The following is a 288,358-nucleotide window of genomic DNA, read 5'->3' as shown; positions in this document are numbered from 1 at the left end:
AGAGAATAAGTTTCAGAGTCAAAAACTCCAAAAGTGTCCAGTCTAAGAAGGACCTTCACACTTTTGCAACTTTTATTTCCAGAAGCACTATCAGGGCCTCACAATGAATATCAGTTAAAAATTTCCTTATGCTTTTGCCAGGGAAAGGAGAAAAAAAAATCAGTATGAATATATCATGGTTTATCTTGTTACTATCAAGACCTGCCCTTAAGGTAAACTATTTTACCAAAGTCTAAACTATTGGGATTTTATCAGCGCCTAATCAACTTGGGGGAAGGTAAATACGCAATTCCAGCCTGCTTGAGCTTCCACATGACAGAAAGGAAATAGTTAACTTCCACTCCTTTAGCCTTCCACACGGGAGAAGGGAAATACTCAATTCCAGTATCTCCAAGAGGAAATAACTAACCTTAGCCAACTCTAACCATGCTGTCCCACATAAGGTGGGGTGGGGAGAGCTGAAAGGCACTAGCGAAGTTCCCTGTGCTTCAATGTGGGCTCACTTCAAAGACCCATTGAAGCTTCCTCTGCGTGAGCTGAGGCCTCAGTTATAACCAAGTTGTTGGTCACTTTCTTCCTCTGCCCCATCCTGCCATCTTCATTTCTCCAAAGAGCCCTTCCTGGAAAACCTGTAAAGGCAACTTTGTGTTTCCAAGAAATTCAACCTAACACACACACACACACACACACACACACACACACACACACACGAAGGTACTAATTATCCACTTGTATCCATTTATCTCAGCTAATTTGGATATGGTGCTAAGTAAGGTAAAAGTTGATGATAGACTCTTCATTGGTAAGAGTAGAAGTGAGTATTGGAAGTAATGAACTATTAGGTTTCTGTCAACACAATACTAAGTCTAGTATTGTGACCTTAGTCTAGTCACTGACCTTAATGTTCATAAACTAATTAGTTTATAAACTTTTTTCTGATAGAAAATTTGATATAATATAGAATATGGTTCCATAAGAAATGCATCTGCCCCAAGTGATTGATCTAAGATATATGTGTGTTTTATGGCACAGGGATTGGAGAAATAGTATTTACAGCTCAAAATAATTCCATAACAAACAGTGAAAAACAATAAATTTGATTTCCCGCCATTAATGGGTCAGTAATGCCATTCAGCTAAAAGAATCACCTTTCCATTAATTACATTCCTTGGATCTCCATGTTCACAGTTTTAGCATATTCTGTAAACCTAATAGTTTATAGTTCATTACTTCACTGCTTGTATTACTGATTCTCTTGTATTACTGATTACAGAGCATACCCCTTCAAATATAAATAAAAGTGTTTTTCCCCTGCTTTTCAGCTTATTTTCCTTTATTTATTTTGTTAAGGCTACTATCCAAGGATTTCTTCCCAATACTAAATATGTTATTACTGGTTTTCAAAACTGCCTTTTTTCAGAATGCTCAATTTTAAAAGGCAATTTACACTATTTCTCTGATCTTGCCACCTTTTGCAACCATTTTCAAGTTAATGACTCCACTGAGTTTGTTAACATACTTGCCATTCTCTAATCCTGCCAGCAAATATGACTGCTGTGAATGTAGCACATGCCCAGGCCTCCAGCCATGCCATTATCTCAGTTTATGAGCACAGCACTGCATGTTTAATACTGGTCAGTTTAAACTAACTACAGTCCATGCATCACTTAACAACAGATACCTTCTGAGAAATGTGTTGTTAGGAACTTTTGTTCTTGTGCAAATATCCTAGAATGCATCTACACCAACCTAGGTGGTATAGCCTCCTACACATCTAGGCTATATGGTATAGCCTGTAGCTCCTAGGGTACACACTTGTACAGCATGTTACTGTACTGAATACTGCTGGCAATTGGAGTACAATGGTAAGTGTTTCTGTATCTAAACATAGGAAAGGTACAGTAAAAATACATTATAAAAGCTCTTGCTGGGTGTGGTGGCTCACGCCTATAATCCCAGCACTTTGGGAGGCTGAGGCAGGCGTATCCCTTGAGGTCAGGAGTTTGAGACCAGCCTGGCCAACATGGTGAAACCCTGTCTCTACTAAAAATACAAAAATGAGGCAGGTGTGGTGGCACGCGCCTATAATCCCAGCTACTCCTTGGGCGACAGAGTGAGATTCTGTCTAAAAAAAAAAAAAAAAAAAAAAAAGAAAGAAAGAAAGAAAGAATCCATTATAATCCTACAAGACCACCATAGTGCATGCAGTGCATCTCTGACTAAATATCAAGTGTCATTATGTAGTGCATGACTATTGGCAAAATTCTGCGAATATGCGTAAACCAAGTTTTGCAGAGAAATACCCACTTGAAAAAGAATTATTATTGTTTACATAAAAATTACAGGGCCCAACGACTCCCTGAAAATAAAAAGATATCCATACTTAGGGTGTTGATTTGCTAATGAAGAGATACCATTCAAATGTATAGTACAGTACTTGCTGATAATATCCTGATTTTTTTTACAGTAACATTGTAAAATGGCAAGTGGTAAAGTGGGAAAGATAGTTGAACATTGTATCAAAACAGGAAATTAATTTTTTAAATGCTGTATGATTAAAAGTTTTTTATGTAATAGTATTTTACATGTTGCCCAAAGATAGGAATTGCTGGTTTGCTGTATGTTTGTTTGTTTGTTTGTTTGTTTGGTTTGGCATTTAAGGTAAGTGATGGATGTAATTGATAGCTATTAGAACATTCTATCATTCCTTGGAAAAGAATAGCTGTTAGAAAATAATATAATCATGAAAGTATAATATTTTTTTACTTAAAGATAAAAGATTACAGCATCCACTATTTATACATCCCTTTATTGGATGTAACTTAATAAAATATGAGTTACTGAAAATAACAGGTTTATTAGATATGTACTGTTCCCTAACAAATTATCCCACAACAATAGTCTTCATGTTACAGTTCAGTGGGTCAGGTGTCCAGGTGTAGGTTAGCCAGGTGCCTCTGAATCTCATGAGCCTGCAACCAACATTGTCAACCAGGTCTCTCATCATCTTAAGGCTGGATTGGGGGATGCTCCACTTCTAGCTTCCTCATGTGACTATTGATGGCCTGGGGTCCTCACTGACTGTTGGCTGGAGAGCTCTGGTCCTTGTCACATGGGGTTCTTGTCACTCTGCTGTCCACAAGGTGGCTCAAAACATGGAAACTGGCTTTTCTCATAAGCCAGGGAGAAAGCAAGAGAGGGAAAGATGGACAGATATCACAATGTGTTCATAACCTAATCTCCAAAGTGACACCCTAGCACTCTTGCCATATTCACTAGGTTCACCACACATTTAAGAAGAGGAATTACACAAGGCCATGAGTACCAGGAAGCGAGGATTATTTGGGGCCATCTCAGAGGCTGCTCATCGCAGCAGGGCATTGCTGAAAGTCATTTACTGACTCCTGCATAAATCTCCTAATATATGAGAATATCACTTAAGGCAAATACATTTTTTTTTCCTCAGGGAGAAACATGACTTTGAATTGTAGCCTTAGTCTGAAATTATGCTTTTTTAAAAAAATAATAAATAATCATAGGCTTTTAAAGGTAATGTTGGATAAACTCTTTATCAGTGAGTATAATATATAAAATTTCAATGGCATGATAAATCTATAGTCAATGCTCCGGCAAGGTCCTCTTTAGGAAACTCTAAGGTAAAATCCTGGTGCATTCAATCATTGTCTAAAATAGTAATGATGATAATTAATGACTTTCACAGAAAAGTTGCATTTATTTCATAGATACCTGATTGTATTTTTAAAAGACAAACAAACAGAAACCATAAACATATTTTATTGTGTAGCTATAGTGTTAAGTTCTTAGCTTAACCATGGCAACTAGGTTGATCTCCATAGTGTGTGGTTAATGAAAGAGAACAGGACTCTTACTTGACTACTCCATTCCTGTACCTGCTGTGGACAATCCTGGTCTAAGAGCATGCCATAGGACCACCCTAATAATTTCCCTCCCTGTCTCACTCACTCTCAATGATATTGCTTTAGTTTAGATGCTTCCATTTCTGACCAGCTCTGGTAACTAGTCTCCCTGTCATGAATCTCTAGAACATCCACAAATCTACCCAATAGACCACAGTCACAATACTCACGCTCCTCTCCTATTTAACACCCTTCATTAGTTTCCTGATGGTTACAGATAAATCCCAAGGCTGTTTTAATGATGTGCAAACCCTGCCTCTTTTCATAAACTCATCGTTAATCCCTTTGTTAACCCAGATCTCCCTATGCTCAACCCCTGTTCCAGCCATACTACTGACTTTGCTGTCCAATCAGCAAACCCCATTCCTCTCTTTGGAGTTCATCCATGGTCTCCCCTATGAAATGTATCCTGATTCCAATTTTATGTCCAGTTAGACTCTATTCTGCTCTGTCTCTTAAATATATTTCTACTATGAAACCTCAACAATAGGCCGTGTGTGGTGGCTCATGGCTGTAATCCCAGCACTTTGGGAGGCCGAGGCAGGTGGATCATCTGAGGTCAGGAATTTGATACCAGCCTGACCAACATGACAAAACCCCATCTCTACTAAAAATACAAAAATTAATCAGGTGTGGTGGCGTGCCTGTAATTCCAGCTACTCGGGAGGCTGAGGCAGGAGAATCACTTGAACTTGGAAGGTGGAGGTTGCAGTGAACTGAGATTGCGCCCCTGCACTCCAGCCTGGGTGACACAGTGAAACTCTGTCCCAAAACAAAACAAAACAAAACAACAACAACAACAAAAAAACCCCAACAATAAATCACTCTGAGTATTTTGCTTTTGTCCTTCTCTAAACTTCCTAAGGACAGATACCCTGTGGTGTTCTCAGAATCCAGCACATAGTAGACACTTCATTTCTGAATCCATGGAGATGTCATCACATCTCTAAGCAGCTTTCTGTTCTGAATCAGGAGCACGTTAATTAGTCTGGAAAATTTTGTAGTTTCCTGAATTTGGAAAAATGACTAAAATTGTGGTGAGAATAATTTCCCTGTTTCTCTCATATTTTAGCTAAAGAGATGTCCAAGAATTTCTGTTGTTGGAGAATGTTTCCAAACTGCTACGGAGTTCATTGAATTCAAATTCAAATCCAGTAATCTTTGAGACAGAGTCTTGCTCTGTCACTCAGGCTGGAGTGCAGTGGCGTGATCTCTTGACATTTTGTGGATGACATCAGTTTCCATAGATTCTAGAATCATTTGACTAGGATTCATTTGGCTACCTATTTTCTCAGAGTTGGTCATAAAAATTATTTCAATTTAGAACAAATAGCCAATATCATCATAAAAACAGGCTGAGAACTTTTTACTTTAGTCTGTGAAGTCTCACCTTGAAGACAGAGAACATGACAGGGATGACATAGTAGTCACAATACTAATTCTTGAATGCAAAACAATAGCAACAAAATAGAAGCAGAAGAATTAGTTTTACTGAGAGATCTTAGGCAACTGCAATTCACCGCCTTCTAATAAGCCACTATCCTGGTATCTCATGAAGAGAGCAGTTTACCTGGCCAAATGTAACTGGAGCAGACACCCCATCTGCCCGGAAAAAAAGACCATCTCCAATATGCTGGGAAGTAGGATACCTGTGTGCTAGGAGAATTCTGACAAAGCCATTTTCTGTCTAGTTCCACGTGCTCTGAAAGGTCAAAATCAGCTTGCACCTTCCCCCATTAGCTTGATGTGGTGAAGGGAACACTGAACAGGGAAAGATCTAAATGATCTATTACTGCCCTGGCTTCTCAACAAAATTGTCTCATTTAAATGATAAAAAGACGTTAAAAGTGACTAAGAACAGAACTGAGTATATATTACAAAACTCTACATAAACATAATTGTTCAAATCCATTCATATAATATAGAATTTAAATTAATTAAGAAATATATTTATTTCCCTTTTTTCTTTCCAGGATATTTGAAAAGGAAAATAATCCATTGTGTAAATTGTAATAGTTAATTTTCAGATCAAAAATGTCCTTGATGCTGCATGCAAAACCTTTAAATACTAAATTAAATGATCATCTTAAATATGAAAATAGAAGTATACCAACCCAGGAAATGCAGGTGTTGTATGTTACAACTGCTGATGGAGAAATCTGCCTCATGGGAAGAGATTTGTGATGTTTAAGAAAAATTCCTAGAATCTTCCTTTTTTTTTTTTTTCTTTTTTTGAGATGGAGTTTTGCTCTTGTTGCCCAGGCTGAAGTGCAATGGCACAATTTTGGCTCACTGCAGCCTCCGCCCCCCGAGTTCAAGCAATTCTCTCACCTCAGCCCCCCAAGTAGTTGGGATTTTAGGCATGTGCCACTATGCCTGGCCAATTTTTGTATTTTTAGTAGAGACAGGGTTTTCACCCTGTTGACCAGGCTGGTCTCGAACTCCTGACCTCACATGATCTGCCTCCCATGGCTTCCCAAAGTGCTGGGATTACAGGTGTGACCCACTGTGCCCGGCTGAATCTTCCCTCTTTTTTACCTTCTACATCCAGTAGAATTTAAAGTGCAGATTCATGTTACTCAACGGAACGTCTTCCCAACTCATTGCTAAAGCAGGACAGCATTTGTTTGATGCTGGACAGCTACTGCTATGGCCTCTGAAGGATGCACAGGAACCTCTGACCCGTAACCTGCCTGTCACTTGTCTGCTGATTATGACTACACAACACGAAAGCATCAAATATCCCTTTAATCTCTGCCTCCTGAAGCCAATTGCCAAATCAAAGCTACTGCTCTTCATTCCTTTCCCTGAAATCTGCTCTGATCCAATACCTTTCCAATGTCACAGGAGCCCTGAATACTCCGAATGTACTGCAGCCCTGTGTCTACCTCTTCCGGGTAAGCACTCTCATGTGCACTCTGCCCTAAATAGAACAAGGACTATTTGCATTATTTTACTTCTCTCAAGAAACTCCCACTCACCAGATCTTCGTGATGTTTCCCCTGGAGATAACGGGTTCAGGTCCCATGAAAGCATGCTGTTACTTTAGTTAGAAATGGGAGGCCAGGCCTGGTGATTCACTCCTGTGAACCCAGCACTTTGTGAGGCTGAGGTGGGAGGATTGCTTGAGGACAAGAGTTAGAGACAAGCCTGGACAGCATAGCAAGACCTTGTCAGAACTAAAACCAAAAAAGATTAGCGGGGTGTGGTGGCATGTGCCTGTAGTCACAGCTACTCTGGAGGCTGAGGCAGAAGGACGGCTTGAGCTGGGGAAGTCATGGCTGCAGTGAGTCTTGATCAGGCCACTGCATTCTAGCCTGGGCAACAGAGCAAGAACCTGTCCCGAAAAGAAATAGGTATTGTTCCATCTCTTGCCAATATTTTCATGTCAAAAGTCACTTTTCATAACTCCTCTCCATTTTATGTCTTTGATACTTTCCAAGACCTTCTTTAATGTTGAAAAAGAGGAAAGTGTAAAGTTTCCAAGCAATATTCCAGATCAGAATTTTGGAAAAATAAATATTGTTGGTTCTGTAAATTTCATGAAAATGACAAACAAATATCATGCAACTGAGCATTCTTTAGAAAAAGGGGAAAGGGGCCGGGCGCGGTGGCTCAAGCCTGTAATCCCAGCACTTTGGGAGGCCGAGACGGGCGGATCACGAGGTCAGGAGATCGAGACCATCCTGGCTAACACGGTGAAACCCCGTCTCTACTGAAAAATACAAAAAACTAGCCGGGCGCGGTGGCGGGTGCCTGTAGTCCCAACTACTCGGGAGGCTGAGGCAGGAGAATGGCGTGAACCCGGGAGGCGGAGCTTGCAGTGAGCTGAGATCTGGCCACTGCACTCCAGCCTGGGCGGCAGAGCGAGACTCCGTCTTAAAAAAAAAAAAAAAAAAAAAAAAAAAAAAAAAAGAAAAAGGGGAAAGGGATATTTGAATTACAATTTCTAATTAATAACCCCCGTTCTTAGATACTCTTATAGGTAAATTCCTGATAATATTTTTAACATAATGATCTGCTAGCAAATATTAATTAGGGACCATCACAGGGCATGCCTCATTCTCATTGTAGAAAAGCTCTTGTTGATGCCATTTGGAGTCCTGAGCAAATCAGAAAATATCTGGAAACAAAAATAACACTTCTGGAAAACAAGTTAACAGAAATACACACCAATGCCTAAGGCATAGATTCTAAAACATTCTAAACAATACTCTTTCAGTGATCAGCATGAATATATTAGAGTTTTCTATTCTTTGCCTTCAACAGACATGTGAGAGAAAAGTGTTTCTGCAATTGCTCTTCAAATTCTGTTATTCTGGTTTGAGACTTGTAAGTAATAATTTTGGAAGGGTTTTAAGTAAATATTTAAGTTGATTATTCTTATCTGATTGGTGCATTGCTTTTAAAAAGCAGCTGGCTGCCAAGTCAATAGTTCCAGTGAGTCCATCTTGAAAAACAGGGCATTCCAAACAGCATATTATAAACATTAATGAAGTTACTCTGAAACAAAAGTTGTAATAATAGAAACAATCTAAATTATCCAGTAGAAGAAGATCTTAAAATAACTGAGCTCCCTTTGAAAATTAACCTGTTTGTAGAAAATGACAGCTTTAATAACATAAAAATTATACTCATAGATTACTTATTAAAGCTACAGCATGAGCATGCTAAGGCTGTGGGGAGAAAACTAAAATGTCTTTCATTCAAACAGTTTGTAGGAAAGTGACAGAATATGTAATTTAGTGGCATATATAATATGTGTTTACTTATATGTGATGACAAGTTTGGTGAGGAGTCAAATATAAATATTAAAAAACTAGATGATGAAATTATGCTAATCTTACTTGTTAAAACTCTTTCTTTCTTTTTTTTTTTTTTTTTTTTTTTTTTTTGAGAAATAGTCTCATACTTGTCACCCAGGCTGGAGGGCAATGGTGCAATCTTGGCTCATTGCAACCTCTGCCTCCCAGGTTCAAGTGATTCTCCTGCCCCAGACTCCTGAGTAGTTAGCCGGGATTACAGGCACCAACCACCACACACAGCTAATTTTTTTCTTTTTTCTTTTTTTTTTGAGACAGAGTTTCGCTCTGTCACCAGGCTGGAGTGCAATGGCGCAATCTTTGCTCACTGCAATCTCTGCCTCCCAGGTTCAAACAATTCTCCTGCCTCAGCCTCCCAAGTAACTGGGACTACAGGTGCGCACCACCATGCCCAGCTAGTTTTTGTATTTTTAGTAGAGACGGGGTTTCACCATGTTGGTCAGGATGGTCTCGATCTCTTACCTTTGTGATCTGCCCACCTCGGCATCCCAAAGTGCTGGGATTACAGGTATGAGCCACTGCACCTGGTCCCCAGCTAATGTTTTGTATTTTTAGTAGCACAAGTTTTCACCATGTTGGTCAGGTTGGTTTCGAACTCCTGACCTCAGGTGATCCACCTGCCTCAGCCTCCTAAAGTGCTGAGATTATAGGCGTGAGTCACCACACCTGGCCTAAACCTCTTTTTATTCCAAAACAACAGTTCCAAAAAATTGACATCACTTGAAGAAAGGAAAAAAAAGTATTGTTTCCTATTACAAGGCTTCTATTTCCATTATTAGAACTTGGTTTATCCAAGCATATTAATGGCACAAAACTTCCTTGAATTCCTGCTTCTTATAGACGAATGCGACATGTGTTAGCTTATACAAATGTTCTGTTTCAAGAAATCTTGTGTCTCCTTAGCTGGTTCTTCTCCCAAGAATGCCCCTCAATGCTGGGACTCCACAGACTTCTGTCCAGGCCTTTTCTCACCCACATCAGTGACTTCAATGACCACTTTTATAGTCCTGCTTCCAGAATGTGTCATCTCCACCCTAGGCATTGCTCTTGAGTTGTAGCAATATGGATTCATCTCCAACTCTTCAAATTTGCTATGTCCCAAACTGAGCTCATCACTTTCTGTGAACCTTCATGTTTTGCTGTATTTCTTATCACCCATTACCCCAAAGACAAATAAAAAAGGCTTGTTTTCTCCCCACCCCACATTCTTATTTCACATCTAAACGATAACCAAGATTCATCCATTTACTTCCTAAATTCTTCTTTGTAGCATAATAGCTTTATTGAAATATAATTCACATACTATATGATTCGCCCATTTAAACTATGCAAGTCATTTCTTAAAATATATTCACAAAGTTGTGCCACTGTCACCACAATCAACTTTAGATTTTCATCGCTACAAAAAGGAACACCGTACGTGAAAGCAGTCCCTCTCTATTTCTCCCCAAAGTGTCCAGCACCAGGCAACTACTATTCTTTCTGTCTCTAAATGTTTCTATTCTGAAAATTTTATATAAATGGAATAATACAATGTGTGGTCTTTTGTAATTGATTTCTTTCACTTAGCATAATATTTTTAAAGTTCATCCACGTTTTAGTGAGTATCAGTACTTTGGTACTTTTTATTGCTGAATAATATTCTATTGTATGGGCTGGGGATGGTGGCTCATGCTTATAATCCCAACACATTGGGAGGCCGAGGTGGGCAGATTACTTGAGGTCAGGAGTTCAAGACCAGCCTGGCCAACATAGTGAAACCTGTCTCTACTGAAAACACAAAAATTAGCCAGGTGTGGTGGCAGGCACCTGTAATCCCAGCTGCTCGGGAGACTGAGGCAGGAGAATCGCTTGAACCTGGAAGATGGAGGTTGCAGTGAGCTGAGATGGTGTTATTGCACTCTAGTGTGGGAGACAAGAGCGAAACTCCATTCAAAAAAAGAAAATAAAAACCACAATTCTATTGTGTGGATATTTATCTATTTATCAGCTGATAGAAATTTGAACTGTTTTCACGTTTTGTCTATTATGAATAATGCCAGACATTCTTGCACAACTTTGGGTGTGAACATATGTTTACATTTATCTTGGGTACATACCTAAATGAGGAAATGCTGGGTCATATTACCATTATCCCTCTACTTCTAACCTTTTGAGAGATTGCCAGACTGTTTTCCAAAGTAATTGCACCATTTTGCACATTTGCCAGCAGTCTATGACAGTTCCAATTTCCCCACGTCTTCACATACACATATGGTTGTCTGATTTTATTATAGCCATCCTAGTAGGTATCAAATAGTATCTCATTGTAGTTTTGGTTTGCATTTTTTTGACGGTTAACTATGTCCTGCATGTTTTCAGGTACATACTGGTTGTTGTATATTTTCTATGGTGAAATGTCTATTCAGATCCTTTGATCATTTTTAAACTGTGTCCTTTGAATTTTATTGTTAATTTGTTCTTTATATATTCTACCTACAACTCTCATATATATGTTTAGAAAATATTTCTCCCATTCTGTGGGTTGTCTTTTTACTTTCTTGATGGTAGCTTTTAAAACACACATTTTAAAAAAAGATGATCTAATATATTTATTTTTTCTTTTGTTGCCTGTGTTTTTATTATTCTATCAAAGATGACTTTGCCTAACTCAAGGTTATGAAGATTCACTACATTTCTTTTTGGAGTTGTAGATATTTTAGCTCTTACACTGGGGCCTATCATCTACTTTGAGTTAATTTTTGTGCATAGGATGAGTCCTACTTTTAAAATTTGTCTTCTCATTGCCAACCAAATGGTCACTTCTTTTGTCCAAGCCAATGTCCTTTCTGGCCTAGATTACTACATGAATCTTTTCATCATTATCTTTGCTTTCCATATGGGTCAGCCTCATTCTATGTTCTGAAACAATTAGTCTTTTTTTTTTTTTTTTTTTTTTTTTTGAGACGGAGTCTTGGTCTGTTGCCCAGGCTGGAATGCAGTGGGGTGATCTTGGCTCACTGCAAGCTCCGCCTCCCGGGTTCACGCCATTCTCCTGACTTAGCCTCCTGAGTAGCCGGGACTACAGGTGCCGGCCACCAAGCCCGGCTAATTTTTTTGTATTTTTAGTAGAGATGGGGTTTCACTGTGTTAGCCAGGATGGTCTCGATCTCCACACCTCGTGACCTGCCCGCCTTGGCCTCCCAAAGTGCTGGGATTACAGGCGTGAGCCACTGCACCTGGCCTAACAATTAGTCTTTCTAAAATACATACCTAAGTGTGTTACTCTCCATAGAGAAATGCATATATTTATTTTTCGAGACTAAGTCTTGCTATGTTGCCCTGGCTGAGCTCAAGTGATCTTCGTGCTTCCATTTCCTGCGTAGTTGGGAGTACAGGCGTGCACCAGCACATCCTGCCAGAGAAACATAATTTTAAAAATGCAGAGTATACCTTGGCTTCAGCCTTAGATATACAAACCCAAAAAGAGAAGAATTCTGTAATCAGATAGTCTCACATATCTGAGTTTTGCTTTGTTCCTGCCTAAACAATTTGATTATAACTCTGGATGCTTGACTATTCTCCAAGATTTCAGAGTAACGAAGTGAAAATTCTACCCCAAATTATAAGAAAGGTGAAAATAATTTTATTTTATTCTATTTATTTTTCTCTTGTGTTCTTGTTGCCATTGTTTTTGATTAATATATACATCAAGAGGTTATACGAAAGGGTTCTGACATCCATGCAGTATTCACTTAAAACACAGGTATGTATAATTTTAAAAAATAATAAACAGGAATTTTGTATATTCTTAGATTTCAAATTATAAAATAAATATGCTAAGTAAATAATGAGAGATAAATTTTGCCTTCAGAGTTGATCAGCATCAACTTTGTACCCATGTGCCCAGTATTCAGTTTTGTAAACAGTGGGTCATAAATAAATTGGTTTCTAAGTGAATTAATAAAATGTGAGCTTGCTAAGATAATATATTAAATTAGAACAAAATTATTAGTTATTGGAAATGCTAAATATTGTGGTATAGTTTAATTTCTCAATTAAAAATAAGTATAAATTTAGCCAGTGTATATATTAATAAATTCGTGACTTATAAAAGTTTGAAATATAATTTTGCAAAATCAGGAAGAATTGTTGATCTACAGCTGTTTTAAATAGTTTCATGTATCTTTAGCCTTTCATTAAAATGTAATTTTAATGTTTTTTTGTATCCTAAAAATGTTAAACTACATAATTCATGAATAAACTTAAATATTTATTTTAATAGCACTTAAATCTTGGTTTTCATCCAAAAAGTGATTGCAGATGGATTTACATGCTGATCTGACATATAAAGCATTCTTATTGTAACTCATAGGTACCCAAGAAAGCTATGGGATGTGAGAAAAATATTTTTATAAATTTTATTGGAGCAAGCATAGCATTATGAACAATATGCAATTTTCTCCTGGGAACTTAGCCATGAAATAGAAATCTGTTCATTTTGCCCTCAATGCAGCAATGAAACTGTACAGGTTGTGAGACAGTGACACATGCTTGAATGGCCAGAGTGTTAGTGAGATCTGACCCAGAATGATCTCTCATATGAATCTGCCTTTTTCCAAAGAGAACCGTGTGAGGCTTACAGCTGACATTTTACTTAATTCATGTTGTTGTCCACATTGGCCATTTAGTACATATGAGTTATTTTGTGAAATAATAGAAAAGGAAGTGCTGTGGATTAGTGGTCATAGCCAGGGAATTGAAAGTCAGAAATGCGTGCTCAGTTCTGACAATGGCTTTTTGTGTAGTAGTAGACAAGGTTCCTGACTTTAGCAATTAGGCTTACCATAGATTAACTGTGTACTATATTAATTTTCCTACCTTCTAATTTAGGGAAATTAAGTTCATTAAGTCATCAACGTTTACTGAGCACTTACTATGTAGAAGACACACAGACTATGCTGAAGCATACGTTCTGGAAAGAAAATGTGTCTTGCGGCTTTGATATTCAGACTTTTTAAAAAAAATTTATTTATAATTATTATACTTTAAGTTCTAGGGTACATGTGCATAACGTGCAGGTTTGTTACATATGTATACTTGTGCCATGTTGCTGTGCTGCACCCATCAACTCGTCAGCACCCATCAACTCGTCATTTACATCAGGTATAACTCCCAATGCAATCCCTCCCCCCTCCCCCCTCCCCATGATAGGCCCCGGTGTGTGATGTTCCCCTTCCCGAGTCCAAGTGATCTCATTGTTCAGTTCCCACCTATGAGTGAGAACATGCGGTGTTTGGTTTTCTGTTCTTGTGATAGTTTGCTAAGAATGATGGTTTCCAGCACCAGTTAGAATGGCGATCATTAAAAAGTCAGGAAACAACAGGTGCTGGAGAGGATGTGGAGAAATAGGAACACTTTTACACTGTTGGTGGGATTGTAAACTAGTTCAACCATTATGGAAAACAGTATGGCGATTCCTCAAGGATCTAGAAGTAGAAGTACCATATGACCCAGCCATCCCATTACTGGGTATATACCCAAAGGATTATAAATCATGCTGCTATAAAGACACATGCACACGTATGTTTATTGCAGCACTATTCACAATAGCAAAGACTTGGAATCAACCCAAATGTCCATCAGTGACAGACTGGATTAAGAAAATGTGGCACATATACACCATGGAATACTATGCAGCCATCAAAAAGGATGAGTTTGTGTCCTTTGTAGGGACATGGATGCAGCTGGAAAAATATTTATCTTTATTCTATTTTTTAAGCTTTTTCTATTATTATACTTTAAGTTCTGGTATACATGTGCAAAACGTGCAGGTTTGTTACATGCCATGGTGGATCGCTGCACCCATCAACCTGTCATCTACATTAGGTATTTCTCCTAATGCTGTCCCTCTTAGGTCCCCACCCCCCGGCAGGCCCCGGTGTGTGATGTTCCCCTCCCTGTGTTCATGTGTTCTCATTGTTCAACTCCCACTTATGAGTGAAAGCATGTGGTGTTGGTTTTCTCTTCCTGTGTTAGTTCGCTGAGATTGATGGTTTCCAGCTTCATCCATGTCCCTGCAAAGGAGATGAACCCATCCTTTTTTATGGCTGCATAATATTCCATGCTGTATATGTGCCACATTTTCTTTACCCAGTCTATCATTGATGGGCATTTGTGTTGGTTCCAAGTCTTTGCTATTGTGAACAGTGCTGCAATAAACATATGTGTGCATGTGTTTTTATAGTAGAATGATTTATAATCCTTTGGGTATATACCCAGTAATGGGATTGCTGGGTCAAATGGTATTTCTAGCTCTAGATCCTTGAGGAATCGCCACACTGTCTTCTACAATGGTTGAACTAATTTACACTCCCACTAACAGCGTAAAAACGTTACTATTTCTCTATATCCTCTCTAGCATCTGTTGTGTCCTGACATTTTAATGATTGGCGCTCTATCTGGCATGAGATGGTATCTCATGGTAGTTTTGATTTGCATTACTCTAATGACTAGTGATGATTAGCTTTTTTTCATATGTTTGTTGGCCACATAAATGTCTTGTTTTCAGAAGTTTCTGTTCATATCCTTTGCCTACTTTTTGATGTGGTCGTTTAGTATTTTCCTTGTAAATTTGTTTATGCCCCTTGTAGATTTTACATATTAGCCCTTTGTCAGATGGACAGACTGCAAAAAATTTCTCCCATTCTGTAGGTTGCCTGTTCACTCTAATGATAGCTTCTTTTGCTGTGTAGAAGCTCTTTAGTTTAATCAGATCCCATTTGTCAATTTTGGTTTTAGTTGCCATTGTGTTTTGTGTTTTAGTCATGAAGTATTTGCCTGTGCCTATGTCTGGAATGGTATTGCCTAGGTTTTCTTCTAGGGCTTTTATGGTTTTAGGTCTTATGTTTAAGTCTTTAATCCATCTTGAGTTAATTTATGTGTGAGGTGTAAGTAAGGGGTCCAGTTTCAGTTTTCTGCATATGGCTAGCCAGTTTTCCCAACACAATTTATTAAATAGGGAATCCTTTCCTCATTGCTGGTTTTGGTCAGGTTTGTCAAAGATCAGATGATTGTAGATGCATTATTTCTGAGGCCTCTGTTCTTTAACCATTATTATAATTTATGAAAATTAATTTAAACATTAAGCAAACCATTTTATTTGTAGAGTAGAGAACACTTTCTTAATGAGACAAAAAGAAGATGAAAGTGGAGGAAAGAATTGGTTACTAATTATATCGAAATTCAACATTCCAGTATAAAAATATGCAGTAAAGAAGGAAAAAAAAAAAACAACCAAAACCCTACAAGCTTATATTACTACCTGGAAAATATGCTTTCAGAATATATAAAATAGAATCAATGGCTATAATATAAACATATTGTAAAACCAACAAAGTAAAGGAAATGTTTACAGGTAAATATGCAACTTCTATGAACAGGCAATTCACAGACGTAAACATGTGAATGCAAAAGAAGTATTTAAAAAATAGAAAAATCTAAGTAACAGGCAAAAAACAAATCTCCAAAGCGGTAAGTTATGGAATTCCTTTAGGTGATGACATGGGTATAACTAAAATAACTATATATTTTTTCTTTTTTACATTTGATATATTTTACAACAAATTATTAAAATAGATATGGCTCAAATAATTTCATATGCATTTGAGTATATCCTAGATGAAAGTGATGATGCAAAAGGAATTTCATTTCTCTCATGATTTTCTTTTAAATTTGAATCTTTCTGACACTTCAAAGTCCTTTATAGCCAAGAGAAGACTTGACCCTTTCATTAGTTTTTCTGATTAGATCAGTCCCATCAAGGATTATCTGTGTATCTTATGATCAACTGATTTGGAACCTTGATTGTATATTCAAAAGCTTCTTCATAGCTATACCTGGATTAATTTTTGAAAGCATAAGTATATATGTATAAATCAGGGACAGGAAACTTGATCATCTTAAAATTCTATATACCACAAAGTTCCTTTAAGCTAACTCCAATAACTGAAGCATCCACAGATAATCTAGATTTTTGTGCCCCTTTTCTTCATCTTTGTGCATATTGTACATTTTCAGACCTCTGTAGTAGTCTTTGATTGAATACTGGTCAATGTAGACATTTATTTGAAAAAATAATAGTATAGGGGCAACAGATCATGATGTTATATCACACAGTGCTAATGTTTTTTCTGTTGATAATTTTAGCATAATCAGCTATATGGATTGAATTGTGTTCCCATCTACCTTATGTATACGGTTAAGTCCTAACCCCACAATGCCATGGTACTTGGAGATGGGGAATTTAAGAGAAAACTAGGTTTTGATAAGGTTATGATGGTGGAGTCATCAGTATGGGGTTTTAAGAATAGACATAAAAGAGCTTTTTCTATCCCTCTTCCTCAACTAAGTAAGGACATAGAGAATGCTGTCATCCTCAAGCAGGGAAAAAAATATCTCAACAGAAACCAGCTATGCTGGTGTGGTGATCTTGGACTTCCAGCTCCAGAAATGTGAGAAAATTAATTTCTGTTGTTTAAGCCTCCCGGTATATGGTATTTAGTTATGGCAGCCAGACCCAAGAGCTAAGAGCTACAGTGCCTCATATGTAGTAACTTTAGATATAATCACACTACCCAGGTTCTCAAGAAGCACTCAGAGATTCAATGGAGGTGAAACATGAACATTACTTGGTTTTCATAATGGGTCTACTAATCTTTTAGATCAGTTACTAATGCAACAAATATATGTGATTATAAAGTTTTGTACAAAAAGCTTGGTTTTACATTCACTTTTAGGTTTCATATAGGCCCTATTGTTGCAATGAGCATAGATTTATCATTGTCTTTTGATTTTATCATATAATTCATTGATCTGTGTCCTTTTATTCAACTGTGGAGGTCCTAGCTTTTATCTTAGGTGATTCTTCCTGAGTATGAGACAATACTGAACCTTCAGGCTCTAGCTTAATTTGATCACATTTTAAGAATCTAAATGATTCTATTCTACTTTTGCATTGTTATTAGATTTTTTATTGATGCATTTTGAATATCAAAGATACAGATTTTCATGGCCTAATAGAATCTACATAGTAGAAGTAGGTTTTCCATAATTTCTGCCTGAAGTAAAATTGGCTGTATAGCTCATATCTTGTCATTAATTGAGGATATCAGTCCCTAATAGTACCTTTTAGATAATTTTTAAATATTTCAGCTCAGTAGTTTTTTTTTTTGGGGGTTTGTTTGTTTGTTTGTTTGTTTTTTGAGATGGAGTCTCGCTCTGTTGCCAGTCTGGAGTGCAGTGGTGTAATCTCGGCTCACTGCAACCTCTGCCTCCCAGGTTCAAGAGATTCTTCTGCCTCAACCTCCCAAGTAGTTGGGACTATAGGCGCACGAGACCACGCTCAGCTAATTTTTATATTTTTAGTAGAGACAGGGTTTCAGAGTGTTGGCCAGGATGGTCTCAATCTCTTGACCTCATGAACCGCCAGCCTTGGCCTCCAATGTGCTGGGATTACAGGCGTGAGCCACCACACCTGGCCTCAGCTCAGTAATATTCAATAAAACATTATTTGGGTATATAATTAAAAGAAACCTTTTCGCAATCAGTGTGAATTAAACATAAAATTATTCAATAGAAAAGCAGAGGAAGCTATTCATTGAGATTCCAATAACAATATAAGTGTAATGGACACTAATACTTGGGCTTAATTTTTTTTCTCTTAGCAGAGGAAACTATTCATTGAGATTCAAATAACAATATAAGTATAATTGACACTAATACTTGGTTTAAATTTTTTTTACCAAAAGTAGTTTTAAGAAATGAATAAGAAATATTACTACAGAAAAAGGAAAAATGTGCTTGCAACAAAGAAATGAATACATATTTTAAAAATGAATTACCAGAGTTTTCTTAGTACAAATTTCTTTTTTTTAATATTAGATTTCTATCTTTTCTTCATTGGTAAAAAATAAAAGTTAACTTGTGTGCCACATCGTGTGAAATTGCACAAATATGCTATGAGTCAACAAAACTGATGCTGAGACATTCATATTAACAGAAAGATACAGTGAATACCAGATTTTCAATGACAAATAATTTTAATACTTTGTGTTTCCTCACTGTGGTCTTAACAACTTTATTGAAAAATTGATATTGCTCTTTACATAACATTTTTTCTTTAAAAAAGATCTTTGTTTTTTGCATTGGTAAATAAATTTTTTAATTATTTAATGAAAGCAGTGAATTGACACATTTATCCTGTACTATGTGATTTATGGAAGAATTAACTTTGCAACCAAATAAATTAGGTAAGAATCTGATTTTATCTTTACAGTAAGATACCTTGAACAGAGAAGACCCTAATGCTTACCTTATACTACACCTTATAAGCTCAACTATAGTAGAAAATGAAAGAAAACAGCAGTATAACCTGACTATTGACATTCATTAGTATGGAGGTAATTAGAAAGTCTCACAAAGTTGTGAGACAATAAGAAAAATTTAAAAAATTTTTCTTAAACGGATTGCATGGATGTCATTTATGTTTATATCATTTCTTTTATAGATGTTCCAAAGATGAAAACAAATATTTTTAAAATGCATATCTTTACCCAATGCATAGCTTGTTAGATTTCACAGATTGTGCTTCAGTTCTTCATTTCATGTAGTAAAAATCAAATGATTTGTCATTTATAAATATGTTCTATTCTTTGATTCCCTTAGGATATCCTAACATGTCTAGAATCCTAGGCCATGGGGTGTAAGGAAGTTGCTAAAAGAAACGGTGAGGGGGGAAAAGTCACTTAAGGGATTTCATGTGGTTAATAATCATCCAAATCTGCTTAAAGTCATTTCATTTCAGCTGCTACAGCCCACTAGGATTACTATTACATAGCGGCTTTGTTCTGCTCCTATAACATTGCAATTTAGATACTTTATGCAGGTGATTTGTTAGTATTAATCTTGAGGTAATCATTTATAAAATTGAAATAATTTCAGGTCTGTCTGTTTCCTACCAGACATCGAGACATTTGGTATATTTTTATATGCTTTATAAAACTATGTTAAAAATAGAAGAAATATATAATAGTGTATTATTTGGCAATTATACCCAATGTTCACTATAGTCTTCATAGGTTTCATGTTCCACACTACAAGAATTTATTTTTCTCACTCTACAAAATCCTAGGAAAACATTTGCGACCATTAAAACATCTGAAAATAATGGTCATTTGGTGTCATCTTTGTCTGGAATGATTTAATCCTTGAAAGTAGCCGTAAGAGGGACTACTTGTTCTTCTTCAAAGGTATATTATTCCATGCCTCCTTTCTATACAATCCTACTCATTCTTCATGGAATACATTCTTTAATCTCCATCCCTAGGTAATTCATTTCAAATAATTCTCAAATATTGCTAAAATATTGCCTCATTTATGAAGACTTCAAATTGTCATTTCATTATATTATTTTACAATTGTATTTGCCAGCTTATTGTTGTGATTTTTTAAAATAGCAATTTATATTTAACCATAGCCTAAAACAATGTTTAACCCCTTTTGGATATTTAGGAAAATTGTTGAACTAAACTGAACTCAAGTAAACTATAGCACTTCTTCGTTAACATAGTGTAGTGGTCTGCTCTCATGCTGATGATAAAGACATACCCAAGACTAGGTAATTAATAAAGAAAAAGAGATTTAATGGATTTAACAGTTCCACATGGCTGGGGAGGCCTCACAATCATGGTAGAAAGCAAAAGACATGTTTTACATTGTGGCAGACAGGAGAGAATGACAACCAATCAGAAGGAGTTTCCACCTATAAAATCATCAGGTCTCGTGAGACTTATTCACTACCAGGAGAACAATATGGGGGAAATTGCCCCCATGATACAATTATCTGACACCGGGTCCCTCCCACAACACGTGGAAATTATGGGTGCTACAATTCAAGATGAGATTTGGGTGGGGACACAGCCAAATCTTATCATGTAGCCAAAGTACAGTATTTCAAGGTCAATAGGATACAGGATATATGACATCTTAACAATGCTGATTTTTTTTATTCAACATTCCTACAAAAATCAGAGTGAATTGAAAGAGCCTTCAAGTCCTTCATTAGTATTCTAGGAAAATGTCTTTCTTTCTGGAAAATATGACCCAATGTTGGATAACTTTCTCTGACACATGAATAGGGAAGAGTAAATGAAGAGAATAAATTTGCTATCTTCATTTTGGTAACATTTTAATATTCATATTTATTCTAATTAACATATGTGTTGTAAAGACATATAGTTTGGGAAGTATAGGATGTGTTTCAGTACAAACATCCAATTTTAATCCTAGCCTCACATTTTAAATGTGTGTGTGTTGGAAGTAGAGATTACAACACACTGTTATAAACATAAGTATTAATAAAAGCCGACAAGTTTGAAATAGGATATTTCAGTGCGAAAAAATACAAGTAAATAAAACACAAAGAAAAAATGCAAAACATGCTGATGCCCATGTCTCTGCTTTCTCAGATGTGGATGAAATCCAAAACACATACCTGGTTAAACATGAAATAATTCTGCTGGGGATGAGGATCATTATTTAAGTGATTTTTAATACTGTAGCTCAAGTTAAGTCTTTAAGAGTTTATAGAATTAGAGCTAGTTTACATGTTCAGAGCATGTAAGGTAACTGAAAATAGTGTTATAAAATAGTATCTTCTATTTGATTTTCAGTTTCTGTTGCTAATTTTAATCTAGTAAGAATAATATGATTGCACCTACATATTTAGACAGCACTTACTAAAGTTAAAAACCATTTTAGTATTTTACCTTTATATCAAATTTTATTTTAAATCTGACAATAGCCTTGATATTATAGTGCTATTGATTTTCTTTTTATAATTTACAAATGGTTATACTGAGACTCAGAGATATTAAGAACTACCTTAGGTGACACAGTAGATGGTGGAGCTATGTTAACATCCAAACCAACTTCAGAGATGATTGAAACTACCATTATCCATTGTGTGTTTATGGTGTGCTTACTACTTTCCAGTATTTCACCATGATAGCATATAAATTATGGCATAAAACTGATCCTCAAGCTTCAAAGAGAGACTATACTATAATTAACAGAATGCAATAAAGACAGTAACATCAGAAGTAAGAATGCTTTGTAGATTCAGAAAGTGTCTTTTTTTCTCATCTCCTTTTAAAAGTGTAACTAACTGAATAGCTGGCCATAATTTAAAATGATACAATGACATCGCTGTATAAAATTTATTTATACCCATCCTTAATCCAATACAAGTACAGGAAGTTAGGTCAGGCACTTAATAGTTATAAATAGCATCAAGAAAGACAAAACAGGGAGAGAGAGGACAAAAAGTAAGACAGAATTTTAAGGAAGTAACTCTCATAAATTACATAATTTTAAAATGTCGGTTAAGTTATATAATAGCCCATAGCTTTTTTAGCTATGAAAGTGGGTTTGGTTTGGTAACTATAACATTGATTATTATTTCACATATCAAAATTGCTGTAAGCAGATTAGAAATCTTGAGCCATGAGCTTGTAGTAATCTTGGTTTGGAGTGAATACTAAATCGTTTAAATTCAATACTTTTCTTTTAAGTGAAAATATTTTGAGCAGTTTAAGGATCATCATAAAATCGAGTATATCTTGTTTTGTATTACTATTAATATCACCCCTTGGCTTGTATGTTGCACTGGATTCTTTAAAATGTCTTCTATTGCATACAAAGCAAGAGGTGCTCAAACTGTTTATAGTGTTTGAGCTAAAGGTGTCTTATGTATATAATATTTTAAAATGTTTTCCCTATATTCCAACAAAGTAAAATTTTTAATTAAACAGTAATTTTAAAAAATATATATTACTCTTAAACTTTTAATATTTGAAGGGAAATTTGAAACATTTTATGTTTGCAAAATGAAAAGGTTATATTAAATTAAATTGGCTATTAACACCTTGACTGAATCCTAGGCTTAAAACATTTGCAAGAAATGTCAGTTAGGATTTTTTGTAATTACCTGTTCTATTTTAATGTCATAAATGAAGTGGATCTTAAAAAACCTCTTAAAACAATGGCACATAACAATGAATATTTTAAAAATAATATTATTGCCAAGACAAATTTAGAATGTCTACTTTCTCTCCTTGTTAAGGATAAGGTTAAAAACAATTTTGTATTTTAAATGTAGGTGCTAATTTGATGCCTTATTTAAAAGCATGTTTACTCATCATGTACTCATAGGCATAATAAGAATTGTATACACATACTAAATAAATACATATTTTCCACTGTAAACTCAAAAGTGTTCTCAGTGAATAACTGCCTATGTATATCTGATCCTGTCATTTTAGTTGTTTTAGCCATAGTTTTTACTTTTTAACATCAGCCTGCTGAACTAGTTAATATCTATGATCTTTCTTTTTCTTTTTTTTTTTGGACCCTGCTCACTGCAGTCTCCACATCCCAAGTTCAAGCAATTCTCCTGTCTCAACCTCTTGAGTATCTGGGACTACAGGCACGCACCATCACCCTGGGTTCATTTCTGTATTTTTTAACAGAGATGGGGTTTTGCCATGTTGGCCAGGCTGGTGAACTCCTGGCCTCAAGTGATCCACCGCCAGGACCTCCCAAAGTGCTGAGATTACAGGTGTGAGCCACTGTACCTGGCCTCTACTACCTTTCAAATCTACAAAAATATGCTGAAGACAAGATGGTAGTTGCTCATTGTCATGTGTGAAATTTACATTGTTTGATGATAAACCTTTTGTCTTAGTGGAGAGCCACAGATCCTCAAGTTAGAGAAACAACAGATGAATATAAAATAAGCGAATCACAGTTAAGAAAAGGATTATCTTTGAGGCTAACAAGAATCTAATTTATTCTTTGACTTATCCATCTTTCTGTCTACATAGCTTAGCATGATACAACAGGAGTATGGTACTTGTTACTGAATAAAGAAATTTACATTCCTTAAAATATTGGCTAATGGCCTTTCTAAACTACTTTTAATTTCTAATATTTATCCTGAGCACAGTATCATTTCTTAATTTTTAATCAAACTGATAAATGCACGATATCAAACCATAAATAGCATTCAAAGGCCATAAAAGTAGCCATGTCATAACTGACCACGTTCCACTTTTCAGCTTTGCTTCTTTGGTAATCACTCTCACCTTCTTTTATTTTCCTTTGGTGTTCACTTCAGTTTTCTTAATGCTTGCTTTATTATTATTTCTTTTCTTTTTTTTTTTAAGATAGAGTAGCACAGGCTGGAGTGCAGTGGCACGATCTCGGCTCACTGCAATGTCTGCTTCCTGGGTTCAAGTGATTCTCCTGCCTCAGCCTCCCAAGTAGCTGAGAATAAAGGTGCTTGCCACCAGGCCTGGCTAATTTTTTGTATTTTCATAGAGGCAGGGTTTCACCATCTTGACCAGGCTGGTTTCCAACTCCTGACCTCAAACAATCTACTTGCCTCAGCCTTCCAAAGTGCTAGGATTACAGGCGTGAGCCACTGTCCCCAGTCATTATTTCATCGTAATAACAATTAGCATTATCTATTACTAACTATAATATTCATAGTAAATGAAGAGTTAATATTTAATATTCTCCATCTACTTTCTCTCCTTATTCTACTAACATTATTCTATTAATTTTTTTATTAAACCAATAATCAATACTGCATATTATGAATATGTATATATTTTGAACAGCTGGTCCAGGAAATTTCCTTTCTTATTCAACTTAAAATTTTTTTCCTGGAGTTTATAATATCCTCTTTTTGCAGCTATTTCATTATGTTCCCTTTTTTATTATTATTATTATATGTTAAGTTCTAGGGTACATGTGCATAATGTGCAGTTTTGTTACATATGTATACTTGTGCCATGTTGCTGTGCTGCACCCATCAACTCGTCAGCACCCATCAACTCGTAATTTACATCAGGTATAACTCCCAATGCAATCCCTCCCCTCTCCCCCCTCCCCATGATAGGCCGCAGTGTGTGATGTCCTCCTTCCCGAGTCCAAGTGATCTCATTGTTCAGTTCCCACCTATGAGTGAGAACATGCGGTGTTTGGTTTTCTGTTCTTGTGATAGTGTGCTAAGAATGATGGTTTCCAGCTGCATCCATGTCCCTACAAAGGACACAAACTCATCCTTTTTGATGGCTGCATAGTATTCCATGGTGTATATGTGCCACATTTTCTTAATCCAGTCTGTCACTGATGGACATTTGGGTTGATTCCAAGTCTTTGCTATTGTGAATAGTGCCGCAATAAACATACGTGTGCATGTGTCTTTATAGCAGCATGATTTATAATCCTTTGGGTATATACCCAGTAATGGGATGGCTGGGTCATATGGTACATCTAGTTCTAGATCCTTGAGGAATCGCCATACTGTTTTCCATAATGGTTGAACTAGTTTACAATCCCACCAACAGTGTAAAAGTGTTCCTATTTCTCCACATCCTCTCCAGCACCTGTTGTTTCCTGACTTTTTAATGATCGCCATTCTAACTGGTGTGAGATGGTATCTCATTGTGGTTTTGATTTGCATTTCTCTGATGGCCCGTGATGATGAGCATTTTTTCATGTGTCTGTTGGCTGTATGAATGTCTTCTTTTGAGAAATGTCTGTTCATATCCTTTGCCCACTTTTTGATGGGGTTGTTTGTTTTTTCTTATAAATTTGTTTGAGTTCTTTGTAGGTTCTGGATATTAGCCCTTTGTCAGATGAATAGATTGCAAAAATTTTCTCCCATTCTGTAGGTTGCCTGTTCACTCTGATGGTAGTTTCTTTTGCTGTGCAGAAGCTCTTTAGTTTAATTAGATCCCATTTGTCAATTTTGGCTTTTGCTGCCATTGCTTTTGGTGTTTTAGACATGAAGTCTTTGCCCATGCCTATGTCCTGAATGGTACTACCTAGGTTTTCCTCTAGGGTTTTTATGGTATTAGGTCTAACATTTAAGTCTCTAATCCATCTTGAATTAATTTTTGTATAAGGAGTAAGGAAAGGATCCAGTTTCAGCTTTCTACTTATGGCTAGCCAATTTTCCCAGCACCATTTATTAAATAGGGAATCCTTTACCATTTCTTGTTTCTCTCAGGTTTGTCAAAGATCAGATGGCTGTAGATGTGTGGTATTATTTCTGAGGGCTCTGTTCTGTTCCATTGGTCTATATCTCTGTTTTGGTACCAGTACCATGCTGTTTTGGTTACTGTAGCCTTGTAGTATAGTTTGAAGTCAGGTAGATGATGCCTCCAGCTTTGTTCTTTTGACTTAGGATTGTCTTGGAGATGCGGGCTCTTTTTTGGTTCCATATGAACTTTAAAGCAGTTTTTTCCAATTCTGTGAAGAAACTCATTGGTAGCTTGATGGGGATGGCATTGAATGAAGTTGAATCCCTGAATAGACCAATAGTAGGCTCTGAAATTGAGGCAATAATTAATAGCCTACCAACCAAAAAAAGTCCAGGACCAGATGGATTCACAGCTGAATTCTACCAGAGGTACAAGGAGGAGCTGGTACCATTCCTTCTGAAACTATTCCAATCAATAGAAAAAGAGGGAATCCTCCCTAACTCATTTTATGAGGCCAACATCATCCTGATACCAACGCCTGGCAGAGACACAACAAAAAAAGAGAATTTTAGACCAATATCCCTGATGAACATCGATGCACAAATCCTCAACAAAATACTGGCAAACCGGATTCAGCAGCACATCAAAATGCTTATCCACCATGATCAAGTGGGCTTCATCCCTGGGATGCAAGGCTGGTTCAACATTCGCAAATCAATAAACATAATCCAGCATATAAACAGAACCAAAGACAAGAACCACATGATTATCTCAATAGATGCAGAAAAGGCTTTTGACAAAATTCAACAGCCCTTCATGCTAAAAACGCTCAATAAATTCGGTATTGATGGAACGTACCTCAGAATAATAAGAGCTATTTATGACAAACCCACAGCCAATATCATACTGAATGGGCAAAAACTGGAAAAATTCCCTTTGAAAACTGGCACAAGACAGGGATGCCCTCTCTCACCACTCCTATTCAACATAGTGTTGGAAGTTCTGACTAGGGCAATCAGGCAAGAGAAAGAAATCAAGGGTATTCAGTTAGGAAAAGAAGAAGTCAAATTGTCCCTCTTTGCAGATGACATGATTGCATATTTAGAAAACTCCACTGTCTCAGCCCAAAATCTCCTTAACCTGATAGGCAACTTCAGCAAAGTCTCAGGATACAAAATTAATGTGCAAAAATCACAAGCATTCTTATACACCAGTAACAGACAAACAGAGAGCCAAATCATGAATGAACTTCCATTCACAATTGCTTCAAAGAGAATAAAATACCTAGGAATCCAACTTACAAGGGATATAAAGGACCTCTTCAAGGAGAACTACAAACCACTGCTCAGTGAAATAAAAGAGGACACAAACAAATGGAAGAACCTACCAGGCTCATGGATAGGAAGAATCAATATTGTGAAAATGGCCATACTGCCCAAGGTTATGTTCCCGTTTTTAAATTCCTTTAAATACTGCAACAAATATGTAAAAGACTTACTTAGATGTTTTCTAAGTGCTTAAAAGGTATTTATTTTCATAAAGATTTAACTCCTGGACTAGTCTGTCCACAAGCTTGTTGTAAAATGGTCTTATGATGGCTCTCATTACTTCTAGTTTCAAAGTTTTTTTTTTTTTTTTTTCCCCCTGAATCTCATATCTTTGTTGTTTCTTTCTTCCAAGAGGTATTTTTTAGAATAGGCAAGTAAGATTTTGAAAATCAGTATTTCTCAAAGTAGTTTTTTTCCAAACTCATATTGGATGGATGGTTTAGGTATAGAATTCTAAATCATAAATCCCTTTTTTCAGACGTTTGAAGGCATTTTTTTCTACTTTGCTGTTTATAGTCTGATTCCATTCTGATTCTTGACTTGTTATATAAGATCCTTTACTTTTGCCCCCCATATAAGAAGATCGTAAGACATGTATTTTTATTGTTTAGAAATATTAATAATGCTTTGAGCTAACTGATCTTTCATTTTTGTATATGGTAAATAGTGTGAACTTTTAATCTAAAATATTGCTTTTCAATATTGAATTTGTTCTTGTATTTTTTCTTTGAAAATATTCTCTGCATTGTGTTCTCTGGTTTTCAACTGTGCAACTTCCATTATTTGGATATTGAACATTCTGGAATATACCCCATTAAAATATTTTTCTAATGTTTTCTATTTTTACTATACTTCCTAGAAACTTTTCTCAGTTTCATCTTTCATATTATAAGAACATTGAAATACATATTTTTACAATGTCTTTCTTATTTTCCTTTATTTTTTAGTTGTTTGGTAATATTTATCATAACTTGCTAAGAATATTACTTGTTTTATCTTTAAAAATTTTCTTTAATTCCTAAATTGTCTGTTACCTCCAATCTGCCAGACTCTACTAGGCCTTTTCATTTGTTTTGGTCTCTCTAGTATTAAAGCCTTTCTTCAAATACCTGACATCTCTGACTTTAACTCCTAAATTCGAGCAATACAAAGTCAACTGACAATATTGTATGTGTGTTTGTGTGAGTGTGTGTGAGTGTGTGTGTGTGTGCGCGCAGATTTCTGAATGATGGACTTCACTGAATGGTGACCAGGTGGGTGAAATGCTAGGATTTTTTTTCAAGAAATTTAATTGTAAGTAATTGGAATGCATTTTTCTGGGACATCTCAAATCCCATACAAAAACTTTTATAGCCACCTGCTTCATAAAGGTGGGTGGGTATGTAGAAGCAGTGAGAGCTAGCAAACTTAATTTTTAGTATACTGACCCCTAAACACAAAGATTGAGTTTGGAGATTAAACTAATTCCTGTGCAAACTTTGCTTCAGACGTGAGTCTCGTTCTCATGTTCCATTCTATCGGGGATTTTTGAGTATTTAATCCACATAATTATAATTCTTCAGGTTTACTTTTGTCTCATGTACTATTAGATCTTTTAAAAAGGTTCTGGTTAACAAATAAGATTGTATTATAAGTTTATCACTAGGTTCTCTCTCTTTCTAGAAAATAGAACCCTTTCTTATTTCTGTGAGACTTTCTAGGAGTACAATGTTCTGTTTCAGTTAGAATTTCTCTATAAAACAAATAGCACACTTAAAATGGGTAACAGGGGGAGAGTTGGAAAGAAGATCTCTCCACAATGGTGTGGGAAGGCACAATGTAGAGTAACCACAAGGGATCATGCAGTATTCCAATGGGTTGTGTATTAGGTCATTCTTGCATTGCTATCAAAAAATACCTGAGACTGGGTAATTTATAAAGAAGAGGTTTAATTGACCCACGTGAGAAACAGACTCACTTGTTCAAACCAAAAGAATGGACTCGGAGACCCAGAAAATAGCAAAAGTGAGACTTTTTAATGATGGTCTTGCAAGGTTGGGTGTCTGATGAGCAGGCACAGCCAGCACAGTTTTAACAAGCAATTTATCCCCTAGTACGCAAGTCTCTCTCCAGGCTTCTCATAGCCTGAATACTATAGGGTCACAATCTTCCTGGACGTCACCTATTGGTTGTTGGGTAGGGGCTTTAGGTATTCTTTTTATGGTTGCCTTTCTGAATTTTATTGCAGCCCACAATGCATTGCAATCCTAGTTAGCTCAGGGGCTTTTTAAGTATTTGACTTATGACCTAAGTAGCTGGGCAAGCTGATAAGAACAGACAAAACAAGCTATTTTGCAGGCTGCTAAACTTTTATCTTAGACAACTTTTTTGGTTCAGGTGAGGGTAACTAAAGGTGGGGGGCAATAAGGAGGGGAAGGCTGACAAGCAGGCATTGGCTACCCAAGTAAGGGCCTAGTACATTCTGTTTCTTTTGCAGTTTGCTGACCTAAGCTGATTAAAGGCACTTTGTCTTGGAAATGGAGCACTGTATATATTATTTCCTTCAGCCATGGTTCTGGAAGCTGTACAAGAAGCATAGTGGCATCTGCTTCTCGGGAGGCCTCTGGAAGCTTACAGTCACGGTGGCAGGACAAGCGGGAGCTTTCATATCACATAGTGAAAGCAGTAGCAAGAGAGCAAGGGAGGAGGTGCCACATACTTCTAAACAACCAGATCTCTCAAGGACTCACTGTCACGACAGCCCCAAAGGGATGGTGCTAAACCGTTCATGAGAAGCCACCCCCATAATCCAATCACCTCACACCAGACCCCAACTCTTAACACTGGGGATTACATTTCAACATGAGATTTTAACAAAGACACACATGCAAACTATGTCAGTTGATAATACCGAAAAATATGCATAAGCACGGAACTGTTAATATTATTAAGAATGACACTGATGGCCAGGCACGGTGGCTCATGCCTGTAATCCCAGCACTTTGGGAGGCCGAGGTGGGCGGCTCACCTGAGGTCAGGAGTTTAAGACCAGCCTGACCAACATGGAGAAAGCCCATCTCTACTAAAAATACAAAATTAGCGGGGCATGGTGGCACATGCCTGTAATCCCAGCTACTCAGGAGGGTGAGGCAGGAGAATTGCTTGAACCTGGGAGGCAGAGGTTGTGGTGAGCTGAGATCGTGCCATTGGACTCCAGCCTGGGCAACAAGAGCAAAATTCCATCTCAAAGAAAAAAAAATGACATTGAAAAGTTATATTTTCTAAGGGTATTTATAACTAAAACAGTGTTTTTCTAGATTGTTAACTCCATGAATGTGGGAACCAAGTCTCCATTTCATTTAGATATGGTCCATTCTAAAGAATAAACACCCAGTAAGTCCTGGAGCGTTTCAAAGTATCATATGGTTTTAATGGGAAACAAATATTTGGAGCCTGATCTTCATGTTTCCATGTTAGAACTAAATGTATTTAAACACACAATCTAAGGAACTACTTAGGTGATTTTCCAAGGCCAAATACTAGTGTCAGAGTAACTTTTTGAGCTATGGTTTTTCAATGACTGTTGGGATAGGCAAATTTTAAACTGGTGCTGTGAAATTTTTATTCCTGGTGTGTGTTCTCTGTATAATATCCTCCCTTAGAGTACAGAAAGAACCTGTGAATATAATGTAATATCACTCCTCTGCTCAAATTACTAAACAGTTGACTTCAATTTTATCTAAATGGACATTATCCAGTTGAGTCTGACCTAATTAGGTAAGTCTTTAACGGGTATGAGAACCTAGCTGAAGTCAGTTTGCAGCTGATTATGAAGACACAGCCTCTAGGGATCCCACAGTTGCATGGGAGGAAGTAAATATGTCAAGACCCACAGGAGCTTGGAAAAGAACCCTGGGCCCAAAGTGAAATTACACCCCAGTCTGACATATCAATTTCAGCCTGTTGAGGCCTCGAGGGAAGGACTAAGCTAACCTGTATCTGGGCTCTTTAATGTTGGAAACTGTGATACTAAACTTGTATTTTTTCAAACATTTAAGTTTGTAGCAATTTGTTGAATAGCCAAAGAAAATTGATGCACTAAGCACAAAGAACAAAGCTGGAGGTATCATCACATTACCTGACTGCAAACTATACTACAAGACTATAGTAAAACTCTGGAAGATAACCTAGGAAATACCATTCTGGCCATAGGACCTGGCAAAGATTTCATGATGAAGATGCCAAAAACCATTACAACAAAAACAGGAATTGAAAAATGGGACTCAATTAAACTTAAGAGCTCCCATACAGCAAAAGAAACTGTTGACCGAATAACAGACAACCTACGGAATGTGAAAAATATTTACAAACTATGCATCTGACAAAGGTATAATATCTAGCATCTATAAATAACTTAAACAAATTTACAAGAAAATACCAAACAACCACATTAAAAAGTGTGCAAAGGACATGAACCGACACTTTTCAAAAGAAAACATACATGCGGCTAACAAGCCTATGAAAAAATGCTCAACATACTAATCATTAGAGAAATGCAATCAAAACCACAATGAGATACCATCTTACACCATTCAGAATGGCTAATATTAGAATGTCAGAAAATGACAATTTGTCAAGGTTGTGGAGAAAAAGGAATGCTTATACACTGCTGATGGTAATGCAAATTAATTCAGCCACTGTGGAAAGCAGTTTGGTGATTTTCCAAAGAACGCAAAATAGAATTACCATTTATCCCAACAATCCCATTATTAGGTATATATACCCAAAGGAAAATAAATTGTTCTACTCTAAAGACACATACATGTGTATGTTCACCACAGCACTAATCATAATAGTGAAGACATGGAATCAACCTTGATGCCCATCAGCAGTAGACTGAATAAAAAATGTGGTACATATACATAATAGACTACTATGCAGCTATATAAAAGAATGAGATCATGTTCTTTGTGGCAATATGGATAGAGGCCATCATCTTAAGCAAACTAAAACAGAAACAGAAAACCAAATACTGCATATTCTCACTTATGAGTGGGAGCTGAACTTTGAATACACATGGACACAAAGAAGGGAACAATAGTCACTAGGGCCTATTTAAGGGTGGAGACTGGGAGAAGGATGAAGATTGCGAAACTACCTATCAGGTGTAATGCTTATTACCTGGGTGACAAAATGATGTGTACACCAAACCCCCACGACACTCAAATTACATATGTAAAAAAACCTGACTGGGCGTGGTGGCTCACTCCTGTAATCTCAGCACTTTTGGAGGCTGAGGTGGGTGGATCACGAGGTCAGGAGATCGAGACCAGCCTGGCTAACATGGTGAAACCCTGTCTCTACTAAAAATACAAAAATTAGCTGGGTGTGGTGGCATGTACCTGTAATTTTAGCTACTCGGGAGGCTGAGGCAGGAGAGTCGCTTGAACCAAGGAGTTGGAGGTTGCTGTGAGCTGAGATCATGCCATTGCAGCACTCCAGCCTGGCGACAGAGCGAGACTCCATTGGAAAACAAAAAACAAAAAACAAGCAAACAAACAAACAAAACCTGCACATATACTCCTGAACCTAAAATAAAAGTTTATAAAAGAAAATAATGGACAAATCTAGATAGCTCTCATTCTGTGACAATTTAGTGCTTCCTAAATGTCATTTTCTGTAAATATTTAATTCCTCTGACACAAATCTAGATAGAATGAAAAACAATTATCTATGGCTAATCAGCTTCTAATTACCCAGATTGCAAGTAACACCTTTGAACATAAAATGTCAGATAACTCATTAATTTTTAAAAATTTTATCTTATTTTTAATTGATACATAATATCTGTGCATAGTTATGGGGTAGAATGTGCTGTTTTGATACATGTATACATTGTATAATCATCAAATCAGGATGATTAGCAAATCCATCAGCTCAAACATTTAACATTTCTTTGTGGTGAGAATATTCAAAGTCCTTTTTTCTAGCTATTTTGAAATATTCAAGACACTATTACTAACTAAGAAGTCACCCTACTGTGCAATAGGACACTAGAGCTTGTTCCTCCTATCTAACTGTAACTTTGTAACTATTGACCAACCTCTTCCTGTCCTCCTTTCCCCTTCTCCTTCCAGAGTCTGCTAAGCACCATTCTAGTCTAAACTTCTATGAAATCAGCTTTTAAGATTTTACATATGAGGGAGCTCATGAGATATTTGTTTGTGTCTGGCTTATTTCACTTAACATAATGTTCTCTAGATTCATCCATTGTTTCACAAATGACAGGATTTCATTCTTTTTTATGGATAAATATCATTCAATTGTGTACCACATTTTCTTTATGTATTTGTTGCTGGATACTTAGGTTGATGTCATATCTTGGTTTGGGGGCATAATGCTGTAATAAACATGGAAGTGTAGATATCTCTTCAGCACACTGATTTTATTTTCTTCGAATATATACCCAGTAGTAGGATTACTGGATTATATAGTAGCTCTATTTTTAACTTTTTGAGGAACCTCCACACTGTTTTTCATAATAGCTGTACTACTTGACATTCCACTAACAATGTGTAAGGGCTCTCGACATCATTGCAACGCTGGTTATCTTTTGTCTTTTTAATAACCATTCTAACTGGAATGGAATGACATCTTATTGTAGTTTTGATTTCCTTTTGCCTGATTAGTGATGTTCAGCATCTATTCATAAACCTATTGGCCAATGTCAACAAGACTTTCCCCTATGTTTTCTCCTAGTAATTTCACAGGCTCATGTCTGCCTTACATTTAAGTCTTTACTCCATTTTTCGTCAAGTTTTGCATAACTCGCTAATTTTAGAAGTGCACTGTATGGCATTATTGCCTAAGATTTGGAAGTCCAAACAGTCAGCTGGCTTCCTACTGGTAACATTAGAGCATTTGCTTTCCATCTAAAAGTGCAGGATGACAAATATAGATCTAGAAAAACAACTTGTATTTTATTCTCATTAAAGGTGTACTTTATGGAATGCATTTATCAACCATGTTGAGATTATTTTAACTATGATATATAAATATGCACTTCCCCTAGCATAATAGTCTCTTCTGTAAGTACACATTAGTATGCATTCTCTGAATATAGTAATGTATAAAATACGCTTAGATAATCACAATTTTTTGAGGCTTTTTTCTCTAGCCTGACTTCTAACTACCCACCATGAACACTATTAAAGTGTGATGGAAAGCTAATGTTCAATTGAAGTAAAGATAATTAAAAGTATACCATTTTTTATGGCCTCATTGATGTCAATGAAAGACTGAAAATGTTTTCTGCAAGTGTGTATTTTAAAACACATTTACATGTACCTATAATTTTTCTGAAAAAAGGAAAAAACTGAATTTGAATTTACATGAATATAACAGAATTTATAGGGGGAAAAACTATTTCAGCAAAGTGAAAAAAGTACTTAAGACCAATAATGAAGAAGGAAAAATCAAAGGTAAGCAAAATGTTAGGATAATTGTAAACGTGGATCTATATAAATTGTTTTATAAAATATCACGACAACTGAAAAGGAAGACATTCAATGATCGCGGGTTTTTTTGTTGTTATTGTTCTGTATTGACTGCATCCTGACACTACTTGTGCTTTTCAAGTTAACCTGAGCAAAGTGTCTGAAGCACGTTTAATGTAACAAAGTGCTTTTCATAGGTTTTTAATCTGTAAAAAAGTGTAAAGATACAGAAAATTTGTAAGAATTATACAATATTATACAATATATTCTGGTACACACACACACACACATACACACACACACAGACACACTCTCTCTCTTTGCGTGTTTTAAAATTAAGTTGCAGTCATCAAGACTCCTTGTCTTCAATACATCAGCATGTATCTCCTAAGAACAGTGGCAATATACCATCACTATACCCAAAATATTTATCACTAGATATGGTATTATAATATTACCTAATGTATAGTATGTAATCAAATTTTCCTAATTGTACCCAAAATGTCATTCATAGCTTTTTTTCAAATCTAGAGACGAATTAAAAATCATATATGGTACTGAGGTTTTACATTTCTTTAGTCTCCTTAATCAGAGCATTTCCCTGTCTGTGTTTATGTTTTAGATTATTGACATATTTGAGTAATCTGGGTTAATTGTTTACTAGTATCTTCCACTATTAGTATTGTCTAATAATTGTTTTGATTCAACTCAATATTTTGTTTTGTTTTTGCAAGAATGCTGTAGAAATTGTGTTTTTAGTATCTATTGCATAGATAAATAGGTAAATATTGTCATTTTCCCAAAATGAATTACTTGATTCAGGTGGTTTCTGTGAAAACACTCCATTACCAAGGTACCCCTTTCCCTTGATGAATAAGAAGTATTAGTTACTACTTGGGTGATGCAAGCCTCAACAACATGTAATTTATCCATGTAACAAACCGGCACATGTACACCCTGAAACCAAAATAAAGGTGGAAAAAGCAAATAAAATAAATAAATGCTCTCCAGCTGTTCCGGGGGAATTAAAGGGCACTGATCTAAAATGAAAAAAAAAAAATGAGGCTGTGGGGGACATGTAATAGTTAGTATGAATCTCTGGACCTCCTTACACCACAAACTTTCTCCACAATTATTTTAGCATGGATTGAGTATCGTTGTCAAAGTCAATTATTTCATTGAGAATTTAACATGGCTATTTTCTATGTTATAATTTCTTTCACATTTATTGGGCAGTAGTATTCTGTTAAAAGATTCTTACATTAAAAATTCTTTCATTAAAAATTCCATTAATGTAATTCACCATATTAATTGATATAAAAAGAGATAAATAATGTGATCATCCCTATAGCTGCTAAAAGACATTCCTTTACAAAATTTAATAACCATTACCTAATAAGATAAAAATTAATGAATGCTTTCTTAATATGATAACATATATTAAACTAGAAAGAGCTTAGAATATACACTTAGAAGATCTAGTTTCAGTGTCAGAAGGCTCTGAATCTGCTCCAGACCCAAAATTTACTTTCTCTGTGACTTTGGGAAATAAAATAAACTTCTGTACCTCAATTATTTCATCCATGAGTTGAGTTAATAGAGTTTTTCCCATTGCATGGTGCATAGGTAATATTCCATTAATACTAAACAATATAATTTCTGTAGGTATAATTACTATTTTTATTTTTTCTTCAGTAATTACTTAAAAGAAGGCATAATAATAGAGTGTTCAATCAAATTAATAATCTTTATTTTTACATAAAAATATTGGAGACAAAGATAATTATACTTTTTCTGAAATATAATAGTAAACAATGCATTGAGAGATTTTAAACTCCCATCTCAAACCCTCCTTGGGCAGTGAAGATCTGGCTTTCTTTTGAAAAAGAAGAATTGGGAAAGGAACAGGAATAGGAATTGGCTCAAACCTGAGCCCTGGACACAGACTGGAATTGCTGCAGCTGGATTTCCATTCATACCTCAGGGTATGGCTTAAGACTTGACTATATACCTCCTGCTCCACTAAGATAATAAATAGGGAAAAGCAGTGAAAAGATGGTAATGGAGTAAAAATGGACATTCTGGTGCCCTGTGGAATTCACACATAATGATAAAGGGAAATGTTCTAGGAGCCGAAAGAGTCTTCCGTTTTATGGTCAGGAATGACTTCTGAGAAGATTGCTGTTGGGACTGGGGACATTTCTATCTTTTTCTTTCTCGTCATCTATGCAGAAAGGGGTCTCTTTTCTGTCATAGATGCTTTCTGCTACAATATGTAAATAACACAAGAAAACTTTATTTTAAAGTGAAAATTTAAATTAAATAGTTAATAGTAAACGAAAAATATAAAGAAATGTTGGTTTCCAGCTGCATCCATGTCCTTAGCAAACTATCACAAGAACAGAAAACCAAACACCGCATGTTCTCACTCATAGGTGGGAACTGAACAATGAGATCACTTGGACTCAGGAAGGGGAACATCACACACAGGGGCCTATCATGGGGAGGGGGGAGGGGGGAGGGGGGAGGGATTGCATTGGGAGTTATACCTGATGTAAATGACGAGTTGATGGGTGCTGACGAGTTGATGGGTGCAGCACAGCAACATGGCACAAGTATACATATGTAACAAACCTGCACGTTATGCACATGTACCCTAGAACTTAAAGTATAATAATCATAAATAAATTTAAAAAAAAAGAAATGTTGTATAAATAGTATAAGCTATACAGTTACTGCTTACATGAAAGTAATGCTATCACTTAGCAGTTTTTAGAAGTAGAATTAAAATAAACATGTTACATTTAGTTGTTTTATCAATCTTTCCAAATTGTACTTATTTGCATATAATATGAAAATAATAAAATGTAGATTTAAGTGTCTAGTTTGATGTGTTTTGGCAAATGCATCTCCTCATGTAACCTAAGCCCTAAAAATAAAGGACATTTTAATTACCCTAGTCAGTTCCTTGGTTTCCACAATTATATTTGAACTTTATTAAACTTTATACAGAGAACCCACTACATTCATTTATTAAATAACCAGTTAGATTTTTTCATTTTTTTCTTAACACAATAATTTCATATGCAACTAGAAGACAGGTTAATTTTTCTTCGAAAACTTTAATCTATTTGTTTCTGTCATACCAGCTAGCAACTTGTGTAATATTTGTACAAGTTGACATAGCAGATGTGCTTATCTTTATAATGATATCACAGAGAAAGCATTCAATATTTCACTACTGAATGAGATAGTAGGTGTTTAATTTTGGTAGATATTCTTATAAAGACAATAGCTTTTACTTATGTTTTGCTGACATTCATTATCCATAGCTAGTTATTGTATTTAATAAAATATTCAATTATTTTATCAAAATCTAAAAATTCATCTCACAAGATGATGATGGTCATTTTTTCCCATTTTCTTGTTAATGTGACTAGTTTATTGATATTCAAGAGAATAATTTGCCTTATAAAATAAATCACATTTATTATTTGATTTATATGTAATGAGATCTTGTTTGTTGTTTTGTGTAGAATGTTTATGTCTATTTTCCTGAGAGTCATTGGCCTATACTTGTCCTTCTTGTACTATCCTTTGTAGATGTTGGTATCAAGTTTATCTTTACCTCATACAATGAATAAAAAGTGCACCCTCTTTCTCTACATTCTGAAAGAATCTGTAAGACTCATCATTTCTTTCCTAAAGATTTTGAAAATTTGCCAGTTAGCCCATTTCTTCCTGGAATTTTCTTTGTGGGATGATCTGAATTAAAAAAATATTTTATTAGCAGATAAAAATTATTCAGATAGTCCTTTGTCAGGATTGACAAATTGTGTCTCAACAAGTGTTTCCATTCATGGAGGTTTTAAAAATAATTGAAATAAAGTACATAAATATTATTACTATTATATTAATTCTATTATTATTTGCAGGATTTATGATAAAGCTCCCTTTTAAATTCATATTATCTCTTCTTTTGTCAACTGGTCAGCAAAATTCTAAAAAATAAAAAGGGGAATGATGGCATAGAAATACTAAGTCAGGCCAGAAATCCTGCCAGTGAACTTTATTTCATGGTACGGCCCAGAAAACTTTCTGTTTACCAAAAGATGTGTGATGAGCTGCTGAGAAGGGTAGCAGCATCTTTAATTCTCTAATCCCAGGGTTATGGTAGATAATCACATCAGTATTAAAGATCTAAAAGGTGCAATAGTGGTTCATGATCCCACTTAATTTACTAGTCAAATTTCTAAAAAACAGCATGATTAACAGTAGACTATTTAAAAATTACGAATAAGGGGCCCCACTGTAGTTATGGTGCAGGTATTGTATTTTTGCTCTACCAGGTTAATATAATCTTTGTTCATAAAGCCCTAACAGTTCAGAAGCATGAACATATTTATGGAGCATTGTCTCTCAATAGAAGTATTGCAGTACAAGGCAGGGACTCAAAATCTAAGTAGTTAAGAGTTTTATATAGGCATTCACTAAATTATTAAGATGTTATATATATGTTTTCTACACTCTTGAATATGTGCAAAACTTTACTATTAAAGCATTAAAATATTTTTTAAAATAAATAAAATATTGAGTCCAATGACCAACAGTTGGTAGGCAATAAATAAGTTTCTTTAGTCTTTACTGCTCTTTTCATCTTCTCTTTAAAATATGTATTATATAGAAAGATACAGTAAATGCACATATATGTTTTATATATATATGTGTGTGTGCAACTGACTAAACTGTCATTAGAATGAAAATTTTAAAAATAACTCATTTGAGCTTTTTGGAGAATGATTATTTTTATAGCCAATGCTATCTAGCTCAAAACAGAAAAATAATTACTATGATGCATACAATCTAAGTTTTCTTAGAGATCATATTTTATATATGTAAGCCCCCTTTAATCCTTTCATAAAACATACCATGGGTTATCATAATAATTAAACAAGATACAAAGATTATAATTAACTTTTTGGTGCCCTTGTGCAATACAGAGAAAATGAGGTAATTATTAAATAGATGAGTTATAAATGGATAGGGATTTGTGAAATGTTTATTATTGAAAATACATAATTTTCATTCACAAATAATGCTTCTTTGGAATGTTATACAAGAATGGAAAAGAACCTTGTTATGAAGTGTCACATACCTCAGTGGCCTTCTTAAGAATAGGATTCTGTCTGTAATTTAATGAAAGGTCACTTGTGACCTGGATGTGCAATCTCAGCTCTTCACATTATGAACCTCTTTCTGAAACTATGTCTGTTCAGTTGATGGTAGAATTATTCTTATGGAAGTCCTTAAATAACACTCAGCTGAATGCACATGGTCTGGATGAACTATATGGGGTATAACTGGCAGAGACTCAGAAGAATCAATCACTCTGATTTAACCACTCAGTAAATGGACTGAAGCTGGTGGTCTAAATTGAAAGTAATAGTTGGAGTGTTCTATGATGGCTCTGCTCCAGAGCATGTAAGACAACTTCACTGAACACTTAGAGCACCAGATGATTACATCTCAAAATTCAGTTAATATCTTCCTGAGCAATCTATGTAATTTATATATCACATTTCCTCACATAAATGCATTTTCACACTTTGTATGGCTTATTAAAGCATTGTTACTGGTGCTTTGTGAAAAACATCATCATGATGAGAAAAAAAAGACGCTTCTAGCAAAAACAATTACTATGCTAATTATAGACTAGCATAATAATAGCGTCTTCTGTTTGACATCTCCATGTTTAGACTCCAGATTGTCATATATATTTATCATTCTAGTATTAGCTGACCTATACCAACAGATGAGAAAGTAGTGAGGACACTTTCTTGTATACTTTCATTTTTATGCATACTTAGTGATATATTTAATGTAAATATGAATTTTTAGTTGGGTAATTTGATACATAGAAGTTAAATGACATGGGATTTATCTTTATTAACCATTTATCTTTCAATTTACATGTAAATTAATTTTATGACCTTGTTCACATAGTTATTTTTCTTTTATCAATCATATTGAGATTATTTTTACTATGATATATATAAATATGCACTTCCTGAAATATAAAAGAAAGTTATATTTTTTCACTTTAGTTTTTGGAAAAAAGATTTATTTTGGACCAGGCGCGGTGGCTCACGCCTGTAATCCTAGCACTCTGGGAGGCCAAGGTGGGCGGATCACGAGGTCAGGAGATCGAGACCATCCTGGCTAACACGGCGAAACCCCATCTCTACTAAAAATACAAAAAATTAGCTGGGCGTGGTGGCGGGCGCCTGTAGTCCCAGCTACTGGGGAAGCTGAGGCAGGAGAATGGCCTGAACCCAAGAGGCGGAGCTTGCAGTGAGCTGGGATCGCGCCACAGCACTCCAGCCTGGGTGACACAGCAAGACTCCGTCTCAAAAAAACAAAAAAACAAAAAAAACAAACAAACAAAAAAACAAAACGGTGTATTTTGAAAACAATTTACAGACATACCTCAAAGATATTGCAAGTTTGGTTCCAGAAAACCACAATAAGCAAATATTGCAATAAAGCCAGTAACATGAATTTTTTTCATTTCCCAGTTTATATAAAAGCTGTGTTTACACTATACTAGAGTGTGTATAGTGTTGTCAGAAAACAGAAAATCTGAAAGAAAAGTGTTTAAGGTGACCTGAGATGGTCGCAGTTTGGACATATGGGTAATAGAAATGAGGCCTATGAACTAAAGCTGAACTCTTACCAATATAGCTGGAATCTGTCAAATATTTCACTGACTTGTACTGATTACAACCTTGCCTATCAGACAAAGTACAGTCAGGATAGAATCAGTCATCCTTCTCCAGATCCTAAAACACCTTCATGCTTGTTTACCCTATATACATTCACCATATATCTGTTTATCTTATGTACTTGCATCACTGAGCACCAATCAAAACTGTAAGAATGTCATCTTTGTTTCACTACCCCCTTCTCCCATCTTCTATATTACACAACGTATAAATACTGTGTCTTATGTAGCCCACTGTGGACACTCTCTTGGTTTGCACTGGGTTTATGTTTCCAAGACTGTTAGTCCTCAAACTTCACTCAGAATAAAATTAACCTTAAGTTCTCTTTAAGTTATAATGCCATTTAGTCAACCTTACCATCAGCAGTATGCAATAACTTCATGTCTAAAAAAGCAATATACATATCTTAATTAAAAATAACTATTATCTGAGCCTTCAGCGAGTCATACATTGTTTGCTGGTGGAGGCTCTTGACTTCATATTGATGTCTGCTGACTGATGAGGGCAGTGGTTGTTGAAGATTGAGATGGCAGTGGCAATTTCTTAAAACAAGATGATGAGGTTTGCCTCTTTGACTCTTCCTTTTAAGAAAAATTTCTATTGCATTCAATGCTGTTTGATAGTACTTTACCCATAGTAGAACTTCTTTCAAAATTATAGTTAATCCTCTCAAACCCTGCTGCTGCTTAATCAACTAATATATAGTATTCTAAGTCCTTTGTTGTCGTTTCAACAACATTCACAGTATCTTCACCAGGAGTAAGTTCCAACTCAATACACTGCTTAAGACATTGCTCTCTTTTTTTGACTCATGTGTAAGGCAACTTTTCATCCATTAAAGTTTTATCATAAGATTGCAACAATTTAGTTCCATCTTCAAGCTCCCCTTCTAATTCTGCTTCTCTTGCTATTTCTATCATATTTGCTGTTAGTTCCTCTACTGAAGTTTTGAACTCCTCAAAATCATCTATGGGGTTTGAAATCAACTTCCTATAAACTCCCATTAATGTTGATATTTTAACCTCCTCCCATGAATCACAAATATTTTGAATGGTATCTAGAATGGTGACTGTATTACAGAGATTTTTCAATTTATTTTGCCCAGATACACCAGAAGAATCACTGTCCATGTAAGATATAGCCTTACAAAATATATTTCTGAAAATCATAAGACTTGAAAGTCAAAATTAATCCTTGATCCAGGGGCTGCAGAATGGATATTGTTTTAGCAGGCATGAAAACATTAATCTTGTACGTTTCCACCAGAGCTCTTGGATGACAGGTGCATTGTTAATGAGCAGTAATATTTTGAAAAGAATATTTTTTTCTGAGCAGTATGTCTCAATAGTGGGCCTAAAATATTCAGTAACTCATGCTATAAACAGATATGTCATATATCTACACAGAATGGTGAATGAGATACCTGTATCCAAGAGAACTATAAAATTTTGAGTTCCCCCCTCCAAATCTCCAATCTTATGTAGTTTAATATTTAAAGTTGCTCAAGCTGAGTATAGATGAAGGAAAAAATTTAGTAGTGCAGAGTAAGTGGGCACCTTCATGTGGGTAGAGACTGACGAAACTAGTTTAATGTAGCTTTTAGCAATCTTTTGGCTGTTCCCAGCTCAACCACATGAACTTCTAGTGTTTTGGACTCATCCAAGCCTCAACATTAGCTCTAAGGATTCCTTGATATTTTCAGGAGGAGAAAAATAATGATATGATGTCATATTATATCTGTTTACAAGAGCACAGGCTAAGTAGATTTAGCAAAATTCTTAAGGACTCTAGGATTCTTGGAATGGTAAATAAGCATTGGCTTCAACTTAAAGTCACCAACCAGCTGCATTAGTCTTTAACAACAGAGTCAGACTGTCTTTGAAGCTTTAAAGCCAGGCATGACTTTTCCTCTCTAGGTATGTGATATGGTCTGGCTCTGTGTCCCCACCCAAATCTCGTCTTGAATTTTAATCTAAATTGTAATCCCCATGTGTTGGGGGAAGGACCTCGTGGGAGGTGATTAGATCATGTGCGTGGTTCCCCATGCTATTCTCATGATAGTGAGTGAGTTCTCACAAGAGCTGATGGTTTGTTTTTTGTTTGTTTTTTTTAGATGGAGTTTCGCTCTTATTGCCCAGGCTGGAGTGCAATGGGATGATCACGGCTCACTGCAATCTCTGCTTCCTGGGTTCAAGCGATTCTCCTACCTCAGACTCCCAAGCAGTTAGGATTACAGGCATGCACTACCACGCCTGGCTAATTATTGTATTTTTAGTAGAGACAGAGTTTCACCGTCTTGGCCAGGCTTGTCTCAAACTTGTGACCTCGTGATCCACACGCCTTGGACCCCCAAAGTGCTGGGATTACAGATGTGAGCCACCGTGCCAGGCCGAGAGTTGATGGTTTTATAAGGGAGCCTTACTTCCCCTTTGTCTTCTTCCGTGATTGTAAGTTTCCTGAGGCTTCCCCAACCATGCACAACTGTAAGTCAATTAAATCTCTTTCTTTATAAATTATCCAGTCTTGGGTATTTCTTCATAGCAGCACAGAATGGATTAATACAGTATGAATATTCAAGATGGTATTTTCTTTCAAAAGAAAGCTGTTTCATCACAAAAATCCAGTGTTTAGTGTAGCTGCCTTCATAAATTATCTTAGCTGGATAACGTCCAGCTGCTTTATGTTTCATTTTTATGTCATTAAGATGGCTTCTTTCCTTAAACCTCGTGAACCAACCTCTGCTAGCTTCAAACTTTTCTTCTGCAGCTTCCTCACCTCTGTCAGCCTTCAAAGAATTGAGAAAATTTAGGGCTTTGTTCTATATTAGGCTTTGGCTTCAGGAATTGTTGTGGCTGGTTTGATATTCTGTCCAGAACACACAAAAAAATTCTCTATATCAGCATTAAGACTTATTTAATTTATTATCATTTGTATTTTCACTGGAGTATCAATTTTAATTTCCTCCAATAACTTTTCCTTTGTATTTCCCACTTGGTTCACTCATGTGAAAAGCCTAGCTTTCAGCCTATCTTGGCTTTCAATATACCTTCATCTTCAATCATTTCTAGCTTTTGATTTAAAGTGAGAGATGTGTGACTCTTCTTTTTACTTGAACACTTAAAGGATTATAAATTGTTATTGTTGTATCTCAGGGAATAGGGAGGCCTAAGGAGAGGGAGAGAGCCAGAAGAATGGCCAATTGGTAGAGCAGTCAGAACACACACAACATTTATCAATTAAGTTTGTCATTTTATATGGCTGTGGTTTGTGGTACCCCAAAAACAAACAAAAACAATTGCAATAGTAACATCAAAGATCATTAATCCAAATAAATGTAACATATATAATAATAATTAAAATGTTGGAAGTGTTGTGAGAATTAGCAAAATATGCCACAAACACATAAAGTGAGTTCATGCTGTTGGATAAATGGTGCTGGTACCTTGCTGGAACCAGGCTTGCCACAAACCTTCAAGTTGTAAAAAATGTACTATCTACAAAGTGCACTAAAGCAAAGCACAATGAAATGAGATATGCCTGTACATATAAGTGATTGTTTATTAAGTTTATTAAATGCATCAAATTTCATAACAGTGCTTTAAAATAAAGAGAACATGATATGCTTAACGGAGTGCAAAAAATTTGCATGTGACAGGCATCATATTTTTTCTGGGTCTTTGCTGTACACCTGTTCAATATGTAGCAGACACCCAATAGGCATTTGTTAAATGCTGACTAGATAAAGAATGAAGGTGAAAATAATACCTGTGATATTTCAGAGACAGTACATGTAATAGTTGGAAGTTCCAGAGTGTTGAACTAGCCTTATTTATTTATTCAGTGGGGTCTTTGATTACCTAATAGGTAGCTGACTTTGCTTAGAAGTGAGACTGCAAAGGTGAATATATCAAGTCCATGAACTAAGGTATCTTCAATTAAATGGTCAAGACAAGTGTCCATAAAGAATGATTATGGTGTAACACATTAATTTATGAAAAGGTAAAGATAAAAATAAAGCAAATAATCAGTTGTGGAAGAGAGTTTAGAGACTGTTAGCTGGAATACTAAGAGAGGGTGCATCTTTCAGACCAAGGATGTGACATATGTAAAGTCACTGAAAAGTGAAAAAGCATAGCCAAAATGAATCACAATAATTATCTTGGAATGTCTAAAACACAGATGGGATTGACTAAACAAAAGGGATATGCGGGAAATTATAAAACACATATATGCAAACAAGGGACATAAAATGTATTCTCACTCCTTTTTGATATCTCATTTGGTTAATTTAGATATGTAGCCAATGACTAGCTGGTAAATTTTAGGACAACAAAATAGTGCTAGGAAATGAACCTGACCAAAGATAGAATGGACGACTACCAAGGGAAGTTAAACCTTTCCATCAAGTTACAATATTTCATCTATGGTCAACAACATTCCTACAAGTACAGCATGTTTGAATAAGATAATACCAAAATTCTCTTTCACCTTAATATCTTAAATATTTATCATACCTTCAAGTTTCTAAAATATATTTTGAAAATGTTTGCAACAATGTCTTATGCTAAATTTTCTAGTGAAAATTCATAACCATATGAAAAGTCACTATTACATAAAATAAAGAAAATTACAATATTTATGAACTCTCTAAGTTGTGCAATGTTATAAAAGACTTCCTTTGATTTTTTAGTTCAAATATTACCTTACAGCATTTTACATTTTACAAAATGTGCTGAAATAATACAAAAAGCACATAAGGTTACAAGCGTGGATCTGTCTTCTTCTTGACTGAAATGAACCCTTAATTATTTTATAAAGACTGTTTTCCCTTTAAGAAGTTTGCTTTTGGCTATGATTAAAGGTGGATTGCGAACTATGAGAGACATTTTTCTTTTCTTCAGATCTCTAAAGATAGTAGTTCTGTGTAGAATTGTGTAGATTTATCAAACTTATTCAATAGCTTGGCTGAGTTATGCCTTTGTTTTTATGAACATATGCGAGAAGTTTTTAGTTTGTTTTAAATTTTGGTAAAATACATACAAAATTTGCCACTTTTTTTTTTTTTCATTTGATCCTTTTATTTATTTATTTATTTATATTATACTTTAAGTTCTAGGGTACATGTGCACAATGTGCAGGTTTGTTACATATGTATACATGTGCCATTAGGTATACAGTCAAGTAGTATTAAATACATTCACTTTGTTGTACAACAATCAACATCATCTTCCTAACTTTTCCTCTTGAAATATTGACGCTCTACACTCATTAGGTAAGAACTCCCCAATCTTCCTTTCCCTCAGCACCTGATCACCATTTTACTTTATGTGTCTACGAACTGGACAACTCTAGGTGCCCCTTATCAGTAAAGTATATGTGTCTTTTTGTGACTGTCTCAGTTTACTTAACTATAATCCACATAAACCTCATCTATGTCGTAGCATGTATCAGAATTTCCTACCTTTTTAGGTCTGAAAAAGATTCTGCTTTATATTTATAACACATTTGGTTTTCCATTTGTCCACGGATGGACACACGCCTACCTCCACCATCTTGCATTATGAAAAATGCTGCTATGGGCCGGGCACGGAGGCTCACGCTTGTAATCCTAACACTTTTGGAGGCCAAGGTGGGCAGATCACGAGGTCAGGAGATAGAGACCATCCTGGCTAACATGGTGAAACCCTATCTCTACTAAAAACACAAAAAATTAGCTGGGCGTGGTGGCACACGCCTGTAATCCCAGCTGCTCGGGAGGCTGAGGCAGGAGAATTCACGCGATCCCGGGAGGCGGAGGTTGCAGGGAGCTGAGATCTAGCCACTGTACTTCAGCCTGGGTGACAGAGTGAGACTCCGACTTAAAGAAAAAAAAAAAGAAAAGAAAGAAAAATACAAAAATGCTGCTATTAACATGGTTGTATAATGTTGTACTCTCAAACATGCAAGTTACTAGCTAATTTTTGTATCATTTTTAAAGCTTTTTAGAATGGCATTTGCTTGTCATTGTTTTGTTTTGTCCCATTTTTACCTAAAATAAGAACTTCGGGGAGAGTCAATAAGTTTTCAGGTCAAAAGGAAATAAATATGACCTAATATTGTATTTACCTCTCACATATGTTTGCTTATAAGACTAATAATTTTGTAATTCCATCCTTCCTACAAAATGCTTATTATTGGTGTGATTAAAGTATTGCAAAACTGAATACTTAAGGAAAGCAAAAAATTACAATCTTTTCATAAGGATTCTTGATGAAATTTTAAGGCTACAGCAATGACCTCTATTGGAGATGCACCAATTATCTTCAGTTAAACACAAGCAAAGAGAAAATTGCTCAAATTCAGTGATGTCAATGTGAGCAAAACATATTTTCTATCACTTTAAATACTTAGCATAAAAGACATACTGGAGTATTTTAGACAGAAATTATCCTATATGGTCAGCTAATTCTGTATTAATAAAATTATGCAACCACAGCATAACATATTTCACTCTCGAAATTGAAAGAGTTTCCAAATACTTATTTCAGAATTAATACAATATGATTTATTTATAATAACTTTAAGAAAAAGACAAAAACAAATAATGTTTTAAACATTTCAAGATCGATAGAATTAGATTCATACTTATAAGTAAACAAACTATTAAATCACATTATTTATTAATTGTGAATTGATATAATTTACATGGCTTATTAAAATGATTAATGTGGCCTATGGATAAAAACCTCAATTGAGATATTATTTAAAACATATAATAACTATCATATAAATACATTACTAAGACAAATATTATAAAACATAACAAATTAAAATCTTTAAGGAGAAACACATGTGAGTATATAATATTATAAACATTTCAGAATGTTATTAATTTTAGAAATAAATACATAGAATGCTAGAGCAGCAGTTATATAACTGCTAATACAGATTTCAAATAGCATTCATTGCAAAGCATCGGGGTTGTTTAAACTGAACAAATTTCACTTGTCAAAGATCTCCAGACAAAGGCCACCAAGAACACACCTATAGTTGAACAAGTTGAACTTATGACTCTTTGCATGAAAGGCAAACACACAGCAAAGAAAGCCATAGTGCCTGTCTCAGTAAGAGAAAGACCTATTAGGATTTGAGCTTTGGTTGGGTAATTCAGGGGAGGGTCCAAGGAAGTTAGGTTTTGATCATGATTGGATGCTCTCAGGAAGCCAGACAAGTTTATAACTGAGAACCTCAACCAATCTTATCTCAAGAAGGGCAGACTACACAAAGAAGCAGTCATAATTCATTTTAGTAGAGAGAAGGAGATGTTTGGGTACTTCATGGGGTGCATGGTGACTTTGTTTTATCTCACTTTATCATCCCCTTAAAGTGATCTGACGTTGTTATGCTCTGTGAGATTGTTTACGTTCACCAGGAGAACAGTGTTCTCTAGCTGTGAGCATCAAGCCAGCTTGTAATAACACATAACCCTATCTGTGAACTTTAGACCCGTCCAGGATGTTAGGTATTGTTTTCTTTCTCATGATTTAGTGAGGCAGCTAGCTCTATATATTCAAAACATAGAGGTTCATAAAATAGTGACAATTCTGAAAATGATGTAAACTCTGCTTGATAATGCATTCATAGTTGTATGACTACATTATGTCTTAAAAGAGTTTAAGTGAATTTTTAACAGATCGTCACTGATTTTTGACACAGTCAGGAAGCAAATTCATTTCTTTTTATCTGAGTGCTGGACATTGTCTTTTGTATCAGGTTCTTCTCCCAAATGACATGGCATGTGCATTTTGATAATGCAGTCACTATGCTCTAGAATAGTAAGTCATGAAGTGGTTCATAAATCTTGTTTCTTTTACAGTGGTGGCTAATGAGCGGTAAACAGATATAATTGCAAGTTGAGTATCTAGGATACCATGATCTCCACAATTAATTCAGGCAGATAAGCTCTGCTTATATCAATTTCATATATCGCATCTTATGTATTTATATATGATGCAATATATTAAATTATAATCATACATATAAAATTCTACGTAATGTTTAATTTAAAATGTTTGATTGTTAAAAATGATTATAAACACTGATGTATGCAATAGATGTACAAGTTCGTGGTACTAAATCATTATTATGTGATAAGAGAGAAAATTTGATTCACAGAAATAAGTGTTCAGAGTCATATAATATTCTTTTAAAATTTATTTTCTTGTTTTTTTTAAATTTTATTTTAAATTCAGGGATACAAGTGCAGATTTGTTACATAGGTAAGCTTGTGTCACAGAGGTTATTGTACAGATTATTTCATCACCCAGGTATTAAGCCTGGTACCCATTAGTTATTTTTCCCTGATCCTCTCTTTCCTCCCACCCTACCACGTCTCTGTGTGTGTTGTTCCCCTCTATGTGTCTATATGTTCTCATCATTCAGCATCCACTTATAAATGAGAACATGTGGTATTTGGTTTTCTGTTCTTGTGTTAGTTTGTTAAGGATAATGATCTTTTCAGAAATCTATAAGGATACTTATTAAAATGCAAGTGATATATAAATGAACTATGGTAGGAAGCTAATTGGCACATTTTACCATTTCATCTCACCAACTTGTTATGCTAAAGACCTTTGAAAAGTATTACATAAAATTTCAGCATTTTTAAAAAGTTAAATTGCAGATTTAAATTCAAAATTATTAACTTCATTACAAAACTTGTTTCGCTTATCTATCACAAAGGAGATAAAAGTATATTGCTAATATTGCTATACTCATAATAGGTTATGACAGCTTGTTTTTTAAAAGAAAATGCATTCATCAAGCAACTGGAGATTTAATGCATGCAATCAGCATTCAGCAGAGGAAAGACACATTTTGGTTTTTTAAAAAACTGTTTGTATACTAAGTACAGAAAGTCCTTGCTTGACGTTGTTGCTAAATTCTTGGCAACTGTGACTTTAAGTAACATTGCATATGAAAAGTCTTTGAGTAACATCATTTTGTTCAAAATTGTTTGATTATGACATTGATAAGAAAAAAATGGGTTTGTTATGTGCCATTTTGAATAGATATTTAGAATTTCAGTGTATTTTCCTACATAAAACTATTATATTTGGTAAATTAACTAGACCATCCTCTTTGCAGAATAAAATATTTACCAATTGTAAAGGGAAGAAAGGATAGTGATTTATGGAGAGAAAAGGAAAGTTGAAATACACGCCAAGTAAAAGAAATGTTTAACTATATGGCACTGGAAACCAGCAATTTGAGTTTGAAGGACATATTTTCTCTCAAGAATTATATAATATGAGAAATTAATCAGAAATTGAAGCAATGAATTCAACCAATTAGGAAAATTAGTAGAATGGTATGAAGTATAAATGAAGAAAACTAATTTTAAAGTATAGAAAATTTGGAACCATGGTGTATGTCCCAACATAATAAAAATTTGATTGTGCAAAAGATGATAACTAAATTTTACTAATATAATTTGATGAGGGTGGATATTGAATGCTAGGAGATGGGTAACAGAAAGTTTCAATAAGGTATTTTCTAATAATTTCATAAACTACTTAACTTTCAATAGCTACTTGCTACCTCCAGTTTATTGGTGGATCTCCTGTCACTGGGCTTCATCAAAGTATCTCAAAATAGTAAGAGCTATTTATGACAAACCCACAGCCAATATAATACTGAATGGGCAAAAACTGGAAAAATTCTCTTTGAAAACTGGCACAAGACAGGGATGCCCTCTCTCACCACTCCTAGTCAACATAGTGTTGGAAGTTCTGGCTAGGGCAATCAGGCAAGAGAAAGAAATCAAGGGTATTGAGTTAGGAAAAGAAGAAGTCAAATTGTCTCTGTTTGCAGATGACATGATTGTATATTTAGAAAACCCCATCATCTGAGCCCAAAATCTCCTTAAGCTGATAAGCAACTTCAGCAAAGTATCAGAATGCAAAATTAATCTGCAAAAATCACAAGCATTCTTATACACCAGTAACAGACAGAGAGCCAAATCATGAATGAACTACCATTCACAATTGCTTCAAAGAGAATAAAATACCTAGGAATTCAACTTACAAGGGATGTAAAGGACCTCTTCAAGGAGAACTACAAACCACTGCTCAGTGAAATAAAAGAGGACACAAACAAATGGAAGAACCTACCAGGCTCATGGATAGGAAGAATCAATATTGTGAAAATGGCCATACTGTCCAAGGTAATTAATAGATTCAATGCCATTCCCATCAAGCTACCAATGACTTTCTTCACAGAATTGGAAAAAAACTGCTTTAAAGTTCATATGGAACCAAAAAAGAGCCCACATTGCCAAGACAATCCTAAGTCAAAAGGACAAAGCTGGAGGCATCATGCTACCTGACTTCAAACTATACTACAAGGCTACAGTAACCAAAACAGCATGGTACCGGTACCAAAACAGAGATACAGACCAATGGAACAGAACAGAGCCCTCAGAAATAATACCACACATCTACAGCCATCTGATCTTTGACAAACCTGAGAGAAACAAGAAACAGGGAAAGGATTCGCTATTTAATAAATGGTGCTGGGAAAACTGGCTAGCCATAAGCAGAAAGCTGAAACTGGATCCTTTCCTTACTCCTTATATGAAAATTAATTCAAGATGGATTAGAGACTTAAATGTTAGACCTAATACCATAAAAACCCTAGAAGAAAACCTAGGTAATGCCATTCAGGACATAGGCATGGGTAAGGACTTCATGTCCAAAACACCAAAAGCAATGGCAATAAAAGTCAAAATTGACAAATGGGATCTAATTAAACTAAAAAGCTTCTGCACAGCAAAAGAAACTACCATCAGAGTGAACAGACAACCTACAGAATGGGAGAAAATTTTTGCAATCTTCTCATCTGACAAAGGGCTAATATCCAGAACCTACAAAGAACTCAAACAAATTTACAAGTAAAAAAAAAAAAAAAAAACTCCATCAAAAAGTGGTCAAAGGATATGAATAGACATTTCTCAAAAGAAGACATTCATACAGCCAACAGACACATGAAAAAATGCTCATCATCACGGGCCATCAGAGAAATGCAAATCAAAACCACAATGAGATACCATCTCACACCAGTTAGAATGGCAATCATTACAAAGTCAGGAAACAACAGGTGCTGGAGACGATGTGGAGAAATAGGAACACTTTTACACTGTTGGTGGGATTGTAAACTAGTTCAATCATTGTGGAAAACAGTATGGCGATTCCTCAAGGATCTAGAACTAGAAATACCATATGACCCAGCCATCCCATTACTGGGTATATACCCAAAGGATTATAAATCATGCTGCTGTAAAGACACATGCACACATATGTTTATTGTGGCACTATTCACAATAGCAAAGACTTGGAATCAACCCAAATGTCCATCAGTGACAGACTGGATTAAGAAAATGTGGCACATATACACCATGGAATACTATGCAGCCATCAAAAAGGATGAATTTGTGTCCTTTGTAGGGACATGAGTGCAGCTGGAAACCATTATTCTCAGCAAACTATCACAAGAACAGAAAACCCAACACCGCATGTTCTCACTCATAGGTGGGAACTGAACAATGAGATCACTTGGACTTGGGAAGGGGAACATCACACACCGGGGCCTATTTTGGGGAGGGGGAAAGGGGAGGGATGGCATTGGGAGTTATAACTGATGTAAATGACGAGTTGATGGGTGCTGACGAGTTGATGGGTGCAGCACACCAACACGGCACATGTATACATATGTAACAAACCTGCACGTTGTGCACATGTACCCTAGAACTTAAAGTATAAATAAAAAAAAAAAAAAAAGAAAAACAAAGAAAAAAATAAAAACAAATCTGTGGCATTTATGTCAAGTCAGAAGAATCTATGCATTCAGAATTGTGGCAGGAACTGCATATGAATAAAGGAGTCCCTTTACTACATTCTAAGGAAGAATTTGCATGTTCTATTACAGACAATGATTTGTTCTCAGCCATGTCTGTCCTTATATGGCTATCCAGATAGACTTATCTTCCAATTCCTCTGACTCAGCGAATCTTTTTATTGTATCCTCTGGAATTCATGGCCAGTCAGCATCAAAATTCTATATAATCTCAATATATTCATTTTATTTGAATGTTGCCCTAATAGGAGATTATGTTGAAGAGACAGCTTGTTCAGCAGCTTATATCATTCACATCTCCCTATGCTTTTCTTCAGTCTAATGTGAATTTGTTTTTTAGCACTGCAGGCCCAAAATGTTGTTGAATAGATAGTCTGACTTTCAAGATTTTTAGATGCCTCCTTCTGCCCCTTTCAATTGGCAAATGCGTCATAGCAAAAATCTGAACAGAACATCTAATTTATGTTCGTGTGCTTCTCTTCTTTCGGGAGTCTTGCATCCTCAAGTCTCTGCTGCTTGGTAGCTCTCAGGTGCCCTCTAACACATTATCTTTCATATTTTACCCAGCCTTACTAACTAGTCTAGAAAGAAGGATTGCCATATTCAAGTTCATCTACTATAGCTAGAAGCAAATACCCTTGTGTTAGCTATTAAGATTTGACAAGGCATGAGAAATAAAGAGGCAAAATTGTCATCATTTACAGATGATACGATTCAACACTTTCAGCATACAGGAGCCAAGACTGAAGAAAATGACTTTAAACATGATGATAAATTAGTATGACAGGAGAACAAAAAATAAAAATACATCGTTTGTAATGTATACACTATATAATTAGAAAACATTCTATTTTGCAAAGCAAAAAACTTGAAGCAGACCTCACAATCAATGTGCATGATTTTTAAAGAGAAAAATTATATACTATTGGAGGATTTAAAGTAAGTTGTTAACAAATAATAGACATTTAATGTCTTGGAATAAAAACACAGCATCATAATGATGACAATTCTGTCAATATTAATATGTAAATTTAAAAGAACAGTAAACTAGAAATATGTTTTCTACAATCACTGTCAAGTCAAGCCCAAATTTTATGTAGAAAGATAAAACAACCAGAAAATTCCTAATAAGGCGGATAGTTGGGAGGAACAAGAATGAACATATAAGAAAATATTGTATAAACTTATTAAATAATTTTATTTAAAGAATCAACTTGATCCTATTCCCATTTTAGAAAAATCACTGTGATATATAGAAAGCATTATGAAACAACAACACTGAGGAGAGAAGTTAGCTTTTTCGGTGATACTTTCAAAATAATAGAATTCTGAATTAGCGAAATAGCAGTAAGGCAAGAGGGAGAGGTTTAGTAGATGTTATCAATTGTAATACTCTTAACACTGCAGTAGCTGCCACATAGAGTGTGTAAGGTGCTGTGTATATTTCAATGTATTTAACCCACACAAAAACCTTTGTGTTGAGTTCTACTTTAATTCCAATTTGGCAGATGTGGGAATTAAGGCACAGAATGATTGCATTAATTGCCCAAGATCATGCAGTTACTTTAAAAAAAAGCATGATTCTGGCTTCAGATTCTGGGCTCACACCCTTAAAAGTATACAATTTCACTAAGAGTTTCTGTGACATCATTGGCTGTGGCCTGTGATAATGCCAATGAACTTGTGTCTGACTTGGGGTGTGGGTGAATTGTAGTAGAGCCATGTATAGAAAGATGTACACACACACACACACACACACAGACACACACACACACACCCCAACAACTAAGAATAAAAGAACTTGGGTCATCTTTTGAGAAGCATGATTTGAATGATGTCTCATAAGCAGTGTATATATAAATTCAGCTATGATTAGTGATAGCTGAGCTGGCAGAAGAGACCTGGGAATTATCAGTCCATCTATAATAATTAAAGGCATGAAAATGAGATACAAAAGCATTACAAATAAGAAGCAACTTGAACTGTCATTGATCTCTAAATAATAGACACACTGTAAAGAACAGACAGAATAAACTGAATGAAGATGAACTGAGAAGGCATATCCAGAGAGGGAGAGAGAGAGAAAGAAAGAAGCAAAACTCAAAGAAGTATGGTGTTCCACATGATAATGTAAGTGCACAGAGTTTTTGAAGGTAAAATTCAAATAGACAACTGCCATGGTTTGAATATTTATCTCAAAACTTAACGTTGATATTTAATCATCAGTGTAATGATATTGGGAAATGGGGCCTTTATGAGGTGATTAGGCCAGGAGGGATCTGCCCACATGGGTGAGTTAAACAACTTTCGAAAAGGACATTCAGAAATGAGTTTCAGCTCCTCTGTTCTGCCATGTGGGAAACAGTGTTCCCTCCCTCTGGAGGTTACATCTTGGAAGCAGAGATGGGGTCCCTTTCAGACACCAAACTTGCTGATGCCTTGATCTTAAACTTCTCAGCCCCCAGAACTGTGAGAAAAAAAAACAACATTCTCTTATTTATCAATTACCCAATTTCAGGTATTTTTTTTTTTTTTGTAGAAGCACAATACAGACTAAGATAATAACTCCTATTTTTATTCTTATATAATTTTAATATAATTCTTTTCTAAGATTCCAGAAATATTAGCCCTGTCATTTTCTCTGCATTATTTACAGCAATTTTTCTTTTACAAATTCAGCTTTTATGTTAAATACGGAGGTATATGTGTAGGAATGTTACATGATATACTAGACCCAAGTAATGAGCATAGCACCCAAGGGGTAGTTTTTTCACCCATGTACCCCTCTTTCCACCCTTTCCCCTTTCCCTAGTAATCTACAGTGTCTATTATTTCTATGTTTATATCCATGTGTGCTCAATGTTTACCTCCTATATATACATTCTTAGTATGGGGTTACCATTCTTACCTGTAGGGCAACAGCAAACATTACTATCTGTGAACTTGCAGAGTTGTGGTTCCACTGGCATGAAAACACATTATTATTCCATTAGACCAAGACCTAGTTTATAGCAAAGGAGAAGAGCAAGTGGGCCCATGACCATGAGATGACATAATTACCCATCCAGAAGCTGTCAGCTTGAGGGACTGTTGAAAAGGCCTGCATAGCTAAAATGCCAGTTTGGAGCCAATACTTTCTGAGAATTGTATTTCATCATCTAGGATGCAGCAGATAGATTGAATAGAAGAACTTTGATGGCTCTGTAGCTCTAGTGGAAAGAATATATGCATTTGGAATCTAAGGTATGCAAAGAAGAATGGCCTTATTAATTAATATGATAGTTCCCCCTTATCCTCAGTAGATCTATTACAAGATCCCCCCAAGGAGGGATTCTTGCATGGAATTGCAGGTAGTAACGTATCCTATGTATACTAAGTTTCTTCCTATGTATACATATCTATCATACAGCTTAATTTATAAATTAGGAACAGTAGAGATAACAATAACTAATAATACAATAAAAAATTAAGATAGTATGCCAGTATTATTAATCTTGAGCTTTGGGGTTATTGTTAAGTAAAATAAGGTTTACTTAAGCAAAATCACTCAATCACTAAGAGCCTACTACTGACCAGAAGGTTTACTAACAACATAAACAGTAAATTGAAATATATTTTGTATGTAATTTGTATTATACACTGTATTCTTAACAAAAAAAATTAAGCTAAAGAACAGAATGTTATTAAGAAAATCAGGCCAGGTGCAGTGGCTCATGCCTGTAATCGCAGCACTTTGGGAGGCCGAGGTGGGCGGGTCTCTAGGTCAGGAGATTGAGACCATCCTGGCTAACGTGGTGAAACTCCATCTCTAACAAAAATACAAAAAAATTAGGCAGGCGTGGTGGCGGCCGCCTGTAGTCCCAGCTACTTGAGAGGCTGAGGCAGGAGAATGGCATGAACCTGGGAGGAGAAAATACATAAAATATACTTACTATTGGTAAAGTGGAAGTGGATCACCATAGTGATCTTCATCTTCGTCATCTTCATGCTGAGTAGACTTAGGAGGAGGAAGAAGAAAAAGGGTTAGTCTTGGCTGTCTCAAGAGTGGCAGAGACAGAAGAGGTAGAGAAAGTGGAAGGGAAGGTAGGAAAGGCAGTCACACTTGTAACTTTAATTTTAAAAAATCACATATAAGTGGGCCCGTTGAGTTCAAACTTGTGTTGTTCAAGGGTCAACTGTATATTAAAGTTATTACGCATTGGCACAGAGCTGTTCATAGTGAAATGTCGTACATAACTTAAGTGTCAAATCAAGACCGCCCAAATAAATTAGAGCACACCTGTACAATGGAATAATATTTAGCAAAAAAAGGAGCAAGTCCTTTTTATAGAAGAATCATCAATATATATTTAATGTGAATAAAGAATGGTGCTGAGATATATATAGTATGATATTAGTTTTGTAACTTAAGCAAAATATTTGTAAAAACCTTTGCTTCCGTATGCCTAAAACCATTGGAAAGATTGACAAGAAACTAATAATGTGATTATATTTTGAGTAATGGTTGTACTGAGCAGACTGAGGATGATTTTCACTGAATAACCATATATATTTAGGTATCTGTTTAATGGTTTAGCTACTCAAAAAGTATATAAAGTTATGTCAAGGGCAAATTATTCCAATGAGCAGGATTAAAAATATTTCTAACATAAATATTATAACTTAAATATTATCTACTTATTAAGAGACAAATAAATGACTAAACTGCTTCACTATTCGCTAACGTTTTGTTTGGATCAAAGAGGGAAATAATTTAAAAAGCAGTATATTTTAAAATATCTTAGTCTAAAGTACACTAAACTACTTGTTGCTTAAACTCCATCACTTTAAATTTTACCTGCAAAGCCATCTAAATAAATACTTAAAGTTAGAGGGGGAAGAGAAATAAGTAGCTTTTCATCTGAGTACATTACAGTTGAATTACAGTTGATCTTTAAATAACATGGGTTTCAACTACACCACTCCACTATAGTAGATTTTCTTCAGCCTCTGTTATCCCTAAGACAGCAAGGCCAACTTCTCCTCTTAGCCTATTCAATGTGAAGACAACGTGGATTGAGGCCTTTATGATAATCCATTTCTACTTTATGAAAAATACATATATTTTCTCTTCCTTACTATTTTAATGTTTTCTTTTCTTTAGCTTACTTTACTGTTAAAAATACAGTTTTTTAAATATATATATATGTGTCATACAAAATATGTGCTAATTGACTTCATATGTTATTGGTAAGCTTCTGGTCAACAGCAGGCTATTAGTAGTTAAGTTTTGGGGTAATCAAAAGATTTATGGGGATTTTTCAACTGCTCCAGGGATGGTGCTCCTAACTCTAGAGTTGTTCAAGTGTCCATTGTATTCTTGCGTTTTCTGTTGGTGTAGTAAGGTGTACAATTTAGAATACTAGGAGTTGTTACAAACTTTTCTATTTGACTAACCATGAATGATCAACTTGTAGACAAATACTGATTATAAAAATCTCCATTTGTGTGTGTGTGTGTGTGCATGTGTGTATGTGCGCAGGTATTGAATACATTTTATTACTATTAATAAATAGACCTAAAGATTCCTCCCTGTTTTGCTGAGACTGTTAATTCATTAATCTACTATATACTAGGTATACTTAATTATTTCATTGTAAAGTCTGATATAAACATCTCTCTTTCATGATGCTTGTGAGGTTATTCTGGAAAGAGGCCATGACATTTTTCTTCATTATGGCTTTGTCATTTTACAGAGTGAATGACAACAATAGTTTGTTGAATAAATGCATTGATATGAGATCTACTTCATAAAAATGCAAATGAATGCATGAAGGAAATTAGAAGAATCATAGTGAAAATTATGACTGTGACACTTCTTTTCCAGTTTTATATTTTTGCTTCAGAATAATTCTTACTTTTCTAAATTGTCATAGAAATTACAAAGGGTCTAGTCCAAAATGCTTATCTCATATCTATTATTTAACAACAGGAGCCCTTGAAGCTATTTATTTTCAATTACTTTATAATTACATACATTGCATGATTGAAATCAAATTGAGAAACATGTTTCTCTTGTGAATACAAAAAGTCTTATCATTGCCAAGGTGCAGCCACTTCTGACAATTAAAGTTCTTTACGTCAAGAACTGTTTTTCATTTTCAGTCAAAGATGCTAAACATCAATTCAAGTGTTTTTCTTATTTTTTATTACATTCATGGACTTGTTGAGATGGAAGCTAGAAACAGAGGTAAAGAATAAGTCTCATCTGTGATACAGGAAGAAAACTCAGATATGTAGGAAAACATTAGTATAATGCTTTAGGCCAAAGATAGCACATCACTGTCACATGCAGCTTTAGCTTTTGGGGATTTGATATGGTTTGGCTGTGTCTCCATCAAATTTCATCTTGAATTGTAATCTCCATAATCCTTACCTGTTGTGGACAGGACCTGGTGGGAGGTGATTGGATCATGGGAACAGTTTCCTCCATGCTGTTCTCATGATAGTGAGTGAGTTCTCATGAGATCTGATGGTTTTATAAGTGTTTGACAGTTCCTCCCATGCTATCTCTCTTTTTCTCTCTCTCTCTCATTCTCGCTCTCTTGCCTGCTGCCATGTAAGACATGACTGCTTCTTCTGCCACGATTGTAAATTTCCTGAGGCCTCCCCATCCATGCTTATGGAACTGTGAGTCAATTAAACTTCTTTCTGTTGTAAAATTACCAGTCTCTGGCAGTTCTTTATAGCAGTGTGTAAACAGACTAATACAAGATTGATATAAATACAAATAAAAATACCCATTTGCCATACAGCCTCTGCCAATCCTGTGATTCTGACAACTCTCAGAGACAACCCTGATTCAGGTAAGCAGGTTTATACCAATTACACGTATATTACAAAATGTTTCCAATTCTGTCTCACTCTAAATATAAAAGTACAGTTATCTAAAGTCTACTTTGTGTATATAATATAACTTGAAAGTATGTGAAATTATGCAAAAGCCTAGGAATGAACTTCAATCTCTGCTTTTTTCCTTAAATTATTTATGCACACCATTTAAAATTCCAATAAGCTATCAAACTATTTGGCAATTTCAATAATAAAAATTCTCTAGACTTTTTAAAAACTCAGATGTTGTAATATATCCATCCTTTTATACTGTTCTTTTAAAATTCTTTTATTTGGGTAAAAGTCTTTAAAAATTATTAATTATAATAAAGATTTAAACACAATTTTCAATTATTTATTAATATAGTAATATTTAATATTTTAATAATTAATTAATTAATTTAAATATTGATATATTAATATTTATTAATAGATTAAATATTTTCAATTATTTATTATTGGTAATGTGCTTTAAAATTTATGAGATTATCTAACTTAATTATTACAAACTCCTTGAAATAGTTATTAGTATGGTTCAATTTTACAGATGAGGACATCAGGCTCTGATTTATTACATTCCATTCTCACTTGAACCAATTCCATTCCAACACTTCAAAAAACCAAAATGAAACTATTACTTCCAGTGTTACAAATAAAATCCGTTTTGAAAATCTAATGTAAACTTTTAATTTACTTCCTGCCTGATCTTAGAATCTTCCCACAACCATTTACCTAGAAACTGTTCCTTTATTTCAGAGACAACATATCTTATTTTCTCTCTCATGTCTTGCTTGCAGGTCCTTCTTACTTTATTCAGAAACTCATCATCCAATCTCCAACCATATAACTTTGAAATGTTCCACAGCTGAATTTGAGGCCACTTCATTTATTATCAAGATTCTCTCCTGGTTCCTAAATCCTGTCTCATGGCTTTAAATATCATTTAGATGCTGAAAATTAAAAACAAAATGCATCTCCAGTTATGGCCTCTATTTTAAAATCCAGAGTCACGTTTAATTAACAATTTGACATTTTTTCTTGAACATACAGTATGGTAGACAATCTCAAATTAATATGCCACAATCTGAACTCAATCTAACCTTTTCATACTCCGATCACTCCCTTCAGATTTGCTTTTATTCAAGGGTTCCATATTTTATAAAAATGAACATGTAAAAATATTTGCAAATAGCCTTTATCCTATTAGCATAGTCCAAAATATTTGAATTTTCATCGACTCCTCTATTTATCTTACACCATGTATTTAATCTAACAGGAAATTCAATTAGCACTATTTATGTAATATAACCACAATAACTGGTTCTTGCCACCACCACCATTTCTCTACTATATATTTTTTACAACGACCTTTAGATTTTCTTGCTTCTGATTTGTCAGCTCTAAGATCAATCCAGGAGCCATTGTCAGTTTTTCAAAATGAAGTGAGAATGTATGATTCTTCTGTTCTCTGGTTTCTCATCTCACTCAGAAAACACATGCACCATTCTTTGTGCACCAAACAGCACAATCTTTAAAAGTAAAGGTTTATATTTTACTTTATATGTATTTCATCAACAATTTCCTTGAAATATATATTTCTGGTCAGTAGAAACCACAGATTACTAGAGACTCTTCAGCAGAATAAGAAACAAACTGAATATTATAATAAATAAATAACATTCCAAAATAAGGAAAGGCTTCTGATGAATCTTGCCATTTTCAGGAAATCCACCTGGAAGCCCATTCTCACAGTATTGGAACTCCCTCATTCTCCTTTTAGCTCATCACTGTTCACCTAGTCTTTTCACTCTCTCCACCAAAAAAAAAAAAATTTCCTCAGGAAAGGCTCTGATAGAGGAGTCATAGTTAGATGAACCAAAGCTTCAAATTCTACATTTTCATATGTGTGTGTGTGTGTGTGTGTGTGTGTGTGTATGTATGTATGTATGTATACAACGTTAGCAATAAAAAACAAGTAGGCTTTAATACTCATACTTTATAATTCATTTTGCTGGTCACATTAGCTGGTCACTGTGCACCTAGTCTTCTCACTCTCTCTACCAAAAAAAATTTCCTCAGGAAAGTATTGGGGGACACTAGTCCCTGATATTTCACATAGGTTCTTTTCTATTTCCCTAAGTGTCAGCCAGTCTGAGAAATAAAGTGAAACAGTACAAAAAAGAGAAATTTTAAAGCTGGGTGTCCGGGAGAGACATCACATGTTGGCAAGTTCCATGATGTCCCCCAAGTCGCAAAACCAGAAAGTTTGTATTAGTGATTTTCAAAAGGGGAGGGAGTGTAGGAATAGGGTGTGGGTCACAGACATCACATGCTTCACAAGGTAATAAAATATCACAAGGCAAATGGAGGCAGGGTGATATCACAGGACAGGGTGAAATTAAAATTGCTAATGAAGTTTCGGGCACGCATTGTCATTAATAACATCTTATCAGGAGACAGGATTTGAGAGCAGATAACTGGTCTGAACAAAATTTATTAGGTGAGAATTTCCTCGTCCTCATAGGCCTGGGAGCACTAGAGAAGATGGACGGGCACTTATTTCATCCATTATTTGCAACCATAAAAGACAGACTTTCCCAAAGTGGCCATTTCAGAGGCCTCCCCTTAGGAACACATTCTCTTTCTCAGGGATGTTCCTTGCTAAGAAAAAGAACTCAGTGATATTTCTCTTATTTGCCTTTTAAAGAAGAGAAATATGGCTCTGTTCCACCCAGCCCACAGGCAGCCAGACTTTAAGGTTATCTCCTTTGTTCCCTGAACATCACTGTTATCCTGTTCTTTTTTCGAGGTGCCCAGATTTCATGTGGTTTAAACAATTTGTGCAGTTAACACAATCATCACAGGGTCCTGAGGCGACATTCATCCTCTGCTTATGAAGATGATGGGATTAAGAGATTAAAGACAGGCATAGGAAATCACAGGAGTATTGATTGGGGAAGTGATAAGTGTTCATGAAATCTTCACAATTTATATTCAGAGATTGCAGTAAAGACAGGTGTAAGAAATTATAAAAGTATTAATTAGGAGAAGTAATAAATGTCCATGAAATCTTCACAAATTATGTTCTTCTGCCATGGCTTCAGTCAGTCCCTCCTTTTGGGGTCCCTGACTTCCCGCAACAGGAAAGGCTCTGACAGATGAATCATAGTTAGATGAACTAAAGCTTCAGTTTCTACATATATATATATAACTTTATATATATTAATATAATGTATATTACTTTAGCATATAGATTTTAATATATAATATATATATTACTTTAGCAATAAAAAACAAGTGCACTTTAATACTCTTATACTTTATAATTGATTTAGGAAAAGAAGGAACACCTTTGCAGCTACTCCTGCTAAGTTACCAAGGATTTTTTCAATACTAATCTTCACAATTCATATTCAAATACAAAGAATCCCTAATCCCTTTAAAAATACATGTGTATTTCCAATAATTTGATATAGGCTCTCAAAAAGTCATTACATTTTGAGGGTATAATTGAAACAACCTAAACACTAATGCCAAGTAGTGAATATAATAATTCACACATATTAAACAGTTAATCCATATGTGTAATACATTTTTATATATATATATTTATACACAAAACCAAACATATGTGTGTATAAAATCTCAACAAATCCCCACAAATATTATTAGAACTAGTAATCAGACACAGTTGTTCTACTTCTCTAACCCATGATCTTAAACCATTATAGAATAAACCTTAAAAGTGATCATTATTTTCGAAGACAATTTTGAAACTTGCCTTGTGCAGGTTAGTAAATAACTGTACTCCTTGGTTTTCTCATCTGTTACATGGGTAGAACCTACACTGTGACATGAAGATTAGAGTAGTTAATAGATAGTATATTTTAGTATTTATAGATCTAGAATATAAAAGGGAATTAATAAGTTTTAAGGAGAAAAAATAAGGGAAAAATAGTCTTATTTTCAAGCCTACTAAACATAAAATGTTTCTTGCATTTAATTTATACATGCAGGGCAGGTCAGTATACTAAAAATAAAGCACATTAAATTAGAAATTTTAGAAAGGGTAGATTGTTCTTATTTAGAGAATTGCAATACATTTTAATTTGTGAGCAGGAGTTCATGGTGTTATTTAGAAACAGTGACAAGAAACTTTTTTTGGCTATTATAAATGGAAATGGAAAAAAAAGAAAGAAAGAAAAGCCAAGAGTAGTCATTTGACTCCTACAAGCAGTTTTTAAAAACTATTTCATTCGATTATCAGCTTCAATTTGAAAGGTTATATATCAGATAAACAAAACACAAAGGAAAAGCTTGATAATTAACTAAAAACTCTATAGTATTTCTTTTTTTCATCTTTTTCCAGTTCAGATTCTTGCAAGCACAGGGAAATTAGTGTTTATTCAAGATTTAATGACAATGTTAATGCCACTGTCAATCTGGATTCTTTATCTAGAAAGGCAAATCTGATTTACATTAACCTGAACACCCTAGTAACTAATTAAAATCTCAACATTCTGGCTAAGTTCTTAGACATTTATTTTGTTTAACTCAGCAACAAAATATTATTAGTCACTTCCTTTTGAGAAAGGTTAGTCTAATTTATTGGTACTATTAGGGCATTTTATAATCTGCAACCTAATTAGCCTTAACAAAAGATTTTGTACTCAGCATGACTCAAATATTTTACCCAATAACTTACTGAAAAATAATGCTGCCATTACATTTCCACTCTAATATACTGCAGTGATTTTGTGTTTGCACATATTTGTCCATGTCATATGTTTGCTTAAAAGAATGTAAAACAAAGAATGCATATAGATTCTTAAAGAAATCCTCCCAAATTTGTTCACATATATTAGATCCTAAAACTAAATAGGTTAGTGTTTTTTTCTCAATTGAAATAGATCAACAGAACATATTAACTGAAATAACTTTGTCATATTATTTATAATTCTTATCAGATACATGTAATTGAGCCTATGAGCATGAAGACTGTATAAAGGACATCGTTCAATATGATTTTCTTTAATTTTGATCTGAAAGACTGTTAATAGAAAGACTGAAATTCTGTCAAACAAATTGATTACATTTCTACTGGATTTGGGAAATATGTAGCATCTGTGATAAATTAAAGTACTTAATCATCACTTATTGTCTTTAGTATACAATTTATTATATCCCTATTTTTATACCCCTCAAAGTATTTGCAAAGTTAATAGAACTTCTTTAAGAATATAGTGACTGTCCTCAAAATCCACATAATAAATTGGTAGCCTCGAATTTATATTTTATCTACTCTTCCAAAATAATTATTGTTTTTAAATATAACATCTTATTTCTTTTCTATTTTATCATATGCTTTTCTGGTGCATATTTTTCTGCTTTATGTTTATTTTTATGATCCTATTTTTTCTTTATTTGGTTTTATGTGTAACTCTTGTTATTTTGGTAGTTACTTCATAGTTCATAATATGCAGCTTTAACTTATCACAGTCTACCTTCAAATGATATTACATCACTCAGACTCTAATTTGTGAGTACAGAGAGACTCAGCAGGGATATATATGATGAATCAGAATCACCTGACTCATTTAAAAGGCTCACTAATCTTAGTAAAATAAATCCATACAGAAAATTCTTTTATTTTAAGGTGAGTAAACATGCACACACATGGCCCTTCAAGGTCAACCTTAATTCAACCCATGAGATATCAGTTTGCCAGTTTATAATCATTGCCATAGAACAGATTTTATTTTAAATTTTAAGTTTAAACTGAAGATTCAATGGATGTGGAACTAGTTTACTTTTTGAGCAAGAAAATAACTCAATTAAATGTACTAGGTCTCAAAATATGCAGTATACACCATCATGAAAATGAGGCAAGAGTAAATAAATTATGACATCTAGAAAAGGTAGGTAAGACACTGTTCAATAATGAGGCAAAATAGGATGTGAATGTCACTTACACTATCAAATATAGAGAAATGTGGGGTTTCATCCAATAAATGTGAGGTTAAATATATAGAATGTTATTTCAAATATGTCTTGATTTGTGTCTAAATTTATATCCTATAAAATCATGCAGAAAATGAGGAGTCATTATCTAATTTTAAGTAGGAAAAATGTGAATCTATACTAATAGTAAAAACTAATAATTTATTCAATGCCAGGCAATGTTTCCAGTGTTTTACGTTTTCAGAAAACAATTATGAGATAATTATGAAGAAAACAATTCTTTACTTTTCAAGATAGAAAACCAAACTATTGAGAAACTAAGTAAGTGACCCACCCAAGGTCATCATATAGTTAAGAAATGACAAAGTTGTAGACCTTATAGACCTTAACGTGTTTTGTTTGTTTGTTTTGAGATGGTGTCTTGCACTGTTGCCCAGGCTGGAGTGCAGTGGCATGATCTCAGCTCACTGCAAGCTCTGCCTCCTGGGTTCACGCCGTTCTCCTGCCTCAGTCTCCCGAGTAGCTGGGACTATAGGTGTCTGCCACCACTCCCGGATAATTTTTTTGTGTTTTTAGTAGAGACAGAGTTTCATCGTGTTAGCTAGGATGGCCTCGATCTCCTGACCTCATGATCTGCCTGCCTCGGCCTCCCAAAGTGCTGGGGTTACAGGCGTGAGCCATGCCCGGCCGACCTTAGCATGTTTTTTTTAAAAAAATATTATTTTTCTTGTGTAATATTTGCTCTGTCTCTCATATATACATAAAAATATGAATATAATCATAAAGGTACTTAAAATAGCCAACTTTCTCTATATTTCAGAGATATTGGTTTGGCATTACTTTCAGCCAGGTATTTCAACATTAGCCTTTAGAGTGGAGTTGGGTACAGGTTGATTTCAGTGTTTCAAAAATATATGAGTACTGTGAACCTATGTTAGTGGATTTCCTATTCTCAACTTCTAGTTGAACACTATCAAAATTGACAACTAAAAAAATAATGAAATGAGAGAAAATGTTTATAGCCCTTAAGAGAATAAATTAGTATCTTTATGTCTAGATTTTATATTAAGGAAAGAGCTTTCAGGAAAAGTAAATGAGAGTTAATGATTTTGATTATAATCAGTCAGATGTTTTCCATATTTGAGCAAAAATTGTAATTCACTTATCCAATGCTTTCAGTGTAGATTAGCTGAATCATCTAACTTATGTCATCTCTTATAAATATTGATTGAGATGAAAAATGAAGAAATGATTTATTTATCTTAAAACAGTTCTATGTTGATAATATAAAAAATACTGACAGATTCATCTTAAATATGTTTGGATAAGTTACTTTATATATGATTCATATCTTATATATAACTTATATATGATATTTGATTTGGTTCATACACAAAGGAACAAATGTTTCTATATCAGAAAGTTATTTTACTTGTTATAGAGTTTAAAACTAAAATGATTCTTCCATGATGGCCATTTAACAATTTAAATTTAGGAAACATCTGGCATGTTCGATTGAGTATTTACTTTGTATAATTGTGTTCCATATCTTAATGCCTTCCCTTTAGCAATTTCTTTCAGCAAGCAACACAAGTGAACTTGTTTCTCACTAAACATTTTTTATTTTAGCAAAGTTTTAAACCTACAGATTTAAAGAAAAATTGCAAAGATGTTACAAAGGTGAACTCTTGAACCAAATCTTTTATTTTTAAGCATGCAAAATGGTGTGGTTTTTTTTTAAAACCCTGAAGACATAAATGTACCACTGAGAACCGAAAGAAAATTGGACCATTTTGTTTCGTGATTTGATGTTTGAAAAATAAAATTGTTTAGTTCCCTTTAATTTTTCCTCAGAGAATACAAACCGTGTCGTGATGTCAAACTCATTCTAAGTTTAGATGCCCATGGGCAAATTGTTTGCTCCAATTAAAAAAAAAAAATGAAGACAAATCTCTTACACGTAAATCTTTGATGGTGGGAAGTGTTGCTTCATGTTTTTAAAGCCTTCCCAGAAGTCGAAATGCCTCTCAATCTGGTAACTCTACTTTTTATAGCTACCTAAAATAATTATTAAGGCATATTTTATATACTGAAATCAATTTACATTTGTGTTTTGTTTAATAATTGGGATCCGTGGGACCATTTGCTGCAAATATCCTATATTAAAAAATTTTGTCTAAATATATCATGCAGAAAAATATTTATATCTAAAAATATAAACTCCATTAACAAAAATTGTTCAGCAAAACTCTATTAATTCAATACATTGTATAGTTAATTTTTGTAGCCATTTTTTCCTTTTCTTCTCTCTAATGATGTGATGTTCTTCAATGTCTTCTGAAAACTTGAGCATAGGAAGTTGGAAGTGTATAAAGCAAAAGAAATTATAAGGAGAGAATTTAGAATGCTAATTTTTGAAGGGGAAATAAAAATTTTACAACTCTTAGTTTGCATTTTAAATTTATATTAGTACCTGTATTTAAGTATTTAAGTTGATTTTCACCAGTGTGTTAGTGTGTTTGTGATGTTGTAAAACAAATACTTAAGACTGGCTCGTTTATAAAGAAAATTGATTTATTTGGCCCTTGGTTCTACACACAATGCAGTGTCAGCAGCTGCTTGTGGTGAAAGCCTCAGGAAGATTACAATCATGGCAAAATTTGAAGGGGAGCCAGCATGTAATAGGGCAAGAGAGGGAGCAAGAGAGAGAGGGAAGGTGCCACACTCTTTTAAACAACTAGATCTCCTGTAAACTCTTTACCACTCATTACCCAGGGTAGGGAACCAAACCATTCATGAGGGATTTGCCCCCATGACCTAATACCTCCCACTAGGCCCCACATTCAACAATACAGGTCACATTTTAATATGAGATTTGGAGGGGATAAAACATCCAAACCATGTCAACTGTTCACTGCTAACTACTAAATCAAAGAATTACTTTTTTACAGACAATGCATTACTTTTTTTCTTCATTCAAAAGAAAAATACTAGATTAGACCTTATGAGGAGAAAATGTCAATCTCTTGCAGTTTTTAATTAAATAAAATAATTTGAGGCTATGTTTGCAAATTAAGGCCATTGAGAAGGACTCTAGACTCTAAAAAGATTCCAGACATTTTCTATAAACATATGGGTGTGTATATATATATAAATAGTTGTTATCATAGTAGATTTATACCACTGCCATCTGGAAGTAATTCCCTTATTCAATACAAAAGGATTTCTCATCTTTTTCCTAAATATTTTCTTCTAGCTCAGAGTGTCTGTGGCCAAAAACAAGAGATTTTAAAACAACAACAAAAACAAAAAATTCTGCTATCCCCATATGGGTTATCTTTCTTTTGTAGTCTTCTTTTCACTTGAGTTAAAATATTTCCTTTGAATTTAGACTGACAAAGATATCGAAGGACATCTAATGTCGTTTAGAGCACTGTTCCTGTGCCTGTGTTCACTAGATCAATAGAGGAGGTGATTGGAGGTATTGGAAGAAAGGAATAAACTAGGGTAGCTCATATCACCCATTCCATGTTTTTTCTTTTTAGGATGTCCCAGTCTGCAGTGAAAATGAATTCTGTTCTGCCTCTGCTATGCGGTAAATTTAGCAATAAACTTTCTGCTCTGTATGTCACCGACTAGGTAAGAGTGCCCTGTACTAGAGTGTAGTGTAGGAAAATCCCTGTTGCTAAGCACCACGCCAACAACACCCTGAGCTACAAAGCTCACCTGTTTATTTCATTATGCTTTACTTCTATGTCTATCTTGAATTGCTCTGTATTCAGAGAAAACAAGAAGGTAAGTTGTTAAGATTCTTCGTTGCAACAAATTTTTTAGAACTAATTCTATATTGAGGAATGTCTTACATTTTAACCAAAACCTTTTGATAAATTACAGAGTTACTGAATATATCTAGATCTAAATCTTAAAGTATATCCATATTATATAGATTTATATGATTTATCAAGAGCTCTTATCTGGAATTTATACTTGATTCCTTTTACAATTTTCATAATATAACCGTAATGTAACCAGAAAATGACCCTTGAGATCCTTGAGAGTGATTATATAAACATACCCTTGATTTCATGTCTCCAGCCTAATTATCACAGTTAAAATTTTGGTATCAAAGATGGAGCAAAGATAATAAGACTTGTAAAGCAGCAGACCTTACAAAATGTTAAAAACAATTTTATTTACATAGTGCCTCCACACAGACCTAATTATATGTATTAAACCTACTGTTTAACATTATTAGTAAGTCAGAGAATTTAGAATAATCAGTTAGACATAATTTTAGATAAAGTAAATATTAATAAGTCATTAATATTAATCCCTATTTGATAAAATGACTCTATATGAAAATAACTGCCCTCAAATTATTTTCAGCTCACAAATTTTTAATGAAAGGAGATGGTGGCTGGGCGTAGTGGCTCACGCCTATAATGACAACGCTTTGGGAGACCAAGGCGGGCAGATCACTTGAGTTCAGGAGTTCAAGACCATCCTGGCCAACATGGTGAAACTCCATCTCTACTAAAAATACAAAAGTTAGCTGGTTGTGGTGGTGGGTGTAATTCTAACTACTGAGGAGGTTAAAGCAGGAGAAATTGCTTGAACACAGGAGGTGGAGGTTGCAGTGAGCCGAGATCGTGCTACTGCACTCCAAACTTGGCAAGAGATCAAAAATCTGTCTCAATGAATAAATAAATAAATAAATAAAGAGATGGTATGGAATCATTATTAATTTTGGGCCCTTCATGTTAGCTAATATGTTTAAGCCTAAGTCAAGATAGAAGCTGACCCAGATTATTAGCATGTTTCAGTGAATAATATTTTAAAATAATTCAACACTGACACATAATACTATAGTATTCCACTTAGATATAAAAAATATGATAAAAGAAGTCTCATGTTCTTATCCTGGCATGGTGGCTCACACCTGTAATCCTAGGACTTTGGGAAACCAAGGGCGGGGGGGATCCTTGATGCCAGGAGTTTGAAACCAGACTGGACAATATAGTGAGACCTCTCTACAGAAAATTTAAAAACTAGCTGGGCGTTGCCGCGAGCACCTGTAGTCCCAGCTACTGGGGAGGCTGAGGTGGGAGAATTGCTTTTCCCAGGAGTTCCAGTCTACAATGAGCTATGATCACATCACTGCACCCCAGCCTGGGTGATACAGTGAGACCCTGTCTCTTAAACAAACAAACAAAAAGTAATCCCAGAGCTCTAATGATCTTATATGATATAGGACTTTAAAAAATTAGCCAGGCATGGTGGCGCATGCCTGTAGCCCCAGCTGCTTGGAAGGCTGAGGCAGGAGAATCTCTTGAGCCTGGGAGGCGGAGGTTGCCCTGGATGATAGAGCGAATCTCTGTCTCAAAATAAGTAAATAAATGAATGAAAGTATACCGAAAGTTTTAACTTAACAAATTTTATTTACGCCTCGCATTGATGAAGTGATAAGAACAGATAAGTAATACTAATACACATATAAGATTTTTACAATTTTTTAAAAATTAGACCCTTATGATATACAAAGGAATTTAATTTTTTTCTTTTCTTTTGAGACGAAGTCTCGCTCTGTCACCAGGCTGGAGTGCAGTGGTGCGATCTTAGCTTGCTGCAATCTCCACCTCCTGGGTTCAAGCAATTCTCCTGCCTCAGCCTCCCGAGCAGGGACTACAGACATGCGCCACCACGCCCGGCTAATTTTTTGTATTTTTAGTAGAGACGGGGTTTCACCATGTTGGCCAGGATGGTCTCAATCTCTTGACCTCGTGATCCACCCGCCTCGGCCTCCCAAAGTGCTGGCGTTACAGTTGTGAACCACCGCACTCGGCTGCAAAGAGATTTAAATCTATCAATTTTATCTTAATGCAAAATTTTTGTCATTTGTGATATTTTCCAATAGCTTATCTGAATTCCTTAGAATCAAACTTCAAAATAAGGTTTCAAAGTCAAGTTTCTTTGAAATTACAATTCAAAAATATTTAGATTTTAGAAAGATAATGTGGTAAATATACTGCCTATTATGGAATATCCCTAGTGGCAAATCATATGAATAATCACATGAACTGGGATCAATAAGACTATAAATACCCTTGGTCGAGTGTGGTGGTTCACACCTATAATCCTAGCACTTGGGGAGGTTGAGGCTGGCAGATCACGAGGTCAGGAGATCGAGACCATCCTGGCTAACACGGTGAAACTCTGTCTCTACTAAAAATACAAAAAATTAGCCGGGCGTGATGACAGGCGCATGTAGTCCCAGCTCCTCGGGAGGCTGAGGCAGGAGAATGGCCTGAACCCAGGAGGTGCAGCTTGCAGTGAGCGGAGATCCGCCACTGCACTCTAGCCTGGGCGACAGAGGGGGACTACGTCTCAAAAAAAAAAAAAAATTATCTGGATGTGGGCAGGTGCCTGTCATCCCTGCTACACGGGAGGCTGAGGCAAGAGAATTACTTGAACCCAAGAGCTGGAGGTTGCAGTGAGCCGAGATCGCGCCATTGCACTCCAGCCCAGGCAACAGAGCAAAAGCTCCAAGCTCCGTTTCAAAAAAAAAGACTATAAATATCCCTACATCAGCATAGATCAGATTTTTACCAAACTTACGTTTAGGTATTCATAACTGTTGGATTTTGTAATTCCCCATGAAGAATTGTAGATCTGCATATATTTTCAAGTATTAATAGTTAGAATTACGTAGTTTATAATTTATAAGTCCAATTTTTGGTTATTTTCATTATTAATACTTTTCCATTCCTCTACCCTTTCCGAAAGACAATACAATACGTTTCTTTTCTTTTTTCTTTCCTTTTTCTTTTTCTTTTTTTTTTTTGAGAAGGAGTCTTGCTGTCCCCCAGGCTAGAGTGCAGTGGCACGATCTCTACTCAGTGCAACCACCAGCTCCCAGGTTCAAGCAATTCTCCTGCCTCAGCCTACTAAGTAGCTGGGACTACAGGTGTATGCCACCATGCCCAGCTAATTTTCATATTTTTAGTAAACATGGGATTTCATCATGTTGGCCAGGCTGGTCTAGAACTCCTGACCTCAAGTGATTTACCTGCTTCAGCTTCCCAGAGTGCTGGCATTACAGGTGTGAGTCACCGCACCCGGTCAAGAATACAATATGTTTCTAAGTTGATAGTCTATCGTTTATCCACGTTTCTATGATTAACTCAAGTAATTTCTAATTTCTCCCTATTAGAAAGAATGCTGCTTCAAATAATTTCATTTATGTATATTTTTGTTCATTTAAACAATTTCCTTAGAATAAATTCCAAAGCATAAGCCACTAGATCAAAGAGAATTAAATCCTTTTATTTTAAAAAACATATTGGCAGATTTCTTCCAGAAAGAACTATGCTAATTTACAATGTCCCCAGAAAAATATTAGTATGCTTTTTCGGTAGTATTATTAACTGGACCATCGGTATTCCTTTCTTATGCCCCTTTAATAGTGTAGGATGGTTCATTAACTCTTTTTTATATTAGCATTTCTTTAATTACTACTAGTGAAAAGAATACAGTCCCATATATACACGTATGTGTTAACTGCACATTCATTTTCTTTGTCCTTTTGTTGATCAAGGTCTTAGTGGTGGTCATGTATATTTGAATATGTTTTTAGTTATTAGCTCTTCATCATGTTATAGTTATTTTGGTCATTTTACTGATGCTTAATTGGTAAGAATCAATTTCACTAGGGATAAAAGTCAGAAGAACAGATATTGTGAGTTGCTTTGTGAAGATTCAAGGACCTTCAAGGACCTCTGAACAGCCAAGGATAATCATTCCTATTTTTCATCTTCAATGGAAAAAAGAGCCCATTATACCTTTCTAGCCTATTCTGGAATAAATAATAATTAAATTTTATTTATTGTAAACTAACAAAGGAAACAGTGTAAGTTAATGAAATGTAGTCTCTACAACTTGTTAGACTTTTTATTTTTTATTTGTTATTTTTAGTTGGACTTTGTTTTTGAGACAGAATCTCCCTCTGTCACCCAGTCTGGAGTGCAATGGCTTGATCTCAGCTCACTGCAAACTTTGCCTCCCAGGTTCAAGTGATTCTCCCTGCCTCAGCCTCCCTAGTAGCTGGGATTACAGGCGCACACCACCATGCCCGGCTATTTTTAGTAGAGACAGGGTTTTGCCATGTTGACCAGGCAGGTCTCCAACTCCTGACCTCAGGCCATCTGCTCGCTTTGACCTCCCAAAGTGCTGGGATTACAGGATTGAGCCACCGCACCAAGCAACAAGCTAATTTTTGTGTGTTTAGTAGAGACCGGCCTTCACTTCATGTTGGCCAGACAGGTCTCGAAATAGACCTCAAGTGATCCACCGGTCTTGGCCTCCCAAAGTGCTGGGTTTACAGGCCAGAGACCCCGCGCCCAGCCGGCATTGATGTTACTTAAATTACAAAGTAACCGGTCAGGTGCGGCCGCTCACGCCTGTAATCCCAGCATTTTCAGAGGCCGAGGCAGGCGAATCACCTGAGGTCGCAAGTTCCTGAGACCAGCCTGACCAACATGGAGAAACCCCGTCTCTACTAAAAAATAAAAATACGAAATTAGCCGGCATGGTGGCACATGCCTGTATTCCCTGCTATTCAGGAGACTGAGGCAGGAGAATCGCTTCAACCTGGGAGGCAGAGGTTGTTGCAGTGAGCCGAGATCGCACCATTGCACTGTAGCCTGGGCGACAAGAGCCAGACTCCGTCTCAAGAAATAAACATTACAGCCTGGCCCGGTGGCTTATGCCTGTAGGCCCAGCACTTTGGGAGGCCTAGGCAGGCAGATCACTAGATCAGGATCAGCCCTAGGCTGAGCTGCAGCTGGCATTTGAACGTGGCAGCAGCGGTGGCAACCCAGTACCTGTCCGTGCCACCAGCAGCGGCGAACCCCAGGGTCGGACACCGCCACTGCGCCTAAGTCAGGCGGTGGGACCTCAGCTGTGGGAGGGCGGGAACCTGTCGCAAAGCCTCATCGTGTCAGCTATACACGGCCCAGAGGTCGCGACCTTGAGCTGCCAGCGCCTGCCAAGGAAGAGCAGAGCCCAGGGTGGAAGAGGGTGCACTCGGCGACCCTCAGCGGTCTGGGCCCAGCCCTGCAGCCTCCACTGTGGACTCAGGTGCAGCTCCCACCTGAACATGGCACGCGGCAGCAGGGACTCCAACCCTGACCCTGTCAGCGCCACCAGCAGGGCAGATACTTGGGCCAGAAGCCTCCAGGGCGCCTAAGTCAGGGGGTCGGTTCCCAGTTGCAGGAAGGCGGGAATCGACGCTCAGCGCCACCCTGGAGGCTGCACGGTGCCCAGCACCAGGGTCTAGCTCCTGGATCGCGGGTCGAGGAGGGGCCAGGGGCGGCTACGTCAAGCAGGCCATGTTGCAGGGCGCCCGCCACCTTCCGCTCCAAGGAGGCCCGCCAGCCCGGCAGTGCCTCAGCGGCAGGTGCCACCTGCACGCGGTGCCCGGTGGAGCGCGGCCAGGGCGCGTGTCTCCTCAGCCTGTTGAGTTGCGCATGAGCTGCTGCCTAACGGCTCTGCTCAGAATTTCTCCCGAGGGAGGCCGGAGTGTCCAAGAGCTTGGCGATACAGAAATTTTTACTGGTGTTGGGGCGGGTGCGGGAACTAAAGAAGGGCAAGTGGGAGCTGGGTGGGTGCTGGGGAAGGGCCAGCAGGAAGCGAGGGCGAGCGGTAGTGGCTGGGGAAGGGCGAGCGGGAGGCGCGGGTTCTCTCTAGCAGGGGGCTGCCGCCATGAAGAGGCTCTCAGCTGCCGCTGGCAAGGGCGTGTCGGGCCCGGAGCGCCCGAGCGCCTTCAGCGAGCTGGTCTACACCAAGAACGACTCGTACATCATCCACTTCGGGGATCTCGGGAAGATCCATAAAGCTGCCTCTCTGGGCCAAGTCCAGAAGCTGGAGAGTATGACAGTAACGAAGAAAACCATCGACCTGAACAAAAGAGATGTGAAGAAGAGGTACCAGGCCCTGCCTGAGCTGGGGCTGCAGGAGGAGGTGGTGGCTGTGGGAGGATCGCCCCTTCAGAATGAGGGGCTGGGGGGCCTGGGGACGAGGGGAGCAGGTGGAGGAGTGGTGGGTGGAGGAGTGGCGGGCTGTGGGGCGGCCATCCTGGGCAGGACCCCCAGGCCTGGGATGGGGGCGCCCTGCAGGGCAGAGGGCCCAGGCCACCTTAAAATCAACTTCAAACTTTAGTTGCTTTCTTCTTCACTCCCACTTCCTCTCACAGAGCACTGTGTAGAAGATTTTAGAGTGATTTAACTCACAAAATTAAGTACATACAGGGTTTTACTTTTAATGTACAGGTTTTAAAAGATAATGTTAGACACACTATGAAATGGTGCATAATGAAATAATTCCTATAATATATGAACTTCTTGGCTAAAAATTCTTTGGATAAAGTCCAATGTCCATTTTGATATCAATGAATGTCTATGTAAATATGTTCTTTGCTGAGGGACCCTAGAAGGAAACTTCGAGGTGGGAAGATGGCTTATGTTCTTGAATTTAAGAAGACTCATTTTTCTCAAGATGCAACTTCTTTAACAGTTTTACATAAACCAAGTAAAGTTATCAACGTTTTAACATTTTTAAAATTACACAGGCTTTTACTATTGCGATGACATTTTAAATATTTTGTAACGGAGTAGAAAAGTCCTGCCCTTCTAGACATCAAAATGTGCTATTAATTTGCACAAGATGGGCCGGGAGCAGTGGCTCACGCCTGTAATTCCAGCACTTCGGGTGGCTGAGGCGGGTGGATCATCTGAGGTCAGGAGTTCAAGACCAGCCTGGCCAATACGGTGAAACACCGTCTCTACAAAAATACAAAAATTAGCCGGGCCTGATGTTGGCTGCCTGTAATTCCAGCTACTCGGGAGGCTGAGGCGGGAGAATCACTTGAACCCGATAGGTGGAGTTTGCAGTGAGCCGAGATCCTACCATTGCAATCCAGTCTAGGCGACAGAATGAGGCTCTGTCTAAAAAAACAAACAAACAAAAAATCACAAATTATTTGCTAACAGCTGAAAAGACAGGTAATTGAATACAACAGAATAGAAAATCCAGAAACACCCAAATATATGTAAGAATTTAGAACTTGATAATGATCACACTTTATACTAGTAGGAAAAGAATTAGTTTCATAAGTGAAATGCCTGCTTTTTGGAGAAAACTAGATTTTTATGGCACAAAATAAGTTCCTGATGGAATATAGATTAAAAATTTTTAATATACAAAAAGATAAAAATACCAGAAAAAACATGCCTATTTACACAGATACATTTTTATGTTGACAAAACCTTTCTAAGAAGCTCAGAAGCAAGCATTCTGAAGGGTAATTTAGTAAAACAAAAATTAAATTACCCTGCATATGTGAAAAAATAAAAGGCAGCATACTTGTAAATATTTACTACTCATGTATGTGTATGTGTGTATACATATTAGATTTAAAAATCTTTGTTTTATAGAGAATTCATTCAAATCAACAGAAAATCCTCTAATTTAAAATTGGGTAATTTAAATTAGTTATCTAAATTGTAGATCTAAAAAAAGTACTGGGCCTCTAATTTAAAACTGGGCAAAGTCCTGTTTTAAGATCTGCGAGTGACCTATGCACATAGGAAACAATATTTAGTGTTCCTGGTTAGAGAAGACATTTAAGTTAAAAGAGGAATCAAATACTGTTTTCTACCTACAAAGTTTGTGAGGATAAAAGGCAGTGACATTCATAGTACTCTTTAAAGTGTAAGTTTCAGATGACTTTTCAAATAGACAATTTGATGGTAAGTACCATATTTAAAAATTGTATATGTCCATTAGTGATCAATTCTATTATACTAAAATATTTTTAGAAAATAATGAAACATATCACAATTTCTTTTCTGAGCACTGCTTAAAATATCAATGTATTAAAAAGATTCCATTTAATGGTTTTTATAAATACATTTCAGTGAGTTTACAGCATGGGATAATATGTGACCACTCAGGGCAGAAACATATACAGAAGTATGTTAACATTTGAAAATGGATTTTGGTGTACCAAGTGAGGGTAAAATTCAGTTTGATTATACATACAGACTATGGTCTTGTGTTATCTGAAATTATGTCCAAAATATGATAAAATTTGTTATTTGAGGACGTTTGTTTTAATATAAAATGTTTTTCCTTTTTATTATTTTTGATTTCTGCATTGAACATGTACAATGCTATTAGTGAAAGTTTATTATTAATGAAATAATTTTTGGGAAGAGCAGCAATATGTATTTTGCACAGACAAAGATAATTTCTCGCTTTATGTATTTTTTGTGTGCATTAGTATATTCTGTGAACTTTTAGCATCTTCAGAAGAGAATCTTTTTATCTGTGCTTATTGATTTACATATACATTTCATTAAACACATATTTTTATTATACATAGATTTATTACTTATATGTCAATAACTATAATCATTTTAGTGTAGTTTTATTATTAGAAAAATAAAATAGCAAATATAAGTGCTTTATTTATAGCAATTTTTTAAGATATTGAACATCCTAACTGTATTTATCCATTCTTTTAATCCATTCATCACATGTAAGCTGAATGCCTATTATGTAGAAGATACATTCTATTAACTCTCAAGACCTTTTCATCCTTAAAAATTTCACATTTACCTGCTCAGCCTGAGCAAAGTGAGGGATTTAAAATTGGAGTATTAGGGCTGAATCTCAATTGAAGCTTTTCCTCTCATCTTTCAAACAAAAACACTTCTGAAGTGAGAAACTAGTAAAAGATAACTACCAACCATGATATTGGAAATTTATAACAGCTCTAAATAGTAATATTAATCTTCAAAAACATCTAATTTGCATGCATTCTATAAATCTAAATATGAATTTCCATACATTCTGTAAATCTAAATAGGGAATAAAATGAGCCATGCCTATTTATTTGAATCCAAAGTTTTCTTTGGCTTGAAGTTTTTAAAATATTAAAGAAGTAGCTTGTTTTAACAATTTATTGTTTTTATTTCAACTCTTCTTTTGTGTAGTACTCTTAAAAGGTAAAATTTCTTTCATTGTTAATCCTGTGAGTAGGACTGCCATACATATATATGTATATACCATATTCCACTTCTTGGAAGGCACTGTGAATTGTGTGATGCCTTCTTATTTTATGCACCAATAAAAGATTGTTTAAATTTCCGCCAAATATAGTTGTAATAAATAATGAATTATAAGTGGCATTTCCATGCCAGATATGTTAAAATATGAGAAATTGAGCATCTTAGAATCTTTAAAATACTGTGTTACCTCTAACTTTTAAAACACACCACAAAGTAGGCATAATTGCACCATTTTACTTAAAATGTTTTCTTTGTTAAGTAGTAGTAATAATTATAATATCTAACAATTACTGAGCTGTTACACGTACTAGGAACTCTCCCAAATACTTTGCGTAGATTCTCATTGAGGCATCACAGTGATGTCCTGAGATAACTACTGTATTCATCTTCATTTGATTGATGAGAAAATTGAGGTGCAGAAAGTTTAAGTGACAGCTAGAAAGTGAAAGATCTTAAAGTAATATTCAAGCTCAAGTTGAACTGAATCCAAAGGTCAAATTCTTTGTATTCAAACAGGCCACTCTTTCGTTAATGTAGTGAGCAAAAAGAGTGAATGAACATTGTACTTTCTTCAGGAGAATATTAAATATTTGTTTTGAAGGCAGAGAAAGAGCCTGGTATTTAATGTTGACAATTACATAAATCATTGTATGTTTTGAGACAGTGGACTAAACTTTGCCAACAAGTCCTCTCACTCTCATAGGACTGCTCTACACTGGGCCTGTGTCAACGGCCATGCGGAAGTAGTAACATTTCTGGTAGACAAAAAGTGCCGACTTGATGTCCTTGATGGCGAAAACAGGACACCTCTGATGAAGGTAAATAGTAGTCAATTTTTTTCGGTAGAAGATGGATTTGATTCCAATACACAGAATAAAAATGAATTTAGTTGAAACACAACTAGTCTGTGAAACCTGTGGAATACTTATTTTGATTTCTTATAATTTATAATTTACTTCTTGCTTAAATACCGACAGGCTCTACAATGCCAGAGGGAGGCTTGTGCAAATATTCTGATAGATTCTGGTGCTGATCTAAATGTTGTAGATATGTATGGCAACACAGCTCTCCATTATGCTGTTTATAGTGAGAATTTGTCAATGGTGGCAAAACTGCTGTCCCATGGTGCAGTCATCGAAGTGCAAAACAAGGTAGACGTTAACCAATGTTATTTTCAAAATATTTGAAATCCATTTGTTTTAACATTAACATATGTAAAAGTGTTATATTTGGAAGCTCAAACATTCCTTGAATGAAAATAAGTTGAAAGAACTTAATTACCTAAGATTTTACTTTAAATATTAATATTTTTACAAGAACTATTAGAGACTATGGCTTTTCTGTGCATTTATGATAAATATTTGAGTTTGTTAAAGGTAAAACTTTTTCAAATATTCTTTCCTACCCAAGTTTTTTTTTCTTTCCAATTATTGTAAAACTACAGGAAAGCAAAATTTGCCTTCATAAATTGAGTCAACATGTAAAATTTAGGAGACATGCAGAAATCTGGATTTCTTCTTAAAGGATTGAATCTGGTGTCTCTTGAGCCCATATGACTGTTTTGCATGCTAAGAAGACGTTCCAGCTTTACACAAAGCATATGCTTCCAGTTTGCTACTGTGCCCACCTAGTTACATCACTTACTCAACTTACCTCTTTTGCCTTTGTAAATATTTCAGTCATCAATTCCTCTCTCATAGTATATGTTGGTAAAGATTTCAAGGTATTCAAGGCAGTTTATTGGTGTTTATAATATATGGTTTATATCTTACATTAATTCATTAATATTGGGGTTGACTTCTAGAATTTAGAAGATTTTTTTAAACAATGATTTTTCTATATATAAACCATAAATAATAATCTTTTATTAGAATGCTTTTAAGCCTTTTCAGATTAATCATGGTTGTATTTGAATAAGTTATGCGCATTGCAGAAAATATTATATCCTTCTTCTCAGAATTGTCCCTTAAAATTCAAGTGATTTAGGGGCTTCTATTATGCTAATCCACATAGGTGAGTTAGAACTTTCAGGAATAAGCCATTTTATTCATATTTTTGATGTTTTGCCAAAAATTAAGTAGCAATTACGATAGAAACCAGAATACAAATGGATTGTTGCATTTTAAGAAATAGATATGCATTAGGATCCTAGGATTGTCATTATAATTGATAATAAACTTTTATACTGAATTTCTAATAGCTGAGATAAAATTTTATTGTCTTGTAACAGGAGAAACCCCATGGACCATTTAATAATAAGCAGTCAAAGTTCATTTGAAGCCAATCTCTTTTAATTTAGAGCCACTTCCTTAGTGACTCATTTAGAGCAGGAGTGCCTGACATTGGCATCTGGGATCTTGGGATTATTGATAGAAGAGAATCAAAAGAGTTTGTATCACCCAGAGGAAACCTCCATTTTTCTTGGAAAGCTTACAAAACTGCATCCCTGAAATTCTAATTTGTCAAATGTTAATCTCTGCCACAAAAATACATTGTCAAATAAGTATTAGGCAAAGTTCAAGTCATTTATTGAATAATGGACATTTAATTCACAGTTTTATAATATTTCTTGAACATATATAATGGTGGAATCTGTTGGGGTACAGTGCTTCTGGTAAGGTAATTATTCTCTGGAATATAGTTTAAGAAACACTGCCCTAGAGGTAATTATTTAGATTACTCATTTAGTCAAAAACAAATTATTTACTACTATGTCTTAGGGTTTAAGGATATAGAGATAAAAGATACAGCCCTTGCCCTCAAGAAGCTCTTGGTTTAGATGGGAAACCATAAAATCATTACAATATAATGATTTTTGGAGATAACCAGAGTTAATGTGGTGATGCAGAGGTTGAATGTTTACAAGAGAAGGTGCAGTGCATGGGAAAGCACAGAAAAGGGAGACAGAAGGGACTGCTATTGATTTACTTTCTATTTTATGTGTTTAAGTTAATAGGATATTATGTAAGGTATTCAGTTCAGTTGAGAAATATGTAATTTCATGATTATAAATTGTTTTGATATTTTGCAGGCTAGCCTCACACCCCTTTTACTGGCCATAATGAAAAGAAGTGAGCGAATTGTGGAATTTTTGCTGACCAAAAATGCAAATGCAAATGCAGTTAATGAGTTTAAATGGTATGGTACTTCTTTTTTTTTTTTTTTTTAAAAAAAACACTTGACTAGTGTTCTAGATTAATAACACTCAAGTCAGAAATATTAAATTAATAACATTTAGTTAAAATTATTAGATTATAGTGAAACATATAAACACAAATTATCAGAAGAAAAGCGATTATTTGGACTGGTCAACATAAAGAACAGTATATAGTAGGACTTATCTTCTCTTATTATATCGACTGATTCTTATGTGTAATCTGATGTTTTTGGTTGCATCATCTTCTATTAATGAAAGTGGTTCTGTATTAGTTTTAAGAAGTGTGAACCTTTTCAGTTTATTTTATAATTCAATATTGAATTATTAACAGTTTTATAGTATTTTTCTAACTTCTCTTTTTTATACACTTTTTAAAACATGCAATATTTGCTGGGCATGGTAGCTGTTGCCTGTTATCCCAGCACTTTGGGAGGCCAAGGTGGTTGGATCACATGAGGCCAGGAGTTTGAGACCAGCTTAGCCAATATGGTGAAACCCCATCTCTAATAAAAACACAAAAATTAGCTGGGCATGGTGGCACATGCCTGTAGTCCCAGCTACTCAGGGGGCTGAGACACGAGAATCGCTTGACCCAAGAGGCAGAGGTTGCAGTGAGCTGAGATCATGCCACCACACTCCAGCCTGGGTAATAGAGTGAGATTCTATCTCAAAGAAAAAAAAGCAATATTAAATAGAAATAGGAGTATAAAATCATTTTGTCTTTAGGATGACTGTTTGCTTTAATAAAGTTGTTTTCTTTGAAGCATATTAATTTTAGGTTATCCCTATGTGACTGTTAATTGCTGCCACCAGATACTGTGAATTTATTATTATTTTTTCCTTTTTTATTCATAGGGTATTTTTATTTTTAATTTGAATGGGTAGAGGGAAGAAAGACATCTTTAATTGGATTAATATTTTAGTTAATTAAGATAAGCCATAGGTGAGTGATAAAGAGAAAAGATGCTTTTGATTCACACAAGACTGAGTTTAATTTATAGCTTCCACACTTGATAGGTGTGACTTTGCAAACATTACTTAATACCAAGTATGATTTTCTATATGAAAAGGAGAATAGTAATATGTCCTTTAAGAATGATTATATTGAAGTAACATTATAAATATCAACAGCATTTAATTCAGTGTTTCATACATTGTTATCAGCATTGTTAACTAAACTTTCTATGACTGCTACTACTATCATTATTCCTAATATTGTTTTAAGCTTTCAGATTGCTCTCACTTGTCTAACTTCTAGCTGATTTTGAAGTACAAAATATTACATCAGACTAAGGAAGAAATAGATAATTTTTCACTTAAATATTTGCCTCTTTGAGATTAGTGAACAAAGCATAATTCCTTGCCCCTCAAAGGACTTTATGTTAGCCAATTCTAGTATGCCATATCCCAATGGGACATGAGTCTTTTTGCCCCTTCCTTTTAGATTTGGTGGTAATTTGCAAAGATAAACACTTGAGCACTCCAGATACTTATGTTTGTTAGTACATGTAAATGGTTAATTCTACACTGACAGGCACATATTAAATTGGTTCTGCTCATAATAAGTTATTTCTTTGTTATTTTAGCACAGCCCTTATGCTTGCCATATGTGATGGATCATCAGAGATAGTTGGCATGCTTCTTCAGCAAAATGTTGACATCTTTGCTGAAGATATGTGTGGAATGACTGCAGAACATTATGCTGCTGCTTGTGGAGTTAATGTGTAAGTGTTTACATTTAAAAGCTAGGTGAGATTTTATAGTTTGTTCCAGGTAGTTTTTGAATGACAGTGACTTAATTCACTTTATCAGCCAGAAACTAGGCAAAAAGCCAGACTAGTTAGAAGGAGTATTGGGTCCAGAATTCTTTATTTTAGGACTTTCAACAACTTTATCCCTAGGGATCCTAATGTTGACTGCTTGATTTGAAGTATAATCCCTATGCGCGGGATAAATACAGTGTCACAATTTTAATTTTTCTAATTAGTTATTTGGGTCTTGAAATGTCCACTTTGGCAGAAAACCTGATAGTGTCCCCTGGGGGCTGTCTTCCATATCTCAATACTTGAATTTTTAAAAAGAATCTAAGGAGTTCCTTAAGTCCAAGGAAGATATTCATTTTGTATAAGTCAGAAGGACTTGGGGGGACATGGCCATTCTCTTCATTTTGTTATTTCCATTGATTCTGTTGCTGCATCCTTGCCATTGAAATTGCGCCTGCAGTCTGGCAATGATCGACCTTTGTGACCAGGATGCCCTTACTAACACAGATCCCTCAGTTTTCATAGTGATCCGTATGTAGACTTCAAAGTTATTACAGTTTTTTTTTTTTTTACTTTTTTTTAAAAAAGTTATTTTTTTTTATTAATTACAAAGTTAATACACATACATATTCTCAGCCATGGTTTCCAAAGTACCAGCACTCCGCTCTGGCAGCTAGAACTTTTATCTTTAGCCACACACATAGTGAGCAAGTTGACCCTTCTCCTCCCACTCAAAACCTCATGTGAAACCCACATCTTAACCTGGACTTGGCCTAGACCTTCATGGTAAGTTATCCTTTGAGTGACTTTTTTCTATTTTCTCTAGCAAATATTAGTTGTGATAGTTTAAAACTGTAAGTCAGGTTGAAATAATGTTACAGGAAGAAATTAGAGATCCATTTTTATTCTATTACCAGATCTATATCCCTGGCCCTTTATATCCTGTGGAGCACCATTTTGTAGGTAGTGGAAGGTCTCATCTTATTCTGTAAAATCCCATGTCATCTTTCCAAAGTTGTAGTGGGTTCTAACTTGTGGTTGTCCCCTCAAGTGATTCTTTTTTCCTAAAAGTAAAAATCTTCCTTGTTACTTGCATCTCTACCTTGAGTTTTTAAAATATTTTCAAATTCTACATTACCATGAAGCCATTCAATAGACTTCACTCTATCTCAAGTAAGTTGTTTAGATTTAACAGAGCAAGCCTCATCCATCACTGATAGTCTTCACATATAAAAGTAGGGATTTGTGCTGACTTCAGGGGTACATATGCTAAAATTGAAACAATGTCAAGAAGGTCAGCATGGTCCCTGCACAAGGATGACATACAAATCTGTGAAGTGTTGCGTATTTCTTGCAGTCCCCAAAAGGATATGTAACTACTTTCTAACTAGCTCCAAGGAAACGGTGTGAGTCAAAGCAAAATGGGTGGCACCCAGTATTGCAATTGTGATTTTCATACAAAAAATATTTATGTAAGGTGATATATGAAATGAGGTATGGTAACACATAGGATCTTCTGTGCAATATGTTGTTAGTAGGCATCTCAGAAATGAGAAAATACCAACTTGTATCTTCTTTGTGGAACTTATAAAAAATAAAGGTAGGGTTTTGTCTTCTACAGCAGCTGGAAATGAACATAGTGACTAAGCATCATTCTAACAAAGATTTGTTCATTCAGGTTAAAGGAGGTAGATAAAGAGTAGTAGTAGTCCAAGCCAGATGCTGACATCTGTTAGTTTTCTGCCTTTGGTGTGACTGATGAGCTCAGTAATAGAGGATAATCAGGTTATCCAATTTAATGAATTAATATATTTATAAATAAATTTCATTACAAATTATAAAATAGCTTAGATGCCTAAATTACAAGCCACAAGGAATAGAACATCTAATAACCAAAAGCAGGAATTAATAACAGAAAACTGCAACATTTGAACATTATAACCTATGAATAAACACTTTAAAAAAAATTAAATTTATTTTTTGTAGAGACAGAGTCTCCCTGGGTTGCCCAGGCTGGTCTTGAACTTCTGGGCTCAAGCAATCCTCCTGTCTCAGCATCCCAAAGTGATTGCATCACAGGCATGAGCCACTGCACCAGGCCAACACATGGTGTTTTATTGGGAATTTTAAAATAGCTTCAGCAATAAGGTTCAAGAATAAATTATTTCATTGTTTCATTATTTCTTTGAGCATTTTAAAAGTGTTTTATTGTTAAATCTTTGTGATAACCTAGTGAAATAAGGCTCTAAAATCCTCATTTTTAGAAGACATTGAGCCTAAGGGAAGCAACTTGTTCAAGAAAAAATACCTGTTGGTAACTGCGCTAGGACTTTTTCTGAGTTAGGGACATTTTCTATTAAGCCAAGCTAACTCTAGTTAAATTTACTGAGTTATACAGCCCTCAATTCATGAATATTTCATCTTGCTTTATTTCTTCTTTAATTAGAAGCCTAATAAGTTCATAGAGCTTACAAACTTAAAGTCTATGGAATAAGTAATGTTCTGATGTTAGCTCTGATATTGTCTGAAATGCTCTAAGAACTTAATAAATTTAGTAAATGTTTTTTATATCAGCATTAAAATAGTAATTTTATTTATTACATTTTTATACGTAGCATTCATCAACAACTTTTGAAACATATACGAAAATTATCTAAAAATCCTCAAAATACCAATCCAGGTAAGACTTCGGATAGTAAGCTACTCTTTGTGGTGCTACCATAAGATTATGGAAGTGTTGATCACGAAAAAGCAATTCAAAAAGCAATGTGTAAATAGCGTGTGTTTACATATATACATATATGTGGGTATATGTGGGTATGTACATATATATATATATAGCTTTGATTTAATTTTTTAGTTTATTATTCAGAGTTAGTTAAGAATTTAGTTGTAGGTAGTTTATAATCTCAAAAAATGTTATCTGAAAAAATGTTTAATTATGGTCCCTAAAATCCTATATAATACTTTTGTATAAATAACACAATTTTGTATATTGCATGATTCCTCAATTGTCATAACAACTTAAACTTGTTATAAAATGTATAACCCTTTGTGTGATTGATGAGCTCAGTAATAGGGGATGATCAGGTTATCCAATTTAATGAATTAATATATTTATAAATAAATTTTATTACAAATTATAATTAGTTTACATGCCCTGAATTACAAGCCACAAAGAATTGAACATCTAATAACGAAAAGTAGGAATTAATAACAGAAAACTGTAACATTTGAATATTATAACCTGCGGGAGTCTATCCTGCAGACCCCGGCTGCGTGACAAATGAGATGCATATCCAGACACCGATATTCAGTGAAAGAGCAGCAAGGGTTCTCAGCCAATTACAGACACCAAGGAAGTTGCTGTAAAGAGTCAGCAGCCACAACCCTGGCAAGCTGGCCCCGTGGGCAAAGTTTTAATGACAAAGGCTTTGAGTCAACATACCTGTGGGTAATTAATCTTGTCGCCCCACCCCGGGAGAGCCATCCTGCCGGTGGGTGATCAAAGGGGAGTCTTAAAGCTGCATGAGTGGCCGGGCGCGGTGGCTCACGCCTGTAATCCCAGCACCCTGGGAGGCCGAGGCGGGCGGATCACGAGCTCAGATGATCAAGACCATCCTGGCTAATATGGTGAAACCCCGTCTTTACTAAAAGTACAAAAAATGAGTCAGGCTCTGTGGTGGGCGCCTGTAGTCCCAGCTACTCCAGAGCTGAGGCAGGAGAATGGCGTGGACCCGGGAGGTGGAGCTTGCAGTGAGCTGAGATCGCGCCACTGCACTCCAGCCTGGACGACAGAGTGAGACTCGGTCTCAAAAAAACAAAAACAAAACAAACAAACAAAAAAACGCATGAGTAAACAAGCTATTTAGATAAACTACTCTACTTTCCTTTGTACCCACTTTAAGCTATTTACTCAAGGTAAAGATTAGACTGCTTTCAGCTATAACCCTATCTTGAGACTTTTACAAAACCTTCCGGCCTTCCAAGAAGATTTGGTCTATGTCCTATAATGTCATCTTAAAATGTTTCCCACCAACCTGATGAACTCCTACAATAACCTATGAAGAAACATGGTTTTATTTATTTATTTATTTATTTATTTATTTATTTACTGTAGAGACAGGGTCTTCTTATGTTGCCCTCAGGCTGGTATTGAACTTCTGGGCTCTATTTAATTTTTACAATAAATGGTTTGCATTTAGTAAATGAGAATTAATTACAGTTGAATCTTGAGCAATATAAGAGTTAGGGTGCTGATCCTCCATGCAGCTGAAAATCTGCTTCATATGAAAATCTGTTTCTTATGACTCCACCAAAACTTTGCTAATAGTCCACTCTTGACCTGGAGCCTTATTGAAAGCATAAACAGTCAATTAACACATAGTTTCTATTTTATATGCACTGTATACTGTATTCTTACAATAAAGTGAGCTGGAGGAAAGAAACTGCTAGAAGGAGGAAAAAATATATTCACTATTTATTAAGTGGAAGTGAATTAGTATACATGAAAGTCTTCATTCTTATTGCCTTCACATTGAGTAGTCTGATAAGGAGAAGGCAGAGGAGAGATTTGTCTTGCTATCTTGCAGTGGCAAAGGAAAAGAAAAATCTATTAGTGGGCTCCTAGAGTGAAAACCCTTATTCGAGGATCAACTGTGTGACATAGTGACTTGTGTCGCTAAAAAAGTAACTATCTTTAGAATTTGGAATTTAATAATACTTTTCTGGCACCATAAACAAATGTCAACAAGAATTGCAAAACTTAGCCAGGGTACATCAGTACCAATAGGAGATTATCTTTCAACGACACCTACGGAGTGCAGAAGTCGGAAAAGCAATTCTTTATTGAGAAGTGCAGGATGTTACATAGTCTTGTACCAACAAAGTCTCACTATTATCAACTTCATTCCCTCTAAGTTGAAACCAAATAAGATATATTTACTTCATTAGAACAAGGTATGTTGTTCTATCTGCTGGATAATTAGTGTGTGAATAGCAATTTTGTTACAAGAAGTTACTCTGTTTCTAATAGCCAAAATATTATCATTATAAATATTCAAATAACACTAAACTCAAAAAGTTATAAAAATATTACAAAAACTTTTCACAATAATGAAAATGCTACTGTGATATATAAATGTGACACAATGCATTTTACAATATGAACTGTATGAGCACATCTTTAATTTATTACGTATTCATCAAAGGACCTCTATAAGTTAGATTTGGCAAGCTGCAGGAGACAAAGATGGACTACACATAGTTTGGGTCTTTACAGTGCTCATAATACAGTAGAGCTGTGCCTACTGAATTTCTGTATTTTTCCAACAGAATTTCCCTAAAAATGCTTTTTTTTTTTTTTTTTTTTTTTTTTCCGTTTATCCACTTGTCCACTTAACAAATAACTGTCAGGTATCTTTAAGGTACTAAGCATCTTCCTTGTTATTATCATTGTCATTTTTTATTTGCTTCTTTATTAAGGTACTAAGCATTTTTTCCTGTTATTGTCATCTTTTTTATTATTTATTACTTTATTTAGTGCTTACTCTGTGCCAGAACTCCTTTGAGAGCTTATAATTATTACTTATTATGTCATGTCATTACCATATTCAGCATGTGTCAGACATTTTATATCCAAGGTGAAGAATTAAAGCTTTAAAACATTTAGTAGTGTCCAGTCACAGTGGCTCACTCCTGTAATCCTAGCACTTTGGGAGGCCAAGGCAGATGGTTTGCTTGAACTCAGGAGTTTGAGACCAGCCTGACTAACATGGTGAAACCTGTCTCTACTAAATATGAAAAATTAGCCGGGTGATGTGGCCTGTGCCTGTAATCCCAGCTACTTGGGAGGCTGAGGTAAGAGGGTCACTTGATGTGGGAGAATTGTTTGAATTGCATTGAGCTGAGATCGCGCCACTGCACTCTAGCCTGGGTAACAGAGCAAGACTCCATCAAAAAAAAAAAAAAAAAAAGAGAGAGAGAAAAGAAAAGTTTGGTAATATTTAAGGAAAGCATACAGAATGAGTAGAAGTTTGCCAGGTGAAGAGTCAGGAGGATGATATTAGCAGAAAGAAAATTTAACCAGATTGCATGTTTGGCAGAAGGAACACCTGCAGGAACAACTGATGAGGCTGCACCCTTGGCGGAAAGAACTCCTGACATGGCTGAAAGCTTGGTGGAAAGACCACCTGATGAGGCTGCACCCTTGGTGGAGGGAACATCTGACAAAATTCAATGTCTGGGGAAAGCGACATCTGGAAAGTTTGAACAGTCCTCAGAAGAAACACCTAGGAAAATTATGAGGCCTACAAAAGAAACATCTGAGAAATCTGAATGGCCAGCAAAAGAAAGACCTAGGAAGATCACATGGGAGGAAAAAGAAACATCTGTAAAGACTGAATGCGTGGCAGGAGTAACACCTAATAAAACTGAAGATTTGGAAAAAGGAACATCTAAGATGATCACATGTCCTACAAAAGAAACATCTATAAAAGCGAGTACAAATGGTAAGATGCTTTAGTGAACTTTGTAGGGTTTATTGTCACTTCAGGTTCCCTAGTGAAAAAAGCGTGATATGGGAGTTGTTGGGAATGACTTGAATATGTAAATAAGGCAAACTTAGGCAACACTTTTTGATAGTATAGAAATAAGTAGATCTTATTCTGTAGGCCCTGGAAAAATTCTCACAATACTTCTGATTGTAAATACTAGATGAATTAACTAACAATGGCTAAAACCATAGGAACTAAAGTTCTTTTGGTGGTTCAGGGACATCATAGGCTCCCATTTTTATTGATTGATTGATTGATTGATTGATTTGAGATGGAGTCTCACACTGTTGCCTGGGCTGGAGTGCAATGGCGCGAGCGATCTCGCCTCACGGCAACCTCTGTCTCCTGGGTTTATGCAATTCTCCTGCCTCAGCCTCCCAAGTAGCTGGCATTACAGGCACCCACCACCATACCTGGCTAATTTTTTGTATTTTTAGTAGAGACAGGGTTTCACTATATTGGCCAAACTCGAACTCCTGACCTCGTAGATATCCCCTCCTTGGCCTCCAAAAGTGCTGGGAATTCAGGTATAAGCTACCATGCCCAGCCAGGATCCCACTTTTGGTAGGCTAATTAACAACAGCTCCAATCATCATGCTCTCTCAAGACAATATTTAAAGGCTAGAAGGGCTGCTTTTGTTCACATGTTTCTTTTAAATAGGGAGAAAATTTGGAAACTTGCAGTAATCTTCCTGTAACCTTTTTGTTGGCTGGATTATACCATATGCCATTTCTAAGCCAGTCACTAGGAAAGCAAATGTAATTACTGTGATTAGTTTAGAATAATGGTTTCTCTTTTTGAGATGGGATTGGGGTAATGGAATACTGAATATCTAAAGAAACTTGTGTTTCTGCAGCAAGAAAGAATAAATAACGTCTATGCATAGGAAGCCAGCAATGTTTTCTGCAGGGATTCATTGGAAAAGTTTGAGCAGGGGAGTCACAAGATTAGATCTGAGTATCAGGGCATTTTGGTCATGGTGTAACGCAGAGATTGGCAAACTTTTCCTGTAAAGTGCCAGATAGGAAATATGTTAGACCACCAAGTGTGGTGGCTCATGCCTGTAATCCCAGCAGTTTGGGAGGCTGAGGCAGGTGAATCATGAGGTTATGAGTTTGAGAGCAGCCTGGCCAATATGGTGAAACCCCATCTCTACTAAAAATACACACACACACAAAAAAATCCAGGTGTGGTGGCACGTGCCTGTAATCCCAGCTACTTGGGAGGCTGAGGCAGGAGAATCGCTTGAACCAAGGAGGCGGAGGCTGCAGTGAGCTGAGATCGCACCGCTGCATTGGAGCCTGGGTGACAGAGCAGCACTCCATCTGAAAAAAAAAAAAAAGAAACTAAGTATGTTAGGCCAGGTGGTCTCTATTACAGCTATTGAACTCTGCATTGTAGGGTGAAAGCAGTCATACATAATGTGTGAGCAAATAGGCATGATTGTACTCCAATAAAACATTGTATAAAATACCATTTGGTAAGCTGAATTTGGTCGGTGGCATGTAGTTTGCTGGTCCTTCATATAGAAGATAATTACATAAAAGGATCAGGAAGGGGAACATCACACACAGGGGCCTATCATGGGGAGGGGGGAGGGGGGAGGGATTGCATTGGGAGTTATACCTGATGTAAATGATGAGTTGATGGGTGCAGCACACCAACATGGCACAAGTATACATATGTAACAAACCTGCACGTTATGCACATGTACCCTACAACTTAAAGTATAATAATAATAAATAAATTAAAAAAAAAAAAGGATTTAAAAACAAAGTAAGCTTTTGTAGTAGTTCATGCTATAGTCTTTTTTTTTTTTTTTTTGGTCACCAATCTGTGGCCTAGTATCAATCTATGATGAAAGTTTGACCCATCCAGGTTAAAGCTCAATTTACATATTTAAACCTGTAGGTCTTTCTTTGCCGTTATTTTATTTTGATTTGTTTTGCTAAATATTTTTAAACTTAAAAAATAACAATAGTAATTGGTAGGGTTTCTTTTTCACTGTGAAAGCCATCAGATAAGGGGCCATGTCTAAGTAGGAAATATAAATATAAAATAATAAGTTTGCATTTCCAGTGGCACTGGAAAGATAAAGCAAAGGCAGAAAAGAGATACAGTTAATGCAGTTTAGTTATTATTGAGTTTAAAAAGCTATGGGACAGAGAAAATCTCAGGTCATAAGTTTACAGATTGTGAATAAGCATTTATAATGCTCACGGGGAAGGAGTAGAAAATTGTCAAGTCAGGGCTGGGCGCGGTGGCTCAGGCCTGTAATCCCAGCACTTTGGGAGGCCAAGGTGGGCAGATCACGAGGTCAGGAGATCGAGACCATCCTGGCTAACTCAGTGAAACTCCATCTCTACTAAAAATACAAAAAATTAGCTGGGTGTCGTGGCGGACGCCTGTAGTTCCAGCTACTTGGGAGGCTGAGGCAGGAGAATGGCATAAACCCAGGAGACGGAGAGTGCAGTGCACTGAGATCTCACCAGTGCACTCCAGCCTGGGCAACAGAGCAAGACTCCATCTCAAAAAAAGAGAAAGAAAGAAAATTGTCAGGTCAGTAGAGAAGTGCAAACAGTCATGGGACAGACCAACAGTTTTCTTTACATGATGAGTTTGATGAAACACTCATGTGTGATACTTTCAGTAGGTAATTGGATTATAGGTATTTCTAGCTGGAGATAGAACTCTGGTTGGAGATGTAGGCTTAGAATAATTTTATTATAATTATTAGGCAAAGCCATAGATTTCAATGAACTTATCCATGATGCAGAAGATGTAGAATAAGAAGAAAGTCATTGACAAAACCTTGGGAGTATCAACATTTCACAGAGTCAAAAGACTTGGTCAAGGAGATTGAGCAGTGGCTAAAGAAAAGTATGAGAGGAGTCAGAGAAAGTGATGTTGCAAATTACTTTTAAATGTGAGAATTTCAAGCAGTAAGTTTACTGAAAAGTCAATTGAATTTAACTTACAAATTCTTCAGTGGTAATCTGTTCAAAAGAATTATTTTAGAGTTTTTTTTAATTTATTTATTATTATTATTATACTTTAAGTTCTAGGGTACATGTGCATAACGTGCAGGTTTGTTACATATGTATACTTGTGCCATGTTGCTGTGCTGCACCCATCAACTCGTCAGCACCCATCAACTCGTCATTTACATCAGATATAACTCCCAATGCAATCCCTCTCCTCTCTCCCCTCCCCATGATAGGCCCCGGTGTGTGATGTTCCCCTTCCCGAGTCCAAGTGATCTCATTGTTCAGTTCCCACCTATGAGTGAGAACATGCGGTGTTTTCTGTTCTTGTGATAGTTTGCTAAGAATGATGGTTTCCAGCTGCATCCATGTCCCTACAAAGGACACAAACTCATCCTTTTTGATGGCTGCATAGTATTCCATGGTGTATATGTGCCACATTTTCTTAATCCAGTCTGTCACTGATGGACATTTGGGTTGATTCCAAGTCTTTGCTATTGTGAATAGTGCCGCAATAAACATACGTGTGCATGTGTCTTTATAGCAGCATGATTTATAATCCTTTGGGTATATACCCAGTAATGGGATGGCTGGGTCATATGGTACTTCTAGTTCTAGATCCTTGAGGAATCGCCATACTGTTTTCCATAATGGTTGATATTTCTGGTGTCCAACAAAAAAATCTCCCAAGATCCCACCTAACTTTTTGTAATTAAAGCAGCCAACATAGCCAGGGTCTGGAAAATTGTCTAGACTGCTAAATACACATTCCAATATTTTTCTAGAGTTGTCAAAACCTAAGGGTAAAGTGTGAGGAAAAGTGTTGTCTTTTTTATCTGCTTCTTGTGGAGAGTGGAGATCTGTGTTGTGTCTGTCTCTCACACAAACATAAATACACACACACAAATAAGTATAGTAATTCACCCTTATCCATGTGAGGTATTTTCTAAGACACCCGGTGAATGTCTGAAACTGTGGATAGTATGAAACCCTATATATACATGTTTTTTTAATATATGCATATTTATGATAGTTTAATTTATAAATTTGGCAAAGTAAGATATTAACAATAACTCATGATAAAATAAAACAATAACAATACATTGTAATCAAAGTTAGGTGAAAATGGTCTCTCAAAATGTCTTATCTTGTACTCACCCTTCTTTTTCGTGTGATGACTGTGAGATGACATAATGCCTATATGATGAGATGAAGTCAGGTGAATGAGGTATGAGTTGTCATGTGGTATTAGATTATTATTAATTTCTGGCTATCTGACGACATATCAGAAGGTAGATCATCTGCTTCATTTGACGGTGGATCATTGAGCCATGATAATGTTGATGGTTGGGATTCAGGAACAGACCATTTTGATGACTAATGGGCAAATAGCATACACAAAGGAATGATTCATGACCTGGGTGAGATGAAACAGGATGTCTTAATATTTCATCATACTCCTTAGAATGACACATTATTTAGAACTTATGACTTGCATATTTCTGGAATTCCCCGTTTAATATTTTTGGACTATGGTTGACCATGAGTAACTGAAATCACAGAAATCAAAACCATGTCTATTATATTGTGAAACATATGTTTGGTCTTCAACATTGTTTTCTGGCATACAACTCATAAAATGTTTAGAATCTCCAAAGATGTCTTTGTATGCTAACAATTGAGTGATGGCTAGCAGTCTCTAGGTAGCTTCAGGATAGGAGATGGTCACAAGAAAGAACAAGACATGATGTGTTAGGACTTTCAGCCCCACCCCTCAACCTCCTAGGAGGTGAAGGTTAGGTCAATTACCAATGGCCACAGATTTTTTTTCATTCATGCCTATATAATAAAGCTTTCTTTAGAATCCAGAATGACTGGGAACAGAGACCTTCCAGATAGCTGAACATATGGAAGTGTTTGGAGACTGATGTGCCCTGGGAGGACATGGAAGCTCCATTCCCCTTTCCTACAACTTGCTCTATGCATCTCTTCATGTGTCTCCTTTGTGATACCCTTTATAATAAACTGGTAAATGTGTTTCCCTTAGTCTTTGGGAAACTCTAGCATGTCAAACCCAAAGAGGGAGTTGTGAGAACCCCACCTTGAAACCAGATGGTTAGATGCTTCAGAAACCCAGATTTGCAACTGATGTGGGAGGGTAGTCTTGTGAGACTGAGCCCTCAGCCTGTGGGATCTGACACTATTTCTAGATAGTGTTAGAATTAAATAGAGGACAACTTGCTGGTTTCTGTTACAGAATTGGTTGGTTATTTGTTGGTGGAGAAAATCCTCCACAAATTTGGTCACAGAAGTCTTCTGTTTTGATGATTGTGGTGTGAGAGCAGAGGTAAATCATGTTGTGTGTGTTTCTACACATAGAGCAGATAAAGAGAGACTACTGTATACTCTTTTCTAACTGCTCCTAGTTCATTTTTCTAGAAATTACACTTCCTGAGGTTGACACTGTCCACTTATACTAATTCTGCTAATAATACAATTTTCTGGGAGTCTTGTAGGATTCTATTTGGATTATGTTTATTGTACACTGTAGTTCATTTGTAGAGATCAAATTGTGATAAATTCTATTTTTCCTTGCATTTGAGAACTACAAAGGAGGGGAAAAAGCATTCTTAATGCATTAATTTCCTAAAAATAGTATACTTAATAATTTTACCATAGCTCAATGTATGGTTTCAAAGGAATCCTTTATATCAGATCATCTGACTCTTTGTAACAAAGTGTTGGAGTATTATGCTTTTTTAAACAAGATCTAGATCATGCACAAAAATGTGCACGATTCTTTTAAGCTAAGTTGAAGTCTCGCAATGTCTCCCAGGCTGCTTTCAGACTCCTGGACTCCTCAGGTGATCCTCGTGCTTCACCTTCCCAAGTAGCTAGGATTAAAGGCATGTGCCATCATGCCCTCTTAGATTTTTAATATTCTGTGTTTTCTATTTATATTTGTTGATTTAATGTATTTTACTTTTTTTCTTTAATAGTGGGTATGAGTTCTGTAGAGCCTAAAATCAGGTAAGACTTTGCAGTTTTTTTAAAACGTTTATGCTAACTCAGAAAATATAGAGAAAAAAAATCACTATCTCCTGAGTATTCTACTCTGGGCTAGACAACATATTATGTGCTTAATATTTATTATTTCACATAGTCATCACACAGCTTTGCAAAGCATCTGTGCTACTATCACCTACTTTGTATTAATCAGGCAAATGCGGTTCAGAAAGGTTGATTAATTCACCTATGATTTCATAGCTAAAAAGTAGCTGACCCTTGAGTTTGAACATCTGTCTATCTTGCTCCCAAATCCCTTCTCTTCCCTCTTGGCGTAGATTGATGGAGACCTCTGCATCATTAGGATCAAGGTACAGGTCCAGATGGGATCAATTCACAAAGTTACCTTTTGTTACATATTGACTCTTTTTTTTTTTTTTTTTTTGAGATGGAGTCTCACTCTATCGCCCCGGCTGGAGTGCAGTGGCCGGATCTCACCTCACTGCAAGCTCCGCCTCCCGGGTTGACGCCATTCTCCTGCCTCAGCCTCCGGAGTAGCTGGGACTACAGGCTCCCGCCACCTCGCCCGGTTAGGTTTTTGTATTTTTTAGTAGAGACGGGGTTTCACCGTGTTAGCCAGGATGGTCTCGATCTCCTGACCTCGTGATCCGCCCGTCTCGGCATCCCAAAGTACTGGGATTAACAGGCTTGAGCCACTGCGCCCGGCCTATATTAACTCTTTTTAGAGTTTTCCCTTAGAACACTGGTTAATAGAAGACTTTGTCCTAACATGTTTAACAGTTAAAGTGGTATATCAGTACCTTTATTATCATGAAAGTTTTTAGAGCAGATCTTATTTAGCTGTGGTGACAAGACATAGGCTTTTGTTTCATAAGCAATACTAGGTAAATCTTGTAGATGAATTATTTTAGTGGAGAATAGATATAGATATGTTAATAATATTTAGAGGCTATTTCTTAAGATTTCTCTATTTACTGACCTCCCAGTTTAGTTTTTCTTCAAAGCAGTACCCTGCCTAGTTGCATGAACTTTTCCTTATTTTTCTAGTCTTTTTTTCTTCTTCCATAACTTTTCTATAATCTTTCCTGATTACTTTCTACTCTGCTTTCCTTGGTGTTCTTTTCTTCTATTATTTTATTCCTTTCTGCCAGCCCCATTTTTCTATAGGTAAAATTAAAGGCACGTGGAATTTTAGGATTTTAAAGATTCTTAGAGACTAATCAAAATACTTTCATATTTCAACCTGTATTTAATATCCTGCAAAAATAGTTGTTCAGATGGAGAGTCTGAAACTCAAAGTGACTTATTTAAATATAGGAGGTAGCAGAAGTAATATTTACACTCATTTCAAAGCCCATTACTCTTGTTTTTATATCATCATGTACGTGAGTGTTTGAATAATAGGAAGTGGGAATGGGTCTAATTAAACAAATGGAAAACAATAAGAATGGAATTAGCTGGAGAACCCAGTGGAAGTAGATAAGAATGAAATTTATCAGGGAAAGGCCAAGTCTGAAGAGAAACAGTTCCAGGATTGGTAGGAGTAAGGGTTTTACCAAAGAGATCAGAATGTTGGACCTTATGTCAAATTTGATGAAGATAAATTAGAGGAACAAAAACACAGAAGACATTGGGAGTTATCTAGAAGGGCATACTAAAACAATGTTGAAAAGAAATCCTGAATAGGTCGCTGCTTTTTTGCTTGTTTAATTGGAGGAATGGACAAACTTCAAGCTTTTTAATGAAAAATGGAAAAAAAAAAAAAAAAAAAAGAGTCACTGGGAAAAGTCTCCACAATCAGATAGAAATGTCCTATTCTGTTCTTTCACCGCAAATCTCACAGGAGTGGCTTAGAGCCCCTTGAGCGCTAGGGGATTAAAGTTTGCTGAGTTAGATATATCTGTGGCCCAAGGCAGATGTCCCCTCCCCTTTGACTCTTTTTCCAAGCCTCTGATATCCTACCCATGTACATATAGAGCAGGGATAAGACTGACTGGCATATAAGTCATGGTTCAGTTGGGTTTTTGGTAACATGCTTATGCTAGAGGTGAATGACTAAGACTCCGTTTAGTTGTTTTCCAGGAACAGGTAAATACAGAGCTTCTTGGTTGGTCATTGAGTTTATCTTTTCAGTAGTCTGTGCTTTGATAAGCTGAATATTTAAAGGTTGGAGACTGCCATGAAGCCCTGCAGAAGAAAGATCTGGAAGTGGGAGAAACTTTCACTATATACAGTGGCTCCCACTTCCAGATCTTTCTCTCTGTGTATGTATAGTACTTAGAGAAATCCAACTATCAGGACTCAGTTTTTCTAGCAGACTCTCTCCTTGGGTACAAGTACCTATGAAGATTTTTAAGGCTTTGCTAGTTTATGTAGACCTGAACAAGGAAGGACAAGTATAAAATAAGTAGTTCGATTTTATTATTTTTAATGTTTCAATTTTTTATGAGAAAAATATTCCCAGTAACAAATACACATTTGTAATTTGCAATTTGTAGGTTCAGCTTTTCAACATTTCAAATATTTCAGGGGACTCTCTGTTGTGTTTTAGGGTGAAGGGAAGCAACAGGGCCTTCTTAAGTGGCTTTTATGCTGAAAAACAAAGAATGTCATTTTCCAGTGACACAGATTAGTCTTTGAATCAGAGATAGATAATGGAAAAGGGACAAGGTAGCTGTATCTTTCTTCCTTATTTTACATTATCAAGTTTGTTCCAGTTTAGATATCAAAAGTTATGTCAGCCATTAAGTAGATTTCCACTTCATCATTGAGAACAGTTTGGGAGGACGAATGATACTCAGGGTATGCCAATTATATTGGTTGTCGCTATTTCTTATGGAACTAAGAGTCAGTCTTTATTGTATGTTCTAGGTTGGGGAGGTAGAGTCAAAAATAAAAATAGGTAACTAAAATCATTTTTAAAAACAGAGGGCATATTTTAATTCTACCAAGAAACATGATATAATATACAGAGGACTGATCTTTCCCCAGATTTTGTTTTTTGTTTTCATTTTTTAGAGTGAGCAGCAAGATATGAACTAGCAGATTTTCTTTTTAAGTATATGAATTTGCTCATTTCTGTTGTATCTTTTTTCTCTAAAGTCTTCGTGGCAAACCGACTATTGAAAATTCACAGTCTACAAAAGTTGAGGAAGACTTTAATCTTGCTACCAAGGTAAAATGGTCTCTTGTGAAGTTGATTTTCTCAGTTGGAATCTAGTTCTGTATAGTATTTACTTTTCATGGTTAGCAGTGGTATAAGTATCATTATTTCATGTTGGTAATATAAAGTTGGTCAGATAAAAACATTTTATAGAAATATGAGTTGTTGATGTAAAGAGTTTTTTTCTTTTTTTTTTTTTTTAACTTCAGTAAATAACAAATCATTGGTAAATACTTTGAGGGTGTGAGGCCAAAATATGGAATGGGCTGGAGAAACAGGAACATTATACTAGAAAAAACTTTTCCACAATAGAGAATATATAAAATCTGGTAAAGGTTTATTTGCATAAGTATACTTATTGTGACTTTTAAAATTATTCTATTGTAACTTAAAACAAAACTCATGCTTAAATTTATCTTAATGGATCCAGTTACTTATTATTGTAATCACGGAATCTCTCTGATACTGTTCAGTTCCGAAACTGTGCCACATAGCATATAGGTTTTTTCTTTGGCACTTATTATTTTGATATCTCGTAGTTTTTAGGAGAGAGTTTTTTCTCAGTTTCTCTTGTTGGTTCTTTAATTACACCAAAATAATATTAGAAATTGTGAAAATTTATTTGGGCATGCTGGTGCATGCCTGTAGTTCCAACTACCAAGGAGGCTGATGCTTGAGCCCAAGAGTTTGAGACCAGTGTGGGCAACATAGCGAGACCTTATCTCTAATTTAAAAAATAATGGTAGAAATTTAGAAATGTAAATTCTCTTTCTCAGAGTCTGTATTATTAAGGCATGCCAGTGTGTTTTCTAAGTTATTTCATTAAAGGTAGACTTTAAACTCTTCATCTAAACGAAGAATGCAGGTTTTACCCCAAGTAAACAACAATTTTGGAAGCAGAGACTCTTAATAAGCCTATAGTAAGATTTTAATTTCGGAATTTTTAAATTGCAGTTTTTAAATATATGGTTCAAAGATCTTTGATCTCATTTGAAAATTTTAAATTTCAGAAGATTTTGTGTTTAGTTATTTAAATAATCATTTTGGAGCTCTTGCATCACTATGAGATACCGCAGGTTAGAAAAGACTTGTGTGCATCCTAGTGTACCCAGAATACAGCCTGGCATATAAAAAGCATTTTAAGAGGTTTTCAATGTGAATAAATGAGCAGACAAATGAATTTTTATGTAATGGAATGTTACAAGTAAGATAATATGCATAATATATCTTATAATTAAATCTAAGGCATTTCTAAAATCTGGCTTAAATTTATATTTTCTTTTAATATTTACAATGCATAAATTCATGTGACTTATCTTGAGAAAATATGTCTCAGATAAGAAGACAATCAGAGATACGTAGTAAATAGGAAAGAAGTTTACACTATATTTTCTAGTATCCTCCAGTGGAGTTTAGAATAAAAAAATTTTAATATATTTTAGTCTCAACTCATGTTCTTTTTTTTTTTTTTTTTTTTTTTTGAGACAGAGTCTCCCTCTGTCATGCAGGCTAGAGTGCAGTGGTGTGATCTCGGCTCACTACCTTCTCTGCCTCCCGAGTTCAAGCAGTTCTTCTGCCTCAGCCGCCTGCGTAGCTGGGACTACAGGCGTGTACACCACACACAGTTACTTTTTGTAATTTTAGTAGAGACAGGGTTTCAGCATGTTGGCCAGGATGATCTCGATCTCTTGACCTTGTGATGCGCTCGCCTTGGCCTCCCAAAGTGCTGGGATTACAGCGTGAGCCACCGCGGCTGTCCAAAACTCATGTTCTATTAAACGTATCTTTTCAAGGAATACATTACTCTAAAATTCTGATTACCAATACTTTCTTCAGGTGAAAAGTTTAGAAACGTTTCTTCTTAAATTTTTTCTCTCTCTGTAGTAACAATGTTCTCGCTTTTAGGCATTGGCTGAAGACCATGTTTAACCAATTGAACGTCTTATTATATAATACTAAAATTAAAATCTTTATCACCCAGGTATTAACAAATAACTAATTGTAGTATAAATACCGATCAGCATTATGGGAATATATTATGAACAAAAGTCTACTTTATGTGTTTCATCACATGTCTTATAGTTGTTTTTCATTTTCTTTCATGAATGAAGCTCATACTTGATTGACTGGTCATGGCTCTTGTTTGTTTCTCCCTCTTCCTTCACCTTTGCAAAATGATTTACTGCAGACTTTTTTACTCACAGAATACATTTCTTTAGTGTCTGCTTTTTAGGGCATTGCTGTCTCAATTGTCAGCATATTTATTTACAGGTTTCTATTTAGTTGCTATGTATGATTTTCATTAATCAGTCATGACCCCCCCCCAAGATTTATTCTTTTTTTCTCTGTTTCTTAGAAGAAGCAGAATTTATACAATTATTTATACTTAGCTTTTTGCCACACAGAATAGAAACAACCTACACTATTTCAATGCAAACCCAGTTAAATAAGGTACTATTAAAAAACTAAACTTTCACATTTTTCCACACAAGAGGTAATTAATACAACTGTAAATTGGGAAGAGATATTTCAAAATATAACATGTAATTTAACTTTTTAAATTTTAATTATTTCAACAATACTATAAATTATGTGAGAGCAAATTTTTGCCCTAGGTTATTTTAGTTAAAAAAATAATCTAACGGCCGGGCGTGGTGGCTTCCGCCTGTAATCCCAGCAATTTGGGAGCCCGAAGCTGAGGATCACGAGGTCAGGAGATTGAGACCATCCTGGCTAACAAGGTGAAACCTTGTCTCTACTAAAAATACAAAAAAATTAGCCGGGCATAGTGGCAGCCACCTGTAGTCCCAGTTACTCAGGAGGCTGAGGCAGGAGAATGGCGTGAACCTAGCGGCGGAGCTTGTAGTGAGTCGAGATCGCGCCACTACATTCCAGCCTGGGCGACAGAACGAGACTCTGTCTCAATAATAATAATAATAATAATAGTCTAATGGATATCACCATATTTGTTTAATAATAAGTTACATGAAGGGGTTGAAATGAAATAATTCATTGAAGAAGGGTAAGATAAACATAGAGACTCAATGAGTCAAGATGACACAGATTATTATAAAAAACACAGCAAAAATAGTGGTTTAAATGAGAGGAGGAACTCTCTAGGATAAGAGATATGACACAAATTATTTAAAATAAAAATTAAGAAAGCATAGCAAGGTAATAAAATATGGCTCAGGTGTTTCTGAGTGACTTGTAGTTGATTTTAATAAAAAGCTGAAATAAAATATAAGGATGATTATAGGTAAGAGCAATTTGTTGTACTCTTTAAAATACCTAGTAGAGAATAATTTGAATGTTTCTAGCATAAAGGAAAGATAAATACTTAAGGTGATTAATATCTCAATTATTCTGACTTGACTATATGAACGTAGTAAGTGATAATATGTACCCCCAAAACATGTACATTTACAGTGTGTCAACAAAAAAATTATAAAGAAGGAACAAAAATTTAATTCTCACTTCTTTTAGTAACTTTATGTTTTATATATAATCTAGTCATATTTATATTAATGTAGAATGTAAAGTGAATTCTGTTTTAGGTCTTGTCAACTTTATTGTGAATTTTTAATTTTTGACTCTTTGGTTTCTGGATTAAGATTTCTAACTTAATGTCTGACATATTCTTAGGTTATTTAACTAATTTATCTTACTCTCTGATATAACCTTGGTAGCTGTTTTGAATATGTTTCATAATAGAGTATAAATAAATAAGCATTTTATTTAAGTTTACTATTAAAATTAAATTTTCTGATCATATGAACAAGGTTCTTAATCTGTATATCTTAAAAGAGAAAAATCACTTTTAAGCTTCAAAACTCTCAATGAAATAAATGTAGAAATTATTAATCTCTAGGAATATTCTGACATCTTTTGCTCATAATATCTGTATGTAATGGTATTATATGCACACATCAACTGAATGTAATCAATATTTGTGATTTTTTTAAAAGTAAAGTACCTATTATCATAGAATCATATGTAAGGGAAGATTGATAACAGAGTAAACAAACTTATCATTGGAAGAATACTTTTTAAAAACTCTTAAAACTATCTCTTGCAATGGGGATATTTTATATTCTTTCCAGGAAGCCTTATTAACTTTAGTCTTCATAACTATTACACCTTGCACATATATTTGTTTATTTCTAAAACTCAGGAATCCTGTCGACTTGAATTTTTTAGTTTCTTTCTTCACTTCTCCTGAATCCTGCTTGACAATCATAGATATGTGTAAAAACTATGAAATCTTCAACTTCAATAATTATTGCTTAATTTTCTTTATGAGAGATATTTTCTCCAATTTTAAACTGCCATTTTATATGGTGTAAATAGGCAATTAGAGCTAGTATTGTCTTGTTTACAGGAATATAAGAAAAGCGTGTGAATTTTAAAACAGGGTTTCACATTTCTATCTCACTTTATAGTAGTACTTAAAAATGCCTCATAATTCTATAGGTAAGCATTTCTCTTGTACAATTAAAAATTTGCAAGGTTTTTATAAAGGTCATTTTGTAGAATCTTGTTTTAAAATTAAATGTTTTTATTCAATTCAAAGATACATATTACAATAATATTTCAGAAATAAATATTTACCTATATAAATAAAATTATATTCTTGAAATAAATTTGGAAGTATATAACTGAGAAACTTAAACCCATGTTTTTCTCTCTCCCTTTGATTTCATTTTCAAACTTTCAGCAGTTTGCATAGATTTGTTTTAATTCTACCCATTTAGTCTAGCTTATATTTATTTTCTTATCACTTTGTAATTTTCCTCAAGTAGGTAATCTACTCATACTCCAAATGTATTTATCCAGATCTTTCTTCCAAGCCCCTTAGATGCCTGAAATCTTATAGGTCTCAAACTGAAAACATCATTTTTATTTTTTTCCTGATTCTTTCCTGACTCTTTGTAATTTACTCTGTCATCTGGTTTCCCCATACTAGTAAATAGCACCTAGAAAGTAGCCATGAAATACTCAAGCACTTCAACCAGCACTTCAACCGTACCCCACATCCTGCACTTCAACCCTCCTCCAGGTCACCAATCCAGTCACCCACCAAATTTTGTATTATCTACCTTCTTATAATTTTCCATATCTTATTATCATAATTAACTCTCTACCTATAATTTTGAAGTACTCCTTTCTACTTTTGCCCCATCTCCCCATGTTCATCTTTACACCGCTGGAAGGGTCACCTTTCTAAACTATATTTGTAATGATGCAACTCATCTGCATATTGAGTGAATACCCGTTACATGAAGGGGTAATTTCACATTCTAGTGTGACACATACCGTATATGGTTTGGCCCCATTTTATCTCTTCAACTCATTTCCTCTGACTGTGTTCCAGTTTTACAACATAACTTTGGCATCCCTCAGTTGCCATGTTGTTTCATGCCTTATTATTTTGCACATGCTATTGCACCAAGAGTCTTTGTATCCTGACTCTGCACTTTGTCTGCCTTCCAAATATGGTCCCATTATGGCAGCATTTTCTATGCTTTTCAGGTAAAACTGATTTTTCTCTCCTTTTTGCCCTTATGTATTTTAATGACTTAAATTGTAGAACTGGTGAACTCTACTTTTCTGTTCTTGTTTGTTTTCACATATCTCTACCATTTCTTGAATATAGGCTAGAATCTATCTTCCATGGATATTTTCTGCTTTTCCCAGAATAGTGCCTATGATTTGATAAATACAATGTGTGTATTTGTTGTTGTTGTTGTTTGTCCTACTGACAAATTGAGTGAGTGACTGAGTTAATACATACAATTTTTTTCTGAAGTTTTTATTGCTGTTGTTGTTGTTACTTTCTGTTTTTTGTTTGTAATAGGAGGGAGCAACAAAGACAGTAACTGGACAACAAAAACATGATATTGGCATTATTGAACAAGCTCCACAAGATCAAACAAGTAATGACAATTTTATTTTTTATACCAAAATAATAGAAGTGGTAATTTAGTGAGAAAAATATTCCCAGTAACAAATATACATTTGCAATTTGAAATTTGTAGGTTCAGCTTTTCAACATTTCAAATATTTCAGGGGACTCTCTGTAGTGTTTTAGGGTGAAGGGAAGCAACAGGGCCTTCTTAAGTGGCTTTTATGCTGAAAAACAATATCATTTTCCAGTGACACAGATTAGTCTTTAAATCAGAAGAAGAAGAAAAAGACAAAGAAACAGAAATTATAAATTTAAGATACTCTCTCTAAACAAGGAGAAAGGAGTGATGAAAAAATAAATTTGAAATAGTGTTGGATGGAAAGAATCAATTCTACGGAGTTAGAGGTTTTTTTTATTTTTTATTTTTATTTTTTAGTAGAGGCATTTTGAGGCAGGTAACAGGGTACAAACAAGAAAGAAGGTAGCTTCTTTCTGAGAAGACTCTGAGAAGACTCTGAGAAGGAAAGTTGAGTGAACTCACTTCAGATGCATTTAGATTATTTGTACTTCAGAAAGTAAATTGTGGACACTCCAGAGACTACTGGAAGCAGGAGGCTTGCTAGAATTGTGGTAACCACAGGGACTCATTAGGTTTCTCTGTTACAATCAGTCATGACAAATATATATTTTGTTGATGTTAGCTATTCAAATGAGATATATTTGAAATTAAGAACACTGGCTTTATTTTTAAGAAAGTGAGTTGTTTTGGTAAAATTGCCATTCCACAAAAATTTATTATAGACCAACGATACACCAAATCAGACGAATTGTAGGAACTAAAAAAATACTGAATTTATACTTGAATAATAAGATTGCTTTTTAAAATAAATATTGTGGTGACTTAACAATATAAAAAGTTATTTATGTTTAATATGTCTATTATGGTTAATTTTTATATAAATATGTCAATATTGAAAGCTTAGTATAGATTATTTCCACGATGAGTTTTATACATCTTCTTGCATGAGTGGATCAAGAAGCATTCAGATGAATAAACTAGAGGATACAGAAATGTAGGCCTATGATTACACCACATGGTTATGGAAAACAACGAATATTTCTATTTTGTATTATGACCTAAGTATATATCCAAACTGATCAATTCATAACACTTCACTGACGAGATGTCAATTCTACATTCAGCTGAACTCTCATCATAACTATATACCTTTCCAAAGATAGGCCATATTAAATAACATGATGAATGGAATAATATAAATGATTCTAATGTGTTTCATTTAGTACATGGTGTAGCATTCCATGTTCAGCTTTGACATTTATTTTCTCATATCAACCCTTTTTACACGTGAAACACAATCTCACTTTTGAAGTCTTAACTGCATGATCTGTGAAACCTTTATTTATATTTTCTTCAGTGTATTCCTGTCATGTGTGTGTCCTAAACAAACTTTCCAAATCTAAAGTATTCATTCTCAAAGTCAACCAAGAGAACTCAGTTAGATACTATCACTGCATTCATTTGTGGTTGGTTTTGTCATATTTACTTATGATTGATGATAAATCTCTTTTGCTTTTAAGAGCCTCCTGAGAAGCCATCTGCCTTCAAGGTATTTGGTTTTATAATTTCATTTTTAATGACTTATTAACTGCGTATTTTGTGAAGTATACATTCTTTAATAATCATTTCGCTTCCAAACCCATTTAGCCTGCCACTAAAATGCAAAACTCTGTTCCAAATAAAGCCTTCAAATGGAAGAATGAACAAACATTGAGAACAGGTAAATTTTTCAATTTAACTATGGAAATATGAATATTTCAATATTGAACAGTTTGATAGTCTTTCTATCTCCAATGCTTAATTTTTTTCAACTTTGATGAAAAGATTTGATCTAAGTAATGCCAATACTGGTATTTATATTTGAAAACCTGATATTACAAGAACAGTAATTTTCAATAGTTTTTTTTTTAAATGTAACCTTAACCTCAGGTGTTTCTAGTTTTGTATCCAAAAACTGTAATGTTTTCTATTTTGAACTTCTGTATTTCTTAAGGATTCAAGAAGGTGAATTTTGAAAATCTAATTTTTTTTAGTTCTTCAAAGCTTGATTCAATTCCATGGTTTACTTCAGATCGCTTCTTTTATTGATATAACACTTGTGTTTCAACATTAATGACCTGATTTCCAGTGTTGTCACTTTGAGAATCCTAAGAAAATCAATAACTCTGAGTAGTGAACTATGTGTGTTTGTGTGTGTGTTTCATCGTGTGTGCCTGTGTGTGTCTGTTTTTGTGTGTTTTACCTTTACTATGTAAAGATGAGGAAAGTAATCAGTCATTTCTTTGTGAATATTTGATAAACACACTTTTTCATAAAACTGTGATTCTGAAGCATTTGGCTTTAGAGTCTTTTTATACTAGTACTATTTATTATTATTTTTATTACTATAAGTTCTAGGGTACATGTGCACAATATGCAGGTTTCTTACATATGTATACATGTGCCATGTTGGTGTGCTGCACCCATTAACTCGTCACCTACACTTGGTATATCTCCTAATGCTATCCCTCCCCTGTCCCCCCTCCACAATAGGCCCTAGGGTGTGATGTTCCCTTTCCTGTGTCCAAGTGATCTCATTGTTCAATTCCCACCTATGAGTGAGAATATGCGGTATTTGGTTTTCTGTTCTTGGGATAGTTTGCTGAGAATGATGGTTTCCAGCTGCATCTATGTCCCTAAAAAGGACACGAACTCATCCTTTTTTATGACTGCGTAGTATTCCATGGTGGATATGTGCCGCATTTTCTTAATCCAGTCTGTCACTGACGGACATTTGAGTTGATTCCAAGTCTTTGCTATTGTGAATAGTGCCACAATAAACATACGTGTGCATGTGTCTTAATAGCAGCATGATTTATAATCCTTTGGGTATATACCCAGTAATGGGATGGCTGGGTCAAATGGAATTTCTAGTTCTAGATCCTTGAGGAATCACCACACTGTTTTCCACAATGGTTGAACTAGTTTACAATCTCACCAAAAGTGTAAAAGTGTTCCTATTTCTCCACGTCCACTCCAGCACCTGTTGTTTTCTGACTTTGTAATGATTGCCATTCTAACTGGTGTGAGATGGTATCTCATTGTGGTTTTGATTTGCAATTCTCTGATGGCCAGTGATGATGAGCATTTTTTCATGTGTCTGTTGGCTGTATGAATGTCTTCTTTTGAGAAGTGTCTGTTCATATCCTTTGCCCACTTTTTGATAGGGTTGTTTGTTTTTTTCTTGTAAATTTGTTTGAGTTCTTTGTAGGTTCTGGATATTAGCCCTTTGTCAGATGAGAAGATTGCAAAAATGTTCTCCCATTCTGTAGGTTGCCTGTTCACTCTGATGGTAGTTTCTTTTGCTGTGCAGAAGCTCTTTAGTTTAATGAGATCCCATTTGTCAATTTTTGCTTTTGTTGCCATTGCTTTTGGTGTTTTAGACATGAAGTCCTGGCCCATGCCTATGTCCTGAATGATATTACCTAGGTTTTCTTCTAGGGTTTTTATGGTATTAGGTCTAACATTTAAGTCTCTAATCCATCTTGAATTAATTTTCGTGTAAGGAGTAAGGAAAGGATCCAGTTTCAGCTTTCTACTTATGGCTAACCAATTTTCCCAGCACCATTTATTAAATAGGGAATCCTTTCCCCGTTTCTTGTTTTTGTCAAGTTTGTCAAAGATCAGATGGCTGTAGATGTGTGGTATTATTTCTCAGGGCTCTGTTCTGTTCCATTGGTCTATATCTCTGTTTTGGTACTGGTACCATGCTGTTTTGGTTACTGTAGCCTTGTAGTATAGTTTGAAGTCAAGTAGTGTGATGCCTCCAGCTTTGTGCTTTTGGCTTAGGACTGTCTTGGCAATGCAGGGTCTTTTTTGGTTCCATATGAACTTTAAGATAGTTTTTTCCAATTCTGTGAAGAAACTCATTGGTAGCTTGATGGGGATGGCATTGAATCTATAAATTACCTGGGGCAGTATGGCTATTTTCACAATACTGGTTCTTTCTATCCATGAGCATGGAATGCTCTTCCATTTGTTTGTGTCCTCTTTTATTTCACTGAGCAGTGGTTTGTTGTTCTCCTTGAAGAGGTCCTTTGGGATGTACACTAGTACTATTTATTGCCTAGAAGAAACCAATATAATAAACTATCTTTAAAAACTATTCTTATGCATGTTTAAACATTTTACAACAGGTGTGCATAGTCATATTTAATATGTAAAATATTTTTCAACTTCCAATGCGTATATGGTGGTACAATGTAATTTTTGGCAACATTGTTTTTCGATAAGCGTTATAATTTTTAGAGATATCCATAGTGGACACAATTAACTGTGTTTTTATTTTTTTTATTTTTATTTTTTATTTTTTATTTATTTTTTTTTTGAGATGGAGTCTTGCTCTGTCACCCAGGCTGGAGTGCAGTGGCCGGATCTCAGCTCACTGCAAGCTCCTCCTCTCGGGTTCACGCCATTCTCCTGCCTCAGCCTCCCGAGTAGCCGGGACTACAGGCACCCGCCACTTCGCCCGGCTAGTTTTTTGTATTTTTTAGTAGAGACGGGGTTTCACCGTGTTAGCCAGGATGGTCTCGATCTCCTGACCTCGTGATCCACCCGTCTCGGCCTCCCAAAGTGCTGGGATTACAGGCTTGAGCCACCGCGCCCGGCCCTTAACTGTGTTTTTAAATATTAGGTGGCTTATAAAATTCCATTGTATGAATGTACCATAGTTAACTACACAATTTTTATGCTGATAAATAGGAAATAAAAATGAAAACAAGCAGATTTCAGTCTTTAAGTTAGTTTTATATACTGAATTTTTAGTTATTGGAAATTAAAACTAAAATATTTAAAGTATTTCCTTGTGCAGTCATACATTCCACTAACAATTCGAACTGTGACCCACACATTATAGAGCTACAGTGTTGCGACTTGTCAGATCTCTGAAACCATCCAGGGTACACTTCTAAAAATGAGTGAAAATGGTGACATACCAAGGTATGATTTGGTTTCTTGGACCCTGTGCATGAAATGTGAACTTTACGGATGTTGAGATCACAAGTTAAATATAATTTTCTGCATTTTAATGAATGATATAACATTAAATGTCAGATTTTTTAGATTTCAATTCTAACGGATTGACTACAGAAGTAGTGATTGTAATCGACAAAAAGAATATACGAGCTAGGAAAACACCTCAGATTCGTGAATGAAAGTAGATTTGTATATGTTTTTAAAGTTCATAGTAGAGAAAAGTTCTCATGAATGTATCTGTGATTAACCTTTTATAGCTCAGATGTTCCAATCAGGATCCAAACAAAAGGACAATGAAGAAAATTCCTTGGATTTTGAGGTACTGTGTATTAATTTTTTAAAATATTAGTATTGCATGATACGAAAACATAAAATCAGAGGCTTAGACTTTCTCACCTCTGCATATGTCACTCCCAATTCATGTTTGATATTTTTCAGAATATGCTTAATAGAGAATTTATGTGCTAAGTAGATAACTGCTTCATAGTGAAATTCTGCTAATTTCTAGGATTAATTTAAGAAGCCAGTGGGGTACAGTATAAAAAAAAAGGCTTAGAAGTCACTAGAAATTCACATGGGATCTGAAGTAAGTTTGTCTAAAAGCAAAAGAAATATACTGGGTCCAGCTGTGGGCAGATTTATGACTCTGTGGTATATCTAGATGTGCAAAATTTCTAAATGGATTCATAGAGAGAGTCTACACTGCAGTACTCTAAAAGTTGGTACCTGAAAAGTTAACGCCTGGGACTTGAATGTATTGACACTTCTATATTGTACAGTATAGACCTGAGGGAACATTTCAGGAGAAAGAAAAGTGTGAGGAATAGGAAACCTTGTGGGACCATAAAAACAAGAGTACTGGTTGAGTAGTCTTTTGAAAAATATAAATTATTTTCACAAATAGAACTCCTCGAGTCCCTTTATGGCAGGCAGTCAAGTTGCAGCAGCATGAGCGTCAAACAATAGTGATATATTTTAAGGTCACAACTGTGGAAAGACATAGGAAATATCTGACCTCTTAGAAATAAGCAGCTCCTGCCTGGTGGTAACAGCAAAGGGTGGAGGGCAATAGACAAGTAGATTTTATCTGATTTGTCATCAGACAAAAAGATTTTAATATTTGCTTGCTTTCATTTAGATACGACATATTTTTTTCTTACTGCATTTACATTCAATTCAAGCACTTTTTTTTATCAGCATACATTTTGTTAAAAACACGTTGCTTGTTTTAAGCTCCTGTTTACCAAAATAAAGAAGCGTTTTCAACATCTGTGCATACATTACATGACAGACTCTCAAAGTTTTCTTCATGACATGCATCATAAACGATTCTCTTATCATGAATAGTTTAAATGTTTAATGCAGTATGTGTTATGGCAACTAGCAAGTGTATTGTATTTTGTTTGAAATGTCATGCTTATTTTTGATGAGGACTACAACACAAGCTAGATATTTTTAAGAGAGTTACTTTTTGAAATACGCAGGAGTGAATTATTTCATGCATGTGACTTGTTTTTCCTTCTCACTAACCAAGTTAATCGCATCATGAACGTAAAGATAAGCTTGATATAGAGAGCGTTACGTGAGGTTTCCTATCAAAATGTCTTGAGTTTCAACACACGTCTGCTCTTAAGTCGAATTGCTTGTAAAGTAGGAAACTGTGCTTTTCAAAAAGATTTTAATAAGGAAATTTTGATACTCTTCATTATTGGGATTTCTCCGTTGAAATTATTTATTGATATTACCTTTAACAGAATTTCCTTGAGAATCTTTTACAGACTGATGAATGTTTACCCAAGGCTACACATCCAAAAGAATTCAGTAAAATAAGTGGAAAATTAGAAGGTAAGAACCATTTTTATTTAAAAAGACATTTGACCAAGTATTTCTATGAACAGATGAGGAAGGATATCCCCAAATAGTCGAAGAAAAGTACCTTCTAAATGTAAAGCATGGAAAAAATGTGAAGTGAAATTGTGATAAATTGTACTTCTTATCAGGTGTTGGCAACAGAGTACATTGAGAGTGCTGAAAGGAAACTGAATTATTAGTTTGAATTCAAGATATTCCAAGACCTGAGGAAAATGAGAAAATAAGAAAGAAGATAGTAGTAAAAGAGGAAATAAAGACTGAGAAAGACAGAGAGTACACAGAGTACAAGAAGGAACGAAAAGCAGGTTTATATAATGCGGGATGGTAAAATGAAATGATTCTTTAGGAAAAGACCGGGTATGGTAAGAAATTTGGGAAGAATATAAAGTGACTTTCCAGTACCAAAAATTACCAGAGAATCAGTGCAAAAATACTGTGACTCTTTCCAACTTTCTCAGTGGTGGGAAGCTGTGAGGGGTGGAAGCACTTCACCATGGAGAGCTGTGTTGTATTTGCAGAAGGTGGGAATAAGCATATATGCACGGCCACTAATGTATGTAATTTCTCATATACACTCCGTATAGACCAGAAGTTTTCAGACATTAGAAAATCAGCTGGAAACCTTGTTAACAATTCACACTGTGATTCAGCCGACTAGGGAATCTGCATTTTTAATAAGATGTCAGGTGATGTTGTTGCTGGTTGTCCTTGGACCTTGTTCTGAGTAGCAAGAGGAGAGGCCTTTCGTGGGAGAAATGTGGAGGAAGAGCAATCGGATACAGAAGGTGAAGACAGAAAAGGGTCAGGAGAAAGCATTATGTTGCTCTTATTTTTGAGTACATTTTTAGCCAGAGAAGAAGAAGAAAGAAAATTCAGAATGTTTTACTTGAATACTTAAATAGTTGTTATACGTAGGTACTGCACTGATGTTAATATAGAAAATGTTATTAATATTTAAGAAGTCTGTTGCAACTAAATTTGAAACAAGTATGTCAATATTGAAAGCGTATTTGCTATTCCTGATGAGTTTTGTACATCTTCCTCCATGAGTGGATCAAGAAATATTGAGATGGCTAAGCTACAAATTACAAAAATATTGGCATACCATTATACCATCTGGGTATGAAAATCAGTGAATATTTATATTGAGTATTATTCTCTAAGTATATATCCAAGCTGATCAATTCATAACGCTTTCACTGAGGAGATGTGAATTCTACATCCAGCTGAACTCTCATCGGAACGGTGTACCTTCTCAATGACAGGACATGGTAAAGAGCACGATGAATGCTTGCAATGTAATGATATACGTCCTTTTAATGTGTTGCATTGAGGACACAGCGTAGCATTCTCCGTCCAGCTTTTGTATTTATTTTCTCGGTGTCATGATTTGCTCCTCTGATTCAAGATCACTTCTCTCCTCATCACTCAGCATATACATATTGGTATTAACGCTTTTTGCAAACATCATATATAAAGGGTTGTACCGTGTTCTTGTCATTCCACAGCAACTTTGTTTTGTTCGGCGATTAGCTCGCCTTTCATTTATTTTAAGATTTCAGGCCGGGCGCAGTGTCTCACGCCTGTAATCCCCAGCACTGTGGGAGGCCGAGGCTGGTGGATCACGAGGTCGGCAGATCGAGACCATCCTGGCTAACATGGTGAAACCCCGTCTCTACGAAAACATACAAAAAATTAGCCGGGCTTGGTGGCGGGCACCTGCAGTCCCAGCTACTCGGGAGGCTGAGGCAGGAGAATGCGAGAACCCGGGAAGCGGAGCTTGCAGTGAGCCGAGATCGCGCCCCTGCACTCCAGCCTGGGCGACAGGACGGGACTCCGTCTAAACAACAACAACAACAACAAAAAGATTTCGTAGTGTGCATATTGCATGTTCACGTAGCACCACGTTTAATTAGACTCTCTTCATGATGATTCAAAAGCAACATAAGTATAATTACAGATGCCAACAAGCCTTTGTTTAAGTGTGTGTCCTGCTTCATGCTATATTAGAAATTAAAAGTGAAGTATTTAATATACAGGTATGCAAAGCCATACATTTCAATAGCCATTACAAATGTGGCTCACTAATCTTTCGGGCTATGCCATGTGACCTGTCCTGACTCTAAAAAATCTCCAGCGTACCCCTTTATAAAAATAAAAGTAATAAAAGAAAATAACTAGGGTAGTATTTCCTGGATTGTGAACTTCAAGGAAAATCAGATCACAATTTAGAAATAGAGTTTTCAACCATGCCTAGGATTCCTAAGTTCCAAGTGGTAAACGGTTCCTTGATGATGAGATAGCTGTGAATGTTTCATCTCTGCCTGTTTTGCTTTTTTATCTTGTCTTAGAAAAGTGAAAGCCAGCTATTTTCTTCATAAAGGAAAATATTTTGGTTACATATTCATTTCCTATCTCATGGCACTCTGCTGTCTTTGCCCTTAGTGAGGATGTACGTTTATCATATTTTTACCTAAAACAAGCACATGAATTAATGGTATCAATTCTCACATCTGAATTTCTGAGGTTTCTTCAGTGCTTCAGACGTAAGTTTGAAAGATACTAATGAATCGAGAACGACCTTCTCATTGTAATTAAAGGAGGTTTTTATTTAAAGCGTATCGGATACAATGTTAAGCACTTTTTTTTTTTTTTTTCTAAAACACATACATGCAATATGATCATGCGTATTTAGCCTTAAAAGGGTTAGACATAAATTTGGTGTGTTTTAGAGGGTTAATATCCCTGAAGTGCCTTAATTGAGAGATGATCAATCATCTCTCAAGGGAAACAACATGTATAAGTGGTATTTCTAAATATATTAAGCTATGTCATACTGAAAAATGTAAAAGTAGAGAAAACTGAGAGATTAAGCCTATTTTATTAGTATTATTTGATGAAAGGGATATATTTCTATGTGAAAGAAATGTCTGTTTTTTCTTGAAGCTAAGTGTTTCATAAGAGCTTTTTCATAACAGTAGTTTAACAACTCATATGGTATAACAAACAGAATAAATTTTAGCAACAAAGCAATTGTAGAATTCATTCCTTGAACGCTGAAATTGTTATTTTCAATAACCATTATTCTAACATTGCAACACGCAGGTTCATGATACGTAAAAAGTCCCTGGAAATTGACTTCTAGTTTTTGATACTTTCATATTAGGTTTTTTGTTGTTGTTGTTGTTGTTTGTTTGTTTTTCTAGAATCTCGCTCTGTCATCCAGGCTGGAGTGCAGTGGCATGATCTTGGCTAACTGCAACCTCCGCCTCCTGGGTTCAAGTGATTCCCGTAGCTCAGGCCCCCGAGTGGCTTGGGTTCCAGGCATGTGCCACGATACCTGGCTGATTTTTGTATTTTTGTGGAGACGGGCTTCGCTATTTTGGCCAGGCTGGTTTGGAACTCCTGGCCTCGAGAGATCCGCCCTCCTCGGCCTTCCAAAATGCTGGAATTACAGGCATGAGCCGCTGCACCGGGCCTGGATTAGTCTGTTGATGGGTATGCTTTGACCTTTTTGTGTAAGTGGATCAGGAAATTTTAAGAGGACTAAACTAGAGAACCCCATAAATGTAAAAATACTCATATTTCACACAGGTACAAAAATGAACATATTTATTAACTATTATTCTATAAGTAGATATTTATGCTGATAAATTTAGAGCATTCTCTGCAATGATAAGTGAATTGTACCTTTGAACCCTCATCGCAAATTTGCAATTTCTAAACTACAGGACAAATTGAAGAACATAAGAGCTACTTGTAGTATTTTGACATAAGTGATTCTCATGTGTTTCCTTAACTGTATATCATAGCATTCTACCATCAGCTTGGACATCTCGTTTTTTTGAGGGGGCGGGGGTCATGACTTGGTCATCTTACTGAATACAGCTTCTTTCCTTATATGGCAGCTTACTCCTACTGGTATTAGGATTTTTCTGCTTTAGTTATTGTCACTTTAAATATCTTTTCACTGTGGAAATCTTCACAGCGTGTTTGACGAAATGTATTTGTTAAATTTTCTTAGGGATATTTCTGTCACGTTGGCATGTTAACAAAGACAATAACCCAAAAGACCCCACAACCCAGTGTAATCCCTTTTCCATCCAAGCATGAGGATTCATCTTCATATTCACACTGTGTGAATGTTTGGTAGGCTTTGTCAGGCTTGCATATTGTCAATTATATATGTCCCTTTTCTTTTAGAGTCTTCTGATAAAGATGGTCCTCTGCAGGTAACAACTTTTCTATTTTTATCTTGAATATTAACTATATATTTTATGAAGTATACATTATATATTAATTATTTTATTTCCAAACCCATTTAGCCGACCGGTGGAATGAAAGCTTCTAATCCAAATAAAGCCTTAGAATTGAAGGACAGAGAAACAGTCAAAGCAGGTAAATTTTGTAATTTTAATTTTACTCTGGAAAGAAGAATATTAAAATATTTGAAATGCTGAGAGCCCTTTTATTCCCAGTGTTGTTTTCTTTTCAAAATTTGACGGGAAATCTTGGTACAAATACTGCCAATGTTAGTATTTATGTTTGAGAAAATGCCATTTACAAGCCTAAGATTAAGAGTTTAAAAAAGTATTCTGCTTAACCTCATGTGGTTCAACTTTAATGTCCTGATAGTATAACGTTTCCAATTTGCAATTTCTGTACGTGCTGGGTTTTCAGACAGGTGAATTTTGAGACTGTGAAATATTTGCAGTGGTTCAAACGCTGATTGGAATTCTGATCTTAGAGGAAAGTTTCACTTGCTGACATGACAGTTGTGAGTGTTGTCACTCTGAGAATCGAAAGAAAATCCGTTTCCTTTTTTCTGATTCGGTGACTGGGTGTGTGGGGTGTGTGCGCGTGTTTCTGTGTGTGTGTGTGTGTGTGTGTGTGTGTGTGTGTGTGTGTGACTTATAATTTTAAAAAATCATGACCTGATGGCTCTTTGCTAGACACAGCGTTTTAGAAGAGTGACTCTAAAGCATTCGAGTCACTTTTTATGCTACTGTAATTAATTGCCTAGAGGTACAAAACAGCCTGAATTAGTTTTGGTTGTCATTCCCAGGCACGTTTGAAACATTTTACACCAGGCTGTGCACGGTGACACATGCCTGTAATCCTAGCATTTCGGGGGACCAAGGCGGGCAGATAACTGAAGGTCAGGAGTCCCAGACCAACCTGGTCAACATAGTGAAACCCCATCTCTACAGAAAATAACCAAAAATCGCCGGTTGTGGTGGTGGGTGCCTGTAATCTCAGCTACTCTGGAGGCTGAGGCAGGAGAATCGCTTGAACCTAGGAGGCAGAAGTTGCAGTGAGCCGAGCTTGTGCCACTTTAGCCTGAGTGACAGAGTGAGACTCCATCTCAAAAAGCAAAGGAACAAACAAACAACACCTCACAGCGTATGTGTGTGGTTATAGACTATGTGTAGAATTTGTTTTCATGTCTTAGATTTTCTTTTTTCTTTCTTTTCCTTTTTTCGAGAGGGAGTCTGGCTGGCTCGCTCTCTGGCCCAGGCTGGGGAGCAGTGGCGGGATCTCGGCTCACTGTAAGCTCCGCCTCCCGGGTTCACGCCATTCTCCTGCCTCAGCCTCCGGAGTAGCTGGGACTACAGGCGCCCGCCACCACGTCCGGCTAATTTTTTGTATTTTCTAGGCGAGACGGGGTTTCACCATGTTAGCCAGGATGGTCTCGATCTGCTGACCTGGTGTTCCGCCCACCTCGGCCTCCCAAAGTGCTGGCTTTACAGGCGTGAGCCACCACACCCGGCCCCAGAGTCTTTTTACACTAGTCCCACTTATTGTCTAGAAGTGACCAATATTCTAAACTACTTTTTTAAACAATTCTTATGCACGTTTAAATATTTTACAACGTGTGTGCGTGCTCATATTTAATATGTAAAATTTTTTTTTCAACTTCTAATGCGTACATGGGTGTACAGTGTAATTTTTGGCAACATTCTTTTGTGATCAGCATGATAATTTTTAGAGACATCCATAATGGACACAAGTAACTGTGTTTTTTCATATTCGTGTGCGTATAAAATTCCCTTGTATGACTGTACCATAGTTAACTATACAATTTTTATGCTGATAAGTAATAAATAAAAATGAAAACATGCAGATTTCAGAGTCTTTGAGTTAGTTTTATCTACTGACTTTTTATTTGTTAGAAATCAAAACTAAAATATTTAAAGTATTTCCTTGTCCAATCATACATTTCACTAACAATTCAAACTGTGACCCACGGATTTTAGAGCTATGGTGTTGCAACACGTTAGATCTCTGAAGCGATCCAGGGATCCAGGGTACTTTTCTGAAAATGAGTGAAGGTGGTGTCATACGAAAGTACGATTTGAGTTTCTTGGACCCTCTGCATGAAACGTGAACTTCAGGGATGCTGAAATCACAAGTTAAATTTACTTTTCAAAACCAGATATACGGTTGATGGATGTCAAATGATAAACATACCCTTAACAGTGAAACGGTCACTTAGGTTTCAGTTGTGCATGTTTGCTTGTTTCTTTAACCTGATTCAAATAGTTGTAATTTGTACTTTTTGTTGATAAAGAGAACTGGACGTCATTTTTGGTATAAATTCATTTTCTGTCTCATGGGCCTGAGAGCTCCTCAAGTCTTGTGTGGGCCTTGATTTTATCCTATAACATGTGGGAACGTTAGATTACTTAGGGCAATTAGTTTTACCTACACAATCCCGATGTTTCTCCAAGGTCTCACAAGCTGACTCTGAAGATATTGCTGCATTAGGGAAGAACTATGTCACTGTGATTAAAGCAGTTCTTAATTTATATGCAATAAAACTTTTTTTAGCTTCTCTTCCTAAAACATATACACACCCAAAACACACCCAATATACTGTCATGGCATACTGAAATGTAAAAGGGTTGGACATATAGTTTACTAACATCAAAAGGTAACATCCCTAAAAAATCTTGTTCGTCGATAAATCATCTTTTTTGAAGAACCGTGTAATAGAGATTGCGGAGTCAAGCAAACTAAATAATATTACAAAATGAAAATTTACAACGAAATGAGAGATGATAGGTTATTAAAGTTTTCTGAAAGAACAGCAAGTACAGAACTTGCTGTGTTTCACGGGAGATGAGGATATGACTGCTTCGTGAAGAAAAATGCATACGAGTTAGTCAAATTTCCTTTTTTCTGCCTTGTAGTGAATGATATGTTAATTTTCAGTCTTTTTAGATTTCAATTCTAACGGATTGACTATAGAAGTAGTGACAGTAATCGACAAAATGAATATACTGTCTACAGAGGAAAACACCTCAGATTCGTGAATGAAAGTCGATTTGTATGTGTTTTTAAAGTTTACAGTAGAGAAATGTTCTCATGAATGTATCTGTGATTAACCTTTTATAGCTCGGAAGTTCCCATCGCCATCCAAACAAAAGGACGACGAAGAAGGTTGTTTGGATTTTGAGGTACTGTGTATAACTGATTTTTAAAAATATTAGTGTTGCATGAAACGAAAACGTAATATCAGAGGCTTAGGCTCTATTTTCTCGCCTCTGCCTATGTCACCCCCAAATTATGTTTGATATTTTTCAGAATACGCTTAATGGAGAATCTATGTGCTAAGTAGATTACTGCTTCGTAGTGAAATTCTCCTATTATCTAGGATTAACTTAAGAAGCCAGCGTGCTATAGTGTAAAAAACAAGGCTTAGAAGCCACGAGAAATTCACGTGGGATCTGAAATAAGTTTGTCTAAAAGTGAAAGAACTACACTGAGTCCAGCTGTGGGCAAATTTATGATTCTGTGGTATATCTATCTAGATGTACAAAAGTTCTAATTGGATTCATAGAGAGACATCTATCAAGATGTACAAAAGTTCTAATTGGATTCATATGGCAACTGCAGTATTGTAAGAGCTGGGACCTGAAAAGTTAATGGCGGGGACTTGACATATTGACATTTCTTTCTTGTTCAGTGTAGACCTGAGGAACATTTCAGGAGAAAGAAAAGTGTGAGGAATAGGAAACCTTGTGGGACTATAATAACAAGAATATTGGTTGAATAGTCTTTTGAAAAATATAAATTATTTTCACAAAAGAACTCCTCGAGTCCCTTTATGGCAGGCAGTCAAGCTGCAGCAGCATGAGCGTCAAAGAATAGTGATGTATTTTAAGGTCACAGCTGTGGAAAGACGTGGACAATGTGTGACCTCTTAGAAATAAGCAGCTGCTGCCTGGTGGTAACAGCAAAGGGTGGAAGTCAATAGACAAGTAGATTTTTTCTGATTTGTCATCAGACAAAAAGATTTTAATATTTGTTTGCTTTCGTTTAGACATGACATATTTTTTCTTTCTTACTGCATTTACATTCTACTGAAGCACTTTTTCGATCAGCATAAATTTTGTCAAAAACTCGTTGCTTGTTTTAAGCCCCTGTTGACTGAAATAAAGCAACTTTTTCAACATTCTGTGCATACATTATATGACAGACTCTCAAAGTTCTCTTCATGACGTGTATCATTTTTAACACTAAACGATTCTCTGATCATGAATAGCTTAAATGTTTAATGCGGTATGTGTTATGGCAACCAGCAAGTGTATTGTATTTTGTTTGAAATGTCATGCTTATTTTTGATGAGGACTACAACACTAGTTAGATATTTTTAAGAGAGTTACTTTTTGAAATACGCAGGAGTGAATTATTTCGTGCATGTGATTTGTTTTTCCTTCTCACTAACCAAGTTCATAGCGTCATGAACGTACAGATAGATAAGCTTGATGTAGAGAGCGTTACGTGAGGTTTTCTATCAAAATGTTTTGGGTTTCAACACACGTCTGCTCTTAAGTCGAATTGCTTGTAAAGTAGGAAACTGTGTTCTTCCAAAAGATTTTAATTAGGAAATTTTGATACTCTTCATTATTGGGATTTCTCCGTTGAAATTATTTATTGATATTACTTTTAACAGAATTTCCTTGAGAATCTGTTACAGAATGATGAGTGTTTACCCAAGGCTACACATCGAAAAGAATTTGATACAATAAGTGGAAAATTAAGAGGTAAGAACCATTTTTTACTTAAAATTTCATTTGACCAGATATTTCTCTAAACTGATGAGGAGGAATATCCCCTAATAGCCAAAGAAAATCACCTCCTAAATGCAAAGCATGGGAAAGAAGAGAAGTGAAACGGTGATAAGTTGTACGTCTTATCAGGTGTTGGTAACAGACTACATTGAGAGCGCTGAAAGGGATCTGAATTATTAGTTTGAATTCAAGATATTCCAAGACCTGAGGAAAATGAGAAAATAAGAAAGAAGACAGTAGTAAAAGAGGAAATGAAGACTGAGAAAGACAGACGGTACACAGAGTACAGGAAGGAACAAGAAGCAGGTTTAATATAATGGAGGACGGTAAAATGAAATGATTCTTTAGGAAAAGATCGGGTATGGTTAGAAATTTGGGAAGAATATAAAGTGACCTTCTAGTACCAGACCTTACCAGAGAATTAGCTTAAAAATATTGTGACTCTTCCTGTCTTTCTCACTGGTGGGAAGCCATTAGGGATGGAAGCACCTGACCATGGAGAGCTGTGTTGTATTTGCAGTAGGTGAGAATAAGCATATATGCACGGCCACACGTGTATGCAATTTGTCACATACTCTCCGTGTAGACCAGAAGTTTTCAGACGTTAGAAAATCAGCTGGAAACCTTGTTAACAATTCACCCTGTGATTCAGCCGACTTGGGATGCTGCATTTTTAATAAGTTCTCAGGCGATGCTGATGCTGGTTGTCCTTGGACCTTGCTCTGAGTAGCAAGAGGAGAGGCCTTTCGTGGGAGAAATGTGGAGGAAGAGCAATCGGATACAGAAGGTGAAGACAGAAAAGGGTCAGGAGAAAGCATTATGTTGCTCTTATTTTTGAGTACATTTTTAGCCAGAGAAGAAGAAGAAAGAAAATTCAGAATGTTTTACTTGAATACTTAAATAGTTGTTATACGTAGGTACTGCACTGATGTTAATATAGAAAATGTTATTAATATTTAAGAAGTCTGTTGCAACTAAATTTGAAACAAGTATGTCAATATTGAAAGCGTATTTGCTATTCCTGATGAGTTTTGTACATCTTCCTCCATGAGTGGATCAAGAAATATTGAGATGGCTAAGCTACAAATTACAAAAATATTGGCATACCATTATACCATCTGGGTATGAAAATCAGTGAATATTTATATTGAGTATTATTCTCTAAGTATATATCCAAGCTGATCAATTCATAACGCTTTCACTGAGGAGATGTGAATTCTACATCCAGCTGAACTCTCATCGGAACGGTGTACCTTCTCAATGACAGGACATGGTAAAGAGCACGATGAATGCTTGCAATGTAATGATATACGTCCTTTTAATGTGTTGCATTGAGGACACAGCGTAGCATTCTCCGTCCAGCTTTTGTATTTATTTTCTCGGTGTCATGATTTGCTCCTCTGATTCAAGATCACTTCTCTCCTCATCACTCAGCATATACATATTGGTATTAACGCTTTTTGCAAACATCATATATAAAGGGTTGTACCGTGTTCTTGTCATTCCACAGCAACTTTGTTTTGTTCGGCGATTAGCTCGCCTTTCATTTATTTTAAGATTTCAGGCCGGGCGCAGTGTCTCACGCCTGTAATCCCCAGCACTGTGGGAGGCCGAGGCTGGTGGATCACGAGGTCGGCAGATCGAGACCATCCTGGCTAACATGGTGAAACCCCGTCTCTACGAAAACATACAAAAAATTAGCCGGGCTTGGTGGCGGGCACCTGCAGTCCCAGCTACTCGGGAGGCTGAGGCAGGAGAATGCGAGAACCCGGGAAGCGGAGCTTGCAGTGAGCCGAGATCGCGCCCCTGCACTCCAGCCTGGGCGACAGGACGGGACTCCGTCTAAACAACAACAACAACAACAAAAAGATTTCGTAGTGTGCATATTGCATGTTCACGTAGCACCACGTTTAATTAGACTCTCTTCATGATGATTCAAAAGCAACATAAGTATAATTACAGATGCCAACAAGCCTTTGTTTAAGTGTGTGTCCTGCTTCATGCTATATTAGAAATTAAAAGTGAAGTATTTAATATACAGGTATGCAAAGCCATACATTTCAATAGCCATTACAAATGTGGCTCACTAATCTTTCGGGCTATGCCATGTGACCTGTCCTGACTCTAAAAAATCTCCAGCATACCCCTTTATAAAAATAAAAGTAATAAAAGAAAATAACTAGGGTAGTATTTCCTGGATTGTGAACTTCAAGGAAAATCAGATCACAATTTAGAAATAGAGTTTTCAACCATGCCTAGGATTCCTAAGTTCCAAGTGGTAAACGGTTCCTTGATGATGAGATAGCTGTGAATGTTTCATCTCTGCCTGTTTTGCTTTTTTATCTTGTCTTAGAAAAGTGAAAGCCAGCTATTTTCTTCATAAAGGAAAATATTTTGGTTACATATTCATTTCCTATCTCATGGCACTCTGCTGTCTTTGCCCTTAGTGAGGATGTACGTTTATCATATTTTTACCTAAAACAAGCACATGAATTAATGGTATCAATTCTCACATCTGAATTTCTGAGGTTTCTTCAGTGCTTCAGACGTAAGTTTGAAAGATACTAATGAATCGAGAACGACCTTCTCATTGTAATTAAAGGAGGTTTTTATTTAAAGCGTATCGGATACAATGTTAAGCACTTTTTTTTTTTTTTTTTCTAAAACACATACATGCAATATGATCATGCGTATTTAGCCTTAAAAGGGTTAGACATAAATTTGGTGTGTTTTAGAGGGTTAATATCCCTGAAGTGCCTTAATTGAGAGATGATCAATCATCTCTCAAGGGAAACAACATGTATAAGTGGTATTTCTAAATATATTAAGCTATGTCATACTGAAAAATGTAAAAGTAGAGAAAACTGAGAGATTAAGCCTATTTTATTAGTATTATTTGATGAAAGGGATATATTTCTATGTGAAAGAAATGTCTGTTTTTTCTTGAAGCTAAGTGTTTCATAAGAGCTTTTTCATAACAGTAGTTTAACAACTCATATGGTATAACAAACAGAATAAATTTTAGCAACAAAGCAATTGTAGAATTCATTCCTTGAACGCTGAAATTGTTATTTTCAATAACCATTATTCTAACATTGCAACACGCAGGTTCATGATACGTAAAAAGTCCCTGGAAATTGACTTCTAGTTTTTGATACTTTCATATTAGGTTTTTTGTTGTTGTTGTTGTTGTTTGTTTGTTTTTCTAGAATCTCGCTCTGTCATCCAGGCTGGAGTGCAGTGGCATGATCTTGGCTAACTGCAACCTCCGCCTCCTGGGTTCAAGTGATTCCCGTAGCTCAGGCCCCCGAGTGGCTTGGGTTCCAGGCATGTGCCACGATACCTGGCTGATTTTTGTATTTTTGTGGAGACGGGCTTCGCTATTTTGGCCAGGCTGGTTTGGAACTCCTGGCCTCGAGAGATCCGCCCTCCTCGGCCTTCCAAAATGCTGGAATTACAGGCATGAGCCGCTGCACCGGGCCTGGATTAGTCTGTTGATGGGTATGCTTTGACCTTTTTGTGTAAGTGGATCAGGAAATTTTAAGAGGACTAAACTAGAGAACCCCATAAATGTAAAAATACTCATATTTCACACAGGTACAAAAATGAACATATTTATTAACTATTATTCTATAAGTAGATATTTATGCTGATAAATTTAGAGCATTCTCTGCAATGATAAGTGAATTGTACCTTTGAACCCTCATCGCAAATTTGCAATTTCTAAACTACAGGACAAATTGAAGAACATAAGAGCTACTTGTAGTATTTTGACATAAGTGATTCTCATGTGTTTCCTTAACTGTATATCATAGCATTCTACCATCAGCTTGGACATCTCGTTTTTTTGAGGGGGCGGGGGTCATGACTTGGTCATCTTACTGAATACAGCTTCTTTCCTTATATGGCAGCTTACTCCTACTGGTATTAGGATTTTTCTGCTTTAGTTATTGTCACTTTAAATATCTTTTCACTGTGGAAATCTTCACAGCGTGTTTGACGAAATTTATTTGTTAAATTTTCTTAGGGATATTTCTGTCACGTTGGCATGTTAACAAAGACAATAACCCAAAAGACCCCACAACCCAGTGTAATCCCTTTTCCATCCAAGCATGAGGATTCATCTTCATATTCACACTGTGTGAATGTTTGGTAGGCTTTGTCAGGCTTGCATATTGTCAATTATATATGTCCCTTTTCTTTTAGAGTCTTCTGATAAAGATGGTCCTCTGCAGGTAACAACTTTTCTATTTTTATCTTGAATATTAACTATATATTTTATGAAGTATACATTATATATTAATTATTTTATTTCCAAACCCATTTAGCCGACCGGTGGAATGAAAGCTTCTAATCCAAATAAAGCCTTAGAATTGAAGGACAGAGAAACAGTCAAAGCAGGTAAATTTTGTAATTTTAATTTTACTCTGGAAAGAAGAATATTAAAATATTTGAAATGCTGAGAGCCCTTTTATTCCCAGTGTTGTTTTCTTTTCAAAATTTGACGGGAAATCTTGGTACAAATACTGCCAATGTTAGTATTTATGTTTGAGAAAATGCCATTTACAAGCCTAAGATTAAGAGTTTAAAAAAGTATTCTGCTTAACCTCATGTGGTTCAACTTTAATGTCCTGATAGTATAACGTTTCCAATTTGCAATTTCTGTACGTGCTGGGTTTTCAGACAGGTGAATTTTGAGACTGTGAAATATTTGCAGTGGTTCAAACGCTGATTGGAATTCTGATCTTAGAGGAAAGTTTCACTTGCTGACATGACAGTTGTGAGTGTTGTCACTCTGAGAATCGAAAGAAAATCCGTTTCCTTTTTTCTGATTCGGTGACTGAGTGGGTGTGTGGGGTGTGTGCGCGTGTTTCTGTGTGTGTGTGTGTGTGTGTGTGTGTGTGTGTGTGTGTGTGACTTATAATTTTAAAAAATCATGACCTGATGGCTCTTTGCTAGACACAGCGTTTTAGAAGAGTGACTCTAAAGCATTCGAGTCACTTTTTATGCTACTGTAATTAATTGCCTAGAGGTACAAAACAGCCTGAATTAGTTTTGGTTGTCATTCCCAGGCACGTTTGAAACATTTTACACCAGGCTGTGCACGGTGACACATGCCTGTAATCCTAGCATTTCGGGGGACCAAGGCGGGCAGATAACTGAAGGTCAGGAGTCCCAGACCAACCTGGTCAACATAGTGAAACCCCATCTCTACAGAAAATAACCAAAAATCGCCGGTTGTGGTGGTGGGTGCCTGTAATCTCAGCTACTCTGGAGGCTGAGGCAGGAGAATCGCTTGAACCTAGGAGGCAGAAGTTGCAGTGAGCCGAGCTTGTGCCACTTTAGCCTGAGTGACAGAGTGAGACTCCATCTCAAAAAGCAAAGGAACAAACAAACAACACCTCACAGCGTATGTGTGTGGTTATAGACTATGTGTAGAATTTGTTTTCATGTCTTAGATTTTCTTTTTTCTTTCTTTTCCTTTTTTCGAGAGGGAGTCTGGCTGGCTCGCTCTCTGGCCCAGGCTGGGGAGCAGTGGCGGGATCTCGGCTCACTGTAAGCTCCGCCTCCCGGGTTCACGCCATTCTCCTGCCTCAGCCTCCGGAGTAGCTGGGACTACAGGCGCCCGCCACCACGTCCGGCTAATTTTTTGTATTTTCTAGGCGAGACGGGGTTTCACCATGTTAGCCAGGATGGTCTCGATCTGCTGACCTGGTGTTCCGCCCACCTCGGCCTCCCAAAGTGCTGGCTTTACAGGCGTGAGCCACCACACCCGGCCCCAGAGTCTTTTTACACTAGTCCCACTTATTGTCTAGAAGTGACCAATATTCTAAACTACTTTTTTAAACAATTCTTATGCATGTTTAAATATTTTACAACGTGTGTGCGTGCTCATATTTAATATGTAAAATTTTTTTTTCAACTTCTAATGCGTACATGGGTGTACAGTGTAATTTTTGGCAACATTCTTTTGTGATCAGCATGATAATTTTTAGAGACATCCATAATGGACACAAGTAACTGTGTTTTTTCATATTCGTGTGCGTATAAAATTCCCTTGTATGACTGTACCATAGTTAACTATACAATTTTTATGCTGATAAGTAATAAATAAAAATGAAAACATGCAGATTTCAGAGTCTTTGAGTTAGTTTTATCTACTGACTTTTTATTTGTTAGAAATCAAAACTAAAATATTTAAAGTATTTCCTTGTCCAATCATACATTTCACTAACAATTCAAACTGTGACCCACGGATTTTAGAGCTATGGTGTTGCAACACGTTAGATCTCTGAAGCGATCCAGGGATCCAGGGTACTTTTCTGAAAATGAGTGAAGGTGGTGTCATACGAAAGTACGATTTGAGTTTCTTGGACCCTCTGCATGAAACGTGAACTTCAGGGATGCTGAAATCACAAGTTAAATTTACTTTTCAAAACCAGATATACGGTTGATGGATGTCAAATGATAAACATACCCTTAACAGTGAAACGGTCACTTAGGTTTCAGTTGTGCATGTTTGCTTGTTTCTTTAACCTGATTCAAATAGTTGTAATTTGTACTTTTTGTTGATAAAGAGAACTGGACGTCATTTTTGGTATAAATTCATTTTCTGTCTCATGGGCCTGAGAGCTCCTCAAGTCTTGTGTGGGCCTTGATTTTATCCTATAACATGTGGGAACGTTAGATTACTTAGGGCAATTAGTTTTACCTACACAATCCCGATGTTTCTCCAAGGTCTCACAAGCTGACTCTGAAGATATTGCTGCATTAGGGAAGAACTATGTCACTGTGATTAAAGCAGTTCTTAATTTATATGCAATAAAACTTTTTTTAGCTTCTCTTCCTAAAACATATACACACCCAAAACACACCCAATATACTGTCATGGCATACTGAAATGTAAAAGGGTTGGACATATAGTTTACTAACATCAAAAGGTAACATCCCTAAAAAATCTTGTTCGTCGATAAATCATCTTTTTTGAAGAACCGTGTAATAGAGATTGCGGAGTCAAGCAAACTAAATAATATTACAAAATGAAAATTTACAACGAAATGAGAGATGATAGGTTATTAAAGTTTTCTGAAAGAACAGCAAGTACAGAACTTGCTGTGTTTCACGGGAGAAGAGGATATGACTGCTTCGTGAAGAAAAATGCATACGAGTTAGTCAAATTTCCTTTTTTCTGCCTTGTAGTGAATGATATGTTAATTTTCAGTCTTTTTAGATTTCAATTCTAACGGATTGACTATAGAAGTAGTGACAGTAATCGACAAAATGAATATACTGTCTACAGAGGAAAACACCTCAGATTCGTGAATGAAAGTCGATTTGTATGTGTTTTTAAAGTTTACAGTAGAGAAATGTTCTCATGAATGTATCTGTGATTAACCTTTTATAGCTCGGAAGTTCCCATCGCCATCCAAACAAAAGGACGACGAAGAAGGTTGTTTGGATTTTGAGGTACTGTGTATAACTGATTTTTAAAAATATTAGTATTGCATGATACGAAAACGTAAAATCAGAGGCTTAGGCTTTATTTTCTCGCCTCTGCCTATGTCACCCCCAAATTATGTTTGATATTTTTCAGAATACGCTTAATGGAGAATCTATGTGCTAAGTAGATTACTGCTTCGTAGTGAAATTCTCCTATTATCTAGGATTAACTTAAGAAGCCAGCGTGCTATAGTGTAAAAAACAAGGCTTAGAAGCCACGAGAAATTCACGTGGGATCTGAAATAAGTTTGTCTAAAAGTGAAAGAACTACACTGAGTCCAGCTGTGGGCAAATTTATGATTCTGTGGTATATCTATCTAGATGTACAAAAGTTCTAATTGGATTCATAGAGAGACATCTATCAAGATGTACAAAAGTTCTAATTGGATTCATATGGCAACTGCAGTATTGTAAGAGCTGGGACCTGAAAAGTTAATGGCGGGGACTTGACATATTGACATTTCTTTCTTGTTCAGTGTAGACCTGAGGAACATTTCAGGAGAAAGAAAAGTGTGAGGAATAGGAAACCTTGTGGGACTATAATAACAAGAATATTGGTTGAATAGTCTTTTGAAAAATATAAATTATTTTCACAAAAGAACTCCTCGAGTCCCTTTATGGCAGGCAGTCAAGCTGCAGCAGCATGAGCGTCAAAGAATAGTGATGTATTTTAAGGTCACAGCTGTGGAAAGACGTGGACAATGTGTGACCTCTTAGAAATAAGCAGCTGCTGCCTGGTGGTAACAGCAAAGGGTGGAAGTCAATAGACAAGTAGATTTTTTCTGATTTGTCATCAGACAAAAAGATTTTAATATTTGTTTGCTTTCGTTTAGACATGACATATTTTTTCTTTCTTACTGCATTTACATTCTACTGAAGCACTTTTTCGATCAGCATAAATTTTGTCAAAAACTCGTTGCTTGTTTTAAGCCCCTGTTGACTGAAATAAAGCAACTTTTTCAACATTCTGTGCATACATTATATGACAGACTCTCAAAGTTCTCTTCATGACGTGTATCATTTTTAACACTAAACGATTCTCTGATCATGAATAGCTTAAATGTTTAATGCGGTATGTGTTATGGCAACCAGCAAGTGTATTGTATTTTGTTTGAAATGTCATGCTTATTTTTGATGAGGACTACAACACTAGTTAGATATTTTTAAGAGAGTTACTTTTTGAAATACGCAGGAGTGAATTATTTCGTGCATGTGATTTGTTTTTCCTTCTCACTAACCAAGTTCATAGCGTCATGAACGTACAGATAGATAAGCTTGATGTAGAGAGCGTTACGTGAGGTTTTCTATCAAAATGTTTTGGGTTTCAACACACGTCTGCTCTTAAGTCGAATTGCTTGTAAAGTAGGAAACTGTGTTCTTCCAAAAGATTTTAATTAGGAAATTTTGATACTCTTCATTATTGGGATTTCTCCGTTGAAATTATTTATTGATATTACTTTCAACAGAATTTCCTTGAGAATCTGTTACAGAATGATGAGTGTTTACCCAAGGCTACACATCGAAAAGAATTTGATACAATAAGTGGAAAATTAAGAGGTAAGAACCATTTTTTACTTAAAATTTCATTTGACCAGATATTTCTCTAAACTGATGAGGAGGAATATCCCCTAATAGCCAAAGAAAATCACCTCCTAAATGCAAAGCATGGGAAAGAAGAGAAGTGAAACGGTGATAAGTTGTACGTCTTATCAGGTGTTGGTAACAGACTACATTGAGAGCGCTGAAAGGGATCTGAATTATTAGTTTGAATTCAAGATATTCCAAGACCTGAGGAAAATGAGAAAATAAGAAAGAAGACAGTAGTAAAAGAGGAAATGAAGACTGAGAAAGACAGACGGTACACAGAGTACAGGAAGGAACAAGAAGCAGGTTTAATATAATGGAGGACGGTAAAATGAAATGATTCTTTAGGAAAAGATCGGGTATGGTTAGAAATTTGGGAAGAATATAAAGTGACCTTCTAGTACCAGACCTTACCAGAGAATTAGCTTAAAAATATTGTGACTCTTCCTGTCTTTCTCACTGGTGGGAAGCCATTAGGGATGGAAGCACCTGACCATGGAGAGCTGTGTTGTATTTGCAGTAGGTGAGAATAAGCATATATGCACGGCCACACGTGTATGCAATTTGTCACATACTCTCCGTGTAGACCAGAAGTTTTCAGACGTTAGAAAATCAGCTGGAAACCTTGTTAACAATTCACCCTGTGATTCAGCCGACTTGGGATGCTGCATTTTTAATAAGTTCTCAGGCGATGCTGATGCTGGTTGTCCTTGGACCTTGCTCTGAGTAGCAAGAGGAGAGGCCTTTCGTGGGAGAAATGTGGAGGAAGAGCAATCGGATACAGAAGGTGAAGACAGAAAAGGGTCAGGAGAAAGCATTATGTTGCTCTTATTTTTGAGTACATTTTTAGCCAGAGAAGAAGAAGAAAGAAAATTCAGAATGTTTTACTTGAATACTTAAATAGTTGTTATACGTAGGTACTGCACTGATGTTAATATAGAAAATGTTATTAATATTTAAGAAGTCTGTTGCAACTAAATTTGAAACAAGTATGTCAATATTGAAAGCGTATTTGCTATTCCTGATGAGTTTTGTACATCTTCCTCCATGAGTGGATCAAGAAATATTGAGATGGCTAAGCTACAAATTACAAAAATATTGGCATACCATTATACCATCTGGGTATGAAAATCAGTGAATATTTATATTGAGTATTATTCTCTAAGTATATATCCAAGCTGATCAATTCATAACGCTTTCACTGAGGAGATGTGAATTCTACATCCAGCTGAACTCTCATCGGAACGGTGTACCTTCTCAATGACAGGACATGGTAAAGAGCACGATGAATGCTTGCAATGTAATGATATACGTCCTTTTAATGTGTTGCATTGAGGACACAGCGTAGCATTCTCCGTCCAGCTTTTGTATTTATTTTCTCGGTGTCATGATTTGCTCCTCTGATTCAAGATCACTTCTCTCCTCATCACTCAGCATATACATATTGGTATTAACGCTTTTTGCAAACATCATATATAAAGGGTTGTACCGTGTTCTTGTCATTCCACAGCAACTTTGTTTTGTTCGGCGATTAGCTCGCCTTTCATTTATTTTAAGATTTCAGGCCGGGCGCAGTGTCTCACGCCTGTAATCCCCAGCACTGTGGGAGGCCGAGGCTGGTGGATCACGAGGTCGGCAGATCGAGACCATCCTGGCTAACATGGTGAAACCCCGTCTCTACGAAAACATACAAAAACTTAGCCGGGCTTGGTGGCGGGCACCTGCAGTCCCAGCTACTCGGGAGGCTGAGGCAGGAGAATGCGAGAACCCGGGAAGCGGAGCTTGCAGTGAGCCGAGATCGCGCCCCTGCACTCCAGCCTGGGCGACAGGACGGGACTCCGTCTAAACAACAACAACAACAACAAAAAGATTTCGTAGTGTGCATATTGCATGTTCACGTAGCACCACGTTTAATTAGACTCTCTTCATGATGATTCAAAAGCAACATAAGTATAATTACAGATGCCAACAAGCCTTTGTTTAAGTGTGTGTCCTGCTTCATGCTATATTAGAAATTAAAAGTGAAGTATTTAATATACAGGTATGCAAAGCCATACATTTCAATAGCCATTACAAATGTGGCTCACTAATCTTTCGGGCTATGCCATGTGACCTGTCCTGACTCTAAAAAATCTCCAGCATACCCCTTTATAAAAATAAAAGTAATAAAAGAAAATAACTAGGGTAGTATTTCCTGGATTGTGAACTTCAAGGAAAATCAGATCACAATTTAGAAATAGAGTTTTCAACCATGCCTAGGATTCCTAAGTTCCAAGTGGTAAACGGTTCCTTGATGATGAGATAGCTGTGAATGTTTCATCTCTGCCTGTTTTGCTTTTTTATCTTGTCTTAGAAAAGTGAAAGCCAGCTATTTTCTTCATAAAGGAAAATATTTTGGTTACATATTCATTTCCTATCTCATGGCACTCTGCTGTCTTTGCCCTTAGTGAGGATGTACGTTTATCATATTTTTACCTAAAACAAGCACATGAATTAATGGTATCAATTCTCACATCTGAATTTCTGAGGTTTCTTCAGTGCTTCAGACGTAAGTTTGAAAGATACTAATGAATCGAGAACGACCTTCTCATTGTAATTAAAGGAGGTTTTTATTTAAAGCGTATCGGATACAATGTTAAGCACTTTTTTTTTTTTTTCTAAAACACATACATGCAATATGATCATGCGTATTTAGCCTTAAAAGGGTTAGACATAAATTTGGTGTGTTTTAGAGGGTTAATATCCCTGAAGTGCCTTAATTGAGAGATGATCAATCATCTCTCAAGGGAAACAACATGTATAAGTGGTATTTCTAAATATATTAAGCTATGTCATACTGAAAAATGTAAAAGTAGAGAAAACTGAGAGATTAAGCCTATTTTATTAGTATTATTTGATGAAAGGGATATATTTCTATGTGAAAGAAATGTCTGTTTTTTCTTGAAGCTAAGTGTTTCATAAGAGCTTTTTCATAACAGTAGTTTAACAACTCATATGGTATAACAAACAGAATAAATTTTAGCAACAAAGCAATTGTAGAATTCATTCCTTGAACGCTGAAATTGTTATTTTCAATAACCATTATTCTAACATTGCAACACGCAGGTTCATGATACGTAAAAAGTCCCTGGAAATTGACTTCTAGTTTTTGATACTTTCATATTAGGTTTTTTGTTGTTGTTGTTGTTGTTTGTTTGTTTTTCTAGAATCTCGCTCTGTCATCCAGGCTGGAGTGCAGTGGCATGATCTTGGCTAACTGCAACCTCCGCCTCCTGGGTTCAAGTGATTCCCGTAGCTCAGGCCCCCGAGTGGCTTGGGTTCCAGGCATGTGCCACGATACCTGGCTGATTTTTGTATTTTTGTGGAGACGGGCTTCGCTATTTTGGCCAGGCTGGTTTGGAACTCCTGGCCTCGAGAGATCCGCCCTCCTCGGCCTTCCAAAATGCTGGAATTACAGGCATGAGCCGCTGCACCGGGCCTGGATTAGTCTGTTGATGGGTATGCTTTGACCTTTTTGTGTAAGTGGATCAGGAAATTTTAAGAGGACTAAACTAGAGAACCCCATAAATGTAAAAATACTCATATTTCACACAGGTACAAAAATGAACATATTTATTAACTATTATTCTATAAGTAGATATTTATGCTGATAAATTTAGAGCATTCTCTGCAATGATAAGTGAATTGTACCTTTGAACCCTCATCGCAAATTTGCAATTTCTAAACTACAGGACAAATTGAAGAACATAAGAGCTACTTGTAGTATTTTGACATAAGTGATTCTCATGTGTTTCCTTAACTGTATATCATAGCATTCTACCATCAGCTTGGACATCTCGTTTTTTTGAGGGGGCGGGGGTCATGACTTGGTCATCTTACTGAATACAGCTTCTTTCCTTATATGGCAGCTTACTCCTACTGGTATTAGGATTTTTCTGCTTTAGTTATTGTCACTTTAAATATCTTTTCACTGTGGAAATCTTCACAGCGTGTTTGACGAAATGTATTTGTTAAATTTTCTTAGGGATATTTCTGTCACGTTGGCATGTTAACAAAGACAATAACCCAAAAGACCCCACAACCCAGTGTAATCCCTTTTCCATCCAAGCATGAGGATTCATCTTCATATTCACACTGTGTGAATGTTTGGTAGGCTTTGTCAGGCTTGCATATTGTCAATTATATATGTCCCTTTTCTTTTAGAGTCTTCTGATAAAGATGGTCCTCTGCAGGTAACAACTTTTCTATTTTTATCTTGAATATTAACTATATATTTTATGAAGTATACATTATATATTAATTATTTTATTTCCAAACCCATTTAGCCGACCGGTGGAATGAAAGCTTCTAATCCAAATAAAGCCTTAGAATTGAAGGACAGAGAAACAGTCAAAGCAGGTAAATTTTGTAATTTTAATTTTACTCTGGAAAGAAGAATATTAAAATATTTGAAATGCTGAGAGCCCTTTTATTCCCAGTGTTGTTTTCTTTTCAAAATTTGACGGGAAATCTTGGTACAAATACTGCCAATGTTAGTATTTATGTTTGAGAAAATGCCATTTACAAGCCTAAGATTAAGAGTTTAAAAAAGTATTCTGCTTAACCTCATGTGGTTCAACTTTAATGTCCTGATAGTATAACGTTTCCAATTTGCAATTTCTGTACGTGCTGGGTTTTCAGACAGGTGAATTTTGAGACTGTGAAATATTTGCAGTGGTTCAAACGCTGATTGGAATTCTGATCTTAGAGGAAAGTTTCACTTGCTGACATGACAGTTGTGAGTGTTGTCACTCTGAGAATCGAAAGAAAATCCGTTTCCTTTTTTCTGATTCGGTGACTGAGTGGGTGTGTGGGGTGTGTGCGCGTGTTTCTGTGTGTGTGTGTGTGTGTGTGTGTGTGTGTGTGACTTATAATTTTAAAAAATCATGACCTGATGGCTCTTTGCTAGACACAGCGTTTTAGAAGAGTGACTCTAAAGCATTCGAGTCACTTTTTATGCTACTGTAATTAATTGCCTAGAGGTACAAAACAGCCTGAATTAGTTTTGGTTGTCATTCCCAGGCACGTTTGAAACATTTTACACCAGGCTGTGCACGGTGACACATGCCTGTAATCCTAGCATTTCGGGGGACCAAGGCGGGCAGATAACTGAAGGTCAGGAGTCCCAGACCAACCTGGTCAACATAGTGAAACCCCATCTCTACAGAAAATAACCAAAAATCGCCGGTTGTGGTGGTGGGTGCCTGTAATCTCAGCTACTCTGGAGGCTGAGGCAGGAGAATCGCTTGAACCTAGGAGGCAGAAGTTGCAGTGAGCCGAGCTTGTGCCACTTTAGCCTGAGTGACAGAGTGAGACTCCATCTCAAAAAGCAAAGGAACAAACAAACAACACCTCACAGCGTATGTGTGTGGTTATAGACTATGTGTAGAATTTGTTTTCATGTCTTAGATTTTCTTTTTTCTTTCTTTTCCTTTTTTCGAGAGGGAGTCTGGCTGGCTCGCTCTCTGGCCCAGGCTGGGGAGCAGTGGCGGGATCTCGGCTCACTGTAAGCTCCGCCTCCCGGGTTCACGCCATTCTCCTGCCTCAGCCTCCGGAGTAGCTGGGACTACAGGCGCCCGCCACCACGTCCGGCTAATTTTTTGTATTTTCTAGGCGAGACGGGGTTTCACCATGTTAGCCAGGATGGTCTCGATCTGCTGACCTGGTGTTCCGCCCACCTCGGCCTCCCAAAGTGCTGGCTTTACAGGCGTGAGCCACCACACCCGGCCCCAGAGTCTTTTTACACTAGTCCCACTTATTGTCTAGAAGTGACCAATATTCTAAACTACTTTTTTAAACAATTCTTATGCATGTTTAAATATTTTACAACGTGTGTGCGTGCTCATATTTAATATGTAAAATTTTTTTTTCAACTTCTAATGCGTACATGGGTGTACAGTGTAATTTTTGGCAACATTCTTTTGTGATCAGCATGATAATTTTTAGAGACATCCATAATGGACACAAGTAACTGTGTTTTTTCATATTCGTGTGCGTATAAAATTCCCTTGTATGACTGTACCATAGTTAACTATACAATTTTTATGCTGATAAGTAATAAATAAAAATGAAAACATGCAGATTTCAGAGTCTTTGAGTTAGTTTTATCTACTGACTTTTTATTTGTTAGAAATCAAAACTAAAATATTTAAAGTATTTCCTTGTCCAATCATACATTTCACTAACAATTCAAACTGTGACCCACGGATTTTAGAGCTATGGTGTTGCAACACGTTAGATCTCTGAAGCGATCCAGGGATCCAGGGTACTTTTCTGAAAATGAGTGAAGGTGGTGTCATACGAAAGTACGATTTGAGTTTCTTGGACCCTCTGCATGAAACGTGAACTTCAGGGATGCTGAAATCACAAGTTAAATTTACTTTTCAAAACCAGATATACGGTTGATGGATGTCAAATGATAAACATACCCTTAACAGTGAAACGGTCACTTAGGTTTCAGTTGTGCATGTTTGCTTGTTTCTTTAACCTGATTCAAATAGTTGTAATTTGTACTTTTTGTTGATAAAGAGAACTGGACGTCATTTTTGGTATAAATTCATTTTCTGTCTCATGGGCCTGAGAGCTCCTCAAGTCTTGTGTGGGCCTTGATTTTATCCTATAACATGTGGGAACGTTAGATTACTTAGGGCAATTAGTTTTACCTACACAATCCCGATGTTTCTCCAAGGTCTCACAAGCTGACTCTGAAGATATTGCTGCATTAGGGAAGAACTATGTCACTGTGATTAAAGCAGTTCTTAATTTATATGCAATAAAACTTTTTTTAGCTTCTCTTCCTAAAACATATACACACCCAAAACACACCCAATATACTGTCATGGCATACTGAAATGTAAAAGGGTTGGACATATAGTTTACTAACATCAAAAGGTAACATCCCTAAAAAATCTTGTTCGTCGATAAATCATCTTTTTTGAAGAACCGTGTAATAGAGATTGCGGAGTCAAGCAAACTAAATAATATTACAAAATGAAAATTTACAACGAAATGAGAGATGATAGGTTATTAAAGTTTTCTGAAAGAACAGCAAGTACAGAACTTGCTGTGTTTCACGGGAGAAGAGGATATGACTGCTTCGTGAAGAAAAATGCATACGAGTTAGTCAAATTTCCTTTTTTCTGCCTTGTAGTGAATGATATGTTAATTTTCAGTCTTTTTAGATTTCAATTCTAACGGATTGACTATAGAAGTAGTGACAGTAATCGACAAAATGAATATACTGTCTACAGAGGAAAACACCTCAGATTCGTGAATGAAAGTCGATTTGTATGTGTTTTTAAAGTTTACAGTAGAGAAATGTTCTCATGAATGTATCTGTGATTAACCTTTTATAGCTCGGAAGTTCCCATCGCCATCCAAACAAAAGGACGACGAAGAAGGTTGTTTGGATTTTGAGGTACTGTGTATAACTGATTTTTAAAAATATTAGTATTGCATGATACGAAAACGTAAAATCAGAGGCTTAGGCTTTATTTTCTCGCCTCTGCCTATGTCACCCCCAAATTATGTTTGATATTTTTCAGAATACGCTTAATGGAGAATCTATGTGCTAAGTAGATTACTGCTTCGTAGTGAAATTCTCCTATTATCTAGGATTAACTTAAGAAGCCAGCGTGCTATAGTGTAAAAAACAAGGCTTAGAAGCCACGAGAAATTCACGTGGGATCTGAAATAAGTTTGTCTAAAAGTGAAAGAACTACACTGAGTCCAGCTGTGGGCAAATTTATGATTCTGTGGTATATCTATCTAGATGTACAAAAGTTCTAATTGGATTCATAGAGAGACATCTATCAAGATGTACAAAAGTTCTAATTGGATTCATATGGCAACTGCAGTATTGTAAGAGCTGGGACCTGAAAAGTTAATGGCGGGGACTTGACATATTGACATTTCTTTCTTGTTCAGTGTAGACCTGAGGAACATTTCAGGAGAAAGAAAAGTGTGAGGAATAGGAAACCTTGTGGGACTATAATAACAAGAATATTGGTTGAATAGTCTTTTGAAAAATATAAATTATTTTCACAAAAGAACTCCTCGAGTCCCTTTATGGCAGGCAGTCAAGCTGCAGCAGCATGAGCGTCAAAGAATAGTGATGTATTTTAAGGTCACAGCTGTGGAAAGACGTGGACAATGTGTGACCTCTTAGAAATAAGCAGCTGCTGCCTGGTGGTAACAGCAAAGGGTGGAAGTCAATAGACAAGTAGATTTTTTCTGATTTGTCATCAGACAAAAAGATTTTAATATTTGTTTGCTTTCGTTTAGACATGACATATTTTTTCTTTCTTACTGCATTTACATTCTACTGAAGCACTTTTTCGATCAGCATAAATTTTGTCAAAAACTCGTTGCTTGTTTTAAGCCCCTGTTGACTGAAATAAAGCAACTTTTTCAACATTCTGTGCATACATTATATGACAGACTCTCAAAGTTCTCTTCATGACGTGTATCATTTTTAACACTAAACGATTCTCTGATCATGAATAGCTTAAATGTTTAATGCGGTATGTGTTATGGCAACCAGCAAGTGTATTGTATTTTGTTTGAAATGTCATGCTTATTTTTGATGAGGACTACAACACTAGTTAGATATTTTTAAGAGAGTTACTTTTTGAAATACGCAGGAGTGAATTATTTCGTGCATGTGATTTGTTTTTCCTTCTCACTAACCAAGTTCATAGCGTCATGAACGTACAGATAGATAAGCTTGATGTAGAGAGCGTTACGTGAGGTTTTCTATCAAAATGTTTTGGGTTTCAACACACGTCTGCTCTTAAGTCGAATTGCTTGTAAAGTAGGAAACTGTGTTCTTCCAAAAGATTTTAATTAGGAAATTTTGATACTCTTCATTATTGGGATTTCTCCGTTGAAATTATTTATTGATATTACTTTCAACAGAATTTCCTTGAGAATCTGTTACAGAATGATGAGTGTTTACCCAAGGCTACACATCGAAAAGAATTTGATACAATAAGTGGAAAATTAAGAGGTAAGAACCATTTTTTACTTAAAATTTCATTTGACCAGATATTTCTCTAAACTGATGAGGAGGAATATCCCCTAATAGCCAAAGAAAATCACCTCCTAAATGCAAAGCATGGGAAAGAAGAGAAGTGAAACGGTGATAAGTTGTACGTCTTATCAGGTGTTGGTAACAGACTACATTGAGAGCGCTGAAAGGGATCTGAATTATTAGTTTGAATTCAAGATATTCCAAGACCTGAGGAAAATGAGAAAATAAGAAAGAAGACAGTAGTAAAAGAGGAAATGAAGACTGAGAAAGACAGACGGTACACAGAGTACAGGAAGGAACAAGAAGCAGGTTTAATATAATGGAGGACGGTAAAATGAAATGATTCTTTAGGAAAAGATCGGGTATGGTTAGAAATTTGGGAAGAATATAAAGTGACCTTCTAGTACCAGACCTTACCAGAGAATTAGCTTAAAAATATTGTGACTCTTCCTGTCTTTCTCACTGGTGGGAAGCCATTAGGGATGGAAGCACCTGACCATGGAGAGCTGTGTTGTATTTGCAGTAGGTGAGAATAAGCATATATGCACGGCCACACGTGTATGCAATTTGTCACATACTCTCCGTGTAGACCAGAAGTTTTCAGACGTTAGAAAATCAGCTGGAAACCTTGTTAACAATTCACCCTGTGATTCAGCCGACTTGGGATGCTGCATTTTTAATAAGTTCTCAGGCGATGCTGATGCTGGTTGTCCTTGGACCTTGCTCTGAGTAGCAAGAGGAGAGGCCTTTCGTGGGAGAAATGTGGAGGAAGAGCAATCGGATACAGAAGGTGAAGACAGAAAAGGGTCAGGAGAAAGCATTATGTTGCTCTTATTTTTGAGTACATTTTTAGCCAGAGAAGAAGAAGAAAGAAAATTCAGAATGTTTTACTTGAATACTTAAATAGTTGTTATACGTAGGTACTGCACTGATGTTAATATAGAAAATGTTATTAATATTTAAGAAGTCTGTTGCAACTAAATTTGAAACAAGTATGTCAATATTGAAAGCGTATTTGCTATTCCTGATGAGTTTTGTACATCTTCCTCCATGAGTGGATCAAGAAATATTGAGATGGCTAAGCTACAAATTACAAAAATATTGGCATACCATTATACCATCTGGGTATGAAAATCAGTGAATATTTATATTGAGTATTATTCTCTAAGTATATATCCAAGCTGATCAATTCATAACGCTTTCACTGAGGAGATGTGAATTCTACATCCAGCTGAACTCTCATCGGAACGGTGTACCTTCTCAATGACAGGACATGGTAAAGAGCACGATGAATGCTTGCAATGTAATGATATACGTCCTTTTAATGTGTTGCATTGAGGACACAGCGTAGCATTCTCCGTCCAGCTTTTGTATTTATTTTCTCGGTGTCATGATTTGCTCCTCTGATTCAAGATCACTTCTCTCCTCATCACTCAGCATATACATATTGGTATTAACGCTTTTTGCAAACATCATATATAAAGGGTTGTACCGTGTTCTTGTCATTCCACAGCAACTTTGTTTTGTTCGGCGATTAGCTCGCCTTTCATTTATTTTAAGATTTCAGGCCGGGCGCAGTGTCTCACGCCTGTAATCCCCAGCACTGTGGGAGGCCGAGGCTGGTGGATCACGAGGTCGGCAGATCGAGACCATCCTGGCTAACATGGTGAAACCCCGTCTCTACGAAAACATACAAAAAATTAGCCGGGCTTGGTGGCGGGCACCTGCAGTCCCAGCTACTCGGGAGGCTGAGGCAGGAGAATGCGAGAACCCGGGAAGCGGAGCTTGCAGTGAGCCGAGATCGCGCCCCTGCACTCCAGCCTGGGCGACAGGACGGGACTCCGTCTAAACAACAACAACAACAACAAAAAGATTTCGTAGTGTGCATATTGCATGTTCACGTAGCACCACGTTTAATTAGACTCTCTTCATGATGATTCAAAAGCAACATAAGTATAATTACAGATGCCAACAAGCCTTTGTTTAAGTGTGTGTCCTGCTTCATGCTATATTAGAAATTAAAAGTGAAGTATTTAATATACAGGTATGCAAAGCCATACATTTCAATAGCCATTACAAATGTGGCTCACTAATCTTTCGGGCTATGCCATGTGACCTGTCCTGACTCTAAAAAATCTCCAGCATACCCCTTTATAAAAATAAAAGTAATAAAAGAAAATAACTAGGGTAGTATTTCCTGGATTGTGAACTTCAAGGAAAATCAGATCACAATTTAGAAATAGAGTTTTCAACCATGCCTAGGATTCCTAAGTTCCAAGTGGTAAACGGTTCCTTGATGATGAGATAGCTGTGAATGTTTCATCTCTGCCTGTTTTGCTTTTTTATCTTGTCTTAGAAAAGTGAAAGCCAGCTATTTTCTTCATAAAGGAAAATATTTTGGTTACATATTCATTTCCTATCTCATGGCACTCTGCTGTCTTTGCCCTTAGTGAGGATGTACGTTTATCATATTTTTACCTAAAACAAGCACATGAATTAATGGTATCAATTCTCACATCTGAATTTCTGAGGTTTCTTCAGTGCTTCAGACGTAAGTTTGAAAGATACTAATGAATCGAGAACGACCTTCTCATTGTAATTAAAGGAGGTTTTTATTTAAAGCGTATCGGATACAATGTTAAGCACTTTTTTTTTTTTTTTTTCTAAAACACATACATGCAATATGATCATGCGTATTTAGCCTTAAAAGGGTTAGACATAAATTTGGTGTGTTTTAGAGGGTTAATATCCCTGAAGTGCCTTAATTGAGAGATGATCAATCATCTCTCAAGGGAAACAACATGTATAAGTGGTATTTCTAAATATATTAAGCTATGTCATACTGAAAAATGTAAAAGTAGAGAAAACTGAGAGATTAAGCCTATTTTATTAGTATTATTTGATGAAAGGGATATATTTCTATGTGAAAGAAATGTCTGTTTTTTCTTGAAGCTAAGTGTTTCATAAGAGCTTTTTCATAACAGTAGTTTAACAACTCATATGGTATAACAAACAGAATAAATTTTAGCAACAAAGCAATTGTAGAATTCATTCCTTGAACGCTGAAATTGTTATTTTCAATAACCATTATTCTAACATTGCAACACGCAGGTTCATGATACGTAAAAAGTCCCTGGAAATTGACTTCTAGTTTTTGATACTTTCATATTAGGTTTTTTGTTGTTGTTGTTGTTGTTTGTTTGTTTTTCTAGAATCTCGCTCTGTCATCCAGGCTGGAGTGCAGTGGCATGATCTTGGCTAACTGCAACCTCCGCCTCCTGGGTTCAAGTGATTCCCGTAGCTCAGGCCCCCGAGTGGCTTGGGTTCCAGGCATGTGCCACGATACCTGGCTGATTTTTGTATTTTTGTGGAGACGGGCTTCGCTATTTTGGCCAGGCTGGTTTGGAACTCCTGGCCTCGAGAGATCCGCCCTCCTCGGCCTTCCAAAATGCTGGAATTACAGGCATGAGCCGCTGCACCGGGCCTGGATTAGTCTGTTGATGGGTATGCTTTGACCTTTTTGTGTAAGTGGATCAGGAAATTTTAAGAGGACTAAACTAGAGAACCCCATAAATGTAAAAATACTCATATTTCACACAGGTACAAAAATGAACATATTTATTAACTATTATTCTATAAGTAGATATTTATGCTGATAAATTTAGAGCATTCTCTGCAATGATAAGTGAATTGTACCTTTGAACCCTCATCGCAAATTTGCAATTTCTAAACTACAGGACAAATTGAAGAACATAAGAGCTACTTGTAGTATTTTGACATAAGTGATTCTCATGTGTTTCCTTAACTGTATATCATAGCATTCTACCATCAGCTTGGACATCTCGTTTTTTTGAGGGGGCGGGGGTCATGACTTGGTCATCTTACTGAATACAGCTTCTTTCCTTATATGGCAGCTTACTCCTACTGGTATTAGGATTTTTCTGCTTTAGTTATTGTCACTTTAAATATCTTTTCACTGTGGAAATCTTCACAGCGTGTTTGACGAAATTTATTTGTTAAATTTTCTTAGGGATATTTCTGTCACGTTGGCATGTTAACAAAGACAATAACCCAAAAGACCCCACAACCCAGTGTAATCCCTTTTCCATCCAAGCATGAGGATTCATCTTCATATTCACACTGTGTGAATGTTTGGTAGGCTTTGTCAGGCTTGCATATTGTCAATTATATATGTCCCTTTTCTTTTAGAGTCTTCTGATAAAGATGGTCCTCTGCAGGTAACAACTTTTCTATTTTTATCTTGAATATTAACTATATATTTTATGAAGTATACATTATATATTAATTATTTTATTTCCAAACCCATTTAGCCGACCGGTGGAATGAAAGCTTCTAATCCAAATAAAGCCTTAGAATTGAAGGACAGAGAAACAGTCAAAGCAGGTAAATTTTGTAATTTTAATTTTACTCTGGAAAGAAGAATATTAAAATATTTGAAATGCTGAGAGCCCTTTTATTCCCAGTGTTGTTTTCTTTTCAAAATTTGACGGGAAATCTTGGTACAAATACTGCCAATGTTAGTATTTATGTTTGAGAAAATGCCATTTACAAGCCTAAGATTAAGAGTTTAAAAAAGTATTCTGCTTAACCTCATGTGGTTCAACTTTAATGTCCTGATAGTATAACGTTTCCAATTTGCAATTTCTGTACGTGCTGGGTTTTCAGACAGGTGAATTTTGAGACTGTGAAATATTTGCAGTGGTTCAAACGCTGATTGGAATTCTGATCTTAGAGGAAAGTTTCACTTGCTGACATGACAGTTGTGAGTGTTGTCACTCTGAGAATCGAAAGAAAATCCGTTTCCTTTTTTCTGATTCGGTGACTGAGTGGGTGTGTGGGGTGTGTGCGCGTGTTTCTGTGTGTGTGTGTGTGTGTGTGTGTGTGTGTGTGACTTATAATTTTAAAAAATCATGACCTGATGGCTCTTTGCTAGACACAGCGTTTTAGAAGAGTGACTCTAAAGCATTCGAGTCACTTTTTATGCTACTGTAATTAATTGCCTAGAGGTACAAAACAGCCTGAATTAGTTTTGGTTGTCATTCCCAGGCACGTTTGAAACATTTTACACCAGGCTGTGCACGGTGACACATGCCTGTAATCCTAGCATTTCGGGGGACCAAGGCGGGCAGATAACTGAAGGTCAGGAGTCCCAGACCAACCTGGTCAACATAGTGAAACCCCATCTCTACAGAAAATAACCAAAAATCGCCGGTTGTGGTGGTGGGTGCCTGTAATCTCAGCTACTCTGGAGGCTGAGGCAGGAGAATCGCTTGAACCTAGGAGGCAGAAGTTGCAGTGAGCCGAGCTTGTGCCACTTTAGCCTGAGTGACAGAGTGAGACTCCATCTCAAAAAGCAAAGGAACAAACAAACAACACCTCACAGCGTATGTGTGTGGTTATAGACTATGTGTAGAATTTGTTTTCATGTCTTAGATTTTCTTTTTTCTTTCTTTTCCTTTTTTCGAGAGGGAGTCTGGCTGGCTCGCTCTCTGGCCCAGGCTGGGGAGCAGTGGCGGGATCTCGGCTCACTGTAAGCTCCGCCTCCCGGGTTCACGCCATTCTCCTGCCTCAGCCTCCGGAGTAGCTGGGACTACAGGCGCCCGCCACCACGTCCGGCTAATTTTTTGTATTTTCTAGGCGAGACGGGGTTTCACCATGTTAGCCAGGATGGTCTCGATCTGCTGACCTGGTGTTCCGCCCACCTCGGCCTCCCAAAGTGCTGGCTTTACAGGCGTGAGCCACCACACCCGGCCCCAGAGTCTTTTTACACTAGTCCCACTTATTGTCTAGAAGTGACCAATATTCTAAACTACTTTTTTAAACAATTCTTATGCACGTTTAAATATTTTACAACGTGTGTGCGTGCTCATATTTAATATGTAAAATTTTTTTTTCAACTTCTAATGCGTACATGGGTGTACAGTGTAATTTTTGGCAACATTCTTTTGTGATCAGCATGATAATTTTTAGAGACATCCATAATGGACACAAGTAACTGTGTTTTTTCATATTCGTGTGCGTATAAAATTCCCTTGTATGACTGTACCATAGTTAACTATACAATTTTTATGCTGATAAGTAATAAATAAAAATGAAAACATGCAGATTTCAGAGTCTTTGAGTTAGTTTTATCTACTGACTTTTTATTTGTTAGAAATCAAAACTAAAATATTTAAAGTATTTCCTTGTCCAATCATACATTTCACTAACAATTCAAACTGTGACCCACGGATTTTAGAGCTATGGTGTTGCAACACGTTAGATCTCTGAAGCGATCCAGGGATCCAGGGTACTTTTCTGAAAATGAGTGAAGGTGGTGTCATACGAAAGTACGATTTGAGTTTCTTGGACCCTCTGCATGAAACGTGAACTTCAGGGATGCTGAAATCACAAGTTAAATTTACTTTTCAAAACCAGATATACGGTTGATGGATGTCAAATGATAAACATACCCTTAACAGTGAAACGGTCACTTAGGTTTCAGTTGTGCATGTTTGCTTGTTTCTTTAACCTGATTCAAATAGTTGTAATTTGTACTTTTTGTTGATAAAGAGAACTGGACGTCATTTTTGGTATAAATTCATTTTCTGTCTCATGGGCCTGAGAGCTCCTCAAGTCTTGTGTGGGCCTTGATTTTATCCTATAACATGTGGGAACGTTAGATTACTTAGGGCAATTAGTTTTACCTACACAATCCCGATGTTTCTCCAAGGTCTCACAAGCTGACTCTGAAGATATTGCTGCATTAGGGAAGAACTATGTCACTGTGATTAAAGCAGTTCTTAATTTATATGCAATAAAACTTTTTTTAGCTTCTCTTCCTAAAACATATACACACCCAAAACACACCCAATATACTGTCATGGCATACTGAAATGTAAAAGGGTTGGACATATAGTTTACTAACATCAAAAGGTAACATCCCTAAAAAATCTTGTTCGTCGATAAATCATCTTTTTTGAAGAACCGTGTAATAGAGATTGCGGAGTCAAGCAAACTAAATAATATTACAAAATGAAAATTTACAACGAAATGAGAGATGATAGGTTATTAAAGTTTTCTGAAAGAACAGCAAGTACAGAACTTGCTGTGTTTCACGGGAGATGAGGATATGACTGCTTCGTGAAGAAAAATGCATACGAGTTAGTCAAATTTCCTTTTTTCTGCCTTGTAGTGAATGATATGTTAATTTTCAGTCTTTTTAGATTTCAATTCTAACGGATTGACTATAGAAGTAGTGACAGTAATCGACAAAATGAATATACTGTCTACAGAGGAAAACACCTCAGATTCGTGAATGAAAGTCGATTTGTATGTGTTTTTAAAGTTTACAGTAGAGAAATGTTCTCATGAATGTATCTGTGATTAACCTTTTATAGCTCGGAAGTTCCCATCGCCATCCAAACAAAAGGACGACGAAGAAGGTTGTTTGGATTTTGAGGTACTGTGTATAACTGATTTTTAAAAATATTAGTGTTGCATGAAACGAAAACGTAATATCAGAGGCTTAGGCTCTATTTTCTCGCCTCTGCCTATGTCACCCCCAAATTATGTTTGATATTTTTCAGAATACGCTTAATGGAGAATCTATGTGCTAAGTAGATTACTGCTTCGTAGTGAAATTCTCCTATTATCTAGGATTAACTTAAGAAGCCAGCGTGCTATAGTGTAAAAAACAAGGCTTAGAAGCCACGAGAAATTCACGTGGGATCTGAAATAAGTTTGTCTAAAAGTGAAAGAACTACACTGAGTCCAGCTGTGGGCAAATTTATGATTCTGTGGTATATCTATCTAGATGTACAAAAGTTCTAATTGGATTCATAGAGAGACAGTTTAAACTGCAGTATTGTAAGAGCTGGGACCTGAAAAGTTAATGGCGGGGACTTGACATATTGACATTTCTTTCTTGTTCAGTGTAGACCTGAGGAACATTTCAGGAGAAAGAAAAGTGTGAGGAATAGGAAACCTTGTGGGACTATAATAACAAGAATATTGGTTGAATAGTCTTTTGAAAAATATAAATTATTTTCACAAAAGAACTCCTCGAGTCCCTTTATGGCAGGCAGTCAAGCTGCAGCAGCATGAGCGTCAAAGAATAGTGATGTATTTTAAGGTCACAGCTGTGGAAAGACGTGGACAATGTGTGACCTCTTAGAAATAAGCAGCTGCTGCCTGGTGGTAACAGCAAAGGGTGGAAGTCAATAGACAAGTAGATTTTTTCTGATTTGTCATCAGACAAAAAGATTTTAATATTTGTTTGCTTTCGTTTAGACATGACATATTTTTTCTTTCTTACTGCATTTACATTCTACTGAAGCACTTTTTCGATCAGCATAAATTTTGTCAAAAACTCGTTGCTTGTTTTAAGCCCCTGTTGACTGAAATAAAGCAACTTTTTCAACATTCTGTGCATACATTATATGACAGACTCTCAAAGTTCTCTTCATGACGTGTATCATTTTTAACACTAAACGATTCTCTGATCATGAATAGCTTAAATGTTTAATGCGGTATGTGTTATGGCAACCAGCAAGTGTATTGTATTTTGTTTGAAATGTCATGCTTATTTTTGATGAGGACTACAACACTAGTTAGATATTTTTAAGAGAGTTACTTTTTGAAATACGCAGGAGTGAATTATTTCGTGCATGTGATTTGTTTTTCCTTCTCACTAACCAAGTTCATAGCGTCATGAACGTACAGATAGATAAGCTTGATGTAGAGAGCGTTACGTGAGGTTTTCTATCAAAATGTTTTGGGTTTCAACACACGTCTGCTCTTAAGTCGAATTGCTTGTAAAGTAGGAAACTGTGTTCTTCCAAAAGATTTTAATTAGGAAATTTTGATACTCTTCATTATTGGGATTTCTCCGTTGAAATTATTTATTGATATTACTTTCAACAGAATTTCCTTGAGAATCTGTTACAGAATGATGAGTGTTTACCCAAGGCTACACATCGAAAAGAATTTGATACAATAAGTGGAAAATTAAGAGGTAAGAACCATTTTTTACTTAAAATTTCATTTGACCAGATATTTCTCTAAACTGATGAGGAGGAATATCCCCTAATAGCCAAAGAAAATCACCTCCTAAATGCAAAGCATGGGAAAGAAGAGAAGTGAAACGGTGATAAGTTGTACGTCTTATCAGGTGTTGGTAACAGACTACATTGAGAGCGCTGAAAGGGATCTGAATTATTAGTTTGAATTCAAGATATTCCAAGACCTGAGGAAAATGAGAAAATAAGAAAGAAGACAGTAGTAAAAGAGGAAATGAAGACTGAGAAAGACAGACGGTACACAGAGTACAGGAAGGAACAAGAAGCAGGTTTAATATAATGGAGGACGGTAAAATGAAATGATTCTTTAGGAAAAGATCGGGTATGGTTAGAAATTTGGGAAGAATATAAAGTGACCTTCTAGTACCAGACCTTACCAGAGAATTAGCTTAAAAATATTGTGACTCTTCCTGTCTTTCTCACTGGTGGGAAGCCATTAGGGATGGAAGCACCTGACCATGGAGAGCTGTGTTGTATTTGCAGTAGGTGAGAATAAGCATATATGCACGGCCACACGTGTATGCAATTTGTCACGTACTCTCCGTGTAGACCAGAAGTTTTCAGACGTTAGAAAATCAGCTGGAAACCTTGTTAACAATTCACCCTGTGATTCAGCCGACTTGGGATGCTGCATTTTTAATAAGTTCTCAGGCGATGCTGATGCTGGTTGTCCTTGGACCTTGCTCTGAGTAGCAAGAGGAGAGGCCTTTCGTGGGAGAAATGTGGAGGAAGAGCAATCGGATACAGAAGGTGAAGACAGAAAAGGGTCAGGAGAAAGCATTATGTTGCTCTTATTTTTGAGTACATTTTTAGCCAGAGAAGAAGAAGAAAGAAAATTCAGAATGTTTTACTTGAATACTTAAATAGTTGTTATACGTAGGTACTGCACTGATGTTAATATAGAAAATGTTATTAATATTTAAGAAGTCTGTTGCAACTAAATTTGAAACAAGTATGTCAATATTGAAAGCGTATTTGCTATTCCTGATGAGTTTTGTACATCTTCCTCCGTGAGTGGATCAAGAAATATTGAGATGGCTAAGCTACAAATTACAAAAATATTGGCATACCATTATACCATCTGGGTATGAAAATCAGTGAATATTTATATTGAGTATTATTCTCTAAGTATATATCCAAGCTGATCAATTCATAACGCTTTCACTGAGGAGATGTGAATTCTACATCCAGCTGAACTCTCATCGGAACGGTGTACCTTCTCAATGACAGGACATGGTAAAGAGCACGATGAATGCTTGCAATGTAATGATATACGTCCTTTTAATGTGTTGCATTGAGGACACAGCGTAGCATTCTCCGTCCAGCTTTTGTATTTATTTTCTCAGTGTCATGATTTGCTCCTCTGATTCAAGATCACTTCTCTCCTCATCACTCAGCATATACATATTGGTATTAACGCTTTTTGCAAACATCATATATAAAGGGTTGTACCGTGTTCTTGTCATTCCACAGCAACTTTGTTTTGTTCGGCGATTAGCTCGCCTTTCATTTATTTTAAGATTTCAGGCCGGGCGCAGTGTCTCACGCCTGTAATCCCCAGCACTGTGGGAGGCCGAGGCTGGTGGATCACGAGGTCGGCAGATCGAGACCATCCTGGCTAACATGGTGAAACCCCGTCTCTACGAAAACATACAAAAAATTAGCCGGGCTTGGTGGCGGGCACCTGCAGTCCCAGCTACTCGGGAGGCTGAGGCAGGAGAATGCGAGAACCCGGGAAGCGGAGCTTGCAGTGAGCCGAGATCGCGCCCCTGCACTCCAGCCTGGGCGACAGGACGGGACTCCGTCTAAACAACAACAACAACAACAAAAAGATTTCGTAGTGTGCATATTGCATGTTCACGTAGCACCACGTTTAATTAGACTCTCTTCATGATGATTCAAAAGCAACATAAGTATAATTACAGATGCCAACAAGCCTTTGTTTAAGTGTGTGTCCTGCTTCATGCTATATTAGAAATTAAAAGTGAAGTATTTAATATACAGGTATGCAAAGCCATACATTTCAATAGCCATTACAAATGTGGCTCACTAATCTTTCGGGCTATGCCATGTGACCTGTCCTGACTCTAAAAAATCTCCAGCATACCCCTTTATAAAAATAAAAGTAATAAAAGAAAATAACTAGGGTAGTATTTCCTGGATTGTGAACTTCAAGGAAAATCAGATCACAATTTAGAAATAGAGTTTTCAACCATGCCTAGGATTCCTAAGTTCCAAGTGGTAAACGGTTCCTTGATGATGAGATAGCTGTGAATGTTTCATCTCTGCCTGTTTTGCTTTTTTATCTTGTCTTAGAAAAGTGAAAGCCAGCTATTTTCTTCATAAAGGAAAATATTTTGGTTACATATTCATTTCCTATCTCATGGCACTCTGCTGTCTTTGCCCTTAGTGAGGATGTACGTTTATCATATTTTTACCTAAAACAAGCACATGAATTAATGGTATCAATTCTCACATCTGAATTTCTGAGGTTTCTTCAGTGCTTCAGACGTAAGTTTGAAAGATACTAATGAATCGAGAACGACCTTCTCATTGTAATTAAAGGAGGTTTTTATTTAAAGCGTATCGGATACAATGTTAAGCACTTTTTTTTTTTTTTTTTCTAAAACACATACATGCAATATGATCATGCGTATTTAGCCTTAAAAGGGTTAGACATAAATTTGGTGTGTTTTAGAGGGTTAATATCCCTGAAGTGCCTTAATTGAGAGATGATCAATCATCTCTCAAGGGAAACAACATGTATAAGTGGTATTTCTAAATATATTAAGCTATGTCATACTGAAAAATGTAAAAGTAGAGAAAACTGAGAGATTAAGCCTATTTTATTAGTATTATTTGATGAAAGGGATATATTTCTATGTGAAAGAAATGTCTGTTTTTTCTTGAAGCTAAGTGTTTCATAAGAGCTTTTTCATAACAGTAGTTTAACAACTCATATGGTATAACAAACAGAATAAATTTTAGCAACAAAGCAATTGTAGAATTCATTCCTTGAACGCTGAAATTGTTATTTTCAATAACCATTATTCTAACATTGCAACACGCAGGTTCATGATACGTAAAAAGTCCCTGGAAATTGACTTCTAGTTTTTGATACTTTCATATTAGGTTTTTTGTTGTTGTTGTTGTTGTTTGTTTGTTTTTCTAGAATCTCGCTCTGTCATCCAGGCTGGAGTGCAGTGGCATGATCTTGGCTAACTGCAACCTCCGCCTCCTGGGTTCAAGTGATTCCCGTAGCTCAGGCCCCCGAGTGGCTTGGGTTCCAGGCATGTGCCACGATACCTGGCTGATTTTTGTATTTTTGTGGAGACGGGCTTCGCTATTTTGGCCAGGCTGGTTTGGAACTCCTGGCCTCGAGAGATCCGCCCTCCTCGGCCTTCCAAAATGCTGGAATTACAGGCATGAGCCGCTGCACCGGGCCTGGATTAGTCTGTTGATGGGTATGCTTTGACCTTTTTGTGTAAGTGGATCAGGAAATTTTAAGAGGACTAAACTAGAGAACCCCATAAATGTAAAAATACTCATATTTCACACAGGTACAAAAATGAACATATTTATTAACTATTATTCTATAAGTAGATATTTATGCTGATAAATTTAGAGCATTCTCTGCAATGATAAGTGAATTGTACCTTTGAACCCTCATCGCAAATTTGCAATTTCTAAACTACAGGACAAATTGAAGAACATAAGAGCTACTTGTAGTATTTTGACATAAGTGATTCTCATGTGTTTCCTTAACTGTATATCATAGCATTCTACCATCAGCTTGGACATCTCGTTTTTTTGAGGGGGCGGGGGTCATGACTTGGTCATCTTACTGAATACAGCTTCTTTCCTTATATGGCAGCTTACTCCTACTGGTATTAGGATTTTTCTGCTTTAGTTATTGTCACTTTAAATATCTTTTCACTGTGGAAATCTTCACAGCGTGTTTGACGAAATGTATTTGTTAAATTTTCTTAGGGATATTTCTGTCACGTTGGCATGTTAACAAAGACAATAACCCAAAAGACCCCACAACCCAGTGTAATCCCTTTTCCATCCAAGCATGAGGATTCATCTTCATATTCACACTGTGTGAATGTTTGGTAGGCTTTGTCAGGCTTGCATATTGTCAATTATATATGTCCCTTTTCTTTTAGAGTCTTCTGATAAAGATGGTCCTCTGCAGGTAACAACTTTTCTATTTTTATCTTGAATATTAACTATATATTTTATGAAGTATACATTATATATTAATTATTTTATTTCCAAACCCATTTAGCCGACCGGTGGAATGAAAGCTTCTAATCCAAATAAAGCCTTAGAATTGAAGGACAGAGAAACAGTCAAAGCAGGTAAATTTTGTAATTTTAATTTTACTCTGGAAAGAAGAATATTAAAATATTTGAAATGCTGAGAGCCCTTTTATTCCCAGTGTTGTTTTCTTTTCAAAATTTGACGGGAAATCTTGGTACAAATACTGCCAATGTTAGTATTTATGTTTGAGAAAATGCCATTTACAAGCCTAAGATTAAGAGTTTAAAAAAGTATTCTGCTTAACCTCATGTGGTTCAACTTTAATGTCCTGATAGTATAACGTTTCCAATTTGCAATTTCTGTACGTGCTGGGTTTTCAGACAGGTGAATTTTGAGACTGTGAAATATTTGCAGTGGTTCAAACGCTGATTGGAATTCTGATCTTAGAGGAAAGTTTCACTTGCTGACATGACAGTTGTGAGTGTTGTCACTCTGAGAATCGAAAGAAAATCCGTTTCCTTTTTTCTGATTCGGTGACTGAGTGGGTGTGTGGGGTGTGTGCGCGTGTTTCTGTGTGTGTGTGTGTGTGTGTGTGTGTGTGTGTGTGACTTATAATTTTAAAAAATCATGACCTGATGGCTCTTTGCTAGACACAGCGTTTTAGAAGAGTGACTCTAAAGCATTCGAGTCACTTTTTATGCTACTGTAATTAATTGCCTAGAGGTACAAAACAGCCTGAATTAGTTTTGGTTGTCATTCCCAGGCACGTTTGAAACATTTTACACCAGGCTGTGCACGGTGACACATGCCTGTAATCCTAGCATTTCGGGGGACCAAGGCGGGCAGATAACTGAAGGTCAGGAGTCCCAGACCAACCTGGTCAACATAGTGAAACCCCATCTCTACAGAAAATAACCAAAAATCGCCGGTTGTGGTGGTGGGTGCCTGTAATCTCAGCTACTCTGGAGGCTGAGGCAGGAGAATCGCTTGAACCTAGGAGGCAGAAGTTGCAGTGAGCCGAGCTTGTGCCACTTTAGCCTGAGTGACAGAGTGAGACTCCATCTCAAAAAGCAAAGGAACAAACAAACAACACCTCACAGCGTATGTGTGTGGTTATAGACTATGTGTAGAATTTGTTTTCATGTCTTAGATTTTCTTTTTTCTTTCTTTTCCTTTTTTCGAGAGGGAGTCTGGCTGGCTCGCTCTCTGGCCCAGGCTGGGGAGCAGTGGCGGGATCTCGGCTCACTGTAAGCTCCGCCTCCCGGGTTCACACCATTCTCCTGCCTCAGCCTCCGGAGTAGCTGGGACTACAGGCGCCCGCCACCACGTCCGGCTAATTTTTTGTGTTTTCTAGGCGAGACGGGGTTTCACCATGTTAGCCAGGATGGTCTCGATCTGCTGACCTGGTGTTCCGCCCACCTCGGCCTCCCAAAGTGCTGGCTTTACAGGCGTGAGCCACCACACCCGGCCCCAGAGTCTTTTTACACTAGTCCCACTTATTGTCTAGAAGTGACCAATATTCTAAACTACTTTTTTAAACAATTCTTATGCATGTTTAAATATTTTACAACGTGTGTGCGTGCTCATATTTAATATGTAAATTTTTTTTTCAACTTCTAATGCGTACATGGGTGTACAGTGTAATTTTTGGCAACATTCTTTTGTGATCAGCATGATAATTTTTAGAGACATCCATAATGGACACAAGTAACTGTGTTTTTTCATATTCGTGTGCGTATAAAATTCCCTTGTATGACTGTACCATAGTTAACTATACAATTTTTATGCTGATAAGTAATAAATAAAAATGAAAACATGCAGATTTCAGAGTCTTTGAGTTAGTTTTATCTACTGACTTTTTATTTGTTAGAAATCAAAACTAAAATATTTAAAGTATTTCCTTGTCCAATCATACATTTCACTAACAATTCAAACTGTGACCCACGGATTTTAGAGCTATGGTGTTGCAACACGTTAGATCTCTGAAGCGATCCAGGGATCCAGGGTACTTTTCTGAAAATGAGTGAAGGTGGTGTCATACGAAAGTACGATTTGAGTTTCTTGGACCCTCTGCATGAAACGTGAACTTCAGGGATGCTGAAATCACAAGTTAAATTTACTTTTCAAAACCAGATATACGGTTGATGGATGTCAAATGATAAACATACCCTTAACAGTGAAACGGTCACTTAGGTTTCAGTTGTGCATGTTTGCTTGTTTCTTTAACCTGATTCAAATAGTTGTAATTTGTACCTTTTGTTGATAAAGAGAACTGGACGTCATTTTTGGTATAAATTCATTTTCTGTCTCATGGACCTGAGAGCTCTTCAAGTCTTGTGTGGGCCTTGATTTTATCCTATAACATGTGGGAACGTTAGATTACTTAGGGCAATTAGTTTTACCTACACAATCCCGATGTTTCTCCAAGGTCTCACAAGCTGACTCTGAAGATATTGCTGCATTAGGGAAGAACTATGTCACTGTGATTAAAGCAGTTCTTAATTTATATGCAATAGAACTTTTTTTAGCTTCTCTTCCTAAAACATATACACACCCAAAACACACCCAATATACTGTCATGGCATACTGAAATGTAAAAGGGTTGGACATATAGTTTACTAACATCAAAAGGTAACATCCCTAAAAAATCTTGTTCGTCGATAAATCATCTTTTTTGATGAACCGTGTAATAGAGATTGCGGAGTCAAGCAAACTAAATAATATTACAAAATGAAAATTTACAACGAAATGAGAGATGATAGGTTATTAAAGTTTTCTGAAAGAACAGCAAGTACAGAACTTGCTGTGTTTCACGGGAGAAGAGGATATGACTGCTTCGTGAAGAAAAATGCATACGAGTTAGTCAAATTTCCTTTTTTCTGCCTTGTAGTGAATGATATGTTAATTTTCAGTCTTTTTAGATTTCAATTCTAACGGATTGACTATAGAAGTAGTGACAGTAATCGACAAAATGAATATACTGTCTACAGAGGAAAACACCTCAGATTCGTGAATGAAAGTCGATTTGTATGTGTTTTTAAAGTTTACAGTAGAGAAATGTTCTCATGAATGTATCTGTGATTAACCTTTTATAGCTCGGAAGTTCCCATCGCCATCCAAACAAAAGGACGACGAAGAAGGTTGTTTGGATTTTGAGGTACTGTGTATAACTGATTTTTAAAAATATTAGTATTGCATGATACGAAAACGTAAAATCAGAGGCTTAGGCTTTATTTTCTCGCCTCTGCCTATGTCACCCCCAAATTATGTTTGATATTTTTCAGAATACGCTTAATGGAGAATCTATGTGCTAAGTAGATTACTGCTTCGTAGTGAAATTCTCCTATTATCTAGGATTAACTTAAGAAGCCAGCGTGCTATAGTGTAAAAAACAAGGCTTAGAAGCCACGAGAAATTCACGTGGGATCTGAAATAAGTTTGTCTAAAAGTGAAAGAACTACACTGAGTCCAGCTGTGGGCAAATTTATGATTCTGTGGTATATCTATCTAGATGTACAAAAGTTCTAATTGGATTCATAGAGAGACATCTATCAAGATGTACAAAAGTTCTAATTGGATTCATATGGCAACTGCAGTATTGTAAGAGCTGGGACCTGAAAAGTTAATGGCGGGGACTTGACATATTGACATTTCTTTCTTGTTCAGTGTAGACCTGAGGAACATTTCAGGAGAAAGAAAAGTGTGAGGAATAGGAAACCTTGTGGGACTATAATAACAAGAATATTGGTTGAATAGTCTTTTGAAAAATATAAATTATTTTCACAAAAGAACTCCTCGAGTCCCTTTATGGCAGGCAGTCAAGCTGCAGCAGCATGAGCGTCAAAGAATAGTGATGTATTTTAAGGTCACAGCTGTGGAAAGACGTGGACAATGTGTGACCTCTTAGAAATAAGCAGCTGCTGCCTGGTGGTAACAGCAAAGGGTGGAAGTCAATAGACAAGTAGATTTTTTCTGATTTGTCATCAGACAAAAAGATTTTAATATTTGTTTGCTTTCGTTTAGACATGACATATTTTTTCTTTCTTACTGCATTTACATTCTACTGAAGCACTTTTTCGATCAGCATAAATTTTGTCAAAAACTCGTTGCTTGTTTTAAGCCCCTGTTGACTGAAATAAAGCAACTTTTTCAACATTCTGTGCATACATTATATGACAGACTCTCAAAGTTCTCTTCATGACGTGTATCATTTTTAACACTAAACGATTCTCTGATCATGAATAGCTTAAATGTTTAATGCGGTATGTGTTATGGCAACCAGCAAGTGTATTGTATTTTGTTTGAAATGTCATGCTTATTTTTGATGAGGACTACAACACTAGTTAGATATTTTTAAGAGAGTTACTTTTTGAAATACGCAGGAGTGAATTATTTCGTGCATGTGATTTGTTTTTCCTTCTCACTAACCAAGTTCATAGCGTCATGAACGTACAGATAGATAAGCTTGATGTAGAGAGCGTTACGTGAGGTTTTCTATCAAAATGTTTTGGGTTTCAACACACGTCTGCTCTTAAGTCGAATTGCTTGTAAAGTAGGAAACTGTGTTCTTCCAAAAGATTTTAATTAGGAAATTTTGATACTCTTCATTATTGGGATTTCTCCGTTGAAATTATTTATTGATATTACTTTTAACAGAATTTCCTTGAGAATCTGTTACAGAATGATGAGTGTTTACCCAAGGCTACACATCGAAAAGAATTTGATACAATAAGTGGAAAATTAAGAGGTAAGAACCATTTTTTACTTAAAATTTCATTTGACCAGATATTTCTCTAAACTGATGAGGAGGAATATCCCCTAATAGCCAAAGAAAATCACCTCCTAAATGCAAAGCATGGGAAAGAAGAGAAGTGAAACGGTGATAAGTTGTACGTCTTATCAGGTGTTGGTAACAGACTACATTGAGAGCGCTGAAAGGGATCTGAATTATTAGTTTGAATTCAAGATATTCCAAGACCTGAGGAAAATGAGAAAATAAGAAAGAAGACAGTAGTAAAAGAGGAAATGAAGACTGAGAAAGACAGACGGTACACAGAGTACAGGAAGGAACAAGAAGCAGGTTTAATATAATGGAGGACGGTAAAATGAAATGATTCTTTAGGAAAAGATCGGGTATGGTTAGAAATTTGGGAAGAATATAAAGTGACCTTCTAGTACCAGACCTTACCAGAGAATTAGCTTAAAAATATTGTGACTCTTCCTGTCTTTCTCACTGGTGGGAAGCCATTAGGGATGGAAGCACCTGACCATGGAGAGCTGTGTTGTATTTGCAGTAGGTGAGAATAAGCATATATGCACGGCCACACGTGTATGCAATTTGTCACATACTCTCCGTGTAGACCAGAAGTTTTCAGACGTTAGAAAATCAGCTGGAAACCTTGTTAACAATTCACCCTGTGATTCAGCCGACTTGGGATGCTGCATTTTTAATAAGTTCTCAGGCGATGCTGATGCTGGTTGTCCTTGGACCTTGCTCTGAGTAGCAAGAGGAGAGGCCTTTCGTGGGAGAAATGTGGAGGAAGAGCAATCGGATACAGAAGGTGAAGACAGAAAAGGGTCAGGAGAAAGCATTATGTTGCTCTTATTTTTGAGTACATTTTTAGCCAGAGAAGAAGAAGAAAGAAAATTCAGAATGTTTTACTTGAATACTTAAATAGTTGTTATACGTAGGTACTGCACTGATGTTAATATAGAAAATGTTATTAATATTTAAGAAGTCTGTTGCAACTAAATTTGAAACAAGTATGTCAATATTGAAAGCGTATTTGCTATTCCTGATGAGTTTTGTACATCTTCCTCCATGAGTGGATCAAGAAATATTGAGATGGCTAAGCTACAAATTACAAAAATATTGGCATACCATTATACCATCTGGGTATGAAAATCAGTGAATATTTATATTGAGTATTATTCTCTAAGTATATATCCAAGCTGATCAATTCATAACGCTTTCACTGAGGAGATGTGAATTCTACATCCAGCTGAACTCTCATCGGAACGGTGTACCTTCTCAATGACAGGACATGGTAAAGAGCACGATGAATGCTTGCAATGTAATGATATACGTCCTTTTAATGTGTTGCATTGAGGACACAGCGTAGCATTCTCCGTCCAGCTTTTGTATTTATTTTCTCGGTGTCATGATTTGCTCCTCTGATTCAAGATCACTTCTCTCCTCATCACTCAGCATATACATATTGGTATTAACGCTTTTTGCAAACATCATATATAAAGGGTTGTACCGTGTTCTTGTCATTCCACAGCAACTTTGTTTTGTTCGGCGATTAGCTCGCCTTTCATTTATTTTAAGATTTCAGGCCGGGCGCAGTGTCTCACGCCTGTAATCCCCAGCACTGTGGGAGGCCGAGGCTGGTGGATCACGAGGTCGGCAGATCGAGACCATCCTGGCTAACATGGTGAAACCCCGTCTCTACGAAAACATACAAAAACTTAGCCGGGCTTGGTGGCGGGCACCTGCAGTCCCAGCTACTCGGGAGGCTGAGGCAGGAGAATGCGAGAACCCGGGAAGCGGAGCTTGCAGTGAGCCGAGATCGCGCCCCTGCACTCCAGCCTGGGCGACAGGACGGGACTCCGTCTAAACAACAACAACAACAACAAAAAGATTTCGTAGTGTGCATATTGCATGTTCACGTAGCACCACGTTTAATTAGACTCTCTTCATGATGATTCAAAAGCAACATAAGTATAATTACAGATGCCAACAAGCCTTTGTTTAAGTGTGTGTCCTGCTTCATGCTATATTAGAAATTAAAAGTGAAGTATTTAATATACAGGTATGCAAAGCCATACATTTCAATAGCCATTACAAATGTGGCTCACTAATCTTTCGGGCTATGCCATGTGACCTGTCCTGACTCTAAAAAATCTCCAGCATACCCCTTTATAAAAATAAAAGTAATAAAAGAAAATAACTAGGGTAGTATTTCCTGGATTGTGAACTTCAAGGAAAATCAGATCACAATTTAGAAATAGAGTTTTCAACCATGCCTAGGATTCCTAAGTTCCAAGTGGTAAACGGTTCCTTGATGATGAGATAGCTGTGAATGTTTCATCTCTGCCTGTTTTGCTTTTTTATCTTGTCTTAGAAAAGTGAAAGCCAGCTATTTTCTTCATAAAGGAAAATATTTTGGTTACATATTCATTTCCTATCTCATGGCACTCTGCTGTCTTTGCCCTTAGTGAGGATGTACGTTTATCATATTTTTACCTAAAACAAGCACATGAATTAATGGTATCAATTCTCACATCTGAATTTCTGAGGTTTCTTCAGTGCTTCAGACGTAAGTTTGAAAGATACTAATGAATCGAGAACGACCTTCTCATTGTAATTAAAGGAGGTTTTTATTTAAAGCGTATCGGATACAATGTTAAGCACTTTTTTTTTTTTTTTTTCTAAAACACATACATGCAATATGATCATGCGTATTTAGCCTTAAAAGGGTTAGACATAAATTTGGTGTGTTTTAGAGGGTTAATATCCCTGAAGTGCCTTAATTGAGAGATGATCAATCATCTCTCAAGGGAAACAACATGTATAAGTGGTATTTCTAAATATATTAAGCTATGTCATACTGAAAAATGTAAAAGTAGAGAAAACTGAGAGATTAAGCCTATTTTATTAGTATTATTTGATGAAAGGGATATATTTCTATGTGAAAGAAATGTCTGTTTTTTCTTGAAGCTAAGTGTTTCATAAGAGCTTTTTCATAACAGTAGTTTAACAACTCATATGGTATAACAAACAGAATAAATTTTAGCAACAAAGCAATTGTAGAATTCATTCCTTGAACGCTGAAATTGTTATTTTCAATAACCATTATTCTAACATTGCAACACGCAGGTTCATGATACGTAAAAAGTCCCTGGAAATTGACTTCTAGTTTTTGATACTTTCATATTAGGTTTTTTGTTGTTGTTGTTGTTGTTTGTTTGTTTTTCTAGAATCTCGCTCTGTCATCCAGGCTGGAGTGCAGTGGCATGATCTTGGCTAACTGCAACCTCCGCCTCCTGGGTTCAAGTGATTCCCGTAGCTCAGGCCCCCGAGTGGCTTGGGTTCCAGGCATGTGCCACGATACCTGGCTGATTTTTGTATTTTTGTGGAGACGGGCTTCGCTATTTTGGCCAGGCTGGTTTGGAACTCCTGGCCTCGAGAGATCCGCCCTCCTCGGCCTTCCAAAATGCTGGAATTACAGGCATGAGCCGCTGCACCGGGCCTGGATTAGTCTGTTGATGGGTATGCTTTGACCTTTTTGTGTAAGTGGATCAGGAAATTTTAAGAGGACTAAACTAGAGAACCCCATAAATGTAAAAATACTCATATTTCACACAGGTACAAAAATGAACATATTTATTAACTATTATTCTATAAGTAGATATTTATGCTGATAAATTTAGAGCATTCTCTGCAATGATAAGTGAATTGTACCTTTGAACCCTCATCGCAAATTTGCAATTTCTAAACTACAGGACAAATTGAAGAACATAAGAGCTACTTGTAGTATTTTGACATAAGTGATTCTCATGTGTTTCCTTAACTGTATATCATAGCATTCTACCATCAGCTTGGACATCTCGTTTTTTTGAGGGGGCGGGGGTCATGACTTGGTCATCTTACTGAATACAGCTTCTTTCCTTATATGGCAGCTTACTCCTACTGGTATTAGGATTTTTCTGCTTTAGTTATTGTCACTTTAAATATCTTTTCACTGTGGAAATCTTCACAGCGTGTTTGACGAAATTTATTTGTTAAATTTTCTTAGGGATATTTCTGTCACGTTGGCATGTTAACAAAGACAATAACCCAAAAGACCCCACAACCCAGTGTAATCCCTTTTCCATCCAAGCATGAGGATTCATCTTCATATTCACACTGTGTGAATGTTTGGTAGGCTTTGTCAGGCTTGCATATTGTCAATTATATATGTCCCTTTTCTTTTAGAGTCTTCTGATAAAGATGGTCCTCTGCAGGTAACAACTTTTCTATTTTTATCTTGAATATTAACTATATATTTTATGAAGTATACATTATATATTAATTATTTTATTTCCAAACCCATTTAGCCGACCGGTGGAATGAAAGCTTCTAATCCAAATAAAGCCTTAGAATTGAAGGACAGAGAAACAGTCAAAGCAGGTAAATTTTGTAATTTTAATTTTACTCTGGAAAGAAGAATATTAAAATATTTGAAATGCTGAGAGCCCTTTTATTCCCAGTGTTGTTTTCTTTTCAAAATTTGACGGGAAATCTTGGTACAAATACTGCCAATGTTAGTATTTATGTTTGAGAAAATGCCATTTACAAGCCTAAGATTAAGAGTTTAAAAAAGTATTCTGCTTAACCTCATGTGGTTCAACTTTAATGTCCTGATAGTATAACGTTTCCAATTTGCAATTTCTGTACGTGCTGGGTTTTCAGACAGGTGAATTTTGAGACTGTGAAATATTTGCAGTGGTTCAAACGCTGATTGGAATTCTGATCTTAGAGGAAAGTTTCACTTGCTGACATGACAGTTGTGAGTGTTGTCACTCTGAGAATCGAAAGAAAATCCGTTTCCTTTTTTCTGATTCGGTGACTGAGTGGGTGTGTGGGGTGTGTGCGCGTGTTTCTGTGTGTGTGTGTGTGTGTGTGTGTGTGTGTGTGACTTATAATTTTAAAAAATCATGACCTGATGGCTCTTTGCTAGACACAGCGTTTTAGAAGAGTGACTCTAAAGCATTCGAGTCACTTTTTATGCTACTGTAATTAATTGCCTAGAGGTACAAAACAGCCTGAATTAGTTTTGGTTGTCATTCCCAGGCACGTTTGAAACATTTTACACCAGGCTGTGCACGGTGACACATGCCTGTAATCCTAGCATTTCGGGGGACCAAGGCGGGCAGATAACTGAAGGTCAGGAGTCCCAGACCAACCTGGTCAACATAGTGAAACCCCATCTCTACAGAAAATAACCAAAAATCGCCGGTTGTGGTGGTGGGTGCCTGTAATCTCAGCTACTCTGGAGGCTGAGGCAGGAGAATCGCTTGAACCTAGGAGGCAGAAGTTGCAGTGAGCCGAGCTTGTGCCACTTTAGCCTGAGTGACAGAGTGAGACTCCATCTCAAAAAGCAAAGGAACAAACAAACAACACCTCACAGCGTATGTGTGTGGTTATAGACTATGTGTAGAATTTGTTTTCATGTCTTAGATTTTCTTTTTTCTTTCTTTTCCTTTTTTCGAGAGGGAGTCTGGCTGGCTCGCTCTCTGGCCCAGGCTGGGGAGCAGTGGCGGGATCTCGGCTCACTGTAAGCTCCGCCTCCCGGGTTCACGCCATTCTCCTGCCTCAGCCTCCGGAGTAGCTGGGACTACAGGCGCCCGCCACCACGTCCGGCTAATTTTTTGTATTTTCTAGGCGAGACGGGGTTTCACCATGTTAGCCAGGATGGTCTCGATCTGCTGACCTGGTGTTCCGCCCACCTCGGCCTCCCAAAGTGCTGGCTTTACAGGCGTGAGCCACCACACCCGGCCCCAGAGTCTTTTTACACTAGTCCCACTTATTGTCTAGAAGTGACCAATATTCTAAACTACTTTTTTAAACAATTCTTATGCATGTTTAAATATTTTACAACGTGTGTGCGTGCTCATATTTAATATGTAAAATTTTTTTTTCAACTTCTAATGCGTACATGGGTGTACAGTGTAATTTTTGGCAACATTCTTTTGTGATCAGCATGATAATTTTTAGAGACATCCATAATGGACACAAGTAACTGTGTTTTTTCATATTCGTGTGCGTATAAAATTCCCTTGTATGACTGTACCATAGTTAACTATACAATTTTTATGCTGATAAGTAATAAATAAAAATGAAAACATGCAGATTTCAGAGTCTTTGAGTTAGTTTTATCTACTGACTTTTTATTTGTTAGAAATCAAAACTAAAATATTTAAAGTATTTCCTTGTCCAATCATACATTTCACTAACAATTCAAACTGTGACCCACGGATTTTAGAGCTATGGTGTTGCAACACGTTAGATCTCTGAAGCGATCCAGGGATCCAGGGTACTTTTCTGAAAATGAGTGAAGGTGGTGTCATACGAAAGTACGATTTGAGTTTCTTGGACCCTCTGCATGAAACGTGAACTTCAGGGATGCTGAAATCACAAGTTAAATTTACTTTTCAAAACCAGATATACGGTTGATGGATGTCAAATGATAAACATACCCTTAACAGTGAAACGGTCACTTAGGTTTCAGTTGTGCATGTTTGCTTGTTTCTTTAACCTGATTCAAATAGTTGTAATTTGTACTTTTTGTTGATAAAGAGAACTGGACGTCATTTTTGGTATAAATTCATTTTCTGTCTCATGGGCCTGAGAGCTCCTCAAGTCTTGTGTGGGCCTTGATTTTATCCTATAACATGTGGGAACGTTAGATTACTTAGGGCAATTAGTTTTACCTACACAATCCCGATGTTTCTCCAAGGTCTCACAAGCTGACTCTGAAGATATTGCTGCATTAGGGAAGAACTATGTCACTGTGATTAAAGCAGTTCTTAATTTATATGCAATAAAACTTTTTTTAGCTTCTCTTCCTAAAACATATACACACCCAAAACACACCCAATATACTGTCATGGCATACTGAAATGTAAAAGGGTTGGACATATAGTTTACTAACATCAAAAGGTAACATCCCTAAAAAATCTTGTTCGTCGATAAATCATCTTTTTTGAAGAACCGTGTAATAGAGATTGCGGAGTCAAGCAAACTAAATAATATTACAAAATGAAAATTTACAACGAAATGAGAGATGATAGGTTATTAAAGTTTTCTGAAAGAACAGCAAGTACAGAACTTGCTGTGTTTCACGGGAGAAGAGGATATGACTGCTTCGTGAAGAAAAATGCATACGAGTTAGTCAAATTTCCTTTTTTCTGCCTTGTAGTGAATGATATGTTAATTTTCAGTCTTTTTAGATTTCAATTCTAACGGATTGACTATAGAAGTAGTGACAGTAATCGACAAAATGAATATACTGTCTACAGAGGAAAACACCTCAGATTCGTGAATGAAAGTCGATTTGTATGTGTTTTTAAAGTTTACAGTAGAGAAATGTTCTCATGAATGTATCTGTGATTAACCTTTTATAGCTCGGAAGTTCCCATCGCCATCCAAACAAAAGGACGACGAAGAAGGTTGTTTGGATTTTGAGGTACTGTGTATAACTGATTTTTAAAAATATTAGTATTGCATGATACGAAAACGTAAAATCAGAGGCTTAGGCTTTATTTTCTCGCCTCTGCCTATGTCACCCCCAAATTATGTTTGATATTTTTCAGAATACGCTTAATGGAGAATCTATGTGCTAAGTAGATTACTGCTTCGTAGTGAAATTCTCCTATTATCTAGGATTAACTTAAGAAGCCAGCGTGCTATAGTGTAAAAAACAAGGCTTAGAAGCCACGAGAAATTCACGTGGGATCTGAAATAAGTTTGTCTAAAAGTGAAAGAACTACACTGAGTCCAGCTGTGGGCAAATTTATGATTCTGTGGTATATCTATCTAGATGTACAAAAGTTCTAATTGGATTCATAGAGAGACATCTATCAAGATGTACAAAAGTTCTAATTGGATTCATATGGCAACTGCAGTATTGTAAGAGCTGGGACCTGAAAAGTTAATGGCGGGGACTTGACATATTGACATTTCTTTCTTGTTCAGTGTAGACCTGAGGAACATTTCAGGAGAAAGAAAAGTGTGAGGAATAGGAAACCTTGTGGGACTATAATAACAAGAATATTGGTTGAATAGTCTTTTGAAAAATATAAATTATTTTCACAAAAGAACTCCTCGAGTCCCTTTATGGCAGGCAGTCAAGCTGCAGCAGCATGAGCGTCAAAGAATAGTGATGTATTTTAAGGTCACAGCTGTGGAAAGACGTGGACAATGTGTGACCTCTTAGAAATAAGCAGCTGCTGCCTGGTGGTAACAGCAAAGGGTGGAAGTCAATAGACAAGTAGATTTTTTCTGATTTGTCATCAGACAAAAAGATTTTAATATTTGTTTGCTTTCGTTTAGACATGACATATTTTTTCTTTCTTACTGCATTTACATTCTACTGAAGCACTTTTTCGATCAGCATAAATTTTGTCAAAAACTCGTTGCTTGTTTTAAGCCCCTGTTGACTGAAATAAAGCAACTTTTTCAACATTCTGTGCATACATTATATGACAGACTCTCAAAGTTCTCTTCATGACGTGTATCATTTTTAACACTAAACGATTCTCTGATCATGAATAGCTTAAATGTTTAATGCGGTATGTGTTATGGCAACCAGCAAGTGTATTGTATTTTGTTTGAAATGTCATGCTTATTTTTGATGAGGACTACAACACTAGTTAGATATTTTTAAGAGAGTTACTTTTTGAAATACGCAGGAGTGAATTATTTCGTGCATGTGATTTGTTTTTCCTTCTCACTAACCAAGTTCATAGCGTCATGAACGTACAGATAGATAAGCTTGATGTAGAGAGCGTTACGTGAGGTTTTCTATCAAAATGTTTTGGGTTTCAACACACGTCTGCTCTTAAGTCGAATTGCTTGTAAAGTAGGAAACTGTGTTCTTCCAAAAGATTTTAATTAGGAAATTTTGATACTCTTCATTATTGGGATTTCTCCGTTGAAATTATTTATTGATATTACTTTCAACAGAATTTCCTTGAGAATCTGTTACAGAATGATGAGTGTTTACCCAAGGCTACACATCGAAAAGAATTTGATACAATAAGTGGAAAATTAAGAGGTAAGAACCATTTTTTACTTAAAATTTCATTTGACCAGATATTTCTCTAAACTGATGAGGAGGAATATCCCCTAATAGCCAAAGAAAATCACCTCCTAAATGCAAAGCATGGGAAAGAAGAGAAGTGAAACGGTGATAAGTTGTACGTCTTATCAGGTGTTGGTAACAGACTACATTGAGAGCGCTGAAAGGGATCTGAATTATTAGTTTGAATTCAAGATATTCCAAGACCTGAGGAAAATGAGAAAATAAGAAAGAAGACAGTAGTAAAAGAGGAAATGAAGACTGAGAAAGACAGACGGTACACAGAGTACAGGAAGGAACAAGAAGCAGGTTTAATATAATGGAGGACGGTAAAATGAAATGATTCTTTAGGAAAAGATCGGGTATGGTTAGAAATTTGGGAAGAATATAAAGTGACCTTCTAGTACCAGACCTTACCAGAGAATTAGCTTAAAAATATTGTGACTCTTCCTGTCTTTCTCACTGGTGGGAAGCCATTAGGGATGGAAGCACCTGACCATGGAGAGCTGTGTTGTATTTGCAGTAGGTGAGAATAAGCATATATGCACGGCCACACGTGTATGCAATTTGTCACATACTCTCCGTGTAGACCAGAAGTTTTCAGACGTTAGAAAATCAGCTGGAAACCTTGTTAACAATTCACCCTGTGATTCAGCCGACTTGGGATGCTGCATTTTTAATAAGTTCTCAGGCGATGCTGATGCTGGTTGTCCTTGGACCTTGCTCTGAGTAGCAAGAGGAGAGGCCTTTCGTGGGAGAAATGTGGAGGAAGAGCAATCGGATACAGAAGGTGAAGACAGAAAAGGGTCAGGAGAAAGCATTATGTTGCTCTTATTTTTGAGTACATTTTTAGCCAGAGAAGAAGAAGAAAGAAAATTCAGAATGTTTTACTTGAATACTTAAATAGTTGTTATACGTAGGTACTGCACTGATGTTAATATAGAAAATGTTATTAATATTTAAGAAGTCTGTTGCAACTAAATTTGAAACAAGTATGTCAATATTGAAAGCGTATTTGCTATTCCTGATGAGTTTTGTACATCTTCCTCCATGAGTGGATCAAGAAATATTGAGATGGCTAAGCTACAAATTACAAAAATATTGGCATACCATTATACCATCTGGGTATGAAAATCAGTGAATATTTATATTGAGTATTATTCTCTAAGTATATATCCAAGCTGATCAATTCATAACGCTTTCACTGAGGAGATGTGAATTCTACATCCAGCTGAACTCTCATCGGAACGGTGTACCTTCTCAATGACAGGACATGGTAAAGAGCACGATGAATGCTTGCAATGTAATGATATACGTCCTTTTAATGTGTTGCATTGAGGACACAGCGTAGCATTCTCCGTCCAGCTTTTGTATTTATTTTCTCGGTGTCATGATTTGCTCCTCTGATTCAAGATCACTTCTCTCCTCATCACTCAGCATATACATATTGGTATTAACGCTTTTTGCAAACATCATATATAAAGGGTTGTACCGTGTTCTTGTCATTCCACAGCAACTTTGTTTTGTTCGGCGATTAGCTCGCCTTTCATTTATTTTAAGATTTCAGGCCGGGCGCAGTGTCTCACGCCTGTAATCCCCAGCACTGTGGGAGGCCGAGGCTGGTGGATCACGAGGTCGGCAGATCGAGACCATCCTGGCTAACATGGTGAAACCCCGTCTCTACGAAAACATACAAAAAATTAGCCGGGCTTGGTGGCGGGCACCTGCAGTCCCAGCTACTCGGGAGGCTGAGGCAGGAGAATGCGAGAACCCGGGAAGCGGAGCTTGCAGTGAGCCGAGATCGCGCCCCTGCACTCCAGCCTGGGCGACAGGACGGGACTCCGTCTAAACAACAACAACAACAACAAAAAGATTTCGTAGTGTGCATATTGCATGTTCACGTAGCACCACGTTTAATTAGACTCTCTTCATGATGATTCAAAAGCAACATAAGTATAATTACAGATGCCAACAAGCCTTTGTTTAAGTGTGTGTCCTGCTTCATGCTATATTAGAAATTAAAAGTGAAGTATTTAATATACAGGTATGCAAAGCCATACATTTCAATAGCCATTACAAATGTGGCTCACTAATCTTTCGGGCTATGCCATGTGACCTGTCCTGACTCTAAAAAATCTCCAGCATACCCCTTTATAAAAATAAAAGTAATAAAAGAAAATAACTAGGGTAGTATTTCCTGGATTGTGAACTTCAAGGAAAATCAGATCACAATTTAGAAATAGAGTTTTCAACCATGCCTAGGATTCCTAAGTTCCAAGTGGTAAACGGTTCCTTGATGATGAGATAGCTGTGAATGTTTCATCTCTGCCTGTTTTGCTTTTTTATCTTGTCTTAGAAAAGTGAAAGCCAGCTATTTTCTTCATAAAGGAAAATATTTTGGTTACATATTCATTTCCTATCTCATGGCACTCTGCTGTCTTTGCCCTTAGTGAGGATGTACGTTTATCATATTTTTACCTAAAACAAGCACATGAATTAATGGTATCAATTCTCACATCTGAATTTCTGAGGTTTCTTCAGTGCTTCAGACGTAAGTTTGAAAGATACTAATGAATCGAGAACGACCTTCTCATTGTAATTAAAGGAGGTTTTTATTTAAAGCGTATCGGATACAATGTTAAGCACTTTTTTTTTTTTTTTTTCTAAAACACATACATGCAATATGATCATGCGTATTTAGCCTTAAAAGGGTTAGACATAAATTTGGTGTGTTTTAGAGGGTTAATATCCCTGAAGTGCCTTAATTGAGAGATGATCAATCATCTCTCAAGGGAAACAACATGTATAAGTGGTATTTCTAAATATATTAAGCTATGTCATACTGAAAAATGTAAAAGTAGAGAAAACTGAGAGATTAAGCCTATTTTATTAGTATTATTTGATGAAAGGGATATATTTCTATGTGAAAGAAATGTCTGTTTTTTCTTGAAGCTAAGTGTTTCATAAGAGCTTTTTCATAACAGTAGTTTAACAACTCATATGGTATAACAAACAGAATAAATTTTAGCAACAAAGCAATTGTAGAATTCATTCCTTGAACGCTGAAATTGTTATTTTCAATAACCATTATTCTAACATTGCAACACGCAGGTTCATGATACGTAAAAAGTCCCTGGAAATTGACTTCTAGTTTTTGATACTTTCATATTAGGTTTTTTGTTGTTGTTGTTGTTGTTTGTTTGTTTTTCTAGAATCTCGCTCTGTCATCCAGGCTGGAGTGCAGTGGCATGATCTTGGCTAACTGCAACCTCCGCCTCCTGGGTTCAAGTGATTCCCGTAGCTCAGGCCCCCGAGTGGCTTGGGTTCCAGGCATGTGCCACGATACCTGGCTGATTTTTGTATTTTTGTGGAGACGGGCTTCGCTATTTTGGCCAGGCTGGTTTGGAACTCCTGGCCTCGAGAGATCCGCCCTCCTCGGCCTTCCAAAATGCTGGAATTACAGGCATGAGCCGCTGCACCGGGCCTGGATTAGTCTGTTGATGGGTATGCTTTGACCTTTTTGTGTAAGTGGATCAGGAAATTTTAAGAGGACTAAACTAGAGAACCCCATAAATGTAAAAATACTCATATTTCACACAGGTACAAAAATGAACATATTTATTAACTATTATTCTATAAGTAGATATTTATGCTGATAAATTTAGAGCATTCTCTGCAATGATAAGTGAATTGTACCTTTGAACCCTCATCGCAAATTTGCAATTTCTAAACTACAGGACAAATTGAAGAACATAAGAGCTACTTGTAGTATTTTGACATAAGTGATTCTCATGTGTTTCCTTAACTGTATATCATAGCATTCTACCATCAGCTTGGACATCTCGTTTTTTTGAGGGGGCGGGGGTCATGACTTGGTCATCTTACTGAATACAGCTTCTTTCCTTATATGGCAGCTTACTCCTACTGGTATTAGGATTTTTCTGCTTTAGTTATTGTCACTTTAAATATCTTTTCACTGTGGAAATCTTCACAGCGTGTTTGACGAAATTTATTTGTTAAATTTTCTTAGGGATATTTCTGTCACGTTGGCATGTTAACAAAGACAATAACCCAAAAGACCCCACAACCCAGTGTAATCCCTTTTCCATCCAAGCATGAGGATTCATCTTCATATTCACACTGTGTGAATGTTTGGTAGGCTTTGTCAGGCTTGCATATTGTCAATTATATATGTCCCTTTTCTTTTAGAGTCTTCTGATAAAGATGGTCCTCTGCAGGTAACAACTTTTCTATTTTTATCTTGAATATTAACTATATATTTTATGAAGTATACATTATATATTAATTATTTTATTTCCAAACCCATTTAGCCGACCGGTGGAATGAAAGCTTCTAATCCAAATAAAGCCTTAGAATTGAAGGACAGAGAAACAGTCAAAGCAGGTAAATTTTGTAATTTTAATTTTACTCTGGAAAGAAGAATATTAAAATATTTGAAATGCTGAGAGCCCTTTTATTCCCAGTGTTGTTTTCTTTTCAAAATTTGACGGGAAATCTTGGTACAAATACTGCCAATGTTAGTATTTATGTTTGAGAAAATGCCATTTACAAGCCTAAGATTAAGAGTTTAAAAAAGTATTCTGCTTAACCTCATGTGGTTCAACTTTAATGTCCTGATAGTATAACGTTTCCAATTTGCAATTTCTGTACGTGCTGGGTTTTCAGACAGGTGAATTTTGAGACTGTGAAATATTTGCAGTGGTTCAAACGCTGATTGGAATTCTGATCTTAGAGGAAAGTTTCACTTGCTGACATGACAGTTGTGAGTGTTGTCACTCTGAGAATCGAAAGAAAATCCGTTTCCTTTTTTCTGATTCGGTGACTGAGTGGGTGTGTGGGGTGTGTGCGCGTGTTTCTGTGTGTGTGTGTGTGTGTGTGTGTGTGTGTGTGACTTATAATTTTAAAAAATCATGACCTGATGGCTCTTTGCTAGACACAGCGTTTTAGAAGAGTGACTCTAAAGCATTCGAGTCACTTTTTATGCTACTGTAATTAATTGCCTAGAGGTACAAAACAGCCTGAATTAGTTTTGGTTGTCATTCCCAGGCACGTTTGAAACATTTTACACCAGGCTGTGCACGGTGACACATGCCTGTAATCCTAGCATTTCGGGGGACCAAGGCGGGCAGATAACTGAAGGTCAGGAGTCCCAGACCAACCTGGTCAACATAGTGAAACCCCATCTCTACAGAAAATAACCAAAAATCGCCGGTTGTGGTGGTGGGTGCCTGTAATCTCAGCTACTCTGGAGGCTGAGGCAGGAGAATCGCTTGAACCTAGGAGGCAGAAGTTGCAGTGAGCCGAGCTTGTGCCACTTTAGCCTGAGTGACAGAGTGAGACTCCATCTCAAAAAGCAAAGGAACAAACAAACAACACCTCACAGCGTATGTGTGTGGTTATAGACTATGTGTAGAATTTGTTTTCATGTCTTAGATTTTCTTTTTTCTTTCTTTTCCTTTTTTCGAGAGGGAGTCTGGCTGGCTCGCTCTCTGGCCCAGGCTGGGGAGCAGTGGCGGGATCTCGGCTCACTGTAAGCTCCGCCTCCCGGGTTCACGCCATTCTCCTGCCTCAGCCTCCGGAGTAGCTGGGACTACAGGCGCCCGCCACCACGTCCGGCTAATTTTTTGTATTTTCTAGGCGAGACGGGGTTTCACCATGTTAGCCAGGATGGTCTCGATCTGCTGACCTGGTGTTCCGCCCACCTCGGCCTCCCAAAGTGCTGGCTTTACAGGCGTGAGCCACCACACCCGGCCCCAGAGTCTTTTTACACTAGTCCCACTTATTGTCTAGAAGTGACCAATATTCTAAACTACTTTTTTAAACAATTCTTATGCACGTTTAAATATTTTACAACGTGTGTGCGTGCTCATATTTAATATGTAAAATTTTTTTTTCAACTTCTAATGCGTACATGGGTGTACAGTGTAATTTTTGGCAACATTCTTTTGTGATCAGCATGATAATTTTTAGAGACATCCATAATGGACACAAGTAACTGTGTTTTTTCATATTCGTGTGCGTATAAAATTCCCTTGTATGACTGTACCATAGTTAACTATACAATTTTTATGCTGATAAGTAATAAATAAAAATGAAAACATGCAGATTTCAGAGTCTTTGAGTTAGTTTTATCTACTGACTTTTTATTTGTTAGAAATCAAAACTAAAATATTTAAAGTATTTCCTTGTCCAATCATACATTTCACTAACAATTCAAACTGTGACCCACGGATTTTAGAGCTATGGTGTTGCAACACGTTAGATCTCTGAAGCGATCCAGGGATCCAGGGTACTTTTCTGAAAATGAGTGAAGGTGGTGTCATACGAAAGTACGATTTGAGTTTCTTGGACCCTCTGCATGAAACGTGAACTTCAGGGATGCTGAAATCACAAGTTAAATTTACTTTTCAAAACCAGATATACGGTTGATGGATGTCAAATGATAAACATACCCTTAACAGTGAAACGGTCACTTAGGTTTCAGTTGTGCATGTTTGCTTGTTTCTTTAACCTGATTCAAATAGTTGTAATTTGTACTTTTTGTTGATAAAGAGAACTGGACGTCATTTTTGGTATAAATTCATTTTCTGTCTCATGGGCCTGAGAGCTCCTCAAGTCTTGTGTGGGCCTTGATTTTATCCTATAACATGTGGGAACGTTAGATTACTTAGGGCAATTAGTTTTACCTACACAATCCCGATGTTTCTCCAAGGTCTCACAAGCTGACTCTGAAGATATTGCTGCATTAGGGAAGAACTATGTCACTGTGATTAAAGCAGTTCTTAATTTATATGCAATAAAACTTTTTTTAGCTTCTCTTCCTAAAACATATACACACCCAAAACACACCCAATATACTGTCATGGCATACTGAAATGTAAAAGGGTTGGACATATAGTTTACTAACATCAAAAGGTAACATCCCTAAAAAATCTTGTTCGTCGATAAATCATCTTTTTTGAAGAACCGTGTAATAGAGATTGCGGAGTCAAGCAAACTAAATAATATTACAAAATGAAAATTTACAACGAAATGAGAGATGATAGGTTATTAAAGTTTTCTGAAAGAACAGCAAGTACAGAACTTGCTGTGTTTCACGGGAGATGAGGATATGACTGCTTCGTGAAGAAAAATGCATACGAGTTAGTCAAATTTCCTTTTTTCTGCCTTGTAGTGAATGATATGTTAATTTTCAGTCTTTTTAGATTTCAATTCTAACGGATTGACTATAGAAGTAGTGACAGTAATCGACAAAATGAATATACTGTCTACAGAGGAAAACACCTCAGATTCGTGAATGAAAGTCGATTTGTATGTGTTTTTAAAGTTTACAGTAGAGAAATGTTCTCATGAATGTATCTGTGATTAACCTTTTATAGCTCGGAAGTTCCCATCGCCATCCAAACAAAAGGACGACGAAGAAGGTTGTTTGGATTTTGAGGTACTGTGTATAACTGATTTTTAAAAATATTAGTGTTGCATGAAACGAAAACGTAATATCAGAGGCTTAGGCTCTATTTTCTCGCCTCTGCCTATGTCACCCCCAAATTATGTTTGATATTTTTCAGAATACGCTTAATGGAGAATCTATGTGCTAAGTAGATTACTGCTTCGTAGTGAAATTCTCCTATTATCTAGGATTAACTTAAGAAGCCAGCGTGCTATAGTGTAAAAAACAAGGCTTAGAAGCCACGAGAAATTCACGTGGGATCTGAAATAAGTTTGTCTAAAAGTGAAAGAACTACACTGAGTCCAGCTGTGGGCAAATTTATGATTCTGTGGTATATCTATCTAGATGTACAAAAGTTCTAATTGGATTCATAGAGAGACAGTTTAAACTGCAGTATTGTAAGAGCTGGGACCTGAAAAGTTAATGGCGGGGACTTGACATATTGACATTTCTTTCTTGTTCAGTGTAGACCTGAGGAACATTTCAGGAGAAAGAAAAGTGTGAGGAATAGGAAACCTTGTGGGACTATAATAACAAGAATATTGGTTGAATAGTCTTTTGAAAAATATAAATTATTTTCACAAAAGAACTCCTCGAGTCCCTTTATGGCAGGCAGTCAAGCTGCAGCAGCATGAGCGTCAAAGAATAGTGATGTATTTTAAGGTCACAGCTGTGGAAAGACGTGGACAATGTGTGACCTCTTAGAAATAAGCAGCTGCTGCCTGGTGGTAACAGCAAAGGGTGGAAGTCAATAGACAAGTAGATTTTTTCTGATTTGTCATCAGACAAAAAGATTTTAATATTTGTTTGCTTTCGTTTAGACATGACATATTTTTTCTTTCTTACTGCATTTACATTCTACTGAAGCACTTTTTCGATCAGCATAAATTTTGTCAAAAACTCGTTGCTTGTTTTAAGCCCCTGTTGACTGAAATAAAGCAACTTTTTCAACATTCTGTGCATACATTATATGACAGACTCTCAAAGTTCTCTTCATGACGTGTATCATTTTTAACACTAAACGATTCTCTGATCATGAATAGCTTAAATGTTTAATGCGGTATGTGTTATGGCAACCAGCAAGTGTATTGTATTTTGTTTGAAATGTCATGCTTATTTTTGATGAGGACTACAACACTAGTTAGATATTTTTAAGAGAGTTACTTTTTGAAATACGCAGGAGTGAATTATTTCGTGCATGTGATTTGTTTTTCCTTCTCACTAACCAAGTTCATAGCGTCATGAACGTACAGATAGATAAGCTTGATGTAGAGAGCGTTACGTGAGGTTTTCTATCAAAATGTTTTGGGTTTCAACACACGTCTGCTCTTAAGTCGAATTGCTTGTAAAGTAGGAAACTGTGTTCTTCCAAAAGATTTTAATTAGGAAATTTTGATACTCTTCATTATTGGGATTTCTCCGTTGAAATTATTTATTGATATTACTTTCAACAGAATTTCCTTGAGAATCTGTTACAGAATGATGAGTGTTTACCCAAGGCTACACATCGAAAAGAATTTGATACAATAAGTGGAAAATTAAGAGGTAAGAACCATTTTTTACTTAAAATTTCATTTGACCAGATATTTCTCTAAACTGATGAGGAGGAATATCCCCTAATAGCCAAAGAAAATCACCTCCTAAATGCAAAGCATGGGAAAGAAGAGAAGTGAAACGGTGATAAGTTGTACGTCTTATCAGGTGTTGGTAACAGACTACATTGAGAGCGCTGAAAGGGATCTGAATTATTAGTTTGAATTCAAGATATTCCAAGACCTGAGGAAAATGAGAAAATAAGAAAGAAGACAGTAGTAAAAGAGGAAATGAAGACTGAGAAAGACAGACGGTACACAGAGTACAGGAAGGAACAAGAAGCAGGTTTAATATAATGGAGGACGGTAAAATGAAATGATTCTTTAGGAAAAGATCGGGTATGGTTAGAAATTTGGGAAGAATATAAAGTGACCTTCTAGTACCAGACCTTACCAGAGAATTAGCTTAAAAATATTGTGACTCTTCCTGTCTTTCTCACTGGTGGGAAGCCATTAGGGATGGAAGCACCTGACCATGGAGAGCTGTGTTGTATTTGCAGTAGGTGAGAATAAGCATATATGCACGGCCACACGTGTATGCAATTTGTCACGTACTCTCCGTGTAGACCAGAAGTTTTCAGACGTTAGAAAATCAGCTGGAAACCTTGTTAACAATTCACCCTGTGATTCAGCCGACTTGGGATGCTGCATTTTTAATAAGTTCTCAGGCGATGCTGATGCTGGTTGTCCTTGGACCTTGCTCTGAGTAGCAAGAGGAGAGGCCTTTCGTGGGAGAAATGTGGAGGAAGAGCAATCGGATACAGAAGGTGAAGACAGAAAAGGGTCAGGAGAAAGCATTATGTTGCTCTTATTTTTGAGTACATTTTTAGCCAGAGAAGAAGAAGAAAGAAAATTCAGAATGTTTTACTTGAATACTTAAATAGTTGTTATACGTAGGTACTGCACTGATGTTAATATAGAAAATGTTATTAATATTTAAGAAGTCTGTTGCAACTAAATTTGAAACAAGTATGTCAATATTGAAAGCGTATTTGCTATTCCTGATGAGTTTTGTACATCTTCCTCCATGAGTGGATCAAGAAATATTGAGATGGCTAAGCTACAAATTACAAAAATATTGGCATACCATTATACCATCTGGGTATGAAAATCAGTGAATATTTATATTGAGTATTATTCTCTAAGTATATATCCAAGCTGATCAATTCATAACGCTTTCACTGAGGAGATGTGAATTCTACATCCAGCTGAACTCTCATCGGAACGGTGTACCTTCTCAATGACAGGACATGGTAAAGAGCACGATGAATGCTTGCAATGTAATGATATACGTCCTTTTAATGTGTTGCATTGAGGACACAGCGTAGCATTCTCCGTCCAGCTTTTGTATTTATTTTCTCAGTGTCATGATTTGCTCCTCTGATTCAAGATCACTTCTCTCCTCATCACTCAGCATATACATATTGGTATTAACGCTTTTTGCAAACATCATATATAAAGGGTTGTACCGTGTTCTTGTCATTCCACAGCAACTTTGTTTTGTTCGGCGATTAGCTCGCCTTTCATTTATTTTAAGATTTCAGGCCGGGCGCAGTGTCTCACGCCTGTAATCCCCAGCACTGTGGGAGGCCGAGGCTGGTGGATCACGAGGTCGGCAGATCGAGACCATCCTGGCTAACATGGTGAAACCCCGTCTCTACGAAAACATACAAAAAATTAGCCGGGCTTGGTGGCGGGCACCTGCAGTCCCAGCTACTCGGGAGGCTGAGGCAGGAGAATGCGAGAACCCGGGAAGCGGAGCTTGCAGTGAGCCGAGATCGCGCCCCTGCACTCCAGCCTGGGCGACAGGACGGGACTCCGTCTAAACAACAACAACAACAACAAAAAGATTTCGTAGTGTGCATATTGCATGTTCACGTAGCACCACGTTTAATTAGACTCTCTTCATGATGATTCAAAAGCAACATAAGTATAATTACAGATGCCAACAAGCCTTTGTTTAAGTGTGTGTCCTGCTTCATGCTATATTAGAAATTAAAAGTGAAGTATTTAATATACAGGTATGCAAAGCCATACATTTCAATAGCCATTACAAATGTGGCTCACTAATCTTTCGGGCTATGCCATGTGACCTGTCCTGACTCTAAAAAATCTCCAGCGTGCCCCTTTATAAAAATAAAAGTAATAAAAGAAAATAACTAGGGTAGTATTTCCTGGATTGTGAACTTCAAGGAAAATCAGATCACAATTTAGAAATAGAGTTTTCAACCATGCCTAGGATTCCTAAGTTCCAAGTGGTAAACGGTTCCTTGATGATGAGATAGCTGTGAATGTTTCATCTCTGCCTGTTTTGCTTTTTTATCTTGTCTTAGAAAAGTGAAAGCCAGCTATTTTCTTCATAAAGGAAAATATTTTGGTTACATATTCATTTCCTATCTCATGGCACTCTGCTGTCTTTGCCCTTAGTGAGGATGTACGTTTATCATATTTTTACCTAAAACAAGCACATGAATTAATGGTATCAATTCTCACATCTGAATTTCTGAGGTTTCTTCAGTGCTTCAGACGTAAGTTTGAAAGATACTAATGAATCGAGAACGACCTTCTCATTGTAATTAAAGGAGGTTTTTATTTAAAGCGTATCGGATACAATGTTAAGCACTTTTTTTTTTTTTTTTCTAAAACACATACATGCAATATGATCATGCGTATTTAGCCTTAAAAGGGTTAGACATAAATTTGGTGTGTTTTAGAGGGTTAATATCCCTGAAGTGCCTTAATTGAGAGATGATCAATCATCTCTCAAGGGAAACAACATGTATAAGTGGTATTTCTAAATATATTAAGCTATGTCATACTGAAAAATGTAAAAGTAGAGAAAACTGAGAGATTAAGCCTATTTTATTAGTATTATTTGATGAAAGGGATATATTTCTATGTGAAAGAAATGTCTGTTTTTTCTTGAAGCTAAGTGTTTCATAAGAGCTTTTTCATAACAGTAGTTTAACAACTCATATGGTATAACAAACAGAATAAATTTTAGCAACAAAGCAATTGTAGAATTCATTCCTTGAACGCTGAAATTGTTATTTTCAATAACCATTATTCTAACATTGCAACACGCAGGTTCATGATACGTAAAAAGTCCCTGGAAATTGACTTCTAGTTTTTGATACTTTCATATTAGGTTTTTTGTTGTTGTTGTTGTTGTTTGTTTGTTTTTCTAGAATCTCGCTCTGTCATCCAGGCTGGAGTGCAGTGGCATGATCTTGGCTAACTGCAACCTCCGCCTCCTGGGTTCAAGTGATTCCCGTAGCTCAGGCCCCCGAGTGGCTTGGGTTCCAGGCATGTGCCACGATACCTGGCTGATTTTTGTATTTTTGTGGAGACGGGCTTCGCTATTTTGGCCAGGCTGGTTTGGAACTCCTGGCCTCGAGAGATCCGCCCTCCTCGGCCTTCCAAAATGCTGGAATTACAGGCATGAGCCGCTGCACCGGGCCTGGATTAGTCTGTTGATGGGTATGCTTTGACCTTTTTGTGTAAGTGGATCAGGAAATTTTAAGAGGACTAAACTAGAGAACCCCATAAATGTAAAAATACTCATATTTCACACAGGTACAAAAATGAACATATTTATTAACTATTATTCTATAAGTAGATATTTATGCTGATAAATTTAGAGCATTCTCTGCAATGATAAGTGAATTGTACCTTTGAACCCTCATCGCAAATTTGCAATTTCTAAACTACAGGACAAATTGAAGAACATAAGAGCTACTTGTAGTATTTTGACATAAGTGATTCTCATGTGTTTCCTTAACTGTATATCATAGCATTCTACCATCAGCTTGGACATCTCGTTTTTTTGAGGGGGCGGGGGTCATGACTTGGTCATCTTACTGAATACAGCTTCTTTCCTTATATGGCAGCTTACTCCTACTGGTATTAGGATTTTTCTGCTTTAGTTATTGTCACTTTAAATATCTTTTCACTGTGGAAATCTTCACAGCGTGTTTGACGAAATGTATTTGTTAAATTTTCTTAGGGATATTTCTGTCACGTTGGCATGTTAACAAAGACAATAACCCAAAAGACCCCACAACCCAGTGTAATCCCTTTTCCATCCAAGCATGAGGATTCATCTTCATATTCACACTGTGTGAATGTTTGGTAGGCTTTGTCAGGCTTGCATATTGTCAATTATATATGTCCCTTTTCTTTTAGAGTCTTCTGATAAAGATGGTCCTCTGCAGGTAACAACTTTTCTATTTTTATCTTGAATATTAACTATATATTTTATGAAGTATACATTATATATTAATTATTTTATTTCCAAACCCATTTAGCCGACCGGTGGAATGAAAGCTTCTAATCCAAATAAAGCCTTAGAATTGAAGGACAGAGAAACAGTCAAAGCAGGTAAATTTTGTAATTTTAATTTTACTCTGGAAAGAAGAATATTAAAATATTTGAAATGCTGAGAGCCCTTTTATTCCCAGTGTTGTTTTCTTTTCAAAATTTGACGGGAAATCTTGGTACAAATACTGCCAATGTTAGTATTTATGTTTGAGAAAATGCCATTTACAAGCCTAAGATTAAGAGTTTAAAAAAGTATTCTGCTTAACCTCATGTGGTTCAACTTTAATGTCCTGATAGTATAACGTTTCCAATTTGCAATTTCTGTACGTGCTGGGTTTTCAGACAGGTGAATTTTGAGACTGTGAAATATTTGCAGTGGTTCAAACGCTGATTGGAATTCTGATCTTAGAGGAAAGTTTCACTTGCTGACATGACAGTTGTGAGTGTTGTCACTCTGAGAATCGAAAGAAAATCCGTTTCCTTTTTTCTGATTCGGTGACTGAGTGGGTGTGTGGGGTGTGTGCGCGTGTTTCTGTGTGTGTGTGTGTGTGTGTGTGTGTGTGTGTGTGTGACTTATAATTTTAAAAAATCATGACCTGATGGCTCTTTGCTAGACACAGCGTTTTAGAAGAGTGACTCTAAAGCATTCGAGTCACTTTTTATGCTACTGTAATTAATTGCCTAGAGGTACAAAACAGCCTGAATTAGTTTTGGTTGTCATTCCCAGGCACGTTTGAAACATTTTACACCAGGCTGTGCACGGTGACACATGCCTGTAATCCTAGCATTTCGGGGGACCAAGGCGGGCAGATAACTGAAGGTCAGGAGTCCCAGACCAACCTGGTCAACATAGTGAAACCCCATCTCTACAGAAAATAACCAAAAATCGCCGGTTGTGGTGGTGGGTGCCTGTAATCTCAGCTACTCTGGAGGCTGAGGCAGGAGAATCGCTTGAACCTAGGAGGCAGAAGTTGCAGTGAGCCGAGCTTGTGCCACTTTAGCCTGAGTGACAGAGTGAGACTCCATCTCAAAAAGCAAAGGAACAAACAAACAACACCTCACAGCGTATGTGTGTGGTTATAGACTATGTGTAGAATTTGTTTTCATGTCTTAGATTTTCTTTTTTCTTTCTTTTCCTTTTTTCGAGAGGGAGTCTGGCTGGCTCGCTCTCTGGCCCAGGCTGGGGAGCAGTGGCGGGATCTCGGCTCACTGTAAGCTCCGCCTCCCGGGTTCACGCCATTCTCCTGCCTCAGCCTCCGGAGTAGCTGGGACTACAGGCGCCCGCCACCACGTCCGGCTAATTTTTTGTGTTTTCTAGGCGAGACGGGGTTTCACCATGTTAGCCAGGATGGTCTCGATCTGCTGACCTGGTGTTCCGCCCACCTCGGCCTCCCAAAGTGCTGGCTTTACAGGCGTGAGCCACCACACCCGGCCCCAGAGTCTTTTTACACTAGTCCCACTTATTGTCTAGAAGTGACCAATATTCTAAACTACTTTTTTAAACAATTCTTATGCATGTTTAAATATTTTACAACGTGTGTGCGTGCTCATATTTAATATGTAAATTTTTTTTTCAACTTCTAATGCGTACATGGGTGTACAGTGTAATTTTTGGCAACATTCTTTTGTGATCAGCATGATAATTTTTAGAGACATCCATAATGGACACAAGTAACTGTGTTTTTTCATATTCGTGTGCGTATAAAATTCCCTTGTATGACTGTACCATAGTTAACTATACAATTTTTATGCTGATAAGTAATAAATAAAAATGAAAACATGCAGATTTCAGAGTCTTTGAGTTAGTTTTATCTACTGACTTTTTATTTGTTAGAAATCAAAACTAAAATATTTAAAGTATTTCCTTGTCCAATCATACATTTCACTAACAATTCAAACTGTGACCCACGGATTTTAGAGCTATGGTGTTGCAACACGTTAGATCTCTGAAGCGATCCAGGGATCCAGGGTACTTTTCTGAAAATGAGTGAAGGTGGTGTCATACGAAAGTACGATTTGAGTTTCTTGGACCCTCTGCATGAAACGTGAACTTCAGGGATGCTGAAATCACAAGTTAAATTTACTTTTCAAAACCAGATATACGGTTGATGGATGTCAAATGATAAACATACCCTTAACAGTGAAACGGTCACTTAGGTTTCAGTTGTGCATGTTTGCTTGTTTCTTTAACCTGATTCAAATAGTTGTAATTTGTACCTTTTGTTGATAAAGAGAACTGGACGTCATTTTTGGTATAAATTCATTTTCTGTCTCATGGACCTGAGAGCTCTTCAAGTCTTGTGTGGGCCTTGATTTTATCCTATAACATGTGGGAACGTTAGATTACTTAGGGCAATTAGTTTTACCTACACAATCCCGATGTTTCTCCAAGGTCTCACAAGCTGACTCTGAAGATATTGCTGCATTAGGGAAGAACTATGTCACTGTGATTAAAGCAGTTCTTAATTTATATGCAATAGAACTTTTTTTAGCTTCTCTTCCTAAAACATATACACACCCAAAACACACCCAATATACTGTCATGGCATACTGAAATGTAAAAGGGTTGGACATATAGTTTACTAACATCAAAAGGTAACATCCCTAAAAAATCTTGTTCGTCGATAAATCATCTTTTTTGAAGAACCGTGTAATAGAGATTGCGGAGTCAAGCAAACTAAATAATATTACAAAATGAAAATTTACAACGAAATGAGAGATGATAGGTTATTAAAGTTTTCTGAAAGAACAGCAAGTACAGAACTTGCTGTGTTTCACGGGAGAAGAGGATATGACTGCTTCGTGAAGAAAAATGCATACGAGTTAGTCAAATTTCCTTTTTTCTGCCTTGTAGTGAATGATATGTTAATTTTCAGTCTTTTTAGATTTCAATTCTAACGGATTGACTATAGAAGTAGTGACAGTAATCGACAAAATGAATATACTGTCTACAGAGGAAAACACCTCAGATTCGTGAATGAAAGTTGATTTGTATGTGTTTTTAAAGTTTACAGTAGAGAAATGTTCTCATGAATGTATCTGTGATTAACCTTTTATAGCTCGGAAGTTCCCATCGCCATCCAAACAAAAGGACGACGAAGAAGGTTGTTTGGATTTTGAGGTACTGTGTATAACTGATTTTTAAAAATATTAGTATTGCATGATACGAAAACGTAAAATCAGAGGCTTAGGCTTTATTTTCTCGCCTCTGCCTATGTCACCCCCAAATTATGTTTGATATTTTTCAGAATACGCTTAATGGAGAATCTATGTGCTAAGTAGATTACTGCTTCGTAGTGAAATTCTCCTATTATCTAGGATTAACTTAAGAAGCCAGTGTGCTATAGTGTAAAAAACAAGGCTTAGAAGCCACGAGAAATTCACGTGGGATCTGAAATAAGTTTGTCTAAAAGTGAAAGAACTACACTGAGTCCAGCTGTGGGCAAATTTATGATTCTGTGGTATATCTATCTAGATGTACAAAAGTTCTAATTGGATTCATAGAGAGACAGTTTAAACTGCAGTATTGTAAGAGCTGGGACCTGAAAAGTTAATGGCGGGGACTTGACATATTGACATTTCTTTCTTGTTCAGTGTAGACCTGAGGAACATTTCAGGAGAAAGAAAAGTGTGAGGAATAGGAAACCTTGTGGGACTATAATAACAAGAATATTGGTTGAATAGTCTTTTGAAAAATATAAATTATTTTCACAAAAGAACTCCTCGAGTCCCTTTATGGCAGGCAGTCAAGCTGCAGCAGCATGAGCGTCAAAGAATAGTGATGTATTTTAAGGTCACAGCTGTGGAAAGACGTGGACAATGTGTGACCTCTTAGAAATAAGCAGCTGCTGCCTGGTGGTAACAGCAAAGGGTGGAAGTCAATAGACAAGTAGATTTTTTCTGATTTGTCATCAGACAAAAAGATTTTAATATTTGTTTGCTTTCGTTTAGACATGACATATTTTTTCTTTCTTACTGCATTTACATTCTACTGAAGCACTTTTTCGATCAGCATAAATTTTGTCAAAAACTCGTTGCTTGTTTTAAGCCCCTGTTGACTGAAATAAAGCAACTTTTTCAACATTCTGTGCATACATTATATGACAGACTCTCAAAGTTCTCTTCATGACGTGTATCATTTTTAACACTAAACGATTCTCTGATCATGAATAGCTTAAATGTTTAATGCGGTATGTGTTATGGCAACCAGCAAGTGTATTGTATTTTGTTTGAAATGTCATGCTTATTTTTGATGAGGACTACAACACTAGTTAGATATTTTTAAGAGAGTTACTTTTTGAAATACGCAGGAGTGAATTATTTCGTGCATGTGATTTGTTTTTCCTTCTCACTAACCAAGTTCATAGCGTCATGAACGTACAGATAGATAAGCTTGATGTAGAGAGCGTTACGTGAGGTTTTCTATCAAAATGTTTTGGGTTTCAACACACGTCTGCTCTTAAGTCGAATTGCTTGTAAAGTAGGAAACTGTGTTCTTCCAAAAGATTTTAATTAGGAAATTTTGATACTCTTCATTATTGGGATTTCTCCGTTGAAATTATTTATTGATATTACTTTTAACAGAATTTCCTTGAGAATCTGTTACAGAATGATGAGTGTTTACCCAAGGCTACACATCGAAAAGAATTTGATACAATAAGTGGAAAATTAAGAGGTAAGAACCATTTTTTACTTAAAATTTCATTTGACCAGATATTTCTCTAAACTGATGAGGAGGAATATCCCCTAATAGCCAAAGAAAATCACCTCCTAAATGCAAAGCATGGGAAAGAAGAGAAGTGAAACGGTGATAAGTTGTACGTCTTATCAGGTGTTGGTAACAGACTACATTGAGAGCGCTGAAAGGGATCTGAATTATTAGTTTGAATTCAAGATATTCCAAGACCTGAGGAAAATGAGAAAATAAGAAAGAAGACAGTAGTAAAAGAGGAAATGAAGACTGAGAAAGACAGACGGTACACAGAGTACAGGAAGGAACAAGAAGCAGGTTTAATATAATGGAGGACGGTAAAATGAAATGATTCTTTAGGAAAAGATCGGGTATGGTTAGAAATTTGGGAAGAATATAAAGTGACCTTCTAGTACCAGACCTTACCAGAGAATTAGCTTAAAAATATTGTGACTCTTCCTGTCTTTCTCACTGGTGGGAAGCCATTAGGGATGGAAGCACCTGACCATGGAGAGCTGTGTTGTATTTGCAGTAGGTGAGAATAAGCATATATGCACGGCCACACGTGTATGCAATTTGTCACATACTCTCCGTGTAGACCAGAAGTTTTCAGACGTTAGAAAATCAGCTGGAAACCTTGTTAACAATTCACCCTGTGATTCAGCCGACTTGGGATGCTGCATTTTTAATAAGTTCTCAGGCGATGCTGATGCTGGTTGTCCTTGGACCTTGCTCTGAGTAGCAAGAGGAGAGGCCTTTCGTGGGAGAAATGTGGAGGAAGAGCAATCGGATACAGAAGGTGAAGACAGAAAAGGGTCAGGAGAAAGCATTATGTTGCTCTTATTTTTGAGTACATTTTTAGCCAGAGAAGAAGAAGAAAGAAAATTCAGAATGTTTTACTTGAATACTTAAATAGTTGTTATACGTAGGTACTGCACTGATGTTAATATAGAAAATGTTATTAATATTTAAGAAGTCTGTTGCAACTAAATTTGAAACAAGTATGTCAATATTGAAAGCGTATTTGCTATTCCTGATGAGTTTTGTACATCTTCCTCCATGAGTGGATCAAGAAATATTGAGATGGCTAAGCTACAAATTACAAAAATATTGGCATACCATTATACCATCTGGGTATGAAAATCAGTGAATATTTATATTGAGTATTATTCTCTAAGTATATATCCAAGCTGATCAATTCATAACGCTTTCACTGAGGAGATGTGAATTCTACATCCAGCTGAACTCTCATCGGAACGGTGTACCTTCTCAATGACAGGACATGGTAAAGAGCACGATGAATGCTTGCAATGTAATGATATACGTCCTTTTAATGTGTTGCATTGAGGACACAGCGTAGCATTCTCCGTCCAGCTTTTGTATTTATTTTCTCAGTGTCATGATTTGCTCCTCTGATTCAAGATCACTTCTCTCCTCATCACTCAGCATATACATATTGGTATTAACGCTTTTTGCAAACATCATATATAAAGGGTTGTACCGTGTTCTTGTCATTCCACAGCAACTTTGTTTTGTTCGGCGATTAGCTCGCCTTTCATTTATTTTAAGATTTCAGGCCGGGCGCAGTGTCTCACGCCTGTAATCCCCAGCACTGTGGGAGGCCGAGGCTGGTGGATCACGAGGTCGGCAGATCGAGACCATCCTGGCTAACATGGTGAAACCCCGTCTCTACGAAAACATACAAAAAATTAGCCGGGCTTGGTGGCGGGCACCTGCAGTCCCAGCTACTCGGGAGGCTGAGGCAGGAGAATGCGAGAACCCGGGAAGCGGAGCTTGCAGTGAGCCGAGATCGCGCCCCTGCACTCCAGCCTGGGCGACAGGACGGGACTCCGTCTAAACAACAACAACAACAACAAAAAGATTTCGTAGTGTGCATATTGCATGTTCACGTAGCACCACGTTTAATTAGACTCTCTTCATGATGATTCAAAAGCAACATAAGTATAATTACAGATGCCAACAAGCCTTTGTTTAAGTGTGTGTCCTGCTTCATGCTATATTAGAAATTAAAAGTGAAGTATTTAATATACAGGTATGCAAAGCCATACATTTCAATAGCCATTACAAATGTGGCTCACTAATCTTTCGGGCTATGCCATGTGACCTGTCCTGACTCTAAAAAATCTCCAGCGTGCCCCTTTATAAAAATAAAAGTAATAAAAGAAAATAACTAGGGTAGTATTTCCTGGATTGTGAACTTCAAGGAAAATCAGATCACAATTTAGAAATAGAGTTTTCAACCATGCCTAGGATTCCTAAGTTCCAAGTGGTAAACGGTTCCTTGATGATGAGATAGCTGTGAATGTTTCATCTCTGCCTGTTTTGCTTTTTTATCTTGTCTTAGAAAAGTGAAAGCCAGCTATTTTCTTCATAAAGGAAAATATTTTGGTTACATATTCATTTCCTATCTCATGGCACTCTGCTGTCTTTGCCCTTAGTGAGGATGTACGTTTATCATATTTTTACCTAAAACAAGCACATGAATTAATGGTATCAATTCTCACATCTGAATTTCTGAGGTTTCTTCAGTGCTTCAGACGTAAGTTTGAAAGATACTAATGAATCGAGAACGACCTTCTCATTGTAATTAAAGGAGGTTTTTATTTAAAGCGTATCGGATACAATGTTAAGCACTTTTTTTTTTTTTTTCTAAAACACATACATGCAATATGATCATGCGTATTTAGCCTTAAAAGGGTTAGACATAAATTTGGTGTGTTTTAGAGGGTTAATATCCCTGAAGTGCCTTAATTGAGAGATGATCAATCATCTCTCAAGGGAAACAACATGTATAAGTGGTATTTCTAAATATATTAAGCTATGTCATACTGAAAAATGTAAAAGTAGAGAAAACTGAGAGATTAAGCCTATTTTATTAGTATTATTTGATGAAAGGGATATATTTCTATGTGAAAGAAATGTCTGTTTTTTCTTGAAGCTAAGTGTTTCATAAGAGCTTTTTCATAACAGTAGTTTAACAACTCATATGGTATAACAAACAGAATAAATTTTAGCAACAAAGCAATTGTAGAATTCATTCCTTGAACGCTGAAATTGTTATTTTCAATAACCATTATTCTAACATTGCAACACGCAGGTTCATGATACGTAAAAAGTCCCTGGAAATTGACTTCTAGTTTTTGATACTTTCATATTAGGTTTTTTGTTGTTGTTGTTGTTGTTTGTTTGTTTTTCTAGAATCTCGCTCTGTCATCCAGGCTGGAGTGCAGTGGCATGATCTTGGCTAACTGCAACCTCCGCCTCCTGGGTTCAAGTGATTCCCGTAGCTCAGGCCCCCGAGTGGCTTGGGTTCCAGGCATGTGCCATGATACCTGGCTGATTTTTGTATTTTTGTGGAGACGGGCTTCGCTATTTTGGCCAGGCTGGTTTGGAACTCCTGGCCTCGAGAGATCCGCCCTCCTCGGCCTTCCAAAATGCTGGAATTACAGGCATGAGCCGCTGCACCGGGCCTGGATTAGTCTGTTGATGGGTATGCTTTGACCTTTTTGTGTAAGTGGATCAGGAAATTTTAAGAGGACTAAACTAGAGAACCCCATAAATGTAAAAATACTCATATTTCACACAGGTACAAAAATGAACATATTTATTAACTATTATTCTATAAGTAGATATTTATGCTGATAAATTTAGAGCATTCTCTGCAATGATAAGTGAATTGTACCTTTGAACCCTCATCGCAAATTTGCAATTTCTAAACTACAGGACAAATTGAAGAACATAAGAGCTACTTGTAGTATTTTGACATAAGTGATTCTCATGTGTTTCCTTAACTGTATATCATAGCATTCTACCATCAGCTTGGACATCTCGTTTTTTTGAGGGGGCGGGGGTCATGACTTGGTCATCTTACTGAATACAGCTTCTTTCCTTATATGGCAGCTTACTCCTACTGGTATTAGGATTTTTCTGCTTTAGTTATTGTCACTTTAAATATCTTTTCACTGTGGAAATCTTCACAGCGTGTTTGACGAAATTTATTTGTTAAATTTTCTTAGGGATATTTCTGTCACGTTGGCATGTTAACAAAGACAATAACCCAAAAGACCCCACAACCCAGTGTAATCCCTTTTCCATCCAAGCATGAGGATTCATCTTCATATTCACACTGTGTGAATGTTTGGTAGGCTTTGTCAGGCTTGCATATTGTCAATTATATATGTCCCTTTTCTTTTAGAGTCTTCTGATAAAGATGGTCCTCTGCAGGTAACAACTTTTCTATTTTTATCTTGAATATTAACTATATATTTTATGAAGTATACATTATATATTAATTATTTTATTTCCAAACCCATTTAGCCGACCGGTGGAATGAAAGCTTCTAATCCAAATAAAGCCTTAGAATTGAAGGACAGAGAAACAGTCAAAGCAGGTAAATTTTGTAATTTTAATTTTACTCTGGAAAGAAGAATATTAAAATATTTGAAATGCTGAGAGCCCTTTTATTCCCAGTGTTGTTTTCTTTTCAAAATTTGACGGGAAATCTTGGTACAAATACTGCCAATGTTAGTATTTATGTTTGAGAAAATGCCATTTACAAGCCTAAGATTAAGAGTTTAAAAAAGTATTCTGCTTAACCTCATGTGGTTCAACTTTAATGTCCTGATAGTATAACGTTTCCAATTTGCAATTTCTGTACGTGCTGGGTTTTCAGACAGGTGAATTTTGAGACTGTGAAATATTTGCAGTGGTTCAAACGCTGATTGGAATTCTGATCTTAGAGGAAAGTTTCACTTGCTGACATGACAGTTGTGAGTGTTGTCACTCTGAGAATCGAAAGAAAATCCGTTTCCTTTTTTCTGATTCGGTGACTGAGTGGGTGTGTGGGGTGTGTGCGCGTGTTTCTGTGTGTGTGTGTGTGTGTGTGTGTGTGTGTGACTTATAATTTTAAAAAATCATGACCTGATGGCTCTTTGCTAGACACAGCGTTTTAGAAGAGTGACTCTAAAGCATTCGAGTCACTTTTTATGCTACTGTAATTAATTGCCTAGAGGTACAAAACAGCCTGAATTAGTTTTGGTTGTCATTCCCAGGCACGTTTGAAACATTTTACACCAGGCTGTGCACGGTGACACATGCCTGTAATCCTAGCATTTCGGGGGACCAAGGCGGGCAGATAACTGAAGGTCAGGAGTCCCAGACCAACCTGGTCAACATAGTGAAACCCCATCTCTACAGAAAATAACCAAAAATCGCCGGTTGTGGTGGTGGGTGCCTGTAATCTCAGCTACTCTGGAGGCTGAGGCAGGAGAATCGCTTGAACCTAGGAGGCAGAAGTTGCAGTGAGCCGAGCTTGTGCCACTTTAGCCTGAGTGACAGAGTGAGACTCCATCTCAAAAAGCAAAGGAACAAACAAACAACACCTCACAGCGTATGTGTGTGGTTATAGACTATGTGTAGAATTTGTTTTCATGTCTTAGATTTTCTTTTTTCTTTCTTTTCCTTTTTTCGAGAGGGAGTCTGGCTGGCTCGCTCTCTGGCCCAGGCTGGGGAGCAGTGGCGGGATCTCGGCTCACTGTAAGCTCCGCCTCCCGGGTTCACGCCATTCTCCTGCCTCAGCCTCCGGAGTAGCTGGGACTACAGGCGCCCGCCACCACGTCCGGCTAATTTTTTGTATTTTCTAGGCGAGACGGGGTTTCACCATGTTAGCCAGGATGGTCTCGATCTGCTGACCTGGTGTTCCGCCCACCTCGGCCTCCCAAAGTGCTGGCTTTACAGGCGTGAGCCACCACACCCGGCCCCAGAGTCTTTTTACACTAGTCCCACTTATTGTCTAGAAGTGACCAATATTCTAAACTACTTTTTTAAACAATTCTTATGCATGTTTAAATATTTTACAACGTGTGTGCGTGCTCATATTTAATATGTAAAATTTTTTTTTCAACTTCTAATGCGTACATGGGTGTACAGTGTAATTTTTGGCAACATTCTTTTGTGATCAGCATGATAATTTTTAGAGACATCCATAATGGACACAAGTAACTGTGTTTTTTCATATTCGTGTGCGTATAAAATTCCCTTGTATGACTGTACCATAGTTAACTATACAATTTTTATGCTGATAAGTAATAAATAAAAATGAAAACATGCAGATTTCAGAGTCTTTGAGTTAGTTTTATCTACTGACTTTTTATTTGTTAGAAATCAAAACTAAAATATTTAAAGTATTTCCTTGTCCAATCATACATTTCACTAACAATTCAAACTGTGACCCACGGATTTTAGAGCTATGGTGTTGCAACACGTTAGATCTCTGAAGCGATCCAGGGATCCAGGGTACTTTTCTGAAAATGAGTGAAGGTGGTGTCATACGAAAGTACGATTTGAGTTTCTTGGACCCTCTGCATGAAACGTGAACTTCAGGGATGCTGAAATCACAAGTTAAATTTACTTTTCAAAACCAGATATACGGTTGATGGATGTCAAATGATAAACATACCCTTAACAGTGAAACGGTCACTTAGGTTTCAGTTGTGCATGTTTGCTTGTTTCTTTAACCTGATTCAAATAGTTGTAATTTGTACTTTTTGTTGATAAAGAGAACTGGACGTCATTTTTGGTATAAATTCATTTTCTGTCTCATGGGCCTGAGAGCTCCTCAAGTCTTGTGTGGGCCTTGATTTTATCCTATAACATGTGGGAACGTTAGATTACTTAGGGCAATTAGTTTTACCTACACAATCCCGATGTTTCTCCAAGGTCTCACAAGCTGACTCTGAAGATATTGCTGCATTAGGGAAGAACTATGTCACTGTGATTAAAGCAGTTCTTAATTTATATGCAATAAAACTTTTTTTAGCTTCTCTTCCTAAAACATATACACACCCAAAACACACCCAATATACTGTCATGGCATACTGAAATGTAAAAGGGTTGGACATATAGTTTACTAACATCAAAAGGTAACATCCCTAAAAAATCTTGTTCGTCGATAAATCATCTTTTTTGAAGAACCGTGTAATAGAGATTGCGGAGTCAAGCAAACTAAATAATATTACAAAATGAAAATTTACAACGAAATGAGAGATGATAGGTTATTAAAGTTTTCTGAAAGAACAGCAAGTACAGAACTTGCTGTGTTTCACGGGAGAAGAGGATATGACTGCTTCGTGAAGAAAAATGCATACGAGTTAGTCAAATTTCCTTTTTTCTGCCTTGTAGTGAATGATATGTTAATTTTCAGTCTTTTTAGATTTCAATTCTAACGGATTGACTATAGAAGTAGTGACAGTAATCGACAAAATGAATATACTGTCTACAGAGGAAAACACCTCAGATTCGTGAATGAAAGTCGATTTGTATGTGTTTTTAAAGTTTACAGTAGAGAAATGTTCTCATGAATGTATCTGTGATTAACCTTTTATAGCTCGGAAGTTCCCATCGCCATCCAAACAAAAGGACGACGAAGAAGGTTGTTTGGATTTTGAGGTACTGTGTATAACTGATTTTTAAAAATATTAGTATTGCATGATACGAAAACGTAAAATCAGAGGCTTAGGCTTTATTTTCTCGCCTCTGCCTATGTCACCCCCAAATTATGTTTGATATTTTTCAGAATACGCTTAATGGAGAATCTATGTGCTAAGTAGATTACTGCTTCGTAGTGAAATTCTCCTATTATCTAGGATTAACTTAAGAAGCCAGCGTGCTATAGTGTAAAAAACAAGGCTTAGAAGCCACGAGAAATTCACGTGGGATCTGAAATAAGTTTGTCTAAAAGTGAAAGAACTACACTGAGTCCAGCTGTGGGCAAATTTATGATTCTGTGGTATATCTATCTAGATGTACAAAAGTTCTAATTGGATTCATAGAGAGACATCTATCAAGATGTACAAAAGTTCTAATTGGATTCATATGGCAACTGCAGTATTGTAAGAGCTGGGACCTGAAAAGTTAATGGCGGGGACTTGACATATTGACATTTCTTTCTTGTTCAGTGTAGACCTGAGGAACATTTCAGGAGAAAGAAAAGTGTGAGGAATAGGAAACCTTGTGGGACTATAATAACAAGAATATTGGTTGAATAGTCTTTTGAAAAATATAAATTATTTTCACAAAAGAACTCCTCGAGTCCCTTTATGGCAGGCAGTCAAGCTGCAGCAGCATGAGCGTCAAAGAATAGTGATGTATTTTAAGGTCACAGCTGTGGAAAGACGTGGACAATGTGTGACCTCTTAGAAATAAGCAGCTGCTGCCTGGTGGTAACAGCAAAGGGTGGAAGTCAATAGACAAGTAGATTTTTTCTGATTTGTCATCAGACAAAAAGATTTTAATATTTGTTTGCTTTCGTTTAGACATGACATATTTTTTCTTTCTTACTGCATTTACATTCTACTGAAGCACTTTTTCGATCAGCATAAATTTTGTCAAAAACTCGTTGCTTGTTTTAAGCCCCTGTTGACTGAAATAAAGCAACTTTTTCAACATTCTGTGCATACATTATATGACAGACTCTCAAAGTTCTCTTCATGACGTGTATCATTTTTAACACTAAACGATTCTCTGATCATGAATAGCTTAAATGTTTAATGCGGTATGTGTTATGGCAACTAGCAAGTGTATTGTATTTTGTTTGAAATGTCATGCTTATTTTTGATGAGGACTACAACACTAGTTAGATATTTTTAAGAGAGTTACTTTTTGAAATACGCAGGAGTGAATTATTTCGTGCATGTGATTTGTTTTTCCTTCTCACTAACCAAGTTCATAGCGTCATGAACGTACAGATAGATAAGCTTGATGTAGAGAGCGTTACGTGAGGTTTTCTATCAAAATGTTTTGGGTTTCAACACACGTCTGCTCTTAAGTCGAATTGCTTGTAAAGTAGGAAACTGTGTTCTTCCAAAAGATTTTAATTAGGAAATTTTGATACTCTTCATTATTGGGATTTCTCCGTTGAAATTATTTATTGATATTACTTTTAACAGAATTTCCTTGAGAATCTGTTACAGAATGATGAGTGTTTACCCAAGGCTACACATCGAAAAGAATTTGATACAATAAGTGGAAAATTAAGAGGTAAGAACCATTTTTTACTTAAAATTTCATTTGACCAGATATTTCTCTAAACTGATGAGGAGGAATATCCCCTAATAGCCAAAGAAAATCACCTCCTAAATGCAAAGCATGGGAAAGAAGAGAAGTGAAACGGTGATAAGTTGTACGTCTTATCAGGTGTTGGTAACAGACTACATTGAGAGCGCTGAAAGGGATCTGAATTATTAGTTTGAATTCAAGATATTCCAAGACCTGAGGAAAATGAGAAAATAAGAAAGAAGACAGTAGTAAAAGAGGAAATGAAGACTGAGAAAGACAGACGGTACACAGAGTACAGGAAGGAACAAGAAGCAGGTTTAATATAATGGAGGACGGTAAAATGAAATGATTCTTTAGGAAAAGATTGGGTATGGTTAGAAATTTGGGAAGAATATAAAGTGACCTTCTAGTACCAGACCTTACCAGAGAATTAGCTTAAAAATATTGTGACTCTTCCTGTCTTTCTCACTGGTGGGAAGCCATTAGGGATGGAAGCACCTGACCATGGAGAGCTGTGTTGTATTTGCAGTAGGTGAGAATAAGCATATATGCACGGCCACACGTGTATGCAATTTGTCACATACTCTCCGTATAGACCAGAAGTTTTCAGACGTTAGAAAATCAGCTGGAAACCTTGTTAACAATTCACCCTGTGATTCAGCCGACTTGGGATTCTGCATTTTTAATAAGTTCTCAGGCGATGCTGATGCTGGTTGTCCTTGGACCTTGCTCTGAGTAGCAAGAGGAGAGGCCTTTCGTGGGAGAAATGTGGAGGAAGAGCAATCGGATACAGAAGGTGAAGACAGAAAAGGGTCAGGAGAAAGCATTATGTTGCTCTTATTTTTGAGTACATTTTTAGCCAGAGAAGAAGAAGAAAGAAAATTCAGAATGTTTTACTTGAATACTTAAATAGTTGTTATACGTAGGTACTGCACTGATGTTAATATAGAAAATGTTATTAATATTTAAGAAGTCTGTTGCAACTAAATTTGAAACAAGTATGTCAATATTGAAAGCGTATTTGCTATTCCTGATGAGTTTTGTACATCTTCCTCCATGAGTGGATCAAGAAATATTGAGATGGCTAAGCTACAAATTACAAAAATGTTGGCATACCATTATACCATCTGGGTATGAAAATCAGTGAATATTTATATTGAGTATTATTCTCTAAGTATATATCCAAGCTGATCAATTCATAACGCTTTCACTGAGGAGATGTGAATTCTACATCCAGCTGAACTCTCATCGGAACGGTGTACCTTCTCAATGACAGGACATGGTAAAGAGCACGATGAATGCTTGCAATGTAATGATATACGTCCTTTTAATGTGTTGCATTGAGGACACAGCGTAGCATTCTCCGTCCAGCTTTTGTATTTATTTTCTCAGTGTCATGATTTGCTCCTCTGATTCAAGATCACTTCTCTCCTCATCACTCAGCATATACATATTGGTATTAACGCTTTTTGCAAACATCATATATAAAGGGTTGTACCGTGTTCTTGTCATTCCACAGCAACTTTGTTTTGTTCGGCGATTAGCTCGCCTTTCATTTATTTTAAGATTTCAGGCCGGGCGCAGTGTCTCACGCCTGTAATCCCCAGCACTGTGGGAGGCCGAGGCTGGTGGATCACGAGGTCGGCAGATCGAGACCATCCTGGCTAACATGGTGAAACCCCGTCTCTACGAAAACATACAAAAAATTAGCCGGGCTTGGTGGCGGGCACCTGCAGTCCCAGCTACTCGGGAGGCTGAGGCAGGAGAATGCGAGAACCCGGGAAGCGGAGCTTGCAGTGAGCCGAGATCGCGCCCCTGCACTCCAGCCTGGGCGACAGGACGGGACTCCGTCTAAACAACAACAACAACAACAAAAAGATTTCGTAGTGTGCATATTGCATGTTCACGTAGCACCACGTTTAATTAGACTCTCTTCATGATGATTCAAAAGCAACATAAGTATAATTACAGATGCCAACAAGCCTTTGTTTAAGTGTGTGTCCTGCTTCATGCTATATTAGAAATTAAAAGTGAAGTATTTAATATACAGGTATGCAAAGCCATACATTTCAATAGCCATTACAAATGTGGCTCACTAATCTTTCGGGCTATGCCATGTGACCTGTCCTGACTCTAAAAAATCTCCAGCGTGCCCCTTTATAAAAATAAAAGTAATAAAAGAAAATAACTAGGGTAGTATTTCCTGGATTGTGAACTTCAAGGAAAATCAGATCACAATTTAGAAATAGAGTTTTCAACCATGCCTAGGATTCCTAAGTTCCAAGTGGTAAACGGTTCCTTGATGATGAGATAGCTGTGAATGTTTCATCTCTGCCTGTTTTGCTTTTTTATCTTGTCTTAGAAAAGTGAAAGCCAGCTATTTTCTTCATAAAGGAAAATATTTTGGTTACATATTCATTTCCTATCTCATGGCACTCTGCTGTCTTTGCCCTTAGTGAGGATGTACGTTTATCATATTTTTACCTAAAACAAGCACATGAATTAATGGTATCAATTCTCACATCTGAATTTCTGAGGTTTCTTCAGTGCTTCAGACGTAAGTTTGAAAGATACTAATGAATCGAGAACGACCTTCTCATTGTAATTAAAGGAGGTTTTTATTTAAAGCGTATCGGATACAATGTTAAGCACTTTTTTTTTTTTTTTTTCTAAAACACATACATGCAATATGATCATGCGTATTTAGCCTTAAAAGGGTTAGACATAAATTTGGTGTGTTTTAGAGGGTTAATATCCCTGAAGTGCCTTAATTGAGAGATGATCAATCATCTCTCAAGGGAAACAACATGTATAAGTGGTATTTCTAAATATATTAAGCTATGTCATACTGAAAAATGTAAAAGTAGAGAAAACTGAGAGATTAAGCCTATTTTATTAGTATTATTTGATGAAAGGGATATATTTCTATGTGAAAGAAATGTCTGTTTTTTCTTGAAGCTAAGTGTTTCATAAGAGCTTTTTCATAACAGTAGTTTAACAACTCATATGGTATAACAAACAGAATAAATTTTAGCAACAAAGCAATTGTAGAATTCATTCCTTGAACGCTGAAATTGTTATTTTCAATAACCATTATTCTAACATTGCAACACGCAGGTTCATGATACGTAAAAAGTCCCTGGAAATTGACTTCTAGTTTTTGATACTTTCATATTAGGTTTTTTGTTGTTGTTGTTGTTGTTTGTTTGTTTTTCTAGAATCTCGCTCTGTCATCCAGGCTGGAGTGCAGTGGCATGATCTTGGCTAACTGCAACCTCCGCCTCCTGGGTTCAAGTGATTCCCGTAGCTCAGGCCCCCGAGTGGCTTGGGTTCCAGGCATGTGCCACGATACCTGGCTGATTTTTGTATTTTTGTGGAGACGGGCTTCGCTATTTTGGCCAGGCTGGTTTGGAACTCCTGGCCTCGAGAGATCCGCCCTCCTCGGCCTTCCAAAATGCTGGAATTACAGGCATGAGCCGCTGCACCGGGCCTGGATTAGTCTGTTGATGGGTATGCTTTGACCTTTTTGTATAAGTGGATCAGGAAATTTTAAGAGGACTAAACTAGAGAACCCCATAAATGTAAAAATACTCATATTTCACACAGGTACAAAAATGAACATATTTATTAACTATTATTCTATAAGTAGATATTTATGCTGATAAATTTAGAGCATTCTCTGCAATGATAAGTGAATTGTACCTTTGAACCCTCATCGCAAATTTGCAATTTCTAAACTACAGGACAAATTGAAGAACATAAGAGCTACTTGTAGTATTTTGACATAAGTGATTCTCATGTGTTTCCTTAACTGTATATCATAGCATTCTACCATCAGCTTGGACATCTCGTTTTTTTGAGGGGGCGGGGGTCATGACTTGGTCATCTTACTGAATACAACTTCTTTCCTTATATGGCAGCTTACTCCTACTGGTATTAGGATTTTTCTGCTTTAGTTATTGTCACTTTAAATATCTTTTCACTGTGGAAATCTTCACAGCGTGTTTGACGAAATGTATTTGTTAAATTTTCTTAGGGATATTTCTGTCACGTTGGCATGTTAACAAAGACAATAACCCAAAAGACCCCACAACCCAGTGTAATCCCTTTTCCATCCAAGCATGAGGATTCATCTTCATATTCACACTGTGTGAATGTTTGGTAGGCTTTGTCAGGCTTGCATATTGTCAATTATATATGTCCCTTTTCTTTTAGAGTCTTCTGATAAAGATGGTCCTCTGCAGGTAACAACTTTTCTATTTTTATCTTGAATATTAACTATATATTTTATGAAGTATACATTATATATTAATTATTTTATTTCCAAACCCATTTAGCCTACCGGTGGAATGAAAGCTTCTAATCCAAATAAAGCCTTAGAATTGAAGGACAGAGAAACAGTCAAAGCAGGTAAATTTTGTAATTTTAATTTTACTCTGGAAAGAAGAATATTAAAATATTTGAAATGCTGAGAGCCCTTTTATTCCCAGTGTTGTTTTCTTTTCAAAATTTGACGGGAAATCTTGGTACAAATACTGCCAATGTTAGTATTTATGTTTGAGAAAATGCCATTTACAAGCCTAAGATTAAGAGTTTAAAAAAATATTCTGCTTAACCTCATGTGGTTCAACTTTAATGTCCTGATAGTATAACGTTTCCAATTTGCAATTTCTGTACGTGCTGGGTTTTCAGACAGGTGAATTTTGAGACTGTGAAATATTTGCAGTGGTTCAAACGCTGATTGGAATTCTGATCTTAGAGGAAAGTTTCACTTGCTGACATGACAGTTGTGAGTGTTGTCACTCTGAGAATCGAAAGAAAATCAGTTTCTCTTTTTCTGATTCGGTGACTGAGTGGGTGTGTGGGGTGTGTGTGCGTGTTTCTCTGTGTGTGTGTGTGTGTGTGTGTGTGTGACTTATAATTTTAAAAAATCATGACCTGATGGCTCTTTGCTAGACACAGCGTTTTAGAAGAGTGACTCTAAAGCATTCGAGTCACTTTTTATGCTACTGTAATTAATTGCCTAGAGGTACAAAACAGCCTGAATTAGTTTTGGTTGTCATTCCCAGGCACGTTTGAAACATTTTACACCAGGCTGTGCACGGTGACACATGCCTGTAATCCTAGCATTTCGGGGGACCAAGGCGGGCAGATAACTGAAGGTCAGGAGTCCCAGACCAACCTGGTCAACATAGTGAAACCCCATCTCTACAGAAAATAACCAAAAATCGCCGGTTGTGGTGGTGGGTGCCTGTAATCTCAGCTACTCTGGAGGCTGAGGCAGGAGAATCGCTTGAACCTAGGAGGCAGAAGTTGCAGTGAGCCGAGCTTGTGCCACTTTAGCCTGAGTGACAGAGTGAGACTCCATCTCAAAAAGCAAAGGAACAAACAAACAACACCTCACAGCGTATGTGTGTGGTTATAGACTATGTGTAGAATTTGTTTTCATGTCTTAGATTTTCTTTTTTCTTTCTTTTCCTTTTTTCGAGAGGGAGTCTGGCTGGCTCGCTCTCTGGCCCAGGCTGGGGAGCAGTGGCGGGATCTCGGCTCACTGTAAGCTCCGCCTCCCGGGTTCACGCCATTCTCCTGCCTCAGCCTCCGGAGTAGCTGGGACTACAGGCGCCCGCCACCACGTCCGGCTAATTTTTTGTGTTTTCTAGGCGAGACGGGGTTTCACCATGTTAGCCAGGATGGTCTCGATCTGCTGACCTGGTGTTCCGCCCACCTCGGCCTCCCAAAGTGCTGGCTTTACAGGCGTGAGCCACCACACCCGGCCCCAGAGTCTTTTTACACTAGTCCCACTTATTGTCTAGAAGTGACCAATATTCTAAACTACTTTTTTAAACAATTCTTATGCATGTTTAAATATTTTACAACGTGTGTGCGTGCTCATATTTAATATGTAAATTTTTTTTTCAACTTCTAATGCGTACATGGGTGTACAGTGTAATTTTTGGCAACATTCTTTTGTGATCAGCATGATAATTTTTAGAGACATCCATAATGGACACAAGTAACTGTGTTTTTTCATATTCGTGTGCGTATAAAATTCCCTTGTATGACTGTACCATAGTTAACTATACAATTTTTATGCTGATAAGTAATAAATAAAAATGAAAACATGCAGATTTCAGAGTCTTTGAGTTAGTTTTATCTACTGACTTTTTATTTGTTAGAAATCAAAACTAAAATATTTAAAGTATTTCCTTGTCCAATCATACATTTCACTAACAATTCAAACTGTGACCCACGGATTTTAGAGCTATGGTGTTGCAACACGTTAGATCTCTGAAGCGATCCAGGGATCCAGGGTACTTTTCTGAAAATGAGTGAAGGTGGTGTCATACGAAAGTACGATTTGAGTTTCTTGGACCCTCTGCATGAAACGTGAACTTCAGGGATGCTGAAATCACAAGTTAAATTTACTTTTCAAAACCAGATATACGGTTGATGGATGTCAAATGATAAACATACCCTTAACAGTGAAACGGTCACTTAGGTTTCAGTTGTGCATGTTTGCTTGTTTCTTTAACCTGATTCAAATAGTTGTAATTTGTACTTTTTGTTGATAAAGAGAACTGGACGTCATTTTTGGTATAAATTCATTTTCTGTCTCATGGGCCTGAGAGCTCCTCAAGTCTTGTGTGGGCCTTGATTTTATCCTATAACATGTGGGAACGTTAGATTACTTAGGGCAATTAGTTTTACCTACACAATCCCGATGTTTCTCCAAGGTCTCACAAGCTGACTCTGAAGATATTGCTGCATTAGGGAAGAACTATGTCACTGTGATTAAAGCAGTTCTTAATTTATATGCAATAAAACTTTTTTTAGCTTCTCTTCCTAAAACATATACACACCCAAAACACACCCAATATACTGTCATGGCATACTGAAATGTAAAAGGGTTGGACATATAGTTTACTAACATCAAAAGGTAACATCCCTAAAAAATCTTGTTCGTCGATAAATCATCTTTTTTGAAGAACCGTGTAATAGAGATTGCGGAGTCAAGCAAACTAAATAATATTACAAAATGAAAATTTACAACGAAATGAGAGATGATAGGTTATTAAAGTTTTCTGAAAGAACAGCAAGTACAGAACTTGCTGTGTTTCACGGGAGAAGAGGATATGACTGCTTCGTGAAGAAAAATGCATACGAGTTAGTCAAATTTCCTTTTTTCTGCCTTGTAGTGAATGATATGTTAATTTTCAGTCTTTTTAGATTTCAATTCTAACGGATTGACTATAGAAGTAGTGACAGTAATCGACAAAATGAATATACTGTCTACAGAGGAAAACACCTCAGATTCGTGAATGAAAGTCGATTTGTATGTGTTTTTAAAGTTTACAGTAGAGAAATGTTCTCATGAATGTATCTGTGATTAACCTTTTATAGCTCGGAAGTTCCCATCGCCATCCAAACAAAAGGACGACGAAGAAGGTTGTTTGGATTTTGAGGTACTGTGTATAACTGATTTTTAAAAATATTAGTATTGCATGAAACGAAAACGTAATATCAGAGGCTTAGGCTCTATTTTCTCGCCTCTGCCTATGTCACCCCCAAATTATGTTTGATATTTTTCAGAATACGCTTAATGGAGAATCTATGTGCTAAGTAGATTACTGCTTCGTAGTGAAATTCTCCTATTATCTAGGATTAACTTAAGAAGCCAGCGTGCTATAGTGTAAAAAACAAGGCTTAGAAGCCACGAGAAATTCACGTGGGATCTGAAATAAGTTTGTCTAAAAGTGAAAGAACTACACTGAGTCCAGCTGTGGGCAAATTTATGATTCTGTGGTATATCTATCTAGATGTACAAAAGTTCTAATTGGATTCATAGAGAGACATCTATCAAGATGTACAAAAGTTCTAATTGGATTCATATGGCAACTGCAGTATTGTAAGAGCTGGGACCTGAAAAGTTAATGGCGGGGACTTGACATATTGACATTTCTTTCTTGTTCAGTGTAGACCTGAGGAACATTTCAGGAGAAAGAAAAGTGTGAGGAATAGGAAACCTTGTGGGACTATAATAACAAGAATATTGGTTGAATAGTCTTTTGAAAAATATAAATTATTTTCACAAAAGAACTCCTCGAGTCCCTTTATGGCAGGCAGTCAAGCTGCAGCAGCATGAGCGTCAAAGAATAGTGATGTATTTTAAGGTCACAGCTGTGGAAAGACGTGGACAATGTGTGACCTCTTAGAAATAAGCAGCTGCTGCCTGGTGGTAACAGCAAAGGGTGGAAGTCAATAGACAAGTAGATTTTTTCTGATTTGTCATCAGACAAAAAGATTTTAATATTTGTTTGCTTTCGTTTAGACATGACATATTTTTTCTTTCTTACTGCATTTACATTCTACTGAAGCACTTTTTCGATCAGCATAAATTCTCTCAAAAACATGTTACTTGTTTTAAGCCCTGTTTACCAAAATAAAACAGCTTTTCACCATTCTGTGCATACATTATTTGACAGATTCTAAAAGTTCTTTTCATGACGTGTATCATTTTTAACACTGAGCAATTCTATCTTCATGAATAGTTTAAATGATTAATGTGACATGAGTTATGGCAAATAGCGAGTGCATTGTGTTTTGTTTGAAATGTCGTATTTATTTTTGATGAGGGCTACAACACAAGTTAGATATTTTTCAGAAAAATACTATTTGAAATATGCATGAGTGATTATTTTCATGCATGTGATTTGTTTTTCCTTCTCACTAACCAAGTTCATAGCGTCATGAACGTAAAGAAAAACTTGATGTAGAGAGTGTTACATGAGATTTTCTATCAAAATGTTTTGGGTTTCAACGCATGTCTGCTCTTAAGTTGAATTGCTTGTAAAGTAGGAAACTGTGTTCTTCCAAAAGATTTTAATTAGGAAATTTTGATACTCTTCATTATTGGGATTTCTCCGTTGAAATTATTTATTGATATTACTTTTAACAGAATTTCCTTGAGGATCTTTTACAGAATGATGTGTATTTACCCAAGGCTACACATCGAAAAGAATTCGATACAATAAGTGGAAAATTAGAAGGTAAGAATAATTTTTTATTTAAAAAGTCATTTGACCAAATATTTCTCTAAAGTGATGAGGAAGGATGTCCTCTAATATTAGAAGACAGTTACCTCCTAAATGCAAACATAGAAAAAAACAGCATTGAAATGGGTAGTAAATTGTATATCTTATCAGATGTTAGCAACAGACTACATTGAGAGCATTGAAAGGGATCTGAATTATTAGTTTGAATTCAAGATATTCCAAGACCTGAGGAAAATGAAAAAATAAGAAAGAAGACAGTAGTAAAAGAGGAAATGAAGACTGAGAAAGACAGACAGTACACAGAGTACAGGCAAGGAACAAGAAGCAGGTTTAATATAATGGAGGACGGTAAAATGAAATGATTATTTAGGAAAAGATCGGGTATGGTTAGAAATTTGGGAAGAATATAAAGTGACCTTCTAGTACCAGAACTTACCAGAGAATTAGCTTAAAAATATTGTGACTCTTCCCGTCTTTCTCACTGGTGGGAAGCCATTAGGGATGGAAGCACCTGACCATGGAGAGCTGTGTTGTATTTGCAGTAGGTGAGAATAAGCATATATGCACGGCCACACGTGTATGTAATTTGTCACATACTCTCCGTATAGACCAGAAGTTTTCAGACGTTAGAAAATCAGCTGGAAACCTTGTTAACAATTCACACTGTGATTCAGCCGACTTGGGATTCTGCATTTTTAATAAGTTCTCAGGCGATGCTGATGCTGGTTGTCCTTGGACCTTGCTCTGAGTAGCAAGAGGAGAGGCCTTTCATGGGAGAAATGTGGAGGAAGAGCAATCGGATACAGAAGGTGAAGACAGAAAAGGGTCAGGAGAAAGCATTATGTTGCTCTTATTTTTGAGTACATTTTTAGCCAGAGAAGAAGAAGAAAGAAAATTCAGAATGTTTTACTTGAATACTTAAATAGTTGTTATACGTAGGTACTGCACTGATGTTAATATAGAAAATGTTATTAATATTTAAGAAGTCTGTTGCAACTAAATTTGAAACAAGTATGTCAATATTGAAAGCGTATTTGCTATTCCTGATGAGTTTTGTACATCTTCCTCCATGAATGGATCAAGAAATATTGAGATGGCTAAGCTACAAATTACAAAAATGTTGGCATACCATTATACCATCTGGGTATGAAAATCAGTGAATATTTATATTGAGTATTATTCTCTAAGTATATATCCAAGCTGATCAATTCATAACACTTTCACTGAGGAGATGTACTTAAAATACAATATGTACTCCCACACATTTCGATAGCCATTACAAATGTGGCTCACTAATCTTTAGAGCTATGCCATGTGACCTGTCCTGACTCTAAAATCTCCAGTGCACTCCTTTATAAAAATAATAGTCATTAAAATCATAGATAAGGTTGTATTTCCCTACTTGGTTCCTCTGCGTGGATTTTGAACTTCAGGGATAATCGAATCACAATTTAGAACCATAGTTTTCAACCACACCTAGGATTCCTAAATTCCAAGTGATAGACGGTTCCTTGATGATGAGATAGCTCTGAATGTTTCATTTGTGCCTGTTTTGCTTTTTTGTCTTGTCTTAGCAACCAGGTTAAAGCCTGGTATTTTCTTTACAAAGGGTAATATTTTGGTTACATATTCATTTCCCATCTCGTGGCATTCTGCTTTCTTTGCACTTATTCAGGATGTTCACTTATCCTATTTTTACCTAAAACAAGCAGATGAATTAATGGTTTCAATTCTCATATATGAATTTCTTAGATTTCTTCAGTGTTTCAGAAATAAATTTTAAATATATTATTGAATCTAGAACGACCTCATTGTAATTAAAGCAGGTTTTTATTTAAAGAGTATTGATTATGATTTTAAGTACTTTTTTTTCTAAAATGCATACATGCAATATGGTCATGCATATTCAGCCTTAAAATGGTTAGACATAAATTTTGCGTGTTTTAGAGAGTTTGTACCCCTGAATTGTCTTAATTATTGATCAATCATCTCTCAGGGGAAACAGCATATATACTTGATATCTTTACATATGTTAAAGGATGTCATACTGAAAAATTAAAAATAGGGAAAAATTAGAGATTAAGCATGTTTTATTGTTATTTGATGAAAGGAGATATATTTCTGTGTCAAAGAAATGTCTGTTTTTTTTGAAGCTAAGTTTCTTATAAGAGCTTTTTCATAACGCTAGTTTAACAACTTATAGTAAAACAAATAGAATAAGTTTTAGCAACAAAGCAATTGTCGAATTCACTCCTTGAACACTAAAACCGTTACTTTCAATAACCATTATTCCAAACTTGAATTACGCAGGTTAATGATATATAAAAAGGCTCTGGAAATTGACTTCTAGTTTTTGATACTTTCATATTAGGGTTTTTTTTTTCTTTTTTTGAGACAGAGTCTCGCTCTGTCATCCGGGCTGGAGTGTGGTAGCATGATCTTGGCTCACTGCAACCTCCACTTCCTAGGTTCAAGTGATGCTCGTAGCTCAGGCTCCCAAGTAGCTTGGGTTCCTGGCATGTGTCACCATACCTGGTTGATTTTTGTATTTTTTGTGGAGACAGGGTTTTGCTATTTTGGCCAGACTGGTTTGCAACTCCTGGCCTTGAGACATCCACCCTCCTCAGTCTTCCAAAGTGCTGGAATTACAGGCATGAGCCACTGCACTGGGCCTGGATTAGTTCGTTGATGGGTACGTATTGACCTTTTTGTATAAGTGGATCAGGAAATTTTAAGAGGACTAAACTAGAGAACCCCATAAATGTAAAAATAATCCTATTTCACAGAGGTACAAAATAAATTTATTTATTAACTTTTATTCTATAAGTGAATATTTATGCTGATAAATTTAGAACATGCAATGATGAGTGAATTGTACCTTTGAACCCTCATCGCAAATTTGCAATTCCTAAATTGCAGGACAAATTGAAGAACGTGATAGCTACTTGTAGTATTTTGACATAAATGATTCTCATGTGTTTTCTTAACCTTATGCCACTACATTTTGCCGTTAGCTTGGACATTGTTTTGTGTATGGGGGCGAGGTGTCATGACTTGATCATCGTACTAAATACAACTTCTTTCCTTATATGGCAGCTTACTCCTACTGGTATTAGGATTTTTCTGCTTTAGTTATTGTCACTTTAAATATCTTTTCACTGTGGAAATCTTCACAGCATGTTTGATGAAATTTATTTGTTAAATTTTCTTAGGGATATTTCTGTCACGTTGGCATGTTAACAAAGACAATAACCCAAAAGACCCCACAACCCAGTGTAATCCCTTTTCCATCCAAGCATGAGGATTCATCTTCATATTCACACTGTGTGAATGTTTGGTAGGCTTTGTCAGGCTTGCATATTGTCAATTATATATGTCCCTTTTCTTTTAGAGTCTTCTGATAAAGATGGTCCTCTGCAGGTAACAACTTTTCTATTTTTATCTTGAATATTAACTATATATTTTATGAAGTATACATTATATATTAATTATTTTATTTCCAAACCCATTTAGCCGACCGGTGGAATGAAAGCTTCTAATCCAAATAAAGCCTTAGAATTGAAGGACAGAGAAACAGTCAAAGCAGGTAAATTTTGTAATTTTAATTTTACTCTGGAAAGAAGAATATTAAAATATTTGAAATGCTGAGAGCCCTTTTATTCCCAGTGTTGTTTTCTTTTCAAAATTTGACGGGAAATCTTGGTACAAATACTGCCAATGTTAGTATTTATGTTTGAGAAAATGCCATTTACAAGCCTAAGATTAAGAGTTTAAAAAAGTATTCTGCTTAACCTCATGTGGTTCAACTTTAATGTCCTGATAGTATAACGTTTCCAATTTGCAATTTCTGTACGTGCTTGGTTTTCAGGCAGGTGAATTTTGAGACTGAAATATTTGCAATGGTTCAAATGCTGATTGGAATTCTGATCTTTACTTAGGGAAAGTTTCACTTGCTGACACGACAATTGTGAGTGTTGTCACTCTGAGAATCGAAAGAAAATCTGTTTCTTTTTTTCTGATTCAGTGACTGAGTGTGTGTGTGTGTGACTTATAATTTTAAAAAATCATGACTTGATGGCTCTTTGCTAGACACAGTGTTTTAGAAGAGTGACTCTAAAGCATTTGGCCTTGGTGTCTTTATGCTCTTGTAAATTGCCTAGAGGTAGAAAACAGCCTAAATTAGTTTTTGTTGTCATTCCCACGCATGTTTAAACCATTTTACACCAGGCTGTGCACAGTAGCACATGCTTGTAATCCTAGGATTTTGGGAGACCACGGCGGGCAGATAACTGAAGGTCATGAGTCCCAGACCAACCTGGTCAACATAGTGAAACCCCATGTCTACTAAAAATAACAAAAAATTGCCAGTTGCAGTGGTGGGTGCCTGTAATCTCAGCTACTCTGTAGGCTTAGGCAGGAGAATCACTTGAACATAGGAAGCAGAATTTGCAGTGAGCGGAGATCGTGCCACTCCAGCCTTGCTAACAGAGTGAGACTGCATGTCAAAAAGCGACAAACAAACCAAAAAAACAAAAAACAACAAACAAACAAAAAAACAGAAATTCACAGCATATGTGTGTGGTTATAGACTATGTGTAGAATTTGTTTTCATGTCTTAAATTTTCAATAAATAGTTGTACCCTGTACGTATTTTATTGGAACTTCCTTTCTTTTTACTTTTCTTATATTTTAGATCTACTCAATACAGTTAGCTCTGCTTTGATTTAAGGCTCCATATTTTGTGAATTTAACTCTAAAGCACATTTAATTAGTCTGTCTTTCATAGCCACTAAAAGTCAACATCAAATGACAGCTTATATCAGAGAGCTTTTATTGAAGTCGGAGTATTTACTGCTTCAACTAATGTTAGAAATTAAAATGAAAATATTTAAAATACAGGAATGCATTTTAAATATTTATGTTTTGGGGATGGAGTTTCACTTTTTCACCCAGGCTGGAGTGCAATGGTGTGATCTTACCTCACTACCACCTCTGCCTCCTGGACTCAAGTGATTCTCCTACATCTTCCTCCGAGTACAAATACTCATTTGTAAACCAGTCACTAGAAAAGCAAATGTTATTACTGTGATTAGCTTAGAATAATGATTTCTCATTTTGTAGATGAGGTGGGAGTAATGGAATAATAAATATATAAATAAACTTGTGTTTCTGCTGTAAGAAAGAAAAAATAATTTCTATGCATTGGAAGCCAGCAATGTTTTCTGCAGGGATTCATTAGAATTGTTTGAGCAGGGGAGTCCCAAGATTAGATTTAAGTGTCAGAGCATTCTGTCATGGTATAAACCAGCAATTGGCAAACTTTTCTTGCAAAGAGCCAAACAGGAAATATGTTAGGTGATGTGGTCTCTATCACAGCTTTTCAACTCTGCCATTGTAGCATTAAAGTAGTCATAGATAATGTGTGAAGAAATAGGCATGATTTTACTCCAATAAAACTTCATCTAAAATCCGTTTGGTAAGCTGAATTTGGAATTTCATAACCATGGGTTGTGGAATACAGCTGTTTGCATTATGTCCCTTAATTGAGCCTGTGATACTGAGGCTCCACTACCTTTAAGCAACTTTTTCAACACTTTTATATACTGTTTCTGTTGTGCTGATAACTGTTGTTCCATGATGAAACCCTAGCCTGAACTATTTCCCCTGAACTTGGAAATCCTGAGCGGGTACCATTGACTTACTTACTCACTGACTGTGCAGTCCTTTTCACCTTCATTTTCGAGGCGTCCATCACAATTATTTTGCAGCATTCATCTTGTGGGGCACCACCTGCTGGGTCCATCCCAGGGACCCTGAACTAGGGATGGATGAGAGATGTACACTGAAACAGATGTTTTGCCTGTCAGTGCGGCTAAGGGGCTCTGCTGCCTGAGTGTGCATTGTTGGCCTCGATAAGCCTGCAAAGTTTGCATTTATTTGGTACAGAATAAATGACAAACATCTTGAGTATACATCACTAGAAGGTAATTAACATTGCTAACCCCCGGTACAAAGCAATCATGTACCCTCGGATGATCAAAGTTTTGTCTTAGGACCACATGAGTAAACAAGGTATTTAGATAAACTCCTCCACATTCCCTAGATATTTCCTCTATTGCTAGCAACTGAAAGTAAAGAGGATTAGGCTACTTTCAGCCAAATCATTTACTGGCCACTGGCTTTCCCAGAAGGTTTGTGTCTATTTCCTAAAACTATCTTTATAATTTTTCTAACCACTTTGTCTGATCCCCTATAGGTAGGGTTTCTTTTTCCCTGTGAAAGCCATCAGTTAAGGGGCTATGTCTAACTAGGAAATATAAATATAAAATAAATAAGTTTGTATTTCCAGTGGCAATGAAAAGATAAAGCAAATGCATAAAAGAGGTACAGTTAATATGATTTAGTGATTATTGAGTTTAAAAAGCTAGGGGAGAGAAAAAATCTCAGGTCATGCAAAAGTTTCCACATGGGGAATGCTCATGGGGAAGGAGTAGGAAATTGTCAGGTCAACAGAAAAGTGCAAAGAGTCATGGGACAGACCAACAGTTTTCTTTACATATAGAGTTCAATGAAACTCTCCTGTGGGATATTTTCAGTAGGTAATTGGATTACAAGTATTTCTAGCTGGAGATAGAACTCTGGTTGAAGATGTAGGCTTGGAATAATTTCATTATAATTATTAGGCAAAGCCACAGATCTCAATGAGCTTATCCATGATGCAGAAGATGTAGAATAGGAAGAAAGCCATTGACAAAATCCTGGGAGTATCAACATTTCACAGAGTCACAGGACTTGGTAATGGAGACTGAGCAGTGGCTAATGAAAAGTAGGAGAGGAGTCGGAGAAAATGATGTTGCTAATTTCTTTTAAGTGTGAGAATTTCAAGCAGTAAGATTATAACTGAAAAGTCAATTGGATTTAACTTACAAGTTCTGCAGTGGCAGTCTGTTCGAAATAATTATTTTAGAGTTGTTAGGTATACTGTTAATGTTGTTAATATTTCTGGTGTCCAAGAAGAAATCTCCCAAGATCCTACCTAAGTTTTTGCAACTAAAGCAGGATACATACACAGGGTCTGGGAAACTGTCTAGACTGGGGAGTACACGTGCCAGCGTTTTTCCAGAATTGTCAAAACCTAAGGGTCATGTGTGAGGAAAAGTGTTGTCTTTTTTATTTGCTTCTTGTGGAGAGTGGAGATCTGTATTGTTTTTTTTTCTCTCTCTCATTCTCTCTCTCTCTCTCTCTCTCTCACACACACACACACACACACACACACACACGCACAAGTATGGTAAGATGATCTTCGGTGTCCATGGATTACTCAATATCCATGGTATTTTCTAAGACACCCATTGAATGTCTGAAACTGTGGATAGTATGGAACCCTATACATCCGTGCTTTTTTTTTTTTTGTATACGTGCATATTTATGATAAAGTTTAATTCATAAATTAGGCACAGTGAGAGATTAACAATAACTCATAATAAAATAAAACAATAACAATATATTGTAATCAAAGTTAGGTGAATATGGTCTCTCAAAGTGTCTTGTATTGTACTCACCCTTCTTTTTTATGTGATGACTGTGAGATGTTATAATGCCTATGTGATGAGATGAAGTCAGGTGAAGGAGTTATGTGGTGTTAGGCTACTATTAATTTCTGGCTATCTGACTACATAGAAATAAGTGGATCATCTGCTTCATGTGATGGTGGATCATTGAGCCATGATAATGTTGATGGCTGGGATTCAGGAACAGATCATTTTGATGACTAATGGGCAGATAGCATATACAAGAAATGATTCATGACCTGGTGAGATGGAACAGGATGTCTTAATATTTCATCATACTCCTTAGAATGACATGTTATTTAGGACTTATGATTTGTATATTTCTGGAATTCCCCATTTAATATTTTTGGACTATGGTTGACCATGAGTAACTGAAATCACAGAAATCAAAGAGACCCAGATTTGCAACTGGTGTGTGAGGGCAGTCTCATGAGACTGAGCCCTCAGTCTGTGAGATCTGAGACTATTTCTAGATAGACAGTGTTGGAATTAAATAGAGGACAACCAGCTGTCTTTTGCTACAGAATTAATGGCTTATTTGTCGGTGGAGAAAATCCTCCACACATTTGGTCACAGATGTCTTCTGTTTTAATGATTGTGGTGTGAGAGCAGAGGGAAATCATGTTGTGTGTGTTTCTTTCTACACTTAGAGCAAGTAGGAGAGACTACTGTATACTCTGTTCAAACTGCTTCTAGTTCATTTGTCTAGGAATTATACTTTCTAAGGTTGACACTGTCCACTTATACTAATTCTGCTAATAATACAGTTTTTGTCAGTCTTATAGGGTTCTGTTTGGATTACAACTATTGTACACTGTAGTTCACTTGCAGAGATCAAATTGTGATAAATTCTATTTTTCCTTGCATTTGAGAACTATAAAGGAAGGGAAAAAAACATTTTTAATGCATTAATTTTCTACCAATAGTATACTTCATAATAATTTTACTATAGTCTCAATGTATGGTCCCAAAGGAATGCTTTATAACAAATCATCTGAGTCTTTGTAACAAAGCGTCAGAGTATTATGCTTTTTAAACCAAGACCTGAATCATGCACGAAAGTGTGCATTATTCTTTTAAATTAAGTTGAAGTCTCGCGATGTCTCCCAGGCTGCTTTCAGACTCCTGGGCTCCTCAGATGATCCTCCTGCCTCACCTTCCCAAGTAGCTGGGATTACAGGCATGTGCCATCATGCCCTCTTATGTTTTTAACATTCTGTATTTTTATTTATATTTGTTTATTTAATATATTTTACTTTTTTTTTCTTTAATAGTGGATGTGAGTTCTGTAGAGCCTATATCCAGGTAAGACTTTGCAGTTTTTTTAAATACATATGTTAACTGAGAGAATATAGAGAAAAGAAATCACTATCTACTGAGTATTCTACTCTGGTTTAGACAACATATTATGTGCTTAATATTTACCATCTCACATAGTCATCACACAGCTTTGCAAAGCATCTGTGCTACTATCACCTACTTTGTATTAATCAGGCAAATGTGGTTCAGAGAGGTTGATTAATTGACCTACGATTTCATAGCTAAAAGGTAGCTGACCCTTGAGTTTGCCATCTGCTTTCCTTGCTCCCAAATCCCTTCTCTTTCCCCTCAGCATAGATTGATGGATACCTGTGGATCCATCAATCAAGGCACAGGTCTAGATGGGATCAGTTCAAAAGGTTATATTTTGTTATATGTTAACTCTTTTTAGAGATTTCCCTTAGAACGCTGGTTAATCCAAGACTTTGTTATAACATGTTTAACAGTTAAAGTGATAACCAGTTCCTTGTTTTTATCATCAAAGTTTTTAGAGCAGATCTTACTTAGCTGTGACCACAAGGCATAGGTTTTTATTTCATAAGGAAGACCAGGTAAATCCTATAGATGAATTATTTTACTTTTAGTGGAGAATATCTATATATAGATATATTATGTTAATAATATTTAGAGGCTATATCTTATAGAATTCTCTATTTACTGACTTCTTAGTTTAGTTTTTCTTCAAAGCAGTACCCTGCCTAGTTGCATGCACTCTTCATTTTTTTTCTAGAGTCTTTTCTCTTCTTCCATGACTTATTTATAATCTTTTCCTGATTACTTTCTTCTCTCATTTCCTTGGTGTTCTTTTCTTCTGTAATTTTTTTCCTTTCTGCCAGTCCCATTTTTCTATAGCTAAAATTAAAGCACATGGAATTTTAGGATTTTAAAGACTCTTGGAGACTAATCAAAATACTTTCAATGTAAACCTGTATTTAATATCCTGGAAAAATGGTTGTTCAGATGGAGAATCTGAAACTCAAAGTGACTTATTTAAATATACGAGGTATCAGAAGTAATATTTAAACTCATTTCAAAGCCCATTACTCTTGTTTTTATGTCATCATGTACGTGAGTGTTTGAATAATAGATAGGAAAGGGAATGGATCTAATTAAACAAATGGAAAATGATAAGAATGGAATTAGCTGGAGAACCCAGTAGAAGTAGATAAGAATGGAATTATCAGGGAAAGGCCAAATTTGAAGTGAAACAATCCCAGGATTGGTAGGAGTAAGGGTTTTACGAAAGAGATCGGAATATTGGATCTTATGACAAGTTTGGTGAAGACAAATTAGAGGAACAAAAACACAGATGACATTGGGAGTTATGTAGAAAGGCATACTAAAATAGGGTTCAAAAGAAGTCCTGAATAGTTTGCTGCTTTTTTGCTTGTTTAATTGGAGGAATGGACAAACTTCAAGCTTTTTACTGAAAGATTTAAAATTTAAAAAAAAAAAAGCCACTGGGAAAAGTCTCCACAATCAGATAGAAATGTTCTATTCTGTTCTTTTACCCCAAATTTCACAGGAGTGGCTTAAAGCCCCTCGAGTGCTAGGGGATTGAAGGTTGCTGAATTACATAGATCTGTGGCTCAAGGCAGGTGTCCCCTCCCCTTTGCCTCTTTTTCCAGGCCTCTGATGTGCTACTCATGTACATGTAAAGCAGGGGTAAGATTGGCTGTCAAATAAGTCATGGAGCTTCAGCTGGGTTTTTGGTAACATGCTTACGCTGGAGGTGAATGACTGACTGAGACTCCATTTAGTTGTTTTTCAGGAACAGGTAAATACAGAGCTTCTTGGTTGGTCATTGAGTTTATCTTTTCAGTAATCTGTGCCTTGATGAGCAGAATATTTAAAGGTTGGAGACTGCCATGAAGTCCTGCAGAAGAAAGATCTGGAAGTGGGAGAAATTTTCACTGTATATAGTGACTTCCACTTCCAGATCTTTCTCTCTGTGTACATATAGTACTTAGAGAAATCCAACTATCAGGACTCAGTTTTTCTAGCAGACTCTCTCCTTGGGTATAAGTACCTACGAAGATTTTTAAGGCTTTGCTAGTTTATGTAGATCTGAACAAGGAAGGACAAGTATAAAATAAGTAGTTCGATTTTATTATTTTTAATGTTTCAATTTTTGTGAGAAAAATATTCCCAATAACAAATATACATTTGTAATTTGCAATTTGTAGGTTCAGCTTTTCAACATTTCAAATATTTCAGGGGACTCTCTGTAGTGTTTTAGGGTGAAGGGAATCTACAGGGCCTTTTTTTTTTTTTGAGCCTTTTTTAAAAAGGCTCTGTCGGGCCTTTTAAAGTGGTTTTTATGCTTAAAAACAAAGAATGTCATTTTCCAGTGACACAGATTAGTCTTTGAATCAGAGATAGACAATGGATAAGGGACAAGGTAACTGTATCTTTCTTCCTCATTTTAGGTTATCAAGTTTGTTCCAGTTTAGATATCAAAAGTTAAGTCAGTCATTAAGTATATTTTCAGTTCATCATAGAGGACAGTTCGTGAGGACGAATTAGACTCAGGGTATGCCAATTATATTGGCAGTCACTATTTTTTGTAAAACTAAGAGTGAGTGTTCATTGAATGTTATAGGTTAGGGAGGTAGAGTCAAATATAGGTAAATAAAATCTTGTTTAAAAACAGAGAGCATATTTTAATTATACCGAGAAACATGATTTAATATATCGAGGACTGATCTTTCCCCAGATTTTGTTTTTTGTTCTCATTTTTTGGAGTGAGCACTAAGATATGAACTAGCAGATTTCCTTTTTAAATATATGAGTTTGCTCATTTTTATTGTATCTTTTTTCTCTAGTCTTTTTGGCAAACTGACTACTGAAAATTCACAGTCTCCAAAAGTTGAGGAAGACTTTAATCTTGCTACCAAGGTAAAATAGTCTCTTGTTAAGTTGATTTTCTCAGTTGGAATCTAGTTCTGTATAGTATTTACCTTTCATGTTTAACAGTGGTGTATCATTATTTCATGTTGATAATATAAAGTTGGTCAGATGAAAACATTTTATAGAAATATGAGTAGTTGATTTAAACAGTTTTGTTTTTGTTTTTGTTTTTGTTTTTGTTTTTTACTTCAGTAAATAACAAATGATTGGTAAACACTTTCAGGGTGTGAGGGCCAAAAAATGGAATGGACTGGAAAATGCACAGTGACAGGAACGTTATGTTAGAAAAAACTTTTCCACAATAGAGAATATATAAAATCTGGTAAAGGTTTATTTGCATAAGTAAACTTACTGTGACTTTTAAAATTATTCTATTGTAACTTAAAAATAAACCCCTCATGCTTAAATTTATCTTTAATGGATCCAGTTACTCACTATAGTAATCAAAGAATCTCTCTGATAAAGTTCAGTTCCGAAGCTGTGCCACATCACATATAGGTTTTTTTGGCAGATATTAGTTTGATTTCATGTAGTTTTTAGGAGAGAGCTTTTTCTCAGTTTCTCTTCCTGGTTCTTTAGTAAGACCAAAATAATATTAGAAATTGTGAAAATTTATTTGGGCATAGTGGTGCATGCCTGTGGTTCCAGCTACCAAGGAGGCTGATGCAGGAGGATTCCTTGAACCCAAGAGTTTGAGACCAGTGTGGGCAACATAGCGAGACCTTATCTCTAATTTTAAAAATCATGGTAGAAACTTAGAAATGTAAATTCTCTTTCTCAGAATCTGTATTATTAAGGCATGCCAGTGTGTTTTCTAAGTTATTTCATTAAAAATATACTTTAAATTCTTCAACTAAATGAAGAATGCAGGTTTTACCCCAAGTAAATGACCAATTCTGGAGCAGAGACTCTTAATAAGCATATGGTAAGATTTTAATTTCAGAGTATTTAAACTGCAGTTTTTAAATATATTGTTCAAAGATCTTTGATCCCATTTGAAAATTTTAAATTTCAGAAGATTTTGTATTTAGGTATTTAAATAATCATTTTGAAGCTCTTGCCTCACTATGAGATACTGCAGGTTAGAAAACACTTGTGTGCATCCTAGTGTACCCAGAATACAGTCTTGCCTGTAAAAAGCATTTTAAGAGGTTTTCATTGTGAATAAATAAGCAGACAAATGAATTTTTATGTAATGGAATATTATAAGTAAGATAATATGCATAATATATCTTATAATTAGATCTAATGCGTTTCTGAAATATGACTTAAATTTACATTTTAGTATTTAGAATGCATAAATTCACATGCATTGTCTTGAGAAAATATGTCTTAAATAAGAAGAACAATAAATCAGAGATATGTAGTAAATAGGAAAGACGTTTACACTATGTTTTCTAGTATCTTCCAATGGAGTTTAGATTTAAAAAGTTTTAATATATTTTAGTCTCAATTCATGGTTTTGTTTGTTTGTTTGTTTGAGATGGAGTCTTGCTCTGTCATGCGGGCTGGAGTGCAGTGGCGCAATCTCGACTTACTGCAACCTTCACCTTCTTGGTTCAAGCAGTTCTCCTACCTCAGCCTCCCGTGTAGCTGGGACAGCAGGCACATGGCACCATGCCTAGCTAATTTTTGTATTTTTAGTAGAGACAGGGTGATGGTCTTGATCTCTTGACCTCATGATCCAATCTCCTCGGCCTCCCAAAGTCCTGGGATTACAGGCGTGAACCACCGCTCCCAGCCGAAACTCATGTTCTATTAAGAATATCTTTTCAAGGAGTACATTATTCTAAAATTCTGATTACCAATACTTTCTTCAGGTGAAAAGTTTATGAAATATTCCTTTTTAAATTTTTTCTCTCTCTGTAGTAAGAATGTTCTCGCTTTTAAGTATTGGCTGAAGATCATGTTTAACTAATTGTCTTATTATATAATATTAAAATTAAAATCTTTCTTACACAAATATTAACAAAATAACTAATTGTAGTGTAAATACCGATCAGTAATATTATTAACAAAAGTATGTATTTTGTGTATTTCATCACATGTCTTATATAGTAGCTGTTTTTCCTTTTCTTTCATGACTGAAGCTCATACTTGATTGACTGATCATGTCTCTTGTTTGTTTCTCCCTCCTCCGTCACCTTTTTAAAAATGATTTACCGCAGACATTTTTCTCACAGAATACATTTCTTCAGTGTCTGCTTTTGAGGGCATCTCTGTCTCAATTCTTAGCATATTTATTTACAAGTTTCTATTTAGTTGCTATGTATGATTTTCATTAATCAATCACGCCCCCCCCATGATTTATTCTTTTTTTCTCTGTTTCGTGGAAGAATCAGAATTTATACAATTATTTATACTTAGCATTTTGCCACACGGAATACGAACGACCTATACCACTTCAATGCAAACTCAGTTAAATAAGGTACTATTAAAAACTAAACTCTCACATTTTTCCACACAAGAGGTAATTAATACAACTGTAAATTGTGAAGAGATATTTCAAAATATAATGTGTAATTTTTAAATTTTAATTATTTCTATAATACTACAAACTGTGTAAGAGTACGTTTTTGTCCTAGATTATTTTGGTTAAAAAATAATCTAATGGATACCACCATGTTTGTATAATAATAAATTAGATGAAGGGGATGATAGGAATTAATTGGTTGAAGAAGGGTAAGATAAACATAGAGATTACATGAGACAGGATGAGACAGATTCTTATAAAAACACAGCAAAAATTGTGGATTAAATGAGAGCAGGAACTCTCTAGAATAAAAGATAGGATATAAATTATTTAAAATAAAAATTAAGAAAACATTGCCAGCTAATAAAATATAGTTCAGGTGTCCTTGAGTGACTTATAGCAGATTTTAACAAAAAGCCGACAGAAAATATAAGGACGAGTATAGGTAAGAGCAATTTGTTGTACACTTTGAAATACCTAGCAGGGAATAATTTGAATGTTTCTAACATAAAAGAAAAATAAATACTTAAGGTGATTAATATCTCAATTATTCTGATTTGATTATGCGAATGTATTAAATGATAACATACACCCACAAAACAAGTACATTTATAGTGTGTCAAAAAAAATTATAAACAAGGAACAAAAGTTTAATTTTTACTTCTTTTAGTAACTTTATGTTTTATATTTAATCTAGTCATACTTACAATAATGCAGAATGCAAAGTGAAATCTGTTTTAGGCCTTGTTAGCTTTATTGTGAATTACTACGTTTTGATTCTTTAGCTTCTGGTTTTAAGATTTCTAACTTAATATTTGATGTATTCTTAGATTATTTAACTAATTTATCTTACTCTTTGATATAACCTTGGTAGCTGTTTTGAATATTTTTGATAATAGAGTATAAATAAATAAGCATTTTATTTAAGCTTGTTATTAAAATTAAATTTTCTGATCATATGAACAAGGGTCTTAATCTGTATATCTTAAAAGAGAAAAATCACTTTTAAGCTACAAAACTCTCAACGAAATAAATGTAGAAATTATTAATCTCTAGGAATATTCTGACATCTTTTGCTCATAATATCTGTATGTAATGGTATTATATGCACACATCAACTGAATGTAATCAATATTTGTGAATTTTTTTAAGGTAAAGTACATATTATAAAATGATATGTAAGGGAAGATTGTTAACATAGTAAACAAACTTATCATTGGAAGAATACTTTTTACTCTTAAAACTATCTCTTGCAATGGGGATATTTTATATTCTTTCCAGGAAGCTTTATTAACTTTAGTCTTCATAACTATTACACCTTGCACATATATTTGTTTGTTTCTAAAACTCAGGAATCCTGTCGACTTGAATTTTTTTAGTTTCTTTCTTCACTTCTCCTGTGACTACTGAATCCTGCTTGACAATCATAGATACATGTAAAAACTATGAAATCTTCAACTTGAATAATTATTGCTTAATGTTTTTTATATAAGATATTTCTTCCAATTTTAAACTACCATCTTATATGGTGTCAATAGGCAATTTGACTGAATATTATATTGTTTACAGGAACATAAGAAAAGCATGTGATTTTAAACCAGGGTTTCACATTTCTATCTCACTTTATAGTAGTACTTAAAAATGCCTCATAATTCTATGGGTAAGTATTTCTCTTGTACAATTAGAAATAATACCACACATCTACAGCCATCTGATCTTTGACAAACCTGAGAGAAATAAGATGTGGGGAAAGGATTCCCTATTTAATAAATGGTGCTGGGAAAATTGGCTAGCCATAAGTAGAAAGCTGAAACTGGATCCTTTCCTTACTCCTTATACAAAAATTAATTCAAGATGGATTAGAGACTTAAATGTTAGACCTAATACCATAAAAACCCTAGAAGAAAACCTAGGTAGTACCATTCAGGACATAGGCATGGGCAAAGACTTCATGTCTAAAACACCAAAAGCAACGGCAGCAAAAGCCAAAATTGACAAATGGGATCCAATTAAACTAAAGAGCTTCTGCACAGCAAAAGAAACTACCATCAGAGTGAATAGGCAACCTTCAGAATGGGAGAACATTTTTGCAATCTACTCATCTGACAAAGGGCTAATATCCAGAACCTACAAAGAACTCAAACAAATTTACAAGAAAAAAACAAACAACCCCATCAAAAAGTGGGCAAAGGATATGAACAGACATTTCTCAAAAGAAGACATTCATACAGCCAACAGACACATGAAAAAATGCTCATCATCACTGGCCATCAGAGAAATGCAAAACCACAATGAGATACCATCTCACACCAGTTAGAATGGCGATCATTAAAAAGTCAGGAAACAACAGGTGCTGGAGAGGATGTGGAGAAATAGGAACACTTTTACACTGTTGGTGGGATTGTAAACTAGTTCAACCATTGTGGAAAACAGTGTGGTGATTCCTCAAGGATCTAGAACTAGAAGTACCATATGACCCAGCCATCCCATTACTGGGTATATACCCAAAGGATTATAAATCATGCTGCTATAAAGGCACATGCACACGTATGTTTATTGTGGCACTATTCACAATAGCAAAGACTTGGAATCAACCCAAATGTCCATCAGTGACAGACTGGATTAAGAAAATGTGGCACATATACACCATGGAATACTATGCAGCCATAAAAAAGGATGAGTTTGTGCCCTTTGTAGGGGCATGGATGCAGCTGGAAGCCATCATTCTTAGCAAACTATCACAAGAACAGAAAACCAAACACCGCATATTCTCACTCATAGGTGGGAACTGAACAATGAGATCACTTGGACTCGGGAAGGGGAACATCCCACACCAGGGCCTATCATGGGGAGGGGAGAGGGGGGAGGGATTGCATTGGGAGTTATACCTAATGTAAATGACGAGTTGATGGGTGCTGATGAGTTGATGGGTGCAGCACACCAACATGGCACAAGTATACATATGTAACAAACCTGCAAGTTATGCACATGTACCCTAGAACTTAAAGTATAATAATAATAATTAATAAATAAAAATAAATAAAAAATCAAAAATAAAAAAGAAAAAAAAATTGCAAGGTTTTTATAAAGGTCGTTTTGTAGAATCTTGTTTTAAAATTAAATGTTTTCATTCAATTCAAAGATGCATATTGCAATAATATTTCAGAAATATTTACCTATATAAATAAAATTATATTCTTGAAATAAATTTGAAAATATATAACTGAGAGATTTAAACCCATGTTTTTCTCTCTCCCTTTGATTTCATTTTCAAAATTTCAGCAGTCTGCATAGATCTGTGTTAATTCTACCCATTTACTCTATCTTACAAATATTTATTTTCTCATCACTATGTAATTTTCCTCATGTAGGTAATCTACTCATACTCCAAATGTATTTATCCAGATATTTCTTCCAAGCCCCTTGGATGCCTAAAATCTTATAGGTCTCAAACTGAAAACATCATTTTTATTTTTTTCCTGACTTTTTTCTGACCCATTGTAATCTACTCTGTCATCTGGTTTCCCCATCCTAGTAAATAACACCTAGGAAGTAACCATGAAATGCCCCAGCACTTCAACTGGCACTTCAACTGTCCCCCACATCCTGCACTTCAACCCTCCTCCAGGTCACCAATCCAGTCACACACCAAATTTTGCATTATCTACCTTCTTATAATTTTCCATATCTTATTACCATAATTAACTCTCTACCTATAATTTTGAAGTACTCCTTTCTACTTTTGCCCCATCTCCCCATGTTCGTCTTTACACCGCTGGAAGGGTCACCTTTCTAAAATATATTTGTAATGATGTAACTCATCTGCATATTGAGTGGATACCCGTTACAGGAAGGGGTAATTTCACATTCTAGTGTGACACATATCGTATATGGTTTGGTCCCATTTTATCTCTTCAATTCATTTCCTCTGACTGTGTTCCAGTTTTACCACATAACTTTGTCATCCCTCAGTTGTCATGTTGTTTCATGCCTTATTATTTTGCACATGCTATTGCACCAAGAGTCTTTGTATCCTGACTCTGCACTTTGTCTGTCCTTCCAAATATGGCCCCATTATGGCAGCATTTTCTATGCTTTTCAGGTAAAACTGATTTTTCTCTCCTTTTTGCCCTTATGTATTTTAATGACTTAAATTGTAGAACTGGTGAAGTATACTTTTCTGTTCTTATTTGTTTTCACATATCTCTACCATTTCTTGAATATAGGCTAGAATCTATCTTCCATGGATATTTTCTGCTTCTCCCAGAATAGTGCCTATGATTTGATAGATACAATGTGTGTTTTTGTTGTTATTGTTTGTCTTACCAACAAATTGAGTGAGTGACTGAGTTAATAAATACAATTTTTTCTGAAGTTTTTATTGTTGTTGTTGTTGCTTTCTGTTTTTTGTTTGTAATAGGAGGGAACAACAAAGACAGTAACTGGACAACAAAAATATATTATTGGCATTATTGAACGAGCTCCACAAGATCAAACAAGTAATGACAATTTTATTTTTTATACCAAAATAATAGAAGTGGTAATTTAGTGAATATCTCTGAAAATTTTTCTATGCTTAAATGCTATTATTTAGAAAACAATTTTATAGACTGAAATGCAATGTCTACTTAAAAAAATACTTTTTGCTATCTTTCTTCATACTATCAATTCTTTTTTCTGAACCTGCTTCAATTCTGAAACTCTATTTTTGCTATTACTTTTATTTTTGAAATACTTATAAATGAAAATAGATTTGCATATAATGATTTACAGTAATAAATGTTCTCATATATGTGAACTCATTTTCTCATGCTGTGAACAACATTTTGTAGATAAGATGCCCATATCTGAATTAGGACAAAAAGAAGATACAAAATCAACTTCAGTTCCTGAGGTACTGTGTGTTGTTGTTATTGTTGTTATTTGAAAACTTAACTAGTCTTAAAATATAAACAGATGATTAGACTTTATTCTGTCACCTCTGATTGTGTCCATAAGGCGGGCAGATCACGAGGTCAGAAGATTGAGACCATCCTGGCTAACATGGTGAAACCCCGTCTCTACTAAAAATACAAAAAAATTAGCCTGGCATGGTGGCGGGCAACTGTAGTCCCAGCTACTCAGGAGGCTGAGGCAGGAGAATGGTGTGAACCCAGGAGTTGGAGCTTGCAGTGAGCCCAGATCACACCACTGCACTCCCGCCTGGGCGACAGAGCGAGACTCCATCTCAAAAAACAAACAAAGAAAAAAAGAAATTATTTTCAGACATTTATCAGAACATACTTTATAATCATGTGCCAAGTAGATAACAGCTGCATAGTGCAATTCTGCTAATTTGCAGGATTGATTTTGAAGCCAGTGTAGAATAGTGTGAAAGAAAATAAGGCTTAGAAGGCACTAGGAATCTGTTTGAGTTCTGAAGTTAAGTTTGTCTATAAACTAAATAATTCCTCTGCATTCATTTGTGGGCAAATATATGATTCTGTGTATATCTAGATGTACAAAAGCTCTAATTGGATTCAGGGAGAAAGTTTTAAACTATAGTCTTAGTCTTGCTCAACTTGGAACTTGAAAAGATAATGCCTGGGACTTGAAAGTATTGATATATTTTGATTATCCAGTATAGATCTGAAGGAACATTTCAGAAGTTGGATAAACATGATAAATAGGACACCTGTAAAACTATAATAACAACAATTTGTTTGAGTAGTATTTTAATAAGTAGACATTCTTTTCACAAATAGAACTCTTCAAGTCCCTTTGTGGCAGTGATGTTTGCAGCCACATAGATATCAAATAATAATGATGTATTCCAAGACCACAACTGTGGATATGGAAGAGATAGGAAAGGCTTCACCAGTTAGGTGGAAGCAGCAGCTGCATAGTGGTAACAGCAGTGAGTGGATGTCAAAGATAAGTCTGTATTTTGGTTCTGTCACTTATTAGCTATGGGAACTTGGAAAAAAATCGATTAACCTAATCAAATACCAGTAATTTTGTTTATAAAAACAGTGCTCATGTCTACCTCTTAGGTGCATGTCATGAAATAATGTTGTAACAAATGTGAAAACATTTTGTAAACTGAAAAGTCTGTATACAAATGTAAGACAAAATTATCAAAGTGGCATTTATCGTAAGCAGTATTATTAGCACAAGAATGGGGAGTAAGAACAGGCATGTGGATTTCTAATTTTGGGTAAGGGGTTGGTAACTTTCAGCAGGCTACTACTGCAGATTTTCCATAGAAATATAGCGGTTTGGAAAGTTAGACTTCCCTGATGAGATTTTCAATGTGTTGACCTGGAGTAATTTCTTTGTGAGTATCAACTCTGTGCTAGGCAGTGAGTCTCTGAATATCCATGATGTGGGATTATGCTCTAGTAGTAGGAAGAGAATAACAAATAAAAAACACTTATAAGTCACTGTAACTTTTTCTTTAAAAACAAAACAGAGAATGTTTGGTTAGAGAAAATTGAAGAACTTTATAATTAGCACGGGTATGGGAGTGGCAGTGGAATTCTATGGTCAGAGTAGATCTTTCTGCGACTGCCATTTAATCTCCCATCTCAAAGATGAGGAGTATGCTATATGAAAGTCTAGGAGGAAGACATTCTGAACAGAGAGAACAGTGGACCGTATTTGTTCGTCATTTTGATCTTAACAACCTAGAATGACTAGGAAGCAGAAAGTGGGGGTAACCACCAACATCATCATCATCCTCATTATTCTAAGGTGAAGAAAAGTCTGCAAATATGTGCCTGGCACATGTTACATGTTTCACGAATACATGTTTTATTTTTCTCTTTTGATGAAGGCTTGCTCTACTTTTCTGAAGTTATGTCTTAAGAATGAATTGCATACTTTATCTAATGATTGTTTGCTTTCATTTAAAAATAACATAAATATAAGTTTTCTTTATGAATCTTTCCTTTTATTCAAGCAGTTCTTTATCAGCAAAAAAGTTTAAAATTTATTCTTATTATTTTAAGCCCTTGTTTTCTTAAATGAAACAGCTTTTACAGAGTTATATTCCTACTTCACATAAGACACTCTGAAAATTCTCTTCATGCCATGCATATTTTTTAACCAAAAAATCTGTAATTATGCATATGTCACATGTTTAATCGTGTTGTATTTTGTTTGAAATGTTCTATTATTTTTGGTGAGGATTACAGTGTAAGGCAGATACTTTGAAGTAAATTCCTTTTAAAATATGCACACGAATGAATTTTTTTGTGAATATGATTTATTTTCCTTGCTCAGTAACCTAGTCAATAGCCACATGAAAATAAAAGATAAGCATGATCTACAGAGAATATTTGAGGTTTTCATTTGAAATGTTTTGGTTTTCAGTATGTGAACAGCCTTAAATCTAATTGCTTTTAAAGTTAAAAAATGTGTTTTAAAAAAGATTTTTAATAAAAAATATGATGCTTGTCATTATTATTTTTAAATTGAAATTATTTATTGAGGCAGGCCATGATGTCTCTTGCCTGTAATCCCAGTATTTTGGGAGGGCGAGGTAGGCGGATCACTTGAAGTCAGGAGTCTGAGACCAGCCTAACCAACATGGTGAAACCCTGTCTCTATTACAAATACAAAAATTTAGCCAGGTGTGGTGGCTCATGTCTGTAGTCCCAGCTACGCGGGACGCTGAGGCAAGAGAATCACTTGGTCTTGGGAACCGGAGTTTGCAGTGAGCCGAGATCATGCCACTGGGCAACCCTGCGAGGCTTCATCTCAGAAAAATAAAATAAAAAAATAATAAAAAATGAAATTATTTATTAATATTATCTTTAACAGATTATCTCTGTGAATGATACACAGAATTATGTGTGTTTACCTGAGGCTACATATCAAAAAGAAATAAAGACAATAAATGGCAAAATAGAAGGTAAGAACCATTTTTTATTTAAAACATCTTTTGACCAAATGTTTGTCTCAAAGCATGAGGACTGGTATGCTCTGACAACCAAAGAAAATTATTTTTTAAATGTGTAGCATGGAAGAACAAAAGGAGTGAAAGTTATATGTCATCTCAGGTGTTGGCAACAGATTATACTGAGAGTATCAACAAAATAGCTGAATCATTAGTTTAAATTCAGTATACTCTAAGACCTGATGAAAGGAGTAAAAGAGGGAATGAAGACTGAGGAAGACAGAGAGTACAGGGAGTACATGAGGGAACAAGAAGCAGGTTTACATAATGGAGAATGGTAAAATAAAATAATTCTTGAAAGAAAGATAGAGCATGGTTAGAAAGCTGGAAGGAATATAAGGTGACCTTCCATTACCAAAATCTGCTGGAGAATTACAGCAAACATGTTGTCACTCTTGTCTTTCTTACTGGAGGGAAGGCATTAGGGATGGAAGCACCTGACCATGGAGAGTTGTGTTTTATCAGCAATATGTGAATATAAGTATATTTGCACAGCCATGCATGTATATAATTTGTCATATATACTCAGTATAGATCAGAAGTTTTCACACTTTGGAAAATCAGCTGAATACCTTGTTAACAATGCACGCGGACTTTGGATTCTGGCATTTTTAATAAGTTCTCAAGTGATGCTGTTGCTGGTGGTCCTTGGACCTCACTCTTAAGTAGCAAGGGAACAGCCTTTCCTTTGGAAAAATCTGGAAGAAGGGCAGTTGGATAGAAGGTCAAGACATAACAGGGTCAAAGGAAAGCGTTATATTGCTTTTATTTCTGAGTATGTTTCTGGCCATAGGGGAAAAAAGAGGTAAAGAAATAGTAATTTCAGATGGCAGATACTACCCTAATCAAAGAGAAAGAAAGTGTTGGGAAAATTGATTTTAAAAGATGTTGAATGGGAATAATCAAGACCACAGATGTGGACTAAGAAATTTTGGCTAAGAAAGAGGGATTGCGAGACATGAAATGGGGCAAGAAAGAAGATAGCCAGGCAACTTTGGAGTTTCTGAAAAGGAAATTTGAGTGAATTCACTTCAGATGCATTTACAATATTTGCACTCCAGCAGATTAGATTGTGGGTACTCCAGAGACTACCGGAAGTGGGAGGATTACTAGAATTGGAGTAAACTATGGTGACTCATTAGCTTTCTCTATTGCTATCAGGCATAAAATGTTTATTTTTTGTTGATATTAGCTATTCAAATGAGAGATATTTGAATCTAAGAGCATTGGCTTTATTTTTTTTTATTTTTATTTTTTAATTTATTTATTATTATTATACTTTAAGTTGGAGGGTACATGTGCATAACATGCAGGTTTGTTACATATGTATACTTGTGCCATGTTGCTGTGCTGCACCCATCAACTCGTCATTTACATCAGGTATAACTCCCAGTGCAATCCCTCCCCCCTACCCCCTCCCCATGATAGGCCCCGGTGTGTGATGTTCCCCTTCCTGAGTCCGAGTGATCTCATTGTTCAGTTCCCACCTATGAGTGAGAACATGCGGTGTTTGGTTTTCTGTTCTTGTGATAGTTTGCTAAGAATGATGGACTCCAGCTGCATCCAAGTCCCTACAAAGGACTCAAACTCATCCTTTTTGATGGCTGCATAGTATTCCATGGTGTATATGTGCCACATTTTCTTAATCCAATCTGTCACTGATGGACATTTGGGTTGATTCCAAGTCTTTGCTATTGTGAATAGTGCCGCAATAAACATACGTGTGCATGTGTCTTTATAGCAGCATAATTTATAATCCTTTGGGTATATACCCAGTAATGGGATGGCTGGGTCATATGGTACATCTAGTTCTAGATCCTTGAGGAATCGCCATACTGTTTTCCATAATGGTTGAACTAGTTTACAATCCCACCAACAGTGTAAAAGTGTTCCTATTTCTCCACATCCTCTCCAGCACCTGTTGTTTCCTGACTTTTTAATGATTGCCATTCTAACTGGTGTGAGATGGTATCTCATTGTGGTTTTGATTTGCATTTCTCTGATGGCCAGTGATGATGAGCATTTTTTCATGTGCCTGTTGGCTGTATGAATGTCTTCTTTTGAGAAATGTCTGTTCATATCCTTTGCCCACTTTTGGATGGGGTTGTTTGTTTTTTTCTTGTAAATTTGTTTGAGTTCTTTGTAGGTTCTGGATATTAGCCCTTTGTCAGATGAGTAGATTGCAAAAATGTTCTCCCATTCTGAAGGTTGCCTGTTCACTCTGATGGTAGTTTCTTTTGCTGTGCAGAAGCTCTTTAGTTTAATGAGATCCCATTTGTCAATTTTGGCTTTTGCTGCCGTTGCTTTTGGTGTTTTAGACATGAAGTCTTTGCCCATGCCTATGTCCTGAATGGTACTACCTAGGTTTTCCTCTAGGATTTTTATGGTATTAGGTCTAACATTTAAGTCTCTAATCCATCTTGAATTAATTTTCATATAAGGAGTAAGGAAAGGATCCAGTTTCAGCTTTCTACTTATGGCTAGCCAATTTTCCCAGCACCATTTATTAAATAGGGAATCCTTTTCCCATTTCTTGTTTCTCTCAGGTTTGTCAAAGATCAAATGGCTGTAGATGTGTGGTATTATTTCTGAGGACTCTGTTCTGTTCCATTGGTCTATATCTCTGTTTTGGTACCAGTACCATGCTGTTTTGGTTACTGTAGCCTTGTAGTATAGTTTGAAGTCAGGTAGCATGATGCCTCCAGCTTTGTTCTTTTGACTTAGTATTGTCTTGGAGATGCGGGCTCTTTTTTGGTTCCATATGAACTTTAAAGCAGTTTTTTCCAATTCTGTGAAGAAACTCATTGGTAGCTTGATGGGGATGGCATTGAATCTATAAATTACTTTGGGCAGTATGGCCATTTTCACGATATTGATTCTTCCTATCCGTGAGCATGGTATGTTCTTCCATTTGTTTGTGTCCTCTTTTATTTCACTGAGCAGTGGTTTGTAGTTCTCCTTGAAGAGGTCCTTTACATCCCTTGTCAGTTGGATTCCTAGGTATTTGATTCTCTTTGAAGCAATTGTGAATGGAAGTTCATTCCTGATTTGGCTCTCTGTTTGTCTGTTACTGGTGTATAAGAATGCTTGTGATTTTTGCACATTAATTTTGTATCCTGAGACTTTGCTGAAGTTGCTTATCAGCTTAAGGAGATTTTGGGCTGAGACAATGGGGTTTTCTAAATATACAATCATGTCATCTGCAAACAGGGACAATTTGACTTCTTCTTTTCCTAACTGAATACCCTTGATTTCTTTCTCTTGCCTGATTGCCCTAGCCAGAACTTCCAACACTATGTTGAATAGGAGTGGTGAGAGAGGGCATCCCTGTCTTGTGCCAGTTTTCAAAGGGAATTTTTCCAGTTTTTGCCCATTCAGTATGATATTGGCTGTGGGTTTGTCATAAATAGCTCTTATTATTTTGAGGTACGTTCCATCAATACCGAATTTATTGAGCGTTTTTAGCATGAAGGGCTGTTGAATTTTGTCAAAAGCCTTTTCTGCATCTATTGAGATAATCATGTGGTTCTTGTCTTTGGTTCTGTTTATATGCTGGATTATGTTTATTGATTTGTGAATGTTGAACCAGCCTTGCATCCCAGGGATGAAGCCCACTTGATCATGGTGGATAAGCTTTTTGATGTGTTGCTGAATCCGGTTTGCCAGTATTTTATTGAGGATTTTTGCATCGATGTTCATCAGGGATATTGGTCTAAAATTCTCTTTTTTTGTTGTGTCTCTGCCAGGCTTTGGTATCAGGATGATGTTGGCCTCATAAAATGAGTTAGGGAGGATTCCCTCTTTTTCTATTGATTGGAATAGTTTCAGAAGGAATGGTACCAACTCCTCCTTGTACCTCTGGTAGAATTCAGCTGTGAATCCATCTGGTCCTGGACTTTTTTTGGTTGGTAGACTATTAATTGTTGCCTCAATTTCAGAGCCTGCTATTGGTCTATTCAGGGATTCAACTTCTTCCTGGTTTAGTCTTGGAAGAGTGTAAGTGTCCAGGAAATTATCCATTTCTTCTAGATTTTCCAGTTTATTTGCATAGAGGTGTTTATAGTATTCTCTGATGGTAGTTTGTATTTCTGTGGGGTCGGTGGTGATATCCCCTTTATCATTTTTAATTGCGTCGATTTGATTCTTCTCTCTTTTCTTCTTTATTAGTCTGGCTAGTGGTCTGTCAATTTTGTTGATCTTTTCAAAAAACCAACTCCTGGATTCATTGATTTTTTGGAGGGTTTTTTGTGTCTCTATCTCCTTCAGTTCTGCTCTGATCTTAGTTATTTCTTGCCTTCTGCTAGCTTTCGAATGTGTTTGCTCTTGCTTCTCTAGTTCTTTTAATTGCGATGTTAGAGTGTCAATTTTAGATCTTTCCTGCTTTCTCTTGTGGGCATTTAGTGCTCTAAATTTCCCTCTACACACTGCTTTAAATGTGTCCCAGAGATTCTGGTATGTTGTATCTTTGTTCTCATTGGTTTCAAAGAACATCTTTATTTCTGCCTTCATTTCGTTATGTACCCAGTAGTCATTCAGGAGCAGGTTGTTCAGTTTCCATGTAGTTGAGCGGTTTTGATTGAGTTTCTTAGTCCTGAGTTCTAGTTTGATTGCACTGTGGTCTGAGAGACAGTTTGTTATAATTTCTGTTCTTGTACATTTGCTGAGGAGTGCTTTACTTCCAATTACGTGGTCAATTTTGGAGTAAGTATGATGTGGTGCTGAGAAGAATGTATATTCTGTTGATTTGGGGTGGAGAGTTCTATAGATGTCTATTAGGTCTGCTTGCTGCAGAGATGAGTTCAATTCCTGGATATCCTTGTTAACTTTCTGTCTCGTTGATCTGTCTAATGTTGACAGTGGAGTGTTGAAGTCTCCCATTATTATTGTATGGGAGTCTAAGTCTCTTTGTAAGTCTCTAAGGACTTGCTTTATGAATCTGGGTGCTCCTGTATTGGGTGCATATATATTTAGGATAGTTAGCTCTTCCTGTTGAATTGATCCCTTTACCATTATGTAATGGCCTTCTTTGTCTCTTTTGATCTTTGATGGTTGAAAGTCTGTTTTATCAGAGACTAGTATTGCAACTCCTGCTTTTTTTTGTTCTCCATTTGCTTGGTAAATCTTCCTCCATCCCTTTATTTTGAGCCTATGTATGTCTCTGCGTGTGAGATGGGTCTCCTGAATACAGCAGACTGATGGGTCTTGACTCTTTATCCAGTTTGCCAGTCTGTGTCTTTTAATTGGAGCATTTAGTCCATTTACATTAAAGGTTAATATTGTTATGTGTGAACTTGATCCTGCCATTATGATATTAACTGGTTATTTTGCTCATTAGTTGATGCAGTTTCTTCCTAGCCTCGATGGTCTTTACATTTTGGCATGTTTTTGCAATGGCTGGTACCGGTTGTTCCTTTCCATGTTGAGTGCTTCCTTCAGGGTCTCTTGTAAGGCAGGCCTAGTGGTGACAAAATCTCTAAGCATTTGCTTATCTGTAAAGGATTTTATTTCTCCTTCACTTATGAAACTTAGTTTGGCTGGATATGAAATTCTGGGTTTAAAATTCTTTTCTTTAAGAATGTTGAATATTGGCCCCCACTCTCTTCTGGCTTGGAGAGTTTCTGCCGAGAGATCTGCTGTTAGTCTGATGGGCTTCCCTTTGTGGGTAACCCGACCTTTCTCTCTGGCTGCCCTTAAGATTTTTTCCTTCATTTCAACTTTGGTGAATCTGGCAATTATGTGTCTTGGAGTTGCTCTTTCCGAGGAGTATCTTTGTGGCATTCTCTGTATTTCCTGGATTTGAATGTTGGCCTGCCCTACTAGGTTGGGGAAGTTCTCCTGGATGATATCCTGAAGAGTGTTTTCCAACTTGGTTCCATTTTCCCCCTCACTTTTAGGCACCCCAATCAGACGTAGATTTGGTCTTTTTACATAATCCCATACTTCTTGCAGGCTTTGTTCATTTCTTTTTCTTCTGTTTTCTTTTGGTTTCTCTTCTCGCTTCATTTCATTCATTTGATCCTCCATCGCTGATACTCTTTCTTCCAGTTGATCGAGTCGGTTACTGAAGCTTGTGCATTTGTCACGTATTTCTCGTGTCATGGTTTTCATCTCTTTCATTTCGTTTAGGACCTTCTCTGCATTAATTACTCTAGCCATCAATTCTTCCACTTTTTTTTCAAGATTTTTAGTTTCTTTGCGCTGGGTACGTAATTCCTCCTTTAGCTCTGAGAAATTGGATGGACTGAAGCCTTCTTCTCTCATCTCGTCAAAGTCATTCTCCGTCCAGCTTTGATCCGTTGCTGGTGATGAGCTGCGCTCCTTTGCCGGGGGAGATGCGCTCTTATTTTTGGAATTTCCAGCTTTTCTGCCCTGCTTTTTCCCCATCTTTGTGGTTTTATCTGCCTCTGGTCTTTGATGATGGTGATGTACTGATGGGGTTTTGGTGTAGGTGTCCTTCCTGTTTGATAGTTTTCCTTCTAACAGTCAGGACCCTCAGCTGTAGGTCTGTTGGAGATTGCTTGAGGTCCACTCCAGACCCTGTTTGCCTGGGTATCAGCAGCAGAGGCTGCAGAAGATAGAATATTTCTGAACAGCGAGTGTACCTGTCTGATTCTTGCTTTGGAAGCTTCCTCTCAGGGGTGTACTCCTCCCTGTGAGGTGTGGGGTGTCAGACTGCCCCTAGTGGGGGATGTCTCCCAGTTAGGCTACTCAGGGGTCAGGGACCCACTTGAGCAGGGAGTCCGTCCCTTCTCAGATCTCAACCTCCGTGCTGGGAGATCCACTGCTCACTTCAAAGCTGTCAGACAGAGTTCTTTGCGTCTGCAGAGGTGTCTGCTGCGTTTGTTTAGTTTACTGTGCCCGGTCCCCAGAGGTGGAGTTTACAGAGACAGGCAGGTTTCCTTGAGCTGCTGTGAGCTCCACCCAGTTGGAGCTTCCCAGCAGCTTTGTTTACCTACTTAAGCCTCAGCAATGGCGGGCGCCCCTCCCCCAGCCTCGCTGCTGCCTTGCCGGTAGATCACAGACTGCTGCGCTAGCAATGAGGGAGTCTCCGTGGGTGTGGGACCCTCCCGGCCAGGTGTGGGATATGATCTCCTGGTGTGCCTGTTGCTTAAAGCGCAGTATTGGGGTGGGAGTTACCCGATTTTCCAGGTGTTGTGTGTCTCAGTTCCCCTGGCTAGGAAAAGGGACTCCCTTCCCACTTGCGCTTCCCAGGTGAGGCAATGCCTCGCCCTGCTTCAGCTCTCGCTGGTCGGGCTGCAGCAGCTGACCAGCACCGATCGTCCGGCACTCCCCAGTGAGATGAACCCAGTACCTCAGTTGAAAATGCAGAAATCACCGGTCTTCTGTGTCGCTCGCGCTGGGAGTTGGAGACTGGAGCTGCTCCTATTCGGCCATCTTGCTCCGCCCCCCAAGAATAAAAAATTTAATGGCTGGCTTTATTTTTAATGAAGCAAATTGTTTTGGTAAAATTGTTATTCTATAAAAATCCATTAGACACCTACCATAATAAACAAAGCAGACTAATTTTTAGAAACAAATTACTGAATTTATTACTTGAATTCTAAAATTTTTTTTAAGTAAATATTTTCCTGATTTAAACATATAAAATGTTATTTATATGTAATAACTATGTTATCATAAATTTTCAAATAAACGTCAACATTGAAAGCAATATTTTTAATGAATTTTGTATATATATTTTGCATGAGTGAATCAAGAAAATTTCTGAGGATAAGCTAGAGGAAACAGAAGCAAGAAAATTTCTGAGGATAAACTAGAGGCATATGATTACACTGCATGGATATGGAAAACAATGAATATTTTATTTAGTATTATCCCCTAAGTAAATATCCAAGCTGATCAATTTGTTACACGTTCAGTGATGAGATGTCAGTTCTGCATTCTGCTGAACTCTCATCATAATGGTGTACCGTCTCAATTGTACGACAAATTAAAGAACATGATGAATGTAATGATATAAATTATTCCAATGTATTTCATTAAATATATGGTGTAGGATTCTATATTCAGCTTTGACATTTATTTTTTCAGGGTATGATTTGCTCCTCTGATCAAAGGTCATTTCTCTTTTCATCCCTCAGCATATGCGTATTAATATCAACACATTTTGCATGCACAGCACATTCTCACTTTTGAAATATTAAGTGCACGTTTGTTGAAGCCTAGATTCCTAGTTTCTTCAGTGTATTTCTGTCATGTGAGTGTCCTAAAGAAACAAACCAAAAGAAAAGCCCTAAACCTAAAGGAATCATTCTCAAAGCTGAGTACAAGGACTTAGTTAGATACTATCACTGGATTCATTTGTAGTTGGTTTTGTCATATTTACCTATGACTGATAATAAATCTCTTTTGCTTTTTTAGAGTCTCCTGAAAAGTCTTCTGACTTTGAGGTATTGAGTTTTATAATTTTATCTTGAATCATTTATTAACCACATATTTTGTGAAGTATACATTCATTATTAATAATTTTTCTTCCAAACCCATTTAGCCTGCCACTGAAATGCAAAACTCTGTCCCAAATAAAGGCTTAGAATGGAAGAATAAACAAACATTGAGAGCAGGTAAATTTTACAGTTCAAGTATATTAAAATGAATATTTCAATAGTTGATATATTAATAGTCTCATCTCCCCAATGGTTATTTTTCAAATATTATGGAAATATTTGAGGTAATAATATCAATAATGGTATCCACATTTGAAAAACTGATTACTTATAAGAACACGAATTTTAATTAGTTTTTGTAAAAGGTAGCTTTAATTTCAGGTGTTTCTACTTTTATGTCCTGATACTGTAATGTTTTGTATTGGGAATGTCCGTATGACTTAAAGATTCAAAAGGGTGAATTTTTAAACTCTAATATTTTTTCTGTTCAAAAATTGATTCAAATTCTACCCTTCACTGCAGGGAAAACTTCACTTTTTGACATGCCAACTATGTTTTAACATTGGTTACCTCATGGGAATGTAGTCATTTGAAGCATCCTAAGGAAATCAGTTATTCTGATTAGCTTACTCTGTGTGTGTGTGTGTGTGTTTGTGGTGTGCACGTTTGTGCCTATATGCATGTGTATGTGTGTTTGTGTGTGGTACCCTTAATTTTTAAAAAATGGGAGATGTCAGTCCCAGCTACTCAGGAGGTTGAGGCAGAAGAATGGCGTGAACCCGGGAGGTAGAGCTTGCAATGAGCCAAGATCACGCCACTGCACTCCAGCCTGGGCGACAGAGTGAGACTCTGTCTCAAAAAAAATAAAAATAAATAAATAAATAATAATAATTAATGGGAGAAGTAATCGTTTCCTCATGATTATTTTTGTAAAACTGTGATTCTGAAGCATTTGGCTTTAGTGTTTTTTCATTGTTTAGAGGTAAACAATTGTCTAAACTAGTTTCTTAAAAATTATTATTCCTATGCATGCTTAAACATTACACAACATATGTGCACGGTCATAGATAATGTGTAGAATTTGTTTTCAACTTCTAATATGTAAATAATTGTACATTGTGTGTAATTTTCTGTAACGTTCTTTGATCAGCATTGTATTGTTAGATCCATCCATAAGGGCAGAATTAGCTCTGGTTTTGTTTATATTAGGTTCTTTATAGAATTCCATTATATAACTGCACCATGACTAATTAAAGCTTGTTTATGCAAAAAACAAATACATGAAAATAAAAACAAATACAGATTTCAGTCTTCATTTAAGTTGGTTTTCTCTACTGATTTTTGATATATTAGAAACTAAAACTAAAATATTTCAAGTATCGCTATGCACAATCATCTACTTTAATAAAAATGAAAACTGTGTGGCCATTTTCACGATATTGATTCTTCCTATCCATGAGCATGGTATGTTCTTCCTTTTGTTTGTGTCCTCTTTTATTTCACTGAGCAGTGGTTTGTAGTTCTCCTTGAAGAGGTCCTTTACATCCCTTGGAAGTTGGATTCCTAGGTATTTGATTCTCTTTGAAGCAATTGTGAATGGAAGTTCATTCCTGATTTGGCTCTCTGTTTGTCTGTTACTGGTGTATAAGAATGCTTGTGATTTTTGCACATTAATTTTGTATCCTGAGACTTTGCTGAAGTTGCTTATCAGCTTAAGGAGATTTTGGGCTGAGACAATGGGGTTTTCTAAATATACAATCATGTCATCTGCAAACAGGGACAGTTTGACTTCTTCTTTTCCTAACTGAATACCGTTGATTTCTTTCTCTTGCCTAATTGCCCTAGCCAGAACTTCCAACACTATGTTGAATAGGAGTGGTGAGAGAGGGCATCCCTGTCTTGTGCCAGTTTTCAAAGGGAATTTTTCCAGTTTTTGCCCATTCAGTATGATACTGCCCAAGGTAATTTATAGATTCAATGCCATCCCCATCAAGCTACCAATGAGTTTCTTCACAGAATTGGAAAAAACTGCTTTAAAGTTCATATGGAACCAAAAAAGAGCCCGCATCTCCAAGACAATCCTAAGTCAAAAGAACAAAGCTGGAGGCATCACGCTACCTGACTTCAAACTATACTACAAGGCTACAGTAACCAAAACAGCATGGTACTGGTACCAAAACAGAGATATAGACCAATGGAACAGAACAGAGTCCTCAGAAATAATACCACACATCTACAGCCATCTGATCTTTGACAAACCTGAGAGAAACAAGAAATGGGGAAAGGATTCCCTATTTAATAAATGGTGCTGGGAAAATTGGCTAGCCATAAGTAGAAAGCTGAAACTGGATCCTTTCCTTACTCCTTATACGAAAATTAATTCAAGATGGATTAGAGACTTAAATGTTAGACCCAATACCATAAAAATCCTAGAGGAAAACCTAGGTAGTACCATTCAGGACATAGGCATGGGCAAAGACTTCATGTCTAAAACACCAAAAGCAACGGCAGCAAAAGCCAAAATTGACAAATGGGATCTCATTAAACTAAAGAGCTTCTGCACAGCAAAAGAAACTACCATCAGAGTGAACAGGCAACCTACAGAATGGGAGAAAATTGTTGCAATCTACTCATCTGACAAAGGGCTAATATCCAGAACCTACAAAGAACTCAAACAAATTTACAAGAAAAAAACAAACAACCCCATCAAAAAGTGGGCAAAGGATATGAACAGACATTTCTCAAAAGAAGACATTCATACAGCCAACAGGCACATGAAAAAATACTCGTCATCACTGGCCATCAGAGAAATGCAAATCAAAACCACAATGAGATACCATCTCACACCAGTTAGAATGGCAATCATTAAAAAGTCAGGAAACAACAGGTGCTGGAGAGGATGTGGAGAAATAGGAACACTTTTACACTGTTGGTGGGATTGTAAACTAGTTCAACCATTATGGAAAACAGTATGGCGATTCCTCAAGGATCTAGAACTAGATGTACCATATGACCCAGCCATCCCATTACTGGGGATATACCCAAAGGATTATAAATTATGCTGCTATAAAGACACATGCACACGTATGTTTATTGCGGCACTATTCACAATAGCAAAGACTTGGAATCAACCCAAATGTCCATCAGTGACAGATTGGATTAAGAAAATGTGGCACATATACACCATGGAATACTATGCAGCCATCAAAAAGGATGAGTTTGAGTCCTTTGTAGGGACTTGGATGCAGCTGGAGTCCATCATTCTTAGCAATCTATCACAAGAACAGAAAACCAAACACCGCATGTTCTCACTCATAGGTGGGAACTGAACAATGAGATCACTTGGACTCAGGAAAGGGAACATCTCACACAGGGGCCTGTCATGGGGAGGGGGGAGGGGGGAGGGATTGCATTGGGAGTTATACCTGATGTAAATGACAAGTTGATGGGTGCAGCACACCAACATGGCACAAGTATACATATGTAACAAACCTGCACGTTATGCACATGTACCCTACAACTTAAAGTATAATAATAATAAATAAATTAAAAAAAAAATGAAAACTGTGACCTATGGACCATTAAAGCTATGTTTACTAATGTGTAGGCATTGATTTAATTTTTTTTATGGAAATGTTAGGTTACTTAAAGCAATTATTTTTATATAGATTTCTAATGTTTCTCTAAGGCATCACAAGGTGATTCTGAAGATATTGATTTAAGACTGTCTCAAAATATTTAAAGCAGTTTTTAAATTTAATGTGTATGCAATAAAAGTTTTTTAACCTTTTTTATTACACATACACAACATATACTGTCATGCATGTTGAAACTTAAAATTGTTAGACAAAGTTTGTTAACATAAAAAAATTTTGTATTTCTCAAGAGTCTTATTTATTGATAATTTCATTTGAATAACTAATAGAGATTGCTGAGTCAATCAAACTAAGTATTGCTAAAAAATAGAAAAAATGAAAGGTAACATATACTTAAAGTTATCTCATTAAATTTCAAGCACAAAAAATACTGTTTCTGGGAAAAAGAACACATTACTGCCTTTTTGAAGAAAGAATTTGTACAAGTTAGCCAAATTTCTATTTTTTTATTCTAATGAATAAAAAGTTCACTTTTAAATATTTTAGTTTGCAATTCTATTAGATTGACCATAAAAGTGGCGGGAATAATCTGAAAAAAATATGTACAGGTTGAGTAAGAAAGACCACAGATTCATGAAAAAATAGATTTGTATACTTTTAATATATATCATAATAAATGTTCTCATGAATATATCTATGGTTAATATTTTATAGATAATATGTTCACATTAAAATCAGTACAAGAAACATATGCAGAATCACATTGGAGTTCTGAGGTATTGTGTAATTTTGTTTTCATTATTTAAATACAAATATTGATTGATGTTGAAACTTTAGAGACTGACTTTATTGTCTTACCTCTGCATATTGCCCTTCAGCAATTTCTGATATTTTTCAGAACATACTAAACAGTTATTATTTGCTAAGTAGATTATTGCTTCATAGTGCAATTCCACTTATTTTCAGGATTAAATTTAGAAGATACTGTAGTATAGTGTAAAAATATGGCTTAGAAATTCTAGGAGTTTATTTGGATTCTGAATCTACCTTTGTCTAAAAACTGAGGAATTTCAGTTCAGGGGTCCTGAAATGAAATTCCTCAGTTTTTACCTGTAGGCAAATTTATGGTTCTCTGGTATATCTGGATTCAGAGGAAAAAGGTAAAACTTGTTTTGCATACCTTGGAACTTGAGAAGATAATGCTTGGGACTTGAAAGTATTGATATATTTGGATTGTACAGCGTAGAGCTTAAGGAATATTTTAGGCAAAGGAAGAGCAAGAAAAATAGGAAACCTGAGAAACTATAATAAAAACAATTTGGTTGAATAGTTTTTTAAAGAATAAACATCATTTTCACAAAGAGAACTCTTTGAGTTCTTTTGTGGCAGCCATGCTTTCAACCACATAAATATCTGTATTCTGAGATCACAGCTATGTAAAGAGATGGAAAGGGCCTCGCTGGTTGTTAGAAGTAGCTGCTTTATAGTAGTAACAATCATGAGTAGAAGTCAAAAAACCAGTGAGTATTCTGGTTCTGTTACTTACTAGTTATGTAACCTTGGAGAAAATTATTTTGTGTATTCAAATGTCAGTGGCCTTGTTCATTGAATTAGTGCTAATATCTACCTCTTAGTTATTTTTAATTGAACAATATTATAATAAAAGTAAAAATATTTTGTAAACTGAAAAATGTGTATACAAATGTAAGATAATGATGACAGTGGTATTCAGTGATGTAATAAATATTGAGGGTACTTTTTTTAAACGTGATGGCAGTATTGTCAGAAAAATATTGGGGAAATAACAACAGACATGTGGATTTCTAGTCTAGTGTAAGGGTATATTAAGTATCAGCAGGCTACTACTACTGTTTTCTAAACTTGCTAGGAATTTAGCAAGTTAGACCTCTCTGATGAGATTTTAAATGCTTTGACTATTAGTAATGTCCTTACTGAATAGCAAAAGTGTGCTAAACAGTGAGACCTGAACACACAGGATGAGGACTTTTGTTAAAGTGGTAGGAATAGGGAAAAAGTTAACAACACCCTTAGGTAAATATAAGTGATCTCTATGTAAAGACAGGTAGTGTTAGGTTAGAGAAAACTGAAGAAGTTTGCAGTTAGGATGGGAATGGGAGTGGCAGTCAAATTCTGTAGTCAGAGATTTCTTTGAGACTGCCAGTCAAGCTCCCATAACAAGCATGAGAGGTAGGATGATGTGTAAAAGTATAGGTGAAAGACATTTGGAGTGGAGAAAACAACAGATCACATTTGTTTATAATTTTTCTGTTAACATCCTGGAAAGACTAAGAAGCAGAAAGTGGGGTAAACATCATCATCATCATTTTCATTATTGTAAGGTGTAGAAAAGTTTTCAAATGTGTTCCTGGCATATAGTAAATAAATGCTTTATGAATAAACATTCCTATATTTTTATGAAGGGCTTGCTATACTTTTCTGAAATTATGTCTTAATTGAGATCAAGTTACATACTCTATCTAATATTGGTTTCCTTTCATTTAAACATAATAGAATATGTTTCTTCTTTTAAGTTTCATTCATGTATTTCTTCTGTAATCAAAAATTTTCTCAAAAATATTTGATTATTTCAAATTCTTGTCTACCTAAATAAAGACGCTTCTACAATATTCTGTCTCATACTCTGAAGGTTCTCTTCCTTTCAAGTGTCTTATTTTAACGCTGAACAATGAGAATGAGATCACTTGGACTTGGGAAGGGGAGCATCACACACCGGGGCCTATTATGGGGAGGGGGGAGGGGGGAGGGGGGAGGAATTGCATTGGGAGTTATACCTGATGTAAAGGACGAGTTGATGGGTACTGATGAATTGATGGGTGCAGCACACCAACATGGCACAAGTATACATACGTAACAAACCTGCACATTATGCACATGTACCCTAAAACTTAAAGTATAATAATAATAAAAAAAGAAGTAGAAAGACATGTGACCTATAATCAAGAAAAAAGCATACAATGCAAGCAGACTCAATATTGCATGAAAAAAAAATTTATAATTGTGAGTATTTTTAACGTTTAATGTTGTCAATGTTATATAGCAAGAAGCAGGTGATTGTCTTTTGTTTTAAATGCCCTCTCATGTTTCTTGGGGACTACAAAGTAGAGTTAGATATTTTAAAGGTAATTTCCTCTGGAAACATGCACATGAGTGAATATATTTTCTGTGGATATGTGGTTTTTTTTTTTTTTTTTTTTTTTGGATTTTCATGCTTGGTAACGGTTTCAATAGCTAAATGGAGATGAAAATAAGCTTGATTTAGAGAGCATATGTGAAGTCCTTTATATAAATGCTTTGATTTTCAATAGGTTTCTATCCTTAAATCAAATTGCCTTTAATAGGAAACTGAGTATTTTTTGAAATATGTTAGTTAGGAAATCTTGATGTCACTCATTATTTTTATTATTTTTAAATTGCAATTCATTATTGATAGAACTTTGAACAGAATATTTCTGAAAGTGCTGCGCAGAATTACACGTGTTTACCTGAGGCTACATATCAAGAAGAAACCAAAAGAATAAATGGAAAACTAAAGGGTAAGAGTCATTTTTTATTTATAAGTCATTAGACAGTATGTTTATCTAAAGATTTGAGGACTGATATATTGTAATAGCCTAAGAACATTATCACTAAATGCACAGTATAAAAAATGTGAATTAAAATGGTAATAAGTTACATATCTTGTCAGGTGTCAGCAACAGAATTTATTGATGGTGCCAGAAAAGGAACTGAATTATTACTTTAAATTCAAGGTATTCTAAAACCTGAGGTACCTCAGGAAATAAGAGGAAAGATGTAAAAGAGGGAATAAAGAATGAGGAAGACAGAAAGTACAGGGAGGAAATGAGGGAAAAAGAAACAGGTGTATATAAAGGAGGTTGATAAAATAATTCTGTAGATAGAGGAAGAGTAGGGTTAGAAAGGTGTGAAGAACATTTGGTGAGCTTCCAGTATAAAAACTACTAAAAGAATTAGAGCAAAAATTTTCCACGCGAGCTGAAAACCGTGGCACGAGAACTGCATGACATATGCACAAGCTTCAGTAGCCGATTCGATCAAGTGGAAAAAAGGGTGAGTATCACTATCCGTCTTTATATAGAGATCACTTACATTGACTTATAAGTGTTAACTTTTTTTCTATTTCTACCACTGTAACATAAGTCCTCATCCAGTGTGTTCAGGTCTCAGGGCTTAGCACACTTTTTGCTGTTCTGTAATAATGTTACTAATAGTCAAAGCATTTAAAATCTCATCAGAGAGGTCTAACTTGATCAAGTAGAAGAATGAAATGAAGCAAGAAGAGAAGTTTAGAGAAAAAAGAGGAAAAAGAAATGAACAAAGCCTCCAAGAAATATGGGACTATGTGAAAAGACCAAATCTACGTTTGATTAGTTTATCTGAAAGTGATGGGAAGAATGGAACCAAGTTGGAAAACACACTTCAGGATATCATCCAGGAGAACTTCCACAATGTAGCAAGGCAGGCCAACATTCAAATTCAGGGAATACAGAGAACACCACAAAGATACTCCTTGAGAAGAGCAACCCCAAGACACATAATAGTCAGATTCACCAAGGTTGAAATGAAGGAAAAAATGCTAAGGACAGCCAGAGAGAAACGTCGGGTTACCCAAAAAGGGAAGCCCATCAGACTAACAGTGGATCTCTTGGCAGAAACTTTACAAGCTAGAAGAGAGTGGGAGCCAATATTCAACATTCTTAAAGAAAAGAATTTTCAACCCAGAATTTCATATCCAGCCAAACTAAGCTTCATACGTGAAAGAGAAATAAAATCCTTTACAGACGAGCAAATGCTGAGAGATTTTGTCACCACCAGACCTGCCTTACAAGAGCTCCTGAAGGGAGCACTAAACACAGAAATGAACAACCGGTACCAGCCACTGCAAAAACATGCCAGATTGTAAAGACCATCAATGCTAGGAAGAAACTGCTTTAAATAATGAGCAAAATAACCAGCTAACATCGTAATGACAGGATCAAATTCAAACATAACAATATTTACCTTAAATGTAAATGGGCTACATGCACCAATTAAAAGACACAGACTGGCAAATTGGATAAAGACTCAAGACCCATCAGTGTGCTGTATTCAGGAGACCCATCTCATGTGCAGAGACACACATAAGCTCAAAATAAAGGAATAGAGGAAGATCTACCAAGCATATGGAAAACAAAAAAAAAGCAGAGGTTGCTCTCCTACTCTCTAATAAAACAGACATTAAACGAACAAAGATCAAAAGAGACAAAGAAGGCCATTATATAATGGTAAAGGGATCAATTCAACAAGAAGAGCTAACTATCCTAAATATATATGCACCCAATACAGGAGCACCCAGATTCATATGGAAAGTCCTTAGAGACCTACAAAGAGACTTAGACTCCCAGGCAATACTAATGGGAGACTTTGACACCCCACTGTCAAAATTGTACAGATCAATGAGACAGAAGGTTTACAAGGATATCCAGGACTTGAACTCAGCTCTGCACCAAGTGGAGCTAATCTACAGAACTCTCTACCCCAGATCAACAGAAGATACATTCTTCTCAGCATCACATCACACTTATTCCAAAATTGACCATATAGTTGGAAGTAAAGCACTCCTCAGCAAATGTAACAGCACAGAAATCACAACAAACTATCTTTCAGACCATAGTGCAATCAAATTAGAACTCAGGATTAAGAAACTCACTCAAAACCACACTGCTACATGGAAACTGAACAACCTGCTCCTGAATGACTACTGGGTAAACAACCAAATGAAGGCAGAAATAAAGATGTTCTTTGAAACCAATGACAACAAAGATACAACATACCAGAATCTCTGGGACACATTTAAAGCAGTGTGTAGAGGGAAATTTATAGCACTAAATGCCCACAAGAGAAAGCAGGAAAGATCCAAAATTGACACCCTAACATCACAATTAAAAGAACTAGAGAAGCAAGAGCAAACACATTCAAAAGCTAGCAGAAGGCAAAAAATAATTAAGATCAGAGCAGATCTGAGGAGACAGAGACACAAAAAAAAACCTTCAAAAAATCAATGATTCCAGGAGCTGATTTTTTGAAAAGAACAGCAAAACAGACCACTAGCAAGACTAATAAAGGAAAAAAGAGAGAAGATGCAATAAAAAATGATAAAGGGGATATCACCACTGATCCCACAGAAATACAGACTACCATCAGAAAATACTGTAAATACTTCTCACAAATAAACTAAAAAATCTAGAATAAATGAGAAAATTCCTGTACAAATACACCCTCCCAAGACTAAACGAGGAAGAAGTTGGATCCCTGAATAGACCAATAACAGGCTCTGAAATTGAGGCAATAATTAATAGCCTATCAACCAAAAACGTCCAGGACCAGACAGATTCACAGTTGAATTCTACCAGAGGTACAAGGAGGAGCTGGTTACATTCCTTCTGAAACTATTCCAATCAATAGAAAAAGAGGGAATCCTCCCTAACTCATTTTATGAGGCCAGCATCATCCTGATACCAAAGCTTGGCAGAGACACAACAAAAAAAGAGAATTTTAGACCAATATCCCTGATGAACATCGATGCAAAAATGCTCAATAAAATACTGGCAAATCATATCCAACAGCACATTAAAAACCTTATCCACCATGATCAAGTTGGCCTCATCCCTGGGATGCAAGGCTGGTTCAATGTACACAAATCAATAAATGCAATCCAGCATATAAACAGAATGAAAGACAAAAACCACATGATTATCTCAAAAGATGCAGAAAAGACCTTCGACAAAATTCAACAGCGCTTCATGTTAAAAACCCTCAATGAACTATGTATTGAGCAGACATATCTCAAAATAATAAGAACTATTTATGACAGACCCACAGCCAATATCATACTGAATGGGCAAAAACTGGAAGCATTCCCTTTGAAAACTGGTACAAGACAGGGATGCCCTCTCTTACCACTCCTATTCAACATAGTGTTGGAAGTTCTGGCCAGGGCAATCAGGCAAGAGAAAGAAATCAAGGGTATTCAATTAGGAAAAGAGGAAATCATATTGTCCCTGTTTGTAGACGATATGATTGTATATTTAGAAAACCCCATCGTCTCAGCGCAAAATCTCCTTAAGTTGATGTAAGCAACCTCAGCAACGTCTCATGATACAAAATCAATGTGCAAAAATCACAAGCATTCCTACACACCAATAACAGACACACAGAGAACCAAATCATGAGTGAATTCCCATTCAAAATTGCTTCAAAGAGAAGAAAATACCTAGGAATCCAACTTACAAGGGATGTGAAGGACCTCTTCAAGAAGAACTACAAACCATTGCTCAACAAAATAAAAGAGGATACAAACAAATGGAAGAACATTTCATGCTCATGGAGAGGAAGAATCAGTATCATGAAAATGGCCATACTGCCCAAGGTAATTTGTAGATTCAGTGCCATCCCCATCAAGCTACCAATGAGTTTCTTCACAGAATTGGAAAAAAACTACTTTAAATTTCAGATGTAACCAAAAAAGGGCCTGCATTGCCAAGACAATCCTAAGCCAAAAGAACAAAGCTGGAGGCATCACGCTACCTGACTTCAAACTATACTATGAGGCTACAGTAACCAAAACAGCATGATACTAGTATCAAAACAGACATATAGACCAATGGAATGGAACAGAGCCCTCAGAAATAACACCACACATCTACAACCATCTGATCTTTGACAAACCTGACAAAAACAAAAAATGGAGAAATGATTCCCTATTTAATAAATGATACTGTGAAAACTAGCTAGCCATATGTAGAAAGCTGGAACTGGATCCCTTCCTTACACCTTATACAAAAATCAATTCAAGATTGATTAAAGACTTAAACATTAGACCTAAAACCATAAAAACCCTAGAAGAAAACCTAGGCAATACCATTCAGGACATAGGCATGGGCAAGGACTTCATGACTAACACACTAAAAGCAATGGCATCAAAAGCCAAAATTGACAAATGGGATCTCATTAAACTAAAGAGCTTCTGCACAGCAAAAGAAACTACGATCAAAGTGAACAGGCAACCTCCAAAATGGGAGAAAATTTTTGCAATATACTCATCTGACAAAGGGCCAATATCCAGAATCTATAAAGAAGTCAACTTTACAAGAAAAAGCAAACAACCCCATCAAAAAGTGGGCGAAGGATATGAACAGACACTTCTCAAAAGAAGACATTTATGCAGCCAACAGACACATGAAAAAATGCTCATCATCACTGGTCATCAGAGAAATGCAAATCAAAACCACAATGAGATACCATCTCACACCAGTTAGAATGGTGATCATTAAAAAGTCAGGAAACAACAGGTGCTGGAGAGGATGTGGAGAAATAGGAACACTTTTACACTGTTGGTGGGACTGTAACCTAGTTGAGCCATTGTGGAAGACAGTGTGGCAATTCCTCAAGAATCTAGAACTAGAAATACCATTTGATCCAGCAGTCCCATTACTGGTTATATACCTAGAGGATTATAAATCATGCTACTATAAAGACACATGCACACATATGTTTATTGTGGCACTATTTACAATAGCAAAGACTTGAAACCAACCCAAATGCCCATCAATGATAAACTGGATTAAGAAAATGTGGCATATACATACCATGGAATACTATGCAGCCATAAAAAAGATTAGTTCATGTCCTTTATAGGAACACGGATGAAGCTGGAAACCATCATTCTGAGCAAACTATTGCAAGGACGGAAAACCAAACACTGCGTGTTCTCACTTATAGGTGGGAATTGAACAGTGAGAACACTTGGACACAGGGTGGGGAACATTACACACTGGAACCTGTCATCGAGTAGGGGAGAGGAGAGGGATAGCATTAAGAAAAATACCTAATGTAAATGACGAGTTAATGGGTGCAGCACACCAAAATGGCACATGTCTACATATGTAACAAACCTGCATATTGTGTACATATACCCTAGAACTTGAAGTGTAATAACAATAAAAAATATCCACCCTTTCTTACTCATTTGTGGAAGACATTAGGGATGGAATTACCTGACTATGCAAAGCCATGTTTTATCTATTATTGGTGAATATATTATTGGCATATATGGGCAGCCACATACGTGTATATTTTTTTCAGTATGGTCCAGAAGTTTTCACACTTTAATAAGTGAGCTACAGAACTTGTTAACAATGCACATTCTGATTCAACAGACTTGAGATTGTGCAGTTTTAATAAATTTTCAGGTGATGCTGATGCTGGTGGTTCTTGGACCATGCACTGAGTAGCAAGGGTATAGAGTTTTCATTGAAATAATTTGGAAGAAGAGCAATTGGATGGAGTGTCAAGACATAACAGAGTCAAGGGAAAGCATTATTTTGATTTTATTTCTAAGTATGTTTTTAGCCAGAAGAGGAGAAGACAGAGGTTAAAAAACAACAAAAGAATTTATAGATCCATGATACTACTTGTGAAAGGGAAAGAAAGTGGTAGGAAAATTTATTTTAAAAAGTGCTGAAGGGAAAGAATCAAGACCACAGATCTGGAGATTATTTTTGCTAAAGAATAGCAATTGTGAGGCATGAAGGGGCGTGAGGGGAAGAAGCTAACTAGGTAATTTTGAAGTTTCTAAGAAGGAAACTTGAGTGAACTCGCTTCAGATGCATTTGGAATATTTTCACTCCAAAAGATTATATTGGGTATGCTCTGGAGAGTATTGGAAGAAGGAGGGATTACTAGATTTGGGTCTACCACAGTGACTCATTACTCTTCTCTATTGCTTTCAGGATTCATAGAGATATGTTTTGTTGATATTAGTTATTTAAGTGAGAAAAATTTGAATATGAACTCATTGGCTTTGTTAGTGAAATTGCTGTTCCATAAAAATCTGTTAGAAGGCCAGGCCCGATGGCTCATGCCTGTAGTCCCAGCACTTTGGGAGGCTGAGGCGAGTGGGTGGATCACTTGGGGTCAGCAGTTCGAGACCAGCCTGGCCAACATGGTGAAACCCTGTCTCTCCTAAAAATATTAAATATATATATATATATTAGCTTGGCATGGTTGCACACGCCTGTAATCCCAGCTACTCAAGAGGCTGAGGCAGGAGAGTTGCTTGAACCCAGGGGTTGAAGGTTGCAGTGAGCCAAGATCACGCCACTACACTCCAGCAGGGTTGACAGAATGAGTTCCATTTCAAAAAAAATTAAAATAAAAAAATAAAAATTTGTTAGAGACTAATATGATAAATCAAATCAGACTAATATTAGAAACAAACAAAAAATACTAAATTTATTACTTGAATACTAAAACTAATTTTTAAATATTATACTGATTTCAAAATAAAAATGTTTATACCTAATTAATGTTTAACAGTCAAGTTTTTGAATGAATATTTCAATAGTGAAATTTTTTATACATTATTTTCTTTATGAATTGTATATGCTCACTGACATGAGATCAAGAAACATTCAAATGGATAAATGAGAGGATGCAAAAAAAATGTAGACATAAAACTACACCACATGTGTATAGAAAACAATGAATATTTTTATTTACTATTATTCCCTAATATACATCCTTGCTCATGAATTCATTACACTTTCATTGATGAGACATCAATTTTACATTCAACTAAACTATCATTGTAACTGTGTACCTTCTCAATTATAGGATAAATTAAAGAATATGATGAATGTTTGTAATTTAGTAAGTGATTCTAAGTGTATCTTGTACTTCAGAAACTCTCATAGTTTTTAACCAGTATATGTTAGCTATGTGTGAGATTCACAGATGCCATATGATAAATGGGCTCTAGATGATGAAATGGTTTGTAAAATTTTTATTGTGTGTTTTTTTTTCTTTTTTCACTCAAAAATTTTAAACTCAATGTTTTTGTTTTTAAAGGAAAATAGTTACATATTTACTTTTTGTCACCTGGGACTCTGCACGCTTTTGATATAGTTTGAACCTAGACTTTTTTTTTAACTTTAAGAGACTAGACATAAATTTCATTGATATAAAAGTATACATATCTTTGAAGAATCTTACTGATGAATAATTTATCCTGGAAAACAAACTATATCATAAAGTTTGCTGAATCAATCAAAGAAAGTAATAGTAAAATATTAATTCCTGAAAGAAAATGAAGGTTGATATTTAATTAAACTTATCTGGGTAAATGGCAACTATCAGACATAGTGTGTTTTTGTGGGGAGAGGAAGACAGGAGACTGCTTTTTTGAAGAAAAAAAGTCATATAAGCTTTTTATGAGTCTTAGGTCAGGGTTTTGATAAGGAAGCCGAGCCATTCATGACCACTCAGGACAGAACTGTTGCCGCGTTTTCTCTTTCCTCTGGGATCCTCTTTGTCATTCACTAAGAGCTTTTCCTGAGACCCTTGTCTTGGCTGGTGCTTGTGCTCCTCATTAAGGTATCCAAACAGCAGGCCAGTTTTGTCAGTTCAGTCCAGCTTGTCAGTGTAGTTTTGCTAAGCTTTGTCCTTCTTTCTGGAGCTGAGTAGAGAATTCTGGGCACTAGGCATTACACAGGCTTGCCGATAACCTGAGGCAACAGAGAGTTCCTACCAGTAAAACAAAGACAAAGCATGTTCTTACCCACTTCTGCCACAGTACATCGAGGGCTTTCTCACATGCCCAGTATGCTGCCATGAGAACTAGCATTTGGGAAAACCACCATACTAAGTTTACATATATCCAAAAGAATCATACAGAGGCTGACTCCCCTGACAGCACTCAGAAACAAATTGTATTCCTCAGCATACATTAAAGCCACACCCTCAAGGGTGATAACATGTCTCAAGCAAGTGAAAGTAAACTTAAATAGAAGAAATGACTCTCTTTTTCAGATTAGAAAGATGAGCCAAAAGTTCTGAAAATTGGAAAAACACAGGATATCAACACACATCTTTGCTCCTCAACCTTTTGTTAACCATCCCTGATCTTTTTACTCTATCCATAATTTTGTTTTATGGATAATGTCATTTTTGGAAATATGCATTTAAGTCTTTTCATAGCTTGATAGTTCATCTACTTTTAGTCCTTAGTAATATTCCATTGTATGACTATAGCACAGTTTATTCACTCATCTTTCTAAGATTATCATTGTTGCTTCACAAATTGGTTGAATTTTGCATGCATGTTCATAAGGCATTTCTCTTGTTTATAATAATATCATCTGGTTTTGATTTAGAGTAATGCTAGCATTATACAATGAGTTGAAATGTACTCTGTATTAGGCTATTTGTCCATTGCTATAGAGAAATACCTGAGATTGGGTAATTTATGAGAAAATAGGTTTCACTGGCTCACAGTTCTACAGGTTGTACAAGAAGCATAACATGGGGCTCTGCTTCTGGGGAGGACTGTGGAAGCTTACAGTTATGGCAGAAGCTGAAGCAGGAATTTGCACATCACATGGCCAGAGTAGGAGAAAGAGAGAGAGGTGGGAGGTGCCATGCACATTTAAATGACCAATTTTCATGAGAATCACTATTATGAGGACAACACCAAGGGCATGGTGCTAAGTTATTTGTGAGAAATCTTTCCTCATGATGCATTCACCTCTCACCAAACTTTACTTCCAACATTGGGGATTACATTTCAATGGGAGATTTTGGTGGGGACACACATCCAAACTATATCGTACTTTCTTTTATTTTAGGGGTAGAGTTTGTTTAGAATTATATCTCATTTTTTCTCTAGAATATTTGGTAGAAACCACCAGTGTAGTATTCTTGGCCTGGACTTTTCATTGTAAGAAAATTTTTAAGTATGACTTAATACTCTTTTATAGATTTAGGGCAATGCAGGTTATCTATTTTTTCTTGAGATATTGTATTTTTTTTTTGACTACTGACTAGATTTTATTTTTCTATTGTTGACACCATTTTTATTTTGGAAAAAAGAATTGGATTTCTTACATAAAGGTTTCCTCTGAATGTTTGCCAGAATCAGCATACTGTTATTCCTAGTTAAAATTTTTTTCTTTTTTCTATTATTATTGTTATACTTTATGTTCTAGGTTACATGTGCAGAACGTGCAGGTTTGTTATATAGGTATACATGTGCCATGGTGATTTTCTGTACCCATCAACCTATCGTCTACATTACGTACTTCTCCTAATGCTACCCCTCCCCTAGCCCCTTACCCCACAACAGGCCCTGGTGTGTGATGTTCCCCTCCCCGTGTCCATATGTTCTCATTGTTCAACTCTCACTTATGAGTGATAACATGCAGTGTTTGGTTATCTGTTCTTGTGCTAGTTTGCTGAGAATGATGGTTTCCAGCTTCATCCATGTCCCTGCAAAGGACATGGACTCATCCTGTTTTATGGCCACATAGTATTCCATGGTGTATATGGGCCACATTTCTTTATCCAGTCTATCATTGATGGATATTTGGGTAGGTTTCAAGTCTTTGCTATTGTGAATAGTGCTGCAATAAACATACGTGTGCATGTGTCTTTATAGTAGCATGATTTATAATCCTTTGGGTATATACCCAGTAATGGGATGACTAGGTCAAATGGTATTTCTGGTTCTAGATCCTTGAGGAATCACCACACTGTCTTCTACAATGGTTGAAATAATTTACACTCCTACCAACAGTGTAAAAGTGTTCCTATTTCTCCACATCCTCTCCGGCATCTGTTGTTTCCTGACTTTTTTTTTTTTTTTTTTTTGAGACAGAGTCTCACTCTGTCACCCAGGCTGGAGTGCAGTGGCCAGATCTCAGCTCACTGCAAGCTCTGCCTCCCGGGTTTACACCAGTCTCCTGCCTCAGCCTCCTGAGTAGCTGGGACTACAGGCACCCGCCACCTCGCCCGGCTAGTTTTTTGTATTTTTTAGTAGAAATGGGGTTTCACCGTGTTAGCCAAGATGGTCTCGATCTCCTGACCTCATGATCCGCCTGTCTCGGCCTCCCAAAGTGTTGGGATTACAGGCTCATTTCCTGACTTTCTAATGACTGCAATTTTAACTGCCATGAGATTATATCTCATTGTGGTTTCGATTTGCGTTTCTCTAATGATCAATGATGATGAATTTTTCTTTCCTATGTTTGTTGGCTGCATAAATGTCGTCTTTGAAGAAGTGTCTGTTAATATCCTTCGCCCACTTTTTGATGGAGCTGTTTGTTTTTTTCTTGTAAGTGTGTTTAAGTTATTATAGGTTCTGGATATTAGCCCTTTGTCAGATGAATAGATTGCAGAAATTTTCTACTATCCTAAAGGTTGCCTGTTCATTTTGATGCTAGTTTCTTTTGCTGTGCCAAAGCTCTTTAGTTTATTTAGGTCCCATTTGTCAATTTTAGCTTTCGTTGCCATTGCTTTTGATGTTTAGTCATGAAATCCTTGCCCATGCCTATGTCCTGAATGGTATTGCCTAGGTTTTCTTTTAGGCTTTTTATGGTTTTAGGTTTTATGCTTAAGTCTTTAATCCATCTGGAGTTAATTTTTGTATAAGATGTAAAGAAGGGGTCAGCTTTCAGTTTTCTGCATGTGGCCAGCCAGTTTTCCCAACACCATTTGTTAAATAGGGAATTCTTTTCCCATTGCTTTTTTTTTTTTTCAGTTTCGTCAAAAATCAGATGGTAATTTTCACATTTCAATGAATTTGTCAATTTTGTCTAAGTTGTCATGTTTATTCACATACATTTTTTAATATTACCTTGTATTTTTAAGTATCTGTAGAATCTGAAATAATGTCACATTAACTCATTTCCAGAGTTAGTAACTGTAGCTTTTTCTTTTCAAGAGCTAGTTTGGCTAGATAGACTTTTGCTTTTATTGATCCTCTCAAAGTGTTTGGTGTTGTTCAATTTTTCTATCATTTTTGTGTTTTATTAGTTCCATCTCTGATGTTTTAGTTCTCTTTGCCTATTATTTAAAAAATCTATAGTTGGGAGCTTATCAAGAACATAGATTGAATTCTCACAATTTTGGAAGCCGCACAGTTCCAGATCAAGGTATCATCAGATTTTATGTCTGAAGAGGTACCACTTCCTGATTCATTGATGCATTCTTTTGCCCTGTGTCCTCACATGGCAGAAAGGATAAAGAGGCTCTCTGGGGTTATTTCTATCAGAGCATTAATCCATTTATGAAGGGTGGCCCTCATGACCTAATTACATCCCAAAACTCCTGCCTCCTAATAACATCATCTCTGTGATTTGATTTTAGCATATGAAATTTTCAAGGACAAAAACATTCAAGCCAATGCAGATATTTATCATTTCCTCTACTTCCATTGAGTTTACTTTTTTCTTATTTTTTTCTTTAGTTTCTTAAGGTAAAAGTCAAAGTTATTTATTTGAGAGTCTTCTAATGTAGACATTCAGTGCTGAAAATTTTTATTTAAGTGCTGTTGTAGATGCATTTTACAATATCTAACGTGTTGTGTTTTCATTTGAAGTTAGTTCAAAATACTTTCTAATTTTTCTTTTTATTATTTTTGGAACCAACCCAGGGTTGTTTGGATGTTATGTTACTTAATTTCCAATAGTTGAGTTGTTCCAGGTACATTTTTATTATTGATTTTTAATTTCATTGTTTTTGGGTCAGGTAACATGTTTTGTGTGACCTAAATCCTTCTCAATCCTTTCATTAAGATATGATCTAGAATATAGTCTTTAAGTACTTCTGAAGAATGGTGTAAAGTCTACCACATTCTTGCCGACTTTCTGCCTCCTTATTCTACTACTTGAGTAAGGGGTTTAGAAATTTTAGACTATACTTGGGCATTTGTCCATTTCTTTTGCAGTTCTATCTATTTTTGTATCATGTATTTTGAAGGATTTACATTATTTTCTACAAAAATATTTAGGACTGTTATGTTTTCTTGATTAAGTGAACCCTTTGTCACTATAAAATGACCTTGTTTATTGCTGGTAATATTTTTGCTATGAAATGTACTTTGGTATTAATACAACCACTCTTCCTCAGTCTTCTTTTGTCACGTGTTAGTGTGGTGTGTCTTGTTTCATCTTTAACCAATTTTTGTCTTTATATTTAAAGTTTATTTCTTATAGGTGTTATACAGGTAGATCTTACTTTCATATCCATTCTGACAATCTGCCTTTGAGCAGAGGTTTTTCGATCAGTTTAATTTATAATGTAATTATTGATATGATAAAAATTGTCTGTCACCATGCTGTTTGATTTCTATTAGTCCCAGATCTTCTTTGCTTTGTTTTATTCTTTTTCTGCTTCCTTCAGACTAGTTTAGTAATTTTTATGATTTAGTTTTATATATATATATATATAGGTATAATGTTTTTTAGTTATTGATCTAGTTTTATATTTCTTTATGATTTAGTCATATCTTTTTGTCATATAAGTTTATTTGGTTATTAGATATAACTCTTTGCTTTGCTGTCTTAGTGGTTGTTTTAGGATATATAGTGTATGGATTTTCCTCATCACAACCCACCTTCAAGTAATATTACATCATAACATAGATGGTATAAGAAATTACAATCTTATATTTTCATTTCTTCACTTCCAGCCAGATACCAGCCTGGATCTGTGGGATTGTAGCTTTCATTAACTTTAGAATATATTTAGCCAATTTTTCCTCAAACTTTTTTTCTGTCTCGCCTCCTACTTCTTTAGGGACTTATATATTATGTGTTGGGAGTTTGCTGATAGTTCTCTAGTGTCTCAAATTTATGAAACTTTTCTTTCTTGGTGGCAAATCAATCTATGCTCATATCTACTCAGCGTAGCTTTCATCTCCAGCATTGTAACTTGTATCTTTACAAGTGTAATTTAGTTTTTTAAAGTATCTTCTATTGCTCTACTTATCTTCTTGATTTTTATTGTAGAATAGAGTTGAGTTACGTATAAACAGCTTGATCCTTTTTATTTTTTCTTTTTATGGCATGAGCTAACTCCCCACACCTGAGGCAAGACCTTTCAGACTATTCATTTTCCTGGGAAGTCTGAGTCTTCCCAGGCAAATCTATAAAAATAGGCACTCTTCTTGGTACTATGTAAGCACAGGTGTGATTTTCACTAACTTTATAAGTCCCCCTGACCTGGCTTGGTCTTAGGTAGTTTTCTGGCTCACATGCAATCTTCATTATTTTGCTAAATACTGGGAGGGGATTTCCAGGGGTTTCTTGCTTTCGCTTCTGTATCTCTCTCTCCTCCTCAGTGTTCTGTTTGGTGTTGTCTGTCTCCTTTGGTTTTACCAGACTCTAAGCTTCAGCAATGCAACCAAGAGAGTCTGGTAGGTTCCACTTCAGTTTTTTCTTCCTGTGTCATGTCTTGGAATCTCTGTCAAGGCAGGAAGCTGAAACATTCATGAGGTTTGCTTTCCATTTTCTTTTTCTGTTTTTCAGGGATTATCATCTTCTTTGCCTAATGTCCACTGTCTAAAAAATTTAGTGTATTTTGTGTGTTTTATTTTTAATTATTTTAGCTAAGAAGAAAAATCAACACCTGTTGTTCTCTTGTGGCTAGAGGCAGACTACACTAGAGCTTCAGCACATGCCACACACTGGCTAAAATGCTTTTCTTCCCCACTTGCTCAACTACATCCTTTTCAGGATTTGTTCCTCAGTGTAGCCATACATTCCTCAGGGGATTTTTCCATGGGCCTAGTATAGATCTTATTCTAAGCAATCTGTTTTCTTACAGTATCTATCTGAATTTACAATTGTAACTTTTCTGGGGCTTTGCTTTTTATTTTATATTTTAAGCTAAACAAGAGCAGAGTTTTGTTTTGTTTTGTTTTTTTCTGTTTAATCTGCAGAACGTAGTATAATGCCTTCCCCATGGTAGGCAATCAATATAAATTTGTTCAGTGTGTGAGTTATTGATTGTTAAAATATGCAGCCCTTTATATCCCAAAAGTACTAATACGTTTTATTTCTATCTCCTCCTTGTGACAGATTCAACTAGCCTATCAAAAATCTTGGATGCAGTTCCTTCTTGTAAAAGAGCACGGGAACTTAAAAAAGATCACTGTGAACAACTTACAACAAAACTGAAAAAAATGAAAAATAAATTTTGTGTACTACAAAAGGAACTATCAGAAGCAAAAGAAATAAAATCACAGTTAGAGAACCAAAAAGTTAAATGGGAACAAGAGCTCTGCAGTGTGAGGTATGACATCCTAGTTTTAAATAAATATTTCAATTATTTATACTAAAGGTATGTAGGATACTTTTTGTAAAAGCTGCCTTACCTTCTGAGGTTTAACTGGAGAGAAAAATCTCTGTCTTGTAGAGTGTCAAATTCTTTTAAATAATACAAGTTCTTAAATGTGAATACTTCTGCTGATAATTAAATGCATATTTATTAAATCACAACTTTAATGGCTATATAGAAGGCCATTATTTGGAAATCCCATTACTTAACAAATTAATATTTTTGATTTTTAATTTTTTATATTATAAGTGCTGCAATGCATAACTGCATGTAAATCTTTTTTATCCTTTCTAATTATTGACTTGGAATAAATCCTTCAATATAAAAATATCTGGGGGGGGCATGCCAAAGATGGCCAAATAGGAACAGCTCCAGCCTCCAGCTCCCAGTGTGAGTGACATAGAAGACAGGTGATTTCTGCATTTTCAACTGAGGTACCAGGTTCATCTCACTGGGTCATGTCGGACAATTGACTCTGGTTTGTGGGTGCAGCATGACCATCCAGAGCTGAAGCAGGGCAATGCATCACCTCACCTGGGAAGCACAAGGGGAAAGGGAATTTCTTTTCCTAGCCAAGGAAATCGAGACACACAACACCTGGAAAATTGGGTAACTCCCACCCTAATACTGTGCTTTACCAAGGGTCTTAGCAAAAGGCACACCAGGAGATTATATCCTACACCTGGCCCAGAAGGTCCCACTGCCATGGAGCCTCCCTCATTGCTAGCACAGCAGTCTCAGATCTAACTGCAGGATGGCAGCGAGCTGTGGGAGGGCGCCCACCATTCTTGAGGCTTAAGTAGGTAAATAAAGCCACCAGGAAGCTGGAATTGGGTGGAGCCCACCACAGCTCAAGGAGGCTGGCCTGCCTCTGTAGACTCCTCCTCTGGGGACAGGGCATAGCTAAACAAAAAGCAGCAGAAACCTCAGCAGAGGTAAACGCCCCCGTCTGACAGCTTTGAAGAGAGCAGTGGATCTCCCAACACCGAGGTTGAGGTCTGAGAACGGGACAGACTGCCAGCTCAAGTGGGTACCTGACCCCTGAGTAGCCTAGGGGGAGATATCCCCCACTAGGTGCAGACCAACACCTCACACCTCACATGGCAGGGTACACCCCTGAGATGAAGCTTCCAGAGCAAGAATCAGACAGCAACACTCGCTGTTCAGCAATATTCTATCTTCTGCTGCCGCCGCTGCTGATACCCAGGCAAACAGGGTCTGGAGTGGACCTCAAGCTAACTCCAACAGACCTACAGCTGAGGGTCCTGACTCTTAGAAGGAAAACTAACAAACAGAAAGGACACCCACACCAAAACCCCATCAGTACATCACCAACATCAAAGACCAAAGGCTGATAAAACCACAAAGATGGGGAAAAAGCAGTGCAGAAAAGCTGGAAATTCAAAAAATCAGAGTGCATCTCCCCCTCCAAAGGAACACAGCTCATTGCCAGCAACGGAAAAAAGGTGGACAGAGAATGACTTTGATGAGTCAATAGAAGAAGGTTTCAGTCGATCAAACTTCTCAGAGCTAAAGGAGGAACTACATAACGAGTGCAAAGAAACTAAAAACCTTGAAAAAAGATTTGATAAATGGATAACTAGAATAACAAATGTAGAGAAATCCTTAAGAGAATGATAGAGATGAAAACCATAACACGGGAACTATGTGACAAATGCACAAGTTCAGTAACCGACTCAATCAACTGGAAGAAAGAGTATCAGCGATTGAAGATCAAATGAATGAAATGATGTGAGAAGAGATGTGTAGATAAAAAAGAGAAAAAGAAATGAACAAAGCCTCCAAGTAATATGAGATTATGTGAAAAGACCTAATCTACATCTGATTGGTGTGCCTGAAAGTGACGGGGAAAATGGAATCAAATTGGAAAACACTCTTCAGGATATCATCCAGGAGAACTTCCCCAACCTAGTAAGGCAGGCCAACATTCAAATCCAGGAAATATAGAGAACTCCACAAAGATACACCTCGAGAAGAATAACTTTAAGACACATAATTGTCAGATTCACCAAAGTTGAATTGAAGAAAAAAATGTTAAGGGCAGCCAGAGAGAAAGGTTGGGTTACCCACAAATGGAAGCCCATCAGACTAACAGCAGATCTCTCAGCAGAAACTCTCCAAGCCAGAAGAGAGTGGGGGCCAATATTCAACATTCTTAAAGAAAAGAATTTTCAACCCAGAATTTCATATCCAGCCAAACTAAGTTTCATAAGTGAAGGAGAAATAAAATCCTTTACAGATAGGCAGATGCTTAGAGATTTTGTCACCACCAGGCCTGCCTTACAAGAGACCCTGAAGGAAGCACTAAACATGGAAAGGAACAACAGGTACCAGTCATTGCAAAACATGTCGAAATGTAAAGTCCATCAATGCTAGGATGAAACTGCATCAACTAGCGAGCAAAATAAGCAGCTAATATCATAATGACAGGATCAAGTTCACACAAAACAATATTAACCTTAAATGTAAATGGACTAAATGATCCAATTAAAAGGCACGGACTGGCAAACTGGATAAAAAGTCAAGACCCATCAGTTTGCTGTATTCAGGAGACCCATCTCACATGCAGAGACACACATAGGCTCAAAATAAAGGGATGGAGGAAGATCTACCAAGCAATTGGAAAACAAAAAAAAAGCAGGGGTTGCAATGCTAGTCTCTAATAAAACAGACTTTAAAGCATCAAAGATCGAAAGAGACAAAGAAGGCCATTACATAATGGTAAAGGGATCAATTCATCAGGAAGAGCTAACTATACTAAATATATATGCACCCAATACAGGAGAACCCAGATTCATCAAGCAAGTCCTTAGAGACTTATAAAGAGACTTAGACTCCCAAACAAAAATAATGGGAGGATTTAACACCCCACTGTGAACGTTAGATGGATCAATTAAAGAGAAAGTAAACAAGGATATCTAGGAATTGAACTCAATTCTGCACCAAACGGACCTAATAGACATCTATAGAACTCTCCACCCCAAATCAACAGAATGTATATTCTACTCAGCACAACATTGCACTTATTCCAAAATTGGCCACATAGTTGGAAGTAAAGCATTCCTCAGCAAATGGACAAGAACAGAAATTATAACAAACTGTCTCTCAGATCACAGTGCAATCAAACGACAACTCACGACTAAGAAACTCAATCAAAACCACTCATCTACATGTAAACTGGACAACCTGCTCCTGAACGACTACTGGGTACATAACTAAATGAAGGCAGAAATAAAGATGTTCTTTGAAACCAATGACAACAAAGATACAACATACCAGAATCTCTGGGACACATTTAAAGCAGTGTGTACAGGGAAATTTATAGCACTAAATGCACACAAGAGAAAGCTGGAAAGATCTAAAATTGACACTCTAACATCACAATTAAAAGAACTAGAGAAGCAAGAGCAAACACATTCAAAAGCTACCAGAAGGCAAGAAATAACTAAGATCAGAGCAGAACTGAAGGAGATAGAGACACAAAAAACCCTCCAAAAAATCAATGAATCCAGGAGTTGGCTTTTTGAAAAGATCAACAAAATTGATAGACCACTAGCAAGACTAATAAAGAAGAAAAGAGAGAAGAATCAAATAGACACAATAAAAAATGAAAAAGGAGATATCAACACCAACCCCATGGAAATAGAAACTACTATCAGAGAATACTATAAACACCTCTACACAAATAAACTAGGAAACCTAGAAGAAATAGATAATTTCCTGGACACTTACACTCTCCCAAGACTAAACCTGGAAGAAGTTGAATCCCTGAATAGACCAATAGCAGGCTTTGAAATTGAGGCAATAATTAATAGCTTACCAACCAAAAAAAGTCCAGGACCAGAAGAATTCACAGCCAAATTCAACCAGAGGTACAACGAGGAGTTGGTCCCATTCCTTCTGAAACTATTCCAATCAATAGAAAAAGAGGGAATCCTCCCTAACTCTTTTAATGAGGCCAACATCATCCTGATGCCAAAGCCTTACAGAGATAAAACAGAAAAAGAGAATTTTAGACCAATATCCCTGATGAACATCGATGCAAAAATTCTCAATAAAATACTGGCAAACAAAATTCAGCAGCACACCAAAAAGCTTATCCACCATGATCAAGTGGGCTTCATCCCTGGGATTCAAGGCTGGTTCAACACACGCAAATCAATAAATATAATCCAGCATATAAATAGAACCAAAGACAAAAACCACATGATTATCTCAATAGATGCAGAAAAGGCCTTTGATAAAATTCAACAGCCCTTCATGATAAAAACTCTCAATAAAATTGGCATTGATGGAACATATCTCAAAATAATAAGAGCTGTTTATGACAAACCCACAGCCAATATCATAGTGAATGGGCAAAAACAGGAAGCATTCCCTTTGAAAACTGGCACAAGACAGGGATGCCCTCTCTCACTACTCCTATTCAACATAGTGTTGGAAGTTCTGGTTAGGGCAATCAGGCAAGAGAAAGAAATCAAGTGTATTCAGTTAGGAAAAGAAGAAGCCAAATTGCCCCTGTTTGCAGATTACATGATTGTATATTTAGAAAACCCCATTGTCTCAGCCAAAAATCTCCTTAAGCTAATAAGCAACTTCAGCAAAGTCTCAGGATACAAAATCAATATGCAAAAATCACAAGCATTCTTATACACCAGTAACAGACAAACAGAGAGCCAAATCATGAATGAACTCCCATTCACAATAGCTTCAAAGAAAATAATATACCTAGGAATCCAACTTAAAAGGGATATAAAGGACCTCTTCAAGGAGAACTACAAACCACTGCTCAGTGAAATAAAAGAGGATGCAAACAAATGGAAGAGCATACCATGCTCATGGATAGGAAGAATCAATATCATGAAAATGGCCATACTGCCCAAGGTAATTCATAGATTCAATGCTATCCCCATTAAGCTACCAATGACTTTTTCACAGAATTGGAAAAAACTGCTTTAAAGTTCATACGGAACCAAAAAAGACCCCGCATTGCCAAGACAGTCCTAAGCCAAAAGAACAAAGCTGGTGGCATCACGCCATCTAACTTCAAACTATACTACAAGGCTCCAGTAACCAAAACAACATGGTACTGATACCAAAACAGAGACATAGACCAATGGAACAGAACAGAGCCCTCAGAAATAATACCACACATCTACAGCCATCTGATCTTTGACAAACCTGACAAAAACAAGAAATGGGGAAAGGATTCCCTCTTTAATAAATGGTACTGGGAAAATTGGCTACCCATAAGTAGAAAGCTGAAACTGGATCCTTTTCTTACACCTTATATGATCATTAAAATGTCAGGAAACAACGGGTGCTGGAGAGGATGTGGAGAAATAGGAACACTTTTACACTCTTGGTGTGACTGCAAACTAGTTCAACCATTGTGGAAAACAGTTTGGCAATTCCTCAAGGATCTAGAACTAGAAATACCATTTGACCCAGCCATCCCATTATTGGGGATATACCCAAAGGATTATAAATCATGCTGCTATAAAGGCACATGCACATGTATATTTATTGTGGCACTATTCACAATAGCAAAGACTTGGAATGAACCCAAATGTCCATCAGTGATAGACTGGATTAAGAAAATGTGGCACATATACACCATGGAATACTATGTAGCCATAAAAAAGGATGAGTTTGTGTCCTTTGTAGGGACATGGATGCAGCTGGAAGCCATCATTCTCAGCAAACTATCACAAGAACAGAAAGCCAAGTACCGCATGTTCTCACTCATAAGTGGGAAGTGAACAATGAGATAACTTGGACACAGGAAGGGGAACATCACACACCAGGTCCTATTGTGGGGAGGCGGTAGGGGGGAGGGATAGCATTAGGAGATATACCTAATGTAAATGACGAGTTAATGGGTGCAGCACACAAACATGGCACATGTGTACATATGTAACAAACCTGCACGTTGTGCACATGTACCCTAGAACTTAAAGTATAAAAAAAAAAATTGGTTAAATTATAGTAAGTTTTTAAAAAGTTCTTTGTTCATTACTTCTTAATTGTTCTCAAGAAAATTTATATTCATTTACAGTTCAACAAAGAGATTATGAAATTGCCATTCTTCTCTCCCCAAGAATCAATTTCCTTTACTTATACTCTTTTAATCTTAATGTACATGGAATATAAAGAAAATATAGAGTAATTTATGATTAGTTTATTCAACATCTCTTGCTCTCCTACATAAATAAAATTAATTAAGAGTTCTATGTTAAAAATACATATTATTTTTATTCTTTAATTAAATATTATATTCTTTTTTGTTCTAAAAGAGATTTAAAATTTGTTGAAAATATATAATAATCAACAAGACATGTTTAAAGTATTACTCAAAAAGGAAACAAAAGGAATAACAGATATTACACTGTTTAACCTAGTCTGAGATTTTAGTATTAAAATTATTTTTAGTGATACTGACCATATATTATAAGTAGGAATATTTATGTCTAATAAATCTGTAAACTTTTTTTATAAAAAGTAATGTCACTGTAATCAGTTAGCTCTAAATGATCTGTCTTCATTGAGGAGGAATTTTCACTGTGTGATATTTTTAAAAAATAATTTTCAACTCATAAATGTACCAAATAGCTTCCAATATTCTTTTCCATAACAGTCATCAAAGCTACTAAAAACAGAAACTTTCTAACTAGAACATGTTTTTTCTCACTATTTTTCAAGTATGTATGTCATTTGGAAGATGTTGGAGTAATAAATACCTGAGAACTAGAAAGAAAACAATTCAGGAATATAGAAATTTTATTGGAATAATAAACCAGTATAGGAAGAAGTAGATCTCAAAGTGAATTCTATTTTCTAACAAAATGAATGTTAAGATAAGTATGTTTCATGGCAGATTGGCTTTAAATCAAGAAGAAGAGAAGAGAAGAAATGTCGACATATTAAATGAAAAAATTAGGGAAGAATTAAGAAGACGCAAAGAGCAACATAGGAACGAGTTAGAAGTGAAACAACTTTCACAGGCTCTCAGAATACAAGATATGGAATTGAAGAGTGTAACAAGTAATTTGAATCAGGTGAATCAATTTCTGGCAAAAAATTTATATTTCTAACTTTATTTCATCAGTATTACTTTTAATATCCCTTTGATTTAGTATGTATTATTCAGGTCCTGAAGGAAAATATTGTCTTAAAATTAACTATGACATTTGTAGCTACAGTTATTTATTAGAAATTATGGCATCCAAATAGTATCTTATTTCAGTACAAAGAGCTTTTGAAAATAATGATAATCCCTACCATATACTTAGTGATAATTTATTGGTAAGAATTTTGTTCCTAGCAACATAGTTTAGTGTATTTTTCCAAGTTAACATTTAATACTGACTCAAACATTATCAAGAGGCAAAAGTTATTGTCATAGTAAATAAGCTCATAGTATTCTAAGTAGGGCTCTCTAGATTGTATCTTCTTTACCACTTTTGTTTTGAAATAGAAGACTTCTTTTGTATTTACATATTTGCCCAGTAAAATTAACTGAGATTTGGTGAAGAAGTCCTGGATGCAGACTCAGAAGGCTTGGAGAAAATCCTACAACTTGTTTATATTTTTAATCTTTTCCTTGCTGAATTGTGAAAACTAAAAGTGCTTGTTACAATGTCTCAACTTATCAAATATTCATAAATATAATTCTTAAAATTAACTATGTTTCTTAAAAAATAAAATATCTAGAGAATATTCTCAGGAAAAAGGAACTGAAAAAGCTTCCAGAAATTGTATCTAAATATATGCAGCACTAAGGCTCTTAGTATGGGATCTTGTATAAGTTAGACATCAGAGTGTAAACCTAATTTTCATATGTAGTCAAACTGATTAATCTTATATTTTATACTTTTGAGCTTGTTGTAATTCAGGGAAAGTTTTTTTTTTTTCCCAATTCTGATGCTCTTAAAAATTCTCTAGTCATTTCTTTTTTACTGTCATGAATTCATTGTCTCCAAATAAATGTTTGAACTTTGGGGAATTCATGCTGTATAGTATTTGAGGTTTTGATTCAATGGTTCCTCAACCAATACCTATTTATAAAAGCCCTTTCATTATATGAAGGTACAAGTTATTCTTTAATTTCAGAGGAACTATGATATGCCATTTTATTGAGTGCTAGCTAAAAGTTTATTTTATTTTATTTAGGTTTCTCACCCTCATGAAAATGACAGTGATCTCTTTCGTGAAAATTGCATGTTGAAAAAGGAAATTGCAATGCTAAAACTGGAAAGAGACACACTAAAACATCAGCACCAGGAGAAGGAAAATAAATACTTTGAGGACATTAAGATTTTACAAGAAAAGAATGCTGACCTTCAAATGACCCTAAAACTGAAAGAGAAAACGTTAACAAAAAGGGCATCTCAGTATAGTGGGCAGCTTAAAGTTCTGATGGCAGAGAACACAATGCTGACTTCTAAATTGAAGGAAAAACAAGACAAAGAAATACTGGAGACAGAAATTGAATCATACCATCCTAGACTGGCTTCTGCTTTGCAAGACCATGATCAAAGTGCGACATCAAGAAAAAAACAAGAACTTGCTTTCCACAGTGCAGGAGATACTCATTTGCAAGGAAAAATGAATGTTGATGTGCGTAATACAATATATAACAATGAGATGCTCCATCAACCACTTTGTGAAGCTCAAAGGAAATCCAAAAGCCTAAAATTTAATCTCAATTATGCAGGAGATGCTCTAAGAGAAAATACATTGGTTTCAGAACATGCACAAAGAGACTGTCGTGAAACACAGTGTCAAATGAAGAAAGCTGAACACATGTATCAAAACAAACAAGATAATGTGGACAAACACACTGAACAGCAGCAGTCTCTGGAGCAGACATTATTTCAACTACAAAGCAAAAATATGTGGCTTCGACAGCAATTAGTTCATGCACTTAGGAAAGCTAACAAAAGCAAGATAACAATTAATATTCATTTTCTTGAGAAGAAAATGCAACATCATCTCCTAAAAGAGAAAAATGAGGAGGATTTAATTACGGTAACCATTTAAAAGAATGTACAGATCAATGTGAAAAAGAGAAAGCAGAAACAGAAGTAAGTATCAAAAAATGTAAATACTTTTCAACCTTCCTGAAAGAAAATGGCCTTGGCTAAATGCTGAATCTAGTTGCATATATATATGTATAAATAGATGATAAATGTACTTACTATATCAGCTTAGAAACATGCCTCATTTCCACCAAATGAAAGTGAAAGCTGAGAGACGTTTTACTTTGAGTAAAGACATTGTGTCACTGATGAACTTTTATGAGTTTAAGTTAAAGATTTTTAATAGATTAACATTAATGACATTGGTTTATACTGCTGAAATAAAGTTTTTAATGTCTCTTTGTGGCCACATTTTATGACCACAATGAAGCAGATAAATGGGAATGCCCATCAGCAATTAGTATTTTGAAATTAAGATTCAATTCAGCAATTTACTTTGACAGTTAATTCTAAATTTTCCAGAGGAATTGAAGTGTATTTGAAATATATTTTGAAGTGTACATTTCTGCATCTTGTAATAATACTTTTGAGTACCTTTCTATATATTTTAGTTGGTAGAATTTTATTTTCATTTATGTCAATTTGACTTAATCTGAACATATTTGAATCTCAAATTATGTATTGTTATAACCTCTCAATTTTTTAAAGGCATCTGCGTTTTGTTAAATAATATCTTAGGACAAATGTAGTGAATTTTAGCAATATCAAATTTGATTTAATCACCCCGCTGGTATTTATAATTTATTTTGAATATTGTTACAAATAATTTGCTCATAATTTCTATTTCAAGGCTCAGAGATGTGAATAGAACTTTGTCCCAGAGAAAGATCATTGTGGCTATCTGTGATTTATTAGCTTTGCCTTGGATCCCCATTTTTCAACTCATGAGAGGTGGCAGGGTTCATGTATAGTACAAAAGAAGTGAGTAGAGGAGAGAAACATAGCAGCTGAGGTCAGAAGGGATGTGGAGACCGGTTACCTAGGGCCTCTAAAGCCTTTGAAATAAAAATACTTTTACTCTGAGATAAAAATCTATTGGAAACACTTCAGCAGTTTCAGCAGTTGATTGAATATGTGAGGAACTTTGGTGTTGATTTGTGCTTCTAATACAGAAGAAGGAAAGAATTCCACTGCGTAGAATTTACCAACGCTAGTCCCGCCTTTTTTTTTTTTTTTTTTTTCTTTTTGGACTTCAGTAAGTTGTGAAGCATTACAGATTCATTAAGGGACAAATTACTAGTGGGATGAATCTCTTGAGTAGTACGACAGTACCAATTTGGCAGGAAGATAATACCTTCTTATGTCCTTAAGTAAATTCACTAACAAGCAGCAATGTGTACAAATGAAGAAAATAAGGTGAATCAATATATTTGGGGATGTTTTTGAAAGTAAATATTGTTAATTTGATAAGATGATTTACAAAATCAATAACAAATATGTCTTGTCAGGTCTTTGTGAGACAAAAAAAATTGACTGATCTCAATAAACTGTGTGTGTGTCTGAGGCTTCACTAGAGGTTACATCACATTCTTACTCTCTGAGACGTCAATAGAGGCTACATCACGTTATCACATTAATCTCAAAGATGAGATACAGAATTTAATGAAGAAATGATTTCAAATCAAAAATCAAGTATGTATTAAATGTAATATGCCAACAATGAATCTATAGCTGGTTAAATAATATAAATTGTTTTATGATACTAATTTCCATGGGAAGACTTCTTTTATATATTCATTATAATTAGTTTTATTACAATTTTATTATCCTTATAATGTGCTTATTTTTAAAACTGTGGCTGTCATTCTGCAATGTTTTTCTTACAATTACATATTTTTTCTCATAATATTTACCCTTAAGAAGTTTAAGAATTATACATCATTTATCCCACCAGTTGAGAGACTATTCTTCAAATAAACAGTATTTTTCAGTGATTTATGTTGCCATGGTGAGGCAAGCCATATTTAATCAGAGAAGAATGTTTAATGGAATATTCCAGAAAATTATCTTATTTCTTAGCTCTACTTTTGTGAATGGATGCCAATGACATGATACTATTTTCCAAAATGCAAATGTTTAGGTTAATATACACAGTATTTGAATAGCTAGGCAATTCTTTTGTTTTTTCTTTTTAATTATATTGTATAAACATATATTTAGATCATGTATAGTATGTATATTCAAAATAGAAAATGAAATTATCTTGATACTGCCATTGGATGTTTAAAAAGGAACTTTATTGGGATAAAATTCACATATCATACAGTTCACACATTTAAATTATACAACTCAATGTCTCTTAATATATTCACAAAGGTGTATAACCATCACCACAATAATTTTCAGAACATTTTCATCACCCTAAAGAGAAACTTCACATCTTAGTCATCACCACAACCCACCTCCATGTTTCTTCACCTTCCCCAGTCCTAAGCAACCATGATCTAATGTTTTTCATGAAGCTTTCTCTGACTGTTCTGACTCTCATTGACCTTGTGCTTCAGGATGTGTTTTCTAGCTGTTGCAGAACAATTTAACCTTCAATTGTACATTGCTTTATTTTTTCATGAGACATAATCATGTTTTATTATGAATTTGCCTAAGCAGGGAACAATATCTGACATACATGCTACCTGTTACAGTATAAATTGAAAATTTTCTATCTTACCAGTCGTTAAAACACAATTAAATATATTGTACTGATTATTTTTTCAGACATTGACATAATAAAGTTTTATTTGAAATATATTTTAATCAATACAAAACAGAAATCACTCTAATAGAGAATTGTTCTAATCAATACTCAGGTTTTTTCTGACTATTGAGAAAAATTATGTCTGCATTTAAAAAGTTTCAGATTTTTGAAGCTTCAGATTTTAGAATAAGGATTTTCAACCCACAGTACAGGGTCTTCTCAGTTTACAGTGGCGTTACATCTTGATAAACCCATTATAAGTTGAGAATATTGAGAACAAGAAACATAGACAACACATAAACTTTATCTAAAGAAAAATGGTTAATAGAAAAAAAAATCGAAAAGCTATAAAACAATACTTACAGAGAATGAGCATAGTTACCTCATCTGGAAGTTAGGTTAGAATCAGAAATGTTATGGGGACCAAATGAGAGCTTTCAAAAAATTGTCTTAGGTAGATATCAATGAACAAACCTGGAATATTGTGAACTATTGATGACAATGCTTTGAGGGCATCTTTGGAAACCAAAATATAAATATAACTACTTATTTTTTCACTTATTGTTAGCATTTAGTATTTTATGCATAAAAACTTTTTTACCAAATAAATTTTGGCAGTTTAAATTCTACAAATGATACTGATGAGAGTATAAATCATTTTGGGTTGTTTTTTAAAAAGTTATGTTTTTCAATCTGTCATTATTGGAATAAAGTGTATAAACTCCATGTTATAAAATGGTTTACACACATATAACTCATGAACTCGAGAAATATTTTTAGGAAAGAAGAGTGTCTCTAGATTTTTAATAATAATTTTCTTTAATTTCTTTAAAAGACTGAAGATAGAAAAGAGAAATTTAACCAATGTACTGACTTCACGCAATCTCTGGAGCATAATTTTGATCAATAAAGAAAAAAATGAATTAGGAAAAGAAATAGCTGGGTAAGATTTCAATATTTTAGAACTTTAAAAATATTTATTAACTATAATTTCAATATATTTATTGCAACTGAGATACAAATTTGACCTATATCTGCATTTTTATAATTAAAGAAATTATTTTATTTTAAATTTTTTTCAGTCACAGCAAAAACTGAAACTTGTTTTGAATATCTAAATATCACACTTATTCTTTAATGATTTTGAAAACAATAATGGCAATGCCTTTGGCATATGATGTCAACTGCACTCTTCATTATCTACTTTGAATTTTTACTTCTGAAGATATTTTTGTTTGTATTTGGTAATCTTCCTCTTGGTAGTGTGCATATCTGCTATCCTTTAATATCTAAAAATCTGTCTTTGTTATTTTTAAACACCATCAAAAATCATCTTGATTAACTTTTAGTCTCTTTGATTTTTTTTAGTTTTAAAATACATTATGGATATTTACTTATTTTCTACTGGTACCTCCCATACATATGTGAGGTACATATATATCACTAAACTTCTGTTGTTTTTGATACACACACACACACACACACACACACACACACCTATGTGCATATATACATATGTATTATATGTACATACATATATGTTACAATACAAAATATGTGTGACCTAGAGAAGAGTAAAATGAGTAATTGTGTTTCTGCCACCCAGATTAAAAATAAAATTTTCCTCAGTGCCTTTGAAGCCCCCAATATGGCTGCTTTTCTATTTGCTGAGAGCTTTAATTTGTTCTCTGATTCCAATTAATATTTTTCTCTCATTATCTTTTTCTGCGTGGTTTTGGATCCCTTTCACTTTGTTAGCTAGCAAAGATCTTTAGATCTCTTCCTACAACTGTCGTTAAGTCTTCACATGATCTTTCTTCTCATTTCCTTTCTTCTAAAACTATGCCTGTTTCCTTTTCCCTCCTCAACTCAGACTGTTTGCTTTTCTATTTTTCTACTGTGAATACGCTTCATGACAATTTGTGTTTGTTTGTTCTTTTCTTCCTATAGACAGTGGTCAAAAGGTATCAAAAACGTATTTTTATGTCTTATGCAAACATACATATATAAATATGCTTTTCCCCTTTGATGCTGATCTCTGAGTGAAAACTCATATTTAATAACAGGTTAGTGTTTTATATTAACATATTATGTTGGTGCAAAAGTAATCATGGTTCACAAAGCATGATTACTTTTTGCCCAACCAAATGCTAAAATAAATATTAATAGCTTATTTATAAAATCTCCATATATGATTATAATATCAATCATTTGTCACGTAAGTTGTAAAATTTTCTTCATATTACTTACATAAAGTTAAATTTTGTTAGAATATTTGCAAACTATGTTACATTAAAAAGTGAGAGAGGATCATAATTTATTGATTTGTTTCTTTGTAGGTTAGAACATGTTTAAGAAATTATTAAATATTAGTCTGAAACATTTTGACTTAGTCATTTTGTACATTCCTGCAGATATAAGAAGCTTCTAGCAATTACAGAAAAGAAATTAAAGGAATATTAAAATGGAAAGCTTAATTTCCATGGAGGTTTCAAAACCAGTCTACTTGAAATGGATATTGAGATGAATAAGCTAACATATAAAGTACTTTTTAACCAGTTTTGGAACCAAAAAAAGTCCCCATATACTTTAGGGAAATAAAAATCTGTTGGCGCTTTGAGCAGTGGAAGAGATATTTTTTTAATTTTATGGACTTGATTCTAATGGAAAGAATGCCTTTTTAATATATTCTTTTTCTATAAGATGGGCAAGCTGCTCATTCTATGTCTTGAACCCTGGTCAATGATATAAAAGCAAGCAGTACACCATCCTAATGATGACTTCAAGTCACTAGTATCAAATTGATTTTCTGGGTAACAATTTTATTGAGATATAATTAACATACCATGCAATTCACTCTTTGAAAGTGCATAATTCAGTGGCTTTTAGTACTTTCACAGAGTTAAACAATCATCACCACCATCTATTCTAGAATATTTTCATCACTCTAAAAAGAAATTCTGCATATTCTGCATTCTTTGTCACCCACCAGTTTCCCATTCCTTGCTCAGTTCTAGGGAACCACCCATCTACTTTGTTTGCATATATTTGCCTGTTCTGGATGCTTCATCTTGTTCAAATCACAGTATGTGGCCTTTTGTGACTGGATTCTTTCACTCAGCTTAACGTTTTCAAGGTCCTCTGTTGTAGCAAATATCGACACTTAATTTCTTCTTATTGCTGAGTATATTTCATTGTCTGGATATATCAAACATTTTATTTACCCACTCCTCAGTGGATAAATCTTTAGGTTGTTTCCATTTGGGGCTATTATTAATAATACTGCCATGAACTTTTATGTATAAGTTTTTGTGTTTGCATATGTTTTCATGTCTTTTGGGTGTATACTTATGAATGGAATTGCTGAGTCATATGGTAAGTCTATGTTTAACTTTTAGAGGAAATGCCAGTACATTTTCCAAAGCAGCTATATCATTTTTCATTAGCAGTGTATGAGGGTTCTAATTTCTCCACATTTTTACCAGGAAAGATTCCATCCTAGTGGTGGGAAGTGGCACCTCTCTGTGGTTTTGATTTGCATTCCCTAATGACTAATAATTTTAAGTATGTTTTAATGTGCATCTTAGCCATGTGTATGTCTGCTTTGGAGACATGTCTATTTCCATCCTTTCCCCATTTTCTAATTGGGTCATCTTTTTCTTTCTGAATGGTAAGTGTTCTTTATATATCCTAGATACAAATTTTCTATCACAAATACAGTTTTCAAATATTTTCTCCTACTCAGTGGCTTGTCTTTTTACTTTATTGATAGTATATTTTCAAGTACAGCAGTTTTAAATTCTAATGTTAATCCACATTTTGAGTTGTTATATCTAAGAAGCCGCTGCCAAATGTAGTCACAAACATTTATTCCTGTCTTTTCTTTAAAGAAACTTATAGTTTTAGCTCTTAAATTTAGCTCTTTTATTTTGAGATAATTTTTAAATACAGCATTTGGTGGGACTCCAACTTTATTCTTTTGCATATGGAGATTCACTTGTCCCAGAACCACTTGTTGAAAATACTATTCTTTTCCCATGTATTTTGTTATCCTTGTTAAAAATCAATTGACCATACATGCACAGGTCTATTTTTGGATTCTAAATTCGAAAATATTGATCTCTCTATTCTTATGCCAGTACCAAATCCACTTATATGAGAACTCTTTTTCAATCATGTTGCATATTACCAGTTGTATATTATCATACATGATAAAAGTTCAGTATAGAGAAACATCTTTACTTTTTGTTTCTTGAAAGAGCCCATGGCCAGCTTATGCATTGCTGACTCCATGACATGATGGCAAGTCAAGCTTACAAAGATAAAAGTCCATTCCTTTTTTCTGTATTCAAACCTTTAGACTGTCATTGAATGCCTCTCTCTTGAGTCCTATTTCCATCAAATCTGGGTCACATCATCTTCTGACAGTCTACTATTTCATACATTATGTTTTTTTAACTCATTAACTCGTTGTAATTTTACAATCATCTGTAGATGTTATCCATCCTGGGAGGAGAAGAGTCAGTCCAGGCTGTAAGCTTTTCTCATTGGAAATTGAGCAAATTCATCATCTTGCAGCTCACAGGAAGATCCTCTTGACCTGGCACCTGATTCTTATGTATAACACCTGGGATGATCTTTTCTTGATACAGTTCCAGTATTCTCAGAAATCACAATTCTCTGCAATTAACTCTCTCTGCTTAAACAGATCAAGATGCACAGCTATATTTTATAGCTTCATACATATTTTTTAGAATAAATACTTTATCCTATTCAAAGAAAAAGTTTCAGAAGTATAGCACTAAAATATCAGTTTAGGTTCAGGCAATTTGTTAGAGACAAATAATAGTGAAATTAGTTGTCTGAATTTCAAAATGTCAGAGCTAATATTTTTGTATGATATGAAGAGGCATTTTGGTACAACAAAAAGATAAAAATGGTCTTAACTTCTTCACATAGACAAACCTGAAGTATAGTGAAGGAGAAATTGTGTTTAATTTATTAACATTCAAAACTATATTTATTTTATTGTTGAGATGATTAAAAACAATTCTGTAATGTTCTCTTTATTTTCTCATTGAGGAAAGGAAAATGAATATTGAATGCCAGATTGATTAATAAATACTCATTGCTGCTTAGCTTTTTTAAGATTTTACTTCCGTGAAATCAGATAATGTCTGATTTTGATTGTTAAAACAAATATTGTTAATTCTCCAGCTTTTGCACTTCAAAACTTGCCTCTTTGCTTCCCAGTCTTACTGATCTCCTAACTTGAGGGGAAATTCTATAGAAGCACACTTGCCTAGTAATAAGAATTTTTAATTAAAGGGAATTTTAGGAAATCTTTCTCCTCCGTAGCTGTTATGTCTGTCTCTCTTCTAATTTTCTACTGCTTCTCATTAGCGTTCTTTATCATGAATAAATTAATATCAACCTTTATTATATCATACTTTAAATGTGACTAATTTCTACTGTGTAAGTTACATTTGCTATTGTCATTTTTTAAATCAAATTTTCATTTTATCATTTGCTAAAAATCTCCCACAATTTAATGGGTTAAAACAACAGTGTTTGTTTTATTAATCTGCCATTTGGGAAAAGCTTGGCCAGGACAGCTTGTCACTGTTCCTCTTAACTTCTCTGGGGACAGCTCAAAGACTGGGAAACTACAGTCATCTGAAGGTTTGCTCAGCTATCTGTCTTGTTGTTAATACTAGCCATTGCCTGGAATGTTGGCTGTGGTGGGCAGCCAGATCACCTACATTGGAGTTTCTTGACATTCATAAAAGGAACTTGCTTTGAATAAATGGAATGTGGTAAAAGTTACACCATGAAGTTTGCAACATTAGCTTAGAAAGGCTCTCTATCTCAAACTGCTTGCCCTTGGTACCTCCTTCCCCTGTTTTGAGAGAGGATGGTCAGGCTAGATTCTATTCATTAACAGTAAGTCACTAAGTTTGGCCCATATTTTTTTTTTAATGAGATGATTTTTAAAAATATTTTTAGTTGACATGTACATACATGTTTATGGCATATAGAGTAACAGTGATATCTCCTCTATATATGTATACAATGTGTAATGCTCAAGTCAGGCTAACTAGTATATTCAACATCTCAAACATTTATTATTTATTTCTGTTGGGAACATTTCCAATCCTCTCTTCTAGCTTTTTGGAAGCATACTATAAATTGTAGTTAACTGTCTTCATCCTACAGTGCCAGAGAACACCAGAACTCATCCTCCCATCAAGATATTAGCCAGTATCAATTTAGTAAATATTGCTGATAAGTATTTCAAGGTTCAGCTTCTTTTTCACATATTTAAAATTGCTTTCTGAATTACTGACTTAAAAGGAAACAAATATACAATAATTATCCAGCTTATAGTTACTTTAAAATGTATGCTTTTAATTTGTTTTCTTTTTCTTTTTAATTTTTGTGGGTACACAGTAGGGTTGTGTGTGTGTGTGTGTGTGTGTGTATACACATATGGGTTACATGAAATATTTTAATACAGGCATGAGATGCATAATAATCACATTAGGGTAAAAGGGGTATTCATCACCTCAAGCTTTTCTTCTATGTATTATAAAAAAATTAATTATACTCTTAGTTATTTTCAGTGTACAATTAAATTGTTACTGTACTTTCAATTTGTTTAGACACAAGCAGAAACTCAAGAAAATTTATAGCACTTAAGAGAATATGATATTGTTTCAATAAATAAGATGGAGCTGATAGTTAGAGATCTGTAATCTGAACTCTCCAAAATGAAAACTTGTAGAAGACTTTAATAAAACAGAATTCAAAAAATATAAACACTTCTATTTAGAAGAATTAAAATTTAGAGAATTGTTGTCAAATAACTAAACAAGTCAGTCAAAATATAATTACAGAAAATAAATTAAACTCATTAATTTGGCTCAGAAGTTTAATTTTTAGTGAGACAGGTTCACGACATCAGTGGGAAGTGAAAGTTCACTAGCTAATATAATTATGGAAACATGATGTTAGTAAATGAAATGACCTTTAAAATGTTTGTCCAAGAGAATTTATGTCTCTTCCTCATTTGTTGGTTTTATATGGCTTTTTTATGCCCTTCAGATTCACATCTAGTCAACCTGATCTACTAACCTGTCAACAAAGTATTTTTGAAGCATTTAATTCAGACAGTAGTATTGTCATTTTACCGAGATTAAGGGATGTATAACTCACAAAATGGTTAAAAATAGCACCTTGGTTGGCCTGAGGGTGTGTGTGGAAGACAGACGGCACAGGTCACAATGTTAGTAGCTAATTGTCTTTGAACCTGTTTTAGTTTTTTTGATCTCCCACTCAGCTATCTTTGTCTCCCCTAGGAGTTGTTGGAATTTCTCAGTGCCAAATGCTTAATTGATCCCAAATAATGAGTGAAAATGTACAAGAAAGGTGAAAGCAAATGCTTAAAAATATCTTTTTTTTTTTTTAATTTTTTAAATTTTTTATTTTTTTATTTATTTTATTTATTTTTTATTACTATTATACTTTAAGTTCTAGGGTACATGTGCATAACATGCAGGTTTGTTACGTATGTATACTTCTGCCATGTTGCTGTGCTGCACCCATCAACTCGTCAGCACCCATCAAGATGGATTAGAGACTTAAATGTTAGACCTAATACCATAAAAACCCTAGAGGAAAACCTAGGTAGTACCATTCAGGACATAGGCATGGGCAAAGACTTCATGTCTAAAACACCAAAAGCAATGGCAGCAAAAGCCAAAATTGACAAATGGGATCTAATTAAACTAAAAAGCTTCTGCACAGCAAAAGAAACTACCATCAGAGTGAACAGGCAACCTACAGAATGGGAGAAAATTTTTGCAATCTACTCATCTGACAAAGGGCTAATATCCAGAACCTACAAAGAACTCAAACAAATTTAAAAATATCTTTGAGGGATAATTTTTAAAAATCTTTAAAGTGGTTTCGTAAACACACATATTTATAGCTTTTTTAGTTTTAACTTTTTAATTGTACATATTTAAGAAATAAAACATGATGTTTTGATACATTTCTACACAGTGAAATAGTCAAGGGAGGCAAAAAACAAAACAAAAACAAAAACAAAAACAAAAAACAACTTCTTGTTAGAAAGCCTCCTAAAAATATATGTACTTTTTATTGCTAAAACATGGTTTAGTGGGAAATGTTATTTATTCTTATAGAAGTGTTTGCTTTTTAAACGCAAGTCCTTTTCTTTTTTGTATTTTATATAAGCTCTAGGGTACATATGCACAACGTGCAGGTTTGTTACATATGTACACACGTGCCATATTGCTGTGCTGCACCTGTTAACTCGTCATTTACATTAGGTATATCTCCAAATGCTATCCCTCCCCCCTTCCCCCAACCCCCCAACAGGCACAGTGTGTGATGTTCCCCTTCCTGTGTCCAGGTGTTCTCATCGTTCAATTCCCACCTATGAGCGAGAACATGTGGTGTTTGGTTTTCTGTCCTTGTGACAGTTTTCTCAGAATAATGGTTTCCAGCTTCATCCATGTGCCTACAAAGGACATGAACTCATCCTTTTTTATGGCTGCATAGTATTCCATGGGGAATATGTGCCACATTTTCTTAATCCAGTCTATCATTGATGGACATTTGGGTTGGTTCCAAGTCTTTGCTATTGTGAATAGTCCGCAATAAACATACATGTGCATGTGCCTTTATAGCAGCATGATTTATAATCCTTTGGGTATATGCCCAGTAATGAGATTGATGGGTCAAATGGTATTTCTAGTTCTAGATCCTTGAAAAGTTGCCACACACTGTCTTCCACAATGGTTAAACTAGTTTACACTCCCTCCAACAGTGTAAAAGTGTTCCTATTTCTCCACATCCTCTTCAGCGCCTATTGTTTACTGACTTTTTAATGATCGCCATTCTAACTGGTGTGAGATGGTATCTCATTGTGGTTTTGACTTGCATTTCTCTGATGGCCAGTGATGATGGGCATATTTTCATGTGTCTGTTGGCTGCATAAATGTCTTCTTTTGAGAAGTGTATCCTTCACCCACTTTTTGATGGGGTTGTTTAATTATTTTCTTGTAAACTTGTTTAAGTTCTTTGTAGGTTCTGAATATTACCCCTTTGTCAGATGAGAAGATTGCACAAATTTTCTCCCATTCTGTAGGTTGCCTGTTCACTCTGATGGTAGTTTCTTTTGCTGTGCAGAAGCTCTTTAGTTTCATTAGATCCCATTTGTCAATTTTGGCTTTTGCTGCCATTGCTTTTGGTGTTTCAGACATGAAGTCTTTGCCCATGCCTATGTCCTGAATGGTATTGCCTAGGTTTTTTTCTAGGGTTTTTATGGTTTTAGGTCTAACATTTAAGTCTCTAATCCATCTTGAATTAATATTTGTATAAGGTGCAAGGAAGGGATCCAGTTTCAGCTTTCTACTTATGGCTAGCCAATTTTCCCAGCACCATTTATTAAAAAGGGAATCCTTTCCCCATTTCTTGTTTTTGTCAGGTTTGTCAAAGATCAGATGGCTGTAGATGTGTGGTATTATTTCTGAGGGCTCTGTTGTGTTCCATTGGTCTATATCTGTTTTGGTACCAGTGCCATGCTGTTTTGGTTACTGTAGCCTTGTAGTATAGTTTGAAGTCAGGTAGCGTGATGCCTCCAGCTTTGTTCTTTTGGCTTAGGATTGTCTTGGCAATTCAGGCTCTTTTTTGGTTCCATATGCACTTTAAAGTAGTTTCTTCCAATTATGTGAAGGAAGTCATTGGTAACTTAATGGGGATGGCATTGAATCTATAAATTACCTTGGACAGTAAGACCATTTTCACAATATTGATTCTTCCTATCCATGAGCATGGAATGTTCTTCCATTTGTTTGTGTCCTCTTTTATTTCATTGAGCAGTGGTTTGTAGTTATCCTTGAAAAGTTCCTTCACACACCTTGTAAGTTGGATTCCTAGGTGTTTTATTCTCTTTGAAGCAACTGTGAATGGGAGTTCACTCATGATTTGACTCTCTGTTTTTCTGTTATTGGTGTATAAGAATGGTTGTGATTTTTACACATTGATTTTGTATCCTGAGACTTTGCTGAAGTTACTTATCAGCTTAAGGGGATTTTGGGCTGAGACAATGGGGTTTTCTAAATATGCAATCATGTCATCTGCAAACAGGGGCAATTTGACTTCCTCTTTTCCTAATTGAATACCCGTTATTTCTTTTTCTTGCCTGATTGCCCTGGCCAGAACTTCCAACACTATGTAGATAAGAGTGGTGAGAGAGGGCATCCCTGTCTTGTGCCAGTTTTCAAGGGGAATGCTTCCAGTTTTTGCTTTTTAAGAGGGCATCCCTGTCTTGTGCCAGTTTTCAAGGGGAATGCTTCCAGTTTTTGCTCTTTAAGTATGATATTGGCTGTGGGTTTGTCATAAACAGCTCTTATTATTTTGAGATATGTTCCATCATTACCAAATTTATTGAGAGTTTTTAGCATGAAGGGCCACTGAATTTTGTCAAAGGCCTTTTCTGCATCTATTGAGATAATCATGTGGCTTTTGTCTTTGGTTCTGTTCATATACTGGATTATATTTATTGATTTGTGTATGTTGAACCAGCCTTGTATCCCAGGGATGAAGCCCACTTGATCATGGTGGATAAGCTTTTTGATGTGCTGCTGGATTCGGTTTGCCAGTATGTTATTGAGGACTTTTGCATCGATGTTCATCAGGGATATTGGTCTAAAATTATCTTTTTTTGTTGTGTCTCTGCCAGGCTTTGGTATCAGGATGATGCTGGCCTCATAAAATGAGTTAGGGAAGATTCCCTCTTTTTCTGTTGATTGGAATAGTTTCAGAAGGAATATAACCAGCTCCTCTTTGTACCTCTGGTAGAATTTGACTGTGAATCCATATGGTCCTGGCCTTTTTTGGTTGATAGCCTATTAATTATTGCCTCAATTTCCTAACCTGTTATTGGTCTATTCAGGGATTCAACTTCTTCCTGGTTTAGTCTTGGGAGGGTATATGTGTCCAGGAATTTATCCATTTCTTCTAGATTTTCTAGTTATTTGTGTAGAGGTGTTTATAGTATTCTCTGATGGTAGTTTGTATTTCTGTGGGATTGGTGGTGATATCTCCTTCATCATTTTTTATTGCATATTTTTTATTCTTCTCTCTTTTCCTCTTTATTAGTCTTGCTAGTGGTCTGTCAATTTTGTTGATCTTTTCAAAAAACCAGTTCCTGGACTAATTGATTTTTTTTGAAGGATTTTTTTGTGTCTCTATCTCCTTCAGTTCTACTCTGATCTTAGTTATTTCTTGCCTTCTGCTAGCTTTTGAATGTGTTTGCTCTTGCTTCTCTAGTTCTTTTAATTGTGATGTTAGGGTGTCAATTTTAGATCTTTTCCTGCTTGCTCTTGTGGGCATTTAGTGCTATAAATTTCCCTCTACATACTGCTTTAAATGTGTCCCAGAGATTCTGGTATGTTGTATCTTTGTTCTCATTGGTTTCAAAGAACAACTTTATTTCTGCTTTCATTTTGTTATGTACCCAGTAGTCATTCAGGAGCAGGTTGTTCAGTTTCCATGTAGTTGAGCAGTTTTGAGTGAATTTCTTAATCCAGAGTTCTAATTTGATTGCCCTGTGGTCTGAGAGACAGTTTGTTATAATTTCTGTTCTTTTATATTTGCTGAGGAGTGCTTTCCTTCCAACTATGTGGTCAGTTTTGGAATAAGTGTGATGTAGTGCTGAGAAGGATGTATATTCTGTTGATTTGGGGTGGATAGTTCTGTAGATGTCTATTAGTTTGCTAGGTTCAGAGCTGAATTCGATTCCTGAATATCCTTGTTAACTTTCTGTCTCATTGATCTGTCTAATGTTGACAGTGGGGTGTTAACGTCTCCCGGTATTATTGTGTGGGAGTCTAAGTCTCTTTGTAGGTCTCTAAGGACTTGTTTTATGAATCTGGGTTCTCCTGTATTGGCTGCATATATATTTAGGATAGTTAGCTCTTCCTTTACCCAATGAATTGATCCCTTTACCATTAGGTAATGGCCTTCTTTGTCTCTTTTGATCTTTGATGGTTTAAAGTCTGTTTTATCAGAGACTAGGATAGCAACCCTTGCTTTTTTTGTTTGTTTGTTTTTCATTTGCTTGGTAGGTCTTCCTTCCTCCCTTTATTTTGAGCTTATGTGTGTCTTGGCATGTGAGATGGGTCTCCTGAATACAGCACACTGATGGGTCTTGATTGTTTGAAAAAAATAAAAACGATGTTTTCAGTTTGAGACCTGTAAGATTTTAGGCATCCAAGGGGCTTGGAAGAAATATCTGGATAAATACATTTGGAGTATGAGTAGATTACCTACATGAGGAAAATTACATAGTGATGAGAAAATAAATATTTGTAAGATAGACTAAATGGGTAGAATTAACACAGATCTATGCAGACTGCTGAAATTTTGAAAATGAAATCAAAGGGAGAGAGAAAAACATGGGTTTAAATCTCTCAGTTATATATTTTCAAATTTATTTCAAGAATATAATTTTATTTATATAGGTAAATATTTTTGAAATATTATTGCAATATGCATCTTTGAATTGAATGAAAACATTTAATTTTAAAACAAGATTCTACAAAACGACCTATATAAAAACCTTGCAATTTTTTTGCTCTTTTTTTTTTAAATTTTTAAAATTTTTATTTATTATTATTATTATACTTTAAGTTCTAGGGTACATGTGCATAACGTGCAGGTTTGTTACATGTGTATACTTGTGCCATGTTGGTGTGCTGCACCCATCAACTCGTCAGCACCCATCAACTCGTCATTTACATTAGGTATAACTCCCAATGCAATCCCTGCCCCCTCTCCCCTCCCCATGATAGGCCCCGGTGTGGGATGTTCCCCTTCCCGAGTCCAAGTGATCTCATTGTTCAGTTCCCACCTATGAGTGAGAACATGCGGTGTTTGGTTTTCTGTTCTTGTGATAGTTTGCTAAGAATGATGGTTTCCAGCTGCATCCATGTCCCTACAAAGGACACAAACTCATCCTTTTTTTATGGCTGCATAGTATTCTATGGTGTATATGTGCCACATTTTCTTAATCCAGTCTGTCACTGATGGACATTTGGGTTGATTCCAAGTCTTTGCTATTGTGAATAGTGCCTCAATAAACATACATGTGCATGTGTCTTTATAGCAGCATGATTTATAATCCTTTGGGTATATACCCAGTAATGGGATGGCTGGGTCATATGGTACTTCTAGTTCTAGATCCTTGAGGAATCGCCATACTGTTTTCCATAATGGTTGAACTAGTTTACAATCCCAGCAACAGTGTAAAAGTGTTCCTATTTCTCCACATCCTCTCCAGCACCTGTTGTTTCCTGACTTTGTAATGATTGCCATTCTAACTGGTGTGAGATGGTATCTCATTGTGGTTTTGATTTGCATTTCTCTGATGGCCAGTGATGATGAGCATTTTTTCATGTGTCTGTTGGCTGTATGCATGTCTTCTTTTGAGAAATGTCTATTCATATCCTTTGCCCACTTTTTGATGGAGTTGTTTGTTTTTTTCTTGTAAATTTGTTTGAGTTCTTTGTAGGTTCTGGATATTAGCCCTTTGTCAGATGATTAGATTGCAAAAATGTTCTCCCATTCTGTAGGTTGCCTGTTCACTCTGATGGTAGTTTCTTTTGCTGTGCAGAACATAACATTTTTATTGTTTTCCTGTACCATCTCAAGTTGTGCACCCCTAATCAGAGGTGAATGTTTGACATCCAAACACTTAATCACATGTACATGTTCATTATTTAAAGTAATCTAAAATAAATACATTTATGAAGTAAATAAACATGGAACACTTGAAGGATTCATTTTTGTTTTGTTTTTAAGTTAAAAGTCTTATCATTTTTTTTTTTACACAAGACTGGATCTTTATTTGTTGCTATATCTACATTACTTCTTCTCTCAGTTTTTGTAAAGCGTCTATTGCTGTGCAATTTGACAATAGCTTACAAATAGCTAAATCAATCAATTCTTTGAATTTTTAAAATGATGTTCTGTCTATCATTCAATGTCTATCATTGAATTATCAGTGTCTATATGTCTATCATTGAATTATGAATGACTAATATGGCAATGATACTGAGTCTTTTAATAGCAACTACAACCACACATAAACCAATATCTTCTTTCTACCCAGCATTCCATGTAAAGCTACACAGGGTTCCCATCTACCCTGATGATGCAACAGACATCTTTCAATCCAACCAGGTGATTATACTCATCTTAAGAATCCATTTCTGGAGATCCCAAAAAGATGCCAGCAATGACAAGATGTATAAATTGAAGCATTGTTATCTATCTGTCTATCTATCTATCTATCTATCTATCTATCTATCTATCTAGTCCATCTTTGAACTTGGGGGAAAATTTTAAAACTGTGCGCAGTCATCCTAGCTACTTAGGAGGCTGAGTAGGCAAAAGAATCACTTGAGCCCAATCTTTCAAGGCTGTAGTGTATCATAATCACAATTATGAATAGCCAATGCTCTCCAGCCTGGGCAACATAGCCCCTGTTAAATAAATAAAGAAATAAATAAATTACAAAAACAAAACACTTTTTTGAACTAAAATAAGTAGGTAGCAACTAGTTTTCATTGTTTATCACTGTCACTAAAATATCCATTTCAATCACTGCACATTGGCTTATAGTTTTGATGGTGATTTCATAATCTCCTTAATGCATTGAAAAGTAGTGTATGCTTATGTTAAGTGAAATGTTTTTTCTTTACCTGGCTTCATATTCTAAAAAATTGTAGAGGAGCAAATCTAAGCTTTCTCAGACAGCATTGCTGCCAAATAAAGGGGAACAATTAAATGACTGTTTCAATACATAAATTAGATGATCCTAGCTAGCTGAGTTTTTAATTATTTTGATAGCTTAGTTTTATTTTTTTAAAAAGAGTGATATTGATATGATCTGGGTCTAAGGTCTTCAGGGTCATGAAACTGCACTTCTGGGTACAAAAAGAGGAAGAATGTTAAATACTACTGTGAAGTGTTAACATGATGCACATGTGAAATTTTCTTATCTATTTTTTCCCAGAATAATCAGCTCATGTATTATTTTACAAGATAATGAAAACATGCATAAATACAGATGCAGTGCGAGCAAAGATTTTTGAGAAAATATTTTCTCTTAGCTTTTAGGGGGCAAAGTGCTATTTATTTTTAGTATTTCCAGATATGTTGAAAGACAGCTCATTTTAAACTTCATTAGTAGTTCCAAGGAGTACAGGGTTTCTTTGTGGGCAAATGATTTGCCAAATTATGTTAGACTTAATAATTCTGTGAAGATTCAGTGACATGTTTTCATAACTTCTGCAGAATGACCTGAAAAAGTTCTTAAGTAATTGTTGTTTACAAAATTATTAGAGACACAGAAAGAAGGTGCCTACTAGAGTTGTTAAACTTTGATTATTTCTACTAGGAGAACATCTAATAATACTGTGACAGGAGGTGGTACAGATGATCTAAAATAACACAAAAGGTGGGTTTTTGGAGGGAGCATTGCAAACAGGAAGACATTTAGATATTTTTGGCTGTAATTCTAGAAAGTTAAGTGTTAAAATATCTAAATCTAAATAAAATATGTTAAAATAGCATTGATACTGAATTTATCTTTTTTATTTCCAATGTTGTAATATTTTGGAATATTGTTAATTTGAAGTTCTATCTTATGCAGCTTTTTTTTTTAACTATAAAGAAACCAATTATAATACATCATTTTTGTTTCATGTGATTGAAGTTGTGCTGGATGTCAAACCCAGTGTTCTCTATGTTGATGTCATTTGCCTTTTCTTGCACCTGTTACCAACACATGAAGTTTAGCCTTAACACTATTATAGCTATCATAGTAACTATGTGTACTTTTTCCAAACTTTTACTTTGTTTTTTAAATTCTGAGATGCTTTGTTCTATATATGAGAAGGAATTTTATAATTTTATTAGTTCTTTAAAAATTATATTATAAAATTCAAAAATCAAAATTAGCTTCAAAAATACATCAGTCATTGGATCCTTTTGCATATACAATGTTTGTCTAATAATTGTAATCTTAAAGATTTATTCCACATTAATGAAAGATAAGACTTAGCTGGTTTAAAGTTTTTTTTTTTGTTTGTTTGAAAGTTGTATAGTACTTGTGTGCCTAAGATAATGCATGGCACCCAGTAGTCACTTGGTACATGTTTTTTAATTATTTGAGATAGGAAGACTCATTTCTACATTGATTGGTTTTGGACTTCAGGTGCATTACTGACTCAAAAAGTTTCTAATAATTTAAGTAACTTTTCAATTTCTCAAACTTTCGTTCAGTTTAGCAACTTCTTTTCTAAATGTAGCTATATAGGTATGCCCAAGCTAAAACCATATTCCTAAGACTGCAACTTTTTACATGGTAGAACATTGTGTCACACGTTGGAACTTGTGTCACATGGTAGAACATTGTGTCATATCAGAATGTCGAGTTGCACCTTCTACAGAATGTTGAGTTGCACTTTTTCCCAAACAAAATAGTCCTGTTTGCATATCACCAAGGTAGTGCCTGTCTACTCTGAATTTTAACTCTAATCACACTAAAATAATGGTTATGGTAATCACTCGTAAGGCAAGTAGAATTTGATAAACTTCTTTATTACAATAGTTTTAGGCTCCATATAATTTCTCCTGTCTCCACTTTTTTATCTACTTAGCCAAATACAAATTTCTCATTTTATCCTTAAGAGTTGTTTCAGATAATTTCTCAAATTCTTCTAATTCTTCTTTTATTAATTTTTCCCCCACAAGGTCTTTAAATATATGTGTGGCTCTATGCTTAATCCATCCGCGCTTTGGTCTATGAAGAGTTTCCTATTTCCTTTTTCTGTGACACAGTGCACATATTTAATACTCACAAACTCGCAAGTGTAATTGCCTTCAGATGTTAAACTATTTATATTTTGATCTTGAATTGCAGTGGTTTAAATGTGCAAACTTATTTGATTGTGCTACATGAGAGTGCATAATTACTGCCATAAAATTTGAGTGCTCCTTAAAATAGAGAATGATAATATATTTTAATTTAAAAATGTGGTTACTTGAAAATATATTAATTATGGAAAAGTATATGTGTGATGTGTATGTATTTATCAAATTGGTCTCGAAGAGACAGTACAGCAATATTTTTTAACTTATAATATCAAGTATAATGTAACAGTAGCCTGTCATTAAGTTATTTTTGAAATAGTGAACATTGTATTTGTTGGGCTTTACTATTGTGATTGATTTCACTATGTTTTTTTATTTACAATCTTTTTTCCAGCACTTCCTCTTGTTAACATGGGAGTTGTGTTGAAGAATATAAAGTTACAAAATCGGCCGGGCGCGGTGGCTCAAGCCTGTAATCCCAGCACTTTGGGAGGCCGAGACGGGCGGATCACGAGGTCAGGAGATCGAGACCATCATGGCTAACACAGTGAAACCCCGTCTCTACTAAAAAATACAAAAAACTAGCCGGGCGAGGTGGCGGGCGCCTGTAGTCCCAGCTACTCGGGAGGCTGAGGCAGGAGAATGGTCTAAACCCGGGAGGCGGAGCTTGCAGTGAGCTGAGATCCGGCCACTGCACCCCAGCCTGGGCGACAGAGCAAGACTCTGTCTCAAAAAAATAAATAAATAAATAAATAAATAAATAAAGTTACAAAATCAAGGAAGTAGAAAATATTTTTACAAGTATGATGTAGCCATCTTCGTGGGGCTGTGGTGGGGTTGGCTGCAAATGATGCTTTTATGTTTTCTCTCAGTTCAGAACATAGGAATCAGGTGGATAGACATCAACATACCAGCTTTATTGCTGACTCATGACAACTAATGGGAAGACATGACGCAGATGTGCAGCCACAGTAAGCTTCTGAACATGTCTTCTCAGATTAGGCTCTAACACACAGTTGCAAGTGGAAGAAAGAGATGCTTGACACCATCACAGGAGCAGGCAGCTTCCTGCAGAGATGACAGCCAACCCACATTCACTTCACTGTGGGCAGACACATGTTTGCAGAGAGACTCAAAGCCAAACAGGCACACTCAATGCGCTTTGCCCAAATTTACCCATTAGGCAAATCTTCCCTCCTCTCCAGAGAAAAGTAGAGAAAGCATGAGTCCTCACATGGAAACTTGAAGCAAGGGAAATGAAGGCTCACCAATTATGTGTGCATGGGTTTAAGTTATCCTTGAAATTAAGTTTAGATCTGTCTTTGTATGTACGAATTAATGACAAGAAGTTAGATAGAAGTATGCTAGATGGCAAAGAGAAATCTGTTTTGTGGTTCCAATTTTGCTATAAATAACCCAGCACATGGATAATTCATTTATTAATTGACTTTTGAAAGCCAAGTCCTATTTGGAGAAAATTAATAGTTTTTCTAAGAAAGAATTTTCTCAATGTCACCTGGCTTGGTAAAGTTTTTCTCCTTTGAGTTCCTGTTTTTTGGAGTGTAGCAATCTTATTCTTTACAAATTGATTATGTTGACTGCCACTCACAGATGTTATGATAATAATTTCTATTTCTTACTTTGTATTCATGATTTAAGAATCACAATTTAGCTGGAGAGCTACTTTTTAATGTGTGGCACCTAAACATGATTGAGCTATGAGACAGTTTTACATATATGCATGCATTTTCTCTGAGTTATATTTTAAAATCTGCACATTTCTCCTAAATATGGAGGAAATCACTGGCATCAAATGCCAGTCTCAGACAGAAGCACTAAAGCCCATTTCTGGCCTGGAGCTAATTGGCTTTGTGACCTACAGTGAGCCATACATGCTCTGAGTTTGTGCTACCTCTTTTGTAAAATGAGGGAGTTTGACTTATCAGTGACTTTCATAGCTTAAAATTTTTTTGAAGAACAGAACTTGTTTTAAGAAAGTTAGATGCAACACTATTATATAAAACAGAACAGATATAAGTAGAGCTAATTTGCTAAAGAAAGGAAGGAGTCTCTGAAGTTGGGACTTCCTTACCCCTTAATACTGCTATGTCCTCTGTAGTACCTCAGATTTCTGTGAGACAAAGTTAGAAAACTATTGTTTATGAGTGAGCCTTGCTAATACCCTAAAAATTGTGAATACATTTTTCTCCCATGTATAATTTTCTCACCTTCTATTTGAAAAGAAAAAAAGTGTTGTGTCGGTCTGCACCTAGTAGGGAATGTCTCCCAGTTAGACTACTCAAGGGTCAGGGACCCACTTGAGCAGGCAGTCTGCCCATTCTCAGATCTCAACCTCCGTACTGGGAGATCCACTGCTCTCTTCAAAGCTGTCAGACAGGGGCATGTACCTCTGCCAAGGTTTCTGCTGCTTTTTGTTTAGCTATACCCTTTCCCCGGAGGAGGAGTCTACAGAGGCAGGCAGGCCGGCCTCCTTGAGCTGTGGTGGGCTCCACCCAATTCCAGCTTCCCGGCAGCCTTGTTTACCTACTTAAGCCTCAGCAATGGTGGGTGCCCCTCCCCCAGCCTCCCTGCCAGCTTGCAGTTAGAACTCAGACTGCTGTGCTAGCAATGAGGGAGGCTCCATGGCAGTGGGACCCTCTGGGCCAGGTGTAGGATATAATCTCCTGTTGTGCCATTTGCTAAGACCCTTGGTAAAGGGCAGTATTGGGGTGGGAGTTACCCAGTTTTCCAGGTTTTGTGTGTCTCAATTTCCTTTGGCTAGGAAAAGAAATTCCCTTTCCACTTGCACTTTCCAGGTGAGGCAATGCCTCGCCCTGCTTCAGCTCTCACTGGTCGGGCTGCACCCATGGACCAGCGTCAACTGTCCGACACACCCCAGTGAGATGAACCCAGTACCTCAGTTGAAAATGCCAAAATCACCCATTTTCTGTGTCGCCCATGCTGGGAGCTGGAGGATGGAGCTGTTCCTATTTGGCCATCTTGGGTGTGCCCTGAGACAAAGTTTCCAGAGCAAATCAGACAGCAACACTTGGTGTTCAGCAATATTCTATCTTCTGCTGCCTCCACTGCTGATACCCAGGCAAACAGGGTCTGGAGTGGACCTCAAGCAAACTCCAACAGACCTACAGCTGAGGGTCCTTACTCTTAGAAGGAAAACTAACAAACAGAAAGGACACCCACACCAAAACCCCATCAGTACATCACCAACATCAAAGACCAAAGGCTGATAAAACCATGAAGATGGGGAAAAAGCAGTGCAGAAAAGCTGGAAATTCAAAAGATCAGAGTGCATCTCTCTCTCCGAAGGAACACAGCTCATCGCCAGCAATGGAACAAAGCTGGATGGAGAATGACTTTGACGAGTTGAGAGAAGAAGGTTTCAGTCGATCAAACTTCTCAGAGCTAAAGGAGGAACTACATAACCGGCGCAAAGAAACTAAAAACCTTGAAAAAAGAATGGATGAATGGATAGCTAGAATAATCAAGGCAGAGAAGCCCTTAAAAGAACTGATAGAGATGAAAACTATAACACGAAAACTACGTGACAAATGCACAAACTTCAGTAACCGACTCAATCAACTGGAAGAAAGAGTATCAGTGATTGAAGATCAAATGAATGAAATGAAATGAGAAGAGATGTGTAGATAAAAAAGAGTAAAAAGAAATGAACAAAGCCTCCAAGTAATATGAGATTATGTGAAAAGACCTAATCTACGTCTGATTGGTGTGCCTGAAAGTGACGGGGAAAAT

General features: G+C 36.1%; 1 protein-coding gene, 1 long non-coding RNA gene and 1 other non-coding gene across 3 annotated transcripts; 2 read left to right on the top strand and 1 right to left on the bottom strand.

Annotated features, from left to right (window-relative positions):
• Window positions 1–2,852: 2,852 nt before the first annotated feature.
• Window positions 2,853–6,590, bottom strand: LOC139356102 (uncharacterized). The gene is made up of 3 exons (XR_011607487.1): window positions 6,477–6,590; window positions 6,053–6,097; window positions 2,853–3,166 (listed from the first exon to the last, which is right to left on the bottom strand). It is a non-coding gene; the product is annotated as an uncharacterized lncRNA (long non-coding RNA).
• A 69,202-nt stretch (window positions 6,591–75,792) lies between these two features.
• On the top strand, window positions 75,793–265,129 carry LOC105463238 (ankyrin repeat domain-containing protein 30B). The gene is given in 69 exon segments (XM_071070132.1): window positions 75,793–76,139; window positions 79,990–80,104; window positions 80,264–80,437; window positions 82,318–82,424; window positions 84,030–84,167; window positions 86,822–86,886; window positions 90,311–90,715; window positions 96,745–96,775; window positions 99,875–99,947; window positions 105,793–105,871; window positions 107,443–107,471; window positions 107,570–107,642; window positions 111,193–111,254; window positions 112,690–112,780; window positions 117,011–117,039; window positions 117,133–117,205; window positions 120,206–120,267; window positions 121,767–121,857; window positions 126,091–126,119; window positions 126,213–126,285; window positions 129,290–129,351; window positions 130,851–130,941; window positions 135,172–135,200; window positions 135,294–135,366; window positions 138,363–138,424; window positions 139,924–140,014; window positions 144,248–144,276; window positions 144,370–144,442; window positions 147,439–147,500; window positions 148,964–149,054; window positions 153,288–153,316; window positions 153,410–153,482; window positions 156,480–156,541; window positions 158,041–158,131; window positions 162,365–162,393; window positions 162,487–162,559; window positions 165,556–165,617; window positions 167,117–167,207; window positions 171,441–171,469; window positions 171,563–171,635; window positions 174,632–174,693; window positions 176,157–176,247; window positions 180,480–180,508; window positions 180,602–180,674; window positions 183,674–183,735; window positions 185,199–185,289; window positions 189,521–189,549; window positions 189,643–189,715; window positions 192,710–192,771; window positions 194,271–194,361; window positions 198,595–198,623; window positions 198,717–198,789; window positions 201,781–201,842; window positions 203,336–203,426; window positions 206,824–206,852; window positions 206,946–207,018; window positions 212,278–212,308; window positions 215,149–215,221; window positions 222,127–222,205; window positions 222,539–222,600; window positions 225,510–225,600; window positions 234,028–234,056; window positions 234,155–234,227; window positions 238,361–238,422; window positions 241,119–241,221; window positions 255,601–255,814; window positions 262,758–262,938; window positions 264,053–264,896; window positions 264,899–265,129. Coding segments are annotated over 69 exon segments (6,285 nt in total). The 5' UTR covers window positions 75,793–75,918; the 3' UTR covers window positions 265,027–265,129.
• On the top strand, window positions 85,452–85,558 carry LOC112423398 (U6 spliceosomal RNA). Its single transcript, XR_003013873.2, has one exon. It is a non-coding gene; the product is annotated as a U6 spliceosomal RNA (small nuclear RNA).
• Window positions 265,130–288,358: the final 23,229 nt, after the last annotated feature.

The sequence above is a fragment of the Macaca nemestrina genome, chromosome 9 (assembly GCF_043159975.1).
Source record: "Macaca nemestrina isolate mMacNem1 chromosome 9, mMacNem.hap1, whole genome shotgun sequence".
NCBI classification, from domain to species: domain Eukaryota; kingdom Metazoa; phylum Chordata; class Mammalia; order Primates; family Cercopithecidae; genus Macaca; species Macaca nemestrina.
Note: the sequence above shows the minus strand (reverse complement) of the source record. Positions and strands in the feature narration are given on the sequence as shown.